This window comes from Furipterus horrens, unplaced genomic scaffold (genome assembly GCF_987537825.1).
Source record: "Furipterus horrens unplaced genomic scaffold, mFurHor1.1.pri manual_scaffold_4, whole genome shotgun sequence".
Classification (NCBI taxonomy): domain Eukaryota; kingdom Metazoa; phylum Chordata; class Mammalia; order Chiroptera; family Furipteridae; genus Furipterus; species Furipterus horrens.
The window spans coordinates 195,051,387-195,294,124 of record NW_028327174.1 but is presented as its reverse complement, the minus strand read 5'-3'; the positions used below and the strand labels follow the sequence as shown (position 1 = coordinate 195,294,124).

The following is a 242,738-nucleotide window of genomic DNA, read 5'->3' as shown; positions in this document are numbered from 1 at the left end:
GCCAAATATTCTAATAAGGATTTGCTTTGTTTAGTGTGTCCCATAAATGCATTTTATACGTGTCAGATGTTCAATGCTAAGGCTGTATTTTATATAGAGAGATTAAAATGAATTTTATGTTTTATATTTGTCTCTAAGTAGCAGTTTTCTTTTTATTACTAACTTGAAAGTTGCTGGAACAACTTTTTCCCGTACAGAATCTGTATGTACGTTGAATGTGGCTTTTGCATCTATAAAGGTTGTGTGAGGTCTAGCTGACTAGCACCAAGTCCGTTCCAGTGCTGGTCAAACAGCCCGGTGCCCACTGTGTGCCGGGCCCCTCTCTGGGTAGTGGCCAAACAGAGGCCTGCCCAGCGCGAGCACTTTTAGTCTGAGAGTCTCCTTGTCGATGGAATTGGGCAGATAATGTGTTAGCAGTGTCATAATATTATTAACTTATTTAATAATTTATTTTTAAATTAATAACATGGGCCCTCTGACATCACTGAAATGGGCATCATCTGGAAATTCACTCATTTTAAATATTTTCCTGCCAGTTTTGAGAGCCCAAAACCAACTCTGGTTTATGTTCATGGACCTCTATCCAAGTATAAGTGAACTGAATGAAATGAATAACAAATATCCCAGTCCTTTTGAAGCAGTTTTTATGATTCAGAAAAGAAGAAACTGGTTAATTCAAATACCACATTTTTTAAATGACAAATGAGGGGGGTTTACCCTTCTAATAATTTATTCATTATCACTCCCCTGTTCCTTAGGTCTCATTAATAATTGCAGTGGAGGTGCGTTTTCAGGAGTGAGAGGAGTGAACTGAGGAGTGAACTGAGGAGATCCCCACGCAGCATCCCCAGCAGTTGGGGTTCTAGCAATCTGGGGGCCTAAAGGCCAGGACGGCTCAGAGCAGTCAGCGCTGAGAACAGCCTGCTCTCTGAGCGGCCTTCCAATGACTGCCATCGAGCGCAAGCCTGGCCTCCGTGCTGGGCAGGGGTGGGGTTCTCTGTGGTCATCAGAACAAGAAAGGGTCTGTTTCAATCAGACTTGTACTGATGCCACGCCACCCAGGGGCCACAGCTTTCTCAGTGTCCCCGGGAGGCCTGGGAGGGAGACGGGTGGTGAGTGAGCAAGAAAACGCAGGGCCAGGGAACAAACGGTCTCCTGCGCATCTCTAGCAGGTGTGTACGCGGCACAGAGCTAGTACTTCTCATGGAAGAATGAGGCCCTTCCTTTCCAATAGCATCTTCTAGAAAGACAGTTTTAAGTCAAGAAGTTGAGTTGAGTTAGCTGTAAGAATAGATATTCTTTCTCACATTGTCATTTTAGGTAGGAGCTAACAGCTTCCATTGATGCTTGAAGCAGTGAACTTTGGAGATTTTTTAAATAGCACCATAATGCAAATTAGGTTATGTAAGCTTTACAGCACAGCTAGAAATATGGAAAAGAAACCATGTGGGAATCTGGACCAAAGAATTTCTCCCCCTCCAGCAAATTCCCTTGGGGCTTGGGAATTAGCTGAGTTAATATACTAATGTGCTTCGAATAGTACCTGGCACATGGTAAGTACTCAGGAACCCTCGACTGTCCTTCCCGTGGTTGGCTGAGGTGACAAAGTAGGAGGGAGGCGACGCTGTGCTGGCAGGGAGCTTCGTAGCTTAGAAGCAGGTGTGCGGCCTGCCAGGGGCAGCGGTGCTGGTTCTTTAGCGCTGACAGGTTTGGGGTGCGCCCGGGCTTTGGCAGAGGCCTGTGTTACATCCAGGGGCTAGACAAGAAACAGAGCAGACGTTCAGTGAGAGCTGGTGTGGGGTGGTCACTGCAGCCGTGCTGACCGGAAACGCGCCCTGTCCTGCTGCAGGCCTGCTCTGGGGCTGACGCGTGCTTAAGACAGCTGAGCTTAAGATGTCAACCTGTTGGTTCCAGGTTTCCTACCAGTGCACTCAAAAGAAGAAAGTGTGTTTGGTTACAGCCAGCCCCGGAATCCAACTTCCGGAGCTCCCCGAGGTCTGGCGGGTAGGAAGCAGGTTACTGTAAACCGCGCACGAGGAGCGGGAGGGCGAGCAGCGCTCCAGGAAGGCGTCCGACTTGGCGCTTCTCTGAAAGTCTGCCTGCAGCTCCTCTCCTCCAGTTTGCTTCGGCCCTCAGCACTACGGGGGGGGGGGGCTTCCCTCTGCCTGTGAATTGTATTTTTAAAATTTTTTCATTCATTTATTTGAGAGAGAGAAAGGGATGGAGGGACATCAGTTTGTTGTTCTACTTATTGATACATCATCGGTGATGCTTGTGTGTGCCTGACTGGGATCAAACCCACGGCCTTTGGTGCACAGGACAATGCTCTACCAACCGAGCTACCAGGCCAGGGTCTGTCCGTTAATTTTAGGAAAAACCTACCTGCCTGCCTGCCTATCTATCCATCCATCTAGCCGTTTATCTTGGTAAGTTGCTTTTCGGCGTAAGGTGATAAAAGGATATTCACATCTTTCTGCCCGTTTCTGGCGAGCGTGTGTCTGTGGACCTCAGGAGCTTTTGAGGAAAGGTGAGAAGACGCATCCCTGTCCGTTGGTGGATGGGCTCAGTGGGGGGTACAGAGTGAGTTCTGTGATGCGCTCGGGTTATAAAAACTGTGTAGGCAAGGACTGAGTGTTACCTTTAAAGGAAAATAAGATAGATTTGAATTCTGTTCAAGATTTTCTTAAACCTGAGATATATGTGTGACTGATGAACTGGTGGAAGTGACTCCTTCCTCAGCTGTGTCTGTCTGGTAGCTTCATCGCCTTGTGGAGCCAAGGCTGAGGGCGGGCCTCTTTTTTTACCTTGACCAATCAGTTCATCTTTTAACTACTTGGGCCTTCTAAGGAGGGTTCTGGTCTTTCTTGGCAGAACTTTGCCGTATCTGCAAACCCACTGTGCTGGCTCTGCTGTGGGTAGCGTGGAGGTTGCCATCACCTGCCTGGGCAGTTTAAGCAAGCCTGGCCAGCGAGTCCCAGCTGGAGGCCGATGGCCCCGAGTCATGTGCTCTGGGACCCAGGGGCTGCAGGAGGGGGCGGGATTAGGTTGGCTGCTCCGAAGACCTCCTCTTAGCACCGCCCAGGAGCTCAGTCTCTGCTTTGTTTCAGCTTCCCCCCTCTTGAGTCTTTCATACAATTTGGATGACTGGTCTTTGCATTCAGATGTCAACTAATTGTCCCAGGTAATTAACTCCAGCCTTCAGTTTAGGTCATTTTGGGCTATGGGCAGCAGTAGATTGAAGAAGCAGGAATGGAAGAAAGGAAAGAGAGTGAAGAAAGATGCTAAAGTTGGTATACTGTATGTGCCAGGCACTTGGACAGTCTTTTTCTCAAACAACCTTCTGGAGGCAGTATTATCCCTGTTTTACAGGTGGACAGAACGGGGCTCAAAGTTCAGTGCATACCAGAGTCAGGAATGAAACCCAGCTCTGTTCAGGGCCAAAGCCTCTTCTCACTGCACCACGCTATGGATTCAAAGTTTGGGAGTGGAAGTGGGGGGCAGGTCGGGAGACAGGATGGAGGTCTCTGGGCCGTGTGGCGCAGGGCCCAGTGCCGCTGGGAGGGCCTAAACAACCACTTGGGGGCCTTACAGGGTCTTCTGAGCTCACAGGCTTGGAAGCCACCCTAGACTCCTGGGCTGGAATCTCAGCTCTCTGCCGAGCCCGTTTTACACGAGATATCCTTGTCTAAAACAGGGTTATTTTCCTTCAGACCAGTTGAGAAAGATTATTTAGTAAACTAGCAAGATAGACTGGAAGACTAAGGTGTGACTGTATAAATTGAGGAAGCTTTTATATTTGAGGCTTGTTTTTGTTTGAATATCGAAGAAAAATTGAAACAAGTTTTTCTTTAACTAGTTTCTGAGTACACTCTCTCTGCCTGCCTTGAGGTTGGTGATGGGCCTGTCTTACAAAATCTGAGCCAGACTCTGAAGGAAGGCTGGAGAGGCTCTGTCTCACTGGGTAAAAGATTGGCATGAAGGGGCGGCCCAGGTGTGGGTGGCCGTGCAGGGAGGTCCCTGAGCAACACTGAGGGCAGACTGCAGTGGCCAGCTCGGATGGCAAGAGTTCCCACAGACTGGTCTTCAGGGCGGCTGCCAGCCTGGGGGTCAGGAGGCTTCCCTGGGGTGGGCGGTGCTTGCAGCGCCCCCACAGGTCTGAGTGCCCTAGTTGCTCTGGAAGCCGGTCTGCTCCCCTGCTGCTGCAGACCACTCCACTCGCTCCTCTGCCACTGAGTGCCAGCTGGGTCTCTGCTGGGGGCTCGGTGGGTGTGGGGATGCATGCAGAACCCTCTCTAGGGAAGGATATTCCTCCCTCACCCCCGGTCGTGGTCCTTGGCAGCTCGCCTTTTTTCTGAGCCACCTGCCATAAGCCTGCAGGGGAACAAAAGAAAGGCACTTTTTTTCTTTTCATTGTTGTCACTATAGCAGATGTCCCCATTCCCAACCCCCCTTTGCCCTGTCCTCCCAGCCCCCACTGCCCCTTCCCTCAGGCCATCACCACACTTGTCTGTGTCCTTGGGTTATACATATATTTTCTCTAATTCCTTCACCTTCTTATATCCAGCCCCCTCGTCCCCCTCTTTTAAACCCAGGTTGTATGAGACCTAGAGCAGTGACCTGTGTTGGGGGTGGAGACTGAGTCCCTGGCATTGTAGAGGACATTTTGGCAAAGCCCTCCCCTGGTCACCTCTGCATGTCCTGCTCTTCCTGGGCAAGCTGGAGGAGGAGAGACACGTAGGTTGTTCCCACTGCGCAGACAAGGAAGCGGAAGCCCGGAGATTGTGGCGCATTTCGTGGCTCCTGATTAGTAAGTTTTTAACCACACAGAACATCTCTTCTACTGTTTTTAGGGTTAATAGAAGCCCTTTCTTAGGGATGAGATTGGAACTCCACCAGTCGTGGGACCTAGAAATTTTCCTTTTACAGATGAGGCAACGTAGGCTTAGACAAAGTAACTTGCCCCAGGTTATCCAGTTCGTGTAAGTGGCCATTGTGATGGTTCTGTGTTTGGTGCTGGTGGTGTGTGTTGCTGGTCTAGACTGCAGGCTGTCCTGGTTTCCAAAACCCTTCGGCAAGCTTCCTCTCCCATGAGGTATTCTACTTGCCTTCCTTGGTTTGAAACAAAACAAGCAAAACCAACCCTCCTCTTTGCCTTCACCAACTCCCATGGGAAATAAAAGAATCCATGTCAGGGCTCAGCTGTCCGCTTGCTCCGGGACCAGTCAGCCTTGGGCCAAACAGGCTGTGTGGGCTTCTCGTCGTTTTGGTGCCAGCCCCAGAGCTGGGTTTGCTTCCGCAACCGTCCTTGCTCTGTAACGGAACCCGCGGCCGGGCGCAAACCAGGAGATGCCGCTGGAGAGTGCCCAGGGCCAGGACCCAGTGCGGGTGCACTTTGTAGGTTCGGCTGCTCCCGCCTTTTAGCTGGTGGCTGTCAGTTGTTCATTGTGTGCACTAACCAAAAGGTCACCTTCACAGGGTCACATTCCATGTGCTCTGATGCTGGTGATCTCACCAGACCGTCCATCACGCAGTCTCAGAGACTGCCCGTCTCTCCCACATCTTCATGCTGTGGAGGCCACAGTAACGTGGGGGGATCAGCCGGGAGGTGAAAAACTTCTGGGCGGCGGCACCTGAGGAACTCAGGGAAGCTGAGGGCACTTCCAAATGAGATGGATTGAGGCTGTTTTTAAGGGTTTATAGTTTCTTGTTTTATGTGGTTCCAGAGGGTAAAGACAGTCATAGAAAGCCAGCCGGGCAGTTTGAGCCAGAAGCCAGTCATTTGGCTGGTACAGAGGAGTTTCTCCCATGGGGTGACTAGTGATGTTGCCAAGACCACACCTCCCCAATTGGGCACGTGGATTTATCGGGAAATGTTCACTGCCACCTACTGGCATTTACCAGGCTCTGTGTTGGGGAAAAAATGGTTGAGAAAATGTCACGATTTTCAGCTTAAATAACCAAATATGTGACAGCATTAACCAAGACAGAGTGCGCGGGGCCAGGGGTGGGTATTCAGGGCTTGGGAGAAGCTCTGCACAGGCCCCCCCACCTCAGTCCAGGAAGGGGCCAGGCCTGTGGAGACTGGTGCGTGGGACGAGGGGAGCTCCGGTAAGAGGCCTCTGAGCTGGGCGGGAGTCTGCCCTGTGAGTGGTGAGATTTCGGGGGGGGGGGCGTGGCCTTCTGGGGGTGACATGAAGGTCCTTGTCCATGGAAACTGCCTGGTTAGGAGGGTTACGTAGCAGGTGAGATGTAGAGGGTATGGCCGCTTCCTTCACAAAAGGCCCTGGGTGCTGTGTCCTTCAGTGATGGCTACCTTCCCAAATGGGGCGAGCATTCGGGGGGGGGGGGTCCATTTGGAAGGATTAGAGGGAGGAGGCAGGGGCTGCTCAGATGCCCAGATAAGGGAGAGCGGAAGGAGGCTGACCGAAGGCCACACAGGGCAGGAGAGGCAGGAATGGTGTATCTCTATAGGCCTGGAGAGGGCTGCATCATTCCAAGGGCCATCTCCATTGGGCCAGGAACGGGGGTGTGCCGGGCCCCGCTTCCTCGGGTGGGGGCTCGTGCTCTCTGGGAAGCGTGTCTTTGGCAACGGGCAGGCAGGTTTGCAGGCTGGTCAGTGAGCAAGCCCCTCACCCTTTCCCTGAGTTTCCACTCTGCTGAGCTCAAACTGCACGTCCATTCGTACGAGAGCCTTGTGCTTTTCAAAAAGTGACGTTTTGGTTGCTTGAACTGGACAAGGGCTGGAGCTCATGTGATTCAACATCTGTAGGACATGGTCTTCAGCCAGTGGGAAGGGTGTATTTGCTGTAGAGCACTTTGAGGGGAAGAAATGTGAAACTGTAGTCACCAGTAGAGCGTTTGTTTTGGGCCTTAGGTCTGTGTCTGTCTTGGTCCTGCCACTGTGGGCTCATCGTGGACCAGGTGGGCAGGGAGGCGTGAGGAGGAGTCAGGGCGGGTGCCTGCCCTTGTTTCTGTAGCTCCGTTGTGGACTAGGACCAAGGAGGCAGCTGTGGTTTCGGGTCTTTAGGTTGGAGCTGTGAAAGGTCACAGGTGCACTGAAACACTAATCCCATCAGCCTTTCGGGGCAGCCAGAACCCCCAGGCCAGGTGTCTCTAACTATAGGAGGCCTGGTTGTTTACCCCCGTGGGCCACACGATACCATCTCTGTGTGTGTCACCATGTGGAAACGTGTGGGGACACTGCTGTAGACATGTTAATGGAAAAATGTTTCTTCGAAGGGCCAGATAGTAAAGCTTCCTCTGTCTGCGGCCAGGCCTGGGCCAGCACACAGGACGGTAGTCTGTAACTCCGAGAAACCTACAGACCACCGAGGCAAGGTGCGTGTGGCTCCTGGGGAAGCGGGTGCTGCTCAGGTGCATCGCAGAGGCACCGGGCCAGGCCTCAGGGTGGGCACAGGGGACACTGAGGCCCACCAGACACGGTGCTTGCCCCTAGGTGCTCGATGTAGTTGGGGCAGCGGAAACAACCCTAAATGTAGATGGTGCTCTCTAAGCCCAGAGTACCGTACTTTGCTCAGAGAGGCTTCCAGGCAAGTGAATGGAGCTGCCCGCCCTGTCCTGTGATGTGAGCAGGAGCCAGGAGGCGTGTGTGCTTCACGTGTGGTGACAGGAGCTGCCGTGAACAGACTTGCTGTGTTATTGCACGCTCGATAGTGGAAGTGTGTGAGGGCCACACGCAGCTGAGGGGCCGCCGAGCTGGGGCGGTGGCTGTACCAGCGCCACGCAGGGCTCTCCCAGCTCCTGCTGTCGGCCGGCTTCCATGTGGCCTGGGGGCTGAGTCGGGAGCACACAGGTGTGAGAAGGGTGTAGGCAGGTGCCCCCTGCTCAGGCGGGCAGCCTTCCAGTCCCTGGGGGAGGGTTGGGAGGGAGTTGGGGTACCTGGGTAGGAAACTGAAAACTTGGGGGACTAGATGCCACCTGCTACAAGAAGTCTTGGCTTTGCTGAAAGCTGTGCCTGAGGTGCCCTGGCTGCTCGTGTTGAGCCTGTCTGGCCCCCCCCTCACTGGGAATGTGCCTCCTGGGTTTTGCTGCCTGACCTTGTCTCCTTTGGGGTGTGGAGGGGGCTCTCAGGGTCTGACAGTAGGTGGCTATCTTCTCAGTTCTAAGGAGCACTCCTTGTTTTCTAGAGGCGTTTCTGGGCTCAGGGAGAGGGAAAACAAAAGTGAGCCTGGCGCAGTGGGGGGCTGGGCCTGGTGTGGTGGCAGGGGGGCCTCGCTCCGGGCCCCTCAGGCCTGTGCTGTGACTCGGCTCTCATGGGGAGGCCGCGGGGTGGGAGGCCCTTGCCATCCTGTGTCTCCTTTTCCTGCTTAGGAAGACAGGTGATGGTCAAAGTTATTTTTCTGACTCCAGCCTAAATATTTCTGCTGTTCTGGGAAGCCAGGTTCTTTTCCTTTCTGTTCCTGGAAGTGAAGCGAGGACAGGGCGGGAGGCGGGCGTAGCAGAGACTGTGATCGTTAGGACACCCCTTCCCCACAGGGAGTTCAGAAGGCTGCTCTGTACGCTCCAGCCGCCACCTCCCTCTCTTCCAGGCTGAGCACGCTCCCGTCCTCCTGGGGAGCTGGGTTCCTGCTGCCACACACACCCCTCGGGCTGGAGGAGTCTTGGTTTGGTGGGTCCGTGGCAAGCGTGGCAGCCCCCCAGCCTTGAGGACACTGTCTCCGCTGCCCACACAGCGAGGGTTTGGAATTTAGGGTCCCAGACTCTCCTGTCTCACCTGATGTGCTACCATTAGACACATGTCTGTCTCCCTGACCGTGAAGGCGCCTCCCACTGCAGGCCTGAGGTCAGACAGGGTTCACAGTGCACCCCTACTTTGTAGAGGTGACGCTGAGCATCACTTCTTCCCTCGCCAGCTCAGTGAGCTTGTCTGTCAGCCGTGGGCCCTGCCAGGGCATTACTAAGTTCCCTGGGCAGGAAGACACTTTTCAGCAACAGCTAGGAAGCCGGATTGCAGGTATCCGGCCCCTATAGGGGGCCTTAGCTGCATCTGCCAGGAAGCAAGGGTGGCCCCGCTGTCTCCAGCCTCCAGACACTTGCTTTCCAGCAACTGGAGGAGGCAAAGTGAATGCTTGGTTGAGATGGGCGCCTTCTGCCTTTGTCCCTTGTTGTCTTCTGAGGAGTCAGGAGCTTCCTCCCCTGGCAGACTTCACATACTTCAGTCCTTAACGGGGTTCACCCTGTTTTCTCCCCAAGTATCTTTGAACTCAGGCCTTTCACCAGGGACCCCGCCTTGCCAGCCTGGTACGCCTTCTCTGTAAGCAGCTAGTTGGGGTCCCGCTACGTCTTTAGGAGACAAGTCTCCTGAGGTCGTCCCCATGAGGGTGAGGGCACTCTGAGGAACAGGGTGGGCTCGGAGAGGCCCTGGCCGGGGGCTTGGTCCCACGTGTTAGCCCCACAGCCCACGGTCCTGGTCTCCCCGCCGCAGCTATTCCTGGAGCGATGCCGGTGGTACCTGCTCCTCACCCCCTGCAGGCAGGCAGTCTAGCCCCGGGCCCTTCAGGAAGGGGCTCGCTCACAAAGAGGGAGGGTGGGAGGCATGGAGGAGACTTAGCGGTTCCCTGATGCACAGACCGCACACAACACTGGACTCGGCCGTAGTTGACTCACTCTGGTCTGGTGGTCGCCCAGGTAGTTTTTAGAAACGTATTTAAAATACTGTATGTATCTATTACTGTTTTTCCCCAAATATGCAGTGTAAATAGTGTAATTTGCAGTGCAGAGTCCATGGCAATAACTTGGTTGTGTATTATGTTAAAACACTGGAAACCGCGAGCACCATGGATTATCCTTCCCCCCTCGGGGCAGTAACGTGGACTCTGACCTCGATGCCGTCGCGTGGCTGAAGCAGCAGCCTGCTATGAGGACTGTCACCAGTGCCTCGCCCAGAGATGCCTGGCCTTCATCCAAAGGGACTCTGCCACCGGCTCCCACAGGCAGCGCCTTCGCACTGATTCGGTTGGACTCTGCCGTAGACTGAACCCTTTGTTTGGCTGCTGTGGTCTGTCTGTGATGACCTGACATGTTGCATTTTCCCCATTTGGATGAATAAAAATAAAAGCTTCTGTCTTAAGCAGGACCTTCCCTTCAGTCAAAGGGGTGAGGGATCAAGGCCTCCTTCCTGGTCATGGTCATCCTCTTGCTGCCGTTAATGGTGCAGCAAGTTCACACAACCTCAAACCATGGTGCAGCAAGTTCACACAACCTCAAACCAGAACCCGGCACAGCAAGCAGTGAGCTCTGGGTACTGAACCGTGACCCTCAGAACTGACCGGGTGCTTTTCACACACCCCCTCTTAATTCCGTGGGGCTGGCATTTCCCAGGTGTTAGCGCTCAGCACACTAAGGCTCAGAGGGAAAGGGCCACGCTCAAGCGGAGCGATTCTAATGGCAACAGCAACTTGAAAGCAAAGCTGAAGCTCCTCCCCCCGCTCTTCCACAGTCACGCTGGGCCAGCTTGGAGCCCAAGGTCACAGTGCTGAGCCCTGCAGCTAGGCTGAGCGCTGCGTGGACAAACGCACTGGGTTTCCGCTTCACTTTGTAACTCGGGGCTGCCTTCTCCCCCAAACACCATCAGTTTGGAGTTATAACCACGCTAGAGCTGACAGGCCACACCCCCTCCCCACCCTCACGCCCGCCTCTGTGGTGGAGCCAGACTTCCTGCACTCGGACCCTGACAAAGATGGAGGTGGTGGTACCTGATAGAAAAGGCTGAAATCACAGGCAAGCTTTTCACCTTTAGTTTCAAACCTACGAATAACATCACAACTCCCAGGGGTGGTCTGACGACTGGAGGGAGGAAACCTGAGAAGAGCAGAGCTTGACAGGAGCTCAGCAACCTGCAGACGGGCAGAGGCTCAGTGAGGTGGGCATCCAAGGCGGGCTGCGAAGCCCAGGGTTTGGGCCCCGAGAGGGCAGGGGTGCTACCTGCAGGGAAGTGCGGAGAGCTTATACCCACCTGCTGCCCATGTGTCATCTTACGCAGCGGCCCTGCTGGTCACGGGGAGTTAAGAGACGTGGGTTAACCCCCTAGCCTTGTTGCCCAGGCCAGGACCCCCTCTATGGGCAGTTTCTTCACCTATAAAATGGGGAAGGGTAGAGAGCTTAGTGCTCTGTCGTCCTGTTCGGGGAGCAAGCGTCTCAGCCATTGTGTGCTTCTGATCCCAATCTTACTGCTCCTCTTCTCCGACCACCCCCTCCCCAACCCATGACTTAGCTAGGGATCCCAGTGCCAGGTCAGCCATCACACACTTCAGGTGACGAAGGAGGCTCCTTGAGAGCAAGCGGCTCCCCTCGGGGCAGGCTGGCTTCCACAGCTGCGGCGAAGTTCAGAGCTGGCTGGGGGGGTGCCTCTCGTGGCTCCTCCTGCCACTGGGTCTCAGGATTCAGAGCGCAGCAGAGCACTCCTGGCAGAGTCGACCCTGGGAGCCGCTGCCTCCTTCCCCCCGAGGGTTACTAACAAGGCCCAAGAGGTCCGCTCAGGCTGAGCAGGGCCTGCTCGGCGTCCACCCAGCCCGTCACGTACTCTCACTTAGCCTGTGAGCAGCCCGGGAGCACAGTCGGGAAGAAAGATGGCCACGGCCAGAACCGGGATCTGCGTTTCCTTTCCCAGCACGGCGCCTCATGCCGTTCCCACCGCAGTGCCCTCACCCCTCCACCCCCCACATCCCGTCACAGCCTGGCTTCTTAAATCTGCACTTGTTCCCCGCTCCCCGCCGCCCCCCAGCACGGCGACTGCCCAGTCACCTGATCCAATGAGCCTTTCCGGTCCTGCCCTCACCCCAAGGGAGAGCTTGCTGGTTTCTCCTCTGGGTGTCCTCAGCCTCCTCCCCTGCTCACGTCTCTCTTCCCTCCAAACGGCAGTTCCTGACCCTAGTCCCTCCCCTGCTTAACCTGGACACCCCTGGACAGTGTTCCCACCCTCCTAGCTCCAGCTTACATGCCAGAGTAAGGGTTCTCAACCGGGGAATTCCTGCCCCCCAACAGGTGGTGGGGGGTTGCTGCTGACATCCGGTGGGCAGAGGCCAGGGATGCTGCTAAACATCCTACGATGCCCACGACAACCCCGCTGCAACCAAGAACGAGCCGCAGCCTTGGCTGCTGTGCGGGAGCCTGCGCAGTGCCCGCGTGTGTAGGTTCTGGACGTCTCCAGCGTGCACTTCCCAGGCGGGCTCAAACCCACAGCTGGAAAGCTCAACTTACCTCCTGGTGTTTCCTCCCCTTTCAGCAAGTCTCAGCTCTCCAGGAATTTTTCTCGAATCTCGCTTCCTTAATTTCTCACCTCTCTTCGAACTAAATTTCTTCTGAATATTTCCTCCTAAACGACTGACAGGAAACTTAACGAAGATCTTTTAAAGGAAGTTGGCTTACAATTCTCCAGCGGTTCCCCTTCAGAAGCCTGGGTCTGGATGGCCTTGACCTACCTGCCGCCGCAGCCTCCAGTGCGAACTGCTGTTCCTCCCCCTTCGGCACTGTCTTCTTGCTTCAGGATCCAGCGAATCCCCTGGTTGTCAGTGCAGGAAACGGTCTCCTTGCCAATACACGGACCCTCCCTGTTCCTGCAGGACCTCACACGCCTACTATGGCTCTGAGTGTTCAGGTGCAATGATTATTAACCTCGGTCTCAACATAACTACGGGCCCTCCCCATCTGGGTCACGTGAGGCCCGTGTTCCAGGTGGACTGGGGCATGGACTCCCGTGTCTGGGCCAGGCACTGCTGCAGTGGCGAGGATTTCTGCTGCGTCCCTAATTCCTGACCAGTGAGATCTAGGGCCTGAAAAAGCCTAGAAAAGGCTGTCCTTCTGGACTCCTGCCCTGGTTGGCCAGGAATGTGGGTCCCAGAAATAGCCCTGTGGGTGACAAAAAGATCCTCACTGTGCTCTGGAGCCCCTGGCACAGCCCAGCCCCTTGCTTGGCACTTGCCCAGTTTCAGGGGCTCACTCACCACTTTCCCTTCTGCATCTCAACCCACTTCCATGCAAAGGCCGGGCGTAGCTGGGGTCCTGGATGGCAGGCAGCTCAGGCAGAGAGGGGACCCGTGGGGTTGGGAGCACTGCTCTTCTTCCTGCTGCAGAGAAGGGGCGAAGTGGTGAGGACGGCAGAGGACCTGGGAGCCTCGTCCCACTGGTGAACAAAAAGGAACTTTCTCAACGATGGCTCTGTCCACACCACCACTTCTGAAGGTGTTAGCAGAGCATGCCTGAACCCAGGTACTCGGGCTGCCTTTCTGTTCTTTAGCTATTTCCCCGGCACATTCACATTTTGGGAGGGAATTCCCTCTCCCGTCTCAAGTCTGGTGAGATGCTTCTGTCTCTTGAGGCTTAACTACACCCTTACGATTTCCCTAAAACCACAAACAGTGCTCTACTCATGACTGACTGTGACCACAGAGCTCCCAGTGAAGGCGCAGGCACCAGCCTGCCAGAGGACAGAGCCTGGCTTCTCACCCCATGGGCCTGGCCCACCTTCGCTGCTTACAAAGGGTCTGAATGGAGGTGCTGCCTGAGGCTGACACACCCTACGTGACAGCACAGGGGGGTCTTCTCCGACTGCTGAGGGGCAGGGCAGGAGTACAATGATACGACTTGTTTTTACAAAGCAGTGCTGTTTGTACCAAAATATTTAATGAATATGCTGTTAAAATAAAACCAACAGAAGAAATAGTAATACAATTTTACTGGTTTATATTGCAATTCATAAAGTTAACACACTGTAACTACCCTAACACAATGTCCACACACCTAGTTTTAGATGAGCTTACAACTGTTTTGGTAACTGAGCAAGACACACAAGTGGTGGGGGGATGGTGTGCGAAGTAGGGGCTGCCCCTGGTTACCTCCTCGTCATCCCCGATGACCTCAGCAAGTGTCAGTACCGCCAACAGGAAAAGATACAAAACAGCCCATGTGTCTACATACAAACCAGCACCTCTGGCCACCAGCTACCTCCACGCCACACGAGGACGAGGAACCGTCTGCAGGACAGCCTGTCAGTCAGCACATCACCATATAAATTAAAGTCTTTAAAAAAAAAGGTGCTAAAACCTGCATTCCATGTTTTGAAGTGAGAGTTTGCAGCCCCCGTGAACCCCACCCAGGGGGCCCAGCAGGCAGCGACGCGCACACAGCTCAGGGCCCGTCTCGCGCACACAGCTCAGGGCCCTTCTCACGCACACGAGCTGCTGGGCAAAGCCCCTGGGCTCCCGAAGTGAGGGAGCTGCGCACGGCGCTCCCAGCGGCAGGAGGAGGCAGAGCCCGGCAAACCCAGAGCAAAATCAAGTGCCCAAATAACCACATCATTAAGTTGTGCAGATAGATCAGTCCTAGTCTGGGATTTAAACACTGTCATTCGGGGCATTGGGAAAAGGTATTATATACATATATACACACATACACACATGACGCATGGAGCAAAACAGGGTCTGTCCATGTTATGATTAGTCCAGTCTCCCAGTCACCCATCCCAGCCCTGTGAAGTCATTTTGGCAGCTAACACTAAAAAACAACAGGAACCATGAGAGTTGCATAGAATTGATCCGAAACGTGAATGATGCCAAACCCCAAACCTGTGCGCCGTCTAGTTTGACAAGACTAGGTGGCTCCCACTGCAACCACGAAACCCTCTGAAGTTTAAACAAAGTGCTTCTCTACTACCTGGAGGGCTGGCTCTGACGCAGGTGAGATTACTTGAGTTACTGATCCTCTGCCCCAACCTACCCTGCCACAATATATATATATATATATGACGTCTATTAAAAAAATTAAAGGTTTAGAAAAAAACCAACAGCCTGAAAGGATCCCCCACCCCCACTCTGATAGCGTCAGCTCAGCCCCCGGCCAGGCGAGGCCTGGAGGGCACCCAAGGCACCGGGGCCTCGAGTGTCAGGGGCAGCCGTGGGCTCGCAGGCCGGTTAGTGTCAGCAGTTAGGAGAGCCTCCCCCGAGGCTGCCCGCTCCGTGAGCTCTGGTCCAATGACCTGCCAATGTTTCTATGAATCTGACTTAGGTGCATTCTGGTCCTGGGACATGTAACAGAATCACACATCTGGCCAAAGAAGGCAACCAAGGGTGTCGTGTTTTCTGACGGTGTCTGCAGGCCACAGCTGCTCTCAGCACGTCTCCTTCCCTTGAACCCCAGTTGCTGTCTTTATGGAGCTCAGCGTTCGGTTAAACCACGTCTTCTTGGCTGCCTGGACCTCATTCAGGGCAAGGCCCAGATGGTGCTCCAGGTCCTGCAAGAGGAAGGAAGACGACATGAGGGGCCAGCACCAATGACGCCGCCCCCCAGAGCCGTGCCAAGACAGGAATTCAGTCTTTTTACTCTTGAGAGTCCTCTGGAAATTGCCCCAGGTCCAGACTGGCATAGAAAGATCTGGAATGCCTAAAGCTTGGGACTGTTTCTAGTTAAGCCCTCATTTCCTGCTAGTCTACTAAATGAGCATCTCTCTCCTGTCCCCCACCACATACCAGGCAGGCAGAGTGCCACCCTAGCTAAGACTGCATCGCAGATTGCAGGAAGAGCTGTTCAAGTCCCCACTCCCAAGCAGGCATCTGAGACGTCAGTCCCGGCCTGCAGACCCTCCCAGCTCTGCGCCCACCCACAGCCCCTTCCCCACCCTGTGCTGCTCCCTCCCCCAGGAGCGCCCGCTCTCCTTTCTCTTCAGAGCTGCCAGCCCTGTCCACTGACCACAGCTCAGACACTGCTGTCCGGGGGAGGCCTCCCCTGACTGTCCTGGACAGTCCATGAGCCCAGTCTTAGCTCTGCAGCTCCAGCATCTAGAACAGGGCCTGGCAAAGAACGGACGCCCAGTGGATGTGCGTGACGTGGGAGGCCAGGCCCCAGCTTTCGGCCTGAACTGGGTTCCTTGTGCTCAGCACTGGTGCTGATGGAACTAGCCATGCAGTATACGGATGACCAAGATAAGCCCCAATTCCTTCACCAGGAATGGAGGCTCACGGGTAAATTAGGTAGTATGTCCAAAGTCACAAAGCTAGTTAAGTGATGGGAGCTGGGGCCTAAAATCTGGCGTTTATGAAGCCTTCAGACGCTGTGCTAAATAAACCCTTTCTGCGCCTTATCTTCGTCAGTCCTCAGTGCAAGTGATCAGCTAGGGACCCTCATCATCTCCACTTACAGATGAGGAGCCTGAAGTGGAAAGAGGTTTCCGACTAACCCAGGGTCGAAGACTCTGATAGTAAATCTGTTTCAGAGCATGTATCTCTCTTTGCTCCACCAAAAGGCTTCCAAGCTTGACAGACAATTCTCATTATGAGAAAATTCAATCCTTCCAACAGGCCAAATAGTATATAAACATCCACCGTAAATAACAAGTAACGGGCTTCTTCCCATGAGGATCACAGTCAAAGTTTAAGAGAGAAGAGAACCCCAACCCATAAAGGTCATTCCTGGTGCTGCCAGCCCACACCAGGGGGCCCCTCTCACACGGTCGGAGCCCCCCTACGCCAAGCAGAGGCAGCCCTTCGGTCGCAGGCCGGGGCGCGTACCTGGATCTTGCACTCGGCCTCCACCAGCTGCAGCTTGGTCTGCGCCAGCTCCAGCTCCATCTCTCTCAGCTGGTTCTTGAGCGTCTCCTTCTCCTCATCTGTGTCCTCATCTGAAACGTCCTTAGCTGAGCTGCTGCCCTTCACGCGCCCTTCTTTGTTGAAAAACTCTCGGCAGCGTTCACAGTCGTCCACTTTTTGCTGAAATTGAATGTCAGAGGTGAAAACTGGCCCTTTACAAGATGTGAGTATCCTCTTTCCGGGAGCCAAGAGGCGGCTTCTCAGTGGGCCCCTCCAGCTTCTGAGAACCTGAGCTTGTTACAGAAACAGGGGAGTCCAAAAATCCCTGGAGTTTGCGGCTGGGGGATGGGGAGAAGGAAGCAGCTTTCAGAATGCCTCCACACGCCTGAGGCTGGTGGCTGGTGTCTTTCATTATGCAAAATTGCTTGGATGCTTCCAAGGCCTCAGGTTGATGGGAGGGGTCTTGAACCAGGGGACGGTATGGAGAGAGCACACAGAGCCTACGTGGGGTGCTGTGAATGGTCAGAACTGTTGGCAACACCCCCTGCGTCAGAGGACGCAGTCAAGGATATATAGGCAGCTGCGAACACTTTGGGGAGGGCACGCTCTGGGGCAGTCTCCCTCGCTGGCGGGTGTTCGCAGGGGTGCTCTGGAGAAGGAGAGGAGATCCACGCAGTTTACAGAAAGAAGACAGTTTGCAAGGAGGCTGAGAATCCCGGCGGTTTTGTATTGAGAGCTGGAGGGCACCACAGCACAAAAAGGACCTCCCCAATCAGATTGAGTGATTGGCAGCCGCTGGTAAAGCTGAACTGTGTTTGGGAAGTAGGGAAACGGTGTTCCTAAGACTGGCCAGGTTTGGTAGGGGGGAGGCAAGGATATGTGTAACTGTTAAATAAACAATTTTCTTTTCACTCAACTGAAGTATTAAGAGTTGTAATTCTGGCGGCGGGCAATCGGACCCCTAACTAAAGAGCCCATGGGTTTCTTTTCAATTGGAGCAGCCCAGGGGTTCTGTAACAAGCTCTCTGTAAACTGGCAGACAGCGTCTGGAAAAGCCACCTGGCGTTATATGCTGAAAGCAATAAAGGCATTCTGACGTCTTGATCCAGAAATCTCACATCTAGTTGTCTTGGACACAAAAGCGAAGAAGCAGTGACTAGGTAAGATTTACATACAAGGAGTTTCACTGCAGAATGAGAGGCAGGAGAGGGGGATGCGCTACCCAACATCTGGGAGAAGTTTAACAGACTGTGCTGTACTTTTACAGGAAGTACGCAGCCTCTAAAGAAGTTTCTGAGGAATTTTTCATAACATGGTAAAAACGGTAAACGTTGGGTGAACTAGGACACAAAAACGCAGCACAGTACAGTTAAAGTATATACCACGGTTCCTCAGAGTAAGAGGCCACTGACTGTCAGGAACATCGTTTTCTTTCCTCTAAGAAAATATTCTGCCAATGAAACCACAAAAAGCCATTCATGCCCCAATTTCAGAGATCAGAATGTGAAAAAGTGCATCTTCTTAGAATGAATGAAATTTTCTGTTAAACAGCTGCAAAGACTGAAAGACCGCACACCGAAGTGTTGGCACACTGTTGACTGGTCACGAAAAACCTGTGTTCCAAGCCCAAACACTGACTGAAAACGAGTTAACTCATGTTTGCACCTGCATTAGCTTATGCAATTCTTAAATAAAGTATACTGAAGTTTGTTTCATTTTCATATTCACTTAAGAAAAAATAGCCTGTGATATGGGATAGCTTTTGTATAAAATTGATGGTCAACAATGTGTTAACAATGGTGATGTTATCTGTGGGTAATAAAAGCGTGGAAATGTTTGTTTCTTATTTACTCTTTTTTTTAAACCTCACCTGAGGATATTTTATTATTGATTTTAGAGAAACAAGGGGTGAGGGAAATCGAGGAGGGGGTACGGGGGGGCGGGGGCAGACAGACAGACAGAGACATCGATCAGTTGCCTCCCACATTGCAACCAGGGATGCAACCCACAACCTTCTGGTGTATGGGGACGATGCTCCAACCAGCTGAGCCACCTGGCCAGGGCTTATTTACTCCTATTTTCCAAACGTTCTGTCGTATTATTAGTTTTAGAATTAGAAAGTCAAGTACGTTTAACCAACAATGACTGCTGGTTATGAAACACTCCTTGTGATGGAGGCCGGGGTCATCCTGCTCCAGGTAAAATGTTCTTCTGTGCAAACACAGCCATGAGCACAGAACTCTCCCACTTCCCTGTCCACTGAGCTGTAAACGTGTTAGAAAAGCATCTTTCAGTAAACGACTCATCTTAGTAAAATTCGGTAAGTACCGTAACACAAGCACAGCTTAGAGGAAGAAAGCGCCTAATTACTGAAGACCCCAAACTGGCAACCACAGTGCCCTGGGCATTTAAGTCCTCACGGACTTGGCTCCTTATGGCAGCAGAAGGGACTGGCCTCGGAGGGGGCATGTCCCCACTCCGCACACAGTGGTGGGAGCGACCTGTCACACCACAGGCCCTGACCTCTGTGCCCGCCTCAGGCGAAGTCCACTCTCCGGACTCCTGTGCTTCGGCAGCACTCACTTCCCGGGTGAAAGCACCTGGGACCCCGGTGGCGCTTGTTTTGTTGTTTACAGACTATCTAGAGGAGGGTGCCCTACACATTTATAAGGACAGGGCCCTTGTATTTTGAGATCTTGGGGCTCATCTGTAGTCCCCTCCAAAGGAAAGAGGCGCAATACCAGCTGTCAGTTCCTGAGCCAGGCCGTGGCAGGCACCTGTTCAGGTATTGGGCGGGTTTTCTCACTTCTGAAATTAGTACCTCCCTGCCCCTCCCCCACTTCTGCCACCAAAATGTGTCATGCTTATTACAGCCATAAATTGAGCTCGGTGCCGTAACATTTCTTTGGTAAAGAAAGACTTACCCGAATTTTCTCGACTTCCATTTTATTAGCAGTCTGCTGCTTCTCCAATCTTTCACTCAACTGAGAACAAATCTAAAGGAACAAACAGTACCGAATGAGCAGTGCCGCTGCCTGCACCCTGGGGACGGGGACGAGCTCTGCGGTGGCAGCGGGGCCACACTACGCAGGGTGAAGACAGCCTCCCGCAGCCACCGTTGCTCTGGAAGGCTGAGGGCGAGCAGAGGCCCCGCAGGCCGCGCCACCTCTGTGTCCCTTGGCCTAGGCCTTGCAGGGACCTGTCAGCACCCCACTCAGGGGCCACTGGCTTCCAGACACTTGCAGGCTCAGAGGCCAGCGCAGGATCCCAGTGCAGGAAGGGACAAGACCAGTTCAGTCCTTAAAATGCTAACAGCCAGGAGAACTGGGTCTGCACCACGTGACCACACATGACCGTAAGGCCGTAACTCAAATCTGAAAGGCTCCCCGGAACACAGTGTGGCTTCCCTTGTAAGTGCCTAGGTGCACGCTGGGCTCTCCCCACGCCTGGCGCGCCACCAACACCACCCACGGCGGCGATTCCCCTTATTCTACAGTTGAGAGCTGACTTGTCCGTGCCGGCGGCAGAGTCGGGAGCTCTTGGGTGAGGAGGAGACACATTTCAGGTGGACAAGCAGGGCTGCTGGGGAGCGTGGCCCAATTCCAGGGTGCATGGACCCACCTGCTTGTAGTCACCGATGATAGAACTGTTTTTTTTAATCTCCGATTCTGCCTTGTCAAGTTCCCGCCGACACATTTCTTTTAACTGCAAATGATAAAACAGCGGAAGGGAATGTTTTAAGGGAAATATAAAGGACTTTCCAAAAAGTGCCTGACCTAACTCTGGAAGGGCTCTAACTCACCCTGCTTCCTCCCTCTTGGCAGCACTAACCCCGGTTCTTGATGCCAGGAGAGGGAGAGAGAGTCAAAACTTCCAGAAACGCGCAGCCCCCTCACTGGACTGGGCTTCTGCGGCAGGTCTGCACTGGGGACGCGGCACAACCCTCAGACGGCCGAGCGCACCGAGGACGGGGCTCCTCCGGGAACTGGCCTCCGGTTGGCGTAGGAAGTGCCCTGTGGCCCCGCACCTCAGGTAGCCCTGACTGGGACCAGAGGGAGTAACCCTATGGACAAGTGGGGGAGAGGGAGGGGACTGCCCCAGGCACCAGCCCCCAAAGCTCTTCCTAGGGCTGTCGTCTGAGCCCACTGACTGCAGAGCTGGCTCAGGAGGGCCTTCCAGGGTTTGCCCTGCAGTGGAAATGCCAGGGACAGTCAGGGAAGAGCCGAGCCGGACATTCCCATCCGCTTCCCGCCAGCAGAAGTGCTAACCCTACTCTGTGTCCCGCTCAGATGCTGACACACAGGCATTTCTCCTGCCCCGACCAAAGATGGGCTTTGTCCCACTGTGGCCTCCTGTGCTTTAATTATTAAAAACCATTATGCTTTACAGTCAATAAGAGAGGCCTCTGGAGAGAAACTGGAACCAGCTATCTCCGGGTTCTCCAGCGCCAACCATCGAGCTTTCGCAAGACACAGAAGGACCTGGGGGTGGGGGCCGGGTGCAGCCTCCCTTACCTGAGCAGACTCTTCCTCCAGCCGTCTTTTCTCTTCTTCTGCATCAATCAACTTCTGTTTGGTCATAAGCAGCTCCTTATTCAGTGCGTCTGCCTTTTCCTCAGCCTGAAACATTTAAGAGGTGCTGTTACTGAACAAGAATTGAGAACGGGAAGGAGTGTGAATCACCCAGCACAACCCCATTTCAGGATGAAGGGGAAGCTGTGATCCGGAAGGGGAGAAATGATATGCCCAAGATCGCACTGAGACTAGCCTCATGCCCAAGTGCCAGCCCAGTCTCTGGCCCAGAGGCAGTGCAGGCCAGTGGTTAGGAGCACGGTGTTTGGCACCAGACAGCCTGGGCTCAATCCCCATCGCTCCCTGACCATGTGCCACTGGCCAAGGCCCTGAGAGCCTGTCTGAGCTTCAGGCCCTTCATCTGAGGGCTAAAGTGTGGCTAGGACTCAGCACAGTGCCTACCTAGCACAGAGTAAACACCCAACAAAAGGTCAGCTGTCACCACCGCTAATAGTAATAATACATTCTGGTTTTGTTCCTCTGAACTCAGTACTTCCTCTGCTTTGTCAAACAAGTTCTGCATTTCGTCCTCTTTGTCACTTGAAAATGGAGGCCACCTCTTTCCTGGCACTCTGTTTTCATTATCTGAAATGGCCACCCTCCACCCCAGCTTTTTTCTAAAGCATGCAAAGGTCTGGAGAGCAGACCTGTGGGTCCAAGTGAGAATGATATGCGTCCCTGACATGGGACATTCCAAGGGTGACAGAAGAGCGAACCACGGCAGCGTGGCAGAGGGCGGTCCAGGGGACAGGGCGGCAGCTCCCAGTCACCGAGCACTAGATGCAGAGGGTCTCAGCCGGCTTCTTACACACAACTGCCTTTGACACTGGGGGGAGGTTTCCCTGAAATGACAGCTGGCTAATAACACAGTGGGACTGAGCGCTGAGCTCTCTGCTGGACCACAGGTCCTCTGACAAATCTTCTCTGGGGGGGACAGGTTCCCGAGGGCTGGGGCCTTACATGGAGAACCGAGAATGGCATGACATGAAAACTCCACAGGCCATTAATTACTGGCAAACTGTCATGCATGCAATTAAATGGGGTCCTACAGGTAAGGCCTGTCCTTTCTGGGGAATGGCTTACCGTCTCCTCAATGCCCAGGGGAAATCAAAAGGGAAATGAGAAGCAACTGGAGGTAACTAGTGAGGAGAATGAAGTCCTGTTAAAGATTCTATTTTACTTTAACCAAGAGAACAACCCATTACCTCTCCCTTCCGTCCCTTGGACTCCGTTCCCATCTCCCGGGGCACACACCTCTGTTCTCTCACTGACTAGTCATCACCACTGCAGCAGGTGAGGATTCACACTGAGGCTGATTCTAAGAAGTAGGGGACAGCCAGGTCACAGGCTCTTCTAACTCGAGCCTTTGCTGCCCACCCTGACTCCCCAGTCTCTCATGATGCCAAGCACAGCTGGAATCTATGACCAGGTCACCTGACACCAAGCCCAGCACCTGCGCCGTCACTCCAAGCGCTGCCCTCCCCCCTGGGAAGGTGCACAGGACCCTGGAGCAGCCCGGCAAGGGCCGGCTCATGGCGGGACCCATGCACTGCACAGTCCACTCCAGGTACATGCGCCTGAGGATGGAATGCCTGGAGCTAATAAGCATAAATCCAGGCTTCCACTTCCGGTCAGAAAGGACTAACAGGGACCAGATTTACCCTCCCACTATAAACAAAAAGCTGGGCAGAATATATGAAACTCTTGTTTTCAGACACTGGAACAAAAAATGTGGAACCGCGTTTCCTGGGAGAAAGAAAACAAACAAGGTGAGCCCGGCCGCCACCCTGGCTTTCTGCCCAGAGGCACACTGGGGACCAAGGGCACGGTGAGGCGCTCCACAGAGAACAGCCTTGGAGGGGGAGGAGGCAGTCGCGGAGGAGGCTGGAAGCTGGGCGACAGAGCTCCGGAAGCGCTAATGAGGCACGGGAATGGTAAAATGAAATCACGGAGGAAGAAAGGAGAAAAAAGAAAGGCAAATACAACAAATAGAGAACAAATAGCCAGGTGGTGGATTTAAATCCACTCTACAAAGAATTGCATTAAATGTAACTGGTCTAAACATTTCAATTAAAGGGAGATTATCAGACTGAATTTAAAAAGACCCTCCAGGGCCCTGGCTGGTGTCGCTCAGTGGATTGAGGGCCTGCGAACCAAAGGGTCGCCAGTTCAGCTCCCAGTCGGAGCTCACGCCTGGGTTGTGGGCCAGGTCCCCAGTTGGGGGTGAGCAAGGGGCAGCAACACATTGAAGTTTTTCTCCCTCTCTTTCTTCCTCCCTTCTCCTCTTTCTAAAAATAAAATAAAAATCTTAGAAAAAAAAAAAAAAAAAGGCCCTCTAGGGCTGGGTGGCTCAGTTGGTAGGAGCGCCTTCCCGCACACCAAAAGGCTGAAGATTTGATCCCTGGCTGGGGTGCATACGGGAGGCAACAGATAGGTATTTCTTTCTTACACTGATGTTTCTCTCTTTCCTTTCCTGTCTCTCTAAAAAGCAATAAAACATATATCCTCAGGTGAGAATTAAAAAAAAAAAAAGGTAAGACCCAACTACATGATGGCTACAAAAATCTATTTTAACCCTTTGAGTGCCAACATCACTGTGAGCAACAATGACAAATTTTCCCAAAACTGCCAGTGTCACTCCCAGTGACTCTTTTTTCGATGGCTATAAATGTAAATAACAATAGAAAAATTCGTATTTTATGTTTTGTTCTCTTTTTTTGTACCTCAGGTTATATATTGATATAATTTTTTCTCATGTTGATCCAAATTTTGAATTACGCATGGCACTCAAAGGGTTAAATATAAAGACACAGATGTGTTAAAAGTAAAAGGATCCATCATGCAATATCATGGAAGTGGGAGTGGTTCTATTAATGTCAGACAAAGCAGGTTTCAGAACAGAGTATTACCAGGGACAAAGGACATTTCATAAAACAGAAAAGCAACTCCATCAGAAGGTGTAACTATCAGAAATGTGTGCATACGTTCAAATTACAGGAAATGAAACCGACACAGCTGGGAGCTGGAGAGATGCACAGCAAGTCCCGGCTGCCACAGGAAGGAAAAGCACAAGTGGGGAAGCCCGTGGGTCCCTGCGAGACCTGACCCCTCAACCCACTGCACTGGACCCACGTTCACAGAACACTCCACCCCCAACACCACACACACACACACACACACTCTCTTTCTCTCTCTCACACTTTCTAGGTACATGTGCGACAGTTCACCCAAAGAGACCCTATGGTAGGCCTTAAAATAAGCATAGTCTAAAATGATTAAAATCAGAAAGGAAATGTACTCTGATCACAACTGAATTAAATAAGAAATCAACTAGAAAAATCCCTAATAGCTGAAAACTGAACAACACACTACTAAGTAACTCACAGGCCAAAGAAGAAATCACAAGCACTAAGTGAAAATAAAAACGCTGCCTATCGGAATGTGCGGGACGCAGCTGAAACAGTGCTTCAGAGAGACTTATAACTTAGTATTTATTTTAGAAAAGAAGAATGGTCCAAAATCAATGTTAAAGCTTCCTCTTTAAGAGACTAGGAAAAGCAAATTAAGCTGAAGTAAAAGTAAAAAAAAAACAAAGAAATAAAAAACCAGAAATGAGTAACACAAGAAAAATATTAACGAAACCAAAAGCTGGGTTTTGAAGCGATCAAAACAACTGGTAAACCCCTAGTTAGACTGATTAAGGAAAAAAGGAAAAAGACACAAATGATCAGGAATGAAAGAGAAGACATCTCCACAGTTCTTTTAAACGTTAAAGAATAAGGATGCCCTGGAGGGTGTGGCTCAGTGGACTGAGTGTGAGCCTGCGAACCAAAGGGTTGCCGGTTCAGTTCCCAGTCAGGGCACACGCCTGGGTCGCGGGCCAGGTCCCCAGCTGGGGCTTGCAAGAGGCAACCACACATTGATGTTTCTCTCCCTCTTCTTCTCCCTCCTTTCCCCTCTCTTTAAAAATAAAAAAATAAATTCTTTAAAAAAAAAAGAATTAGGAAATATCAACGATGCTATGTCTATACATCTGACAACTAAAATGAAATGAATAAATTACTGGAAAGACACAAATTATTAAGAGATCATTAGAATTAGAAAAAATTAGAATTGGAAAATTTGAATAGCATCATATCTGAAAATAAACTGAATACATTTTCTTGGCAGAAAATTATTCATAATTAAATAATTTCCTAAGAAAATTCCAGGCCAATGTGGCTTCATTTGAGAATTAAATCAAAGATTTAATCGAGAAACAATTCTACATAAAGTACTTAAGAAAATAGCAGGGAACACTTTCCAGTTCATTATCCTGATCTCAAAACTAGACAAAACCATTAAAGAAACTCTAGACAAATTCTCTCCCATAAACATAAAAATCTTTAATACAAATAGCAGTTTTTAATAAAAAATAGAAACTCCACACTTCTTAGGAGTGCAGCGCTGGTTTGCACTGAAAAATCAGTTTCCTTTACCGTATTAACAGAATGAGGAGAAAGAGCAAATAAGCACCTCCAGATACAGGAGGAGCATTTAAAGACTCTCAGCCAGGAGGGCAAAAGGAGAGCTTCCTTGGCCTGAGCCATGAGAAAGCTACGGCTGACCTGTGCACAAGGCGGGGAGGCCCGCTCACCCAATGTGCTTCTGAAGGTGCTAGTCAGGGCAGGAAGGCCAGGGAGGAAGGAATAAAAGCTGGAAAGGAAGTAAAACTGCCTTTTTATTGAGAGATGATATGGTTGTGTATGTGGAAAATCCTAAACATAAACCAAAAGCTACTAGAATCATAAGTGAATTTAGCAAAGTCATAGGATACAAGGTCATGAATTCAATTATATTCCTAGAAATTAGCAATAAACAACTAGAAAATGCAAAAAAAAAAAAAAATACCCTTTACAACAGATTAAAGTTATGTGCAAATTTTGTAAACTGAAAAAAAAAAATTGCTAAAATTGAAAATGACCTAAATAAATAAAAATTATAACATATTCATGGATTGGAAGGTTCAATTACCATTTAGATGTTAATTCCCCCAAGTTGATTTACAGATGCAATCCCACTCAAAATTCCTGGAGGCTTTTTTTCTAGAAGTTGACAAACTATTACTAGTATTTATAGAGAAATGCAAATGACTTTAAATAGGCAAACTACTTTTTGAAAAGAGCAAAGCTGGGAGGCCCCCACGACCTGACTTTTAAGACTGCGAAGCAAAGTCTGAGTCCAGTCAAAAATGAGGTTTTCTAAGAGTAACAAATAAATAAGAACATAAAAAAAAAAAAAAAAAAAAAAAAAGACTGCGAAGCTACAGTAGTTAAGACCGTGGTGCCGGCATAAGGACACCCGTGGATCGTGGAGCAGACACAGAAGCGAGGAGACCCTTATGTATAGGGTCAATTAATTTCTGATAGAGGCCAAAGTAATTCAATGGGGGAAATTTAGCAACCTGCTCAAGGTCAGAACTCGTCAGCAGAGGAGCGCACGTTCGAGCATGGCAGGCGGATGCACACAAGGCACCATCCGTGTTCACGCAGACAGAAGCTGGGCCAGGGCTAACACGCTCAGACACGCTCCTGCCAGCCCTGGGCCCGGGGCCGTCCGCAGGTTCTCGCAGCGGGAATTTCTCAACAGCTGCTGAGCCGAAGAAGAAAAGTGACAGCTGAGGAATAACAAAGGTGATGTAAAATCAATGGGAAATACAAAGAGGGTCCTGGAAACCCTAGGAGCCAAATACCAGGGCTTTTCTCTGGGTTGTAGGAAGGAAAGAGTTGAAAGGAATGAAGTTCTTTCAAAAACACTGAGTCCCTGAAGTCAAAAAAAGGTGAGACCACCACGCCCTTCACTTCATAGCCTGATTTTCAGTGACTGGAAAAAAACGAGACAAGAACTAACTTGGAAAGGGGCCCCAAGGTTAGTGAGGGGAAGGGCCATCTTCTCAGCGCTGCAGACAGCAGGCCGGAGGAGGGGACCCCAGGGGGGCATGCCCGAGCCCAGACGGCACCCGGCGGCTCCTCCTGAGCCACGTGAGGAGGGTGAGCTCTGCCATCAGGCTCTCTGGGCTTCCATCCAAAGGCTCTGCCACTCCTGTCCTGCCTCAGTCTCATCACCAATACAAAGGGAAGTCATAACGTACCCCTTACAATATGGCTTGTTCTGACGATTTGATAAGATGGTAAATACAAAGCACTTAGAGCAACGCCTAGCTGTCGGTGCTCAAAAAAGATCAGCTGCTAGGTGGCAGTATCACTGGTCCTCCTGGACTCATGTTTCTGGCGTAGTTATGACATGGGTCCCACCTTCTTGTTCCACATTTCTTTTGGAGACGTGCGGCACTGGAGGAAGAGCCTGGGCTGGGTGAGACTCCTGCCTCTGCTTCTTCCTGGGCGCCTTCATCTCCCTGAGCCTCACGTTTGCTGATTGTTACAGAAGCCCTGTCTACCAGTGGGGCTCATGCACCGCCCTTCCAGGCTGAGGTACGGAGAAGGGCACTGGAGCCGAGCAAGGGCTTACGAGCACGGTGACCGTCCCCAGATCCTCAGCGAAGGGGAATCCATGGCATTTTCACTAGTTCTCGCTTCTGACCTTAGGAACCTCGTTCTTTAACTATGATACTCAGATGAGACACCGTGTCCGGGTCAGGCTACAGGAACAGAGGACGTCTAGGAACAGTGATGCCAACCGAAAATCCACCTGGACTCTAAACATAATTTCACAGTAGAGCATGCAGCTGCAGGGCTCCTTTCCTCTCTCTCCCCCTGTGCGTGGCCTACAGCCGCCGCCAGCCGCCGTTGGTGGTCGCTGCGGCCCTGCCCCAGTGGGCCCTGCTCAGTGCGCCCCGGCCTCCTCCACTGGGGAGAAATGCCTGATGGTGAGGGAGTGATTCCCACAGTGTTTCCACAAAGAACACAGGGCATGCTGGGAGTCTGCTCCATGGGGCGGAACCTTGACCCTGATGAGCAGGCTGTGGGGAACCAAGGAGCAGTGAGAGCGCCAGGTTCTGGTTACTGAGGGTTCATGACCTTGAATCATCCTCCCTGGAGAAACTGGAAAAAGGAGCCTTCCCAGTTACACACGGCTGTTTGTAGCTGACAACGAGACAGGCAGAAGGAACTGCCCGTGCCTGATTTTATTTTATTTTACTTTTTTGGTGGTAGGGGGGAGGGTGTGCTTTTCATATCCAACAAATTGTGTAATTCTCACTATACCCTGGAGAATTTATTCTGCACCCTCCCCCCAACATCTTTCTCTACTTGACAGTAGAGTAGTTGGCATTAGAATCCAAGCTTAATATTTTTTTACTCCACTAATCTATTTCTAAAGAGAAGTAACCAGAACAGCAGAACACACACTTTCCCAGACATCTGGTGGATGTTAAGGACCTCGTGATGGTCACAGACCCTATGGGGCTCACTGTATCACCTAAGTCTCCTATAAACTCTCAACAGCCTAAACCTATTTCTTGAACCCTGGGAAACCAACGAGCAGAAAAGTAACTGCAGGGGCCTGACAGGGAAACGCCAGGCAGGTGCTGGCAAACCACGGCCCACGTGCCAAGTGCCCCGGTTCTCACAGATGAGGTCTGACCAGAGCACAGCCACGCCCGCTCACGTCCTGGCTATGGCCAGTTCTGCGCCAACGGCAGCTCAACAGTCGTAAGAGAGACCACGTGGCCCACAAAACCGAAGGTATTTACGAGCTGTCCCTTTACAGAAGAAGTCTGCCAACCCCTGACCTAAACCATGAATGAGAGGCTGCCCTTCTGCAAGGGAAGCTTGTAGTGTAGAAAATGGACAAAGCCCTGCATCATCAGAAACTGGTTAAGGTCAGGGGAAGCAAAGGACACGACACATCTGCCAACAGAAGTTACGGACGAAATCAAGCTCCTCCAGCACCAAGCTTTGCTACAGTCGGCAGCGCTTTAGTCAACAGGCACAGAATATGCAAGATAACAAAATCTCTTCTTCTTTTAGGGGGAGGTTAGGAAAATCGTAGTGATTGACTGCTACTGCCAACTGACAGCACAAGAATTAGCCAGAAGGTCTCTCAGTCAAGCCATGCTTAGAAAGAAGTTTAAGGACTGCGTGTCTAAGGAGTGAGGAGGGTGGTAAGGAGGGCTCCTGAGATGATCGCTAATCCCGAAGGAAAGAAGGAATGCTGACAGGAGCCGTCTACGGGAGGGAACTAACCAGAACAACAAGCACTAAAATTCAAGGATCTACCCTGGCTGGTGTGGCTCACTGGATTTAGTGCCGGCCTGCAAACCAAAGGGTTGCTGGTTCGATTCCCGGTCAGGGCACAGGACTGGGTTGCAGGCCAGGTCCCCAGCTGGGGGCACATGAGAGGCAACCACACATTGAAGTTTCTCTCCCTCTCTTCCCCTTTAAGTAAATAAATGAAATCTTTAAAAAAAAAAAAAAATTCCAGGATCTCACGTGATCCAGCGGTAGGCAGGTGCAGAACACTCTGTATTCCTTCAGACGAGTCACACTTACGTTATCCAGGTCCTTTCGCAGTGCGATCTTGCTGGTCACCAGCTCATGGGCTAAGTCATCATTTTCTTGTTCCAACCTCATGTTCGCTTCCTGCAGACGCCTGTTCTCCCGCTAAAGGGGTTAAAAGGAACCAGTTACCAACACATGAAAATCAGATGAAAATGACAAGTTCTCAGGGCTAACCCTCAACACTGCTTCCTGAGTCCTATGGAAACTGTGGGAGACATGGCTGGTCCTAGCGTGCTACCAGTCAATAATTTCCTATTTTCTATCTCCATCAAGCAATGTGTAACTGATTCAAGTGACCCTGCCAAGCAGCTATGTCTTATTAACTGTGCCAAAAGGCCACTGAACTGGAACAGACCAGGCATCTGGTTTGAAGCAAAACAAACTTGTTTTTTCATTTACAAACTCAACTTGAAACTTGAACCAAAAACAGTGGAACTGAAGTTTAAAAATAACCCAACAAAGCTGTTACAGGCACAGTTATATGAGAGGTTGAAAGCTCTGCACATCACATCGGCCATAAGCAAACAAACCTCAAACCGCTCGATGGGGTCTTCCTGCTGGGCCTGCTGTTCCCTCATGGTGTGATATTCTTTTTCATATTTTTTCAACTTCTTCTGACTAATCTGTAGGATAAATCACAGCACATGTTAGAAAGTACCAGGAAGTGGCGGGTGCTTCAGGGACTTCACTCAGGACCGGGGCATCCCAGTCACTACGGAAGGGGTGTTGCCTATTTTGGAGGGAAATCATCAGAATGGGGCACAGTCCAGGATCCAGAATTCTTATTCGATGACTACTGTGTCCAGGGTTCTGTTGGGGATAATTGATTCCCAATGATATTACTAACAATGTTAGAAGGAACACCTACGGATAGCTCCTCCTACCTGAGTTCTGGGTCCTACTGTCCCTAGTCACCGTCTGTCATCATCATCATCATCATCAACACCATTTTAGTTAGCATATCCCAGCACTGCTGCAAGGTGCTGTAAGTCTCTGACCTAACGTCACTTCTACAGTATAGTATTATCATCCTCATTTTATATGCAAGTTAACTGAGGTGTAAGGAGGTTACGTTAACCTGACCAAGGTCACTCAGCGCCTGGCAGGTCTGGGATTTGAAACCAGGGAGCTAGACTCCATCCGAAGTCCCAGGGGCAGGCTGCTCGCCATCCTACCACCCACCACCTCTCCTCTCCGCCAGCTCCTCCTGTGCTGCTTTAAAATAGGCGCAATCCCCTCCGCCCTTCAAAACACAGCTCTGCTGCCCACTGGCTGGCCGCTCCCCCACGCTGTCCCTCTGCTGTCCTCTCTCTCAAGCTTTTTCTCACCAACAGCCACTGCCAGCCGCAGGCCTACCCCTTTCACTTCCATTGCTTCGCACCTCTCTCTTCAATCTCTCTAAATCAAGCTTTTGTTCTGACTTCTCTACAGCAAGTACCCTCGTGAAGGTTACCAAGTGGTTTCTTTTTCACTCCATCCAGTGGGTTCTTTCTCCCCGCAACTAAACGTCAAAATTCCTTGACTTCCAAGCTTTAATGTGATCAGGCCACGCCCCTTCTCTCTGGGCCTCCTTCTACCTCACAGGTTGCTCCCCTTCTTTTACTGCTTAGCTCTCCCCTTTCCTCTCTCTGCACCATTACCAAGGGCATCCTTTCAAGATGCAACTCTTCTGTTTGATTCCTTCCTCTAAACCACTAACCCATCCTCTTCCAAGTGTTTTAGATTACATTTTTAATAATTACGAAATATAAGAAATACAAAAGTGGTAAAACAGGTGCATGCAACTCAAGGAATGATTACAAAGCTAACGCTCATCCCCTCCCAAAGCTTCAATAATCAGTATTATGCCGACTCACAAACTTTAGCTGCCATTTGCAGGTAATTAAGAAACTCTGAGCTGGTCTAGTCCAGCTTCGTTTTGCAGATGAAGAAACAGACATAGAGGGTTCGAGTCTGCAGCGCCTCCCATGCTCTGCCCCACGGTTCCCTTCCCTCCATACTCGTGCTGCCTGCTGTTCCTCTCCCACTGGCTCTGGGGACACCTCTCCCAGTCGGGGTGCTTAAAGGTCTGCTTCAACCAGCGCCAGTTCCCGGAGTCTGGCAGCCGCCCAAGGGGAGGCGGCCAGGAACACGGCACTGCGCCCTGGCTGCGGTCTACAGAAGTGTCCATTAAACGCTGGGGGTGAGGCTACAAGCGTAAGGGTGACATCTTCAGACTCAGACCTCCTGCGGTTTAAGGCCAGTGTGGGGGCAAACGTTGACTGTATATGTGATGCACAAAGAAAGCAACTGAATAAAACAGCTGCGTGACCAGTAAATTTATAAACAATCCTCACAAATCAATTGTAGATGAAGAGAAACTAAATGAGGCTTGTGGGAAGCGAACACAGTCTAGGTAAGTGACAAGAGAGGGGAATGGCTACAAGGCTCCCTTCAGGCTTCATCAAAAAAAAAAAGTGTTGACACCAAATTCTACAAAATATTCTCACAAATCTTCAGGATTCTCCAACTTTTCCTTCTCATGCTGGGTTAAGAAAGAATTAACATTATTCTCCCTATCAGCATCCATTTAAAAAGGCTGATGACAAAATAATTTCTTCCACATTTCATCATCCCTCCCTCAGCACGGTAACCGCTGTCCCTGTACTAGGAGCATGTGATAAATGCTGCGGCTGTCACATCTGGTTAGCTCATCTGGGTCTTAGATTTTCGTGACAGACTATGGGCATTTCTTTACGTGCTTCTCCTGTTTCCCAAGTGTTCTGCACCGAGCATACTTGTTTTTATAATTAAGTAAACACAACCAGCGCTGCTAAAGTGAGTTCTCACCATTATTCGGGGATTCTCTGAGACAGAGCTCTGCTCCTCTCTCTCTGATGGTCTCCGCTGTGGCTCTAAGTCATTCCCCAGAGTCGCCCCTCAGGACTGAACCCAGACAGAGCTCGCTGGTCCAGAGTCCTGCCATCTTCACCAGCATGGACTCCCTCCCACTTCCCACTGGTTCTCGTCCCTTACCCCCTCCCTCCCTTAAACTCCTCACCCCCCAACCCCATCACAAACAAAAAAATACATAAAAACAACCCTGTTTACAACGGGCTGGCAGCTGAGGCTGACTTCCGGAGCTTGGGTGGCTGCGTACTAGAGCCGCCAGTTCAGGCTGCGCGAGGCCCAGACCCCATGAAAGAGACGGATGCCCGATACCTGAATGGGGAACTGAGAGGCACCAGCAGAAAAGCACCAGTTCAGGCCTCCACATGAGGGTGCACCCAGGGCAGACCAGCACCGACCTCTCAGCCTGCCTGTCCCGTTATCAATGCCTCCCGGTCAGACAGTGTCTCCTTCATTCCTGTCCCCTGCCCATGCACACACAGTGCCCAGGAATGCTAAGTCACACTGACCACTCTTGAGATCGACCTTTCTAAGCAAACGCACACTGCAAGCCTGGTCCCTCTGCCTGGACAAGCCCACACCCTATTCACCTATCAGGTCAGAGCTCCAACGTCACTTAAGCAGGAACCCTTCTCTGACACCTTCCTCCTTCTATCAGGCCAGGCCTTTCGCTGTATGTTCTCACAGCATCAAGGCAATGCCTCCACGGCACCTGTCCAAGTCCACAGGTATTCATTTGTGTGCTTACCTGACGGCCTGTCTCGCTACTAGGAAGCAGGTCTCATCTCCAGTGCCTGCCTCAACGCCTGGAACACAATCGGGACTCAATAATCGGCCGCTGAACAAATCAAAGCCAGCCACCCTCCTTTTAAACTAATCAGGATGCAGCAGGGACATTTACTTACCCAACAGTTGGGCGCAGCTGTAGGTAGCATTCTTTGCTAGGCGTTAGTAATACAAAGATGTATAGAGATCACAATATGCTAAATCCACAGGGCAGGAACCCTTATCTGCTGTGAAATTCCCAATGCCGGGCCCACAGTGAGCATGAAAATACTTACTGACTGGAGACACGGTCCCCACTCTTAAAAGTGCAAGGATCACTCTGTCTGTCTCTTACTCACTCCAGTAACATTGTAACTGCATCTAGGAAGCAGGGCAGCTGTGGAGTGAGCCCCGAGCCCTGAATCACACCCACCGCTGGCTGACTTCTGTCAGAGGCTGTGGGAATCACCGCTACACATGGACTGGCACTTCTGCCCTCACAGGTTATATTTGAAATTTTTTGTTTAAATGTACTTTTTGGGGAAAATATTCTAACAGTTTCCTGGAATAAGACTGAGTTCATAATTTAGGTAAAACCAATTTTAGACCCCACTGCAATTAGTACAGAGGGCCGGGTCTTCACACTGTTAGGAACAGAACCACTTTGAAAGTCTGCTGTGAGTCATGGTTCCCAGAGAAAGCCGTGTCGCCACAGAAGAGCACAGACGCCAACTCTGCCCCCATCCCACCCATAGAAACAGAGCGACCCGCACACCATGTAGGAGGGCTCACAGGCTGCCCGAGGCCCAGTCACAGTCTCCTCGGGTACGAAACCTTGATTTACAGAAACTGGAGCCTGGAATGTGCCAGTCTGATACTTTGGTAGAAATGCGAACTTAGTCCCAAATCCCTCCCCTTGGCCCCTCACTCGTCCTCAGTGTGTCACAGGAACCAGATAATGCTCTCTCTTAAAATATGTGCTATTTGCCATGGGAAAGGTGGTCCCTGATCAGCCTCGGGACCAGGCAGGGACGCCAGGCCCACACAGATGGAGAAACAAGAGTGGTCGCTGACTTGCGTGGGAGTGAGGGGGCCCAGTCTGCAGGCAGGCAGACCAAGCCTCCGGGCCTGGCTCTGCTGATGGCTCACTGTATGACAGAGGTCAAGCTGCCTTACCTTGGCCTCATATTCCTCAGATTCCTCATCCGTGAAAATCACAACAGTCCTTATAAGGACTATTGTTATGAGGATCACACAACGTAAAACATTTAAAGAGCTCAGAAGAGTGCCCAGCACACAGTGAGGTTAACAGTAGCTACTACTTGTTATTAATATCAACATCTGCATTCTTGTCCTGAATCAGAGGCAGACTACCTTAACATGTGTGACAAACAATAAGACATTTAAAGAAAGCCCATTTAACACAAAAGAGCAGGAAACAGGCTGCTGATAGGGAACAGGAGCTGACTTCCAATGTGGCTTAAGAAACTATTGCCAAGGCCAGAACCCGCTGACTCCTGGGCTCGTCCCAGGGAGTGAGTGAAGGTGGAAGGGTGAATGTTAGTGGCTCTGCTTGGCACGGCTGAAGAGGGTTGTGTGCATGAGTGGATGGGTGGGCAGAGGTCTTGAACCTTAAGGAGATTCTGACCCCAAAGTCCTCATTTTGCTAAATAAAGAAATCTGACCCAAGCCCATCTCACTTTCGTAGATGCTTGGGGCAAGAACCTCGCTTTTCAGTTACTCATGACAAGGACCTGAGATTTACATAGGACTGTCAGGATAGCAAGACACCTCTACACCTGCAAGTTTACTTAATCCTCCAAATGACTCTCTGAGATGGGCACAGCAGGGATTACCCCCTTCATTTTACCAATGGGGCATTAAGACCTAAATAACAGGCAAAGTGACTTGTCTCAAGTCAAAGACCCAGTCTGTTAAGTGGCAACACCAGCACAAGAACACAAATCTGGGGTGATTATTGTTTCTTACCCATCTCTCCAGCAGATTCGGTACTGACTACAGTTCTTGGCACATAAGAAATCTATAAAAGTTTGTTGACTTGAAGTGACTTAAGGAAAGTAGATGCCTGGGCAGAGGTCAAAACAGGGCAGGCCACGCGATCCCTGGTGTCTGAGGGATGATGATAATGACCAGCAGAAGAGCAGCAGCGACGCTAACGGCATCATCTTACTGCTCTCTCCTGCACCCCGCTGTGTTAACCTACTTTGGGTCACACGGCAGAGGCAGAGGCAGGATGAGAGCCAAGGTCTACAAGACTCCAAAGCCTGCAGTTGTAACCACTTGAAACAAATCAACATTCTATTTAATTACTGAGCCTTTTTATTTAATTTGTTCATACAGTTCAGACTCAAACTTTCTCAAAGATCACTAAATAGAATTAGGCATTCTGGTCCTACCACCAAAGTTTTTGCCTAAAATGCAGAAGTAAATTAGTAGCAGAGAACCCAAACACAGATAAAGACCAAGGAAGACCAACTTACTAAATAAGAAGGTAATGACCACTGCTATCCGTGCAACACTGAACATTTTAGGGTACAGTACAGAGAAAGAGAGCAGCCACTCACAAATTTCCTCCTGAAGTCCAATTCTAAAAGGCAAGAACAAGCAAAGAAGTAGAACTGATAGCTTGGTCTAGTTAGAGAGAAGACTGAACTCGGGTATAGTGCAGACAGAGTTTCAGTGCTGACACAGAGACTAAGCTATTCAACAACACGAGTGGCTCCCGTCCTGTTTGTTCAAGCCCTCACTTACAGTAAAGCACAGTGACAATGGCATTGACTTCAGAGTCTGGAATTCCCAGGAGCTAAACCCGCTCGATCACTCACGAGCTTTATACCTGTTGGGAGTTTTAATTTTCTAAGCTTCAAATACACATTTGAAAACTGACCACATGTAGTCACTGCAAGGATTAATTTGCTCTGTGCAGACGCTATGGAAGATCCTGGGAACACATAGAGATTGATTAAGTCACTGCAGTCATAGAGCCTTAAAATCCTAGCACACGTTAACTCCACAAATGATCTGTGGCTTTTAGCTCATGAATAAAAATATCCACCAAGGGCAAATATTCCCAAATGACAAAGAGTTTCCTCTTTCTCCAAATAGTAAATGATTAGGGTTACATTAATTTGGAGATACTGCTACTTGGTTTTTGTAATAACTTTTCTTGTACATAGTTTGAAATCTAGCACAATCACCCTATGTTTGAAATAACAAATTCCAATAAAAAATGGTTCAGAAATTACAATTCACTTTACACAGGATTCTACAACAAGTCTTCAAGCTTCATCTGAGAAACCCATGGAGCCCTCTCTTTTAGCATGGTTCCTGCTTCTTCCAAACTAGTTTCACACATCTGACCTGTTCTCTAAAATCCCTGCATAGACATAAAGAAATAATTGCTCTCACATATTTCTTTTCAAAGATTTTATTTATTTATTTTTAGAGACAATGGAAGGGAGGGAGAAAGAGAGGGAGAGAAACATCAGTGTGTGGTTGCTTCTCACACTCCCCCAACTGGGGACCTGGCCCGTAACTCAGGCACGTGCCCTGACTGGGAACTGAACCGGCGACCCTTTAGTTCGCAGGCCAGCACTCAGTCCACTGAGCCACACGAGCCAGGGCACTCTCACATATTTCTTAATCAAAGATTTAAAAGACCTAAATGTGCTCCCCCCACCCCCACAAACAATGAATAGCGCATTTATGAGTATGAAAGGGCTGTGGAGCTACTAGGGCCATTCAGGGCCATTGTTCCTGAAACAAGCTTTAAAAACAAAATGCCCTTCAGACCTTATTATCAGAAGCAGAAACAATTTTACTATTTCAGGACACTGACCCATAAGACAGTGCAAGTCAATGGACAACTAAATGAGTTCTGACATATGCTGTTACATTTTAGATTAAGAGCAGATGAAAAACTCCTCGAAAAATAAACATTTCACTCCCATAATAAACTAAGGAAAATGAGGGAGAAGGAGAGAAGTAAAAGGACAAAAAAGAGAGAAGTAAAGAGAGGCAGGTAAAGACGGACACAAAGGTTTACAGCAAAGGAAGACACACAGGCAGAGGGAGGAATACAGGCCTTTTTGGGCAACACCCCCACCTTGTGGCCATTTCAGGCATTGTCACACCAAAGTTCTGCAATGAGAAGCCAGTGCAACGGAATGGAGAGCACTGGGAACGCGAACAGTCTAGGGCCTAGGGCTTGTCACTGCCCAGCCAGTACAAGTTGGGTAAGTTACTTGACTTCTATAAGCCTCAGTTTCCACACAGGATTTGCCCTACTTACCTCATAGGGTACTGTGAGGAAGAAATGAGCTACTTCTAGAAACTATAAATTCCAGAAATTACAACACTGTAATTGTTTAAAGCACAAGACAAAGAGACAAACAGGTATCTGTTTCCTGGACTAGGCAAAGTATTCCCAATTCTCACCTTAATCAGCAAGTACAACTTTGAAAATCAAGTGACAATTTTTTAAAAGTCAAAATAACGGAATGGAATTTCAATGAGTTAAGAGTCAATGCTTCCTTTCTAAATTCTACACCAAAGGCTTCAAAATCTAGTTTCCAAACCATTTCTCAGGAGGACCCTCCCCCACATCGAGAGGAGGCTCCGCGCCCCGTGCTGATGGAGGCCCTCCAAACCGCCTGCAGCCTGCGTGCAGGCTTGCCAAGGGTTTTCTTATTTTTCAGCTGGCAAATTATACCGTGACTGAGGTTCTTTGCCAATAACTGGCTGAACTGTTGCCTCTATGTCCCCTAATATTTACCGGTAGTAAGCGTGGCTGCCAGAGCACAACTCCCTCTCACTAAACTGTACACACCATGTCCCACCTTGCAGCAGAATAATCGTATTCTCTCATGTCCTGGTGACTCTGCAGGCTTTCCATGCTGGGAATCAATTTTCTAAAAAATTACTACCTTTCTCACCCTGAAACCATGTGAAGGTAGGGGCATCATCCAAATGGTGCCCCAGACATGCAGAGTCCTCCAGGGCAGAAGGAGTCACACACCTAAGCACCACATGTCGGTGCTACGCAGCCTGGCCCACGTAACTTCTTGAGAGCACAGGTAAGAAAAAGAAGACATTAGACACCTCCCATCTGGACCACGGAAATGAAGGATCCATATATTATTAAAGTGTTTCAAGCTAATGAAAACCCCAAAGGTAAAACCTTCAGCTGGGACCTACTTTTAAGCCTTGCCCAAATCCATGTTAACTCCCTTTGTAAACCACTTAGTAGAAATTCAACAGCATATTCATTTATTCACTCATTCTGTCAATATTTATATGCCAGATACTGTTCTTCTGCTGGGGATTCAGAAGTAAACAAGAGATAAGGTCCCCTCTGTCACAGGCTTAATTCTGTGTGTGTGGGAGGGGTCAAATAAACATAAAATGATGTCAAGCAGTGATAAGCGGGAAATAAGTGAGGGTGAGCAGAAAAGGGTTGGGGGTGCTGCTCCTTCAGACACTGTAATTAGAGAAGGCTGCTCTGATGGCCTGATATTTGAGCCCAAGACTGAATGAGGCAACAGTGAAGCCACACAGACGCCGAGAAGAACATGACGGGCGGGGCCAGCCAGTGCAGAGGCCTGGGGAGTGAACATATCGGCCTGTTGGAGAACAGCAAGGAGGCCAGGGTGTCTGAAGTAGAAAAAGTAAGAGAGGAAAGTAGTAGGAGATGGAATCAGAAAGACGACTGAGATCAGATGGGGTCAGGCCTTGCAGGCGAAGGCTAAAACTCATGTTTTATTCTAAGAAGCCATGAGAGTTTTAGGCACGGGAGAGATGGGACCAAGAAAAGCCTGGGAGAAAACCACTGTGAAAACAGAAAGACCAAGGAGTCTGCTGGCACATTCCAGGGGAGCAGTGACGATGATGGTCAGACGGGTGTTAGTGATGAAGGGAGCAGGCAGTGATGAGATTCAGGATACACTCTGCTGACAGGCCTTGGACGTGGAGTATGAAGATGGGGAGTGTGAGAGAAGTCCAGGAGGACGTCACGACTTTTTTGGCCCAAGCAACCAGCCAGGTACCAGGCACTGAGAGGGGTCACCGAGAAAGGAGCAGTCTGGATGGGAAGCAATCACCAGGGAGAGGCAGAGCCTCCTGTGTGCTGCACCAGGCGGAACTGAAAGAGACTCAAACCCTCAGAGCTCACCTGGTTCTCTGTTCTGTGCACAGACCCAGCATCCTGAAAATGTCACTGAAGTGCTTCATAGCTGCTTCAAGACCAGAGAGGGAGTGACCATAGCAGCAGCTATCATTTCTCGAACCTTCCTGGTTACCAGGCACTGTGGTCAGTAAGCGCTCTGCATACACTGTAGTTAATCCGCATACAGCAAAGCATGGAACCACAGTACCCGGCACGTGGTAAAGTGTCAGTAACTGTTATCCATAATACTTGAGAAATATGTCACATTTTAATTTGAATGATAACTTTCATCAGTATCTTGATTATGAGAAGTCCAAGTTCCTTTTTAAAAAAAAAAAAAAAAAAAAAAAACCCATTCATTTTATTTTATGATTTCTGTTGTTTCTGGGGCTAATAGGTAGTTTTATATCCCCCCTTTCAAAAACACAGCAGCAACTCCAAGGCCGTAACTTCAGGCAGAGGTTTGTTTCAGCTGCCTGCTGAAGGCGCAAAGGCACCTCCCACGAGGGTGTGACCATTACCTACCCTTGGGACTACTCATGCTGTCACTTCACACACACTAGTTTAGAGCTCCTTTGCTTCAGCTACCTGGGCATTTCTCTTCTTTCTTTCAAATTCATCCAGGTAGTTAAACATTTCTTGGGCTATATTTTAGCATCTCCCAGTGTTTAAAGAAGGGTAGCCTGAGTTAGCTTGGTCTTATATAGAATTAGAACCAGAGCGCAATGCTACCTTGCGGATGAGGAGACTGCACATCTTATAACTGAGTAACCCTGAATTCAGATCTCCCTGTGGCCAAGTCCACCCTCTGTTGAGCAGATAGTAAAGTTTCTTGCCCACATCTGCCCTGAAACACTAATTCCTATTTTACCCTCTGGAGTCACATATGGTAAACATGATAGTCTTTTATATGTCCTATAAAAATTTGAATACAACTATTTATTTTGTCTCCCATTTGCCTCCAGCTGAAAACCCCAAACTAAACTCCTTCAATTACTGTTTCTTCAAGAACAAAAATTTTATTATAACGTGAACACAGGAAATCCTTTTTTTTTTAATCTTAAAAAGGTGTACAAATAAAGACACACTGCATCTCCCCCCACAACTAAGAAGGAATACAACTACCCCAAAACTAGAGACAACCATAAGTTCCAGAAAATTAAGCTGCATGGAAGTCCAGCAAACAAAGATACGGTATAAAGAAAAAACACTCATCCAAACAGGTAGGAGGAGCGGAGCCGGGGCAGAGAGGACGCAGTGTGGTGGCAAAAGAGGCGGCAGCAGCGGGCCGGCGGAAAGTGCAGCCACACGTTTTAAAAAGTCAGGAGGTGAGAGGGGGGGTATAGTTAATTTTTATGAACCAGGGGTATGGACTTGGGGGGGATTGCTGGGGGAGGGGGGTGCTGGGTGGAGGGGAACAAGGGGGAGAAAACTGGAACTGTTGTAACAATATAATCAATAAAAAACATTAAAAAAAAAAAAAAGTATTTCAACAGAGGAAAAAAAAAAAAGTCAGGAGGGACACCAGGGGAGCACTCCCAGCACCAGACTAGACAGCGCAGCTACGGTTCCAGCACCAGGGAAAATAAAGCTCATTGCTTCTGACTGCAAACCAGTGGGCGTTGGAGTGGAAAAAGAAAATGCCGGTCACTCAGTAGAGTCCACTTGTTTAAAGGACCCCCATGGTCCTAGAACATCTGCAGACCCACCCACTCTGGGAACAATAGCCAGGGCAGCAGCTAGAGGCACGAGTCCCGCATGGAAGTGGGAGAAGTGCCTGGAAAAGGGGCAAATGGTGAACAAGTGGCATTGTCCCTTCTCAGGCCCCTCCCCCACATACAGCACCACAACGTGATGAAACAGGTCGCCCTGTACTGATGAATATATAAGGCTCCGCCCCTTACAATGTTAACAGGAGTGACAGCTCTAAGACACAGGCAAACAAATACAGGAGCCTGTCAGAATGAGGAGACAGAGAAGTATGGCCCAAAAGGGGGAAACGGATCAAGGTTCCAGTGCGAGAACTAAGCGATGAGGAGATAGCCAACCTAACAGATGCAGAGTTCAAAACACTGGTGATAAAGATGCTCACAAGCTTGACAGATATGCTTAAGTATGACAAACGCATAAGGGAAGAAGTGAAGGCTATGCTAAGTGAAATGAAGGAAAACCCACACAAAACCAATGGTGAAGGAAAGAAAACCAGGGTTCAAATCAATGATTTGGAACATAAGGAAGAAAAATATAGTCAACCAGTACAGAATGAGCAAACAAGAACTAAAAAAAATGAGGAGGTTTAGGAACCTCTGGGACAACTTAAAATGTGCCAACAATCTGAACCATAGGGGCACCAGAAGGAGAAGAGGAAGAGCAAGAAATTAAAATCCTATGTGAGAAAATAATGAAGTAAAAGTCTTCAAATTTGGCAAAGAAAATAGACATACAAGTCCAGGAAGCACAGAGGGTCCCAAACAAGCTAGACCCAAAAAGGACCACAGCAAAACACATCATGATTAAAATGCCAAAGGTTAAACATAAAGAGAATCTTACTTAAAAGCAGTAGGAGAAAAGCAGAGAGTTACCTACAAAAAGATACCTATAGAACTATTAGCTGATTTATCAAAAGAAACTTTGCAGGCAAGAAAGGACTGGTAAGCAGTATTCAAGTTGATGAAAAGCAAGGACCTACAACCAAGATTACTCTATCGAGCAAAGCTATCATTTAGAATGGAAGGGCAGATGAAGTGCTTCCCAGACAAGGTAAAGCTAAAGGAGTTCATCATCACCAAGCCATTATTATATGAAATGTCAAAGGGACTTACTTAAGAAAAAGAAGATCAAAACTAAGAACACTAAAATGACAACAAACCCACAACTATCAACAACTGAATCTAAAAAATAAGAACAAAATCACCTAAGCAAACCAGAATAGGAACAGAATCATAGGTATGGGGATCATTTGGAGGGTTATCAGCTGGGAGTGGGGAGGGGGAGAGATGGGGAAATGGTGCAGGGACTAAGAAGCATAATCAGTTGGTACAAAATAGACAGGGGAAAGTTAATAATAATATAGGAAAGGGTGAAGCTGAAGAAGTTATATGCACGACCCATGGACATGAACTAAGGAGACTGGGATTACTGGAGGGAAGGGAAGTACTGGGCAGAGGGGAGCAAAGGGAAAAAAATTGGGACTACTGTAACAACATAATAAAATATACTTTAAAAAAAGGGGGGGCCATTTATAATGGAATTTAAGACAATCTGTTAGGGTACAAACCCACTGTCTTCTCAGATTACCGACCATCTGAATAAAGTGCCCATAAAAATTAAAAAAAAAAAAACCTGACAAAGTGTACAAATCACAAATGCCACTGCAAGTGAAAAACACTGAGTGGGTTTCCTTCATGTCTTATGGGTTTCATATTAGGGGATTTCTGACCATAACAACAAATACTGAAAGTTAAAGGACAATACAGTAGAAATTATGAAACCTGTGCTCTGCCACTAACTAGCTGTAGAACCCCAGAGGGTCACAACTTCCTTGTTGTTTGGTTTGTTTTCAAAATGGGAATAATAATACCTTTCCTATAGTTCAAAGGCTGGGGAAAGCAGTAAGATTTAATGCATAGGATCCAATACACACAAAAGCATGTGGAAGGCTGAGGGGTAAGGAAGATGGAGAGATGCTGGCCAGGGGTACAAACTTCCAGTTTTGAGATGAGTGAGTCCCAGGAACCCAAGGCCCAGCGTGGAGGTTGTAGTTAACAAGACCGCACTGTGCACTTGAGAGTTGCGACAGGAGTACTTATGACTTCAGTGTTCTCACCATCACAACAAACTAAAAATTTTGTGGAATGAAGGCCGCGTTAACTAGTCTTATTGTGGCAAACATTTTGAAATATATACAGATATCAGATCATCACTCTGTATACCTTAAATTTATATAACATTATATGTTAATTCCATCTCAATAAAGCTGGGAAAAACAGAAGTCCCTTATCTGGGCTCCTACGAGAGCCACCACTTTAGGCCTAGACTGTGAAGGAAAGGCAGTGTCATAAAATACCCATGACAACCTATGAGCTGCTATATAGTGTACACCTGGCACCTCTGATGTGTTTGTGGTTTCATTTTTGGATGTGGAGAAAGCTGTTATCCTTAATTATGTTAACTAAAAGAATTTTATTTTCTATATTATCTAAGTAAAGAAATTACCCCGAATGAGGAGAAAATATGTTTAAAAAGTTTTTAGAAAAAAATACAATACGAAAGAAAACATTATCATTTTAATGTATTATAAATGTTGATAGTTTGATGAGGAATAGTGATATGTTAGCTGAACAAAAAAATTAAAAGCAAAATTTATTTTACCTTCATGTTGCAAGCTAATTCCATTAGCTTCTTTGCATTTTCTTCTGAGCGATATCTCTTAGGAAGCTGAACCCTGAAGAATTTCAAGGCACCTTCAAAGTCTGTCAATAGCAAGTCATCCTTAGAGGTCTTGAAAGAAAGAAAATACAATCGTGTGTAGGAAAGGTTCTTTGCTTTGAAGATGCACAAGAAGCATTTTATAATCCCAGCAGCTTTATAACCCCCAGAAGATACTTCTTAGCTTTGCCAGAGGTGCATGCATGTCTCCACTCTCAGGGACAACATCAGAGCATAGTGTCTGCTAAGAACAAGATTAAAACCAAGCTATCGCAATGGAGAATGCCAGATAACTCAGCTTATGAATAAATGTGTACCTTTAATAATCCAAGGGCGACGTTAAAAATAACACTCAATCCCTAAAAAAGAAAACACAAAACAACGTTTTCAATTAATTATATCTGGATGTAATAACACTGTCTTCAGAATACCCCACAATTTTAGAGAAAGTATAAAACCTTAATTAAGTAGAGAAATGGAGTATCTTGAAAACACCTTGGAAAATAATCATTACAGAGCCGCTGCTGAAACGCCACTTAGACCAGACCCCACCTCTCGTTCTTGTGAGAGAGCTTTTCTAGCCCTATTTTCACATTCAACAAGAACATTTTTCCAAAGTACTCTATGCTTCCAAACCAAAACATCAGATTCATAAAACTGAGCAGGAAGTGACTGCCGGTGGAACTTCATTTAGTGTGGCCCCACTGGAGGCACAGCAATCCCTGGGAGCCCCACGTCCCTGGACTGAAGCCGCTCCGGGCTCCCTCCGATCAGCCTTCCTACAGGTCACCATTCTGGGAGTGGAGGGGGCAGAGGACAAATAAGGTGAGGCACTAACATCTGCCGATCAAGTTTAAGTAAGCTTCGGGACCTCAGTTTCCGTTTTCTGAGCTAGTTATAGTTTGAAAAGTTTATTTAAATTACTTAGCATGCCACTGGGCCCCTCACTACTTAACAACTGGTTGTTTATAATAGTGAAATCTGGATAACCGAAAGGTTTGAGATAAGAAATTGGTTACATAAGTTATGGTATATCCAAGAAATGGGATACTTGGCACCAAGTAAGAATAATAGTATATTTGGTAAAGTTATTTCTTATAATGTTTCAAGCTGGGTAGAAGGTACAAAGTCTTTAATGAATTTTCATGTTTTGCATATGTTAAGATTAAACAAAAAGAAAAATGGTGTAGATGCTTATGTGTCTATAGATGTTCAAGTATATGAAATGAAAAAAAAGGTTACCAAATAGTATATATAGTATAATCATATTTTAAAATATATACAGACCTGTAGTATACATTATTACATGATAGTCCATATATGCACATATAAACACACACACACAAAGGCTGAAAGTAAACACACACACACACACGTGTTCAAAGCAGTTACCCTCTAGACAGTGAGATTAGAAGTATCCTTAAATCTCTTTGCTTATATTTTCTACAGTTTCTACAATAAAAATATATTTTTGAAATAAGTTAATTTTGTATTAAACATACCCTCCCCGCCAAACCCAAAACTATATTGTGGCAAAGGCTATTATTTACTCTAATATCTACTTTCAGCAATAGACTCCCCAATTCCTACCAAGCTTAAAAAAAGAAATCTCTCTTGCCCTGACCAGTGTAGCTTAGTTGGTTGGGTGTCATCCTGTAAAGTGAAAGGTCACCGGTTTGATTTCCAGTCAGGGCATGCATGGGTCCATGGCTGGGGCACATGCAAGGGGCAACCAATCGACGTTTCACATACATGGATGTTTCTCTCCCTCTCTCTAAAAATATACATAAATAAAATTTTGGGGATAAAAACATCTCTCTTGTACATCTAAGTTCATTTCTACTTACCAATAAGAGGTAAGTGGAAGTGCAGGTGGAACTTCTAAAAAATCTCTTCTATAAAAAGAAAACATGCACCCTCTCCCATATCTTAACCCTTCTATCTTAAAATGTAGATTTTGTGGCTAGAGCTCTAATCAGCCATAATGAGTCACACTCTAGGGACGGAGGGTTACTGCCAACTTGACTTCTATTACATGGGAAATAAACCTCTGCTTTATTAATCACTGTTGTTTTGGATTTCCTCAAAAAATCAGACAAACCTAATACTAACTAATACAAATGTCTAATATATATACGTTTTTGTTTTTATTTTAGCAGAGAGTGCCTTTAACAAAACATGATCATTAGCTTCAGCCCAAGGAAGAGTCCCTAAACGTGGATTTCCCAGCACTGACACAAAACCGAGCCGAGCAAATTCTGCTTTGATTGCTGTCACAGGAAGGACACCGTAACGATCCCAAAGTGTTGTGGCCTCCGATACATACCTCACATAAAAGCAGGTCGATGATATGGAAGACCATGTAGAGAGGGAATTTTGCTGTAAAAAGTGTAAGAAACCACTGGGAGGCATACATGTGAGCTTCAAGGCTTATATCCAGGAAGTGGTTGTACAGGTCGGGAATGTACTCCTGAAATAGCAAACTCATTAGTTTTAGGCACATATGCATCTATTCAGCTCCCACTCAGGAGGCTCATAAATCTAACAGGAATAAGCCAAAAAAGTCACAAAATTGTGTTTTTCTAAAAACCTCTGAAGTGCTCAGAAGAACACCTATCATCTGTTATTAAATTGGCACTCAGCTCTCTTTTCTTGTCCACAAACTAGCTCTAAAGAGGAATCCCCAAAATAGTGACAAATATTTGGAAAGAGAGTTTTTCTTTCCAAGTTATGACATGTTTGGGAGCGTCTGTTTCCTTTTACCAGGCGCTCCCTAACCAGGCAGCTTCAGAGCCCTGGTGAACACTGGTGACGGAGTGTGCTGTGTAAACAGCCCCTACGGAGCCCTCTGGTATTTTGGGTATTTAATGAGACTGAAAACCCGACTCACACCCATCAGGCATCATTCTCAACGTAAACAAACTGACCAACCCATCCCTGACCCTGGAGGCTAAGGCAATCCCGCTGCTCCTTGACACCAGTTCCTCAATCCACTTGTCCGCAGACCATACTCTAATTGGCAAATGCAAACCGGTTTCTCTTCTTACCTGCATGAGGCGCTCCAACTGGTAAAATTTGCAATGCAAATCTTCAAAGTTTTGCTTGAAAAGTTCCCTGAGACCATAGTCAAACATGATCTTGACCAGAACACTGAATGCCTGTTCTTCGGGCATCTGTAATAGAAAGGGAATGGGAAGTCGGGGAAAGGTCACAAAACAGATACAGAAGTTTTTTCAGTATATTAAATTCCTCCTTCTATCCTCTTATCTGGGTACCAGGAAGTTCAGTGATACGCAGTAACTCAGGCCCGTGGCTGTGCTTCATAATCATAATGTTCATTCACTCAGCTGAGCAATGCTTACTGATGTCTGCGCTGTGTCAGACACCGTTCCCGTCCTCGCGGCGCTGCCCACACAACCCGGGCACAGTAACTGAAGCAAGAATTAGGCAGGAAGACGGTGAGAACACAAGAACAGGAGCGCCCGAGTCTGCCTGGGGGAGACAGAGGCTCTGCAGGGACGACAGGGCTGGAAATGAGCAGGACAGGCCAACACACAGGTGCAGGTTTCATCTTGCGCAAATCGGGAGACCTCGTAAATCATTTCAACCCCTTAGCTGCCGTTTCATCCTAGCAAGAACGTTTTTCTTCCTCAGTGTTGTTTAGAAAGATGGCTAGAGAAACCTTATGTGTTCTAAGGCTTGCAGTAATGCTTAAAGTACTCTAGTTAACACTCACAGTAATACTTAAAATACTACAAAAACCCTCCTTCTATTTACAGACGTTACGCGTTTATAATACCTACATCTTCCATTGTTTTATAGAAGACTATTTCCCCGAGAACCTGGCAAAATGTCTTGTTTTCAAAATAGAAAGAAAGCAGTGGAAATGTTATTTAAGGTTTGGTGAGACTGTAGCAAGCCTTCACAATGTCAAGAGGATGGGCGGGCTTCTGTGGAGCAAGACGATGGAGGTGGGCTGAGCACAGAAATCACCGGGATAAAGCAAAGCTGCAGAGCAAATCATGTAAAGTAATAAATGAGAAAATACAGAATGTTCCTATTAGAAGGTTAAGGACTTCAGGCAAAGGACCAGACCCTTATACAAGCTGAGGGAGATTTGGTCTGACCCAGGGCGGTCTTTCTGTTAGGCAGCCCACCTGCCCCATGCTGACATTTATCTAACACCATGGCAAACCGCGCAGAATCCAAACTCAGACCCTGTGGACTTGATCAGGAAATCCATTTTAAAGGGGCTGTGATACTTAAATGGAGGTAAATGTCCTTGGGCTGAAATTGAGAACAAAGACAGACCACACAGGCTTATGAAACTGTGAAATATAAATTTTGCCAAGAACAACAAAACAAAATTTAAAACCTTTACCTGTTTGATGGATGGTAATTAGCTTGAATGCATGAGCATTTCACAATGTGTTTGTGTATCAAATCATCACATTATATATACACATACACAAACACACTTGTTTTTATTAATCTCACAACTTTATCATATTTTTACCTGTCAACCAATAAACTAAGTTCAGTTAATGGTAACAAGGTAGCAGTTTTTGTTTAATGTGTATTACAACCTTGTATTTTACTTGTATTACAACACAAAAAGGCTTAAAACTCTTCCAAAGCTTCCCCCTGCTCAGAAAAACAGAACCCAGACTCCGTGGCCCAGCCTCCCAGTCCTCCTCCTCTCCCCCATTACTCATGGAGCTCCAGTCCTAGGCCCTGTCAGTTCCTTCCATCTGCAAAGTTTTTCGAACTTCAGTGCTTCTATATATTGTACTATTTCCTTTTCTGGGAAACGCTCTATTCTCTACTCGCTTGCTTTTTAAATACTTTTAATTATTTTCATAAGAATGTTAAAGGAAGCTAAATGAGAACCCTTCTCAATTTCAGGGTTCACTTTAAAGGTTACCTCCCCAGAGAAGCCTGGAATCTAAATGTGGTTTCTCTGTTATAGTCTTGCATCAGACATTTCACTATGTCTTCATAGAGCCATTGAAATGAATAATGATAGACTTGTGGGACTTTCTGCTCAAAGGTGGCCAGCTTCACTAGCTCTGTATCCACAAGGATTGAGACCATGTCTACATTATCCTCTCCTGATCTCTAGCACAGTACCGACCACAACAGGTGCTCAAAAAACTCTCAGGTAACATCACCTGTGTATTTTTGCCAAGCATTTTAACTTGAATCAAAAATTAAGAATGTGGGATGTTTTACAAGATAATTTGCTCAAATTTTTCAGTGATATGAAATACATAAAAAAGGCAAGGGGGTAGTTTAGATTAAAAGAACAGAGAGAGATGACAACCAAATATAGTGCCTAAATCAGTCAAATACAATCCACTGATCTGGGTTAGAAAAAAAAGCTATAAAGGACTTTACTAAGTAAACCAGTGTGGAAAATTGAATGTAAATTGTGTGTAAGCCAATACTGAATCAGTGTGGAATTTCCTGGATGTGATTGTGGTATTATGATTATGTCCTTAGGAGATACATGCTAAAGTATTTAGGAGTGAAGTATATTGATATTTACTACAGATTTCCCCCAAAAATATTTCTGATAAAAAAATAAAGTGTGTATGTGTGTAAAAAAAGAGGAAAAGAGAAAATGCAGAGAGGCTCAGAGAAATCAGTGTGGAAAAATATTAATTGGTAAATTAGGTGGAGTATACTGAGGTTCACCTTAAGAATTTTTCAATTTTGCTGTGGATCTGAAAAATATATCAATAAGCTGGAAGGTAAAGGTCTTTACTGAACAAATGAATGAAAAAAATATGGCACTAAAGAAAGCCAACTCCTCAGCCTCCCTCCCACCCCAAAACACAAATCCCAAAACAAATTCTAATGACAGTGACTACTTTAGAGAAGATAAAATGTCCCCAAGGGTCCAACTAAGACTGAAGGCTATCCAGTCATCCTAGCAGTAAAAATGAAGTCTACCCTTGTACCAGTTTTCAACACTGTCACTTACACTCACCATGCTCCTCTTCTATGATGACATTAAGAAAAAACAAACGTATCCAGAATAGGGAGTTAAAACGCATGTCCTAGAACAACCGCGCTCCAGTCTAGGGCTAACATAAGCTGAGGCAGGCCCCGTCTAAGTCGTAACAGACTCATTTACTCACATGGAGCAGCAGAACAGCAGCGAGAAAAGATTGGCCCTGGCAATAGCCAATTTCTTCGTCATACACAGAATACGCCTGAAAAAAAGCATCACAGGAGGTGTAAATGAGTGCAGTCACTCGTGGGCCATAGCTGCCCTACGGGACCTTGAACACAGGAACCTAGAAGATGCTACCCACACTCCACTGTGGCATTCTGATGGTCAAGGAATAATGCAAACATTTCTCTCCAATCCCATTTTTATTTTACAATAAATAAATCTGTCACCACACTACCTTCTGTTGCCAAGAAGCAGGGAAGGTTAAGCAAACACCATTCTGGCACTAAAAAAAGGTTGTCACATCTTCTTGTCTTTGCTCATGTTTTTCCTTATGCCTGAAAAATACGCTCTTCTTTCACGCTCCAAACATATTCCACGCCCCCAGAATTCCCTCTTTTCTGTGCTCCTATGGTACCTGCTACATGTGTGTGGCTGTTACAGCACTTACCTCACTGCATTTTCAATGTCCATCCTCTCACTGGGTTAGGAGCTAGCTTCTCAGGGGCAGGGGTGATGTCCTAGTCAGCCTACCAGCACCTCACACAGAGCAGGAACTCACTAAACACTGTTACTGTTACTCGTCTCCTTTCTGGGAAAAAGTCTTTTGGCAAAGACAACAAAATACAATTCTTTCTACAATGCCAGTAATAACTTTTCTGATACGAGGGACTACTCTGAAGCTGTTTGTGGGTTCCTCTGGAATTCGTATTTTGTATTTTTCTTGGCAGTGGTAGATCACTACCCATCTCTCTGAACATTATCTTTAACAGAATATTGACATCTAACATTCCTTGTGGTTTACTCTCTGGTTGTTTAGTTGTTTTTCAGAGTCTTGTTTTTATGATAAATATTTCTAGTTCTTATGTAAGCTGTGGTGGAAAGGGGAATTCCTATAGATTCAAGATGCTATTTCCTGTTTGACAAATTTATTTCTAATAAAATTCTTTATATTGTCCACTTATTTTTTGTGCCAAGGTTCCTCTGTGTCCCAGGAAGGCAATTTAGAATTGGGTATGTTTAGAATTCAGATCACTTAGTAAAATGTTATGCCAATGCTTATTAAATGAAAATTAAGTCAACATATAAAAACACAGATTTTAACATTAGATTTTGGTGAAGCTCTAGCTTTTAAATATACATAATATAATCATGCATTCATAAATTCAGGTAAATTCAATGTAATCCCATTACATACCCCACTTCATCAAAGCTTATCTGATGAGCGGACCACAGAACAAGAACCATGTGCTTTTTTAAAGGCAAGATGTGCACACAGCTTAGAAATGGCTGTTTATAATACAATGATATATATAATATATCATGTTTTATCATGTTTAATATAATACACATGTTTAACAAATTCTAAAGTTAATATATATGTATGTTCCTTCTGAGCAATTCGGTATGCTTTGATTTCCATTAGTTCCTTCCCTTTTTATTCATTAGTAATTCAGCACATTGGGTTTACACCCCTGCTAGCTGCCAGCTCTTTTCTGGGATGTCTCCAGGTGCAGCAGCCTGTTGGTTAGGGCTTTGTGTCCACTCCACCTCACAGTGTTTCACAGCTGACTGGTGAGGCTGGTGGCCAGGGCAGACATGGAGAAAGTGCACCTGCCTCGGGCTTCCAAGAGAAGCTGAAAAGGTCCCCTGAGGAGGTGGGCCATGTCCAGGAAGGAGCCAGGTGGCTCCCGTACTGACTTTGAGCAGGACCTGGCCCCTGGGACAACAGTGGGGCAGGCGCCAAAGCTCCCACAGAGCCAGTGGCCAGACACGGTGATGTCAGGCAGGTGGGGCCTCAGTGGTATGGGACAAAGGCCTCATGGAGGGCAAGGCAGGTGCCAAACACTTGCTACACAGAGATGCAGGTCCCAGGTGCTAGAAGGTCATGATGGGATTGGCCATTCAGGGAGGCCCCGCCCCTTCCTCTGTGACCTCTCAAGGTCCATTGATGTTTCCATGGAGACATCAGAAGGTCCTGGCTGAAGTCAGTTCAGTGTGTGCTAGAACCCCAGAGGAGGAGGAAGCAAAGGAGAGACTCTCCCTGTTTCCACTCTTATTTGAGTTCGTTTGGCGCACAACTGCCCCTACATGGGCAATTTCATTTCTCGGATTCGCTTGTTCTTCTGCCGCCTCCGCCGCGGCCACCATCCCTTGCCTGGTGGCCATCACCATGTCACCCGTGATTATGGCCCACCTGGCTGGGACCACCCTGCTGTCAGACATTTCCACCCACTATTTCATTTCTGTCATGCTCCCGGTCCATCGGCCTTCGGCCTTGTCCCGAGAGGGCGGTGTCCTCTCGCACAGACTGTGCGCTTCCCTCTGGAAGTCCAGCAGTTGGTGAAATGGAAGGACCCCCCGCAGAAGCCTGTGCTTCCTGCTTGTACATCCGGGAGGTCTGGAAGCTTGAGACCGGGCCCTATTCGTCATTCAGGTCGCAGATCTTCTGGCCTGCGCTCACCACCTGAGCAGGCAGTCAAGGCTGAGGAGCCGGGACCCTCTATAATCGTCCCACTTCCTTTCCCAAAGGAGGTGGTGGGGAAGGTCCCGGAAGAGTCCCCAAAAGACACGGCACACAAGACCAGCCAGGTAGAGGAAAAAGGGCAGGATCATGGGGACAGCCCCCACAGCAGTGGGCATCTGCCCAGCACTCCAGATTCAGTATGTGTAGGGAAGGAGAAGCAATCCAGCAGCAATTCTCCCCCGGCCTCTGCCAGCAGGAGGCCCCGCAAAAGAAAGCAGTCTGGGCCGCTCTTGCTTCCACTGCCACCACTGCGGTGGGATCGAGGTGAGCTGCCCCCGCCTGCTAAACTTCCTTGCCTTGCCATGGACCCAAAGCTGCACACCATGGAAAGATCTGAGGGTCCAAGGAAAAAGACTGCGGGGGACAAGACCCAGGTCACTCAGCCTGCTGCTTCTCTGCCTCCATCTGCCTCGGTGCCTGCAGGAACCCTTCCCCTGGCCACTCAAATGGGGCAGGCCCCTGTTACGATCACTGCCAGAGCATCTACACGTTTGACCTCTCGGCCCGCTTTACAGGATGATGACACCGAAATGGACACGACTCCTCCGTACTATGCCACCACAGTCGTATCATCTCCAGGTGGCAGTGTAAGATCCATGGCAGTTCACCAAATCCCTGCCATGGACCCCGAGGAGCCCATGGACACCACTCCTGCTCCATAGGAAAACCACTGCCCCCTGTCCTTGCCCTTCCTAATTCTGACCACATACCACCCAGTGGCAACATTCCCTTGGCTAAAGTCACCACCTCTTTTCTTAACTGGGGATCCATCTGGCCACAGCATGGCTGCTGCAGGAGGAGGAACATCCACAACCTCATTGCAGAGTATAACACCTTCCCCATGATCACAGGCACTAGTGTTCACGCTTGCCACCAGTGCACCTGCAGTCCACCTGGCGTACAAGATCTCCGACACTTGCAACAGCCACCACCATGGAGAATACAGGTATGTCATGAGACATGTCTCTTTCCACCTTCTGTCAGACCACTGGGGGCATTTCTGGCTGCGTCACAGCCATTATTGTTGCAAGTCTTAGCATCATCCCTGTGTTTAGACACACTTGTAGCTGCACTGTATTTCAAACCTGGAACCTACCTGTGCTGAATCTAGGTGATGCTATGGCAGGTTACAATTTCCCTCCCGTGATGGGAGGGCGTGTTCTTCCCACTTTGCATTAGTACAACGGGGGCCCACCTGGCCATGGTGGCTGATTTTTTTTAATGACAAAGTCAATAGAGTAATAATTTGTGGTATAATCAGTAGCTTCTAATTCTTTTGATTTGTCCAAAGTTTGTTTATAGGAAGGTCGTGATGCTTTGGTCATGAGTTCAATCTCTGGGTCCTGCTTTCGGTTTAGAAATTATTGATGAGATAGTTTGATCTTTTATTTATTCAATTACTGAGAAGTTCTGTCACACAGAATCATCTTTGAATACCTATTTGTCTGTTTATTTTTTAGACAAAAGCATTTCAAGTTGCTACCAACAACATTTTTAAAACCCATAAAATTGTACAATGGAATGTGTTGCTTCTTTGGATGATATCTTTCTTGGAATATATAGTTTTATGGTTTGGCTCAGTGGATTGAGCGTCGGCCTGCGAGCTAAGTGTCGCTGGTTCGATCTTCCAGTCAGGGCACATCAGAGAAGGAAAACTCTGACTCCAAAAAACCTCCGCTGCCTTGCGGCATACCTCTTCAGGGGAAAGGCTAAGGGAGTAAACCCCGACAGAAAATCCGGAGCCGGAGTCCCTAAGGCGGTTTGACGTTGTAGTCAACACCGGCAACTCCTGTGGCGCACCTGAAGCCAAGCTGTATTGACTCCGTCTTTCCCTTGGACCCTTCAGCTGCGAAGAGAGGGGGGGTCTGCTGCATGGGCAACAGCAGACCCTCCATATCACCCTGCCCAGGCTCTGTAGTTTCAGCTCCACTGGAGAGGACACTCCAGCGTCATCGCAAGATGTCGATTCAACATGGGAGGAGACAGATACCGTGTCACTCCCGAGTCGGACTGCACAGCCATTCTCGGCGGTGCAGATAGACTCTTAAGAAGCTACACCATCGTCTCTCGAGACGGACGGCTGCCGACGAATACAATGAAGCACCACTCAAATTTATAAAAATTAACAAGTGTTAATAGAAATGTTGTTAAGACTGTGTTACAAACTAATAGTAATGTATGCAAACACAGCTCAATGTTTGTGAAGGTGTCAATCAACAGTTGATTTGTCAAAAAACAACATAGGCTTCAGAGTTAAGAGTTGGGCCAAAATCCCACAACAGCTAATGTCTACGTTGAGATGTTAAACCCCTCACTTATATTCTTTATTTGTAAGATGAGAATAAGCATAGTATTTATAACACAGAGTTGATGCGTTACTCTCAGTCCTCTCCTGTCAAGTGCTCAGCACATCGCTAAATCGATTCACAGAAAAGCCTCAAGGAATGCCTACACACATGAAAGTACACTACACATCTGGGAAACGTGTGGAATATAAGGTCCATGGAGGCTACAGAAAACATGGAGAAGAAAAGGCATTTCATTAATCCAACATTTAGTGCCGACCACTGTGCCAAGTGCTACACATGCTAACATACACAAGAAACGGTTCCTGCCCTTGAGAACTTCACAGTTCAGTTGGGAAGTTTGACAAGTAAAGCAACCTGAGTACATGTGAGAAGTTCAATGTGGTTGAAACGCAAAATCTTTAGGGAATAAGCCGGGATATATTATAAAGTGCCTTTAACTTAGCTAAGCTAAGGGATCTAGGACCAGGAAATAAACTAAGAAATTTTAAAATTTCATTCTGTGGGTTACGGGGAAGCTTTAAAGGCTTCAGTGGGGGCCACTGAAGTGGTTCAATTTTGGGGTCAATGAAGAGAAAACAATAAATAGGCTAGAATCCAAAGGCAAAGACTAATGCAAGGTGGCATCTGTAAAAGTGCCAGCACCAGATGACAGAGACTGGGGCCAGGGCAGCGGACAGAGAGGGAAGGGAGGCTACAAGGCGCATCAGTCATATCAAACTCCACACGGCCAAAGGAAAGAACTGAAAACTAACAGAGATATAACTGTATCTTCAGCAAAACCCGGCACGGGGGGAAAAGAAAGACGGTTTAATTAAAAGAGATAGAACAACTAAACATAATATGGATATTGCTGAATCCTGACTCTAACCAAGCTATGGCCATTTAGGGAAACCTGAATGAGTAGCTACTGAATGATAATGATGGGCGCTATAGCTGGATAATGATCTTGTTTTTTAGAGATGTATAGTGAAGAATTTTGGATCATGATGTCTGAGATTTGCTTTAAACTACTTCAGGAAAAATTTTAAAAGGGACAGATGAAGCAACTGTAGCAATATGCTGATAAATATTAAACCTGGGGGTGGGAGGGAAGACATATGAGTATATAATTATACTATTTAACTTTCATATATGTCTGAAAATTTTCATAAAATTTTCATGATATAGTTGTCCCTCAGTATCCACAGGGGACTGGTTCCAGCACTCACGTGGATATCAGATTTGCAGGTGTCCAAGGCCCTTATATAAAATGATGTAGTACTTACATATAACCTGCATTTGCATACAGGCTATAGCAGGATATGTCTAATACCACTTCATTTACCTGGAGTCAGTTTAATGCTAGGGGCATGACAAATTCAGGTTTTGGTGTTTGGAACTTTCTGGGATTTTTTTCTTAAATATTTTACATTTGCCATTGGTTTAATCAGCAGATGTGACACCCAAAGATATGGAGGACTCAGTGCAAAATGTGTTTACAAATAAACTCTGTTTTTAAGTCTGTTTTGTTTGATTTACTTGACAGACCTTTACATGGAGACCAACTAGCAGCTGGAAATTTCGGCCTTGAGCAAGTGCAAATGTGGCAACATCTGTGCAGGGGTGACAGCTGAAGCTCTGAGGGCGGGGAAAAGGGCGCACGAGGAAGACAGTGCCGAGCACGGGAAGGAGTGAACGAGTGCCTCTGTCTCAGGAGGAAGACCCGTTTGAGGAGCAGGCAGACAGAGGTGAAGGAACGAGGGAGTGAGCAAAGCTGTGGGGGAAGTGAGAACGCAACCAGGTGGGCGAGAGGATCAGAGCGCGCTGCGAAAAGACCCTCGTGAGGCGGAACCCGGAGTGCAGTGGGGTCCGAGGCAGTGGGCACAGGGCTGCCCTTCTGTGAGGCTGGGCGGACTGCTGAGCAAGGGCTAAAAAGGGACTATCCAAGAGAATTACAGCCAAATCACAGCTTTGTGCATCCTACGGGAAAATTAAAATTAAATCCAAGAAACATTTCTCTAAATTCTAACTGTCTTTACACTTTAAAGCACCTCATTTATCACTGGCGAATCATCCTTTATTTCTAGCCTGTTCTAAAAGTAGTTGTTAGTTTAGCCTTTCCAATCATAATATGTTAAGTTCCTTAAGGACATGTCTCATGCCTTGACTGTACTTCTTATGTCAATGTTAAATAGGTACTTGATTAGTTTTTTGGGGGGGCGGGGGGAGACAGATGAACAGAGTAAGGCTGAGGAACTCTGGTCCCAACTCCTCCTTTTGGCTCTAAAGTTACTAAAATCTACTGGAAAATGAGTTACTGAAGTTGAACAGTGTATCATTTTCTTTGTGGTTTCTAGATACAGACCTTTTTGACAGATATTAGTATTTCCCAGCATTTATTATGCTGCGGTGTTAAAAGTCCACCTGGATGGGCACTAGCACTTGCTACTATTAGACGTCTCACAGGTGCCAAGTTTATCACTTACACTGTGCATACTGAAAAGGGGCCTGCAGTGTTATAGAGCTCAACTAGTTTCACAAAACCAATTTCTGAAAGTCTAAACGCGGAGCCAGGGAACTGTCACCTGGAAGTCCTGTTTAAAAGCGTAAAAGGAGCCCTACCATTTTATTTCCAGTTAATTCCTGTTCATTATAGTCTAAAATTGTATTCTTCCTTTGATTTTACAAAGTCTTTTCTCTCTCTCTTTTTTTTTCATTCTTGAACATCAAATACATAATCTCAAAGAAACAGACTGACCATTCAAAATGAAGGTGTTTTGCTTTTGTTTTTGACATGAAATACCTTGCATATTTTATATAAAGAATCTTGGCCATCTCCTCCTGTATCCTTGAAGTAGTCATGGGCTGGGAATGTCCGGTTAATATCCCGGGTGATAGCACTGTCCTGGGGAGACTCCTGTGGAAACATAAGCAAAGGAAAGGCTTAGTGGTCAGTCATGTACCTATTTGTTTGGGTTTATACAAGGTCTTCTCATTTACATGCTTTAAAATGCTGCAGGGGCATATATGGGGTTTATCCAGAAGGTATCCAGCCATGCAATATGAAAAAGAGAGACCTTTACTGAAGAAGATACAAGATAGAAGAAACATTGTACACAGCACAATGATGCCTCAGTTCCCTTCAAAGGAGGCACCTGGGAACCTCACACAGTTTTCCCAATCGACGTCAGCTACCCCATCATACTTTCCTGAATCTCACCAATGGTCTGAAATCTCTTCCCTTTCAAAGGGAATTTTTAGTTCTGGGAAAAGCCAGAAGTCACAGGGCACCAAATCTGGGCTGTGGTAGGGGTTGAGTCACCCGAGCGATTTGATGTTTCACCAAAACACTCTGCATGAGACATGATGCATGAGCGGGAGTGTTGTTGCGATGAAGCTTCCAATCGCCAGCTGCCCATAGCTGCGGCCTTCTGAGTCATCCGAATAGTTTCCATGGAAGAATGTTCAAGCTTAACGCAAAATCTGACACAGATTTGTTGCTCTACCCGCTCAGTCATTTTGAATACAACAGCCACACAGTACACATGCTCACTCAACAGTGTCTACTGCCCCCACTGACCAGTATAGTAAAGCTGTCATTGTTCACGCATGCGCATTCTAGCCCACTGTCCTTTGCTGCTAGGCTACATCGATATCACGCAAACAGTTCTTATTATATGAATAATGGCTGGACTCTTTCTGGACAGACCTCATATACACATATGCATGCCCAGAGTTACTATGTCTTCAGGGATCAACTACTCAAAATCAAATGTTAAGGGAAAAAAATGATAGAAGAAAAGCAACCTGTTTTACTGCATACCCCTCAGGTACACTCCATCCCTTTTGCAAGAAAAGTGTAGCTGGTGACCTCTTTATTGTAACAAGGTAAAACGTGCTATTCCAAACAGACTTCTCATAGGAAAACACCAAATCTAATCTCAAAAGGTGGTAAATTGCTCCTGTTAAAAAAAAAAAACTGGGTACAGCCTTGGCATGGTGGCTCAGCCAGTTGGAGAACTGTCCTGTACACCAAAAAGGGTGCAGGTTCAATCCCTTGTTAGGGCACATACCTAGGCTGACAGTTTGATCCCTGGTAGGGGTGTCTGCAAAAGGCATCCAATAGATGTTTCTCTCTCTCCCTCTCTCTCTGCCTCTCTATGAATTCAACAACAACAACAAAAAATCCTCTGGTGAGGAGTAAAAAGAAAGAAAACTGGGTACAAAAATTGTTGCTTTAACTGATCCTTTGGCATGAAGCCCATGACCAGGTTCTCAAATAGAAAAGAGAAGATTTATCCTAGGGGCAAATGGCATAAAAAACGTACACAGCAGTCGACTCAATATGAAGCTAAAGCTAGTCCACCAAATGCCAAGGGACGCAAACAGACTATGGGAAAATATCCCTTGCTTTTGTCAATGGAGAAAAACTGTTTCCTCTTTTGTCATGACTTAACCAAAACTGAATAAATGTCAACAATGTCAGCAATCCTTCATAAAATGTACCAACTGTCCAGCTATTTCTAATATTTCCCCCTTGTTAAATATTATTTGCTCACATGCTAAAGAACTGGAGCACAGAAACAGGACCTTCGATTTGAACCGTGCATTGTCTTCACAGCCAAGACAATGGCCTTGATTCTTCTTGAAGGGACTATATCATATTCATGACATCACCCAAGAACTTGACACTCTGGTAATTTCTCTAGCCTTTCGGCTAACTATGTTACCAGGGTCATAAATACTTTACAGTTGTGGGATTTGAACTGATTAACTTTAAAGTCTATGCTCTTTCTTAACCAGTAACCTATTAAAACCTTCAGAGACACTGCCAAACTGCTTCCCAAGGAGCTTTACTGGCATACATGACTATGTACTAGTTTTTAATGTTATTAACAACAATTAAGGCAACTCAGACCTGTGGCGATTCCTGACAAAAGAACAGAATTCAAGGTGAGACCTAAGACTACGGCAGCTACTGGCTGGTGGCAGCTTCCACGCTGCAGCCCATAGAGAGGGCACAGAAACAGATCTAGGGGTGGGGAGTGTCTCACAAAGTTGAGAAAAAAAGAGAGCAGAATTTGGGGAAGAAAAAGTAGCTAGAATTTGTAGGTAACAATACCAGAGAGAAAAAGCTGCATAGCTCTCTAGACGGGCCCTATGAGTCATGAATCATAAAACAAAAAATGATAAACTTCATTCAAATTTTAGAATTTTACTATTCAAATCAAAAGCCACTATTAAAAACATGAAAATGTAAACAAACCATGGTCAGGACAAAATAACTTTAAAATCTATCTGATAATAAAGTTTTATCCAGAATATAACTCAAATAAGGAGACAAGTGATTTATAGAAAGAGGGGAATGGTGGTATAAAAGATTGAATCGATACCCCACAGAAGACATACAGATGGCAAATAAGCTCAAGAACATAATTTAACATCATTAGTCATCAGGGAAATATAAATTAAAAACACAATGAGATTCCACTAAACACCCACTGAACACTAAGATTAAAAAGATCCAGGATACTAAGTGCTGGCAAAGGGTGTAAAACAACTGGAACTCCTGTACATTGCTGGTGAAAACGCAAAATGGTGCAAATACTTTGAAAACAATTTGAAGGTTTTTAAATAAAGTTAAACATACATTTACCATACAATTTAATTACTCCAATCCTCGATATTTATCTAAGAAAAATGAAAATATGAATATGTGCAAAGACTTGAACTCAAATGTTCATAGCAGCTTTACTCATAATATAACCAAAACTGGAAACAATACAAATATGCGCCAATGGGTAAGTTGATTTAAAAAAAATAAATAAATAAGGGCGGCGCATCCATATAGTGAAATACTACTCAAAACCTATTGATACACACAGCATGGATGGATCGCACAAACATTCTATGAAAAAAAGTCAGACACAAAAGACTACTATCTATAATGCCATGTATATGAAATTTACAAAAGGAAAACTCATAAGTTATAGAAAGCAGAGAACTTTTTGAAGTGATGGAAATATTATTTATCACCTTCGTGGTTAAACTGTATTGAACCATTAACTTAAAATTGGTGAATTTTACTGTATATAACTTACATATGGAACTCATTTCCAATTACAATGGAAAAACATATAAAAAAAGGATACTTATACAAATAAAAAAGAAACTCAGGATAACTTAAATGCTTTAGATTAAAAGTTACCACTAATACTTTTAAGTATATATACATATATATATATATACCTAAATGATGAAAATGATGTAAGTCCACACTTACCTCAAGGCCTTAAAAACCAGGGGCATAGCTGAGAGTCCGATAAATCTGAGTTTGAAAGTTGGCTCAGTTTCTTACTAGTTAAACAACTTTAGGTAAGTTTCTTATTTTCTCTGGCTAACATCACCCACCTTATAAAGCTATAGTAAGGGTTACATTAAATGTACATATAAATTATAAAGAGAGAAAGCTTCTCGCAGTGCCTGGCAGGAATATAGGTATCACATGATAGACGTGAAAGGAGGCAAGTCTCCAGCGATGCCGAGAGCTGGGCTGTCCTCTGAACACACACACACAACTGATACACATGAAGTTATTCACGTGGGGGCAGAAACGGTGATTCAGATGTGTAACTTCCACAGAGCCTCGCATACTGCATGGCACCCAGTCATGCTTGGTGAACACACCCCGGAACAGTCCCAACGCTTCTTTGAGATTCAGCAAAGGGCGATGCTCATAGGGTCGACAGCCCTACCCAAGCAGGAGCTCTAATGCTAATGTGTAATTCAAGACCCATGTGCATGAGACACCAAACAAAATCAGGAAAGAACCTTATTAAATGAATAATTTAAAAGACATTCCAACTAAATATCTAAGAGAAAAAAGGAAAAAAAGGTGAAATGACCGATTCATTAATAACTTCGAAATAGGGTTAAATATAGGAAAGCGAAAATAACTGTCATGAGAAACAGATCAAAGACTTTGAGTCTTTTAGCTCAAAACATAAAATAAATCAAATCATCCTGCAATTGTCAAGAGAAATAACAAGGAAAGGGGTCAATATCAGAAATATATGCTATATTATTGTGGGTTTAGAATTTTTTTAACCCAGCCCTAAGGATACGTGGATTCTCCTGAACTCAGGTTTAATTTTAACAAACACATAGAATGTGAAATAGCAATATACAGAGATAATAAAAGGCACATATTATTTTCCAGGGAATTAAAAAATCTTTATTGTTAATAAATATGTTTCATGAATAGCTCAACCAACTACATGGACCACAAAGTCCCAGCTTCAATTTTGAAACTTATCTCACCCAGTATCAAGAAAAAATGATAAACTGACTTCCTGAAATTATAATTTTCTGCTTATAAAACATGCTCTTAAGAAAAGACATAGGCAAGAAGTACATATATCTGAAAAGGAACTGTGTTTCCAGAATATATACATAACTCAAAGAAAAGAACAATCTAATAAAATGGGTAAACATCTGAGAAGACACTTCAATAAAAGGAATTACACAAGTGGCAAACAAGCAAATAAAAGAGCAATAAAATAATTGACCAAGGCATGGTCAATTAAAACCACAATGGGACAGCCAGCCAAAATGTCTGCCAAGGACAGTGATTTCTCGTGCAATGATAAAGAGGGCTGTTACCTGGACTAGTCTGAACACAGTACTTCAAACATACGGGACTTGAAAAATCAGAATTATTAATTTTAAAGTACTGAAGGAAGGTGACCCAAAGCAGCATGAAGCAGTTTCTGAAAGGTTTTGGAACTTGAAAAAGAGAGTGGGGATTTAAAGCACTAAAACAATGATTAAGATAAATTTCACATTGACAAAAACTTTCCAGAAATGATGAACAGACATGTTATTAACCTGTATTTGGAATGTAGTTACAAGAAATTCTGAAAAACCGGTTACCTCTATTCTTGAAATGTATCTCCACTTGAACTGTATCTCCATTTCTCAAGAGAATTGTGGTTTTTTAAAATGCCAGATGAATTTACTCTAGGAATTCTATGAAATAACAATGAAAGTTCTAAAACATGCTAAGAATGATACACAATGGCTTAAGACAAGCAGGAAGGTTAGAAAATTTCATTAAGAATTGAGAGAATATGGAAAGCTTCAGAATGTTTTATGCCAGGTAATCAGTCATATTAGAATGATTATGAAAATAACTTGAAAAGGATGCACAATCATTAGAGATACATAATTTGAAAATTCAAATGCACACAGGATGGAAAAATAACAACAACAACAAAGACCCAGTGATATTCCACAAGTGGTCGGTTTTCATCAATCTTTCGCTTATCCATTGATCGACCATGGGAGTCACCAAAGAATTAAGGGGTAAAATGCCCTTGAAAACAGGAGAATTTGAAACTTCACATGCTGAATCTTTGATGCCTTCAAGAATAATTAAGTCTAGGAGTTCCATGTGAGCCAGCTGCCTAAAATATTTGGGCTTAGAAAACATGCGGAAGAACTTAGGAACAAATCATTTGACTTACCAGAAGCCAAACTGCACAAACATGGTCCAGAAATTCTAATGACAAATTTAGTAAATTCCTATCAGAATAATGACATCATTAAATTTGAAAGATTCTGAAAACATAGTAACACTATGGATGATTCCTTCCCAGGAGAACACAGCAAAGAGTTCTGAAAAACATTCACACCCAAGTGCTTTTAAAATTAGGGTCCACACAATCCACATGCTTTTTATTTCTAAGGCGTTAACACAGCTGATACAGGGAGCTTGCCGTGCGGTGCACAGTGGATGACACTTCCCAGCCAGATCGATGAAGTCAGCCACATCCAGCCTCTCAACCAGACTATAGTTGGTGAAATAGCTTAACGAACAAGTTTTTACAAATGTACTGAAGGCAACTGTGCAGAGATGTAAACTTAAAAGAAGAGGGAATGGCAAAACTACCGTCAGTTGATAGGCCTTAAAAATTATTGTAGTTATGGCAGTAGTTTTTGGGGGGCGGGATCAGCTGGGTCTGTGTTTTGGCTGCTTCATTTAATCTCCAGAAGAAAAAGAAAATGCCATATGATTATGCACTATTAACATCTTGCAAACTTTTTCTGTTAAAAGATAGCAAATATTTCCAGCTTTGTGGGACACTCAGTGTCCCAACTACTCAGCTCTCCCTTTGTAGAGCAAAAGCAGCTACAGACAATATGTAAATAAGCAAACACTTTGGTATTCTAATAAAACTTTATTTATAAGAACAGGTAGTATGCTGAGCCCCTAGGCCATGCTGTGCCGAGCCCTGCCTTAAATATACAACACAGTAATTTGTCAAGGGCTATATAACTGGGGAAATTTTTGTAATGATTTTAAAATACACTGATATATGCTACTTCTGATTAATTCCATACACACTTTACCTACAGATATTCTGTAACAAACTGTCATAACTTAAAACGTATATTCCCTTGGACACACATGTTTTTATCTTTTTTCATGCAATAACAAATGTTAAAAATGTTTGCTACCTTTTACGGAATTCAGTTCTCAAAGTCTGCATGCAATATTTCCGTTATCTCTTATGTAGTAAAGGTTTAAATAAAACCCCCTAACTATAGTGGCACATTGTCCCTTACATTCCCAGCAGCAATATAAACAGCATAAACAGTTCAGAAATTATAATCACACACACTGAAACATATTAAGATTGGCTAAAATAAAAAGACAATACCAAATGTTGGTGAGGATATGAAACTGGAACTCTCAATTTTCGCTAACAAAGGTGTAAAATGATACAAACAATTTGGTGAATTATAAGGCAATAAATTTAAAATCACACCTGCCCAGACTGAGCAAATCCACTCCTAGTATTACCAGGAGAAATAAAACATGTACAAAAATGTTCAGCATAAACTTATTTGCACTAGCCAAAAACTAGACACCCCAAATGTCCATCACAGAAAAAAGATAAATAAATTATAGTATATTCATATGATGGAATAATACATACATTGCTGGAAATAATTTCATTAAGAACTGTACTCTAAAATATCAGCACTTTTAAAATTTATTCACTAAAAAAATACTGAGAATTATACTTCACCATAACTCCAAATCTTCTTTTCCGCCTTCCCATCGATATTCTTGCCAACTGGGACTACTCACTGTTCCCCAAATATAACCCTAAATTAATGACATTACCGTATTGCATTTTTAAAAGGAAAAAATCTAACTTTTTGTTTTCTTAGTATAATAACAAAACTTTTTGTTTTCCTGTTTTAAAAAAATATTTTGCTTCCTTGGAATTATACTACTAGGGGAAATAAGGAAAATAACTGCAGAACTCGGAAATTAGGTGGACACATGTCTAACTTTTTGCATAATTATTTTTATAAGTGTATACTGCTTTGAAAATTAACTTAGTACTAACTGCAAAATGTCATGAATATTGTTTCATGTTATCTAACAGTTATCCTGCTCCAGCATTTTTTTTTTTAAATCCTCACTGGAGAACATCCTTGTTGATTTTAGAGAGAGGGGAAGGGAAGGGGGAGAGGGAGGGAGCAAGGTGGGGGAGAGAGACGGAGAGAGAGACATCAATCAGCTGCCTCTTAAATGTGCCCCAACCCAGGGGGACTGAACCTGCAACCTTAGGTATATGCCCTAACCGGGAATTGGGAACTGAAACCACAACCTTTCGGTTTAGAGGACAACACTCCAAACAACTGAGTCACATGGGCTGCGGCCCGGCCCTAGTATTTTTAATGCACAGTAACTTGTCACATGGCTATACCATAATTTCCTATGCCAAAATTTTGATTTTGGAATATTCAGTCTCTTCTACTTCTTTTGCTATTATAACCAAGGCTGAAAAGTCAAGTCATGATTCTTAAAGGGAGGCGATGGTTTCCACAACCACTCTATTCCCCTGAAGATCCAGCATAAGCCTTGTGTTTTGGATTTTGAGGTATTCTGCCAGTCTGTCCTCCAGAAAAGTTGCATCAATTTTGAAACCACATTGATAGAACCGTTATAGCAATTATCCTGCTGGTTTGGAATGCTCACTTAATGTACTTGTCTTGTCCTCCTTCTAGTCTATATATAACTAAGAACTGTATCTAAAGTTGCAAAGAACTGCATATAAAGTTTATTGACCCCATCCCATTCTAACTCCAGTGCATTGTTTGCTGAACCCACATGCTGACTGATTTTAGAAAAGGTACGGTACACATATTTTCTTGCTCTGTCAGCTGAGACGGTTTAAAAGTACTAGCACCCAGGAGCAATACGCACACCTAGTGTCCGGATCTTGGTTTCTAATTTACCAATAAAAGGAACCAGGGTTCATTACAGAAATGGTTGATAATAGGACTGGGGTATGTTATATACATACTGAACATAGAGAAGTGCCAGAGAGTAAGGAAACGCTCCCCAATTTCCCACCACAAAAAATACAAACCCACAATCACAGGAGTATGTCAGAGGGACACATGAGCCACGTGGAAGAGTTTTCCAATGGCCAAGGCTGTGACGACTTGAGCAATAAAATAAATGAAGTAGTACTGGATTATAATCTAAAACACAAAATAAATATCCACGAGTCCATACTTAAATGACTGAATAAATAAATGAATGGGGAAATGAGACAAATATCCCATGCAGAACAATTCCAAACAACTCATGTAGACACCCTGCATTCAGGGAGGGTGCCTATTCCTGTGTGGGCTGTGCGCAGTGAATTCCTTCAGGGAAGTACAGTGTGGACGGGGGAAAAAAAGCAACTTAACAGTGGGGAACTCTGACAAGACCTCGGCCAGATGATCAAGGTCAACATCAACAGTGACAAGTCATGTTGATAGTGTGTACCCTGGATGTGAGATAATGAAAACAGTACTTACGCATTCTTCCTAAAAACTTAGAAACCTTAAGAGAAAAACATCAGACAGATTCCAGTTGAAGGGCACTCTAAAATACCTGCCCAGCATTCCTTAAAACTGTCAAAGTCATCAAAAATAAGGGAAGGCTAAGAAACTGACACAGTCAAAAGGAGACGTGAGGACTAAATGTAATGCAGTATCCTGGAGGGGGTCTGAAACACAGAACGGACATTAGATAACAACTAAGGAAATCTAAATAAAATATGGACTTCAGTTAATATTAATGTCCCAATATTGGTTTATAATTACAAGCATGTAACAAATGTACCATACCAATGTAAGATGTTAATAACAGGGGAAGGTGTGCAAAGTATATGGGAATACACTGTACTATTTTCACAACATTTCTGTAAACCTAAAAATGTTCTTAAAATATAGTTTATTACAAGAGAAAAAGGCACTACCTCCTTGTTATTCAATATGGAAATTTAGGTTTAGTGAGGTTAAGCCACTCAAGTTCACATATCAGTAATGATTTGCACTTATTAGGCAACCAATAAAATGCTGGACTGAATTTGTGGACTAAAACTGGTGAAATGAACACTGGGTATAAGCTCAACAGAAATCAGAAGTAGGCTGTGTTCATGTGACCGATTTCTACATGCTTTCTTTCTTGGCCCCAATTCTTATGCTCTTTTAGTGTATATGATAAAGCAATGGTGAGGCTTTGTTCCTTTTTAAAATTTTAAGGTTCTTCTAAAATAATTTGCTCAGGGAAAAATCTAAGCAAAAGCTAATGTTTGTGCTGTTTTCTTCTCCCTGTGTTGGTTTTGAAAGTTGGCCATTAGTTCAAAACACAGTGGTACCACATTCTGTAATTTTTCTGGATGACTATTTTTATATCTTACTGTGAGAAATGGCCCACTGGGTAACTTCTCAGGATTAACAAGGTACTGGGAACTGGCGGAAACCCTTTGAATACACACCCTTTGTAAACTCAAGTTGAAAAATAGAAAGCTAAGAATGGCAGGAAGAAAAAGAAAGTACCCAAACAAAGAAAATGCAATGGAAGGCTGCCATGAGAAATAACCAGCACAGGGAAGGTTATTATTTCCACGGTAGCTTAATGCCTAGAAAAGAAGTTAAATCTTAAGACTAGACCAGAATGTTGTACATGCTTTGTTAAAAGCCATCATGCAGTACTTTAAAAATATATAAAATAAAATAAACACCAGAACCTCATTCTAATCCATTATACCATATCCTATGTTTACAATATGCCTCACAGAAATAAAATAATCTTTTGGTTACATTCTGCTCTTAAAAAGTCAACTACAGCTTGTCAGAAATAATTTTGACATTCACTCACTAGACTCAGAAATAATTAAGCAACAATAACAAGAACTAACACAGATCTGTAGCCACTGTTCTAAGAGCCTTACATACAACCCTCTGAGGGGGATTCTATTATTTCTCCTACTTAACAAACACAGAATTTTGAATCACTTGGCAAGAAAGTGGGGAGCTGGTACTGGAATCCAACTCTTTCTTTCTAGCCTACATTCTTTACCCAAATAAATATACTATGAAAGTAAAAAAAATTCTCTTATCAGTAGTGGCATTTATAATTCCCAATATATTTAAAAAATGCTTTTGTTTTCTAGACTCTTGTAGCTAAAATCAACATGACACAGACTTCATCAATATGCTTTTTCTTTTTACTCATGTAAAAGTGTTTCCTTGGGTGAAGACTGTTGACTGTTTATGGAAAAGCAGAAATCACTAAGGCCCTAATGACACGTAAACAGAGAAATATATGATGCTCTTAAACATAAAAACAAAACGAAAAAAATACTAACATGTGGTCCTCCGTTAATCAAAATAGGGCATTTTCTGTAAATGCTAGGTGGTCTTCCACATGTATCTTAATTATTACAGATGAAAACAATAATCAGTAATTTTTAATTATCCTGGGTTTTATTCTTTGATTAGGGCTGACCAATATAGATAGATATATTTTTAGACCACAATATCTTGTCCTCTCAAAGAACCATCTTTATAAAATTGTGCTATTGGTATGTTTTGAGACCCTATTTAAAAATAAAAACACAACTGCCAGTGAAACCTTGTACTGCATGGGGGTGTACGTGAGGACACCTACCACATTACTCAGTGTCCCGATCAGAAATTCTGTCTCTCCTACACAAATATGGATATTTTCTCTCTGTGGACAATGACTCAATGTCCATTTTTGTTTTGGTCTCTAGGAAGCTCAGAACCAAATCCACAGCCCAACTTTAAACAACACAGGATCTCATGACCTGTGTATCTATCTATTATCTTCCTGTTCTACCTCTATTTTCCAAATTTCTTTCTTCTTTACATTTTGCTATTTTGTTGAATTATAAGTATTCTAATAAAGTACCACCATACCTTAGTAATGAGGTACAGTGTATTTGTATAAAAAACCTCTTGTCCTTTTCACAGTTTAATCAACAAGAATTCTATAATAACCTAACACTGACAATGCAAAAACATCTTTCTCTTACACTAAGATTTGAAGAACACAGAACATGTGTACGTATGCGCACATACTTTTACTCTGTCCCTGTGTGACTAGCACACTGCTCTACAAACCAGCGTCCTTTTAGCCTACATACTGTGCTTCCCCCAAAGCAACAGCAGGGATTTTAATGGAAACTTGATTGTGGGGAGATGTTGCTTTGTATATTTATCTTGGAGATTTGCTCTTACAGGAAAACCTAATAATTCCAGTAAAATGGTCACTGAGTAACGCTTAATAAAAGACTTCAAAAGTTGAAACAAAGGGACAAGAAATTGATCTTTAACACATTTAAGTAAATGATATATCGTGTAGTTATTCAATAATTAATGCTTTAAAACTTCCATTCCAAACACATGCTCCGACACATCACAAAGAGAGCAAACTGGAACTATATTTCCACAAACATGGAAGTAACTGAAGGCATTTCAGAACCTGGCCACAACTATGTGAAGCCTGAAGCTGGACTTTTGACAAAGAATGAAAACATCAGAATTTAGGTGCTCTACAGAGATCACACAACAGGCAGTTCTGTCTCTGCATACAGCCTCTCCCACTTAAATTCTATGACCTTGGACAAGTCTCTTAATTAGTCTGAGCCTTAATATTCCTCTGTGTAAAATCTATGCAATGGTCTCTTCCTCACAGAGTTATTAGAAGCAGATGAGATACTGCATTGGCAGCAGGTAGCATGAGGTCCTGTACATCAGCAGCAGCTCTTCCCCATCGTACTTGAGATGTGTGCTGTTGGCATATTTTCAACCTTGGGAAGGAAGCCAAAGGACAAAATGTGTTTGGCAGATTTTCCCATGTTTGGGACTTATCGCCCTGTTGGGAATCTGCAATTCTAGATAGTATGCAATTCAGAAATCCATTGTATTTTACCAACATCATAATGTATTTTATCCAAATGAAATTATAAAAAAGAAATATAAGGCAACAAAAAAACTAACACAAAATATCATCAGTGCAATAAGTGGTTTTTTTCTTAACCTAAAGCCATAACCGAAACATTGCAGAGCTCGGTATGAAATACTTTTGTTGATTATCTTTTAAAAAAATCATTTCTCAGAGGCAAAAATCCGTTTGGGTTTCTCTATTATCACTGCCTCATTTAGCAAAGAGCTCTTCCATTTCAAGACAATCAAATAACTATACCAACCCCCACTGGTACCAATCCTTATTTATTCTTTTTGCCTTCCAATAGAGAAAACGACTTACCCGCCCAAAGCTTGACAGCTATGTATGATAATCAATGAACTGTCAAAGAATCTTTACTACAGAAAGCAAAGACTCAGAAGCAGGCTCCAGAACTGTTTGCCAAACTAGTGCCTCTAAGTTTAATATATACTTTAGCACTGTATCAGCTGAACAGTTATATACTTCTTAAGTTAAATCTATAGCATACAAATGTAAATAAAAAATTAGGTGACTTCAGAAAAAAAAGCTCTTTAATAAAATAATGTACTGCTATCACATTGTTTCAATCCAAATATGGCATGATAGTGCCATTCTAAAAATAAATCTAAGTCCCATGTGATATGCAGCCTTTTAGCTATGTTCATTTCCTTTTAGGGCTCCAGTTTCCCACAGGAAAATTATTCAATGTTTGGCAAAACTGTACCAAATCATGTATAGATAAAGCATAAATGCTAACTGCGTTATCAATGTTTTCCTGTTTTGCTACTGCTCATTTGCCTTCACAGCAATCCATTATTGAGAGGCGAAGAAGTAAGAAATACTTAAGAACTGTTACCTGACAAAAGTGAACACAAAAAGTGTCATTTTAAGTTAAAAGGTAGGAGAGGAGGTAATTTATGTGTTAGCTAAATTAGAAGCCACAAAATTATTACAAACAAAGTCATATTCCAAACAAATGTTTCTGATAACTGATGTTTTGAATACTTATTTCAATTGTATTTTTATATTATTGAGCAAAATTGCATATCAAATGCCCTATCGGTACAGATTAATACAGACTGTATTGTCTGATGTATTATTTACTTAAAGATTTTACATAGCATTATGGGCTAAAAATAAAATCTTCTCAAAATCACTCTCATAATACACCACAATGATCAAGACCCAAATGAAATTATGACTTTTAAGAAAATGTTTGTTTCATAATGCTTAAAGACACTCAGTTTTACTTTAAAAAAGTTAGTTTCTTCTGAAAATAAGTCGTAAGCCAGATTTAACTGTACTTATTAAGTAGCAAATATACATAGCCGCTGTAAAACGGCTAGATATATTCAATACGACTTTAGAACTCTGGAGTTCCCTGCTCACAGAACAGTTAACAAACATTAAAATGAGAATACTACTGGTCACAAACATCTTCAGCAGTATATTGTTGAACTGCATTTAGAATTCTGTAAGAGGTCTGTGTTCATATACATATTCACAAGCTACACATATATGTTCTGGGTTTCAACATTTGTTTACATATTTTTATATAGCTTTCAGGCAAAAATTATGTTTCTTGAGTCCCAACACAAAAAATCATGTTTGAGATTTTAATTTTCCTACCAAAAAACTCTTAACAATTTTCAAGAAATGAGTATCTGAAAGTTATCTTATTTCATCATTAATGTATCAAGCTGTACTTACTTAGATTTTTCTACTAACTTAGAAACTCAAAAATGATCAGCATCTAAGTATAATATCAACCAAATCCTCTTACTATCTATGCAGTGATTCCTTACTATATAGGTAGCAAAAGTTCCTGTGGTATTCAATCATTTTGTGTTTCTATTTAAAATTCTTGAGAAACAGCAACTTTAAAAGGTACTGAATGGCAGTTACCTTCAATTGTATTTAAAGCAAAAGCTTCACCCTCCAATCTCACCAGCGTGCAAATACTACAAACACCAACGAAGGTGTTCTAGAACCACCCATTCATATTTACGCCCCCTAGCAAGTATTTCTGAGGGGGCTGCCAGTGATCAAGAGAATTTTTTAACTAAGATTTTGCAAAACAACTTATTTCATTCAAAGTACCAGTGGAAGACTATTTCAACTTACTTAATATATACCAAAATCTAAACTTTTTTCTTTTCTCCAATCCTGCTGGACACTCCCATTTTCTAAGCACTTGACAAATGCTGAACAATCCTTTGGACTTATTTTGGTGGCATGACTGAGTCTGAGAGGTCTAAGACCTGGATTCTAGTCCCAGTTCTGTGACTAATGAACTTCGTCACTACTCTGGGTTTCTCTTTTCCCATCCACGAAAAGGGAAGTCGCGATTATGACCTTGAAGTGATCTTCTAGATCTGTCACTTCAGGATTCTATATTTATGTCATTCACCTACTCAAAAATTTTAAGTTCATCTCCAATTCCTAATCAGAATCAAACCCCTTAGCATTTATTCCAGACCAGGCAGGTCCAATTTATCTTTTGACCTGACTCTCTCCATTATACCTGAACTTGAAACCTCTGGTTTATCCATGCTGCCCTATTCACTAGAAAGACAGCAGTACCAGCTAACATGTACTGAATGTTCACTGAGTGCCAAGCACTGTGCTAAGAGCGCCACACGCATTACCTCATGTAATCTTTATAATACTTGTATAAAATAGTGCTATTAAGACAACAGAGTCTGAAAGGGATTATGTATATTGCCATAGGTCCCATAGCTAGAAAGTGACAGAGTTAGAATTCAAACCCAGGTCCATCTGCCTCTTAAGAACATACTTTTAATCACAATATATTACATGGTCTCTTTATTCCTTAAGTATATAAATGGCCCCTCTCTTAATCCAGCTTTTGAAGTTTAAAATACCTCTTGCTACACTTTACTTTTTCCCTAATACAACTTTAAAAATTTTTTAAATTTAATCTTTATTGTACTTTTCATTACCATTTAGTCCCCTTATATCCCCCCAATACCAACTCTTTTTAAAAGTCCAACTACTTTAGTCCCAAATTTGCTTTCCACCTATAACCTGTTACAGCTCTTACTGTAAGCCCCAATGACTTGCTCCTTGAAAAGTACATCTAAATATATGTATCTTAATGTCCGAGGAATTGTACAGGACTAATCCTCCTGCAGAACATCTATAAAAGCAGGACAAAATACACAGACATCAGCATCTTCACAGAGCAAACCATCACAACAGAACTTGAGGGGTCTGTGATCCCTCCGAGAAGGAAACCCACCAAGCTTCTCCACATTCACCCAGGGCCTTTCCTCAGAGGATAAATGTTGATCTGCAGCAGGCCCTGGAAGTCACTGGGGGATTCTGACCTTTGTGTGACAAAGAAATAATAGCAGCAATCTTTTACTGAGTTTCTATGATGCCACCATGCACACTTTTACATACTTAAGATATGACAGTATCTGATTTTCATAATTCTAATGAGGGGGTAGAATCCATTTTACAGAGTAGAAAACCAAGGGCAAGAGATTCATGTTCTTTTTGCTTTCTTCTTATCTGTGGGGGGTAGGGGTGTCCACAGCATATCATAAGCACAGTAACAACGCAAAGAGCTTTACTATCAATGCAACATGCATCTGATCTTGAACTGACTTCTATGTTGGCATCATCTTCCTTAAAGATGAGTACCCCTCTGAAGTTCAGACAGACTGAGATTACCTAATAAACTGCCACCAGAAGTAGAATCTAATGTTTTATTTCCAGTACTCTGTAGGGCATAATGCACACCATCAGTATGATGATGTTAACATAGATGATGTTAGCATGGTCTAAGTAGAAATGGCTTCAATGCTTACATCTATCACGTCAGGAAGAAAGAGGACTTTTAAAAATGAACAAGTCTTTGGAGTCAGATTCTGTTTCCCAAGGGTCAATGAAGACAGAGACCCACAAATGCCTTTTTTTTTTTTTTAGATTTAGCTATAAATAAATGGCTTTGGCAGTGGGGGTTTCCCCAGTCTTTCTGGAAGCAATTTCAGAAATAAATCATGCTGTTCAATGCTGTAACTTTTGCTTTCTCCCCAAAATAATCTCTTACTAATTCAACAAGTATTTGTTCAATGCTAATAAACACAGAACTTAAGGTTTACTTTGAAGAGTTTTTACTTCTGTATTTTGTTCAAACCAATACAATCTTTTGGTAACAAACTAATAAATCCTTCGTTAAGAGACTACGGTCATGTTAATTTGACATGAAGATGCACTTTTTACTTTGCAAAGTGCCTTCTCGTGTCATATATTGTTTGATATTTACTGGTTGCCCTACTAGGGTCTTTTGTCTATTGAGCCTTTGGGCTTCTTTCACCCTGTGCAGCTGGACCCTCGATGCCAGTCTCATTCAAGCGCTAGGGGGAGATAAGACTACAGAACCCTAGCTACCCAGGGCTTAGCCCATCTCACATGCTGCGTTCCAGGGAAACCGATCTAACGCACAGCTCTTACCTATGAATAGCACACAGTACTTCGTGTCCCTCTTGTGATTTCATAATGCCCGGTCCTGTATAGCAGACACTTGCATACCAGTACACACATACTCATTACATACACACATGCATGTGCACACACTGCGCACACTTGTTTGCTTTCATGTGTTCCTTCCTGTGATGTCAAAAAAGATACTTTCCTATACCTGCCTTCTCTTGGTAAAAAAATAAAGTTTAAAAATCTAAAAAGATCCAAAAACGAGGTACAGTGACATCGTGGATTAGGACTCAGAAAGATCTTACAGCCCCAATGCTCAGTTCCCACAATTTTAAGAGAGAGATAAAAGATCCTCTTTTCCTGTCTTCCCAGGAGGATAAAATAAAACGACCAACAGGCAACCGCTCTGTAGAGGGCCATTCAAGAACATGCTCTCAACCTATGTTTCCTGGTTTTCCTCTCCTTCTGCTAAAATTTGTCTTTTCCTAAATGTGGTCTATGCTTTTCATAAAAAATAGTACATCTACATAGTTGTAAAGGTCTGGAGGTACAAAACTTAATGAAAAACAGCAGACCTTATTCCTCCTATCCTGCTCCCCAGAGATGACCATTTTCATCTTTTTTTTAGTTGTTTATTTTTTCTTTATATTTTTGAACAAAATAATTAAATTGCTTTTTTTCCCATACTTTCTAGTACGGGGGATGATACTGCAGCTCTGTTACAGCACCCAAGCTCATCCCTCCCCTTCATCATGACTCTCAACATATTTTTGATACCATTTTAATTAAACCAAAATTATTCATAACTGAATCATGGAGTATACCATAATTAATTTTTTTTCTTTAACTTCCTATTTTTCTGAAGTTACTAACTGCCTACATTCCTTTTCTTTCCTTCAGTGTTCTACGTAATTATCACCAATTCTTCCCTGACAAACTTGAAAGAATTGTAAATTCCTCCCAAATATTTTTTCTTAAAGATAGGACTCCTACTGCCCTCCTTCCATCTGCTCCCATTAGGGATACTTGCTTTCTATGTCTGCTGTACATCTAACTTGCTAGAACTTTCCTTCCCTATCACCATGGGAACTCTCTTCACCTCTCCTATGTTGGAATCCTTGTTTCCTGGGTTCTGTAGCTTACTCTTTCTTGATTTCAGCTCTCATTCTAGGGGAGCATATCCTTCAGTCACTTTCTGAGAAAAGTATATAAGGCAGGTAAATATTTGAGACCCTGCATATTTCAAAATGAATTTATTTAACCCTCACACTTGAATGAAAGGTTAGGGCATAAAATTCTAAGTTAAAAATCACTTTGCAAAATACTGAAGTTATTCCTTATTATCTTCTTGCTTTATTGTGGTGGAAAGTCCACTGCTATTGAGATCCCTTAATTTATAGTATGTTTCCACTCTCCCATCCCTACTCCAGACCAAGAAGCTTTTAGGATTTTCCTTTGTTCCCAGTGTTCTAAAATTTTTATGATTTGCCATCAAAGTCTTTTTATTACATTAAGCTGGTCCTTTTTATTTTGAAAACTCATATCCTTCAGTTTTGGAAAATTTTCTTGTGATATTTGAGAATTTCCTTCTTTTTCTCTATTTTGTTTCTAAAAATCATGCCAGGTGGGTACTGGGCCTCCCTGGCTGAGCCTCTAACCTGTCGTGCTTTTGCCTACTTGATTGTCTGTTGTTTCACTACCTGGCCTACTTCAGTTTTATCTTTCAACTTTACTGATTTTTAAAAAGTCTGATTATACTTTAAATCTCAAGAGCTCTTTCTTATTATCTTTTTTTTTATGGCATTCTATTTTATTTTAATGGATACAAAACCTCTGAAAATGTTACAGAAGATTTTTTTTTTTTTGAAGTTTTCTTCATGACTTTCATTGTTTCTGTTTCCTCTGATTTCTTTTGTTCTCGGCTTTTCATTTCATGTGAGGTGAATTTCTCAGCAGACCAATGATCTCTGGCTGACTGTTAACATTAAAAGCGGAGGAGTAAAAAACTAATTAGTATTAGATACCAGTAACCTAGATTTTCTGATTGTCATTTCAAAGTTCATTTTAAGCATATTATGATGCCTTTTGTCTCCCAAATTTTTTGGGGAAAAAAAAAGCCAAATGATTTATTTACAGTCATAAAAAATGTTGAGAATATTCCCAGGATTGACAAGCATATTAATAATATGTACATTTAATATATAATATTTAGTTTTTCTTCAACCTGAAATAGACAAATTATGCAAAATTCAACATATAAACTGATTAATAAAGACAACAAATCTCGTAATGCACAACTCTCCCATCCTTAAAATTCCCAAAATCTGCTCAAACAATACATTTTGGTTTGCCAATAATTTATTTAACAAATCTTTTATGATACAAAACCACATAGTAAAATTAAAACATTTCCTATAAAACCACTGTGCAGATTCTTTAAAAATCCTCATCCAAGGATAAATTCATTACTTTTAGAGAGCGTAATGGAGAGAGAGAGAAACGACGATCAGTTTGTCTCCCACACGTAGCCGGACTGGGGACTGAACCAGAAACCTAGGTTATGTGCCCTGACCAGGGATCAAACCTGTAACCTTTCAGGTGCTCAGGACAACACTTCAACCAACGTAGCCACCTGTCCAGGGCCACTGCAGATTTTAAAATCAATCCTGAAAAGCTTAGAATGCTCTCTGAAACCACTCTATTATCTGAGAACCTGCAACCTTGTTGCTTTATTTTCAAGTTCAAGAGGTGGACAGTGCATTCATAGCACAAAAATTCAAGTTTTCCCAACCCTTAAAACACTGAGACCATTATTCAAGTAAAAAGGAAAAGTCATTATAAAAAGGAATTTATCCAGCAATAAAGCCTAAAGAAAACCCTTTCCAAATGGAATTTAGGGAGATTCAACAGGTCCATGAAAAATTCAAATATCCATTCTGGTTTAATGTAGTTCTTAATTAAAGTGGAGCACTTGTCTTTTTGTAATTGCTTTTCTGCTATAAGAGGAAAAAAACACACCTTCGCTAAAGTAAATCATTGTATAAAATCACACAACTAATTTACAAATATAACAATTAGTATGGTCTTACTTTAAAGTTACTATGAAATTTCAACATAATCAACAAAAGCTTATGTTTCCTCTGATATCAGTCATATACCATATAAAGTTAAATGTGCTGTCTTGCCAAAGCCCAAGGTAATTGAGTCTAAAAATACACTTTTTTCTCATCCTGAACTAGTCAGATTGGTATTTAACCCAAACGTCATCAAATGTTGCATTAAATATGCCAGGACGAAAAGATTACTTAAATACAAACTCTCCAAATGTGTATCACACAGAAACTGCCCCTAACCACAGAAGACTGCATCCAAGCATGTCCCCTTCCCCCCAATATACACAAACATACACAGAAAAATAAAAATTTTAAAGTAATATAGACAAAGAATGTGAGAACAGAACAGATACGTGGAAGAAACCTTAGAGTTTATACAATCCAATGAAGACAAGATAAACTGGAAAAACATCTATTAAGCAAGTATTAGTTGGTGAGGAGGTTGGGAACTTCATTTTTCTTTAAATAATTCTATCTACTTAGTTTCTCCTTTAGTTTTAGACTGAAACATTGATAGAGTCTCTAATGTGAAAAAAAATACCTCTAATAACATCTAAATTTGGTATTAGGACAAAAATGTAAAAATCTAATAATAAAACCTCTTATTAAAAGAGTTGCCTTTCCAGTCACTAAAAGACCAGCTTGATTAGCCCTTTCCAGAATATTAAACAGAAATGTTCTCTTTTCCATTCTCACAAGATGGAACCCTACTGGAGGAAAAGATTAAAAGGGCTCTCAGAACCCCAAAAGTAAAATCTACTAAGCTTTTAAAATTACTGTATTTGCTTAACTAAAAATTATCAAACTGTGCAAATCTTAACAGGTTACATTCTCCAACATACATGAAAAAAATTTTTTGTTGTTTTAGAACTGTGCTACTTAAATAAAGAGGAAACATGTACAGCTATTTCTCAGACCCCCACAGAAAAGATTTTTCACTTGAAATGGCAATTTAAAGACACTGCTAGCTTAATTTGCAATTTCAATATGAATTCTAAATTTTGAAACAACTTAGAATCAAATTTTCTAATCCTAAATATAAAGAGCAAGCAAGTCTTGGGGAAGAACTCAGAACCTTAAGTTTAAATTTTATATACTACTTAACCACTTAAAATAAAATAGTTTAAATAGAACACAGTTGAGTTTAAAATCAAATTAAGGTCTAAAATCTAAAATCATAAAGCTGCCCTTTATTTTAAAAGGGGTAGAAACTTTCCTCATATCATGATGGAAAACCAAAGCCTATCTGCCTGTTTTATAAATATCCATGTCCTTTCTTGGATTCAAAAATCTACTTTTACCCACGTCCCTTGGGTTTCTTCCATCTTTCATCTCCTTGAACATCACTGCTGCATTCAGATTACAACTTCCAGCCAAAGGCAGAGATAATGTAAGTCCCCTGAAGACTTCAACATTAAAAGGAGTAGAAAGGCAGGAAAATACTCTCATGCCTGGAGCTGCTGGGAAATCCTCCTTTCCTTCTAGAAAAATAAACCTCTTGCTCACTTTAAGAACAAAACATCCCTACTACATACAAATACACAGCATTCTCAATTAATAACTCCAGAGAATAAAAAAAATCTTACAGATTTTGCTAGTACTTTGGCTTAAAAAGAAAAAAAAGACTATTAAGGAAAGAACTGTATTCCAAAAGAGAATGGCAATAAGAGATATAAATCAGAATATCCCATCTTATCAAGATGTGGATTCCTTAACATTAACTAAAAGAATGTTTTGAAAAAGAATTAGTTGCTACTTCTTTATTAGTTGATTCCATTTGATCACAAAGAGAATATCTCAATTAATCCCCTTCTGTTTTAAAAATGAACTAAACGTACACTTTACTGTAAAAAAGAAATCTAACTCAATTCAAATATTCTCAATACACACATACACAAAAGTATGGGCAAAAATACCGCAACAGAATCACTTCCTATGCACACATTTCTTTAGACCTCTGTAAAGTACAGCACAAAAAAATAGCTCAGTTTTTCATAGTCTAGTATTTGACTATACTTTTGCATCATAACTCATTGTAAAAATCTAAAATTAATATTTAAGTGTCCACATTATTCACTGTACTGAGAATTCTCTCAAGAGAATAAGACATAAAACATTTGAATTTCTAAATGACAGTGTTGAAACTTGCAGTGTTATACTTTGGCGTATATAAACAAAATTTTAAAACCCTGTTAACTCATCATTGTATTTTAAATTTCCTGTTAAAAGAAATCAATTGCATATGAAGCCCAAACAGCTGAAAAGAACCCAGAAAAGCAACAAGAAAACGATGACTTTTTAAAATGCTGACACTTTGCACACCCAGGTTCAGTTATGCCAACTGGAAAGGTGATAGATATGACTTTACTCATTTTAATTCTGAGAAGGGTAGTCACTTCCATGACATTACAAAAATTGGAACCAAGAGCAACTTATTTTCATGGTCCTGATTCTTCTGATATAAAAGCACTTTTTAAGGACATCATTTCTGCAAACTTAGACGGTATTTTGGATTGATCATTTGTATCCTATTGCTTAGAGTCAAATTATCTTGTCCCAGATTTTCTAGTGAGCAAGAAATACAAAGAGATAAAGGAAACACAGACACGCACACGCACACGGTGACCCAATACCTGAACTACTTCAGACACGGCACCCATTAAGAGTGCCTTTGCTCCTAACCGTGTAAGGGTCCTTAGCTATGACCTGACTTGCACAAGAAACACACATGGCCCCTGAGAGGCGCTTTAGTCCCCTTTGGAAGACACTGTTGGAGAGACTATAGATGACACAGTTGCAGAAACTGTTACTAATAGCAAGCCAGGTGGTCAAGAAGGACGCGAAGCGGTTGCTGTGGCCAGTGGAGCTCTCCAACAAGAAGTAGATGATGTACGGCAACCAGAGGATGTAAAACACACTAGTGATCCGGAACAGGACCATGGCATAGCGCTTGTCGGGACAGGCCTGCACCTCCCCAGTCTCCCCACTCTGGCTGCTGAACCGAGCTTGCCTTTCGCTGATTTCCTTTGTGTGCTGTTGGCAGATGCGAAAGATGTTGAAATAGGTGAAGCACACAACGAGGGCTGCTGGGGCGTACAACATCATCACGATGAACAGGGTGAAGTAGGGGTCGGTGTGCCAGGACTCCGCACACCACTGAAACACATCTCCGTGATATCCAGGTTTGCCCCAGTGGAAAAAGGAAGGCAGAAAGACCAGTGCGGAATATAGCCAAATCAGGAAAATACACAGGCGTAGTCTCCAGGGTGTAACCAGGGTGTTATAGGTTAAAGGTTTAGTAATGGCAATATATCTATCAATACTGATACAGGCCAGAGAGGTCATGGAGACACTCTTCAGTACTGACACTATAAAACCAAACATCTGGCAAGTCAAGGACTCCTCTACTGGAAGCGGGTAGTGGAGGAGCGATAAAGAAGGAACCAGGCAGCTGACCCCAACCAAGAGGTCAGCATACGCCATAGTCTGGATAAAATAACTCGTAGTGTGATGATTCAACAAAGGTGCACAGTGAAATACAAAAATCACAATGATGTTGCCAGAAATGATCAATACAGTTAGAAACACAATGATCAACACTTCCAAAAGGCAAAAATTGACAGTTTCCAAATAGCCAAATGCCAAGAGGCAAAAAGGGTGGCTGCTCTGATTACCATCCAAGGTGGAGTTCATCTTGAGCTCAGGAGTGATCTCTCACTTCATGCTGCTGCCTGGCCTCTGCCAACAGTTCGAAGGAGCAGCCGCTGTCATTGCGCTCTGTGTGTCTGTAATAATGCCCGAGGAGCCTCAGTCCCCAGGCTCGGGTGCTGCTGCTCTGATGCATTGCCTGCAGGGCAATTTCCCTTTAAGTCCTTGGAACAGGGAGAGCCAGCAGCAATGGTCTGGCCAGTCCCAGACACGGCCAAGGTACCAGGTTTACCATATACATAGTGCCAAGGGAGTAAGGCAAATTCTGGGTACAATGTCTTCAGGCCAATGAGGGTAGGGGGTGGGGGCAGAAGAGAAGGGAAGAAAATTAGGAGCTTCAGCAGGAGTTGTAATGAGTCTCCTCTGAAGAGCTGATAGAAGAAAAGGAGAGAGAATTTTATATTTTGTATACCAATACAAAAATCAAAGAATCTGGCTAGCTCGGGCTGGTATCACCCCATCCACTCCACCCACCCCACCCAGAACTACCCTCAGTAGCACCCCACCTAACTAATTGGTCCTTACTCTCCAAAGGAGGCACAGCAACAGCAAGCTTTCATGATCAACAGAAAACAAAATCAATCATAGTCAGATCAATCTACCCCCATTCTCCTTCCACTGGAGCCTTTTGGGGAGAAAAGGATTCTGCTTATTGCATTTCTAAAAACATTTTACCATAATTACCATGAACAAAATCAGCTAAAATAACTTATTTTCTTGATTCCCGTATAATATTTTGCCTCTTTGAAAACATTTCAACAGAATTTATCTCTCTAGCTCAATTTCAGAGTGTTACCTGTAATTCTGCATGCTGCAATCCAAACAAAAGCCACAAAACATCCTTAACAGAAAGCCTTGCAAAGCAGGAATGTTCCCGAGCTGGGTTCACTGCAGAACTGAGACACAGAGGGAGGGGATAAAGGAGGAGGAGGGGAAACAGGGAGAGAGGGGGCTTGGGAAAGAGAAGCAGTGGGGGAGGGGAAAGAAAATGCCGATGCAGGCACACGGGCATCTTCAGCAGCTCATTAGGATTCATCGCCAGATTTCCAGGCTGCATAGTGGGGGACTAGCTGAACACGCCTGCAGTGCGGGGTTTCAGAGCTGTTTCCTCGTCTGTCTGGAATCCCCCTTTCGGCAGATGAACAGAACTCAAACTGCTAGTAAGGAGAAGGGGTAGTAACCGGGACAGAGCGCCAGTCAGGAATTAGACTGAAACACACTGCCAGAGGGGTAATGTTGAGAGGAAATTCCTATTTCCTTGTAGCATTTTCCCAAGGAACAAAGAGAACGTTAAAGGCATGACTGCGTGTTAACAGGGCACGGCAATTGAGGAACTGTAATTCAGCGGCACGTGAAGTTCTAGCAAGAAGGCTAAATATTCAGCATTAATCTCCTCTCATGATTCACTGGATATTAGCCAATATTAAGACAGATGACCAAAATAAAAAGCCAACTTAAAAATCAGTTTTTCAAGAGAAAAACAAAGAAAACCTCACCCATTCTGAATACTGCAGGAATAGTACACACACAGAAATTCCATTTCTCCTGCATTTAACAGTCTCCTATAGTAGTGAGATGATGGCCATGTCTTGCTCTAGCTCCCTGAGACACAGTACACAAATAAGTAATAAAAGAAGTTAAAATAAAGGTACTGCTTCTACCAGGCTTGAAAATTACAGGAAGTTTCATGGTACAAACTAGCCTTTGTATCTCAGAAAACACAATCTTGTTTGTGCCTACTTAAAACAATGCAAAGTGGAATTTTATTGTGGCTCTTCTGGTAATGTCATAAATGATGACAATTTTCAGCTCATTAGAAAGTGCGTGTTTTTATTATCTTTTCCTCTAGGTGTCTTTGGGTTCTCGATTCATCCTTCTAAATAAAGCTCCACAGACCCAATATTGCAAAAGAAAATAAACAGATGTTGGTTATTTGTAAGCATTCCAGAAAGTCTGCACACCTGGGTGGGAAAATATGTTATGTGACCCAACCTGCATTTTTTATTTATTCCACACACATGCTTTCTCATTGCAGGCAAATGACCATCCATAATCAGCACTCAATTACATTTTAAGATCTGAAGCACTACACCTATTACAAAAAGGCAAGAAACTCAAAAACCTACTGATAGCCATTTTTGACAGGTCTTACTAGAGAACATGGCAACATGCTACACAGTAAAAAGATCCATGTCACTGAACACTCGTCTGGTTCAATCCTAGCTCTAGTATTACTTGAGCCCCTCTCAGACTCCGTTTCATCATCCCTTGAAAGAGTATCATACTCCCTATTTCATGGGGTTGTTGAGAAACAAAGGAGACTTACCAATACTTTCACATAGGGAGTAGCCAACTTTACTAACTTTCTTCTCATACAATTAAAATAGCCTGTTTTCCTACTAATAATGCTGCATTGCTGGAGGCTGGGCTCCTGAATCCTAAAGTGCCCTCTCTTACTATGACTGCCCAGTTCTAAGGCATACAACAGTTGTTGGGATACTCTGCTGAGGCTAGCCCAACAAGGGTACCTGAAAGACGACATGGCATCAATTATTCCCGCTACACAAATAATTTCTCTGCCTGTGTCTCCAGCCATTAATTCACTCCTGAGCTCCACTTTCCATTGACAATTTCACTATCACACATCTACCACCTGGATGTCCTACAGAGACTTCAACCACAGCACCCAAAATTAAATACAGTTTTCCACCAAATAAGACTCTCTTGGTTTTCCCCCCAACATTTCCCCAAGCACTTAAGAATGAAACTTAGGAATCATCTTGACCACTCTTTCCCTCCATGTACTGTTTTTAGGAACCATGTCTGGGAAATCTATTTGTACAACAGCTCTCAAATTCACTTCCACTTCAGTATTTAATATCTTAGGCCATCATTAAATATACTCTAGACTTCTAGTGTTATTAATTTTTCTAATATTTTTATAATATATTTATATCTAGTACCACATACTTTGTTTCAGTACTCTGCTGTTCAAGAGGAGTCAATGGCTCCCTACTGCCTTTGCAATCTGATACCACTATACCACATTCTCTAAATGCTTTGCCCTTCAGCCAAACCACTAGCCATAGACTTCATGTTTTAAACTCCCATTTTTTAGTGCTTAATAAATATTAAATGAAAATAAGGAATGATTTCTGAGAGTTACAGTTCAATAAATAGAGAAAGCATTTGCCAAAGTAAGGAACCCAGGCTTTTCCAACTCCTTGTGAATGTGAGCATGTAATATTCTCTCTACATCCCAGGTTACTCATATTTGAAACTAGATAGCTCTGCTGATAAAAATATATTACATTGGCTGATAACTTGAAAGCATTAAAGATGTAATAAAAATGCAATAAAACTACGAGCTCTTATATTACCATCATTAGCACAATAACAAGTCACCCAACTTTTTTTTGAGGAAAACCACTCTTAGAGCTATAATCAAAATATTCATATAGAAAAGTTTTTTAAAAGCCTGACAGCCACACTTCATAAAATCAGTCAAGAGTTAAAGGTTTTGTTTTGAAGAAAAACATTTTCTTCAGAAGAGACAACTTATTAATGACAGGAGGGCAATAAATCTACAAAAAAATCTATACTCTCATTTCCTTTTTAAAATAATGCAGTCTCATAATATATTTGATTTTTATAAAAGAGAGAACTATTTCTGCATATATATGACTGAAAGGAAATATATTAAAATTCAACTCTAGCCCTGGCCAGTGTGGCTCAGTTGGTTGGAGCATTGTCCCTTAAACCGAAAGGTTGTAGGTTCAATTCCCATTTAGTGCACATGCCTAGGTGCGGCTTCAGTCCTCCTGGTTGGGGTACATATATCTATGTTTCTCTCTCACATCAATATTTCTCTCCCTCACTCTCTCCCTCCCTTCCCCTCTCTCTAAAAGCAATAAACATGTTCTCAGGTGAGGATAAAAAAAAATAAAATTCAACTCTTATTTTTCACTGGATTGTTGGATTACAAGTGAATTTTTACTTTCTTCTTTAGGGTTTTATTTTATGAATTTCCCTATTTCTACGTGTATTGCTCAATCAGGTTTTTTTTTAAAAACCAGCCAAAATAATATATAACACGCCCCTTTGGGTCAAGCTAATAAGAACACCTGGCTGCAAGTTGTCCTCTCCCAGCCTCCCTGAATGGGTGATGGCAGATGAAGTCACCCACTTTATGGGGCTCAGTTCCACTTGTCCTTATGCCATCACAGCAATATTCCTTCAGAGAATCACTGGTACACAATTCAACTCAAAATGAACCCTCAGAGCCCCAGTTAAAAATTCTTACAGAATGAGAATATAACTGGATGAAAGATATGAAACTGCCAATATTTAACCATTTCATTTCTGGTTAAATATTTTCCTGATCTACAAAAATGGCAACTTTTGCATATATGATTTGACCTAATACTAAAATTAAAATAACAAGATGACAGAACTAAAAAGGAAATAAGGCAGAAAGAGAAAGGAACATGAAACAAAAAAAGGAATACTTTTCACATATATATCCTTCTCCCAACTTATTCAGTGGCTTAACTATTTATTATATATAAGAAAGGATCTGTCTCAGTTCTTTGAATTCATCAGATTCACTTATTATTTGGTAATAGTGAGCTTTAAGTGTTTATTTAATCAATATGTTATTTTAATGCAGCAGACAGGGGTGTACTTATAGAAACATTATTACAAAACCAATCTGAGGTACTTTGATTCCCCATTTATTCCTCCCCCTTCATCTCCCACATTCATTCAATCATCAAGAACCAAGGATTCTACCTCTGAAATTTCTCTCAGAGTATCTCTTTCTGTCCCTCTGCCAGTACCCCAATCTAAGTCACAATCGTGTCTTGCCTAAATTCCTAACAGGTTTTGCTGCAATTAATCTTAATTCATTCTAACTCCAGTAGCCAGAATGACCTTTCTAAAACTAAAAATGGTAATACAAATAATAATAACTAAGCAGTAATTCATTCTTACAATGGTCATTATCCATGTTAATTCTAACTCTATAAATAAGGTACTATTAACCCATTTTACAGAGAAGAAAACAAGTCTAATGTTAAATTACCCAATGTCAGTTGCTTGAATGCAGAACTAGAATTTGAACCAAGACAATCTGCTTTTAGATAGACACTCTAAACCAGTTTGCATATTGCCTTCCAAACCTGAACATATCATCTGCCTGCTTAAAATGCCTCAGTGACTTTCTATTGCCTGCAATCGTAAGTATGCCTCGTTTAGGCTTTCTAAGGTCTGGCCCCACATACCTTCTCTGGCCTCATCTCCTGCCACACACTATGAAATTGCCAGGCTCTCTCTCACCCTTGAGCACAAGCTTTCCCCTCTGACTTTTACGACCACACATGCCAGGCAAGTACCCCATCTACCCCAACAATTCCTCCTCTTCGGATAATTTCTGAACAAGACACCTTTTAGAACTCTTAGATGAGAAGTCTTTCTTGTCATTTGCCACACAGCAGTACACACAGCTCTCATAAAACTTTACTGTAATTGGTCAGTTAACTGCCTACTTCCTCATTACACTCTAGACTCCCCAAAACCAGGGAACAAGGCATATTTTATTCATGAGCATATCTATGAGACCTTGCACAACACTGGCAAAAGCTGACTTTCAAAGGCACTTTTTTCCATTTCTTTTTTGCAATTTTAAAAGGTATTTTTTGATTGACTAACAAATCCCTAATAAAGCAACAAGCAATACTGCTTTTAGGTGGGAAGATCTCTCAAGTAAAACCCTAGTTTGAAAATTGTTTAATTTACATATAATTATTAGGTTGATGATCACCAAATTACCCTATTGTGGATCAAAAATTGTCAAATGCAGTATTCCCTCACTTATCGCGGGTCTTATGTTCTAGACCCCCCACAACAGGTGAAAATCTGCGAAGTAGGAACCTTACATTTATTTTAGTATTTATATATATTTTAAGGCCCTATAAACCCTTCCCACACTTATAAAACGTGCCCAGTCCCTTATTAACCTTTCCCACTCCCTTGTTAACCTTTTCCACACTTTTATAAACACTACTTATGTCCTTAAACATATTCTACACTCTTCAACCTACGTAACTTTAACAACATACACATACAGTACCGCAAAATAGCAAAAAATCCGCGATAAATAATTAAATATGTTTTTAAACATCCCACATAACAGTGAGGCCGCGATAAGTGAACAACGATAAAGAGAAAGACTACTGTATCAGCAATTTTAATAGGATCAAATTTATGTTTCTAGTCCTGTAATTCATGAAACCTTTTGAACTCCCTGGTCAGATATGACTTACAGAAATTCACTAGTGGGGACACAACTTTACAAAGATAGGATATGGTGACTTAAAATTATTTTCACAAGTGACAATTTGAAGAAACCTTATCTTAATCTATCTGGGGTGTTATAACAAAAATACCATAGACTGAATGATTTATAAACAATAGAAATTTATTTCCCACAATTCTGAAGCCCGGGAAGTCCAAGCAAGGTATTGGCAGATTGTGTGTCTGGTGAGGACCCACAGCTGTCTTTCACTCTGTGCTCACATGGTGGAGGGAGCAAGGGAGGTCTCTGGGGTCCTTTTTTATGAGGATACCAATCTCATTAACGAGGGGTCTGCACTCTTTGCTTAACACCTCAAAACCTCCATCTCCAAATACCAACATATTGGGGGCTAGGATTTCAACATACGCATTTGGGGCTGGACGCACAGTCAGCCTATCAGAGACCACCTACAGCAACTGCTGTGTGGAAGCAAACAATATACAGTGGCGCCTCGGTACTCATCAGCTTCAGAGCTCATCAAACCTGGTACTCATCATATTTTGATGAGAAAAAATGTTTTAGCACCTGGCACTTGCTTGCTACCCATCACACTTGCTAGAACTTGTATGAGTCATGACACCACCCTGCAAGAGAAAATGCTTCATCAACCATTGTCTGCTCATCACTCATCGGAACGAATTAACGACGAGTATCAAGGTACCACTGTAGTTCTAAAAGTCCACTCACAAGCTATCTTCTTGTAGACTCAGACAGCAAGAGCACTCAGTTGTGAAACAGTAGAATCGTGGGCTATTTTGGGGGACAGGACGCAAACACACTATCTAATTTTCCAGAATGTTAAAGCTTAAAGGAAGACCAGTCATTCACTTCAGCAACTTCCCTTCAGAGCAGAGGAAACGAATGGCCACAGGTGAAGAATCTCATCTGAGGTCACGTACGCTAATGGCAGAGCTGACACTAGCACTCGGGCTTCCTAACTCCATGGCCAGCGTTTTTTTTGCTACACTGACCCCTTTTCTATTTGGTATCCACAGGCAAGTTCTCATGACTAAGTACTTTGAATCCTTGACTATTACCCAACCTACCAGAGATATATTTTTAATTAAATACAAAACAATCTGCATAAAAAAAAATCATGATGAGATATATTTAAATTATTTTTCTAGATTGGCAAAATGTGGCCTAGCCTCCAGGGCTTCCTCTGGACAAACAATTAGGAATGTAAATATTGGCTATATGGTCTAGTTTAGGTTCTACATAAAAGCTTAAAATACATGGCTAAAGAGCCCTACCACTAAAGTTTATTGCTAAAACCACTAAAGAAAACAATGCAAATAGGTTTCCGAAACACAAGGCTGAATGAATGGAAGAAAAAGAGAAACATCAGAATATGAGATATGTCCAGAAGATATCCAGCCATGTAATATGAAAAAGAGACATTTATTAAAGAAGATAGAAGACACAAGAAACATTGTACACAGGACAATGATGCCTCAGTCCCCTTCAAATCGGCACCTTGGGACCTCACAGTTCTCCCGATCACCATCAGCTGCCCCATCGTATTTTCCTGAATCTCATCGATGGTGTGAAATCTCTTCCCTTTCAAAGGGGATTTTAGTTTTGGGAAAAGCCAGAAGTCACAGGGTGCCAAATCTGGGCTGTAGGAGGGCTGAGTCACCTGGCTGGTTTGATGTTTCGCCAAAAAACTCTGCATGAGACGTGATGCATGAGCAGGTACGTTCTTGTTATGTACCCACCAATCACCAGCTGCCCAGATCTGTGTCCTTCTGAATCATCCGAATAGTTTCCACGGAGGAAAGTTCAAGCTTAATGCAAAGTTTGATACAGATTTGCTGTTTTACTCACTCAGTCATTTTGAATGCGACAGCCACGCAGTAACATGCTCACTCACAGCGCCTACTGCCCACCCCCCCTGACTAGTACAGTGAAGCTGTCATTGTTCACACATGTGCATTCCAGTCCACTCTCCTTGGCTCTTGGTTATATCAATGTCACACAAACACTTCTTGTTATATTAACAATGGCTGGACTTTTTCTGGACCTCGTATGTTGCTTTTTAATTATTCTATTATTTCATTCATTCATTCTTAAATCCTCACCCAAGGACATTTTTTCTTTGGTTTTAGAGAGGGAGGGAGGGAAAGGGAGAGGAGGAGAGGAAGACAGAGAAAAACATTGACTGGTTGCCTTTTCACAAGCATTCGTACCAGGGATCAAACCTGCAACCTTTCAGTCTATGGGGTGAAGCTCCAACCAACTGAACCACACCCACCAGGGCTATTTTATTTCACTTTTATCCTCACCAGAGGACATGCTTATTGATTACAGAGAGAGGGGGATGGAGGGAGAGGAACATCTATGTGAGAAAGAAAAACCCATTGGCTACCTCTCGCACACACCCCGACCAGGCACTGAACCCACAACGTAGGCATGTACCCCAACCAGAATCAAACCTGCAACCTTTGTTTATGGGAGGACGCTCCTAAGAACTGAGCCACACTGGCCAGGGCATAATGATTCTATTATCAAAAGAATTCCTTAAGGAAGCAATTTTGATGTAAATGTTTGCTATTAAGCAAAATAAATAAAAGGAACAGAAGACTCACTGACATAAACATGAAAAATAACCAAAAGAAAGAAGGCTAGAGAATGAATCTGAAGATTAGGAGACCAAAAGGTGCCCTCCGTTCTCAACTCCAATTTATCTGCTTCACCAGATAAGAACAAATATAGATCTTAGAACTGGGGGTAAGAGAAGCCATGGAGTGCCTGTGGATTACTTATTAGGATTTCTTCCCCCTGAATCTGTCCAACATGTTCTATCTAAGAGATCAAGGTTGAGGAGCCCTTGGTCAAAGAGCAGAAAGAACAAAAACCAAAGATGCTAGGAGTGTTTGGTCTGCAGAAACTTAGGCCATAAAGCCAAGGGTAGTTCAATATCAAGAAGTCTTATATCATATGTTGACAGATTATGTTATCTACTCTATCAACAAATTAAAGAAAATCATGTTATTAGGTGCTGAATAAGCTCTGATTGAAATTAAGTATTCTTAGTAAAAACTTAAAGACAGAGATAGAAGAAAATCACTTAAATAACTCACCAAAAATGAAACAAACAGCACGCTTTCCAAAATATTAAAATAAAAACCATTTTAATTAAAATCAGGAAATCCAGAGATGCTAGTTATGTCCATCATTGTTTAACATTGTCTTAACGCTTCTATGAAATACAAAAACAAAGCCAAAAAAATTAGTAGTTTGCATAAACAGTGAGAAAAGAAGTGAAACTGTTTTTGCTGCTCATATTAATGTATGCCTGAAAATCAGAAGATGCTAGTATAAAATTAGGAGGACTAATCAAAATATCAAGAGGTAGATGGATAGAGAATTTTTTAAAATAAATGTTTATTTTCTATAGTATCAATTAGCACCTAGAAATGAGAACTGGAAAAATATTTCATTTGCTATAGCAAGAATACTCCACGATCATTCTTAGAAATAAACTTAACAGAAGAGGCACAAGACATAAATGAAGGCAACTCTGAAGTCTTTAACAGACATAAAATAATATCTGAACAAGTGAAAAAACATACCATGTTCTTTGAGGTAAAAATATTATAACAATATAACTTACATCCTAAACTAATACATAAATTAAATGTGATTCAAATTAAAATCCTTATATAACGTTATGGTTGTGATGGTAAAATTGGAGAAAATAACTTCAAGGATTACATGGAAATTTAAATATAAAGGATAAGAAAAATATAAAATAAGTGAAAAAAAGACTTGCTTTACCAAATATTAGAACATAACTGAACTCCACTTTAACCAAAATAGTACTAGCATAGAAAAACACAAACAGATCAATAAACAGAACAATCTAGAAATCAATCCGAGTATATATGAGAATTTAAGATACAACAAAGACAGCAATTCTAGGAAAACAGAAGTAGCACACCTGGTTATCCATCTGGGAGAAAGTAAAATTGGACCACCATCATATGCCATGTACAAAAATAAATTCCAGGTGGATTAAATATGTAAAAATATAAGATATATAGTAAAAATCTTGCAAGAAAATCTTGGAAACTACATTTACAAAATTTGAAGGTATGAGATGCCTTAATCAAGACACAATTTTCTACATAAAAATTAGAAAATGTTTTGTATGATATAACCATAAATAAAATCAATTAAAAATTAAAGTTTTAGGAAGATATTAATAATGCAGATACAAAGAATTAATGTACATAACATAGAGTGTGTGCCTACAAAGTGACATTTAAAAACAACTTAATAGAAAAATGTACCAGGACTATGAAGAGGTAATACATGGAAGAGCAAATCACTCAAATTCACCGGTAGTCAGGCAGCTGCAAACTAAAGACAGGTGGTCATTAGTTATACCCACTGATGGCAAAAAATTAAATACAGTGATAGCTGGAATACCAGTCAACATGTACTATCCTACACTACCGGTAGAACTGTGAACTATTACAGCCTTTCAGAGAAGCAAAAAGGATATGAGTACATTAAACACAAAAATTGAATAACCAGTTTAAAAAACATGTTACCTTTTGATCCAGCAATCATACTTCTGAGACTATTCCATAAAAGTAGAAACTTAGAACACGTGTAAGGATGTTTACAGTAACACACTATTTAGAGGCTAAAAAGTAGAAACAATGTAAACACTTACCAATAGAAAAATAGTTGAATAAAAGACTATACTTAAAAACAGATAAATATATATCACATTTGTTTAAATGAAATTCTGTGTGAGTAGATATCTGTATAAAGAAATTATTTATGTTCAAGGACAGATAGGGAGGATAACAGAAAAGAACCGGCTTTGATGTCAGTCCTCGGTTCAAATCCTGCCTCTATCATTTATTTCCTCTATGATCTATTTATTTACTAGTTGAGTGACTGTAAGCACATTACTAGGCATCACTGAAATAGCTTCTTCATTTTTTAAACATAGTAATTACACCTCACAAGAATTTTCTTAGAATGAGATAATGGATATTAAGTACTTAATACAGCATCTGACATACATTATGTGCTCTAAACTGGGCAGTTATAGCTACATTTTTCCCTAAGATGAAAAAATCTAAAAAGTTTTCACTTAAAAAAAAAAAAGCAGGCGAAAAGTGCCTCTAAACTCCATTGCTTATAACAAACAAAAAATACCTTTAAACATATATACTTATGTATATTACTGAAAACTCCTTTGTCCCTGGATTACAAATGCCACATGGCTGGATTCCTATGAAGGCCCTCTTCTGGGCTGCAGACTGCCAACTTCTTGCTGTGTACTCACATGGTGAAGGTGGCAAAGGATCTGTCTGGAGTCTTTTTTTATAAAGCACACTAATCCCCATCACCCCCAAAGGCCCCACCTCCTAATAACATCACCTTAGAGGTTAGGTTTTAACATGCATTTTGAGGGACACAAACATTCAGACCATAGCACCTCCTATATATAAGAATGTTCATAAGCAACTTTCTTCATAATAGCTAAAAATGGAGGGAACCCCCACAAACATCTATAATAGCAGAATGCATTTTTTTAAGTGCGGTTTACTGATGCAATGGAATACTCTTAGCATTAAAATAATGAAAACAAAACAAAAAAAGAGCAACTGATACACTGTCAAAAACGGATGAGCAAAAAAAGAAGTCAGACGCAGACAAGTACATGCTGCATGACCGTATGACTGCATTTAAAGCAACACCAACTTCCATTAAATAACACTGTAGTGTAAAACAATAAAAAAAATTTCACCAATATTATGAAGGTTAAATAATTTGTATTTCCTGATCATTTACCAGCAACTGAAACTAACATACACATCATCAGAGATCTTGTTAGGTGCCAGCCATCCGCATGATATTAAGTTTAATGTGAAATATAAAGCACATGACATCAGCACATATAAAACAATCAAATATATCAGATTTTATGAATAGCTGATCTTTTAAATGTCATGTAATTATCAAGTTCCTATTAAAAAAAGACATCACCATTTTCATGGAACCAGAAAAGTAGACTATTTCAGGTCTTTAAAATTATCTGTATGAACAGCCACACTAACAACATTTAAGAAATAATTTTTGGCCAAACATTTCAAAGGACTTCAAAAAATGAACTAGAAAGATACAGTTACAACTGAGAGTTATAAATTCGAAATATGATTTTCCAATAAAGGGTACACCAATTAACTAGGTGTAGCTTCCCTAGCTCTACATGTTACATACCCTCATCTTCCATTCATACTCTGAGCACAATGCTCTTCCATCCTTCCATGCCTGGGAGCTCTCTTCTGGAACCCTTCTTAAATGTTACATTTCTGATAAAGACTTTCCTGGTTCTCCCAAGCTGAATTTATTAATACTTTTGATAGTTCCGACTGTGTTTTTTCAGACTATCATATGACATGTCTGTCATGTGACAGTTAATTGCTCCAGCACTATGGTTGTAACAGATACTCAATAAATGCTGGTTAAACAATTATATCAACATAATAGAAGGAATCAGAATATTAGTTCTTGAAAGGAAAAACAGCTGTCTAGAAATAAGATGAGAAGAAATACTAATATTCTGAGCTAATCAGTGTCATTTTCTATAAGATCCAATATCATGTTCAAATGCTGTTCTTGCCTTCAAAAGATTTTTAAATAATAATTTTATAAAGGTATTACTCATCTCTTATAAGGTGTTCATAATTTTTAAAAGAAGTACCACCTTTTTTCACATTGAAAGTCTCATATATTATTGAGGGTTCTGAGAAATTTATTCATAAGCCAGGTTTTGGATTTGCATACCATTGGAAAAACTGCTTCCTAAATAAAAACATTTCAAGAATTTGATTAAACAGAAACAAAAATTAAAACCAGTAACATGGTTTCAAAGGCACAAAGCATTGCCTAGCCTTGCAGAAAATTATTTCAAATTCTGTATGCTTGTACCAGAAAAAGTTTTTGTTACTTCGCTTACAAAACCTTGAGGATTTCATGGACTTGAAAAGCGGATACTATAAAAAATGAGAATTCTTCACTTTAGAGAAATAAACTAAAAGGAAATATGTTTTAAGATACAAAACTATGTTTTTCCAATTGTAGAAACTAGAATTAGGCCTTACCTACCTACAAAGAGTCAATTTCTGTGGCACATGAAAGGAACTAAAATAAACAAAAGAAGTTTTTACACATTGCAAAGCACAACTGATCCAACTAAAAAAGCTGTGGAATGCAATTACAGTCAGAAAGGGTTTAGGTATAGTACAGTGGGTAGAGGACATCTTTTGCCTGAAGGTGAAGTCATTCAAGAAAGAAAACCTAGTCTTCTTTGTGCCAATACGAGAAATAACTTTGAGCTAAAGTATAAAACTTCTATTCTTATATTAGATAAATGAATTATAAAAATTCTAGGAAACCAAATAGCCACAATGATCTTTTCATTACAAATATCTATGAGTATTAATGTTGAAGCTGAATTGTCATCCTCTTACCTTTGTGATGAGAATACGGTATTTTTCTACCAGCTGGTCATTGTTGTGACAACCTGCTAGCAGCTGCCAGACTTCTCCCCGAAGAGCTTCAGGAACACCGCTCCTTACTAATGATGACAACTGCTTTGGTCTCACACTCAAATTGAGATGCCTAAAAATAAACCCATAACCCAGAAGTACATAAGAGAAGGGTTCTCTAAAGAGTATTATTTTTACTAAAACTAAATTAATGATTTACAAAGACTTAATAAAGGTCACATACCGATAAAGAAAAAAACAAAAAGCTGTTCAATTAGAGGGGGACAAGATAACTATAAAAGACTGGGCGGAGGAAAGAATTCTGTAATCAGACCTGCTTTGTGATTTGAAGACCACCATTAGTAAGTCAATGAAGCATTCTTCTGACGTAAGAACTCTTGTGACTATCGTATTTAAGCAAAAGTTACTGATACAAAATGACCACTATTAAAATTATAAAAAGGTCTTAGACTTTTCTCAAATGTTCCCAAAATTCTAGCAGAGCAATGCACAATGCATTTAAAAACAGTTAATTCTGTGATGTTAGTATCCTAATGCAAGAGCTATAGATAATTCAGTAGTGTTGTCTTTGCTTAGAAGAAGGAAATTATATATATATATACACAGATATGTATATATATGTTGAGAGCAGAAAGAACAACAGCAGTTCTGCTACTTAATTCAAGGATTGGTAGACGATGGCTTATGGGCCAAATCCAGCCCACCACTGGTTTCTATAAATCAACTTTCATGGAAGCAGCCATTTTTATTTGTTTACATATTGTCTGTGACTGCTTTCCCACTACAACAGCAGAGTTGAGGAGTTGTGACAGAAACTATTTGGCCACAAAGCCTGATGTATGTACATTTGACCCTTGAAAAAAATATATAAACCTAACTTTAGGTTTATTTGCTAACTCTAGTTTAATTTATATTGGTAAAAATTTCAGAATAATTTTATATCACTGATACCATTAACTTTATCTAACTTAGCATATTATTTTACAGTGACATTAGTTCTCTTACCCACTAAGAGTCACATTAAAATGAATTTGGAAAATTAGAGCTCAAAGGTATTATTACGAACATTGCCACTGAAATAGAATGTAGTTAAATAAACCAGCTTTGGGGATGTATTTTAGACTGTTAAAAATTCTGGGCTTGCCATTTACTAAGTGGAATTGCTAACTTAATCTCTGAGCCAGTTTCCTTGTCTGTCAAAATGGGTACTCATTCATAAGGTAGTGAGAGCCAAGACAGAGTGCTTAACAGCACAGTGCCTGGCACATGGCATATTCTTTAGTAATTACTACTATCACGACATCAATGTTTAATCTAAAATAATTCTGAATGGCAGTTTAATAGACTTGGAGGTTGTGAATAAAGAAACAGATTCAGAAGAGTTAGGTGACTTGTCCAAGACCATACTGCCTGGAAGTAGGAAAGGGGGTCTTTGAAGCCTTGTCTACCAGGCTCTCAAATTCCATAATATTGTGATACTTCCTATCCACAGAACACATATAATCATGATGAAAAATACAATTAACTGAACTGAGAAGAAACTGTATTATTATTTCTGAAGACATAACTGAAACCAACAAAAAGTTTTAAACACCCTGAAGACAGTTTAGACAGATGGAAACTCAATTAATATACCCGAGGGAGTGGAAGAAGGACATAACTTAATTAAATGAATTAACAAAACTAATAAATAATGCTTGATAACAAAAAGTCCAAGCAATTATATAAAATGCTGATGAGTTCATCTAATAAAATCTAGAGTCTAACTGCTATATCTAAATGATTTTAAATACACTATTATGTAACCATTCAAGACTCAATTACATTTCTATTTTAGAGCCAGAAACCTTTTTATACAGATAAAATTTCTGCCAGCAGCAGTCCAAACACTCCAAAGTCACTGAACTGAAAATATAATTGTAACGAGAACATCAGCAGGTTTGTCTCCTGATTACTAAAGGAGTATCAAAAATAAATGAGAACTATTTCCCTGAGGGGTTCTTGCAGAGTTCATTTATTAAAACCACTTATGGAAAGACAAACTGTGCTTTGGCCTGCACTTATTCCAGTACACATTTGACATTTCCCCATGTGAAGAATATTTTACCAAAAGTGTAAGGCATTGTGAGAGCACTAGGAGCAGATGATGCCCACTTGTAGTCCTATCCCTTAAGGGCAAGAAGCTTTTTTTAAATGCTGCCACAGTTTTACTAAGAATACAGTGAAAGGCTTCAACAGCTAAGACTTTTGAGAAAAATCAAAGTCCAAAGTAGAAAGCCTACGGGGTACTTGTATGACAACTTTAATAATCAGAAAGTCTGAAATAGAGAAGTGAAGTGATCGCTTTCAAGCTCAGCTGTTTTTCAGCATATCCTGGTATCCTACACAGAGGAGAAAGGAAACATATAAATGTCTCACCAAACTGCCTTACCAGAGTTATCTCTGGTTTCATTAATAAATACCTAAAGGTAGTATATTCTTTTTAGACAGTCTGTAGTAGAGAATTTCAACCTTGGCACACATAAACTAATTACTAAAATTCTGTAACAAACAAACAAAAAAAATTTTTTTTTGCCGACCTGACAAAAAAAATACGTATAATTTTGATGCATTCATACCAAACAGCTATTGTTGTATTGGCTGTTGTCGTTTTTTTTAATTTGATAATCTGAGGGAAAAGAGGTCAGTGGCCAACTAAGCAGTCAGGTATTGCATGTTTTAAAAATTCTTGTGGCACACCAGCTGAAAATTGCTGGTCATAGGATAACGCTAGTTAACACTGTTGTCAAGCCATCTCTCTTTTTTAGAGACTTTATTTATTCATTTTTAGAGAGAGGGGAAGAAACAACAATATGAGAGAGAAACTCAGCTGCCTCTCGCATGTGCCCAACTGGGGACAGAACCTGCCACTCAGGCATGTGCCCTGGCCAGGAATCCAATAGGTGACCTTATGCTTAGCAGGACAACACCAAACCAACCGGTCAGGGCACGTTGTCAAGCTATCTCTTGACCTGATGAGAAGTTCCTGAATTTTACAAGTGTTAGTAGGGAAAGTAATTAGTAGAGCAGTTAATATGTACCATGTTTATAACATTCTGCTCTGTCACCTTAGGTGAGTAACACAGGTAAGGAAAAATCCCACCTGGGGTCTCACTTGTGGCTCTATGTGTTGTGTGAACGTCCTATATTATACCTCACTGAGTATTGTATATTGTCTAACTATTGTGTACACCTTAACGAGTCCGGGGCTCCTAACCTCTTCGATATAAAGGACCTCTGTCCTTAATTATTCTCACTACGGACTCCATCTTTGAATAAATATTATCTGCAGCAATGAGAATTGACTAGGTTTCCAACTTTCTAAATGTTGATGTCAGGTCTTCACTAACACCCTCAGAAACCTCTAAAACAGAATGTAACACGTGAAACTCATACTTAGGTTTCTATCATTGGTTCCAAAATGGAACACAATAGCATTGCAGATGAAAAGGAGAACTATTCTATCGTAACTTACCATTTTGACAGCAGTTCTCCCCATGTTTCAAGAATTTTTTCTGCACATTCTTTGGATACATCACCAGAGCCACTCAAGAGGGGTTCGTCATTATCTTTAATAAACAAAACAGACACAAAAAGGTAACAGAAGTGGCTATGCTAGCCAGAAGAATGATGTGGACACGGAACAGTCAAACTGGAAAGATTTTACTGGAAGCATAAAGGCATACTTTCTCTCTTTTAGTATGCAGGTACAAATACAAAGAAAAGAAAAGTGGTTCTGTGTGGAATGTTGTTGTAATCTCTTTCATTCTCTTTTGCTTTCCATGTAGGTCCATGTTATGTCAACTGCAGAAAAGAGCCATTTAATTATAAAATGACAGGACTTAAAAAATGGTACATTCTCTCTCCTTTTCCAAAGCAAACAGCGTTAAGCATTAAAATATATAGCAGTCTCACTTACAGCGGCTGAAAAAATTACACACCACCTAAGCGCCCAAGAGCAGGAGAGCAGAGATTTGCTGAATAAATTATACGTGTTTACAATGTAAATGCATCCTGACATTTGTTTACATAATGATATGGTAAAATACCACATAATATAAAAACATCAAGAGCTAAATCTTCATTATGATCTAATCCATATTAAAAAATAGAAAATAGTTTGGAATGAACTATGCCAAGATATTGGTAAGTACTGCCTCTGAGTGATGGAGGTATATTTTTTCTCTCATGATATATTTCTTCTCTCCTTTCTGTTTTGATGATTTTCTAGATTTTCAACAATGGCATACATTAAAGTAGGAAACAGAAAAAAATTAAAAGGACCAAAATGAATCATTTCAAATTTAATTCAAATAATTAGGAAAAGTATATTCAGATATGAATTTTAAAGATTTTAAGATATGAAGACGTTGAAAGAAATGACACCAGTAAAGGCACGTGAGAGGCACTGGAAAGTGTAATGAAAGAGGGGGGAAAACAACGACTCAGTATCTACTTAATCAATCCTCTTTTGTTGGGACACTTGGGGAGTTTTCAACTTTTTGCTACAAATAGAATCAGGATGAACAAATCTTGTTGCTTTCATTGGGTATATGCCCAGAAGTGAACTTCCTGGGTAAAAAAAAAATCAACAAAAAACCCAGCATACTTTTAAGGGTTATGAAACTTAACTGCCTTCCAAAATGGTTTTACCAACTTATGTCTCCTCTGGTTGAGTACAACAGTACTTGTTTTCACGTCCTTGCCAATGCTCTTCCTAGATTTTCTGGTTAACTTGCTACACAAAGTTTAGAGGTTTACACACCTGATGATTACATTATAAACTGACTTTTTTTAAAAAAAGACTCAGAAATCCATGATACTTATTATTAAACTTTCTTGTATTTGCCTTGGGCATTATAGTCAATTTTGATGGTGAGACAGGGAAGAAGCCACACTGAATGTGAGACGTCTTCTACAGATGGACAAGCAGGAAAAGAGAGAAAGGCTTGAGGGCGCTACGATAAACTTGCACTTTACTATTTTGCCAAAATTGGCCCTACTTTCTAACGACTCAACTAATTCTCTACACATTAAAATGTCAATATAACTCAACTCTTCAGAGAAGGCAGCTTCAAAATGTACTAAAATTTACAAGAGATGGCAATTCCTTCAAAGAGATTAGACCTATCTTAGAAAATTCTCTTACTGTTTGGATGCTTTCAACAAATCTGAAGAGTAGTAGTCTGAAATATGTGTTTAGAACTCCACGGACCTAGGGGTGGGGAGTGAGCACTCAGTCAGGACGTTGTTTCTGAGATGCTCCCCCGCCATCCCCTCTACAACTGCTGGCCTTCTGCCCTGTAAGCACAAATACCCCGTGAATACGGAGCCACTCTAGAGGACTGTAGCCATTTCTTTCCAGGGAGCAAACAGATCACAGCAGGACTGTTTCCTGGGTCTGTATACTGAATTCGAGAGAATTAAAAGATGGCATGGCTCCCCAGTCCTTCCGAGTCCCACTTAACACAGTATTCCATTCCAGCAATTGTATTTTACACGAGGGGAAAAATGTGGGGTAAAAAAGACACTCTTCCTCCACAGAGTGTGTTCTAGTGTCCCCTGATTCTCCCACGATGCTTGTAGTCCTTATGGCTCCCTAATTAATTGTCAGGAAAGGTCTTCTGAATCCCCTCAATTATATTTAAAAATCTATGCCTGTCTGCTATTCAGTATATAACTAGATGTCAGTCCTAATGCTATCATTTGGCTGAGCCCACATTTCTCTGTAACTGGTACATGCTCTTTAAAACGTCTATTATGGAGACTTGAACAGTCTCTGTTTTCATAGCAAATAGTGTGTCTTTGTCAATTTTTTGGTGGTTTAGGTTTTTATTGCTGAATCTAAGTGGAGAAGAGTTCTGTAAACTTTTACTTGCTTTGCCATCTTAAACAGTGCTGACCTAGAGGGGAAACTGCTAGTCTCAAGACCACCAGGTACACAGTAGACAACTCAAACAGCAGTAACAAGTTCACTTCTCCCAGTTTTAACACATGACTTGAACTGGCTTCGCAGGGAGACTAAATTATATGTGTGACTTCTCCAAAAACAATATATGTGTTTTCTTTGCACTTCAAAATGTTTTATGTGAACTAAATGCACAAAAATGATAACAGAATACAGCTCAGAACTTTAATTCATAGACCTGAATTAAATCCTCCCTGCTACTTCTAGCTGTGTGACCTTGAGCAAATACTTTTCTGAGATTCTATTTCCCTGTATGCAAAATAAGAATAATAATGAATTCCATTTTTCAGGGTTTTTGTGAGGATTATATAAACGAGAGTATCATTTTATTTTATAAACAAAGTACCTGCCTGACACATATTAAGAATCTAGTAATTGGTGGCCATTATTACTAATAAATTATCCTAAGTTGATTAGTCACCAGAAAAATGGAAGTTACAGAGAACAATGGGAGTGGAAAGTCAGAGCTTGCTCTAAATTTGAAAAAAATACATATAATCATGAATATTATTTCTTTTAACCTAATCAATCATTCTGGCCACCTGTGCCATTGGTAATGCACTTTCTTAGCCAGGAGTGCACAAACCAGCCCACGTAGCCCTGCTAAACTCTCCCTGAACTTTGCAAGTCCCAGCTCAAAAACCACCCTTCATCCGCCCCACACCACAATGCCCACAATGAAAAATGGATCTCCTCTATGCTTCCAGAACACGTCTATGAACCTCCCGCAGACACATGCTCCATATGACCTTCTAGCATAATCAGCTTTCTCCCCCCTTAAAAAGCCCTGGTACAAAGTTATGAACTAGAAAATGCCTCCCAAACCTTCACTTTTCCTGTGCTCCTTCCCTTCTTTTCTGCTTCTTTGTACTATCTCTTAAGAGGTATCAACAGGCTGACAGATTAGTTCATAGATATAACCATTAAAAAAGAGGGAAAAGGCCAACTGGTTGATTCCTAATGTTTATCAGTGTAAAAAAACAATACTGTTTAAATATCAATTTGTATATTGAAACGTATCATATATTTTGTGATAGGGTAAAGTGAAAGCCACTTTTGGCAAGTGAACTTGTCCCAGTAAAACGAAACCAATGAGATGAAACATTCAAGCGAACCTGTGTAAAATCTACTCTAAAAATGTGCTAATACAGTAAGCTAGTGCTAAACTGATTTTCTTTTTTTAAATATATTTTTAATTTTTGACAATTTTATTTATTTATTTATTTATTTTTAGAGAGAGGGGAAAGGAGAAAGAGAGGGAGAGAAATATCATCGTGTGGTTGCCTCTCACGCATCCCCAAATGGGTACCTGACGTACAACCTAGTCATGTGCCCTGACTGGGAATCGAACCAGCGACACTTGGTTTGCAGGCCAACGCTCAATCCACTGAGCCACAGCAGCCAGGGCTTAAAATGATTCTTTAAGGAAGAACTAACTGTAAGTCTCGTTCTGTCCAACTTGATTACAATTATGTTAAAGTAGGCCTGAGTTCATCTTTTTCAGATCTCCCACATTCCTTTGCATATAGTAGACTCTCATGAGTATTTACAGAGAGAATTTCAAATATTATGTCACATTATCAATTCCCTGGTAAAATTATGTCCTCCACCCCAAAAAGAACTGAAGCTCTCCCTTCAATTTACCTTCCTCTTCATCATCTTCCGGAGGAGATGGTATCATTGAGCTCTGAGATCCAGACTGCGGCAGGCGAATGGAGGGGCTGGCTGTAGTTTTCCTCCTCTCTCTTTCTGATTCACTTTCCAAGCACACAACTTCATATAACGTGTCAGTATTGTTCTTCCTCTCTTTTTGCTTTATCTTAAAATGAAAAAATATTATTTTATGAAGCAGAAAAAAATCTTTAATAGAGCACTACTTTTAAAAAAATGATCTTATTGACTATGCTGTTACAGTTGTCCCAGTTTTTCCTCCTTTGCCCTGCTCTACCCAGCCTCACCCCACTCACGCAGGCAATCCTCACACTGCTGTCCGTGTCCGTGGGTCACGCATGAATGTTCTTTGGCTGCACTATTCCCTGTGCTGTACTTTGCCATCCCCATGACTATCCTGTAACTACCAACTGGTACTCCTTAACACCTTCACCATTTTTGCCTATCCCCTCCGCCCCACTCCCATCTAGTACCCATCAAAACGTTCTCTGTATCTATGATAGATACAACTAGAATCAATTGTTAATAGATATGTATTTAGAGTCATCTTATTGTTCATATTTTTTATCTTCTTTTTCTTAAAGACAACCCTTTAACATTTCATATAATACTGGTTTGGTGGTGATGATCTCCTTTAGCTTTTTCTTATCTGGGAGGCTCTTTATCTGTCCTTGCTTTTCATCACTTTGAATATTTCTTGCCAATCCCTTCTAGTCTGCAAAGTTTCCTTTGAGAAATCAGCCAACAGCCTTATGGATGCTTTTAAGATTCTTTGTATTTAACCTTTGGCATTTTAATTATGATGTATCTTGGAGTGGGCCTCTTTGGGTTTATCCTGTTTGGAACACTATGCTTCTGGGACTTGCATGTCTATTTCCTTCACCAAGGTAGGGAAGTTTTCCATCATTATTGTTTTCAAATAGATTTCCTATTTCTTGCCTGTTCTCTTCTCCTTCTGGCACCCACATAATGCAAATGTTGGTACACTTGAAACTGTCCTAAAGAATTCTTACATTATCCTCATTGTTTTGGATTCTTTTTTTTCTTGCTGTTCTGATTGGTTGTTTCTTGCTTCCTTATATTCTAAATCACTGATTTTATTCTTAGCTTCATCCCCTCTACTTTTGGTTTCCTTTAAATTATTCTTTATTTCAATTAGTGTATCCTTTGTTTCTGAATAGATATTTTTTAAAAGATTTTATTTATTTATTTGTAGAGAGGGGTGAAGGAAGGGAGACAGAGAAGGAGAGATACAGCAATGCCTCTTGCACATTCCCCACTGGGGACCTGGCCTGTAACTCAGGCATGTGCCCTAACTGGGAACTGAATAGAAGACGATTTGGTTCACAGGCCAGCACTCAATCCACTGAGCTACACCAGCCAGGGCTGAAAGGGCTTTTTATACTGTTGAGGGTCTTCACTAAGTTCCTTGAGCATTCTTACTACCAGTGTTTTGAACTATGCATCTAGTAAATGGCTTGTCTACATTTTGTTTAGTTGTCTTTCTGGAGTTTTGATCTGTTCTTTCATTTGGGCCAAGTTTCTTTGTCTCCTCATTTTGGCAGCCTCCCTGTGTTTGTTTTTATGTATTAGGCAGAGCTGCAATGACTCCCAGGCTTAGTAGTGTGGCTTAATGTAGCAGGTGTCCTGCAGAGGCCAGTGGCACAGCCTCCCCTATTACCCAAGCTGGGCACTCAAGATGTGCCCACTGTGTTGGCTGTGTACACCCCCTGTTGTAGTTGAGCCTTGATTGCTGTTGGCACATCCAAGGTCAGCCACCAACTGTGTTCTGTCCAGTGTCACACAGCATAAGCTACAAAGTGATCTGCAGATGGCTGCGACTTGTGCTGGTCTTGGAGGTGCCCATGAGAGGCCAAGCTGTGAATCGAGGCTGGCTGCTGCTAGTGTTGGGCCTGGGGCAGCTTAGCGAGAGTGACGGGGCTCACTGAAGCCAGATGCTGCTTGTTTGAGAGAATTTAGGAAAATCTGAAGCATGGGCGAAGACAAGTCAATCGTATGGAAAAGCCACTGGAAACAGCTTGGGTGGGCCCGAAAGCTGGGTGGGGTAGGGTCCCAGGGAATTCCCAGGGTGGGCCAACAGTGTGAGCCAAGGTTGATGAAGTTTCATATAAGGGTGCCCACCTGCCAGCTCTGTGGCTCTGAGTGGGGAAGGTTCAGAAAGAAACTGGTCTTTGCCAGCAATTCTGTCTGGGAGAAAGCTGCCCTCAGCTCTCACCCTGATGCCAGACAATTCAGTTCCTCCTTGTATGTCCCCGATGTCTTTCAATCTGCCTCCCCCATGCTGGAGCTCAGAAGGAGTCCAAGTAAGTCTGTGTGTGAACTCTTTAAAAGGAACTGCCTGGGACTCCAGCAGTTTCTGTCTTCCACAGCTTCAATACCCCCTGGTTGTTACAGCCAAAAATTATGGGGACTTATCTTCCTGGCACCGGAACCCTGGTCTGGGGAGCCTAGTGCGGGGCTGAAACGCCTCACTCCTGACTTTCATCTGTCACACATGGGTGTGGGACAAGCCTGCTCTGAGTTTCTGCCTCTCCTATCAGTCTCAATGTGATTTCGTTTTTAATTCGGTAGCTTCTTTTTTAATTTCGTAGTTGTAGAACTTCCATTCAGCTCGATTTCTGATGGTTCTGAATATGGTCATTCTATAATTTAGTTGTAATTTTGATGTGGTTGTGTGAGGAGGTGAGCTATGTTCACCTAGGCCACCATCTTGCCTAGAAGTCCTAATTGAATACTACTTCTGATGTCATATAGGTTGTGAGAATAAAAAGTATTACTTTAAATATCTATATGAAATGTAACTTTTTCTAAATAGAAAAGTATGTGCTTATATTTTAAAATCCTTAGGAAAACTGGGTGTTTGTTGAGCGGTACTCCTATCTAGTTCTGCAATTCTATTTATTGTCTTAAAACTGGATCATCAAACATCCAACCGATACTTAGAGAGTAAACTAAAAAGCTAACCATTCTGTATCTTCTAAGTTGTTTTAACGTGTCCTTCAAGGTTTCCCTTATTAAACTCTGCATGAAAAAATGTTTTAAAATACTCTAAAACATAAAGTTTAGGACTAAGAAAGTACTCATACAGTAGTCCCTCTCCATATCACGGTTCACTTATTGTGGCCTCACTGTATTGTGAAATTTTTAAAAATATTATATTTAATTATTTATTGTGGATTTTTCGCTATATCGTGGGACTTTACAGTACTGTATACGTATGTTATTAAAGTTACGTAGGTTTAAGAGTGTAAAATAAATGTAAGGTTCCTACTTCGCTGGGGAGGGGGGTGGTGTCTAGAACGTAATACCCGCGTAAGTGAGGGAATACTGTATTTCCCCCCGCTTACTTTAGCTTAAAACTGTACAGGAAACTTCTTCAACTGAAATCTACAATTGGGGGTAGGAGGAGAGGTGAGTGGCAGAAAAAAGAATAGAATCCACAAAAGTTTTGATAACTAAAATTTGTTTGTATTTCGGTTTTGTTTTGAGGTAAACATATAACAGTTTAAATTAACCTAAGTTAAAAATTAAGAACAGGGAGTATAAAACTTTACCAGCACAATATTTATGTATATTAACATTCCATATTACAGCCAGTTTAAGGAGCTAGACAGAAAAGACGAGTGAAATACAGAGCAGTAGGAAAAGACATAGAGACAACTAGAAAGGTGGCTACACCACAGAGAAGGACATAAACACATAAAGTTAAGATACGGAAAGAGAGAGAGGGGGAAAATAAGAAGTTTGTTTAGGTGCAGAAACACCAGACAGAGTAGATTTTATCATCTCAATGTGCATTTGGGTTCTTAAGAAAAATTATCCCTGTCCTGGAGGCCAAGACAATGATGGCAACATATCCTTTCAATATGATCCTGAAGCAATGTTTAATACAGGAAGTGTTAAGCTTTTCTATAAAGGGCCAAATAGTGACTATTTTAGGCTATGTGGGCCAGTAATCTCTGCCACACATACTCAACTCTGCTACAATGGTGCAAAAGCAGCAACAGACAGTGAATGAATGTGGCTGTGTTCCGGGGAAAAAAAATTATAAAAATAAGCACCAAGCCAGACTTGACCCACAGACTGCAGTTTGCCGACTTTAACATGTCCACCTGAGGATTATTTAATTTTATTGATAAATAACCAACTCTGATCTAGCTACTTACTATTATTTAAGGACCCAGATTCTGTGAAGTTACATATTAACCTGCAGATTTGTGTCCAGTAGATATGCAAATGATTTCTGTCCAACAGAAAAGATAACCCAAAGGTTACCTACAGGATATTAACCAGTTTCTTTCTAACCTACCAATCGTTTTCTAATATTCTTTTTTAAAGGAAGAACCATATAAACTCAAGTTCCTCAAAACTTAGAACCAGTTTTATCATCTTACTGGTTCCCTCATTAATGAACTGAAATAAAATCTTTGACATGATCATTCTAAAATTGGAATGACTTTTAACTTTTATATATTATACTTCTACAGAAAATGGATTTACTTTGGTTGTTATAAATTACTCTGAAACATTAGCTAATTACAACCCAAAATAGCTGAAAGATCATTAATAGCTCTTTATCTTTAAAAAAAATTTCTTGGATTTTGTGCCATAATTAGAAATGCTTTTATCTAGAAACTTGTCGTAGTGACTAGAACAACATTGTCTTTTGAAGTCAGATAAACAGAGTCAAGAACTAAACCCCAGTTGTAAGTCAAGTACTCCAGCTATTAAAAATATTGCTCATTGTTAAAGCTGGGTAATAGTACATAAGGGTTCATTATACTATTCTTTTTATTTTTTTTAAATTTTTCTGTTTTTACTTTCTGAAATAAAATTTTAAAAGCACTTGTAAAAGACAAAACAAGGTAGACTTAAGAAAGAAAAGGTGCCACATGTTCTTGGATAAAATGACTGACATCATAAAGATGTCAATTCTCCCCAATAAAAATACCAATAATTTTTTCCAGAGTTACAAGGCAGAAACTAAAATTTATATAAAAATAAACTATTAAGAATATCCAGCAAAACCCACAAAAAGAACCAACTGGGAGGGATGATAGTCCTACCAAATATTAAAACATATTATGAAATGTACATAACCAAAGAGCGTAGTACTGGTACCTGAAAAATGAAAAATACAAAATCCAAAAAGAGGTCTAAATACACATGAAAATGTGATATATGATAAAGGTAGCAACTCAAATCAATGGAGGAAATTATACTTTGTAATGAATGGTATTGAGACAGGTGCATGGCCATTTGAAAAAAGACTGAATAAGAAATATACTTTACACAATATATGAGAATACATAGTAATGAATCAGATCTAAAGGTAGTAAAATGAAATACAGTAATTTTGAAAATGTATAAATTCCTTTATTACTTGGGAGTAGAGACAGCACTTCTGATTATGACCCAAAATCCAGAAACTTTAAAGGAAAAACTTGATAAATTCAAGTACAATACGTACAAAAATTGTGTCACGAAAGTCCAAAAGACCATCATTATTTAAGTCAAAAGACAAGTAACAAACCGGGAGAAATACTTGCAAATTATATCTCAAAGGGCTAATCTCTCAAATATATAAAGGGCTTCTAAAAATTAAGGATAAAAAGCTCAAAACCAAACAGCAAATATGAAGACACAATTTACAAAAAAGAAAAATCACCCTTAAACATGAAAAAAATGCTTGTTTTTATTTATCAAAGGATAAGTTAAAACTACAATAACATGCCTAAATTTAATAACAGTCTTGAAAAGCCTGTGGAGAAACAGATACTCTCATACCTAGGAATTTGGCAAATAAAACAGAATTACATAAGCAAAATTACCTCAAGTGCCAACAGAAATCTATTCTAATAGGAATCCACTCTCCAACGCACTTTCATAAAATCAAAACAACACACGCACAACGTTCTTATCCTGCAACAGTATTTGAAAAGCAAGTGATTGAGAAAAAAATCCAAGTATTCATCAATAGAGAATAATTGAAAAGATCCTGATTCATTCAAACTACACAGTATTATGCAGCCATTAAACAAGAATGAAGAGCTCTATGAACTGATGGAGAATGATCTCCAGGATATATGAAGTTAAAAAAGGTGCAAGACAGTATATATAATACGCTAGCTTTTGTTTTAAAAGGGTGTTAAAACACGAGGAGGGGGGGAATAGATTTACAATCGTTTGTATGGAAAATAATAAAACAATAACACAAGAATAAACTCTGTTTTGCGTCATCACAACTATAAACCTACTTCTGTATTTTATTATTTTCACAAAAAGAAACATTGGAAAGCTAACGCAGAAACCAATAATCATTGTTACCTATGGGGATGGGAGGAGGGAGACATAACTATTTGTCAAAAGATAATACAACTATAATGAAAAAATAATCCAAGTAACTTCTGAATGCAGTACTAATTTTATAATCTTACTGGAACATGTTCAAAGGACAAAAAGAAGTTTCATGAAATATTAAACTTCACTCAATTAATTGTAATACTGATTATTTTTTAAATAAACTTAAACGAATGGAAAATTAAAACTATACAGACCCAAATAATTTCATATTATATGACTCCATATATGCAAAGTGAAAAACACGCAAAAATATATAGGTTTTCTGGTTATATTAATAGATATTTCTCCCAAAATCTGTTTACGCATCTATAGAAAAGGTCAGAATACACTATTTTGGAAACCTCTTCATTTAATGTTTACATACTGATATTAAAGTATGGATTTTGTTTCCAACTAAAAAAAACTGTAGCCGTGGCCGGGTGGCTCAGTTAATTAGAGCGTCATCCCCATACACCAAGGTTGCGGGTTTGATCCCCAGTCAGGGCACATACAAGAAACAACCAATGAGTGAATAAGTAGTGGAGCAACAAATCAATGTGAAAGAAAGAAAGGAAGAAATGGGGGGAGGGCTGGAGAGAAATCTAAGTTGTACATAAGCTGCAGCGTGGCACTGTATATATTTTAGAAGCGGTCCAAGTTTATTCACTGATGCTTAATTTCTCCCATCAGTAATTGTATCAAAATGTAAGCCAGTCCTCACTGGAATTTTAAATAATTGAAATCTATATTTCATAAATCCATATAATACCTTTTCAACACACATTTCACATGTTTATAAAGATTTTGTTATAAATTTGTGGGGAACAGTAAAATAAAGACCACATATTAAGGGTGTTGCCTGCAATACAGATATTTCAAAATTCTTTGATGAAGAATAAATTAAATATATTACTTTTATTATAACTGAGACAGCCAATATTTAAAAATATATAAATGTAAAAGAAAATCATGTGATGTTAAATTACTAATGAAAATACGTGAATGGATCAACTGATTTAGGCAGGGATCACCAATGGACGCGGAAACGACGAGTTAGAAAGCTGCTGCGGAACAGGACATGCGGAAGCCGCCCAGGTACCGCCCCGCAGACTGTCTGGTAAATGCCCAGAGAAAACGCTCCTTTCACAAAGGGGAAGTCAGCGGCCATCACCTTCATCAGGTGATCACACTTTCCAGGAACAGTGGAACAACTGATACCACACGCGCCCTGATTCAGCAGTTGCAGAGCTCTAGTATACCAAGCATTTTCTTATTTTTTATCCAGAGAGGCACAGTGGTTCAGTGTACACGTGTGCGCGTGGCTGTACACACACCCACACAGCAAATACAGAGAAGAGGCTCAGGGTTCCAGTATAATTATACTAATTACTTGTCTGTAAGACACTGGCCACATCCTTTAGTCTTTTAGATAACAGTTTAACCATTCGTAAGATAATAATTTTATAAAAGATTTTAATGTCTCTTTGTCAATAAAAGTTCCATAATTCTATAGTTTTAAGAATGCACCCTGGTGTGGCTCAGTGGATTGAGCCATGGCCTGTGAACAGAAGGGCTGCAGGTTCAATTCCCTGGGCTGCACATGCCTGGGTTGTGGGCCAGGTCCCCGGTTGGGGGCATGTGACTCTCACACAATGATGTTTCTCTCCCTGTCTTCCTCCCTTCCCCGCTCTCTGAAATTGAATAAAATCTTTTAAAAAAAAAAGGAAAAAAAAGAATGCTTAGTTGGTCTCTCATTCACCTTCTGTTACTGTTGGAAAATCTAGTCTTTAGGACCATTTTCTTCCTCTTTTAGTAAATGATATCTGAAAATTTAAATCTAAGAAAGCAGTCTTTCTCTCCTTACTAATTTTTAGGTTTCTTCTCTAATATCATGCCATCTTAATATAACAATTCCCACAATTGGGAAGGCTTCCAGGCTAAAAAAGTTACTGAGTCACCAAATATAGTAAAAGAAAAAAAATTCAATTTGCAAACATATTTTTTAAAAACCATTTCTGTGACTGTTTTTCCATACTTACAGAAATAACAGAAACTACATATATATTTTTACAATTTGGTCTGTTGTTCCATTTCTAATGAGAACTGCAAAGTGGTTAAAAATTAAATTACGCTTAATTTAATACTAAAAATACTCTTACAGAAAGACAAAAGGAACATGTTTCCATGGAAAGAACCCTGACTGAGACATTTTTGAAAGCTTGGCTATGTATCTTTTTCACACTACATCCCATAAAATCTATTTTACATCTTTGGATCTATAAAATGAAAAGCCTATCTTCACTGTATCACTAAGAAAATTACATAAATCAGAAAAAAATAAAAGCAGCTAGTGGAGTGATGGCCACAATAGGGCCTCCATTAATGGTAGCTGCTATTACTTTTTCTTCATTTTTAAAAAAACTTTTTAATTTTATTTTTCAATTGTAGTTTATATTCAGCATTATTTGATATAGTGTCATATATACAGCACAGTGGTTAGATGATCATATACTTTACGAAGTGTTTCCCTGATAGTTCCAGTGCCCACCTGGCACCATACAGTTCTCACGGTATTACTGACTATATTCTCTATGTCATACTTTACATCCTCATGACTATTTCGGTAACTACCCATGTGTACTTCTTAATTCCTTCACCTCTCTGACCCAGCCCCTCAAACACCCTCCCCTCTGGCAACTACTCTGTTTTGTGTCTATGGGTCTGTTTCTATTTTGTTTATTTTGTTCTTTAGGTTCCACATATAAGTGAAATCATATGATATTTTTCTCTGACCGGCTTATTTTACTTAGTATAATAATTTCCAGGTCCATCCATTCTGTGGCCTTGTAGTAAATGGACCACAGCTTTTTTAGCCACTCTTCTATTGAGGGGCACTTGTGCTGCTTCTGTATCTTGGCGATTGTAAATACCGCTGCAATAAACACAGGGGTGCTTATATTCTTCTGAATTAGTGTTCTGGGTTTTGTCAGATATACACCCAGAAGTGGAAGTGCTAGGCTATAAGGCAGTTCCATTTTTAATTTTTTGAGGATCCTCTATACTATTGCTGCTATTACTTCTTAAAGCCATGAATGTAAAAGAGGAAATAAATAAATTTAGCTTACTGTTACAAAGGATGAGATTAACAGTGCTCTACTTGCTCAAAGACAGCAAAAAGTTGTTCTCTCTCTCTCCCCTTTCCCACTTCTTTACTCCTTAACACAAGCGCCCTCCCAATCCCAATAGAACTTACCTAAATAAGGAAAAAAACGAAAGATTATTCTCAGGAATTCCCAGCCCTCCTCCCAGTTCCATATATAAATTTCAGGGGTTTTTGCAAAGAAAATACTTACAACTCTGCCTGTGTTTAGATTGTAACCTTCACCAAGAGTCTAGAGAGTAGTCTACAGGCTTTGTCTCATGTATACATACCTTTTGTGCTAGTTCACCTTGCCAAGTCATTTGTTAGACTAATTAAATATATTATTGCAGATTGAACCACAGAAGTAATATTCCTATAAACCCATGTAGTCTTTTAAATCCACGGCTGTGTAACATAAGACCTCAAGGGAAAAGCAAGATCAGGGGAATCTTATTTATGTTCATTAAGGTAAGATTAAAGAGACAGAACTCTCTATATTCTTTTTAATTAGAGATACCTCTTTTATACAAATTCATGTTAAAGATTACACAATTAATTTCTCTTTATCATCTCTTACTCTAGAAACTGTTAAGAATTATTCTCATTCACACCCTAACTTTATGCTTTAGTCCTCACCTGAGGGTATGTTTATTGATTTGAGAGAGAGGGAAGAAGAGCGAGAGGGAGAGACAGAGACATTGATGTGAGAGAAACATGAATCAGTTGCCTCCCCTACAGGCCCCAACCAGGGACTGAATGCCTGATCTTTTAGTGTATGGGATAATGCTCCAACCAACTAAGCCATCCAGTCAGGACTATGCCCTAAACCTTTAAATGATGCTTATAAATTGGTTTTTACTTCTGAAGCACTCTTCCCCTGGGGCAGATACTCTAAATAATCAGCTATTCTGATTCTATAACTTGTGTTTTATATTCTTCCTTTATCCCACTGAGATTCCACAGTCCCCCTCAATAATAATAGCTAAAATGTATGAAGAACATACTATGTGCCAGGAACTAACAATTCCCAGTGTGTTGTATAGTTTCTCACTTAATGTCACATGAAAGCGATAAGGAAGATTCTATCACTGCCATTTTATAGCTGAGTAAACCGAGGCTCAGAGAGTTGAGGAACTTGCTCAACATCATAAAGCTAGTCAATGGTAAGATCCAGACTCTGTCTCCAAAGCCAGGTTCTAGATGATAACCCTATGCTAACCCTCTGGTCCTCCCACAGTAAAGCGGTGGGAGAACAGTAATGGAATCCAGGAGACCTTCTGTCTCTTAACACAACACCAAAAAGAAATTTCTATTCCTGTTGTACCTGCTACCCTTTCCAATCTGTAACCAAAAGGATTAACAGGAATACACTGGAACCAAAATATTTGTGATAGAAAGTATATTCAACTACATCCACATACAACACTGTAATTCTTTAAATTTTATGTAAATAAAATCAATTCAACAAATATTTATTGAGAACTATGTTCTATCTTCTTGGGATAATCAGTGAACCAGACACACTAGGAATACTGCCTTAGCCAAGTTTTCTATTATGGAACACACACAGATTAACAACATAAAAATAAGTGTATTATGTAGTATACTGAGAGGTAAAAGCCTTGTAAAATACTTTTCAATGCTTTATTTAAAGGAGGAAATTGGCAGTGCCAGAGAAAGGGCAGGCAAATTACACTGTTAAATGGGGGCAGTTATGAATTGCTAATAAGTAAATCGGAGCAAAGACTTAAAGAAGATTAGGGTTTGAAGGGGATGAATAACAGCAAGAGGGATCCAGGGGAAGAATATTCTCGGCAGAAGAAATAGTTAATTGTGAGGGCCCTAAGAGCATGGTTAGAGCAGAGGAAGGAAACAAGAAGGAAGAGTAGTAGGACAGTAATCCATTTATGATAAAATAGGCAGCAGATCAGGTAGGGGTTTATAACCCACTGTAAAGACTTCTGGCGATTAAGAAGTAAAACACGGTTACAACGTTTTAAGCAGAAAAATTATGTAATCTGACCTTAGGCTACTACTGTGTTTCCTGGAAAATAAGACAGCGTCTTATACTAATTTTTGCTCCTAAAGACGCGCTAGGTCTTATTTTCTGGGGATGTCTTAGTTTTTCAAGAACAAGAATTCACATTTATTATTATATTAAAGAATATATTATTATTATTAAAGAATCAACATTTAGTAATATACTGTAGTCATGCCATCACAAACATCAGCATAACCGGCCAAACTCTGAATTCCACCAAGAATTTGGGGGGAGCTGTAGCAATGACTGCAGCTAGGTCTTGTTTTCAGGGGAGGCCTTATATTTCTAAGCTTGAAAAAAATTGCACTCGGTCTTATTTTCGGGGAAACAGGGTATACTTAAAACATCAAAATAGGACAAAAATAAAAGCAGAGAGATGGAGTGAAAAGGCTACTGCAATAATCAAGGGAAAAACACTGATTCAGATGAAGTTAACGTAATCAAGGTGGTAAAAAGTGATCAGATTCTACAGATGTTTCGAAAGTAAACAACTTCCTGACAATGGGTATGGGGTGTGAAAAAGAAAAGAGCAAAGTTCTTAGCCTAAGCAACTGCTAGGAGACTATGCCCATGAACTGAGATGGTAAAGACACATATAGACAGAGCATTTTAAAGGCGGGAGATGAGATAATAAAATCTTTTAGGATATGATAAATTTGAGATGTCCTGAAAGCTAAGTGAAAGAAATGTATTTAAGGAGGGAGCGATCACTGATATCAAATGCTGCTGACAGGTCAAATAAGACAAAGACCCAGACTGACCCTGGATTTAGCAATTCAGGTCACTGTCAACTTGATTTCTTTCAAGGCATTTTGATACGAAGGAAAGCAAAAAGACAGAACAAAACTCAGGCACCTTGGGACAAGAAAAGCTAAACGAAGAAAACAGAGATTTCATCTGTTGCCCACCACAAGAAAAAAAGTATAAAGCTTGACTTTGACTAAATTAACAGGCATTAAAAAAAAAAAAAAAAATCGATACTCGGAAGACCATAACAGAACCTGTATAATCTATCATTAAATATGCCTAATGTAGAATCTCAAATTATCATACAAAGAAATGGGAAAATGTGACTCACCAGAATTTAGAACCAGAAGTTAAAAATTTTTAAAAATTACATATAATTATACTCAAGGAAATAAAATAAAATCTGTTGAAAATAAAAGAACAAAGAGGTAATTTCATAACAAAATAAAACCTATAAAAAACCAAATGGAAATTTCAGAAATAAAAAATATAAAATCTGAAATAAAAAACATTCACTGAATGGGTTTAACAGCAGATTGATGATGACTAAAGAAAGTCAAGTGAACATTCAGACAGGTATCTACCTTAAGAAGAAAATACATGCTATGAAAAAATATAGCCTTAGATATCTGTAGGATAATACCAAAATGTCTAAAATACGTGTAACTGAAAACCCATAAGGAAAGAAAAGAGAGCTGGTGTAGGAAACGGGCTGAAAGCAATAATGGGCTAATTTTCTCTAAAACTGTTATAAATAAATAAACAAACAAAAGACCAAAAACATAAATTTAAAAATTCGAGAAGCCCAGCAAATCCGAGGCAAGACAAACAGGAAGAAAACCACACCTAAGTCATATCATAGTTAAATGTCTAAAAGCCAAAGATAAAACATAATCTTAAAAGCAACCATACACAGGAACAACAATATAAATGTACACTGACTTCTCATCAAAAACAACGGGAACAGGAAGGCTGTGGGATGGTGCTGGGGAAAAAACTCTCAACCCAGCATTCTTTATCCAGTGAAAATATCCTACTGGAATGAAAGTGAATTAAAGACATTTTCAGATACATATGTCTAAGAGTTATGTCTTTAGTAGACCTGCACTAAAAAAAAAGCCAGAAGAATTTTTACAGGTAGAAGGAAAGATCAGACGGAAACTTGGCTCCCGAGGAATAAAAGCAACAAAATTGATAAATAGGTAAATATAATAAGACAAATTTTCCTCTTAATACATTTAAAATACACATGACCTAATTGATAGCTTAGATTAATGATGTTATCAGACTCAGAAGTGGTTTCTCCTTTATCACCTCCCCTGCTCCAATATTTACAAAAAGGTACGGTACCTGTTTTAGTTTCAAAAAGAAATTTTCAGTAGTACTACGTTTGCTGAAGGGCCAATATAACCTTTCATTAGGTGAGCAAACTCGGACTTTTGTCTCTAGGAGAAATCGAACAGGCTCCTGCACTTCTGTTATTACCAAATCAACAGCTGTGGTCATAAACTGCACTTTATCTAGAGAGAGGGGAGAAGCAAATAAAAAATGGAAATATATTTGTTCATATGATTAATGTAAAAGTAATTACTATCATTATAAACTTTTAAGATATCTTAAGGTAATTCATTAACTAACTAAGAATCTAAATTAATCAGATAAAATGCTATTTTGAACATTTATTTTCCGTATTGAGAATTCCTTTCTTGGGTAGATTCTTTGAAGTGGAATTAGTGAGGGCAGTATACACTCATAGCTTATGAAGTGCACTGTCAAACTGTTTTACAATAGTGAGATATGTCTTCTTTATGCCACTCTCACCAATACTGGAAGTTCACAACTTTTAAAATCTTGGTTAACAATGTAACTGTTTATATCCTTTATCCATTTATCTATAATGTTATGAATAACAAGAAAAAATGAAGGAGAAAAAACAATAAATGCTCAATAAGAGGCACTAGCTAAGCAAATAATGTTACATTTTCAGGATAAGGTATTATACAGCCATTAAGTGACATTTGGGGAGATTATGAAATATTGTGAGAAAGGTTATTTCTGCACAAAATATCTAAAAAGCATCACAAGAAACTGGCCACAGTAGGGGTCCTCTGTGGAGTTGGGTCCTGGGGACTATGGTAGATTTTTTACTTTCCTCTGTGTATCTTCTGAATTTTTAACCATGTGCATATATTATCCCTCCACAAAGAATAAATAAAATTTAGAAGTCTGTACATAAATGAGTACATAAGCAGAAAAGAGAGCAAGGGAGGGACAAGTAAGTGTGGACAAATGACACTTCATTTACAGGTCAAATTTAATAATAAACTCAAATTCTTTGATTTCACTACAATTAGGTAAGCATTGGATACTTGTCAAATAAGTGGTCCTAAGGTCTGGGTATCTTCTTGGGATGAAGATTTCTGTTATAATGTCAGCAATCTGCATTACCTTTAGGAGTTTCTTCATTTACAACTTGAAAATGTGGAGATTTTGGATTCCAGCTCCCCGTGATAACATAAGACTTTCCGTCTGAACTTTTGCCCATAGATTCCTAAAGAAAAGAGTAAAACAAACATTAATGCCAAAGTAAGAGAATAACAGCTAAACCCTATTTTGCTGTCTTTAAAATTAGAAGTTGCAAAAACATAAAAATATGAAAGAGAACCAGATTTTTAAAGGTAGGAGTATATTTGAATAATTTCAGTTAGAGTTAAAGATGTGACAATTATTTATGCAATTATCCCTGAAATTTATAAAGTAAATGCTTGTAAATCACATCAACCAGTATAAACATTAGAGAAATTTACTACCTAAACCCATGCTAAATTCTTATGTCAAGTAAATAATTACTACATAAATTTTAGTTATCACAATATTCCCATATAGGCCCTGGCTAATGTGGCTCAATGAATTGAGTGCCGGCTTGAGAACTAAAAGGTTGCTGGTTCAATTCCCAGTCAGGGCACATGCCTGGGTTGTGGGCCAGGTTCCCAGTGGGGGGCGTGCGAGAGGCAATCAATCAATATATCTCTTGCACATTGCTATTTCTCTCCCTCTCTTTCTCCCTCCCTTCCCCTCTCTCTTAAAGTAAATAAAAATAAATTTTAAAAATATTTCCAAATAATAGAAATAACAATAATACTGTCTATTTTTATTAAGCTTGTGATAGTTCGCAAACAATTCTCTCACAACTTTTCTCCTTTGTTCCCCTCATCAGCCCTACATGATAAACAGAACTATTCACTATTACACAGTCAAGAAGGTAGTAAATATCAAATCAGAAATAAATACTCTTATTTTTACTTATTGCTTTAGAGCTTACAAAAACACCTTCATAAATGTGCTTTAATTTGTAGATGAGATAAAGTGAAACAACCTTTATTGAGGACTTAGTGTAGCTTAAAAAAAGAGAAGAGAAATTCCTACCAAATCTAACAAGTGCATGTCACTGTTTCGTACACCTCTTCCAGGGCTAAGAAGAAGACCAAAACACCTGCAAAAAAAGAACTGACATAAATTTGGAAAAAAGAACACAAAAAAGATGTTTAAATTAGGTCACTTAAAAAAAATTACATTGAAGGAGAAAAGGACAATTAAAATTATCAATAAATTAGTATTGCCAAAACAATCCTTACTTCTTTAACTGAGATAAGCAAATTCTATATTTGCCTTTTATTATCACATAAAGTCAGCATATTTATGGAAGGTTCATAGGAGTTAATTCAAAGTGAATGACAGTCACTTGAATAACCAAAAGAATTCCCAAGGGAACAAAATGTTTGCAAATACATTTTTGAATATAGTATATGACACCATTAGAATGATAAAAACTAAATTTACATTTAAGCTAAACTTGCAAAAAATGTTTACCTTTCAATGGCAAGTTCTTTATTAGTTGTTTGTTGCACATAGATGACAATCTTCTTATCAATTCCTTGGCGCAGCTTAAAGCATTGTCTGTCCTTATCTTTAGGAACTGCACTGTAGGACAACAAGTTTCATTAATTTTGCAAAGTATTGTCTTCTGACATATATTAGAACAATTTTTTTCATGTTATGAAAACCAGACACAGAAAAGAATCAAATCAGTGATTCTTTTCTGTGTCTGGTTTTCAAATTGTAACAGTAATTTTTTAAAAAAAATTTAACAATTATCATCTGCCTCTTGTTGTGAAAGTATCATCGTTACTGTATGTAATCCACTAAACTATTTGTAAAAGCTAGATAAACCACTCCCCTGTCCCCTAAAATATGGCTTTAGTTTTTTCTTTTTTGTTGCTGTAAAAATTAGATGTTTGTAAAGCACCTAGCATCTACTCAAAAACAAGAGTTCCTTTCCTTCCTTTTTAGCCACTGGTTTCGACAAATAATAATTGTCTTATTTGTTTAAACATATAAGAAACTATACTTAATCCTTGAAATTCATTAACAAGTTACCTTAAAGAAATCAGAGATGAAGAAGATATGGCCAAAAGGAAGCTGTTGACTATCTTCCTTAAGCAGAGACAACCCAATTGTAAACCTGAGTAATACAGGTACACCTTATTTTATTGCACTTTGCTTTATTGTGCTTCACAGATAATGCATTTTTTACAAAGTGAAGGTCCGTAGCAATCCTGCATCAAGCAATTCTATTGGCACCATTTTTCCAACAGCGTTTGTTTAGTGTTTCTGTGTCACGTTTTGTTAATTCTTTCAATATTTCAATTTTTCATTATAACTATATTTGTTATGGTGATCTGCGATCAGCAGTCTTTGATGTTACTATTACAATTGTTTGGGACACCACAAACTGCACCCACATAAAGATGGTAAACTCAATCAATAAATGTTACATGTGCTCTGACTGCTCCTCCAACAGGCCGTTTCTGACTCTCCCTCTCCTTAGGTCTCTCTTTCCTGATACACAACAATACTGAAATTAGCCCAATTAACAACCCTATAATGGCCTCTAAGTGTTTAAGTAAAAGGAAGTCTCTCACTTTAAATCAAAAGCTATAAACGATTAACCTTAGTGAGGAAAGCATGTTGAAAGCCGAGGCAGGCTGAAAGCCAGGCCCCTTGCACCCAACAGTAAGCCAAGTTGTGAGTGTAAAGGAAAAGTTCCTGAAGGAAATTAAAACTGCTACTTTAATAAACACATGAGTGATAAGAAAGCAGGAACAACCTTATTTCTGATATGGAGAAAGTCTAGGCATCTGGATAAAAGATCAACCAGCCACAACACTCCATAAACCAGTCTAATCCTAAGCAAGGCCTCAACCCTGTTCAAACCTATGAAGGATAATGGAAGTGAGAAAGCTGAAGAAAAGTTTGAAGCTAGCGGAGGATGGTTCCTGAGGTTTAAGGAAAGAAGCCATCTCCATAACAAGAGTGCAAGATGAGGCACCATGTCCTGATGTGGAAGGTTCAGCAAATTATCCAGGAGATCTAGCTGAGGTAATTAATGAAGGCAGCTCCACTGAACGACAGATTTTTCAATATAGATGACCACCTTACATTGGAAGAAGGTGTCACCTAGGGCTTTCAAAGCTAAAGAGGAGAAATCAATGCCTAGCTTCAAAGCTTCAAAGGACAGGTTCACTCTTTGTTAGGGGCTAATACAGCTAGTGACTTCAAGTTGAAGCCAATGGTTATTTCCATTCCAGAACCCTTAAGGCGCTTAAGAATTATGCTTGGATTCTGACTAACGGCCGAGATGGAGGCGTAGGTAGACATTTTTTGCCTCCCCCCACAACCACAAGAAGGAATACAACTACCTCAAAACTAAAACCCACCAGAACTACCAGAAAACCAATCTGCATGGAAGTCCAACAAAGATATAAAGAAGTAATATTCATCCAAACAGGTAGTAGGAGTGGTGCCAGGGCAGAGAGGACGTGGTGTGGTGGCTGTGGTGGCGGTGGCAGCGGCGGCAGCAGTGGCAGTGGCAACAAGGCCGGAGCAAAAAGCAGTCACAAATTATAAAAGTGTGGAGGGACACCTGGGGAGCAATCCCAGCCCCAAACCAGACTGCACAGCTCATGGTTCCAGTTCTGGGAAAATAAAGTCTCATTGCTTCTGACTCTGAAAACCAGTGGGGGTTAAGGCAGTGGAAGAAACTGCTGGTCTCTCATCAGACTCTGTTTAGATGGCCCCCACAGTCCTAGAACTTCCGCAAATTCACCCACTCTGGGAACCACAACCAGGGCAACAGCTAGAGGGGTGCCAGTCCCATATGGGAAGTGGCAGAGTGCCTGGAAAAGGGGCAAATGCTGAGCAAATGGCATTATTCCCTCTCAGAGCCCTCCCCCACATACAGCACCACAACATGGTGAAACGGGTAGCCCAGCACTAACGAATACCTAAGGCTCCACCCCTTACAACGTAACAGGTGAGACAGCTCTACCTAAGACACAGAGGCAAACATAGGGGCCTGTCAAGTTGAGGAGGCAGAGAAGTATGGCCCCAAAAAGGGAGCAGATCAAGGCTCCAGTGGGAGAACTAAGCAACCAGGAGATAGCCAACCTCACAGATGAAGAGTTCAAAACACTAGTGATAAAGCTGCTGACAGATTTGACAGATATTCTTGAGTATGGCAAACACAGAAGGGAAGAAAGAAGTGAAGGCTAGGCTAAGTGAAATGAAGGAAAATCCATATGAAACCAATGGTGAAGGGAAGGAAAACAGGGTTCAAATCAATGATTTGGAACATAAGGAAGAAATAAACAGTCAACCAGTACAGAAGGAAGACACAAGAATTGAAAAAAATGAGGAGAGGCTTACAAACCTCTGGGACAACTTTAAATGTGCCACCATGCAAATCATAGGGGTGCCAGAAGGAGAAGAGGAAGAGCAAGAAATTGAAAGCTCATGTGAAAAAATAATGAAGGAAAACTTCCCAAATTTGAAAAAGGAAATAAGACATACAAGTCCAGGAAGCACAGAGAGTCCCAAAGAGGACCACACCAAGACACATCACAGTTAAAATGCCAAAGGTTCAAGATAAAGAGAGAATCTTAAAAGCAGCAAAAGAAGAGTTACTTACAAAGGGGTGCCTATAAGACTATCAGCTGATTTCTCAAAAGAAACTTTGCAGGCAAGAAAGGACTGGCAAGAAGATTTCAAAGTGATAAAAAGCAAGGACCAACAACCAAGATTACCCGATCCAGCAACTATATCATTTAGAATGGAAGGGCAGATAAAGTGCTTCCCAGACAAGGTAAAGTTAAAGGAGTTCATCATCACCAAGCTCTTATTATATGAAATGTTAAAGGGATTTACTTAAGAAAAAGAGGAACAAAACTATGAACCTTAAAATGACAACAAACTCACAACTATCAAAAAAAGAATCTAAAAAATAAAAACAAAAAGAAACTAAACAAACAACCAGAATAGGAGCAGAATCATAGGTATGGGGAGCATGTGGAGGATTATCAGCTGGTGGGGGTAAGAGGGAGAAATGGGGAAATGGTGCAGGGACTAAGAAGCATAATTGGTTGGTACAAAACAGACAGGAGGATGTTAAGAATAGTCAAGGAAAGAGTGAAGCCAAAGAACTTAATATGCACGACCCACGGACATGAACTAAGGGGGGGTGGGATTGTTGGAGGCAAAGGGGGTATTGGACTGAGAGGAGCAACGGGAAAAAAATTTAAGACAACTCTAGCAGCATAATTAATAAAATATACTAAAAAAAAGAATTATGCTTAATCTACTCTGTCTGCACTCTACAGATAGAACAATAACGCCTAAACAATAGCACAACTTTTTACACCATAGTTTACTGAATATTTTAAGCCCACTGTTGAGACCTCCTGCTGGGAAAAGAGTCCTTTCAAAATATTACCGCTCATTGACAATCCACCTGGTCACCCAAGAGCTGTGAAGGAGATGTACAAGATTAATGTTGTTTTCATGCCTACCAACACAGTATCCATTCTGCAGCCCATGGATCAAGGAGTAATTTCAACATTTAAGTCTGATGATTTAGGAAACACAGTTTGTAGTACTATAGCTGCCATGGATAGTGATTAATCTGATGGATCTGGGTAAAGAAAACTGAAAACCTTCTGCAAAGAATTAACCACTTCAGATCCATTAAGGACATTCAAGACTCAGGGGAAGAGGTCAATGCACCAATTTCAGCAGGCATTTGGGAGATTTATTCCAACCTTCCCGGGTGCCTTTGAGGGGCTCAAGACTTCAGTGGAGGAGGTAACTGCAGATATGGTGGGAACAGCAAAAGAATTCGAATTAGAAGTGGAGCCTGGAGACGTGACTGAATTGCTGCAATCTCATGATTAAACTTTAATCAATAAGGAATTACTTCTTACAGATTTGCAAAGAAAGTGGTTTCTTGAAATGGAATCTACTTCTGGTGAAAACGCTGTGAAGACTGTTGAAATGACAATAAAGGATTTAGAATATTACATAAACTTACGGTAAAGCAGTGGCCAGGTTTGAGAGCACTAACTCCAATTTTGAAAGAAGTTCTATTGTGGGTAAAGTGCTATCAAAAAGCATCACATGCTACAGAGAAATTATTTGTGAAAAGAAGAGCCAATCGATGCAACAGACTTCACTGTTGTCTCACTTTAGGAAACTGCCGCAGCGAACTCAGCCTTCAGCAGCCACCACCCTCATCAGTCAGCGGCCATCAGTATCAAGACAAGACCCTCCACCAGCAAAAGGATAAGGACACAGCTCAGGTGATGGTTAGCATTTTAAGCAATAAAGTATTTTTAAATTAAGGTATGTGGATTTTTTTAGACGTAATGGTAAGGTATACATTGATTCCAGTATAGTGTAAACATAACTTTTAAAGGCACTATCAGAAAGAATTATGTGGCTTTTATTGCAATATTCCCTTTGCTACAATGGTCTAGAATAGAACCCGCATATCTCCGAGGCATTCCTATAATTCTAAAAATAATACTAATCATACAATTTAAATCAGCTTAAGGAGAAACTGAAAAGATTCTTAAAATGACATTTTACCAAAATAATCACCTAATCTCCCACACACTTTTTCTAGCTCCTCTGTTCTCAAAGGTAAATCGGTCTATGGTAGTCAGCCAATATGCAGTAAATCTAAATTGTGTCTTATTACTGTACAACTTCAAGATAATGGCAACAGAACCATTAGAAGATACTATAAAAGGCTACATGAGAGCTCTGAGTACCTACTCAAACTAAAAAGTAGCTCTGAAGAAATAAAACTAGTTTGAAGCTCCTCTACATTTATATAGTAGCCAATTTAAGAACATTTTATAACACTGATTAAAAATATCAAAGAATCTTGGTAAAGGAGTCTAGAAATGACAACCATGTACAAAAAAAACCCTTTTGCGTACCAAACTGTTAAATATTTGTGGCTGACAGAATTTTCATCTATAATGATATGCATGTCTTAATTTCCCACTGCTAATAGGTACACTAGTTCTCTATGTTCAGTGGATGCGGACATAAATATTCCGTTGACTCTTGACCAACACGGGGGTTAGGTGCACCAAAGAACTGCCCACCAGTGGAAAATCCACATACAACATAAGTTGATCCTCTGCATATGTAGTTTTCACAAATATGGCTTGAAAATACTGTTTTTGATTCACAGTTGTTAAACCCATGGATGCAAAACCTAGTGATAGATCTTGGGCTGTTACCTTTATTGAAAAATAGCTGCACTGTTCAAACCCATGTAGTTCAAGGGTCAACTGTAATCTTATTTCTCATCTGCATTTAAAATATTAACAATGAAAATAAAGTGATCTTTGGTGTCCTGAGTCTGAAGAGCGAGAAAAAAACACATTAACAGGAAGCAGAATGTCGAGTGTAAGCGGTGGAAGTTTACTCACTGATCTCAGGGGATCTGAATTATATTTTGGTCTTGTCATTACAGACTTGAATGGGTTCAACCAGGTAATCCTACATTTAATTCTTACTGTATAAATTAAGAAACTGAGGTCCGGGCTTAACTTCTCTGAGTTTCTTTATATATTAAACAAGAACAATATTAAATAACCCAGCCTATTGCACAGAGTTAGATTAAATAAGTCAAAAGAGAAGTTCTTTGAATGGTATAAATGAAAATGTCCCATCTTTGTAAGGGCTAAAGTGAAAGGCAGGTTTCCAATTCTAATTATGTAAGAATTTTACTCTTTCAGGAATGGAAAAAAGAGCATTAATTCTTGCCCCAGCACTCTGCCTATATTTATGTTATGGTAAAACCACACGGTAGACTCGCTGGATAAATGGACTGCATCTGACAAGTTCAAATTTGACAAAGAAAGGCATACTTTTCAATGATTTCATCACTATTATGTTACACAACACTATTTTCTGCTATAAACTACAAATCTGGTAAAACCATGCAACAAAAAGAGAGCAAAGGCTTAACGAACGTGACAAGGAAATCTGACCACGCAGGGATTTTCTGTATAGCTTCTCTTTGGCATGAAGGTGAGTATAATAGGAGTGCTTGTAACTGTGATCTTTCTACCTTGAATACTCCTGATTGAAGACAAAAGTTATTCTAGTGCAGTTCTTCTGAGATATCTTAGAAATCTTTCCTGTGCTTAAGTGGAAATTACAACAGAATCTACGTAAATACCTTCAATAAAGAAAAACAATGTAGTAGAAGAACTGTTTTGTTTCTTTAAAAGGAAAAAAATTATTACCAAGTTTATAGGGCAGGAATGCGCACTGTAGGAAGCACCAGACCACAGCTGCGCTCTGGGAACAGACATCAGGCTGAAGAGAAAGCACGGAGCACCACGCCTCCTACACTTCCGCGCACAAACGCAAGCTGACGCTGCATTATACACTGAACTGGCCACAAGATGGCATGGCAAGTCCAAAATCTTTGAAGGGAGACTAGTAAGTTATTTTCAAATGAATTAGTGCCATTGTGCCTTTTGATTTAAAGCAAAATATTAGAAATATTTTGATGTAATACACATTATTCACTTAATGAAGTAGCTGTACAGAAAAGAGACTTCTATATGCAACTATGGATCATAATCCCAAGAAGTGCCCATTTTGTGGCATGGTCTATGGAGGAAAAAAGCCAATCATCATAGTATTTCAAAGTTAGAAAGGATCTCAGTCCACCCACCTCATCTGATAAGGAAACTACCACCAGGAAATGTAAAGAAACTTGGAAAAGGTTACACTCTTGGTAGTAGTAATTAAACTAAACCTAAGTTTTTATTTCTATTCCAGGGTTCTTTTTTCCCTACTCAAAAAAAGTATCATTTTTCTTTAAAAACACAAACCATTTATTTCTGACCTTATATAAAAGGTTAGACTTCAGACACAGATCAAATTTCTCTCCTTTTAACACATTCAGATAAACTTTAGTGGTAGACTTGATTTCAGTAGCCTTAAGATCTTTAGATTATTAAAAAATACATCAACCAACAAACAAAAAACCCTGGTAAAACAAATAGCTACACAACCAGGTGACTTAGCTTCCGTCATTATTTCATTATCAGCTGCCAGCTAATTACTTTGAATCTGACTAAAAGAATATAATAACATGACATGTTCTCACATAAATTTTTAATTCTTAAAATGTTGCCTCTGTAAATATGCCTATTTCTTTTCCTCTATCACTTAACATTAAAAAAAAAGAACCGCCTATTAAAGCAATTATTTTATAGTATGAAAGATATATAATCTGACCTGGAGTTACCACAGATGATATAGCATGGTAATACAACCTCAAAAAATAAAAAAAATAAGATGCCTACCTAAAATAACCTTTACCATCATCTTCTTTTATTTCTAAAGACACAGAGAAGGTGAAGATGTCACTGTCAGGAGTCTGGGGTGCAGCAGTGGCTGAAAGTGGGGTCTGCTTGGCAGAACGGCGAAAGGCAGTGGCAAAACTGTAAAGGATCCGGCTTACCTGCAACCAGAGAGTTTAGGAAATGGGCTGTTATGGCAGGAATAAAATATTTTTTTATTAAAGCTGAAGGTTATCTACTTTCTTAGAGGGAGTAATTCCTTTTTTTCCTATTGATCTCCTTTTTTATTCTTTTACTTTAGCTTGGAAATACAATTGACGTAAAATTATAACATTTAAAGTGTACACTGTGGTAATTTGATATATGTATACCTTATAAAAGGAGTCCCCCATCAATGAGTTACCATATTCATCACCTCACATTATCTTTTTTTTCCCTTGGCGAGAACATTTAAGTTCTACTCTCTTCACAAATTTTAACTGTACAATACAGTGTTATCAACTATAGCCATCTTATAGATGAAAGTTTGTACTCATTTACCAACCTCTCCCTATTTTCCCCAGTCCTGACTCTTCTACTATTTCTATGAGTTTGACTTTTTTGTTATTTACATTTCCTACTGATTTCTTTTGATTATCTAATTTTTTATGCCTAAAAGCAAGCAATACTAAATGGCCAATGAAGGGGTTTTAAAAAAGAAAATGGCTGTAAACACTAAAAATCCAACTGAAAAATGATTCCCTAAGTTGTTAAAAACTACATGAATACATTTATTACAATAAAAAAAATTCTAAAAGCTTAGCTCTAAAAGACTACTTTGCAAATGTGTCATTGCTGGAACCAAGATGCCTATCTAACCCAGTCAAGAGGCAGCCAACGGGTCTCGTCTGACACTCTTAGCAACAAGGTTTTGGTTAACCAAACTTTTACTTCATTCATATTTCAGTCTCTCAGGCTGGAATAAATAAAACACTTGTAGAGAATTTCATTTTGCTTTAAGTGACCACAATAAATACTGCAATAATTTCACCACAGTGAGGGTACAGGTAAAATTTCATTTGTAGACAGTATTCTCTTAAGGACTTACAGCTTCTTGTATTTCGCACCGGAAGACATGTATCCTGAAGAGCTCTGCATTGAAATGACTTTCAGTGAAAGCAAAACAGTCACTCTCAGGAGTTCCGTCATGCCCCCTGACACAGAAGAGGATTTTGTAGATAGGGTAGTTTGCTATTTCACTGTTTGTCTGAGGCTCTAAGAGTCTGTCCAGAAAGAAAAAAAGATATAAAGAGATTAGAGGGATTATGTACTATTTTCACTATATGATTCGAGACTCATCTTTCTAGCAAGAAGTTCATATAAACCTTTTGTGGAATGCTAACCATATTAGTCTTAAGTCTTGATAGTGAAATCATATGTGGATTCCTAAAGTTACTGGTTAAATAATTCCATGGGACTAAATGCATAATAATATCAATAAGTACGTATGTTTCTTATATAGTAACTAAATGAAGACTAGAACAATGGCTAAATGAGACTACCAAAATAAATCATTAAAGCTATGCTTATCATTATCTCCTAAAAGAATGACCAAATCTTTATTGCTTAAAAAAAAAAAAAAAAAAATTGACATGTTTGTCAGTATAAAACATACTCTTTTGATTCATGGCAAATAAAGGGAGAGAAATTGTACAGAATGTTAACACTTAAGAAAAAAAGATGAATAATAAAATTTTTAAATGCCATTCACTGAATCAAAGGAATGTCATTCATTCAAAAATTCATTCATTCAACAAATTTTTATGTTGAATACATAAAACATAACATTCCAGGCTCTGTTCTGAGTACTGAGGACACAAATATAAATGAACTAAAAAGAAACTATGCAATTTCAACACTACAGACATGGCCACTGAGGGGAAAGCCCAGGAGTCCCTGTGCATAATGGAAATACCTAGAAGGGGATCTAATCCAGGTTCAAAGATACTCTGATAAAAACTCTCTGAAACATGGAGCAAGAGAAACTGGTTTTCTCTTATCTTTACAAAATTAAAATACATTAGAAGAAAGAATAACTTCAGTTGGGGGAATGACTACTAAGAAGCATATAGAAATGAGTGCTAAACAAATTTTATTAAAAGATTCATATTAACAAATATAATTAACATTATCATTTGTGAGTCTTTGTGACATACTTCCTTAAATACTCAGAGAAGAATTACATATGTAGATGAATGGAATACTAAAAAATTAACTTACTACTATCCATATACAACTACAACTCTACCGCCATGAAAAGCAAAAATGCTTCTGAGAGCAGAGAAACATAAGTGTTCTCACACACCATTGATAAAGGTATAAACTGGATCGATATTTCTAGGTGGATGTTTGACAATATATCACAAGCAATAAAAATGGGTAAACCTTTGACTCAATAAGTGCACTTCTAAAAATTTATAAGCCTACATCTAAGGAAATTGAAAAAATATATAGCTCAAAAAGATCTATTTATAAGAAAAATATACAGAAAATATGCAGAAAAAGTACTTAATGTGCCCATATAATAAAAGCTTAATATTTAGCTGTTATTAGTAGTTTTCTCATTTAAAAAACCTAGTGTTTAACATAAGAAATTGATTATTTCTGAATAATCCATCATGTGCCACCATAATTTTAATATTTATTGATATGAAGAGATTCACAATATAAAACTAACTGAAGAAAGTGTATTACAAGATGGTACATATATTTCCACTATTGTTAAAAATCCTGATTCTAATAGTTATATAATTATACGTGCATATATACAGGTATATACACACATACGCAAACAGATACCCATATATGCAAACATATATCCATACAAATTATAATATAAAGAGGGTCTTAATAAACCAGGATGTGAACTGTGTTTATCAGTGACAGAGTAGAATTAAGTATTTTCCTGAATTTTGCTTGTTTATGTTCTCTGATTTTACTTTATTAAGCATTACTTTTTGTAATAAGGAGCAATGTTGTTTTGTATCTGATATTTAGAATACTGTATTTAGCTAGTTAATATAGACAATTAATTGTCATTGATTCTAGTTAGTATTAACAATAGCTATTTTTAGGGACTTTTCTGGGCCTCAGTTTCCTCATCTTAAAAATTAAGGGACTGTACTAGAATAGTTAATATTTACCAACAGGTTTTTGTAATTTCAAAAAACAGTATTAAACTCCATATTGAACTAATGTGTCAAACTAGTATTTGTATTGGGGAAACAGAGAAAGTATAAATTTATAAATTGTTAGGCAGACTCTCATATCAACATATTTCAATTATCCTGCAACACTTACATTTCTAACATGCTACACACGGCTGGAGTAAAGAGGAGCACGAAAAACTGTTTCCACACATGACTAGTTTCCCTAAGGGTCACAATATGTGGAGGACATGAGAACAGAAGTGCCAGAAGAATTAAACATTACATTAAAAAAAAAAAAAATTAAGTCTTTTGTTCACTATTGCTTATTTCTAAAACTATAGGTCAGAATTCTGATCAAGTGTTACAAATATTTTAAGAAACTGGTCTTACCGCACAGTTCCTTCGGACACATTCGGCACTGAGAGGGTTACATCCAGTGAAATCTGACACTGGCTTCTTAAGATGGACATCATCCTCAAGGCCTCCACCTCACTCCGGGGGGCATTCACGGAGGCACAGCCTAAGTAGGTCAGCTTGCTGAAGACTACACTGTCCTCCTCGGCCACTGGTGTGAAAGGACTCGATCCTTCAGAATCTGAAAGAAATGATAATGAGACAGTTATTTTAATTTTATTTGACATTTTGTAGACATGAAAACCAAGCAAAAATATACAAGTTATATTTAGGTTGTAAAAGTAAATACTAATGAGATAGTACAGAAGTGCTCATTAAAGCCAGAAATCTAACACCAGAACTGTCACTAACACCAAAATTTTCAGGTATTGCTATAGTGTCAATCCGAACTAAAATGTGACCTGAGATTCAGATCCATTTACCTTTCTGCTTCTTCCAATTTGTTTTGACTTTGTAATTTAAACTTAGGGGGGGGGAAAAACAAAAAACACCTTTAGTTATTTGGCCCCTCTGAAAAATCCTCTATCTTCTTTCTGATCTGCACTATCATAATTATTTCCTCACTCATCATCTTGACCACTTTGTTAAGTTCTTTCAATCCCTTGTTTTCTCTTTCCCAATACAAATTTACAGTGAGTCTTTCTAATTGCCCCTTTCCTCCTTCAGTTCTCTTCCAACTTGGCAACTATTCCCAGAGTGCTGTAACACAGGCCTGGAGCAAACATCACTTCACCAAGCATTACTCCTCCATTTGTCCAGCCCTATACATAAACTCTTTTTTCCTAGAAGAACCTTTAAGCATTCTGAAGTCTCTCAATGTCATTTAACTATTTCTTTCTTTGGTAGAAATGACATGCACTTAAAGGGAAATCAGAATGATAAATCTATTTACCTCTCTCACGTCTCCCTGAATCTAGAATCTGAAGATTCCAGAGAACATATAATGGTTTTTGCTCACTCTGAATCAAACCTAGAACAGGGCAGACACTCAAATATTAAAAACAATAACCTTCAGTTACGCAAGCAATGCAGCAATCCTAACCTCCTTGTCCAGGCTTCACTGGCAGGCTCATCTCTGGTTTGTGGAGCCCTACTAACGGCACAGGGTTAATGGTGGATGAAGCTGAGAGCGGATTACAAAGAGGCCCATCTCCTTCGCCATCCAGTTGCGACCTTTCCACAAGCTCCTTGTCCCCTGGCTGGTCGTCCATTGGAGGATCCATCAGCACATCTGCTAGCTCTTTTTGCAGCTGCTGCTCACTTCCATTCCCTATAATCTAAGGGTCACAAATACATGCAATCAGCAAAGTGACAGAGCTAGGCCAAGGCTGACTCAAATGGGTCCGCATTCTACAGAAAAATCAGCATTTCTTTTGATACAAAGATTCTTCTGAACATTCTTAACAAAGAAATCAAGAGCTGTAATAAATAAGAGCTGTAATAAATAAGAGCTGCAGCTGCTCTCTTAATTCAGTCTTTTTCATGAAAAAGTGTATAGTAAATTTGAGACTATACCCAGAAATATATGTAATAGTTTGTCAATGTCGTTTAAAGTTATCCACAGTGTCCTAAATTAACAACAATTAAAATATTTTTAATTTTACTGTCTGGTAAAAAATAATGCTGTTAAGAGGAATATTTTTAGCAGCATATCTCATCATTAAGAAAAAGAAAAAATGTGTTTGCTTCCAGAAGTTATCCATAGAATCATATACTTATTAGGTAATAATTTTCACATATATTTTACCACTCCTGTTATTAGTAAGTCTCTTGTATTTCTGAGGAAGACTTCCCTGATAGCAGCAGGTGCTTAAAGTTCTCAGACACTTGAATGAAGCTGGGGAGATGCATGTATAAAATGTTCCTGAGGAACAGAAGCAATCCATTTCAATTGTGTCAAGTATTTTTCTAGAGTCATGATGGTTTATTATTAGTTGCTCAACAAGGAAATAAACAAGAGCAAACACAAGTACAGACTGCCCAATACTAAGGAAAACCACAAGTGACAAAACCCAGTGTGGTCATTAAGTGCTTATTCAAGAAATGCTAGAATTTAAAAGACTTATTTTAGGAAAAGGAAAGTCAAAATTTTAAAAAGAGGGATGATTTGGAGGCTTTGTGAAGCCTAAAAACCTGACAAAAACTAAAAAGGGGCGAGGCTATGAAATGGTTAAAGAGAGTGAGGTCTTCCCAACAGAGTCAGAAAAGAAGACGGGAAGCAAAAGTCCAGGAACAGAGGCACCTCGGGACTACCAAGGAACCCAGTTCAAACATCTTCTATAACTTATAAACTTCAAATCCCTTTGGCAGTAAATTGTGATTGAGAAACAGTCTTAGGTCTTTTTTGCTGACATTTTTCCAGGAAATTCTAACATGTCAGCCACTTTTGCCTTGGAAGTAAGAGCCAGACAGATGTTCAGTCTCTCGGCTTCAAAGAGATGTCTGTTTCTATGAACTTCACTTTACGTTTACAGTTACTGCTAATGAACTACAAGCGATTCAGTCATGTGATTTTAACTCTTTCTCACGTCTGATCCTACACTTCCACAAGCGACATCAAATTTATTGTTTCAGAAGTAGTGTTTTCAAAAGTACCTAAGAAAACAAACTAGAGTTTAGTTTCTATTAACTTCTTATTCTTTCAGAGCTGGAGATGAAATACTGTATCACCTGGAGTAAACAAAAGATAGCCTAACTGAACCCACAGTTTTCTAAGGTGATGGAGAACTAACATTAAGGAGAGTTAAGGCTACCCTGAACACAGACAGGAAAAAGCTATTAGACTCCATGTCTAAGCAATTGGTACTTATAACTGAGAAGGCTCCCATTAAAAGAGCAACTAAAGAGAAGACATTTTCCATGCTATGAAGTATTTTGTTTTTGTTTTATCAATATAGTATATACTATAAGTAAACTCAAGTTTTCTGTTTGATTGGCTGCCTACACTGTAATATATCCACCAATCATGAAAATACACCTAACACTGAAAGAAAACATTTACACATTTGTCTTTTGTGTTTATACATGTTTATCTTGCATTCTTCCCTCGTTTACAAGGTCTATAAACATAAGAACTGCCTTCTGTTTCCTTAACTCTTCCTCAAAGGCAGAGAAAACGTAATGTACACACACAAAAATGTTGAGTTTTAAAAGCTGCTTAAAAATAGCAACCTAGACAAATAGCCACAATCACTTCCAGGCAAGATGGCAGTGTAGGTAAACACAGCTCACATTCTCCCACAACCACATCAAAATTACAAGTAAACTACAGAACAACTAGCATCCAGCACCATCAGAAACTGGGCTGAATGGAAGTGCTACAACTACAGAACTAAAGAAACTGCATCAAGATTGGTAAGAGGGGTGAAGATGTGGAATGGGCTGGTCCCACACACGTGTGATGGATAAAAATTGGGAGAAACCCCAACCCCACACCAGGCATACCAGCCCAGGGTTCCAGTGCCAGGGCGTAAGTCCCCATAACTTCTGACTGTAACAACCAGGTGGGACTGAGGCGTGGACAACAGAAACTGCCGGAGTCTGAGGCAGTTCCTTTTAAAGGGCCCATGCAAAGACTTACTTGGACTCCCTCTGAGCTCCAGCACAGGGGAGGCAGACTGAAAGGCATCAGAGACATATGAGGACGAACTGAATTTTCCAGCATCAGGGTGAGAGCTGAGGGCGAGTTCCTCCCAGACAGAAATGCTGGCGGAGGTCACTTTTTTCTGAACCCACCCCACACAGAGCCACAGATCTGCTGGGCGGGCACTGTTATCTGAAACCTCATCAACCTCACACTGTTTGCCCCACCCAGCTTTCGGGCCCACCCAAACTGTTTCCAGTGGCTTTCCTATAGGAATGGCTTGTCTTGGCCCATGCTTCAGATCTTCCTAAATTCTCTCAAACAAGCAGTATCTGGCTTCAGTCCCTCTTGCTAAGCTGCCCCAGGCCCAGCACTAGCAGCAGCCAGCCTCGGTTCACAGCTTGGCCTCTCATGGGCACCTCCAAGACCAGTACAAGTTGCAGCCATCTGCAGATTGCTTTGTAGCTTATGCTGTGTGACCCTGGGTGTACACAGCCAACATAGTGGCCGCACCTTGAGTAACAGGGGAGGCTGTGCCACTGGACTCTACAGGACACCTACTACATTAGGCCACTAACCAAGCCTGAGAGACATAGCAACTCTGTCTAATACTTAGAAACAAACACAGGGAGGCTGCCAAAATGAGGAGATAAAGAAACATGGCCCAAATGAAAGAACAGATCAAAACTCCAGAAAGAAACTAAACAAAATGTAGACAAGCCATTTACTAGATGCAAACTTCAAAACACTGGTTATAAGAATACTCAAGAAACTTAGTGAGAACCTCAACAGCATAAAAAATCCATTCATAAATGAAGGATACACTAATTGAAATAAAGAACAATTTACAGGAACAAGAATAGAGAGGATGAAGCAGAGAATCAAATCAGCGATTTAAAATATAAGGAAGCAGGAAAGAACCAATCAGAATAGCAAGAAGAAAAAAGAATCCAAAACAATGAGGACAGTGTTACAATCCTCTAAGACAGCTTCAAGCATACCAACATTCACATCATGGAGGTGCCAGAAGGAGAAAAGAGCAAGAAATAGAAAACCTATTTCAAAAAATAATGACAGAAAACTTCCCTACCTTGGTGAAGGAAATAGACATACAATTCTAGGAAGCATAGTGTTCCAAAGAACACTATGAAACCAAAGAAGCCCACTCCAAGACACATCATAATTAAAATGCCAAAGGTTAAATACAAAGAAAGACTCTTAAAAGCAGCAAGAGAAAAGCAGTTAGTTACTTACAAGGGAGCTCCCATAAGCCTATCATATGATTTCTCAAAAAAACCTTTGCAGGTTAGAAGGGAATGGCAAGAAATAATCAAAGTGATAAAGAGCGAGAACCTACAATCAAGATTACTCTACCCAGCAAAACTATCATTTAGAATCAAAGGACAGATAAAGAGCTTCCCAGACAAGAAAAAGCTAAAGGAGTTCATCATCACCAAACCAGTATTATATGAAATATTAAAGTGTCTTCTTTAGATCAAAAATATGAATAAAATGGCAATAAATACATATCTATTAACAGTTGATTCTAAAAACAAAATAAACAAGCAGAACAGAAACAGAATCATATAGAGAGAGAACGTTTTGATGGCTGCCAGATGGGAGGGCATAGGAGGCATTTTCTTCTATCCTAGGCCTTCCGTGTTTCACTGTTCCAGCTTTAATAAATCTACTCTCAAAATCAAAATTAAAAAAAAAGAATATACTGATAGTGCGGGAGATGCATATGTCAGGGTAGGAATCATATGGGAAATCTTTGTACCTTCCTCTCTATTTTGCCACGAATCTAAAACTGTGATACAAAATTTAAAAAATGTGGATTCTACAAAAGATGTAATTCAAGACTACAACTGTTCTTTTGTTCTATTTGCCACTCAAAAAGTGTTCATCCAGGTTTCTGTTTTTGGCAATAACCTCATTTTATAGACTGTCCTATACCATCTCACCTTCTCCCCATGATACACAAATACAGTATTCCCTCACTCACCGCGGGTATGATGTTCTAGAAACCCCCGCAAAGTAGAAACCTTACATTTATTCTACACTCTTAAACCTACGTAACTTTAACAACATACGTATACAGTACCACAAAATCCCACAATACAGCGAAAAATCTGTGATAAATATTTTGTGTAATAACAAATCTATTCCTACAACCCCTTCCTCAACTGTCTAATGAAGAGACACCTAGAGCTAGATACTCCAAACTTACTGTATTAAAACTCAACTCACTGTCTGACTGTCCTCCTGTATCATTTCAAGAAAAAAATCAGTCAATTGCACCACTATCTCCTCAGTGGCCAAATGAAGATTATCATCCTTGACTCCTGCCACTCCCACACTACTGACCCATCCTATTGATCCTTGTTCAATTGTATCCTTTTCCCTCCTATCTCTGACAGCTTCTTTCATTTTACACAAGCCTACTGCAAAGATAGTACTTTTCATCCCTTCTTTCTCTCTGTTGTGACCTATCTTTCACAGTGCCATTCAAGTTATAATTGCAAATTCTAGCTTCAGTTCAGCACTGCCTTATTTTTAAAACCCTTCCATGTTTTGCCCTGACTGGCATGGCTCAGTGGGTTGGGGGTCGTCCTACAAACTGAAAGGTCACCGGTTTGGTTCCTGGTCAGGGCACATTCAGGGGATGCGGGCCAGGTCCCCAGCTGGGGGCATACAATAGGTAGCCAATTGCTGTTTCTCACCCTTTTCCCCTCCTTTCCCCTATAAAATAAATAAATCTTTAAAACAAATAAAAATAAACCCTTCCATGTTTCCTCAATGCCCAGAAGACAAAGCCAAAATTCATAACTATATTCCATGAGTTTTTCCACATTCTGTCCAACCTACCTTTCCATCTCTTATCAGTCATATCGAAACACTCAACTTTCCCAGGACACAGCATAACTTTTCAGGCATCTAGCCTTTGCATGGACTCTTCACTTTCCTGAAAAGACTTTCTCTTCTCCTTTGTTTTCTTTAAGACCAAAATTAAATTCTGTTACATTCTCTGGGCTTAACTGCTCTCTCCTTAGGGAGTGCTACCATATTAGTATACATATTTATTCTAGCATTGCTACTTGTTTTAGAGAATATTTTTTTAATGAGTCCCTTGAACCAGACTGGACATTATTAGATAGCAGAGTCTGTTTCTTAAATTATCTTTATATTCTCAAAGATAAGTGTCTGATGCATAGTACATCTATAATACATATTTACTGAACTGAATTTTATAAATAAATGCAAAAATACAGAAGCCAAAGTACTATGATTTTAATCAATTTGGATACAGATTTTGGTTTAGTTACAGAAAATGAAATCTAATGTGAATAATTTATTTTAGCTTTGTTAAAAAACAAAAGTAAACACCATCATTTCCTATTATTCTGACAGTGTCATTAAGGTTTAACATTTACAATAAAAAATACAGTACCAAATAGCATGCTGCAATTAACAAACAATAAATTTTATGTTGAAGTTCAACAAAGGTTTCTACCTTAATTTACCACAAAGATCAAAAATAAAACAGCAAAGCATATATGTATGAATAATACAACTGAGGGTCACATTTAGACCTGTGTCCCTCTTCATGTTATCTACATGAAAAGGATGGGAGAGTTCATTAGGAAACAGTCATGAATTGAGAGACAAAAACAAGTATAAAAGTAGCCAATTTAGCAGCTACTGGAAACACAGACATAAATGTTTACAGGGACAGAGACTGCATGGTGAATGACTTATTCATAATTGTTTACAAAGCAGGTGGTAGGAAAAATACTGAGGACAAGAGCTGGCTGGTGGAACAACTCCAGGGGGCACCGTTCGCATGATGGACTCTGTGCACAGCACCCTCCGGGTTGTACACAGTACAGCCTATGCACATGTCCTTACTAGCCCTACTTGGGCTCCACAATAAGACAGAAAGGAGTTTGATATTATTTTTATTGGTTGGGAACAAATTAACTTCTGGGATCCACACTGTCTCATCTCTAAAGTAACTTTCATATGTATCTCACAGGACTGTCATGAGGGCTCAATGAGATAACGATTATTGTACAGTTCTTTATTTCAGTCATTGTGATTTTTTACAAGGATTACCACATTTCTTCATAATACCTGCCAATTAGTAAACATCTAGTAGGCATTTAATTAGTATCTTCCCTACCCCACTTTCAGCTATCTCTGAACAAACTCTGATCTATCTTCTGGAGTTGAGGTTCAGAAAAGCAAATAACATTTTTAAAAAAGTAGTTGTTCCACTTTCCATGGTCCAGAAAAAACTAAGAACACACCTACTATTCATGTACAAAAGAAGCATTACTAGAATAACATCTGTCCTTTCTAAATATATCAAATAAAGGTAATGACTTATATGATAAAATTGGCTACGGGTCCATTTCCTTGAGAGCAAAAGAGCATTTATGGAACCAAAGAACAAAGTGTTCCCCAGGCAATATCCAGCAGCGTCATTTCCTCGTCTTAATTTTCTACTCCTGACTTTATAGCCCCTATTTCCCTTCACCGCAACAATACCAACCAGGCCCCACATGATCCTTCAATTACACAAACTACTTTAGTTTACGCAGTTTGGGACCCTTTGCCAGTGGAGATTTTATGTCTTCAAAGCATACTTAGAAAATGACAATGTGTGCTCAGGAAATCCACAGATGATCAAAATATTAAAGGCACATTCCTGATGACCTATACTTCCTACTACTTGTGTCATATTGCAAGAAAATATAAACAAAATGGTTCAAACCAAGTATTTTGCTCAACTTCAGTGTAAAAGCTGAGCCATTAGAAACAAGTATATATATTACAGTTTCATCAAAAAGCGAGGTACCAAAGAACCATGTACACTAATATTATGGTAGCACTCCCTAAGGAAGGAGCAGTGAAACCCAGAGAAGGTAACAGAATTTAAGCTTGGATGCTGGAAGGTAGTTACTAATCTCATTCACTCACATACTCCTTCTGGAATCTTTAATAAAACCTTAAATCTCTTTGTGCCTCATTTATAAACTGCAGCTGTTCTGATCATCTATCTCTTTACCTTAACTGTACGAAGGAAGGACCAGAGAAAACACATAAAATTACCATTAGAAGTTATTAACATTAATTTAAAATACAAAAGGAAAGGGGGAAGGAAAGAACACCTTGTGAATTCATCCCTAAAAAGTCAACTAAAGAAATATCCCAAATATTTGTGATTGTTTTGCTGAATAATGGAGTGACAGGGTTTTACTTTTCCAATTCTCTGGATTTTTGGTATTAAGCACACGTTCTTTTTATATGACAGGAAACAAGTGACAAAAAGCCATTTGCATCTTGGGAGAAAAAGAAAAGCAAGCACATACAATTCTACTGTATGCAGTGGTCCTGACTCCAGGCCCTTTCAAGACTGATCTTTCCACATGTCACAACTCACTTCTTTGGGAAATTATTAATCATTCTTTAAGGCTTTGCCAAATTGCTGCCTATTCTATGAAACCCTTCTTTTCTCCTTTTATGTCCTCATATAATTCTTACCATATCTATATTCAGCATCGATGAATTTTATTGTGATGATATATTTACTCATGTGTCTCCCTCACCACCTCGATCCCCTTAAACTGTGCATTTATGACTCAGTTAACTTTTGCTTGCTGAATAAAAGCTCAGCATTACAGAGGACAAGATCACTTGATTCTAAAACAAGTAACATCAGAAACTGACTCAGAAGATTCCGTCGTCGGCAGCCATCCGTCTCGAGAGACGATGGTGTAGCTTCTTAAGAGTCTATCTGCACCGCCGAGAATGGCTGTGCAGTCCGACTCCGGAGTGACACGGTATCTGTCTCCTCCCGTGTTGAATTGACATCTTGCGATGACGCTGGAGTGTCCTCTCCAGTGGAGCTGAAGCTACAGAGCCTGGGCAGGGTGATATGGAGGGTCTGCTGTTGCCCATGCAGCAGACCCCCCCTCTCTTCGCAGCTGAAGGGTCCAAGGGAAAGACGGAGTCAATACAGCTTGGTTTCAGGTGCGCCGCAGGAGTTGCCGGTGTTGACTACAACGTCAAACCGCCTTAGGGACTCCGGCTCTGGATTTTCTGTCGGGGTTTACTCCCCTAGCCTTTCCCCTGAAGAGGTATGCCGCAAGGCAGCGGAGGTTTTTTGGAGTCAGAGTTTTCCTTCTCTGATGTGCCCTGACTGGAAGATCGAACCAGCGACACTTAGCTCGCAGGCCGACGCTCAATCCACTGAGCCAAACCAGCCAGGGTGACACTGAAATTACATGGAAGTAAAATACATAAAGGAAACTTTTTTTGTTTAAAGATTTTATTTACTTATTTTTAGAGAGAGAAGGGAGGGAGAAAGAGAGGGAGAAACATCCATGTGTGGTTGCCTCTTGCATGCCCCCAACTGGGGACCTGGCTCACAACCCAGGAATCAAACAGGCGACCCTCTGGTTCACAGGACAGCACTCAATCCACTGAGCCACACCAGCCAAGGAACGGAAACATTTTAATCTGTAGAACATGTAGCTCAATTTCCTGGTCTACAGAAGTATCTCTTTCTGGTAAACAAGATGGATGAGAGTGTAAGAAAAAGTTCTCTGGGGGAGCTCAGAGGGTCTTTCCCATTTAGCATATATGGTTCATCACATTAGAAATAAGAATAAGTCAAACAGTACTTCAAAAATTCATAAGAAAAATTTCAAATGGAAGAAATTTGAAAGGAGGTTTATGCTGTTTTCCTTCCTATTCCAGAAACTGTTCCTGGGCTAACCCCACCGCCCCCCTTATGCACAGGAGACCCTCTCCCTAATCTTATCAAGGAGTCTGATACCAAGGTACCAGCAATGTACCTCTTTTTAATAAATAATTATTGGTTTATCAGTAAAATCTCTCACCGAAATCCATTATCAGCCTATAGCTACCACTCCATTTCCTGCTTTTTTTTAAGCAAAAATCCTTGAAACAGTGGTTTATACTATTGCCACTTTCCTTACCTCCTATTTACTACCCAACCCATACTAATCCTGCTAATGCTTTCATCTCTCTTTAAAAAGAAAAAAGGGAAAAAAAAAAAAAAAGGAAAACCAATCTTCTTAATGATTACCAAGGCTTCTTATCATTCTTCAGTCATCATCTAAAGCAACCTCTCAGCAGAATTAAACATAACTCCTGCTTTCTTGAAACACTTTCTTCAATTCTCTTCCAAGGCATTCCAATCTCCTAGTTTTCCTTATATCTCACTAGTTATTTCTTCTCAGTTTTTTCTGCTGGTTTCTCTTCCTCTCAATATCTAAATACTGAAGTACCCCAAGGATCAACTCTCATCATTTATCTCTTCAGTATCTACACTTAATAATGGTAATCTCATCTCATCCTATGGCTTTGAATACCACCCATCACATACATATACTGTAGATGCCAGGCACAATCTCTACTGAACACAATCTTGTACATCTAACCACATGACTCCTAGAAGCAGACATATGGGTCATCTCAAATGTAATGTCCTAAACTGGAACTGTGATTCCCCTTCCCAATCCTGGTCTTCCTATCTCTTTCCCATCTCAGTTAATGGCACTACCATGTACCTCTCAGGCCCAAAGCTAGGATCAGTTGCTCTCTTTGCCTCAAATCCCGTATCTAATTCGCCCACCCTAATACCACTCAGCTCTGCCTTGAAAATATATCCTGAATGAGAGTACATTCATCCTCTGGTCCAAAGCCCACATTATCCCAAACTTCTGTGACTAAAGCAGCCTCCTATCTTCCCTTCTTGCTCCCAGCCTTGTCCCTTACTGCTGATTCTCTACAGTCGCCAGATATGATTCATACCCAGTTCATTCATTTTAAGCGTACATTCTATGGTTTTGAGTATATTCACAGAAATGTAAAACCATCACCAGAGTGAATTCTAAAATATTTTAATCACCTCAAAAAGAAACACTGTACCCCCTTAGGGATTAACTCCCTCTACTCCCAACACCTCCAGCACTGAGCAACCACTAATCTCTCTTCTGTCTCTAAAGACTAGATTATTCCATACATTTCATATTTATAGAGCCACATACAGTTGACCCCTGAACAACGGAGAGGCTATGGTTGACCTGTGTGCAACTGAAATCCATGTATAGTTCTGAATTCCCCAAAAACTTAACTATAGGCATCCCTCAGTATCTGTGGGGGTTGCTTCCAGGACCCCTCCACAGACACCCAAATCTGTTAAGGCTCAAGTCCTTACATAAAATGGCCCAGAATAATGCATACAGCCGGCCCTCTGCACCCATGCTCTCCCATCTGTGGGCCAAAATATTGTTTGAACTGTGGTTGGTTGAAACCTGAGGATACAGAGGGCCAATAATGTATTTACTGAAAAAAATCCACATGTTAAGTGGGCCCATGCAGTTGAAACCCATGTTTTTCAAGAGTCAACCATCACCTTCTATGACTTACTAGTAACTTAATGTCTTCAAGTTTCATCTGTGCTACAGTATGTATCAGCACTTCATTTTTTTTTACCACATTTTATCGATCCATTTAGTAGCTTATAAAGCAGTTAGGTTGTTTAGCTCTTCCTGTAACATTGGGGAATTGTACCTCACCCCACCATCCTTTTGCCTGTTTCTGTAAACGCTGCCTCTACATGTAGCTTGTAGATAAACAGCATGTTTGTATAAGAATCATAGGAACTAATTTCAAAAAGATACAGACTCCGACCATCAGTCATCCCAGCTACGGGAGGTTTGCTTATCTTCAACCAAAACAGCAGGATGACATAAAACCAGAATGATGAAAACCAGGAGGACGCACACCAGATCATCGCTTGACCAGTTCTGAGATCCGTACTGAAATGGACTGTGCTGGTGTGCGTATAGAGCACTTTTCAATCCCTCCCCTCGGTCTCTTTGTTCTGCTTTCCCTCTCCTTTTGGTTCGGCTGCCTGCACTGAAATGTTAAGATGGACTTTGAGACAAGAGTCCTTCATCTTCTCAAGATGCCAGCACTCAAATAAATCCCTTTCTTTCTCACCAGCACATCTCACAAGTTCAGCTTTTGCTGTGGCAGGCAGCCGGACCTGTGTTAGATTACATTACTGTATCCTAAATAGTTACCTTATGTTGTTCAAATATCTCCTCTCATTCTGTGCTGTTCTTTCACTTTGAGAGTATCCTTTATAGAAGAAAAGATCTTAATATCCATGCAATCCAATTTCATCTATTTTTTCCTTTGTTGCTTGTGCTTTGGTGTGATACCTAAGAATCCACTGCCAAATCTAAACTCATGAATAATTATCCTTATGTTTTCTTTTAAGGGTTTTACAATTTTAGCTTTTACACTGAAGTCTTTCAAAGATCTTGAGCTAACTTTTAAATATGGTGTGAAGCAAGGATACAACTTCATTCTTTTAAACGAGGCTATCCAAGCTGTCCTGGCACAATTTGTTGAAAAAAATAAATTCCCAGCCCTGGGACTTTATCAGTGGATTGTTCTTTTGATCATCTTCAATAGTTCCAATCTCAGATGTCTTTTGCTCCAATACTGTGCGTGTGGCTGTCTGCTGGACCCCTCTCTTTCACAAAGGTACTCTCATCCATGAGTGATTGTCTAAATCGGTGTCTTTTAGGGCAGACTGGTAGAAAGCTTCTGTGCTGCTATTTTGATGACATCATCTCCAGCTAACTCTTTCTCTCTGAATTGAAATTCAGAGCCTCTCTACAGTGAACTTTTCATTTCAGAATTGCTGTTTGGTTTGGTTTGGTTTCTTGTAATTTCTATCTCCTTAATGATATTCTCTATTTAATTTGATACTGTCACTGTTCTCTCCTTTATTTCTTTAAGTATAACTTCAGTTCATTGATATTAATGACTACTTTCAAAAGTTTGCATATTAAATCCAACATATCCTCACAGCAGTATATGTTTTTTTTTTAATGATGTATGGATTATAGTTTTTGTTTCTTTGTATTTCTCACAATTTTTTTGTTGGAAACAAGATATTTTAGGTAATATATTGCACCAATTCCCAGTACTGGTCTCCCCACTCTGGGACTTAGTCTTTTTCATGCTTGTCTGTTTAGTGACTGGCTGACTTATTTTAGTATATTCTATTCCCCTAATTCCTACAGTGTTAAGCTCTTATGTTGCTCCTCTGGGACTTCCGATTTGGATTTGCCTACAGTCATCCTTGGAATGAGAGTAGTTTCGGCAAGGTGCTCTGTCTCTTTCTCTGACCACGCCTCAACAATAAACTCCAGCTATTGTGGCTGACTGCACTAGTTTTCAATGATGCACTTGGATATAAACTGCTCTACAGAACACACCAATCAAATGGAGGTTACTTTGAAGGGACAGTTCCACATACCAGTGTTTAGGCTTTGATCTGATCCTAGGCAGTCTCCTCCCAGCAACCCTATAGTTAAGCCTATATGTCCAATCAATGTACCAATCTCCGCCCAGTTACCTTTCATCATGATCTTCACTGTTTTTGAGAGTACCCTTGGCTTTGACTTCTCCCTTCTCCATACACTGCTGTAAAGAAAGTCAGGTCCTTTGAGAAGAGATCAGGAGCTGTTTGATGGCCCGCTTCTCACTACAGGCAAAACCTCTGAGCCATAGCTGTAAGGCTGAAATTATGGACAATGGCACACTTCTCTCTGCGTGATACCCGTCTTCAGAAGCCGCGCGCTTGGTGGGTATGGGAGATGGTATAGTAGTTCCAAGTCTACTTGGCTTGCCTCTGCAGGTGTGGAGCCACTACCTGACGTGCAGGAGTCAAGGCAAGGGCAATGGGGCCACCAGTATACGCAGCAGCACTAGGCCGCAACAGAGCCTCCATGCTGAGAGTAGGGCTGGGGGAAAAGGGAGCGCTCACCGCTCAGTCAAATGTAGCCAGCAAAAAGTAGCTGGCTGCAGGGTGAGAAATGCTGTAGTCCTGCTCCTGCCTGTAAGATAAGACCTCTGACTGCGAGCGAGGAGGGGAGAGGGAACCCTGTCTTCCTGACTGCACCAACCCGGAGTGGAGTTTCCATCTTTAGCTCAGAGGAGGGGAAAAAATGGGTCTTGGTTCAAAACCACAGATTCTTAATCATATTTTAGTAAATTTCTTTGAATAAATATTTCTTCATTTGCTTTATGTCCTTTAGAATATTTCCATACACTTTCAATGGTTGTTTTTTATCATCAGTTCTGCTGGGGATCAGGTCCACAGAGCTCCTCATGCTGTCACATGCTGGAAGTATCTCAGCCAGTGAGTTTTAAAATGTAAACCAGATCATGTCCCCATTCAAAACTCGCCAAAAATTCCCTTCACGTTGTAACAAAATCAAAATTCCTACTAAGCTCTGAAAACTTCTATATAATTCAGCCCCTACCTGTTATTGGATCTCATCCTTTGCCATTTCTTATCTACTTTATTCACAATGTTCTATCTCTGTCCTAAGAAGCATGACCCTCCTTCTTCAGGGTCTTTCTGTTTTCTGTTCCCTGCAGAATGCTCTTTTCCCAGATTTCTCCATGGCCTTCTTCCTCATTTCATTCAGGTCTCTACTCACATGTCATTTCAAGACATTCTCTAAATAGTACCTGCCCCTTCACTCTTTGTCTATGTATCCACTTTGATTTTCTTCACAGCACCTAAATCTGCCTTATAGTCGTGTTCTTATTTGCTTAGAATCTGTTTCTCCCAACAGTATAAAAGCTCTAGGAGGACACGAGACTTCACTGTAACCCCAGTATTTAGAATAGTACTTGCACACTGCTGATACTCAATCAAGACTTGTTGAATGAAAAGATGTAAACAGGTATCGGAATGTTTTTAAAGATACTTACATTATAAATGACATTAACAATTAAATTCTTTTTTTTATATCCATAAAGAGCAGAACAATAACAGAGTGTGGGGAAAGAAGTAATAGTTGTTTGGCTGAGGAAATAGAAACAAACTGAAGGCCCTGGCCTGGTAACTCAGTTGGTTAAGAGCATTGTTCCAATATGCCAAGGTTTGCAGATTTGATCCCCAAGTCAGGGCACATACAAAAACCAACCAATGAATATAAAAGTAAATGGAACAACAAATCAATGTTTCTTTCTCTCTCTCCTTTTGTTGCTCTCTCTTAAATCAGTAAGTAAAACTTTTTTTAAAGTGGCCAAAAGCCAGAAACTTGAAGTTCCATTTCAATAATCCTGAGTCTTTTATAAATAGCACTACTGACCTGCCACTGCCCTTATGCTACATACACAAAAACAATCCCCTCTAATTCAATGGGAAAGTGAAAACAATACTAAAATGACAAATGTTTATACTATGGCCACTAGTTTTGACAGTTAGGGGTTACACAAGTTTAGAAGCAATCAAATTAAAAATCCTTTATCAAATATAAATGTATCACTATCACTTATTGTAAATAAAACTCTTCAGCATTCAAAAGAAAGGATATATTTCCATGTTCTCATTTATACTCCATATATCCTCCCAGTGAAGCCGAGTTCTCACTGGGAAGCAATGGGCTTATTAGCAAGGCTGGGCAAAAGAAAGTGAGGTTACAAAATTTTACCTTGAGTCCTGTTTTCTCGTCATCACTTCCATTATTTGTAGACGGTGTCTCATCTCCTTGCCTGGAAACCAAGACAAAATCTTCACTATTAAGAGTGGATACTGAGTCTGAGGAGACACTGATTTTTCCAACAGAAGCCTTGTCATCCATGACTCAAGAATGAAGTTCAACTCATGAATAATTAAATATTTTTTAAATGCCTGAAAAACAAAAACCATAAAGATACTCATATAGAATGTCTGCCAAATATTCAGTTATGCTCTAACTCTTACAAAATACATATGGAAAAGCTTTTAAAGAAAAACACTTCTGAAATATTTTCCCAAGACTTTCATCACTTACAGTTTAGGTTTTCTATTCCAGCTAATAAGGGAATTTGATGCTATTCAGAGCTGAGATATTTCAGATTTCAAATAAATATGATAAAACAAGAATCAAGAATAACTGTTTACCTACAATAATTTATGATATATGTTGCAACTATTTTTGGCCTTTAAAATTATAAGGGTACTAAACTTCTGTTTTCTATTCTTTAATCTATAAAGCTGTACACATTAATGATATTCAAGGCACTTAGGTCAATAACTAGTTTCCTTAACATTATTGATAGTTAAATTTAAATATTATACTAACATGTTTTTAAGGAAGAAAACTTCACATTAACACCCAAGAGAAATGAATTCAAGGCAGACCAATTATAAATTCAATAGGTGAGAAATACCTTATATGGCAAGAAATCAGAAGTCTATTAAAAACTCAATCTTCCCATCTTACAGTTTCTCAGAACTCAACACAATATGAACATTACCAGTAAGAGTTTCAAGCCAAAAATTTCCAGCAAGAAGTATAAAAATGTGTCACTAATGAAAAGCCATTCAGTTTGACTCCTGGAATAAAACTCAAACTCATCTACCATTTAAAAACCTGGTTCTGCATACTTTGTGGCAATGTTCCCATTTGGTTGCCAAAACAGCAACAGAACAATACAATGTTATACTCAAGAGAGTTTTAACCAATTAGCAAGAGTAGCTCTAGTTCTATGCTCATCTTGCACCTCCAGTTAGTAAAGGTTCTGAGTCTGTTTAATCTCAATTAAGAAATCCTGATTTATGCTTTGGATTCTTAATTGAACTTATACTCACTGAACATACATTATATGCCATGCACTATTTTCCCTTGAAAGGCTCACACCAGGATAACCACCTGGCAGCAAGAATCACACAATCCCTGAATATTACAATTAGAAAAAAACTTAGAAATCACCAATAATATTAAACAAATAAGGAAATGGCAACCAAAGAAAAGGTCATTTAACTAGGTATAACTGAGGCTCTAATCCTGAACTTTTTGCTGCTTTCTATTTAAACTAATTTCCTCACTTAAAGGCTATCACAGCTCTATATTCATAGGACCAAATCTAAATGCACAGTGTGGTATTTAGGATGCTCCAAAATGTACTTTTGAAAACTTTTTAAAATGTAGTTTTGCTTCATCCATTCAATGAATACTTACTGAGTTTCTAGTGTAAAAAGAACACAATGTGGTAAAGGAGAGATTCTTGCCCCTGAAGAGTTTATAGTTTAGTTGGGAACAGAGGTAAATTGCACAAGTTAATAAGTACTGATTTAGGGTAAGAAAAACTAAGGGAACAAGTTGGAAGAAGGGCTTGGCATAGAGTTAAGTATATTAGAGGTGGTAATGTCTTTGCTAAGGATATATACACAGTCCCTGAGTTAACAATGGTTGACCTAACAATTGTTCAACCTTATTATGATGGTGCAAAAGCAACACGCATAATAAATTACATGAGATACTTAACACTATAGGTTCTGTATTAGATAATTTTGCCCCACTGTAGGCTAATGTAAGTGTCCTGAGCACCTTTAAGGGAGGCTGGGCTAAGGTACGATGATCAATAGATTAGTTATCTTAAATGCATTTTTGACTTAGGATATTTTAAATTACAATGGATTTAATAGGACACAAGCCCATTATAAGTCCGAGAAGCATCTGTACTTTAACACCTCCACTTACTATATTTGCACACAGTTATCCTCTTAGAGAGGTTTCCTTTGTTTCTGCGCTCCATCAACTGCAACTCATCATTCACGATCTAATCCTCACTTTCCTAGCAGCCTGCCCATTTTCATCCCAGAGCCAAATGAATTACTTGCCTTATTTCTGTTCCATAGCATTTAACATTTTTTTACAATGCCTATTATGTCATATTATATAAAACTTGCTGGTGTCTCTTAATTTAATCATCACACCATATTGAGGCTTAAAGAAATGGTGTACCTTATTCAAAGTAATGGTAGTAATGTAACTGGTTAGAGGCAAAGCCAAAATCTAAACCCTAGTTATCTATGATTTCAGAGATTCTGATCTTTCCATTAAATTATGATGCCTTTCTAAAGCCACAAATTTGGGCCCTGTCCCAGAACACACAGTATGGATAAAGGTATTTATCATTTTTAGAACTTGTACCTTAGGTAAGGTTCCCATGCTTAATCTTTTATCCATTTTTAAAAATGTGACTAACAGTATGATACCAGAGGGCCTGGGAAACTGCCTAAAGCTATGATCTTGGAAACACTGACAATTTTCTATAATAATCTAAACTCAAAAATAATAAATACTTTGGTATTTACACTGTGGAACTGAGAAGATTTGGAAAGCTCAAAGTTCAACGTACTTTCTTTGAGAAGGTGACCTGAAAATACTCCACAAGATACTTTACTGTTTGTTTTGGCACCTTCTAAGTAACTGAAGTAGAAATGAGTTTTATTAAAACACTAAGCAATACAGGGTAAGTTATACAATAAGATGCCTCTTTTCTGGCCTCCACAGGCCGAAGTGAAGAGGGGGTCCGGGAGCTACAAGGGCTCTAGATAAGACAACTCCTTGCCTGGTCTCTCCAAAAAAAAAAAAAAGTGCCCCAGACCTTGGTGTAATCCTGTCAAAATTCTAGAGTATGTCTCAAGACCATAAAGACTAATTTTGTTGTTACTAATCTCTACTTATATCAGTGACCACAAGAAGCCTCCTAGTCTTAATTTTTCATTCTCCTAATTTCTCATGGACAAGAAGTACAAACTCCTCCCCAAACAATGCCATCCCTCTTCCTACCTTTCTCCATACTACCTACCACCTTCTAACACACTGTTACATTTTAACCACCTGTTTTTAAGTATCATATAAAATAAAATCTATGTTTCAGGAGGGCAGGAATTTTTGTGTTTCATTAACAGCTGTGCCCCTAACACCTGGAACAATAGTATGTGCTCAAATATTTGCTAAGGAAATAGGATGAATTGCAATACAGATTTAAAAAAACAAACAAAAAAGCAAGAGCCATCCAATGATAAAGACAGACCATCTTTTATAAACTGACAATAAAGTCATATTGAGCACTGGCCTGCGAATCAAGGCGTCACCAGTTCGATTCCCAGTCAGGGCACATGCCTGAGTTGCGGGCCAGGTCCCCAGATATGGGTATGCAAGAGGCAACCATACATTGACGTTTCTCTCCCACTCTTTCTCCCTCCCTTCCCCTCTCTCTAAAAATAAATAAAACCTTTTTAAAAAAAGTCATATTCATGATGGTAAAAGCATGCAACTAAGAGTTAGAAAAAACTCAAGTTAGAATATTGGTTCTACTACTTACTAATAGTGAGTTTGGTCACACTGATCTTCAGTTTCCATAGATGAAAATGGTATATTATCTATCTCATAAAGCCATTATGAAAATTACTAAGAAATATATACATATATAATTCACCGATACACATAAATATTTTAAACACAATTAAGAGTTTTTCAAAAACTAACTTCTAATTTTTAAAGGACTAACAACTCTCAATTGATTTAGATAATCCAAGTTAGAAACAAATATTAAGCTAGAAACACATAGCTTTCCTAATCCCACAATCTAATTTGTTTATATCTAAGTAAATGCAAAGAAATATTTTAAATGAATAAAAATGTCATATATTTGTATACTTCACAAATTTCTAAACTGTACATATTTTACCTCAATTTGTAAGGTAGACATAGTAATTAACTTTCTACCATTTTAAATAATATACACAAGAACTTCCTGGTACTTGGTAGGCATTCACACTTCATCTCCTTTCTATTATTTTTTTTAAGGTATTATGTATTTATTTTTTTTGGAGTGGGGAAGGGAGAAAGAGAGGGGGAGAAACATCAATGTGCAAGAGATACATTGATTGGTTGCCTCTCCTACGAACCCAATTGGGGACATGGCCAGCAACCCAGGCATGTGCTCTGATGGGGAATCGAACCAGCAACGTTTCGGTTCACAGGCTAGTGCTCAATCCACTAAGCCACACCAGCCTTCTTTTATACAAGTGTTGAGTCTAGACCCTTATAACATATCCATTTACCAACAGGGATATGTTAGCGAGTGCAGATTCAGAGATGTTTCCTTCTCTTTATCTTCTTTAATAAGTGAAATCACTTAAAATGATAGGTAATTTTAATTATGCAGCCTTCTATATCAAACCTAAAAATTCAATTATGTTATACTGTTCATTACTTTATCCTTTTGTTAGTTTTGTCCTTATTAACCCATTAAAGACTAGAGGAATTTTATGATTGACAATGAGTCTCATGATATCAACTCTAAACTTTTGCCCAAATTCACTGCTCTACGCCGTAAGTGACAATGTTAAACCCAACCATGCACTTGTGCAAAAATCAGAGCAAATACTTTACCTCCATCTTACCAAATGAAGATTCATTTTCATTTTCAGTCTCCTCTAAAATACTACAGTACCAGCTGACAAAGGCTCTTTTTACACTCCTGGATAATCAATGTTTACTTTTTAAAAACTTGAACTTTTTTTATTTTTGGACGAAGTACCACTGAATATTAGCATTGTTTCTAGTTACCATCCTCCTTTAGAGCAGTAACAAGTGAACTTGCAGCGCCATGGGTTTGCTAATGTGCAATCAGTAGAGGCAAAAATCACCTCCCACTAAGTGACCTAACTTGATAAAAGAGGTATGAGTGGTACTTATAACTGAACTTGACATGGTTAAGACAAATAAACTGTGCTAGTCCAGCCGCTAATATAGAGCTATGGTTCATCTTTGTTCCCTTGTTTTCCTGAAACTTCTTCGAAGTAGTACTAACTGCCTCCAATTCAATGAGATTCCCCACTTACACCGAGCAGTCCCTCTCAAAAATGTGGCCCAACTACCTCTCACCCTCATGAACCTCTTCTTCTAAAAATCAACAACATAATTTCAAAATCTAAAGAATTCTCTGCAGTTCTCATCTTATTTCTAGCTGTTGAAATAAGTTAAAGTGCTGACCATTTTCTTATTCTCAAACTCTTCTCTTTTCGCTTCCATTTTCTACTGACTACCTTTGCTCAGCTGTCATTTTGGTTCCTTTTCTTCTGCCCATTCTTTAAATCCCACCTCGTTCCTCTTCTTTGTTTTAATTTTCTCCTGGCAATCTCAATAGCTCACCTGTTCATAGCTTCTCCTTACCTTTGACAGGCTTACAGTGGTAGAGAAAAAAGACAAGAGCTGCTTACAATATGGTACAGTTTAGTGTTCGGTGTAACAGGTAAGCAAAGGGTGTTATGAAAACACACAGCACTCTGCTACATGTGTCCCGTGACCATCTCAGATCCTCATTCATCACACAAGCATATGCATAGGTTTCCTATCCTGGTTAACAACTACTGATCCAAGATAGAACTGTCAAAAAATCCTTGAGTTCTTTTCTCCTTCTCCTTTGAAACTTCAATGGATTTTAGTTTGCAAATACAAACCCCAAATCTATTCCTTCCCGTCAGTGACTTGTGAGTACTTCATTCTCTTTGAACTTCGCTACAGTTTAAGTCTCCTTTTTGTAGACTCTCTAGTCATTGGTTATCAAGGCCCCATAGCTACCTAATTTCTAAAATTCAGATGTGATCATATAACCTACCGCTTCCTCAAAACCTTTGATTGCTCCTGACTGAAAACAGAAAAAATCCAAATTCCTCATATCGTTAGCTCTTCAAAATCTGGAGCCAATCCATCATCCTAGTCTAATCTCCGTATCAAACCATACCAAACAATTTACTAAATGTCATGCATTTTTATGTGTTCAAGCCATTGCTCTTGTTGTTTATTTGCTAAGCTAGGAATGTGTCTTCCCTTCCCCAGTTAGTCCTTCTCCCCCACCAGCAGTCCGGTGATACAATCAAGCATTCAATCTCCGCATTTCCCTCTGCAATATTTATTTCTCTCTAAGGTTCCCAAGGACTTTTCCTTGCTTTTTAATTCTACCACAGAATTATAGCATTTATCACACTGTAAAATGTTGTCTTTTCTACTCCACTGTATTGATCATTCCAGAAACAACTATGTACAAACCATATGGTAAATATTGGAACACAATGAGCATACACAATCCCTTTGAACTACTTGTGGGCAGGTATCTTAAGATTTTATTTATTTTAACTTCATGTCCTTTCCTTGCCTACTGTCAGTACTCAATAAACCTGATTGGTTGAATAATACTCCTTCATCAGTATTTAACTGGTAGGGTCTAAGTAATGTGAGGACAAATGATAAATATGTGACATGCATGTGACTGGGGATGTGGATATGAATGATGACTGGAATTAAAGGAACAAAAAGAACCACCCTTGCCCTGGCTGGGTGGCTTAGTTGTTTGGAACATCATTCTGTACACCAAAAAAGGTTGGGGATCGATTCCTGGTCAAGACACACATCTAAGTTGCAGATTTGATCCCTGGTTGGGGTGCATGCAGGAGGCTACTGATTGATGTTTCTCTCTCTCAAAAATCAATAAACATATCCTGTGTGAGGATTAAAATAAAAAAAAAAAAGGAACTACCTTTGAGTTCGCCTGACTCCAGTGAGCTGCCAACTGTCATGGCCAAAAACAACACTGAGCCACAAAACATACCCTGATTCCCTTTGGACCTAAATACCCTCTTATCACTTCTCCCTTCATTTTTGTTGCTCAGCCAGCAAGCAAAGGAGTACACCCTTAGGGAACTGTAAGGATACTTAATCACCCTGCTAAAGCTAAAGAGTTGTGATTTTACACCCAACCTGGTACTAAGAAACATTACATGCATTAATAATAGTCTTGACACTAACCTTACGAGACAGTTATTAACTCCACATGACAAGAGGAGACTAGACTAGTTCAATAACTTGCTTAAGTTCACTGAGAAAGTTTATTTGGTACTTGATCCAAAACCAGGTACCTAGGTGCCACTGTCCTCTTCTGAAGTGCATCTTTTCTCCTTTGTGTTCCTATCTCCATCATCTCCCCATTCCAATCCATCCTCTTACACTGCTCCCAGTTGTATCCTTCTAAAACACAGATCTGATGAGATTACTCTGCTCAGAAAAAGAACAAGACAGGAAACAGCAAAGTAAGAAAATTTCGAAGATGCTGTAATAGACCAATTCCTGTGGGTTTGTAGTCCTTTAAAATTAATCTTGGAGAATGCAAAAAAGGTACAGTAGTTTTAAAAATTGTACTAGCCCTGGCTGGTGTGGCTCAGTGGATTGAGCGCTGGCCTGCGAACCAAAGGGTCGCCAGTTCAATTCCAGTCAGGGCACAGGCCTGGGTTGCGAGCCAGGTCCCCAGTTGGGGGCGCATGAGTGGCAACCACACACTGATGTTTCTCTCCCCCTTTCTCCCTCTTATCCCGTCTCTAAAAATAAATAAAATATTTTTTTAAATAAATAAAAATTGTACTATGTTAATCTCAGCTTTTTTCTTTTCCCCTCCTGGATCTAAAGTTAGTTTCCCTGCCTTGGTTTTCAAATTAATTTCACAGCCTAGCCGTGGAAAGGGTGGGACAAAGCTAATGAAACTCAGTAGAAAACAATCCCTCCTTTATAAAAATAAATTACTTTCCACCACTATACTAATTGCTAAACAATAGATGTGTCTTCCTTTAAGTCTGACTTTGAATTTGGAAGCTGTTTCTTTGAATTACTTTAGTTAACTAAGAGAATCATATTAAGATAAGCTTTCTGAATAATTTGTTTAGTTTTTAAAAAAAGGCAAAAACAAAACATTCATACTGGGCCTACTGCACTTAAAGGCAAGATAAACCAATTTATCTAAAAGTCAGTCTTAGGCAAATTTTAACCTATAATGCCTGTGACAATTTACTTCCTTTAACTATGAAGTAACTCTTTTAGTTCAATTCCAAATGAACTAAAAAAAGATACTTCTGAAATACTGGGATTTGTAAGAAAATTTTTTAAGTTTTTTAATTTTTAAAAGATTTTTAGTTTTTAATTTTCTAGAATTGTGGTTAATACACATAACATATACTTTACCATTTTAGTTTGGTGGCATCAAGTACATTCACATTATGTGTATTGTGCAACCATCTCCATTATCCATCACATAACTTTTTCGTCTTCAGCTGAAACTCCACCCACTAAACAGTAACTCCCATTCCCACAGGCAAACAACATTCTACTTTCTGTCTTTATAAATTTGATTACTCCAGGGAACTCATATAGGTAATGAAATCATACCAATACTTGTCTTTTTGTCGTTGGCTTACATATTTTGCAAAGTTCATTTATTTATGTTGTAGCATGTGACAATTTCCTTTCTTTTTAAAGCTATGTAACATTCCAATGTATGCACTGGGTTGACTAAAAAGTCTCTACAGTTTTTTCCATAAAATAAGACACATTTTTCATTTTCACTAATAGCTTTATTGATCTGGATATTTTCAGTATGTCGACTATCTCCGCATGGTATAACATTGATTGTTCTCAATTAATGTCTTGTTTTGATCACTATCAACTTCAACTGGTCTACATGACTACTGAGCTTCGCCCAGCGAGAAATCTCCAGCATGACACTTCGCAAACTACTTTTGACACGTTTCATCAGTCACAGCACCTTCTCCATATACTGCACAAATCTTTTTGAGGGGTTTCGGTTGCATTTTTACTTTTTTTGGAATAATAAAGCATAATATCCCAAAAATGTTCCTTATTTTCTATCATCTTTAATATTAAAATGGATACACAAAAAGTCACCAATTTTAATTTTTTTTAAATCCACACTGATATGACAGCTGTCACTATATAATCTAACAAAATTGTTTTGTATTAATTTGAAGACAACTAAGTGCTATTAGATCCATCTCACTGGAAAAAAATCAAACGAATCAATATATATTGGCCAATCTATGTCACATTTTATTTATCCATTCACTGGTCAATAAAAGTTTTAAAAGACTGGTTGTAATTTAATAGACTCCTTAGGGTAAAACTCACAAAATCAATACAGTAAAGTATCTCAATACGACAGCCAAGTTTTTCAGTTATTTCTCATTTTCTCATAATCAAGCTTCATTAAGACTATCAAAAATTAGCCTGGCATAATATTTTTTAAAAAACCCATTGGGAGTTTAATTTCTCAGTCCTTTTGATATGAGTTGGATGATGTTACAGCTTCAGTTTTCTCATACATAAAATGAGGGTACTGAACCCATTTTATTCTTTTGTGAATGAGAGTATCCAGGAAAGGGGCTGGGCTGGGGGACGCCAGGTACTTTCCAGTCCTAATCCACAATGTAAATCTAATTAGTTCCAAGTGAAGAAACTGAGTCTCACAGTCACTAAGCAGGTTACCTTCAGTTATATACTCATAAGTGCCAGACTTGGAATATCTGTATATTTATACTCTCCCCTCTATATCTTGATACCTTTAATGAAAGATATAAGATGTAAGAAGAGGGGATGAAATGCACATAAAATTTACTTTATACTATGTTAAGTTCAATACTGTTGACACCTGAAAAAAACAACCCACATTAAGTGTTTCCCCATGTTCTTATGGATATTTCAGGAAACAGCCCTTTAATTTTTTCCAGAACTCTAGGTATGCTTCACTTCAACACAGTATCTCTGAAACTAAATGTTTAAATTATTTGGATGCCATTTCCACAATAGAAACCTATCTCTGGAACACAGGAAAAGGAATGTACTACTCATTCACAAGGTCAGATTATATTTCTGACCTTGCTAGTATAGATTTTTTTTTTTTTAAGTAAGCTTGTCTTTACCTTTTCTCAAATGGATTTCTAAAGCATAATTCACATTAGTGTTTTATAAATATAAAAATATGAATATTTCTAAGCACTGCAGGATCATCCAAAAATTTTTTCTTTTAGAAAATTAGTCATGTTTCTCCTCATCCACAGTGAAGAAAATGAATCTATTCCGTTTAGAATATCTACCTGTCTACACTCAGATCTGAAACATTGTATTATTCATTTCTCCTTAAACAATGGGAATTTATAGTGTCACGCAAGCAAATTATTTGACAGATGACCGAAGCCTAAGATAAATGCAATAAATATGGATTCCCTTTCTATGACCTCTGATTTTCAGGGGAATGTATATAAGCAAACCAGAAATGGCTGGCAGAAGACACACATCTTCGGCAATTTCTGATATAAGAATGCCCTGATCACCCTGCCTGGTGTGGCTCAGTGAATTAAGAACAAGCCTGTGAACCAAAAGCTCACAGGTTCAATTCCTGGACAGAGCACATGCCTGGGTTGCAGGCCAGGTCCCAGGCTGGGTGCAAGAGGCAACAGATCAACGTTCTCTCTCACACATCAAAATCTGTCTCCCTCTTTTCTTCCCTCCCTTCCCCTCTCTCTAAAAATAAATAATCTTTTTTTTAAGTCACAAATATTTAATTACGTTCCACAGGTGTTTTTAGTCCTATATGAAAAGATCTTTTCTCACAACCAAAGAAAAAACTTTCTGGTGGCCAACTGCAATGAAAATATAACCATTTCTCTTCTGCAGATATGAGGTCTATTCATAGACAATCGTGTATCCCAGCAAAAGGATTTATGTGACATGTTTAAACTCTTACATTGCCAGAATCCATTTATCAGCATACTTCAAGGGCATATGGGAGTTTATTACCACTATAGTAAGAATATTAAAAATAATTATCTCAAGGTTCTTCCCAACAATAGTATTATACAACTGCTTGACATTTAATCCAATTTAGCCTCGTATGCTGTCTCTTAATACCCCTGATATTTACAATATGTCCCCAAAGAAAGATTCTGCATATCAATTCCTTTCCCTGTTACAAAGGTCATCCTTACAAAATGGAAAACAAGATTATAACCACAGACTGATGGTTGCAATTATCAAAATGTATAAATACTGGAAAATGAGCCCTGGCTGGCGTGCCTCAGTGGATTGAGTGCAGGGCTGTGAACTGAAAGGTCGCCAGTTCCGGCACATGCCTGGGTTGTGGGCTAGGTCCCCAGATGGGGGTGTGCAAGAGCAACAGATTGAAGTTTCTCTCCCTCTCTTTCTCCCTTCCTTTCCCGCTCTCTAAAAATAAATAAGTAAAATCTTTAAACACTGGCAAGTGGGAAAAAGAAGTTTTTAAAAAGTCGAGTTATTGTTAAGCTTTAAGAAATAATATTTTATTAAAGTTACCACAGGATCTAACATATGAATGTACCTTAAGAAATGCCAGATTTTAGTATGGAGAAAAATTTATTACCACAAAGATTAACAGATCCTAGAGAGTAGTGATTTATAACCTAAAAGCTGATGCAACCTTAACTGGAGATATACATTCATTTATCAACTCTTAGAGAGGAGTAAACCCCCAAAGTCAGCACATAACCATATAATTAACATATACTTTTCATGTTTTAGAGCCAAGGTAACATACACTATTTAATGTCATCCATGAACTTAAAAACAAGTTTTATTTTTAACTATTTAATGATCCATAGAAAGAGGAATTTGGGGGGAAAGTCAGGCCTTATAGAACTCTACTATGAGAGAACAATCTTCAAAAAATTCTCACTGTTGACTCAGAGTATTACGGTTGCTTTGCTAAGAGAAAATCTTCGCAGGCTAAATTCTATAAAGTATTCATGACTTGCAAACTGCCATATTTGGTCAGACAGTCTTTGAACACAGAGAGACACGACTGTTAGGGTCAACAAGAGTGGTTACAATATAAGTTTAAATGTCTGTCTAGTATTATTATTTTTTTTTTGACTCATAAGTTTCCTAAAGAATGATAATCTCAGGATCATCAGAAAACTGGGGTTGAGAGGGTGGCAGAAATAGAACAAGGTAACCAAATTATTGCAAAAAGAAACAGCTGTTAAACTAATACACTGTTTTTTGTTTTTCATATAAACCAATAAACACAAGTCCTTAGCCTTGGATTTTCTTTCTTTGGGATCTAATTATGGAAAACCAATAAAACAAGGCAGTTACATACAGAGCACCCAAATGTCTTGCCGAACTCTGCTTTACATTGGTTAAATAAGCACTTCTTTAATATTTGAGTTCTAGCTCCAAAAAAGATAAGTTTTACATTCATTTATTCCACATGCTTGAGAAGGTTAATAATATCCGATTATACTGAAAACTACAATAACAGTATGGGCACCCTATGTCAGAACCTCAGTACACTCAACAGTTGCACCAATTTCAAACGAATTGTTTTCTGAAGCCTGCAGTCAAAGTTCACTTGTTAAAACAATTACTGTGAAATGATGAGACCTTCAAAGTAGGCTTTATTTCAGCTGGAAACATACTCACTAAAAGACAATGGCCTTTTTAAAAGAATCCGGGCTGCAAAGTCTAGCTAGAAATATACTCAATAAAACACAACAACTTCTTTCAAAGAATCCAGGCTGTAAAGCTGAGGTATATTTGTGGAAAATCATGTCCCTCGTGTAGCTAATGTGCACAATACACTTCTTTCAATATGCAGTGAAAAAAAAAAAGATAGGAAGCAGGTGTTTTCACTTTTATAGTCTCATTAAAGCACCTGTAACTGCAAATAGAACACTATGCCAAATGCATATATAGTAGATAGGTTAACTATCCAGACAAATATAAATGCCAACAAGTTAATTGTAAACTGAATTATACAACTAAAACAAAAAGTGTACTAAAAATAGCTACAAGTTCAATATCAATTACGAATGTGCTGATAAATTCTACAAAAGCTACTTGTGAATTTTAAATGTTACCAATAAATACAAATCAATCATGGATTCGAATTTTACTAATGCAAACTGAGCTCTAGAAAGATCATAAACAATTCTCTCCCCTACTCATTTGTAGTTTTAGTAAACCCAATTTAAAAGCTTTCAACACATATAACACAGCACTCTCCACACACCTGGATTAAGGCCAACAGGTCCTTTGTTTTTTGGGTTTTTTTTAAAGTTGAATGTGCACTTCCTTAGCACTTAGGCTTTTCTCAACTTTTCAAACATCAGTTTAATGCGACACAGTTCAATTCACCCACCATTGTCCTTTACTTCCTAAGTAAACAAAGCAGCTGGAAACATACACACAAGCTCCGGACTTACTACTACAGTTACACATATGTGAATACAGGTGTTTATTGTAATGAAAATTATCAAATTAATTGTGAAACCGGTCCCTGACAGTTTTTCCCATTGATAAAAATGACAAAAACTAAAATTTCTCACATTCAAATTGCAACAGGGTTTTGAACTAGCGGAGAACATTTTTGCTTCCACGATAAAGGAATCTCCGAGTAACCCTAGCACGGAGACGCCTGTAAAAGCAGGTACAGATGGTAACAGTCTGACTGTTATGGACCAAAGAACTATCGGGCAATGGACAGCAAACTCCAGGGAGTTTAGTTATCCCTCTAACTCAACATCTAGAACCCCGCAGGCTGCTGAGACTCAAGATACAGCGAGGAGGTAATTGGGAGCAGATACTGAAAAACGGGGTGAGTCGGATGCCGGGGCCAATTTAACAGAGAGCGGGGAAAACGAAATGGCAAGGCCAAAGAGATGGCAGATCCACACTAGACGAAAACATGCCTTTCAGATCAGGCGCAGCCCAGTAACGCAGGCCGAGCCCGAGGCCAGCAGAAATCAGAAACAGGCCCAGGGGGCACTGGAGAGAAACTGAGGCGGAGGGAACAGCCAGACTCCCACATAGGACCTGGCGCAAAACAGTAGACACAAAACTAACGAGCTTTGCTGAGGACCCAGAAGGACGGCCGCCAAGTGCAAGACTCGGAAGACAGGCAGGCACCCACCCACCCAAGACAGGGGGAACCGGTTTGGGCAGGGGCTCCCAGAGCGTTCCCACCTGCGCATGCGCCCTCTTCCCTCCGCCGCGGCCCTCCCTCCCCCTCCCCCCAATCACAGCTCCCCTCACAACCCGGCTCATCAAAGGAGCTGAACGGAGTCTTGCCGGCCCAGCCCCGCGGGATGAGAACGCAGCTTAGGTCCTCGAAGAGGCCGTCAGAGGACCCCCCCGGAGCTTGGTGGAGGGGAAGCCGGAGGAGAAGAGGGGAAAACTCGTCCCTACCCGACCCGCCGTCTCCTACGCCGCCCGCCTTCCCGGAGGCTCCGTCGCCTGGGCCTCCCCAGCCGCCCAGCCGCCCAGCCCCCGTCCACCCCGCCCCCTACTCACATGAAAGCGGCTTCTTCCGCCCTCCGCCCGCCTCCTGCCCCACTTTATAGGTCCACGGCTGAGCTGCGCCGCTCCATTGGCCGAACAGCAGGCGGCGAGGGCGTACTTCCTCTCCTGGAAGCCCAATCTAGGCTTCTAGTCCCCCCCTCAGGAATCTGCGCCTGCGCGGGGTCTGTGCTGGGAGACAGACATGACGCTGAGCCCAGTCAGTGGCTACGTGAAGGCATCAGGGACTGAAACCAGGATTAAGGTGCGGGCGGAGAGCAGGCGGGTAGCACTTGTTGAGTTTGAGGGATCCCTTGCACAATTCCCACATTCAGTGCTTTTAAAAAAACAGCACTTAACAGTGTTCAGCTTGCCTGGCCTTTAAACGAGGCCGCACAAATGTGCCAAGGATTGTGCTGGGTGCCGGGTATGTGATTCGGTTTTAACTACAAACGTGAGAATATTTTTTCTAGTATTACTAAGGAGTCCAGCTGAAGTTAATGAACTCAGTCTAGAAATAACTTCCCACTCTCCAAGTCAAGAGTCACTGGCTAAGTTACAGAGTGGGGATCCAAAAATCCCAGAGCTTGCGGGTTGGTGAATGGGGAAAAGGGAACACCATGGTGGGTAGCTAGTTTCTCACTTCCCTGAATGGCTTTGGTTCTTCCAAGGAGATGGGAGGGGTTTTGACCATGGAATGGTGTGGAAAGGGCATGCAGAGCCTGCACAAGGTTCTGTGAATGGTCAGAACTGGTTACCATGCCCACTGCGTCACAGGGCGCAGTCAGGGATTTAAAAATAAGGTGGCAACCATTTTAGAGAGAGGAGGAGAGGAGATCCATGCGGTTTGCAAGGAGGGCAGAGGAGAACTCCATGCGGCTTGGAAAGGAAAGGGAGAAATCCATGTGGTTTACAAGGAGGCTGGAAACTCCACGCGGTTCTGCATTAAGAGCCGGAGAGCACTGCAACACAGGCAAAACCTCCCCAATCAGGATCGAATGATTGGGAGCTGCTGGTAAAATGGAACTGTGCGAAGCAGTAAGACTGCATCTCTGACTTTTCTAAAACTAGCCTGGTTTGGTAGGGGGAGGCAGAACTCTGTGTTTGTGGGTGTTTTAAAGAAAATAAGACTTAACGGCAGAAATCCGCAAATAATCTCAATCTATGTAACCATTAAATAAACAATTATTTTTTCTTTTCACCAAACTCAGGTATGGAGAGTAATGCTTCTGGTGGCGGGCAATTGGGCCCCTAATAACTGAACCGCCTGTGGGTTCTGTTACACTCTGGCAGCTAAAAGTTCCCTAGATTTGTAGATATCCTGCAGTTTTCTGAAGCTTAGACCTTGCAAATATCCTGTCATGTACCAATGACTTGACTGTCTAGACATACGCCATTTTGCAAAGTACATTACCTGAGGAGCATAGCTAACCCAACATTTTGCCCACTTCAAAGATGGTGGCAGCATCATATGCAGCATCTTCAAAGATGGTGGCACTCGTATGTGCCATCCACAAGATTGTGGGAAACCCACGTGACTCATACATCATGGTGGAGCACTCACGTGGCTTACCCAAAATGGCAGTAAGCCCATGCAGCTCAGTGTCCAACCGCAACCTGCATGCAGGTTCGGTTCAAAGAGCCTAAGGGTTCCCTCCTTTCCTGAACCTGTTTTCTTCCACCATTGTGGCATTCCTGGCAACTGGCGCCTTGAGCTGGGCTGCAGGGTGGTTCCCTGCTACTGGGAAATCCCCATAGCCATGCTCCAGGAGTCAGTCTGCCCCACATATCTGGGACCTGACTACAGGTTCTATTAGTCCCATCTTGGTCACCAAAACTGGTACAGAGGGAAAGGAGTTTTTTTTCACATGGCGCCTTGGTGTAAAATCCAAAAACTAATGTCGAGGAAAACAGGTCTTTATTTACAATATTCCAACCTGGGGAGCACTTCAGCCCAGAGTCCTGTTCTCCCATGGGACCCAGCACTTCCCTTGCTCCCCAAAAGGATATAAGCCAAAAACATACCCGGAAGTTCCCCAGCCCTTATTTGTCAGCTCTCTCCTTCGGATCTGGGGTACGATGTCATCAGCGTCTGTATAACAGTCCAGGAAAACGTGCTATGTTCCACTGGATCATGCATGGTTCTCTTGTGCCTGTGGATCAACATCAGTGTTCTTCCTATAAGCTTGATAGATCCCCTCCAAAACTCACAAGGATCCTCAGTTGTCTTTTGCTGAATAGTCTGTACCAAATCCAGGCTTTCTGGCATGGGTACCCCCTTTCTAAATCCTTCCAATATACACCTCCTATAATGTTTCAAAGGGACTAGGCCCCCACCATTTGGGTCCCAGTTAGGCTCTGTCCAAGGAATTGGCAGTTGGGTCAGGGGTCCCATTGGGATCCTCTGTGAAGACGCTGAGCCTCTTCATTAGCCTTACTTGTAACCAGCCGCTTCTCATCCCCAGCTAGCAGAATATTTAGGAGAGCCTGTACATCTGCCCAGTTTGGGTTATGGGTGGCCAAAATGGAGGCAACAAGCTCTGCCATTTTCTGAGGATCATTCCTATATGAGGGGTTAGAATTTTTCCAATTTAGCAAGTCTGAAGCGGAAAACAGTATGGGCCCAACAGTAGCCAGAGGGCTGGCCTTGCTGATTTACTCCACCTATTGGGTACTGCCGTGGGGGAAATTGGCTTGCTCCGAATTGGGAGGCCCCCTAACTATACTGGGTTCCTTGGTGGGTTCTGGTGGGGAAGACCCATTTCTCCTGCAGGGGTGGAGTCATTGGCTTTGTGGTGACTTCAGAGGCTGTAACCAAAAGGGGTGGTGGGAGGAAAGTCCCTTAAGTCTACAGAGGGGTGGGCTCTGCGGAAGCCACTCCCACCTGTAGAGGAAGCGGTGCGGTGGAAACCACCTCCACCTGCGGAGAGGATGGTCCCACAAAAACTGCCTCCACCTGGGCGCAGTTTGGTGCCAAAACAGCTCCTTTTGTCAGAGTCTTTGTCCCCCAATTCAGAGTGTTAATGAGGGCTATTTCCTCATTCTCCCTTTCTTCTGGTGTTTTGCTCTCAGGAAAAAGCTTTGGGACCACTTTTTTCCTCTGCACCATTACTCGGTCCTCCATCTCTGTTAAGGTCTTATTATACAACTCGACAAATGCATTTACATAATAGATCTCTTCCCAATTTCCTGATTGCTGGCAGTAACTCTTCAATTGCTTAATGACATGGTAATTCAGGGAACCATTCACAGGCCGCCTTTCCTTACTATCCGAAACATACTCAGGCAAAACAGTGTTACAATAATAAATCAGTATGTTCTTAGTCACAGGGTAACAACAGTACATATCCCAATTTTCCAAAATTCTCTCCAGCGGACTGCCCTCAGGGACTTGCCCAGAACTGCTTTTATTGACCCAGACATACATGCCAATGGCTATAACCAGAAAAATCCCAAAGACCAGAAAACATATATACCACTTAGGCATTCATAATTCTACTATTCCCAGGAGTACTCTTGATCAGTAAAACAAATCTAGCATCCACAATCCCATTATTTCAGAAATAATTCAGAAATGCTAATAAATTTTTAGCCAAATAGTCTTACTTCTCTAATCCCATCCCAGTTCTGTTTTCTTTTCATCCTCCAGGCATATTTATGCAGCCGGCGCCCTCAGGAGGTGTCTCCCTAGGGGGTCAACTTGCCACAGGCAATTATTAAAGCCCCACGTTGGGAGCCAGAGTGTAACAGAACCCACAGGCTGTTCAGTTATTAGGGGCCCAATTGCCCGCCACCAGAAGCATTACTCTCCATACCTGAGTTTGGTGAAAAGAAAAATAATTGTTTATTTAATGGTTACATAGATTGAGATTATTTGCACATTTCTGCCGTTAAGTCTTATTTTCTTTAAAACACCCACAAACACAGAGTTCTGCCTCCCCCTACCAAACCAGGCTAGTTTTAGAAAAGTCAGAGATGCAGTCTTACCGCTTCGCAGACACAGTTCCGTTTTACCAGCAGCTCCCAATCATTCGATCCTGATTGGGGAGGTTTTGCCTGTGTTGCAGTGCTCTCCGGCTCTTAATGCAGAACCGCGTGGAGTTTCCAGCCTCCTTGTAAACCACACGGAGTTCTCCCTTTCCTTTCCAAGCCGCATGGAGTTCTCCTCTGCCCTCCTTGCAAACCGCATGGATCTCCTCTCCTCCTCTCTCTAAAATGGTTGCCACCTTATTTTTAAAACCCTGACTGCGTCCTGTGACTCAGTGGGCGTGGTAACCAGTTCTGACCATTCACAGAACCTTGCGCAGTCTCTGTATGCCCTTTCCACACCATTCCATGGTCAAAACCCCTCCCATCTCCTTGGGGCCTTGGAAGAACCAAAGCCATTTGCATAACTAAGAAACTAGCCACCAGCCATAGTCATGCAAAGGCTTCTTAAAAGCTGTTCCCTTTTCCCCATCCCCCAACCCGCAAGCTCTGGGGATTTTTGGAGACCCCCACTCTGTAACAGCTACAACACAACTGCCTTGAGATTATTTGAGACACCCAGAACAGGACAGAAATGAACAAGGTTGTTTCAGTGTTACTTGAAAATTCAGCTGGGATTTTACATTAAAAAAAGAAAATTCAAAAGTGGTATACAGAGCAATGACAATATAATGCATTTTAAAGTCCCTATACTGAGTAAATTTACAATGTAATTGGAAATAAAAACGATCATTAAAAATGCTATTTGTCTTTTTTTAAAGTATATTTTATTATGTTAGAGCTGTCCCAATTTATTTTCCCTTTGCTCCCCTCTGCCCAGAACCCCAGTTCCCTCCAGCAATCCCCCACCTTAGTACATGTACATAGGTCGTGGATATAAGTTCTTTGGCTTCACCCATTCCTACATTATTCTTAACTTCTCTATTTTGTACTAACCAATTCTGCTTCTTAATCCCTGTACCATTTCCCCATTTCTCCTCCTTCCCACTCCCAAATGCTCCCCATACCTACAATTCTGTTCCTATTCTGGTTTGTTTAGTTGGATTTTTTTTTTTTGATAGTGTGAGTTTGTTGTCATTTTAATGTTCATAGTTTTGATCTTCTTTTTCTAAAATAAGTCCCTTTAACATTTCGTATAATAAGGGTTTGGTGATGATGAACTCCTTTAGCTTTACCTTGTCTGGGAAACACTTTATCTGCCCTTCCATTCTAAATGATAGCTTTGCTGGAGAGAGTAATTTTGATTATAGGACCTAGCTTTTCCTCACATTAAATACTTCTTGCCAATCCCTTCTTACCTGCAAAGTTTTTTGTGAGAAATTGGCTGACAGTCTTATAGGCACCCCTTTGTAGGTAACTCTCTTCTCTTGCTGCTTTTAAGATTCTCTCTTTATCTTTAACCTTTGGCATTTTAACTATGATGTGTCTTGGTGTGGTCCTCTTTGGATCTAGCTTGTTTGGGACTTTCTGTGCTTCCTGCACTTGTATGTCTATTTCCTTTGCCAAATTAGGGAAGTTTGCCTTCATTTTTTCACATAAATTTTCAATTTCTTACTCTTCTCCTTCTGGCATCCCTATGATTCAGATGTTGGCACATTTAAAGTTGTCCCAGAGGTTCCTAAGCCTCTCCTCATTTTTTTCAATTCTTGTTTCCTCATTCTGTACTGGTTGACTGTTTTTTCTTCCTTATGTTCCAGATCATTGATTCGAACCCGTTTCCTTCCCTTCACCATTAGTTTTGTGTGGATTTTCCTTCGCTTCATTTAGCATGGCCTTCACTTCTTCCTTTCTGCATTTGCCGTACTTAAGCATATCTGTCAAGTCTGTGAGCATCTTTAACACCAATGTCTTGAACTCTTTTAGGTTGGCTATCTCCTCACTGTTTACTTCTATCACTGGAACCTTGATCTGTTCCCCCTTTTGGCCCATACTTCTCTGTCTCCTCATCTTGACAGGCTCCTGTGTTTGTTTGCCTCTGTGTCTTAGGTAGAGCTGTCGCTCCTGTTACGTTGTAAGGGGCGGAGCCTTAGGTATTCCTCAGTACAGAATGATCCATTTCACCACATTGTGGTGCTGTATGTGGGGGAGGGGGTCCAAGAGGGAACAATGCCACTTGCTCACCACTTGCTTCTTTTCCAGGCACTTCTCCAGCTTCCCATATGGCACTGGCACCCCTCTAGCTGCTGCCCTGGCCATCATTCCCAGAGTAGGTGTGTCTGCAGACATTCTAGGACCGTTCGTGCCTTTTAAGCAAATGGACTCTGCTCAGAGACTGGCAGTTTATTCCTCTGCCCCAGCCCTAGCCAGTTTTCACAGTCAGAAGCAATGAGGCTTTGTTTTCCCAGCAGTGGAACCTGAGCTGCGTGGTCCGGGCTGGTGCTGAAAGCGCTCCCCAGGTGTCCCTTCCTACTTTTTAAAACATGTGACTGTGCTTTCCGCTGACCTGCCGCTGCCGCCGCTGTTGCTGCCACCACCACATCGCATCCTTTCCGCCCTGGCTCCAGCCCTCCTACCTGTCTGGATGAGTATATTTTCTTTATATATTTGTTCGTTAGATTTCCATGCAGCTCGATTTTCTGGAACTTCTGGTTGTCTCTAGTTTTCAGATAGCTGTTTTCCTTCTTGTGGAGGGAGACGCAGTGTGCCTATCTAGGCTACTTAAGTCTTGAAAATTTGTAAAATAATTCTACAACCTCTTCCTTAATCTTTTCCTTTTAAAATTCATATAGCATATAGCACATTTGCTGGTGAATGACTCATTCCTGTGGATACTGCATCCAAACCACCAGAGAAAAAAGTGCGCTGTTACCATCCTCTTTGTGACTGGTCTATTACAATAGAATTGCTGAACTCCCTCAGGAAAAGTTTTGTTCCTTTTCTCCTTATATACTTATAATTATACAAACTCATTTAAAAGTATACAAATAATAGATATAGTATAAAGTATAAAGAAAGTAAAATGCCCTGAATTCCTGACTCCATGACGTGACCAAGCCTCTTTTAATATTTTGGTGACCATACATTCATGTATTTCTTGATTCGTATGTACACCCCAATATATATGCAAATCTTAACATAAATTTTTAAAACAAAATTTTATTACAGAATCAGTGTAGTGTGTCTTAGAGAAAAATACAGAAAAGCTAAAATAAAAAATAAAAACATCACATTCCCACCACCAATGTTAATACTTTTAATACATTTCCTTCTTTGTGTGTTGACATAGCTTTCCCAAATCGGTAATATTTCAGTAAATTTTCCTCTCATTTAATACCTAATTATAATTAAATTTTATGTTGGCCTATACATTTTTTAACAGCTACTTTTCCCAAGTTAGCATCAAATCCAGCACCAAACACTGCACTTGGTCACAGGTTACAGATTCAATTCCTGGTCAGGGCAAGTACAAGAAACAACCAATGAGTGCATAAATAGGTGAAGCACAAATCAATGTTTCTCTCTACCTTCCCCCTTTCCTCTCTCTGTCTCTCTTCCTCTTCTTCTCTCTCTCCAAAATCAATAAATAAATTTAAAAAAATTTTTAAATTAAAAAATATTGGCTTATTGAAGAGATTAGTCCACTTCAAGCACAGATTTTCCACTTTCTGGTACCAAATCATTGCTTCCTCTAGAAGACACCAAGTTTGTTCCTCCAGACCTTGAATTGACTTGAGATATGATTTCTAGATATATCTCAAGGGTCAGTGGATTCAAGTCAAATATTTTGGGCTAGTACACAAAATAGATGATGATACACTTCACGTTCTATTACATTAGCTAGAATACCAATAGTGATGTAATGGGTTAGTGATGACATACATATAGTTTTTAACTGAGGTTCCACTTTTTAAATACACTTTAAATCGTCTATTTCAATGCCCACCAATGCCATATATCTTAATATTTTAGCCAACCACAGAAAACTAATTTTGATTTACAAATATGCTCTACTTTTAAAAAGCCTTACCCAGGGACACATTAATTGATTTTAGAGAAAGGAAAGGTGAGGGAGGGAAAGAAAGAGAAATATCGTTGTGACTGCCTCCCTTATGACCTAATTGGCGACCGAACTCACTAGGAATGTGCCCCAACCTGGGAAACTAACCCACAACCTTTTGGTGCATGGCATGACACTCCAAACAACTGAGCCACACCAGGCAGGGCCAAATATGCTCAACTTTTAACAGCATGAAGCTTTGTACCTTAGAACATATGGTTAGGGTGTGTGAGTGGAATATGAGAATGGTCTGAGAGAAAGTGCTTTGGCAAGCTGGAGTCAGAACGGGAAGGACACTGGATGCTAAAAGAAGGAAAATAAAGTTCAATCTATAGACACATGGGTGTTCTTGGAGGTTTGTAACGACAGTGCCAATAACAGATTCAGGTTTTTCAAAAGATCATTCTAGTAGAAGTACAGAAAGCAAAATGGGGATGGGGGCTGAGGTATATATAAAAGTTTGGAGCCTGTGTAAGGTCAGAAAGGCTTCACAGAGAGGAAGAAAATAGGGGAAAAGGAACAGGTTTTGAAGACTATTTAAAAGAGAAATAGCCTCAAGTTCATTGCTTCTTTCTTTTCCCTTCTCAAGTCTGATTTTTATCCTCTCTACTGTTTTTTCTATTTGTTATACTTTTCAACTACGCATTTCACTTTTGTTCCTTTTTATAATTTCTATCTCTTCAATGATAGTTTTAAAGTCTTTGTCTAGTAAATCTGACACCTAGTCTTTTTCAAAAATGGTTCATATTGATTTGTTTTGTTCCTTTAAATAGGTCATACTTTCCTCCTTCTTTGTATGTCCTTGCAATTTTTATTGAAAAATGAACATTTGAAATGTAGCTCTAGAAATCAGATTCTCCCCATTCTCCAGGGTATGCTATTTACCCCCTTCTTCTTCATTTTTAAAAATTTTTAAAGGTGTTTCTGTGTCAAAGATCAGGATCAGCCTCAGGTGAAAGCCAAGTTCTTCTTGGGTTTTTCTGAGCCTGCATCTTTTCCTGGCTCCAAATTTCCCTGATTAAGTGATTGCTTTAGAATGTCCTAATCCTTAAATGCCTGGCTCCCAAATGAAATGAAAGAAAAAAATCCAAACAAGCAAAACAGGTTATATTCCTTTACATTCCCTGGAAGCTAGTACACCTAATTTGAAACAATAACAGCCAGCCTCTGTGCCTGCCCCTCAGAAATGAAAAGCAGAAATCAGCAATCATAACACAGAACCCCAGTATTTAGAGAACAAAGGTGTTATTTCCCATCCTGTCTCCAGCAAGCCACCTGAATGTAAACATGGCTGTCTGCCATGGGTTGGAGAGGTAGGAGATGGTTAGGTGCTATCATACTGAAGGCTGACACTGACTGAAATTAACCTAATTTACCAGCCGAGGTTTCCCCTGGAATATGGAAGTTTTCAAATAGATTCCAGAGTTCCAAAATAGTTACTTCAGTTTCTGTCAGGACAGTTGTTGTCTAGGTTGAGAGGTGAGTTCCTTGTGCTTCCTACTCCATCTGAGGAATAGAAAAAGAAAGAAAGAAAGAAAGAAACATGAACAGAGGCATAGGGACACTATCAAGAGAATCAACATAATACTGTGGGTGTCCCAGGAGAAGAAGAAATGGGAGAAAGAATAATTATCAAACTGTAGAAAGCTAAAGAAAAGAATCTTGAAAGCAACAAGAGAGAACTGACTAATCACATACAAGGGATCCTCCATAAAGTAGTCAGCCAATTTCTCAACCTAAACCTTGGAAACAAGAAAGCAGTAGGTTGATAATATTCCAAGTGCTGAAAGAAGTGTTGACAAAGAATTCTATATCCAGCAAAACTGTCCTTCAAAAATGAGGGAGAAATTAACAAATTTCCTATTTTTAAAAAAAGCCAGGGGAAACTATTACTGTTAGTTACCACTGAACCTGCCCTTCAAGAATGCTAAGGGGAATCCTTAGGTTGATGAAAAGACACTCGACAGTGACTAGAAGCCATACGAAGAAATAAAGCTCTTCTTTCAAGATTAATACATGGACAATCATAAAAGCAAATATTACTATAATTATGATTTGCAAGTCCACTTTTTATTTTCTCCACGACTTAAAAGACAAATGCATAAAAATATTAATCTATATTAATGGACATACAATGTTTGAAAACGTATTCTCTAACATTAATAACAGGAAGAGGGGACTAAGCTATATAGGAGTTTTTGTATCGTATTAAAGTTGGTACCAATTCCATTATAACTTTTGGCTGTTAAATGTAACTCTCATGGCAACCACAAAAGAAAATAGCCATAAAAAATCACAGAAGGGAATAACAGGCGAATCAAAACATTTCATTACAACATATCAAATAAACACAGAAAAAGGCAGTAATAAAGAAAATGAAGGCACAAAAGCTGTAAGGCCCATAGAAAACAAAGAGCAAAATGGCAGAAATAAGTCCTTCCTTTTCAGTAATTATTTAAAATGTAAATTGCTAAAACTCTCCAATCGAAGACAGGGATGTGCTGAACAGATGAAAAAACAAAAAAACAAAAACAAAATAACCATGATCCAACTATATGCAGTTTAGAGGAGGCTCACTTTAGATCCAAAGACATTAATAGGTGAAAAGTGTAAGGATAAAAAAAAGAACATATTCCATACAAATAGTAACCAAAAAGAGCTGGCATAGTTTTACTAAGTTTATGCAAAACAGATTTTAAATTGTTTATAAAAGTTTACAACAGATAAAGGAGGACATTACATATTAACAAAAGGTTCAATTAAGCAAGATGATATAAAAATTATAAACATTTACACACCTAGTAAGAGACCGTCAAAATACATAAAGAAAAAATGGACAGAATTAAAGGGAGAAATAAAGAGTTCTACAATAGCTGAAACTTCAATGCCCCACTTTCAATAATGAATAGAACTACCTACAGATAAATAAGGAAATAGAGGACATGGACATCCCAATAAACCAAATACACCTAACCAACATATAAAGAACGATCTACCCAACAACAAACACATTTTTCCATAATACAATCTCCCCATAACCAACAGCATACTAAAAAGATTATTTAGCCCTGGCTGGTGTGGCTCAATGGACTGAGTGCTGGCCTGTGAACCAAAAGGTGACTGGTTCCCTTTCCACTCAGGGCACATACCTGGGTTGGGGATCAGGGGGGCATGTGACAAACAACTGATTGATGTGTCTCTCACATGTTGATGTTTCTCTCCCATTTTTTCTCCCTTTCTTCCCATGTGTCTAAATATAAACAAAATCTTTTAAAAAAATTATTCATACAACCAAAATTTATTCCAGGGATGCAATCGAAGTTCAACATAAAAATCAATCAATGTAATATATCATATTTTTTTTAAATGAGAGGAAAAACACATGATCATCTCAACTGACACAGAAAAGGCATTTGACAGATTACAATCCTTTGTCATGGTAAGATCTCTCAGCAAACAGAGGGAAAATTCTGCAGCATGATATAAGTATTTGTGAGAAACCCACAGCTAACAATACTCAATAGTTTAGCTTCCCCTCTAAGATCATGAACAAGTCAAGGATGCCTACTTTCTCTGCTGCTATTAAACATTATACTGGAAATTCTAACCAGAGCTATAGGTAGGAAAGGGAGGGAGGGGGGAGAAAAATAAAAGGATTCCAAATTGGAAAGGAAGAGGTGAAATTACCTCCATTCACAGGCAACATAATCCTAAATAGAGAAAATCCCAAAGAATCCACAAGAAAGTTATTAGAGCTAACAAATTCAGCAAAGTTGCAAGGTGTTAAGATCAACACACAAAAACCAGTTGTTTCTATACACCAGCAATCAACACTATGAAAAGAACTAAGAAAGCAATTCCACTGACAATGGTATCAAAAAGAATTAAATACCCTGAAAACTAGAAAACACTGCTGAAAGAAATTAATGAAGAGCTAAATATAGGAAAAGTAATTCTGTATTCATGAACAGGAAGACTTAAAATTAAGTTGTCTATACTACCAAAAGTGACCTACAGATTCAACACAATCTCTATCAAAATTACAACAGCCTCGTTTTGTTTTTTTTTTCTCAAGTGTAAAAGCTGATCCTCAAATGCATATGGAATTTCAAGGGGCCCGGAATAGCCAAAACAATCTCTAAAAAGAATAAAATTGGAGTACTCCTATTTCAAAACTTACTACAAAGCTATAGCAATTAAAACATTACGTTAAGAACATAAAGACAGAAATATAGTTCAATGTAATATAATAGAGAGCCCAGAAATAAACCCTCACATATATAGTCAGTTGATTTTCAACAAAGGTGCCAAGACTATTCAATGGTTAAAGGACAGTCTTTTCAACCAATAGTGATGGGGAAGCGCTACCCACATGTAAAAGAATGAAGTTAGTTAGACAGCAGAGATAATGATTACTCAATATTCTGAATGTACTTAATGCCACGGAAATTGACACTTACAAATTATTAAAAATGATAAATACTTTGTGTGTTCTATCACAATAGGTCCCCCCACCCCACAAGTAGGGAGAACCCAGTGAGCAGTTGGATTGACAAGGAAAATGAGAAGGTCTCTAGAATAATATTAAGTTTTCGGGTCAGCAGGACTGGGTCGTGGATGATGTCGTTCACCTATTCAAGAACTACAGGAGATAAGAAGCAGCAGGTCCACAAATGAACACGAGAGGATTAAAAGGTACATAAACATTAGGACAATCAATTGAAAATTTCTAGGCAGTTGGCTCTGGAGCTCAGGAGAGCCATCTGGGCTGGCGACAGAAATTTGTTAAGGGTCAACACGCAGTAAGTAACGGAAGCCACTACAATGCAAGATCCCCAGGAAATACCAACATCCAAAAGCAAGGAGAGTAAACTTGCTTTCAGGACCCCAACGAGGTGAGTCCACATCCCTAGGATGGACTTACCAAAACTTCAGTGCGCAGGCGCCCTTCAGGCCCATGCACGCAGCAGACGGTCGAGGCCCAGCTCGAAAGGAGCCGTTGAGAAGCCTAAACCCCAAACGCTAAGAAATCTCTGCACCTGGAGTCCAGGGCACTGCGGCCACACTACCCGCCCCGAGAACGACAAGTCTCTCCCGCGGCCCCACCACCCTTCAAGCGTCCCGATTGGCGGAGAGGACTATGGGACCAGGAAGTTATACCTGTCCGGCGAGGGTTGCCCTTCCGGTTCCGTTGGGTCCCCCTTTGGCTCGGATTCCCTGCCCCTCCCCCTTTCCGGAGCCCCGAGGGGCCGGAGCTCCTGGCGGTGTTGAATCCTGACGGCGGCCTTCCCCTGGGTCTGTAAGTGCGGAGGCGGCCGGAGAACCCGGCAGGGGTACGGGGTCTCTCAGGATAGAGCCCCCTTGGGGCCCCGGATTGGCCAGGACCTGCACTGGGACTGGGGCCGAGGGGCTGGCCTAGGCCCGGGGGGGACTTAAGGAGCCCTTGGCCCAGCCCACGCTGCGCCCCGCCCCTTTTCCGTCCCTCTTTTGGAGTGGGGAGCTTCTGGATGCTTCAGGGACCTCCTCCTGGCACCCCAGCCGAGGGTCCAGCAGTTGGTTCGGATGCCCGATTCTGACATCTCGTAAGAAGTGCCAGAGCTGAGGCCCTAGCAAGGCCCTAGACCCCGCCCGCGGGACTCACTATGAGGTTACCCTTTTGCTGGGATTTCCTGCAAATCGGCTACTGGCCATAGCACCTTTTATATTACTGGCGCTGTGCCAGGCACAGGAGCGTATATCGTTCCAATTTTTAGTCAAGTTTGGGAGCCAGGTGTAAACAAATAAGTGCTACTGCGATCTGTTATTTATGAGTCATATATGTATGAACTGCTCAAGGGACAGTTGCTGGGAAGGCTGAAGAAAGTGACTTCTGAATTATACTTCTTGAAGAAGACAAGGTGGAGAAGAGCTTTTCAGGCAGAAGAAACAGTTGCAATGCTGTGAATGAATGAGCGTAGCTTATGTGGGAAGAAGAGGAAATGGGGCAGGGGTGGCTTGTGCTTAGATGAGGTATGAGACTGGGAAAGTAGACCAAGGTACAAATAGTAAGAGATTCAATCTTAAAGGATATGGATAGCCTTTGGAGTTTTAAGGAGAAGAGTGATATGGTCAGATATGCTCTGTAGAAAGCCATGCTACTCTTGATGTTAGCCTATATAGAATAGGAATTTCTATTAAATGATTCTGGACTCTTTTAACTGATGTCTAGATATTGTTATTGGAGTTTTATATATACTCACCTGAGGATGGCTTTATTGATTTTAGAAAGGAAGATAGAGAAACAGAAACATCAATCACCTGCCTGCCATGCACACGCCAACCAGGAGTGGAACCCAAAACCTAGGCATATGCCCTGACCAGGGATGGAACCCATTGGTGTACCGGATGATGCTCCAACCAACAGAACCACCCGGCCAGGGCTTAGTGGAGATTTTTTTGAAGGAGTAATGGGGTCAGCCTAGTGAGTGGTAATGAAGTCCTGGAATCAAGTTATTAAAGTATTACTGGAAAGAAGGCAAGTGTACTGTAGTGAATGATGTGAACACTTCATAATAAATTAGGTGTTGAGGGTGAAAGAGGTCCCAAAGCTGATCCCTAGGTTTTAGGCTGTTTGTGTTAGAAGAACATCAATGCCATTGCCAACAATAAAGCCATAAACATAGTCTAGATAACAGATGTATTTTTTGGCTATGATGAAGTAAAGGTCTAATGGAACTGTCCAGCATAAAGTTGGAAGTGCAAATCTATAGCTGAGCCTAAATGTTGTGGCTAGAGGTGGAAGCCATGGGAATAGTTGGCATCAGGAAGATATTACTGAGATAGAATGTAATGATTTGGGGTGATGGTTGCATTTATGAAACAAAGGAATTGAAGCTAGTAGTAGTTGGTGTAGTATCGGAAACAAACGTAGGGAAGAAAGTATTAGAATGCAGAATTCCTACCACCAAAAAGACCCAGAAATCAAGAGAAGAGAATTTTGAGAAGGAGCCACTGGGACAATTAATTCATGCAGAGTTTTGGGGAAATGAGAGAGAAAAAAAGAGTGCTTTTTTTTTTTTCTTAATTAAGAGATCATTAGTGAACTTTTAAAAAGCAATTTTACCATAGGGATGAGGTGATGATATATGAAGTAATGGAGACTTCAGCTGGTTTGGTGTTAAATGAGAATGATAAAAGGCAAAAGGGGTGGGGGAGAAAAGGCCACATATAAAGGATTTCACAGAGGAAATTGACAGGCTTTAATTATTTACCTAAGAAATGCTTACAGAGCATATTCCAGGTACTGTTCTAAGCTCTTTTTTAAATGAACTTAATTTTAAATTTATTTTAAAATTTAATTTTTCATAACAACCCTATGAAGTAATATTACTGTTTGACAGATGGGAAAACTAAAGCACAGAAGTATTTAAGTAACTTGCCCAAAGTCACACAGCTAGTAAGCGGCTGAGTAGGGGTTTTGATCCTAGGAAGTATGGTTCCAGAATCCATGGTTTTATACTACTACAGTAGGCAGCGACTAAATATGGGAGTCAAAGGAATGGGAAAATTTTAAGCAAAGATAGGCTTATTGATTAAAAAAAAAAAAAAAAAAAAAGAAAAGGCTTTGAAGGAGATCCAGATTAAGAAGAAGGTAAGGAATGGATTTATGTTTGTTAGTATTTGTTTTTTCTTTCTTTCTGTCTTAGAAACAAAGAGAAAGTAAGTGATCATAAGTGAGAATTACACTGATATTTGAGAAATCAATCATTCAAAACTTGCTAACAGAACTGGGCAGAATTCAGATTTAATCACAGTAATCTAGGCAATGAGGACCAATTGGGACAATTGTAATTGAACAACGGTAAAATTGAAAAAATGGAAAAAAATGATAAGGATCAAAACTGTGGCAATGATAATAAGTTGGGGGAGGGAGAGAGAGAGAGAGAATTTGGAAATCATTCTGAGAAAAGAATAATAGGATGTGGTGACCAAGTCGCTGTTCTACCTGATCAGATCTTTATTTCATTTACTAGAAGCTCTGCTGTAATCTAGAATTATATGAGTGCTTTTTATGAAAATTATAAATAATTACTACTAAGATGATAACTATAGTTGGGGATTCTGTAAATCAAATATATCTGTAAGTTTTATTCTCTTTTATTTGCAAATGGCATTGTTTCACTCTAAAAAGGAAAATACACAAAAGATGGAAAAATAACAGTTAAAATAGGTGAGAAACCAAGGTGAAACAAGAATAAGGGAATAAAATGCAGTCAGGAATATGACTGATATATAAATGGCTTACTATTAAAGTCCTCTAGACTTGACACAGATTTAACTTAAGTTGTACTTTTTGGTTTTAAACATAAACCTTTTGGTGAACTAAATAAAGAAAAGCGTATAAATCATAAGTGTATTGCTGAATGGATACGAGAAGAATCTGAACAGTTCCACAGTTAACATTATCCCTAGGATAGAACTTCAGCTACCCTAGTTGTTCGGCACATGATTTTGGCATCATGAGGGTTGGGCACAAGTTTCAGCTTAACACTAACACTTTCTCCCTCTCTTAAGTTAAGAAAATTACTTATGTTCTCCAAGCTTGAGTTTCCTCATATGCAAAGTGGGGGTGATAATAATACCTACATTACAGGGATTTTGAGGATTTAGTGGGTCTATTTAGGTAAAGTATTTAGCACTACACCTGGACATAGCAAGGCTTCAGTAAAGATTAGCTATCATGCCTCTAATTTTAAAATAAAATTAAGCCAATTCATAGGAAATACAATTATTTTCTTCTATTTTGTCATTTTTAAAAAGTAAAAATAAAAAAGGTTGTTTAAAATTGGGTTTATATTGTCAAAACTAACCCTGGAAAGAAATTTTCCTCAGAGCACTTGCAAGACAAATATCCTGATAATGAAAAGCATTTCTACCACGGCCCACTAATAATTTCATAGGAAACTTAAGAGTTTACTATTCTGCTGGGTTTTATTGAATGATCTGTGCAGAAAGCATTGGTCCTTGCCCTCGGATAATTAACAGTTTATTGGGAAGAGAAAGTAGTGACAGGAAACAATTAAGGGATAAACTCTGTGGCCTGGAAATAAGAGTTTATCAAAGGGAAACAGTAGAGCAGCTGACACATACTAGGGAAGACTTCTTCAACAGAATAAATTGCCCTCACATTCTTGGACGGAGCAGACCAATCAATGCAAGCACTTTCCTGGAGTACCAGTTGGGCAGCGGCTGTTAGTAAGTTGCTTGGGGCTAATGGGTAGGAGGAAATAAAGGAAACTTCCAGCTCCTCATCTTAGGAGCTTCTAGGAAGAATTATCCCTGAGGATAGTTGTCTAAATAAAGCATTGTGGCCCTGGCTGGTATGGCTCAGTTGGAGCGTCATCCTGTGAGCAAAGGGTTGCGGGTTCAATTCCAGGTCAGGGCACATGCCTATGTTGCGGGTTCCATCCTGGTCCGGGCACATATGAGAGGCAAGTAATTGATGTTTCCGTCTTGCATCGATGCTTCCTGTCTCTCTAAAAGCAATGAAAAAATGTCCTTGGGTGAGGATAAAAAATAAAACATTGTGAGTAGTGTCACACTATAGATGGAAGCCATTAAAGCTCATTTTGAGTGTGAGTGGGAAAATCCTAACTTGAGGGTGCATTAAGAACAAACTAAGCTCTAAAAAAAGAATGCCCCTTATGTCTGACTACTTGAAACAATAGCCATTTTTATAATTGTGGTTTTAAATTGGGACTTTCACTCTTTTCGGAATGAATATATTAAGCTATTGTAATTGCTAAAACTGACCAGTGATAATATAGTTTTGCTGCTTTCTTTACTGATATATTCCCTGTTGTATCCCGTAGATTTTTTAAATCTGATATTCACCATCTTTTCTTTGATGCAAGATTTGCTTCTGTACATCCCTCCTCTCATCTTTTAGTGATTTTTCATTATCTACATTCAAAATGCCATACAAGGGAAAAGCTTTGAATTTGTGGTGTATATTTTTGCTAACATACCTGTGCCATACCAGTTCTCCGTACTAAATTTCACCTTTCTTTCAATGACAGTTTTATTCAGTTGAATTCCTACGTTTAGAACCTTTACACATTTCTTTTTCTCATTCTCAGTATCTGGTAAGTTACCAAGTGCTGTGAAATATCTTTTGTTACTTTTCCTTGCTCCATGTTCCCATTTTCATTCCTTCCTAGGTTCTCATGGTGTCAGAGCTTTAATGCTTCTGTAGACGCTGAGCTGGTCTTCCTAACAGCAATTTCTCCTTCTTACCACTGCCAAACAAATCCCGTAGGTTCAACAAACACAGACTGAGCACTGCAGTATTGTTTAGTGCAGTATTAGGTGGCAGGAGTGCACAGTAGTTTCATCAGAAGAGGGTTTGGCCAGTGATGTGGCTGCAGTAAGAATTTGAAGCCAAAGCAAAAGGTGTTTTGCTTTAGAAGATTCAGTTTCCTAACATTAGCCCTTTGAATAGGATGGAGATGTTTCCCTCTAATGCCATGAAGCTTCCAGTTTGGACAGGAAGGAAGTATTTAATAAAGGATATTGAGTGTTACGATGGAAGTCCTATGCTATGGGTCCAGTGGAGACAACTGTTAGTGTGATGGGTCAGGGAAGGGCCTCTCAGAGGAAATAAAGGAGTCAGTATTGACTAGGAGGAGTGTTCTAGACTAAAGAAATAATCGTGCTAATGCTTGGCGTCAACACAGTGCTATTATGCACCAAGCACTGAGAGATGTAAGACCTGGGCTCTGCCTTCAGGAGCTTGTGTTCTGTGCACCTTTGTGTCAGTGTTATAAGATTATAAAGATTGGGCTTTGGAGTTCAGATGTGGCCAGGAGCAGCTAGTTGTCTCATATGATTCTCAACTACAGAGTTGATGAATGCTCAAAATTCAAGGTGAATTTATTGATGCACTGATATTGTAGAACTGTTTCTCAAGGGTAGCCCTGATATACCTACTGATCTTACAGAAGACTGACATATAGACATGTACCAGTTTATTTTTACAATGGCTGGTGGACTGGAATTATGATGGCATAGCCAATTCATCCTTTTCTTTAGAAACACACACGGGAAGCACAGTTATCAGAAAATTATTTGGAGAGTATGGAATCAGAATATGGGGATCTTCTCCAAAGGAATTGCTCTATAAAGGGGCAAATATGCAGAGAGTTTTGGCAAAAACACCTTCTTCGAAGTTGAATGGTTATGTCAATGTTTATCTTAATGATACTCAAGAATTTAGTCTTCATCCAGGAAACAATGGAAAGTCCCAGAAGGATATGAGGCAGGGGTTGGGTATAATCAGATCTGTATTTTTGAAAGATGTCATATGGTGATGTAGGAGTTGGATTAGAGGGGACAGAACCTGGAAGCCAGGGAACATTTATGAATCAGTTCTAGTTGTCCAGTTGATGAGTAATGATAGATATATAGGGGCAAAGAAGAAAGAACAGAATCTATTACAGATTAATTAGATCTTTACTCCTACTCAGATTCCCACCAAATGGCTCATGTTTCTTCTATATCAAATATTTTATTTACTTTCTATATCAAGAAATGTTTTTAAAGAGAGAATTAGATTTGTCCAAAATACACAAAATAACCGTCCCTTTAGGTCTGTAACTTTCATTTTATCACAGAAATACTTGGAGGAATAAATACACATCAGTTTAATCAAGAGGGTTTATCCAGGAATGGGGCAAGCACTGTCACTGCAGTTCTTTAAGATACAAAGCAAAGGAACAGTGTTTTGTCTTCAAAGAAGCAGGTTCAAAGTGTCATGCAAAAGAAAATAGTGACTTTGTTATTACTTGTTGGGATGTTTTAGTTTGTTTTTTAAACCTGATAGTATTCTCATTTGAAAAGGGGGAAAAAAAGCTCTTGGAGTAACTCAAGCACTGTTCTTGTATTAAGTAGAATAAGTGCCAAGCTATTTATACTAATACCAGTCCACTCCTGAGGTGCAATTGATACTTGACATTGGCAAGGAGTAAATTTTAACAGCCTTTGAAAGCTGTTATACTATTTCCTCTTTCAAGGCAAATTTCATTTGGATACATACAAACAGATATGACAACACAAATTTGGTTTTGGAAAAAAAAAATCCAGGTTTCATCATTGTTTGAATTTTCTTAAATTCATCCTTTTTACATTTCTGTTCTTTAGGTCTGCCAAAATGTCTGAAAGATCAGATCTCCTTCACTTCAAGTTTGAAAATTATGGAGATTCAATGTTACAAAAAATGAACAAATTAAGAGAAGAGAATAAATTTTGTGATGTTACAGTTCTCATAGATGATATTGAGGTGCAGGGGCATAAAATTGTGTTTGCTGCAGGTTCCCCTTTCTTAAGAGACCAGTTTTTACTGAATGATTCCAGAGAGGTGAAAATCTCCATATTACAGAGTTCCGAAGTGGGGAGACAATTGCTCTTATCCTGTTATAGTGGTGTGCTGGAATTCCCTGAGATGGAGCTGGTAAATTACTTGACTGCTGCGAGTTTTCTTCAGATGAGCCACATTGTAGAACGGTGCACACAGGCCTTGTGGAAGTTTATAAAGCCAAAACAACCAATGGATAGTAAAGAGGGATGTGAACCGCAGAGTGCTTCTCCCCAGTCAAAAGAACAGCAGGGAGATGCCAGAGGCTCCCCAAAGCAGGACTCACCTTGTATTCATCCATCTGAAGACAGTATGGATATGGAGGACAGTGATATTCAGATTGTTAAGGTAGAATCTATTGGGGATGTATCAGAGGTTAGAAGTAAAAAAGATCAGAACCAGTTTATTTCTTCTGAACCCACTGCTTTACATTCATCAGAGCCCCAGCACTCCCTGATAAATTCAACTGTGGAAAACAGAGTGAGTGAAATAGAACAAAACCATCTCCACAATTATGCCCTCTCTTACACAGGCAGTGATAACATCGTCATGGCCTCAAAAGATGTCTTTGGGCCTAATATTCGAGGTGTAGACAAAGGCCTACAGTGGCATCATCAATGCCCAAAGTGTACCAGGGTGTTCCGTCACCTGGAGAACTACGCCAACCATTTAAAAATGCACAAACTCTTTATGTGTCTACTCTGCGGCAAGACTTTTACTCAGAAAGGCAACCTTCATCGACACATGCGTGTGCATGCCGGCATTAAACCTTTCCAGTGTAAGATCTGTGGGAAAACCTTTTCTCAGAAGTGTTCCTTACAGGATCATCTTAACCTTCACAGTGGAGATAAGCCCCATAAGTGTAACTATTGCGACATGGTTTTTGCACATAAGCCAGTTTTGAGGAAACACCTTAAACAACTGCATGGCAAAAACAGCTTTGATAATGCCAATGAAAGAAATGTGCAGGACCTCACAGTGGATTTTGATTCTTTTGCATGTACAACAGTCACAGACTCCAAAGGGTGTCAGCCACAGCCTGATGGAACTCAGGTCCTGGATGCAGGTAAACTGGCCCAAGCTGTCCTGAACTTAAGGAATGATAGTACTTGTGTGAATTGAATAAATTAGGGGCTTTATGCTCAAAACTAGAACTGACTGAAAACATGGCAATAGTCTTGAGTCTTCTTAGGAGTGATTTTGCTAGTTTGACTTCTCCAAAGCCTCTGTGCAGGTTGTAGGAGGGAATTGAAGTACTAACAGACCAGACAACTTACTACTTGGAGTGGTCTTGCCTTCCTTTTGCCCTCTCCTATTTTCTGTTTTGAATTATCTAGTGACTTCTGTTTTCCTTTCCAAAGGAGTATTCCATTTGTCTACCTAATATTGACTTACGTTTAGACTGACACTATTTTAGGCTTTTCACTGGGCACATTCTGAAGGAACCAACAAGTTAATATCATCACCTGCACTCCAGTAATTGATGCTGTTCAGAGAAGTGAATAATATTTTTCTTTGGCAGAAAATAGACTGAGATGTAAAGTGATAATGCTATTGGCCTGAATATGTGATAGAACTCTGGTTGCCTATTGATAATTTATCTGTGTCTGATGAATGAATGAATCTACTTCCTACCATTTGTACTTTTCTTGGAGCTAGCTATAAAGAAATATTTTTTATTGTTCTGCACTCTTTTCAATAGTATTATGGCCCAATTTCACGTCACTGAATTGTTCACATAGACCAGAGTGCTGTCTTTTCAGTAGTACGTGCAGACATAGTTAGGTATCACCATGCAGAACATAATCAACAAAGGATAGAAGTACAATAGTACAACAGTTTTACATGGAAAGTCTTCCTCAAAAGAAGCCAAATGCTTATAATTAATATGTAACTTATTTGTTGATGCATTTTAAGTCAGGATGGCTCCAAGCATACTAAAATGTGCTAAAGTATAATGGTCTCTCTAAAAAGAAACTTTTGGGGAGTCAGATTTTGGACTCTCTTTTGGAGGTTAGTCATCAGAAAGGCATTTAGCCATCAGAAAGTTGTCTGGCCTTCAGAGTTTTGCCCAGTGTACTCTAATAGTCTCTGAATTCTCATTTTCTAATGTACCTTAATTTCTGAAACAGGTGAAAAGAGTGGGTCACAGAATGAGCAATCAGGCTTTTGCATTCAGACATTCATACACAGCCCCACCTTGCCGTGTTAGATAGATTGCTAATATGAAGTTGATCTTCCAGTGTGGTAAAACAGAACAGCTGTTTGTCCTAAAGCACATGTTATAGTTCAGAAATAAAATTTTGAGTCTTATTAGTTTCTGACCCATGAGTCAGATATAGGTAATAGGAGTGTTAGTCTTTAGAGAGTCTTACGAGATCATATACTCCACCTTTTTTTTTTTTTAAAGTTGGGGTATCCAAAACCCAAAGACATGGCCTGGCCAAGGTTGGCCAAAGTAGTAAGTGACTAAATATGAGCTAATGTCTTATTTTTTTTCTTACTACACCTTAACTTAAAAAGATTTAGTACATGATGAATACATTAGGAAGAAGCTCAGTTTTGTGAATCCCTATTGGCTTTTTGAGACAACCTGGATTTTGCAACAAAATATCACAGAAGGATTTATTTTTGTTAGTTATTTTTTAGTTAGAATGAATATTACATTCTTCCCAAGCAAGTGACTAATTTGCTGGATATTGGTTAGGGAGGGAAAGGACAAGTAAGAATAAATATGAGAAGGATCTGAATGTGAAACTGATTTTGTCTGGAAAGTGTTTATTTAGTTTCCATCAGGATTTCCCTTTTTTTTTTGAGCTATAAGAGTGCATGTACAAATAAACCAAAACTTAGGTTTTACTCGAGTAGTCAGAGGGAATTCTTACAGTTGTTATACTTTGATACATTTACATTTGAATCTGATTTAAGGTATAATTTCTACCTTTTGTTAAAAGATTTAAAATGAGAATAAAGTTGAGTGATAAGACTAATAGGTATCTTATGCCTAAGGTCACCCATTATCTGTTCTAATGATGTTGCGTAGCATTCTGATTTTTATATGACCCAGCCAAAGAGTACCAATTCTATGCAACAATGAGACACTAGCATGTTAACCAACATTTCGCTATTGCCTTTGAACATAAGTTTATTGTGGAAATTTCATGTTAAAGTGCTTCCTTTGCTTACATTCATGTCCTGTTTTTGTTACTGGTTTGAAGATTGAAAGGCATGGGTTCAAATTAGATTGGTCTCTTTGGTTGGAGACTTATTTCTGGGCTCATCTAGTCATTCAAGAACATTGATTGAGCACCTACTGTTGCCAGGCACTATGCTACATGCTGAGGATATGAAGGTAAGATTGCAATGTGCCCTGATCTCACAGAACTTAGTCTCATGTGGTCTTAGAGAGCTAATATATCCATTTCATTTTATACTAGGAGTAAAAAAAGGAAACAGCCTTGCTTTCTTTGATCACTTAAAATCAGCATCTTGGTGGTTATAGTAAAAGCTATAGTTCTCATCTTTTGTAACTGCAAACCACTGAAGTGATTTACAGTCTCCATTTCTTAGCTGGAGAGGTGTTCTGTTTCTGTGAGACGTTTTCTTAATTTTGGTGGGATTTGACTTCTGTCCTTTGTTTGTACATGTTTCTTAGATTGTATTGCAAAATGGTCAAGTTATTGATATCAAATAAGTTTTATAGAGGAAGATTTTAAAAACCTTATTCAGCAGTTGTATTTTATGAATCCCCAAGATAATTTAAAAGGGGAGAACACTCTTTTTACCATAGTTTTTTTTTTTTAAGTTACTGTATCAAATTTATTTATTTATTATTTAATTTTAAAGACAAACTCCAAACTGAATCGGCTCTGAGGTAAATCAGATTTGGTTTTAATTTGTTTTAGTTTCTTTTTTAGAAAATTCTGTAAGTGCAGGGTGACCAATGTCACTACTTTTAAATATTGTCCTAAACAAACAACCTAGAACATTTTATTTCAGCTGGTGAATAGCTGCTCTAAACCTGTTGTATGTTAGACATACTATGAACTACCTCTTCACTTATTATGGGGAAGTTTCCTTAATAAAAGTGTGACAGTTAAAGCTCTGGTGTGAGTGATTTATTTTCTCTCCCCTCCTTTCCTTTTCAGTTGCTTGAACTTGAATACAGGAATGCTTTCTTCATTCCTACTCTTTAAAACATATTAATCAAATTGCTGGGCTTGGCTTTAGAAGCAAATAAGGGTTAACCAGAAATTGTAACTAAGGTCAGTTACTTCAGTGAGAACCCGTTGACTCCAGGGTTAGAGCAGCTGCTTTAAAGAATTGGTTCAGCCCTGACCCGTTTGCTCAGTTGATCGGAGCGTGGGCCAGTACACCAGGGGGTTGCGTGTTTGGTCCCTGGTCAGGGCACACGCCTGGGCTGCACGTTAGATTCCCACGCGGAAGCAACGGGTCGGGTGTTCTCTCTTCCTGCCTCTAAAATCAGTAAGAAAAAAAGAAAGAAATTGGTTCGGACATTTTTTCTTTTTTTGGCAAATATTTGGATGCCTACTAAGTACTAGACTTGGGGAATGCAAAGATTAGTAAGGCACTAGTACTTCTGCCTGGATGGGATGGGATACAGATTTCAATGATGGGATGATAACTGCAATAATAAAGGCAGCCAAAGGGTTGACAGGCTTCCAACTGCAAGCCTGTTAATTCAGGGTAGTTAACGCTGGCTTTAAGGATGATGGGATTCTGAAGGATAAATGGGAGGGAGGTTCAGGCTTATGGAAACAGAGGGGCAGCAGTTGAGGTGCAAGGCCTGGGTTTCCCGGGGATGGGGGGGGCAGTTGAGAGGGAAGCGGGAGATCGAAGGAAGAGAGAGATCCCGAAGTTGGGGCCAGATCCTGACGGGGCAGGGACGAGTTAGGCAATTTGGAATACTGATCCCTACGGCAGCCTCCGCTTTTTCTCCGCCACCTTTTACATTGTAGATGGCCCAGTAAACGAGAGGGCTCGGCCCATAATAGTCCGTGAGGTCCTCCCGAGGATCCTGGCGCAGGGTATTCTGATAGACGCGCTGTACTCCCAACTTCGCACCCCGTCTGCGATTCGGAGGTTGGGGAGAGCTCGGGAAGCAGAATGGTTCGCGTACCAATACGGGGACAGGAGAGATGGGATTTGCCGGAATCCCAGCGCCTTCCCGTCATTTCGGGCGGGGGCGGGAGGGTGAGGGGAGCGCAGGATGTCCTTCCGGGACGCCCAGCCCGCTCCAGGAGGAATAGAGCTAGTTGACACCGGATGTGTTTCCTCCCAGACTAAGCCCACCTACCGATCCGGGCCGCCACTGCCGCGGAAGCCTCGGCTCTGGTTTTCGGAGTGGGTGAGTGCGCGCGAGGGAGACTGGGACAGGTGGGGAAGCCCGAGGCGGAGGGTGGCTGGGCGCTGCCCGGGAGTGGCTAGACTGGTGCTGCAACCGCCTGGGCGACAGGGCCTTGCTCCTGGCAGGCTCGTCTCGGGGAGATCTGTGGCGGCGGATCTTCCAGGCCACGGGGCATCGGATTCAGTTCATCAGATAGATGTTCTCTGAGCAGCTCCTGCTCTGTGCCGGTCCCCAGTGCTCGCTGCAGGGACTCAGATGAACCAGGCACTATTTCGGGATGCTCTGAAAGCAGCCGACTCTTATGGGGGAGACAGGAGGAGAAGTCACAGAAGTCTTACTTGATTGAGGCTTTAAAGGAGCTAAATCACTCGCTAGAAAAAGCAACTGGAAGCTCGAGTGTAACTTGTAAAGGTGCATTTGGGTCTTCTTGTCTGGATAGTGATGAAAATTTGAATATAGGAGCTTCGATGAAAGAGTAGAGGAAAGAGTTGTAAAGGTGCTTAGGGCTAAATCATGAAGGATCTTATATTTGCCAAGAAGGTTAGACTGTCCTGGAGGTAAAGGGAAGCAGGGGAGAGAGGAAAAAAAGAAAACTTTTAAAAGATGTCCATTCTGGTAGAACCTCAGGAAGGTAGTTTGGAATATAGGAGAGTGGTGTCAAGGGGAACTGCTGGAAGACATGGCAATGATCCAGGTGAACAGAATAAAGATCTGCAGTAGTGATGGGGAGTTGGAAGTTTGGAGATTACATTAAGGTTTTTAATTTGGGAAGCAAATTCATTTAATGGTGGGCATTAACACCGCAAGGCATATACATTTAGCCAAGGAGAAAAACATAGACTGTTAAGTACAATTCAGCATAATAAATGCTGTAACAAAAATATGGAAAAAGTGCCATGAGTTCGTAGAGAAATGCATTTATTTCTGGCTTTTGAGATGGTGGCGTATGGGTTCGTTCACTCTTAGCATCCAGGTTAGAATTTGAGTATTCTTTCACCCAATTCAGGGGGGGTTTGTTTCTTTGTTTTTGCTTTTACAGTGTAGTAAAGCATTCCCTGTTTTCACATCAATGTTTGTGTTTTATTTTGCTTAGATTGTGACCATGGCTGCTGAGTCTGATGTTCTGCACTTCCAGTTTGAACAGCAAGGAGATGTAGTCTTGCAGAAAATGAATCTCCTGAGACAGCAGAATTTGTTTTGTGATGTGTCAATTTATATTAATGACACTGAGTTTCAGGGACACAAGGTGATTTTAGCAGCTTGCTCCACTTTCATGAGAGATCAGTTTTTACTCACACAGTCAAAACATGTCAGAATCACCATCTTGCAGAGTGCAGAAGTTGGCAGAAAATTGTTGCTCTCTTGCTATACTGGAGCACTTGAGGTTAAAAGGAAAGAGCTTTTGAAATATTTGACTGCTGCTAGTTACCTTCAAATGGTTCACATTGTGGAAAAGTGTACAGAAGCTTTGTCGGGATATCTGGAAATTGATCTTTCTATGAAAAACAACAATCAACATACCGACCTTTGTCAGTCCTCTAACCCAGATGTTAAGAATGAAGAAGAAAATACAGATAAAGACTGTGAGATCATTGAAATTTCAGAAGATAGTCCTGTAAACATAGATTTACAAGTTAAAGAAGAGGAAAGCAGTGCTTTGCAGTCTACAGTAGAGAGCTTGACATCAGAGAGACAGGAAATGAAGTCACCAGAGCTATCTTCAGTTGATATAGGTTTTAAAGACAATGAAATTTGTATCCTCCATGTGGAGTCTATCAGTACTGCTGGTGTAGAAAATGGGCAGTTTTCACCACCTTGTACCTCTTCAAAAGCAAGCATGTATTTCTCTGAAACGCAGCATTCACTGATCAATTCTACGGTTGAGAGCAGAGTGGCAGAAGTTCCTGGGAATCAAGATCAGGGCTCGTTTTGTGGGAATACTGAAGGAAGTCATGGTACAGCGAATGAGATTCAGAATCTGGAGGATGTTTATCCACTGAGGCACCAGTGCCCCCGGTGTCCACGAGGATTTCTTCATGTCGAAAACTATCTACGCCACCTTAAGATGCATAAACTGTTCTTATGCTTACAGTGTGGGAAAACATTTACACAGAAGAAAAATCTCAACCGGCACATACGAGGACACATGGGCATACGGCCCTTCCAGTGTACTGTGTGCTTGAAGACATTTACTGCTAAAAGCACTCTGCAGGACCACTTGAATATACATAGTGGGGATCGGCCATACAAATGCCATTGTTGTGATATGGATTTCAAGCACAAATCTGCGCTCAAGAAACACATAACCTCTGTCCATGGCCGGAGCAGTGGTGAAAAACTACCTATTCATGATCTCAAAAAGCAAAATTTATTATAATTAGAATCACGGAAGCCAGAAATTATTCTGTTAGGCAAGTCTTTCTATCGAATGCAGCATTTGTAACATTGCATTTCTTCCTCATCTTTGAGTCTTATTTTTGGTCTGCTTACACATTATTCTTTCTGAATTTACACTACAAGTTCTGAAGTGGGGGACATGATAAAGCTGGTGGAATGCCATCTCATCTCATACATTATATATGTCTGGGTGGTATACCTAGAGTAATACTCTTCTCTTAAATATTCATCCTAGGAGTATACTCCTTCTCTCATATATTCTTGATTCTAATGACAGGGTCCAGCAGTATTTTCATATTTGGGTTGTGAGTCTCTAGATAATTGATAGAGAAGTGTAAAATAATCCAACCATGTAATAACTTTCATGAATTAGGATAATGGCAAGACAAAATAAAATTTAAAACATACTATTTTCCATTATTAGTCACTTTAAGAATGGGATAGGAATAGTTGGAATAGGGATAAGAATTTTTTTTAACCAACTGCTTTTCGATTACAAACTAATCAAGATACCTATTGTTTTAAAATGTAAAGGAACACAATTCATATTCATTTGGGATTAGCAGAATTTCCTTATACACTTCTTAAAATACTATTTCCATGGTTTGTTAATATACATATATTATAAATGATTAATTAGGCCCAAATGTTTTGATTTTATTTAATGCAGTGGCATCTAATTATTTTGTGACCAGTAAAAGTATACCGTTGGCTTAAAGCTCTAAAAAAATTACTCTTTTAGAAATCACAACTTTACCAAAGATATTTGTTCTACCCTTTTAAAAATTTATCTTATTTTATTTTTTGGTTAATGTATAGTAAAATTGACCTTTGTCAATGTTGTATCTATGTAAAAGAAACAATGTGCTCAAAACATTTGCAGACATCTCTGAGGTCATCAGATAAAGGAACACTTACCATATCTAGCTGCTTCTCACTGCTCATTTCCTTTCTTGAACAGTGATGCCGTCTGCTAAATGATTTGTTCTTGGCATATAGTTTCATAATTTTAACGCATGTATAGACCTGTGCAACCACCGCTGCAATCAGGATACAGAACATTCCATCACCCCCCAGAACTCCCTTATGCTGCCCTTTTGTAGTCATTTCCTCCTAACTGCCAACAGTTCTCCATCAGTGTATTTTTCTTTTTCTATAACGTCATATATGGGACCTTACAGTATGCTCCCTTTTGAGATGCTCTCTTCACCTAGCATTATGGCTTAGATTCATCCATGTTGTGTGTATCAATAGTTCATTCCCTTTTAAATTTTGAATTGTCAATACATATTAATTTTCTTCCTGTCACTAGATAAACATGGGTAGTTATTAGTGTTTCCTTAATTTTGAATAATAGCTTTTCATTAACGTTAGTGTAATTTTTATTTACTATGTGTTGACAAAATCTTAACCATCTTCAGAGTTTTATGGTATATTTCCAGAAATGTGCCAAAAGCAAAATCATGACTGTATAGTAATTTTACTGAGCGTAATATTGCAGATTGTGTTATGAGCCATTGCTCTCTAATATCCTTGTCTACGTATAACACAAAACGTTTTGTTGTCATAACAGATTAAAATATATTGCAGGGCAAATCATGTCGTCTAAAAGACAGGAACTACTTTTAATAAAGAAACTTGACTGGATGTTCTATTCCTCTTACACTCACCTCAGCTTTATGTAGAATTTCTGCTATATTGAGTGTTGAAGCCCTTCCATATTTTAATATGTAGTATACTTTGTACCATTTATAAGAATTTTGTGATGAATCATGTTGGTTGTTAGAAATGTTAATTATCTTTTTTGTGATACTTGTGAAAAATATATTTTCTATAGAATTTTAACTGGAAGAGACTTTCAAGAACCCAGTTTTCATATAAGGTAAGAAAGTCAACTTCATGACCCCCCCAGGTCACCAGTTAGTGTCATTGGACAGGTCACCTCTTCTTGAGCTTCCCTTAAATTTATATGCAAAAATAATAACTTAGATAGTGTTAATTTGTAAGGTCATTTCCAGGTCCGAAATTATGTGGTTTTATATTTAAATCTTCCAGAGTTCCTAACAACAGAAGAGGGGAAAGCAAAAAAGGAGAGTTTGGTGTCTATGAATGTTGCTATTTGCATATTCAATTGGAGACATAATTTTTCTAAAGCAAATAGTGTTTTTCTTCCACTGGAGAACATGATAGTGCAGTGCTTAATTTTCTTTCCCATTTGACCTATAATTGGCCATTTGTAAGCATGAAAACATTTTCCTATCAGAAATAGTTTGTGATTGAAATAATTTCTTTTATTTTTGCTTCCTAGGGTGAAATTTTGTTGGGGAGGGATGCAGATAGGGGTCCATGAACAAATAATAGTAAACTATTTTTTGTTTTGTTTTTAGGAATTACCTATCTTTGATGTTTAAAAAGAATTATGATTGAACTATGTTTAAGTTTTATGTGTGCCTTGTAAGTAAGATTCTTGTGAAACTTTTTGTAAGCACTTTGAGATTTTTGTGGGGGGAGGGGTATTTTGTGAAAGTGATGGTTATTATTTATTATTATTTATTCCTGTTCAGTTAGCACAGAGTGATCTCAAAACATTTCTAGGAGAATGTCTGTTTGCATGATGTGCTTAAACAATTTCAGGAAAATCTCTTAAAATGCAGGTATAACAAAGTGTTGAATTCATTTAAAACATTCACTTTTAGTTGTGTTTTGATATGATGGAAAAAATGCAATATGTTTATCTTCAGCCTCTTCATTTACTGCATTTTTGTATAAAAGGTCTCGGAAAGGTAGTTGTTACTTTGGTGTAAGAGAAAATCCTTTCCCTTTTTCCTTGGATGTAACTATCCTATATGTTTACATGAGAAATAATAAACTGGAGATGGGGATGGAGAGCTTTGTGTTTTGTCTACATCTGTGAATTTTAAAGAAGGAAACTATTTCTCCTGGTTATTCAGTTAGCCATTTATTCAACAAATATTTATGGAGTCCTTACAGACAGTATCTAGAGGTTAGGAGTACCAACAAAAATTCCTGCTCTCATGAAACCTAAATTCTAGTAAAGGGAGTCAAATTGTAAACAAATAAGTAAAATTAATGTATGTCAGATTTTGGAAATGGAGTTGGAGAAAATAAATCAGGGAATGTCAGGGAAGGAGAATTCTGATTGTAATTTTAAATATAGTGAATGGTGAAGCCACCTTTGAAATATCATGTCATCATGCCCAACTGTCCAGTTAAATGAAAAAAAAAATTATATATATATATATATATATATATATATATATATATATATATATATATATATCCAGCACTATCTAGTTGAATGCAAAATGAACCACTGTTGGAAACCCTTCTATAGGATCGGCATATACTGCATAAAGAGGAGAGTATGAAAAGCATAAAAATGTACGGGAGAAAAGTCTTTGATGTGGCTATTGAATTAAGAAGCAACCATATTTATTTTTAAGGTCATTGTACTTTTTAAACTACTTTTCATATGCCTTCTAATTCGTGATGGGTTTACTTCCATAGATGCTTTTGTTGGACATCTGGGTTCATATTGGAAAGTGCCTTTTTCTCAATCTGTTTTTCAGTTTCTCATCAGGAACAAAGAGTGCATAGCATCTATCTTTTAGGATTATTTTGACAAGGAAATGAAATTAAGAAAATAAAAATAGTAAAAATGGAATTTTTATTACTTAATACAGGTCCTAGCACATAGTAAGTAGTCCATAAATGTTAATTCCCTTATCTCTATTCCCCGTCTATTTCTTCCGATATAAAAACAGTGAGAATGAGAATAATTTCTACCTTGCAGTTTACTGTGAAAAATCCTTTAACGAATGTTTATGGAGCTATTAATGCCAGAATTTGTGCTTGAATTTTGATGCCTGCCAGCTTCTGAGGAGCTCGGTTTTCTCTAATAAAGGGATAGGTGTGTGTTATTGCCTGCCAAACAAATGTTTTTTAACGGAGATTACTTGGCACCTACAGAGACTGAGGCGTTGGGTCAGCATCTGATTATGGGAGAGTGATAAGAATGTAATACAGATATACCAGATTATGCTAAATGGATACCATGCTTTTCTTGAGGGGAGTCAGACACTGGCTCAAACCAAGGTCCCAAAAGGCTGGCTCTAGGCGCAGATGAATGTGCAGGGAGTTTCCCATAAACCCCTTCGACTTGCCTAGGCATCCTAACAGCACCTCCCACAGTATTCCGGGTCTCCCCCGTCACGTGATGGGGATGGTTGCGCTCTACTCGAGGGAAACTGATGCGCAATCCAGGTGGCAGGGGATACTACGCTCCCTTCCACCGCCCCTGCTGCCGGTCTTGCGTGATCTCGCGTGATGTGGGGAGTATCATCTCGCGAGAGTTAGGTCGGATCCCTCCAGGTCCGCCTCCGTGGTGAGGAGGAGGAGGCGGAGGGAGGAGGAGGAGGCCCCGTCGCGGCCTCCGCCGCCGCCAACGGGGCTGTCCCTGTAGCTCCCGATGGAGTTTGAGGTCGTGAAACCGCCGCCGAGCTCTGCCCCGGCAAGACGAGGCGCCTCTGTCGCCGAGCCGCGCCGTCGCGGGGCTCCCGGGAGCGGCCCTTAGCGACCCCGCCCGGGCCCCCTCAGGTAGGGCGGGGGCGGGCACGATGCGGCTCGGGCTCCAGTCCGGGTCCCTTGCTCCCCGGCGGTCGGGCGGGAGACCGGTCTCAGCCCGGGGCCTGTGCGCTGTCCTTGCTGGTGCCTGGAGGGTTGAGAACCAAGGGCCGCACCTGACACCCGGACCGGGAGTCCGGGGACCAAGGAGGCCCCTAGCCTTGGTTGGGATTTTTCAATACCGAGGCCTGGCACAAATGGCCACCTCCCTTCGACTCCGGCCGAGGGGACGCCTCTGACCCCTGAGCAATCTACCCAGCAAAGGCCAGACTTCCCTTCCCTTTTACACCAGTTAGTAAGAGGGGGGATGGCGGAGGATCTGGAAATCAAGTACTTTCTGCCCGGAGGCTTCCCGAGCTCCTACTGCAGGCACGGAGGAGGCGATCGGAGTGGTCAATAGGGGACCCTGGCCAAACAATGCCCGGGGGGGGGGGGGCTTAACCCCCTGGGAGGGAGACGGCTGGCCGGAGTGGGGGTACGGCGGCGGTGACGGAGCACTGGCAGGACACGGAGCCAGGGAGTCTGCTGTGGCTTTCTTCTCTGCTCCTTTCATTTTTCCTTCTTGGGGAAGCCTCTTACAAGAGGAGACTCTTCCACCATCTTAGAAGAAGGGTAGAAAGCATCTTTGTTAGCTGCGGCTCTACTTTTCTCTGTTCTTAGCTTGCGGCAAAGTAGCAGATGAGGGTAGCTGTCATTTACATCTTTCGAATCACAGAAGAGTTTTAAGATGCAGGCAGGTAGAACCTTGACACCAAAACAGTCTCAGGTAATCACTGACATAAAGTAGATCTAATCTCCTGATTCCCAACTTGTTTTATTTTTTATAACCACCTACGTTCCCTTTTAATTCCTACTCTCCGCTTACCCAGCTCCCTTTTTTAAAATCCCTGTTCTCTCCCACCCGCTGTGATTAGAATGACTTTGTATCCCAAAGAAAGTGCTTAAGTAATCTTTCCCATTTTTGTATTAGTCAAACTTTTAAATTCCAATAGAAACTTTTGATTAACCTGAGAAAGCTAGATGCTACACTAAATTGCTGTAATTTCCCACAAACAAACAAACGTCTTTGGTCAACCTGTGGAGCCTTTTTATAGTTAAATATACAAATTTAGTTAAGGCTTCTTGAGACATGGATTCCCCTATTATTACCTTCTTTTATCTGTCTGAAGAGCTACACCACTGTTGTAACATAGCATCCCTGTCTGTTATTTACTTCCATATCCATTTCTTGAAAAATATAGAGACCATTACATCCTGTCAAAGGTCATTTGTTAATATTGCCATTTTTTTTGGAGATTCATGTTTTAAAAGTTGTAGAGTTTGGAAAATTGCTAGAAGAACACAATGTTAATACCGCAAAAGCAGATGCTGTAGTTCAAACTGGCTCCTGTTCTTTGAGGATTTAATTGCTGTCGTGTTTGTTAGTGGATCCTTTGAGTTACTGCTGATCTATTATTACTGTTGTGCTAACCTGGCATGCAAGAAGACTGTCCTTTTTCCATATGTCTCCATTAATTCACTTTATGCTTTTGTAATTTACTGTGTCTTTTAGTTTGAAAAAGTTAAAAATTCTTTTGGGAGGGAAAGCATTTTTCTTAATACAATTTTATATTCAAAAAGAGAACCTCTGCATTGTATGTAATATCTAAGAATGGGAATAAACTTACAAGGCCTTATAATACCAAGTACTTGCTTATTGAGTTGGACTGGGTTGAAGTTTCACTTTCTACTGATGAAAAAAGGAAGCATGTGGTAAAATAAAACTAGCTGAAAATTAAAAACAACTCAGTTTTGCACCCAGTACCATAACTGTTGTAAGTTACATCTTTATGATCCTCAGGGCTTTCTAGTTTTATGAAAACCTTCTTAAGGGTAGATGTGACTTTCACCTCAAATTCTCAATAAAAGTTAATTTTAAGTATCACTTTCTAATTTTAAGGAGAGTTGCATTGTCCAGTATTAGCTAGCAGCCACACATGGTACTGAACACTTGAAGTGTGAATGGAGGTGTGTTGACTGTAAAATGCACACCAGATTTTGAAAACTTAGTACAAAAATTTTTTAATATCTTAATAGTAGTTTACATTGATTACATGTTGAAGTGATACTTTGGATAAAATGTTAAAGAAAAGATTATTATTAAAAATTAATTTCACCTGTTTTCCCCTTTTTTAATAAGACCGCTAAAAAATTATATATTATGGCTTGCATTATATTTCTATTGGACAGTGCTGTTCTAAAGGATCTTTTCTAAGAAATAAATTATCTGAATTAAAAGAAGACACATGAAAACCAAAAATTTCTTGACAGAGCTTCTGCTTAAAATCAGAATACTCAAAAATTATCCACGGGCCATTATTTAGTAGGCAGAATAAAGTTCCTTCTCAAAAATAAGTATTTTTCAAGTTAGTCACCACTAAAGAAGCAAAACTTTATTGGTTATATTAATTAAAATAGAAAATTATTTAATTACAGTTCTCATACTTAAGCCCTGGCTGGGTGGCTCGGTTGAAGGGTCTTCTGTGCACCAAAAGGTTGTGGGGTGGATTCCCCCTCAGGGCACTTACCTAGGTTGCAGGGCCTGTATTGGAGGCAACTGATTGCTGTTCCTCTTTCATCACTGTTTCTCTCTCTCACTCTCTCCTTTTCTCTCTTAAACCTCAAACATATCCTTGGGTGAGGATTTAAAAAAATAACAAAACTTCATACTTAGTAAAAAACTGAGTTCAGTTCCATAGTGGGTTAAAGTAAAACTTGAGTCAAAAACCTTTTCTAACTTACACTAAAGTTACATAGTCTTTGAAATTGTAATTCATTTCCTTTTGCTACAGTCCTTCTGATATGTTTGAATGCTTGGTTTAGAGCATATAGATTATTTTAATTGGTTTTATTTGTTTTTATAGGTTAAGATCTAAATTGTACTTAGGATAGTTTAAATATAATTTTTAAGTCCAAAGTGAATTAAAGCCCATTTCAGTACGTTAAGTTCTTTACATGGGTGAGCTAGAATGAAAACAAGAAGTGTTAATTAACTGACCTGAGTCCTAATGTTTACATCTTTATAAAGAGAATTGTAAAATACTGTGTATGTTTAAATTATACAAAAGTGAAAGAGGCATAAACTTTATTCTGGCATTTTAAAATTAGGTGTCATAGTCATAAACTGGCTGCATAATATCATGGCGGTCTGTTATCAGAAAGTGAAAGTACTTAGCTGGTGTGCAGTTTGCTCTTAAAGCAGTTTGTAATTTGCATCATATGAGAGATATCTATTACTCTTCCTATTTATGAATTAGTGTTCATAGCAGGGAATTTATAGTCTGAAAAATTGGATTGAGTAAAAATATGTTTAAGGTCTCACCTTTAATTTAGTGTTTCTCACTCCTTTATCTTCTTATTCTTGAAATTTTAGTAGCTAGAAACTGAAATTACTTAATATAAATAATATAATTAGAATGTTTTTCTTAAGTAGTCCCTTTACATATCTATAGAGTTGTGAGCTTTTTAAATCCATGTTATCTCAGTTTGAAATGTTTTGGTAGCATCTTTAGGGTGAATACTTCAATATTAACTATAAATGTTATTAGCAATTTAGGCTTCCATAGATTCAAACAAGTTGCTATAGAATGTATTCATATAAACCTAGAAGGTTTACAAATTAATATATAATATTAGCTTGCCATTAGTCATTTAGATGCTTTTAAAAATAAATTATAAAGACAATAGGCTATTTATAATTTTTGATAATTATAAAAATGTTTTCTAGGTAAATGTTTACAAAGTGCTTTTTTAAAGAAATGAAAGTCCTATTTTGTCATTACTAATTAAACATTTTAGTGGACTACATAAACTTCTCTGTTTTAGGTAGATTTTTATTTTGTCTTCATCGCTTAAGTTGGAAGCCATCTAACTGGTTTTAAGATTGATGGCATTAATAGATGTGGCAATGTGTATTAGATGCATTCCATTAGAGCTGTTGGAGAAAAAGTTTATGTAAGTTGCTTTATACATAGCAAGTCCTATAATTTACTTTTATAAGGTATTTTTAAAACCTTAGTTTTTATGAACATAAAAGCACAATAAAGGGTAATAAAATTCTTCATTTGGATGCGGGGATATTGGAGAATCAGTTATATACCTTTCTGTCTTGACTCTGACTTCATATTTAAACACCTAATTTCTGTGGAACTAATATTTTTGGGTTGGTAAACATTCTTATGAAATAAACCATTGGCTGTTTAATTGCCCTAAATACCTAGATTCCTGTTCACCAGAGAGCCTTTGTGAGACTTATATAAGTTTAGTATTGGAAGATACAGAAAATTTGCGAAATGCAAAATGTTCAAGTTAGTTATCTAAAGATTTTAATTTGAGGACAGTATAGTTTTGATAACTAAATATTTTATTTTACTAAAAATTATGGAACAGTTTGATCTTAGGAATAAGAAAAGAAAATTCAGTGTTGTTTTTCTATATGCCTTTTAAGCATATGCAAATATAATTTTTCCTCACACTATAATCATAGCAAAAATAGAAATATATATCTGCATTTTTCAGTTTAGAATTATTAGATGTTAATATTGTTTTATTTTTCTATATCTTGTTCATTGGACCTGACAGTTTTTGGTAATATATATTTATCAGTCACTAAATGATATGTTTTGTCAAAAATATTGTAGGGAACCACATTCAAGATTTGTAAGACAACATTTTCTTTCTTTTACTTTGGTACTGTATTTTGAGGTCAGCATCTTTCTTTCATTTATGGATAAAAGCTCTGTCATCACAATCTTCTTTTATACCTTTATTTTCAGTACATCGGTTAGCCTCCTAATCAAGTCCTGACCAGAGATTTCCTCTTTTGGTCATCCAGGTGTCAAAGCTGTTTCTTCACACTTGACTCATTATTATATTGTTTGGATCAATAATTTGCAAAGTTCACTAACTCTTAGGGCATACTTTAATATGTTTTGGGGTAGTGGTACCCAAGGGAAACACTTTTAAAAGATCAGCAATCCAAATTAATTTGTGTTCCAGAAAGTGAAATGTGGAACATAATCTGCTTATTTGATGTAGTCATTAAGAAAAATACATGAAAGCTTTGATGACTGTTAATACTAGCAACCAATATAAATATATTTAGTTGAAAGGAACACTATTATAATATTGTTTCTGGACAGAATTTCAGAAATTTACTTAATTCCGCAAATAGACTTAAAGAAAAAGACGCCTAAAACATATAAAGTTATTCAGAAGTGTTTTAGGTTATGAGGCTGTGTTGGTTGACTTCACAGTTAGCTCTTGGAAGGTTAATGAATAATATGTGGTTAATTCTTACTTTTGTCCATTTCTAGCTTACAAAACACTACACAGCAAAATAATGATCTGCTAGACTGCTAACCCGAGCATCCAGCTTCCACAATGCCTGTGCAGGCAGCTCAGTGGACAGAATTTCTGTCCTGTCCAATCTGCTATAATGAATTCGATGAGAATGTGCACAAACCCATCAGTTTAGGTTGTTCACACACTGTTTGCAAGACTTGCTTGAATAAACTTCACCGAAAAGCTTGTCCTTTTGACCAGACTGCCATCAACACAGACATTGATGTGCTTCCTGTCAACTTCGCACTCCTCCAGTTAGTTGGAGCCCAGGTGAGCTTTCAAGCTTTTAGCAATTTGATACATGTAATAATTATAGAACTTTGTTCATTAAGGGGTACAACGTGTGTTTAATGGTATTTGAGAAATAAAAAATATTCAGCGTACTTGAGTTTCATGATTGTATTTGGTTTTCTTTAAATAATGTCATAAATTCTTATGCAAAACCGTGATTTTATTATGGTTATATATTTCTTTGTGTAAAATGCGTGGTTAAAATTTATGTTTATAAGTGAGTTTAGTGGATAAGAAAGATTTTTATATAAGCATACATAAATATTTATTCATTAGGTAATGGTGGTATGAAAAGAAATGTAATCAAAGTTTTGACCAGAAAGCAACCAACTAGAACCCTCAAATGAAGGTTTTTGGTTTTCTTTTTAATTTCACTTGACATTTAGGATGATTTTATAAATGAGAAAATAAGTTCTCGTTAGGGGTATATTGAAAACCATTTTCCAGAGTGTCAGTATCAAATTCACAGTTTCTTATGCTCAGGTGCTATAAAATGACTATTTCTTGTTTATTATAATTCTATTGGGTCAGAGCAAGATCCTAGGTTTATAGTAATTTTCATTTAATGAGGGCCTGCTTTATGTAGGTATAATGGTAAACATTCAACATCTATTATTATTAATTCTTGCCGCAGCTCTTCAGGTAGTTACTAATTTTGCAGGTGAAGAAGATTCTGTATATCATGCACTACAAATTAAAGCAAGAAAGTAAGATTTCCCTGATTAATCACTTCTTAGAACATTCAATGAATTAAAATACCCCATTCCATAGTATCTTTATATTTGATATTTTACTTTTAAAGCACAGCCTTTCTTTTCAATGCTCATAATCTAGTTAGACATTCTGAAATCAAGATGCATCTGTAATCAATAGTGTGTCGTAATTTAATTGGCCGCATTTTTTTAATGGCATCTTAAATCCAATAAAATAATGTAGACTTCTTGTAATAATACTAGCTACCACTTATTTAGCATTTGCTATAGGTCAGGTATTGTGTTTTGTCTTTTAAATAAATGTTCTCTGGATTGGTCCTTAAAATAGCCTGCAGGCTTGTACAATGCGATTTATCTTTTCAGGCTCATCTACTAGGACTGTCCTCACTCTTTCTGTTTAAGCTACACTGGCCTCCTAGTCAATTCTTAAATATACCAGAAGTATTCCCACATGAGGGCTTTTGTAGTGATTGTTATCTTTGCCTAGAATGCTCATTCCTTCTCTTTTAAGTCTTTCTTCAAATGCCCTGATTTCCAAAGAAGCCTGTCCTGACCATCCCTCTTAAAATTGCAGCCTCTCTCCAGGACTCCCATTTCCCCTTATTCTTGTTATATAATTTTTACTGGTCACCTTCCGTCATACTATATATTTTTATTTACTGGCTGCCTTCTCTTTTCTTCATTAGAATGTAAGCTCCACAACGACACGGAATTTTGTCTATTTACCTCACTAATAGATATCTAGTGCCTAAAACAGTGCTTTGCACATGGTAAGCACTCCATAAGTACAAGTAGTTGTTGAATTAAGTTCAATTTTTATAATAATACAATGAAATAGGGATTTTCATCTTCATTTTGTAATTAGGGAAAACATAATTTCCTCAAGATGGCTTGTAGAAGTGGCAGAACTGCAGCTTTGACCTTTCATTGAGAACACTTGTCTTGCAGTGCTTATATTCTAGCAAGGGGGGACAGTAAATGTAGTAAGTACATTATATAGTAAGAAGGTACTAAGTACTAAGGGGAGAAAATCCTTGTCTTTTTTTCCTACTTTTTGTTTTGAGATACTTTTAGAAAAAGTTGCAAAAAATATATGGAGAACCTATATAACTTTCTGGAGCTTCCCCTAATATTAACATCTTTCAAAGTTATGGTAGAAGCTAGCATTGCTAAAATACTATTAATTGCCTGCTTCTTTTTTTCATTCATTAATGCACCTAGCCCCTGCTATTAAGTATGATATTCTTGATTCTTCGGAAGCAGATTAACTAGGTCTTTGGCTTTAATTTTATTTAAACTACCTCGATATATGTTTCTGTGTTATAATTTTATACTCACTAAGATTATTATCAAATACATAAATAATAGTTTGTAAGCTGGGTAAATGTATTTCTTTAGTCTTTTTTGTTTCTTTTTAGGTACCAGACCATCAGTCAATCAAGTTAAGTAACCTAGGTGAGAACAAACACTATGAAGTTGCAAAGAAATGTGTTGAAGATTTGGCACTCTACTTAAAACCACTAAGTGGAGGTAAAGGTAAGTTCCTAAGAAGTGTTTTTACTAGTGAGGAGGACTTGGTAGCAAATAATTTACTTTGACAGGTTTGATGTTGATACCCTATTAATCCATTTTGAGTTTTGGAAAATGAGTTTGCTTGGAGAGATCTTGGAAAACTTCTTGAATGAAAACATTTATTATATTATTTTCTGAAAATAACTAATATTGTTGTTAATTTAAGACATAGAACATACTGAGCTTTATGTAATATTTGTATTTATTGATTAAACTAATAGTGCTATAGCAGAATATTAGTTTTGATAAGTCCTATTAAGACAGTCTTATGTGTTCATGTATTCATTCAGTCATTCATTAAGTTTTATTGAGCACTTACAGTGGTTACAGTCCCTGTCTTCATGGAGCCCTCAGTCTATTGGGGGAGATAGGCATGTAAGTGCAATAAATTATTTTAAGTGCCGTGACAGAAGTGAGATTCTGTTTTGTTTGTCACTGTATACCCAGTGCTTAACACATCATAGATGTAATAAAATGTTGTTGAATGAATAAATCAACCAAGTATTTATTTTTTTATTTGCTCTGTGCTTAGCACTATTTGACATTTTGGACATAAGGATTTTTTTTTTTTTTGAGAGACTTACCCTGTCCACCTCATTCATTCATTGAACAGATAACTAAGAGAGCATGTAGTAAGTACCAGGCACTATTTTGGTCCTTGAGGTACATGAGTAAATATACATGTCCTTGTAGCACTTAATGTTCAGAACAGGGAGAAAGTATCATAAACAATAAGTATATTTTTTAAATTATGTAGTATGTTATAAGTTATAATTGCTCTGGAAGGAAAATAATACATTTAAAGGGATCAGAAATGTCAGAGTGAGGGAAGAAGGGCAGATTGCAATTTGAAATAAGGTGATTAGTATAGACCTCAGTAAGAAGGTATCCTTTGAACCTGAGATGAAAAGAATGAAGTAGTTAGCTACAAAGGTTTCTGGGAAAAGACTGTTCTAGGCAGAGGAAATAGCAAAGTCCTCAAGGCATGCATATATCTTCAAAGAACAACAGCAGGAAAGTGAGGGGAGAATAGTATGAGATCAATGTAAAGAAACAGTGAGGCCAGATGCTTAGACTTACAGGCCATTTTAAAGACTTGAGGTTTTACCCTGAGTGAAACTGGCAAGTTCTCCAGGGTTTTGAACAGCGGAGTGACATGATTTGACTAATGTTAAAAGGATCATTCTAGCTGCTCTGTTGAGAATTCAGTGTAAAAGGGCAATAATGAGTGAAGGTAGTGAGACTTGGATAGTCTGAATATATTTTGAAGGTAGAGCCAAGAGGATCTCCTAAATTATTGGATGTGGGGAATGAGAGAAAGAGTGGAGTCAAGTATGACTCTTCGGTTTGGGGCCTGAGCTCAAGAAAAGGGAGGTTGTCATCAATTTTGATAAGGGACAGTATAGGTAGATCAGGTTTATGTAGGAAGAGTTGGAGTTCAGTTGTGGTCATGTTATGTTTGAGGTATCAATTCTTCACTTGAATGCTATTGAGTAACAGATATATATTAGGGAATGAGGTATAGAAGCTGTAACTTTGGAAGTCATTGATATATGGATGGTATTTAATGCAGTAAGACTGGGTGAGATCACCTAAGTAGTGAGTGTAGATAGAGGAGAAACAAAAACTGGGTCCTGAAGCCCTTTAACACTAAGAAGACAAGAAGTTACCCTGGCTGGGTGTCTCAGTTGGGTGGAGCATTGTCCTGCATACCAAAAGGTTGTAGGTTCGATTTCTGGTCAGGATGTTGGTTCAGTCCCTGGTTGGGGCTCATATGGAAGGTGACCAATCCATGTTTTTCTCTCTGCTCACTCGCTCACTCGCTCTCCCCCCATCTCTCCGTCCCCACTTCCAAAGTCAATGAACATATCCTCAGTAAGGGTTTAAAAAAACAAGAAAGACAGGAAGAAAATATAAAATCAGAAAATGAGATTAGAAAAGAAAAACTGACTGGTGTGGCTCAGTGGATTGAGCATTGGCCTGCAATCCAGTGGTTGCCGGTTTGATTCCCAGGCAGGACACATGGCTGGGTTGCAGGCCAGGTCCCCAGTTGGGGGCACTCAAGAGGCAACCACACATTGATGTTTCTCTCACTCTCTTTCTCCCTCCCTTACCCTCTTTCTAAAAATAAATACTATAAAATTTAAAGGCTGGGGGGAAAACGGAGAAAGTAAGAAAACTAAGAGAATGTGGTGTTCTGAAAGCCACGTAAAGAAAAGTGTTCAAAGAAGTTAGGAATATTTGTGTTGAGTGCTGCTGAAAGGTCAAGTAAGGTAAGGATTGAGACTTGACCATTGATTTAGCAAAGTAGAAGAAATTGTCATGACAAGCAGTTTTGGTCAAGTGATAGTGGCAAAAACTTAATTGGAATAGGTTTTAAAGTTTGTGGAGAAAAGAATAGGCAATAGTGAATATAGACAATTCTAGAGGACTTTCTACAAAAAGGAAGAAAGAAATGGTGCAGAACTGGTAGGAGAAGAGGGATAAAAAGATTTCCTTTTAAAATGAATGAAATACAGCTTGCTTGTTCTTATTAATGCTAATGGAAACGATCAAGTGGGAAGGGAAAAACTGATGATACGGAAGAGAGAGAAGAATCGCTGAAACAGTATCCTTGAGTCAGGAAAAGGGACTAGGATATAAGATCTTGCCGTTAAGCAGTGTTCTTAATGACTTGTATATAATTTAAAAATTAAAGCTGTTAATAATTATTACTTTTAGATTAAACTTTTCACTCATTCAACTTTATATTTACCTTCAATAATTTTAGTAGAGACTAAATAAACAGACCAAACAAACCAAAGGCCCTCTCTTTTGAGGGTTACATATAACCCAGAGAACAGGATACCTAAATATAATTTGAAGTAACTAAGAATTAGGCTCCTGTTACCACAGAATAGTAATAAACAGAGACAGATTGATTTTTTTTAAGGACAAAAAGGAAATTACCTTATAGGGGACTCGTTAGGAGTCATGGCTTAGTAGTTAAATACAAATAGTAAAAATTGGCTTGTCTTTTTTAATTGGGAAAACTTTAGTTTTGTTTCTTTTTTTCCTAAAGGTGTAGCTAGCTTGAACCAGAGTGCACTAAGCCGTCCAATGCAAAGGAAGCTGGTGACACTTGTAAATTGTCAACTGGTAGAGGAAGAAGGTCGTGTAAGAGCCATGCGTGCAGCCCGTTCACTTGGAGAAAGAACTGTAACGGAACTAATATTACAGCACCAGAACCCTCAGCAGTTGTCTGCCAACTTATGGGCTGCTGTCAGGGCTCGGGGATGCCAGTTTCTAGGGCCAGGTAAGATAGATCACTGCCTTCCCTTTCTCATTGGTTATCAAGGCTAGAGGATGCCAATTTCTAGAGGTAAGTGAGAATCCCCAGATTCAACCCATCATCTTTATTTATACATACAAAGCTTGACATAATTAAAGATAAACAAACCAGTTTCTGTTGATATAATCTATATGATAGACAGTGCTATAGTATTTTCGAATACATTTTTTTTCATTTAATCCTCAATGACTTTCAAGAGAGGTGACACAGATCCAATTTCACAAATTAGAAAACTGAGTTAGAGAGAGACCTGAGAGTATATAGATGGTAAGTAAAGGAAAAGTAAACTTTTTTTAAATGAAAGAAATATCAAAAATTCTTGATTGTTTTTAAAAGTTGGAAAACATAGAAAAAAACCTTATTAAAGAATCATCAGAGGATGATTTCTTTATGGTTACTACCATTTACGTTTTGTTGAAAAAATCTTTACATATACCAAGGTTGTGTACTTTCCTGTGTTATCTTCTGAAAGTTTTATTTTTTTGAAGGAAGATTTCTAATAAGTGGAATTTGTACTAATGAATGGACATGTGGAAAAGATAAAATTGGGTGAATTCCTTGTACTCTCCATAGGTCCATAAATTCCAAATGGGCCAGAAGTACTTATGATTAAAAAATAAAGTATACCAGTAATAAAAACAAACACAAGACTGAATTCCTTTATAACCTGGGAGTAGAAAACACTTTTCAACTCCAAATTCAGAAGCAACAGGGAAAAATATTGATATTTCAATATATAATTTTAAAAAATTACATCACAAAACAAATAAGCAAAATTTTTAAAACGACAAACTTGGGGAAATATTTGTATTTACATATAAAGCACTAATATAACTCATATAGAAGGTACTTTGAAGAAATTAAAAAATACCAGTTATCCAATTGCAAAATTGATAAAAGATGTGTATATAGTAAATTCATAGGAAAAGGTAAAGTAAATGGCCCTCACACATATAAGAAGATACTGAGTCTCATATTAAGAGAAATGTACATTAATATTATACCTCTCAGATTGGCAGAATCCCAAAGTTTGGCAACATACAAGCTCTGTCCAGAAGGTATCCAGTCATGTAGTGTGAAAAATAGAGACGTTTATTGAAGAAGACACAAGATACAGAAAACATTGTACATAGAACAATGACAACTCACTCCCCTTCAAACTAGGCACCTTGGGACCTCAGCTTCCCTGTCTTACTTTCCTGAATCTCATCGATGGTCTAAAATCTCTTTCCTTTCAAAGGTAATTTTAGTTTTGGGAAAAGCCAGAAGTCACAGGGCACCAAACCTGGGCTGTAGGAGGAATGAGTCACCTGGGTGATTTGATGTTTTGCCAAAAAACTTCATGAGTGAGCACATTGTTGTGATGAAGCTGCCAGTCATCAGTTGCCTGTAGCTGCGGCCTTCTGAATAATCTGAACAGTTTCCACAGAGGAATGTTCAAGCTTAACACAAAATTGGATGCACATTTTGTTGCTTTACTCGCGCTGTCGTTTTAAATGCAATGGCCACTCAATACACACACTCAATCAGTGGTGTCTACTGCCCCCACTGACTAGTACAGTGAAGTCGTCATTGTACCCGCATGCACATTCCAGTCCACTCCTTGGCTGCCAGGTTACATCAGTGTCATGCAAACAGTTCTCATTACATTAACAATGACTGGACTTGTTCTGGACAGATCTTGTATTCTCCTGTCAGGGCTGTGGGAAAACAGGTACTTTTATCCAATAGTGGGAATGCAAAGTGGTACAAACTTCAGAGGAATTTGGCAATATCTAGCAATGTCACCTATACATTTACCTTTTGGCCTCAATAGATTTCTAGGAATCTATCCCAGAGATACAGCAAAAACTACAGGATGCATAAAGTTAGAAAGCACTGTTTATAACAGCAAACATCTGAAGATACCTGAATGTCTATGAATAGGAGACTGGTTTGGTAATCTGGTACATCTTTCTAATGGAGTTCTGTGCCACCATTGAAAGGAATGAATAAGGTGTATATGTTCTGCTAGGGTTTGATCTCTAGACACATTAAGTTAAAAAAAAAAGAACAAGGTGCAGAATAGTGTGCTTATTGCAGTACCTTTTACCTAAGAAAGGGAGAGAGATACAACTATTGTTTATATTTCTCAAAAGAAACAATGGCAGAAAAAAATTAAAAACAGTAAACTCATGTAGAGGTGGAAGAAACCAGGAAAAAGCAGGCAGCGATGGAAGCTAGACCTCACTGGATGTATCTTGTTTTGTACTTTGGACCTATATAAATGTTTTATGTAATTATAAAACAAATTTTAGTTATTAGTAGACATGTATTTTAAAAATTTAAATTCGTAAAACAAATCAGTACCTAAAAAAATTTAAAAGATAAAATATCGAGTTGGTAGTATATTCATCAGGAAGGGATTCTGTCAGGTACCTTTAGAGCACAGCATTTTGATTTTTATATCCGTAGTGCTATATATAATAAATTCTAAATTGTATTCACTCATCATACTCTTGATAATTCTATTGACATTATTTTGAAACTATTATACAGGTACACAGTAGGATAAAGTAAATAATTTTGTTAATGTCATCAGGAATCAAGATTTTCAGTATTTTTAAAAAGGTACAAGTATGAAATCTAAGAATTTATGTAAAAATTCTGTAGTCTTTACATTTCAATTTGCGTTAAGTACAGACTCATTTATTTTTCTTTTTCTAAAAAGAACCTATTCCTTAGGTCTGTCCACTGAGAAGGCTTAGAAGCAATGAATAGCCATAGTACCCAGATTGTTGCCTTTAATAAAAACCATTTACCACTAAAAAGAAGCAGGGCTCTTTGGAAAAGGTAGAAAGAACAAGAAGAGATTTGAAAGTTTGTGCTAGAAAGCAAAAAGCTATCAAAAACCACTGGAATCTTGTCAAAGGGACATAGAAATGAATTTGATGGGGCTCCCGCTGGACATAAATGGGACAGTTTGAACATCAGAATGAATAATGACTAAATGGATTGAAATATAGAATACGAGAGGACCAAAAAGAAACCGGGATTATCTTCTGGAGGGTGGGCCCCTAGTAGTACAGGCTTCCCTCTCTAGGCGAGTGCCCTAGGAACCCATCTGTATCAGTGCACCAGCTGGTGGTGTTGTGAGAGGCTGCGTTCGGCTTCAGTGAATTTTTTTTTAAACTCTTTCAACACATTTGCCCATTTCATGATGGGTGATTTACAGGCACACACCATGCTGAGTGTTCAGCGGTTTTTGACCAAAAACGGCATGACTCCCGTGCCATATGTTCCCTGTTCACCCGATCTTAGAGCCCCAAGTGACTTTTGTTTCCCCAAATGAGACAAGTCCTCAAAGGGAAATGTTTTGCCAATATGGAAGAGATGAAGCAAAAAAGGGTAGAAGCACTTAAAGGCATCAAAATTGACGAGTTCAAAAACTTTTGAATGGTAGGAAAAAAAGTCTCAAAATGCCTCAATAGATGGGAATTGCATCAAATGGAGACTACTTTGAAGGTGACTGAAGTTTAAATAGTGAGAATAAATACACAATTTTTTATAGTTAAATTCCAGGGTTTTTTTGGGTCATCCCTCCTACATAAAAATCCTTGATTTTGCAATGATAGTGCAGAAAAAAATTAATTGGTTATCTTTGGCAGTTCCTTGGGTACCAACACGTTATTCTAAAAATTGGAAAAGGCATAGAAAAACTCAAGCATTTTTTTTCTCTCTTTACAAACTTTTCAAGGACATTTTCTCAGGATGTGGAGGGGTTCCTCTTTTAGCTAATACATTTAGAAATTGTTAAAATTACAAAAATCACAAATTTGCAACATCAAATGAGTTAATGGGTGTAGGCAAGAATTATTAGTGCTTGTTAAAACCGTTAGGTGTAAGGTTGCTGGGAAAATATATAATAGATGGATAAGTCCTGAACCCACTGATCAATGTTATTAAAAGTAAGACAATCTGGCTTTATGTATTTCTTAATGCAATACATGGAATAAGAAGTATGCTTGGAAAAACAACCACATTCTGAATCTAATCAAGCCTTTGGTTTACATAAAACAGATAAAGGAACATATTTTAAAACACTACAAAGCCATATCAAGAAGTTAGGAAATTATTGAGGAAAATGATCATTTCTTCAACAAATAAACTGGATATTCTTTTAAATGGAAGGGAGGAGAGTGGGGGAGCAGGTACTGGTATAGATCCTTTTTTTTTTTTTTTTTTTAAAGTTTAAGACATATGGACTTTATTTGGATATTTAAAGAAAACAACAAGAAATTTTTGAGACAGTGGAGAAAAATTCAATATAGCCTGGATATTAGACGATATTAAGGAAATACATTATTATTATTTTAGATGTAATGGTGTTATATGAAACTTGAAAAATATCCTTATGTTTTAGAAATACATAATTATTTAAGGATAAAATGCTATGTCATTTGGGATTTACTTTAAAAACACTTCAGCCAAAACAAACTAGAAAAGTAGGTAAGGAGTAAAATGAAACCTTACTGGTAATAGCTGTATTATGGGTGCATGTGAGCTCTACTTTTGTGTAGGTTTAAATTTTTCCATAATACAAAGTTAAATTTTTATATAATTTTTAAAATCCACATTTAAATGTAATTTAAGAATGTTACCTTTGGATATCTCCTCATGTTTATTACCTTAGCTAATAAGCTCTAGACTAGGTATCAAATACCCTCTGTTCTACAACTCAAGAATAGAAAGACAAACAACCCAATTAAAAAATGGGCCAAGGGCTTGAATAGGACATTTTCCCAAAGAAGATACACAGATGGCCAAAAAACAAATGAAAAGGTGCTCAATGTCATTAGTTGTTAAGGCAATGCAAGTCAAAATTACAGTGAGATACCAGTTCACACTCACTACATTCTCCATAATTTTAAAATGGAAAATAAAAGTGCTGGTGAGGTTGCGGAGAACTTGGGGATATAAAATGTTGCCGCCTCTATGGAAAACAAGTTGGTGGTTCCTCAAAAAGTTAAAACAGAATTGCCTACCCTATGACCCAGAAGCTACATACTCAGATGACTTGAAAACAGGTATTTTAAAACTAATACCTGTACACAAGTATTTGTAGCAGCATTATTCACAGTAGTCAAAAGGTGGAAACAATCCAAGTGTTTATCAGCTTTGGATAAACAAAAGTGGTATGTCCGTAAGTGGGATATTATTCAGCCATAGAAAGGAATGAAAATTGATCCTTGCTACACTGTGGATGAACATCAAAAATACTACCTTAAGTGAGAGAAGCCAGGCAAAAAGTTACATATTCTATGATTCCATTCATGTGAAGCATCCACAAAGGTAAATCCATAAGAACCACATGTCCCACACATCAGGCTAGTGGGTTGCTAGAGGCTGAAGGCAGAAAGCATGGGAAGTGATGGCTTAATGGCTATAGTATTCCTTTGAGGTGTGAAAATGTGTTAGAACTAGATAGTTAGTTGACGGTTGTACAACATTGTAAATTGTGTACTCTAAAACGGTTTCCTTTATGTTACATGAATTTTACCTTGCAGATTTGGTCCCAGGTCAGGGTGGGAGGCAACCAGTCGATGTTCCTCTCTCACATCATTGTTTATCCTTCTCTTTCTCCCTCCTTTCCCATCTAAAAATAGATAAATAAAGTCTTTTTTAAAATGTCCTTGGTTCTAGTTACAATTTTGCTACTAACTAGATTTTAACTTTGGCCTAGTCACTTAACTTCTCTGGGCCTGCATTCCTTTCTTGGAGAAAAAAAGGAAGTTGAGTTTTAATCTGGATTCTAGATCTCTCAGCTCTAAAGTTCCATTATTTTAATTGAGAACCAGTGTATTTTTAACTTTCAATTTTGAAATAATTTCAAATTTACCAAGAAGTTGCAAGAATAATGCAGAAGCTCTGGCGGGCTAGCTCTATTGGTTAGAGTGTTCTCCCAATACACCAACGTTGCAGGTTCGATCCCCAGTCAAAACATGAATGTATAAGTAAGTGGAACAACAAAGAGATGTTTCTTTCTCTCTCTCTCTCTCTCTCTCTCTCTCTCTCTCTCTCTCTCTCTCTCTCTCTCTCTCTCTCTCTCTTTCTCTTTCTCTCTCTCACCCTCTCCTTCCCCCTCTCTTTCTAAAAAAAAGAAAAAAATTTTAAAGGTAATGCAGGGAATTCTTACGTACTTTTAATCCACATTGACTAGTTTTGTTACGTTTATTCGCTCTTTCCCTCGTGTTTGAACCATTTGAAAGTATGTTGCATATTTTAGGCCCCTTTACCCATAATTCTTAAGTATATTTCCTAGAAAAAAGGTTGCTGTTTTATATAACAACAGTGCATTCATCAATTTCAGAAAACTTAACATTGATACAGCACTCACTACAATCTATAGTTTATATTCCAGTTTCGTCAGTTATTCCAAAGATGTCTTTCGTGGCATTTATTTTCTAAATGTTTCTCTGGCTAGAAAACAACATAAGGTAATACTCTCTTTAAATAATGCCTCCACAGGCTAATATCACTTTAAAACTATACAAAATAGTTCTGACAGGCAAAGTAACAGTCTCGTGCATTTTAAAAAATTATCATTTATCATAAGATAGTGTTACATGTTACTTGTCAGAGTTTATCTCTGTGTTTTATAAATGAGGACTTTTTACTTTATCATTGTCCAACACATCCACACTGTATATTCTATCCGCCTATTAGTCACTTAATGGCCGCCTTGGTTATTAAACTGTTGGGTGTCTCACTGCTTGTGTTCACTTAACCCTTATGGCAGACTGACATTAAGTCACATGCCGGTGTCGTTCATCTCACTTCATCTCATCATGTAGGCACTGTATCATCTCTGACCTTCATAAGGAGGAGGAGTATAGTACAGTAAGATATTTTGAGAGAGACCACATTCACAAAACTTATTACAGTATATTATAATTGTTCTCTTTTTTGATTATTGTTGTTAGTCTCTTACTATGCCTAATTTATAAATTAAACTGTCATAAATGGAACTATTGTAACAATATAATCAATAAAATATACTTAAAAAATAATTAATTAAACTGTCATAGATTATGTGTATGTACAGCAGATTCTTAAATAATTTTGTTCAACGTTGTATCATTATAATGATGAGATGTTGTAGGAACTTAGCTCTTGCTTTATCAATTAGCTTATGGTAAAATTGGTTTCATCATAGGTGGTTTTGCTTAAAGTTGCAAAATTTATTGACAGTGTTAAGGGAGGACTTACTGTGTAGGAAAAAACATACGGTGTTGGCAAAAGTAGATTTACAGTTGTGTTATATAATAATACAAAAATTAATAAATAATACAAGAATAACCTCTGTGTTTTGTGCACTCACAACTGTAAACCTACTTTTGCCCACCCCTCTGTATAAGGTTTAGTACTATCCACTGGGGATCTTAGAATGTATCCTCTGCAGATAAGGGGGGACTACATATTTTTTTAAGTAAACTGCATTTATGTATGTGATGTCCTTTTTTTGTGTTAATTAAATACACACTGTGGAAAATGAACCACTATGATATAATACCAAAGAAATCTGTGACAGATAGGATCTACAGGGTTTCTCATTTATCATGAACTCATGTTTCTTCTAGCTATGCAAGAAGAGGCCTTGAAACTGGTGTTGCTGGCATTAGAAGATGGTTCTGCTCTTTCAAGGAAAGTTTTGGTACTTTTTGTTGTGCAGAGACTAGAACCAAGATTTCCTCAGGCATCAAAAACAAGTATTGGTCATGTTGTGCAATTACTGTATCGAGCTTCTTGTTTTAAGGTAAGTAATGTGCAACCATCTAAATATTACATGCCTGTATGTGAGACAGAGACTTCCTAGCACAGGTACTAACCTGATTAGAGGCCCCCACAGATCCAGAACGCTTACAAGAGTCAAAGGAAACTGTTTCTTTTCCTTCTGCATTGATTACATCTGAGATACGACCTGTCGGAATGAGAAAACAAATGTGGAGGTGTCAGTAACACAAAACACAACATACGGAAATAGTTTGGTAACCTTGACTCTTGGGATAGTGAAAGTGGACTAAAGAAGCCCAATTCCTTTATATTTATTATCTTAAAAAGGGAGTCAGGAACTATACTGAAAACTTCGTAAGAGTAGGTAAAAGTTCCCCATTATTATTTTTATGTCAGTCTCTGTCTGCTTAAAGCTTTTAATCTGAAGGTGGCCTATATATTGTCTTAGGGACAACAACAGAGTAAAAAGTTGAGGCAGTTTCCCACTGTGCACTTAGGTGGTATTTTGCTTTATTTTGTTTTGTTGGAGGAGAGGGCAGGGAAGGACCCCAAGATATTTAAAAATGTAGTTTCATCACCTAAAATGGGCTTGTAGGGAGTGACAGGTAGTGAGAGAAGTGGACACTGTACTGAACCTTGAAGTTTCTGTCTGTTACAAGAGAACATAGGTTGCTGGCTGGATCTTGAGAAAGGCCCAGGGACTTGGCAGTAGGGAGACCCTTCGACTTCTATGAAACTGAAACATCTAAATTTGAAAGCAAAGCTTATTTAGGTTATTTTGCTGGTTTTATAGCCCCAAGAGTGAAAACAGCAGACAGAAAAGGTTGTCTTTTTTCTTTTTTTCTTTTTCTTTTTTTTGGCTGAGTATCTAGTTTAAGATCATAATTAATTGATTATGGAAGTATGTTCAAGTAAGTTAACTTATCTCCACTAATGAGGCTTGGCTGCTATCTGCTTGATATTACAGTGCTTGGTTTTGTGTCCTCAGGACAACAAAATGAATCTGATTCCTCAAGCATGTTTTTAGCTAAGCAGCCAAGTTACAGAGATCATTTGTCATCCTGAAGTGACTGACTGGGTTCTCATGTTATGTGTTACTGATTTAAAGGGTTTTGTTTCCCTCATAGGTATCATACTGATTTGTGGTTTAGATTGTACATACGCATCTGTAGGTACTAATAATATCTGACATTTGAATAACACTAGTTTAGAAATTTATTTCAATTTTATGTTCTCATTTTATCTTCATTGCCCTGCAGTTTAAAATGTTAAAGCAGTGTTTAGATAAGTAAAAGTACATCATACTGACTTCATTGGCAGAAGTCCTCTCTGTCAGTTGGCATTTACTCTAGTAAACTAACCATTATCAAAGGTTTTTTTCTTGATTTTATAGATTTAGAGACCTAAATTTTGTTGGTGCATACAGTGGATTTCTTTCTTCGGGAACAGCACCACCCTGAGGTCACATACATATTATCTCTTTTCTTAATTTGTAATGAAAAGTGCAACTCTTTTGTTGTGGTTGTGGTTTGGTTGTTTTATGTATTTTTTTGAGCAGTGCAACTCTTACTTGACTTGAATTCTTATGTTGTAGATATTTTTCTGTAAAAGAGTATCAAACCTTTGCTTTCTTTTAGCATGAAATCAAGACAAGGGGAGTTAATGATTCTTTAATATAGTGCTTCTCAACTGAAAGAACACATGAGAACCCCCTATGGAGATTTTAAAAGTATGCATTCCTGGGTCCCCTCCCCAGATATTCTGATTTGTTGTATCTTACGTAGGACTTAAGCATTTATATATACTTTAAATTAATGTGTTTTCAGGCCAAGGGTTCTGATTCAGTAGACCTGGAATTATAGTTTTCAAAACTTCATGGGTGATTTTGATGCATCTTAACAGAACTTTAATAGGTCTAAGTTCTCTTAGATACCTGTGTCCATCTTTATTATTCAGGTAGCTAGATGCTTATGCTGCCCAGGAGGCACCCTGTAATTACGTGGTGGTTAGAGGAGTACTAACATCCTCTGGTTCTTTGGGTTTCGTTTTTTCTACTTTCTAGGTTGATAATCCTCCCTTTTGTTCTCACAGTGTTTCTTTAAGTAGGTTATGGCAGAATATAGATTTTTGTGACTTCTCAGTTATACTCTTAATTTCTTAAATTATACCTAAGATCATATTAATTAGAACTTTGGGTTCCCCAAACTTTTCTGTACTGTACAATATTTATATATTCCCAAAGAGAATTGTGAACTGATACTATTAACTCTCAGATGATAACTTGATTTCCCCATTTTCATGTTTTTGGGGGCATATTAGTGTTGTCTCATGTGCCAACAACAGTGATAGAAACAACCAGTGAAGGGTCTGGGATATTTTCATTGTACCGATGAGAATAGCATCGTTTTAAGTATAAATGATTTGTCCAGTCTAGGTTTCAGACCCTGGACTAGTCCTGGGTATTCTGAATCCTAAATTTCAAATTTCACTGTGGCCATTAGCAATTTTTAGTGATTTAGGAATAAGTGTGGTCTCTTACGGAAACTATTTGGCCATGTAACTACTTCGCTGGATAATGAGACAGTTTCACGAGCCCATGTGAAACTCTGTAATTTTTGAATTTCTTTTATCACTTAAGCGAAGTACAGATTAATGCTGTATAGTGGTACCTTAATGGTGTATATTTTTAAAATTATTTGTTTGTTTATTTTGTTTTTAGAGAGAGGGGAAAGGAGAAAGAGAGGGAGAGAAACATCACTGTGTGGTTACCTCTCACTCGCGCCCCCAACTGGGGACCTGACCTGCAACCTAGTCAAGTGCCCTGACTGGGAATCGAACCAGCGACACTTGGCTCGCAGGCCGACACTCAATCCACTGAGCCACAGCAGCCAGGGCTACCTTAATGATAATTTTTGTGGTGGCAGGAAATTTCTGGATCATCATGTGGTGGTGCTAATTGGCTAGACTGATCATGATACTCCTTTGCTTAAATGTTCTCAGTGGCTTTCCATTTTCCTCAGGATGATGTCCAAACTTCTCACTATAGTACACAAGGTCCTCTATGATTCTTTTCCAGCCTACATGTTAGCCTTTAACTCTGTGTGCTCGGTTCCTTCAGCTTTCTGTTTTACCACTTGCTACCCCTTTTAGAATTCTATTTCTTACCTTTTTTTTGCCTGGGAAACTCCTATTCATTCTTTGAGACTCAGTTTATGTAGCTTTTAGCTGGGGAAAGCCTTCTCTGAAACCCCTTCTCTCCCTCACCAATCAGATTTAATTTCCTTTTCTTTATACTGCCATAGAGCAGTGATTTTCAACCTTTTTCATTTCATGGCACACACAGACTAATTACTAAAATTTGCAGCACACCAAAAAATATATTTTTTGTCCATCTGTCAAAAAAAGGTATAATTCTGATTCAGTTCTGATAGGTTGTGTTTTTATTGTTTAGGTTACCAAAAGGGATGAAGACTCTTCTCTGATGCAGTTAAAGGAGGAATTTCGGAGTTATGAGGCATTACGCAGAGAACATGATGCCCAAATTGTCCATATTGCTATGGAAGCAGGGCTCCGTATTTCACCTGAGCAGTGGTCCTCACTTCTATATGGTGACTTGGCACATAAATCACACATGCAATCTATTATTGACAAGGTTTGTGAAATTAGAGATGCTGTTCTGTACCATTGTGGCTATATGGGAGAATACTGGAATCTTCTGAAGGGACTAAAGAGACAAACAGTTGGAGATTCCTATGTTTTTAAATATCAGAATTCTATAAGTTCTTTTTTTAACTTTCAAAATAACTAAGGGGAGTAATAGGGGAGCAAATACAGGGCATTAGCATAAAAGCAGCCTGGCTTACAAAGTCTGTCATTTATCTGCCTTTTGACTTGAGAGAGCTAATACACCTTATTAGTAAATTTTCTGAGTGTCTAATGATGAATTTCATAGGGCAGATTCTGAGGTGAAAATCTGATTCACCATTGATACTCCTACTATGGAATCTGAAGACACTTCAAAACCTATTTAGTATGTTGACTGAATGAAAGCATTTGAATATAGATATGTCATATTGGAACCAGAGTATAAACCATTCTGTCTTCTGTTTGTTAGCTGCAGTCTCCAGAATCATTTGCAAAGAGTGTCCAGGAATTGACGATTGTTTTGCAACGAACAGGAGACCCAGCGAACTTAAATAGACTGAGGCCTCATTTAGAGCTTCTTGCAAACATAGACCCCAATCCAGGTATGTGGGAAAATACTCAGTCGCTTATTAATACTTTTTATAATAACAAGAGAATTTTTGCTAACAAATTCCTCCATCTCCTTGGTGGCTTATTTTAGATGCTGTTTCACCAACTTGGGAGCAGCTAGAAAATGCAATGGTAGCTGTTAAAACAGTGGTTCATGGCCTTGTGGACTTCATACAGAATTATAGTAGGAAGGGCCATGAGACCCCTCAGGTAAGCACATTTATTGTACTTGTGCTGTTATCTATAACAAAAGTTCATGCTGAACACTTAACAATCTCTGGTTAATGAACTCTTATGTGACTCTACTCTCTCATAAGTTTTTTGTTATCTGTTCTTTTGGGAGAAACTCAAATTGTCATGTACCTGATATATGATTCATAGTGTAGCAGCCGTTTGGAGAGCACCTAGAATATGAGTACACTGCAGTTAGTTGTCTGACCAGGTATAGATTGTTGCTTCCTTCCAAACATTTTGTCTAATTATTTTCTAATGTGGAGAAATTGTTACTTTTTTCTTCATTGCTGTCATACAATGAGTTTCTATTTGTAAGTGTGTGGAATCTGAATTTTTAAAATATTTTCAATGTACTTTAGAAGGAGTTATTTAAGATATAAATCCTTTATTCTAATGACAGCATCTGTTCTTTAAGTTACTGCGAGCCAGTCCCTATGTTCAATATTTTACTTATATTATTTCTGATTCTCGCTGTCACCTGCAAGGTAAGTAGTTTTTGCAAGTTGAAGTTTAAAGAGGTTAAATAACGTATCTAAAGTCATGGTGGCTGTAAGTGACAGAGTGGGGATCAAATCTTCAAAGTGATCGTGCCAATCTTTCTTTTTGCCACTAGAAGACATTGTAATATTCAAATATTAACTGAAAGATAAGTGTTTCAGCTTCATTAAAGTCACAAAAAAAAAAAACAATAACATTTTACATTTTGATGCAAATTATAGCAGGTGTCATGAGGTTTATATGTTTTGCCTCATTGTTTGTGTGAACTTAACTCCAAGCCTAAAAGAGTTATACCCTCAAGTTAACAAATAGGTATTTCTTAATTTTTCACTTTCAGGGGAAATCATATTCTATATATCCTGAGAAAGCTTAAGTGAACAGCTAATAGCTTTTAAAGGCTTTTTTAAATTGTTGGTTTGATTTTGGTATCATAATTTTAACACAGCAGAGAGTTGATGAGAAAATCTTTTATTTTCATGTGCATCGTGATGCCTGACAAATAGACATAACATTTGAACCATTTTCAGAAAATCCTCAGAAAGAATGTCTAAAATGCCAGCTCAATGTTATGCTACAGAACACTTAACAGGAAATGATGGAATGGTAATTGGTTCAGCATGAGAATTATCTAATGTGAAAAAGAATTAAAGATGTAACCATGAAGTTTTGAAATCCCAAGAGTTAATAACACCTGAAATCTTCATTTTTCCACACACTGATTTTCCTTTTGTAGCCCCAACCCAACAGCAAATATAAAACTAGTATGTGCCGGGATCTGAGACAGCAAGGAGGGTGTCCACGAGGGACAAATTGTACTTTTGCCCATTCTCAGGAAGAGCTTGAAAAGTAAGTTATGAGAATTCTCTTTGACATGAGTTTAATTTTTGGTCATTATGAAAGTGTTAGATAATAATCTTAAAGTTTGTGATGAGTTTCCAAGATGCAGTTAAGTACCTTGTTGCTTTTGGGGGCGAGATTAACTTAATAAATGACTTAATCATTTTATTCAGGGTTCATATTTTAGACCATTGTATAGCTGACATACATGTTTCTGCTAAGCACCTTTGTGGAAAGAAAATATTCCTATGTGCAGTCTTGTTTGCTCAGGTTCAATTGAGGATTAACAGCAAAGGCCCAGGTAAACTGGCAAAGCAATTACATTTTATTTTTATGACTTCTGGTCTTCAAAAAAATTTTTTAAACAACGTATGAGGGCAATTATAGATGATTTCAACATTGTTTTTTGTAATCCTTACCAGAGGACATGCTTATTGATTTTAGAGAAAGGGAGAGAGAAATAATCTGTTGGTTGCCTCTCTCACACACGCACCCACTGGGATCGAACCTGCCACCCAGGCTGTGCCCTGACAGAACCTAACCTGTGACCTTTCAGTTCACAGTATGAGGCTCCAGCCAACTTAGCCACACCAACCAGGGCTGACTTTTGGTCTTTTTTAACATTCTTTTTTATGTATCTTCTTTTCTTTTTCTTTTCTCCTGTGGGTAGTTCCTTTTTGTATGTCCATTTATCCCAAACATTCAAGTAAATGGATATTAAGCTGTATGTATTGTCTAAGTTTTTGTTGTTTTGTTTTTTAACCAAAACATTCAGCATTGAGATTTCACGAAAGAATTGATCCCAACCTTTCTACTGAAAAACTGGTTTATCAGCTCTTAATGGACATCTCCCTTTTGTCTTTAGACACTTTATACTCAATTTGAGCTCATTTTCTATTCCCATACATCCTCCTCTTCTACCTTCTGTTCTGCTCTCCACAGTGTACCTGGTCCAACCAATTAATACATATTGTATTATAGGAATTAATTTTGTCAGCTTGCTTTCACCTGCTTGTTTTAGTCACTAAGTTCTATCAGTTCAGCCTCCTGTATTTCTCAACTCTTCCTTCATCTTTCCATTCTAACAGTCCAAGCTGTCATCCCCTCTTCTTGATCCACACTTGCCACCTAACTGGTCTTACAGCTGCTGTTGCCCACTCCCAATCCCATTATTTCCCACTGAATAGGGAAAACTTTGCTGTGAGGCTCATTGTAGATAATGAGAAACTTGGATGTTTTGTCATTACCCTGTGGATAAAGATAAAATCTAGATTGTGGCTTTAAGACCCTGCATCATCTAGTCGGTACCTACTTTTCTGATATCATCTCATAAACTAATGTATTGATACAAAAATGAGTTTTAGTTTTTTTTATTTCTTTAAAATTATATAACACTTGAACAATTTGGTAACAGAATTTTTTCAACTCTTGCATACCTTTCTCTTCAGGCTACATTTCCAACTAAATTTTGTATGGCTTCTTTCATCTTTACAGAGTGTACTTTATATTCCAGTTAGACAAAATTTTCAAAAGGATCTCTCCCCAGTATCCCTCAAAAGGTTTCTTTGAATACATATGTACTTTACTTTGCTTGCTATATTGTGTGCCTACATATATGTCTGTCCACATGCATGTGTGTATGTGCGCACACATAGGTGAATGACATTTTCACGTGTCATCTGTTACAGTAGAGTTTGACGTAGACTGTATATGATATTTAGCTGAAGAAACGTTTTCAAAGCTGTTTTCTCCTTTTTAAATCTTTTCCCTTAGCCTTTTTTTTTTTCTTTTTTGCAGGTAAACTGTAGTGAAATATTCACCAAAATATTGATTGTTTTTAAAACAGGTATCGATTAAGGAACAAAAAGATGAATGCAACTGTAAGAACATTTCCTCTTCTAAATAAAGTTGGTGTAAACAACACTGTCACAACCACAGCCGGAAATGTCATTTCTGTCATAGGAAGTACTGAAACAACGGGGAAAATTGTTCCAAGTACAAATGGAATTTCCAATGCAGAGAACAGTGTTGCCCAGCTAATCCCACGTAATGCTGACAGTGCTTTAAGAGCTCTGGAGACTGTGAAGAAAGTGGGGAAGGTTGGCAGTAACGGTCAGAATGCTACTGGGCCTTCTTCAGAGTCTGTAACTGAAAAGTAAGTATTAGGTAAAAATGCTCAATATGAGTTATTAGACTTTTTAGAAATGTGCATGTGTTTTTATTTTTCCTGAGGAAAAGCAGTTAATAGAACTTATATACAAAATGTTTTCCTGTAGAAAAAGCACTAGATATAAAAGAAGTTGAGTTCTAGTCCTGACTCTGAAATTGAATAACTTTGTGACCTTTGAAAGTTACTTAAGCTTGGTTTTATTTCCATCAGCTGTAAACCAGAGGGGTTAGAACAGGACTGGGCTTTTTCACACCTTCTTTCCTTGAACTTTAGGACTGAGTCCACAGAGATGCCAAAAAGGAAGGAAGCAGAAATCTTTAAGTAGGTGACATGCTTGAGCCTCCAGCCCCTGTTTTTTGTTTGTTTATTTGTTTGTTTTCAGAGAGAGGGGAAGGGAGAGGGAAAGAGAGGGAGAGAGACATTGATGTGAGAGAGCTACATTGGTCAGTTGGCTCTGGCCCACAACCAGGCGTGTGCCCTGACTAGGAACAAACTGGCAAACTTTTGGTTTGCAGGCCAGCGCTCCATCACTGAACAACAGCCAGCCAGGGCACCAACCCCTGTGTTAATCAGAACAGTTTTACTGGGTTGGCCAAAAAGTTTGTTTTTTTCTGTAAGGTGGCTCTAGTGGTGCTTAGCTGAAGTTGGTAGCAATCAAATCAAGACATTAATTGAGAACAATCAACATTATAACATGCAGGAGATATCCAGATCAATAAAGTTACTGGAGAAAAAGAAAAATGTGTCTTTTGTTTTATGGAAAAAACTAAACGGACTTTTTGGCCAACCCAATACTTTATACTATTTAATGATGTGTAGAAGAGGGAAATCTTTGGAGCCCAACTCTGGGTTCAAATTCTGGCTCACTGTTCCCTAGCTGTTTGATCTTAGGCCAGTTACTTAATCTGTTTTGGTCAGCTAACTCATCCATTATAATTAGTATAGTGATAGTACCTGCTATTATTGTGAGAATTAAGTGACTCAGTACTGCAATGTGCTTTGAACAGCACCTTCCACATAGCACTCAATAAATAGCAGCTATTATTACTACCTCCATTATTGTTGGATTTCAGCATAAGATTTAATTTGGCAAAGGGGTTTTGGTGCTTTACAAAAGATTTTAAAACTTTGAGATGATCTGAAAAGTTACTTCCACCTCTAAAATCTCATCCTTTGGTATTCTTTTATCTTAAAATTTGAGTTAAAGCTTGTGCAGATTTTGTCACCCATATTGGGTATATTCACAAGGTTGTGCAACCATCACCATTATACACTATGTGGCCTTTCGTATCTAGCTCCAACATTTCTTCATGTATGTAAATGCTGTCTCCAAAAGTATATCATTGTAAGTTTCCACAAGACAGAGATATCTTCTACATCTCACGTATCTTTAAGAGTACCAAGAACAGGGTTCAGAATGAGTGCACAAGTAACATTTGCTAAATAGACAATATTCTCTGATATAGCATTTCTAAAATTTCCCCCAGGGAAAACTGTAAGAATCCTTTAATAAACAAATTCCCCTATCAGATGCTAACACAGAAATAAAAAATATAAATGCTTACCTATCCATCATTTATGACATGAAATCACCACTTTACTATGTGTCTTTTTTCCTAGAAGTCATATAATAGATACTGACATACAACTTATGTGAATGTCCAGAATAGGCCAATCCACATGGACAGAGAGTAGATCAGTGGTTTCTAGGGACTGGGGCTCAGGGGAGAGGGGGATGGAGAGTGAATGCTAATGAGCACAGGTTTTTCTTGGGGGTGATGAACATGTTTCAAAAGTAGGTGGTGGTCATGGTTGCACAACCTTGTGAATATACCAGAAATCTCTTAAGTGTATACTTTAAAAGAATAAATTACATCTCATTTTAAAAATGACGGATCAGGGGGAAAACTTTAAAATAAATGTATATAAATAAATAAGTCATTTATTTAATTAAGAATTATGTGTCTTCTACTAAGAACCAAGCATCAGGCCAACTGGTGTAGTAATGAAAATGAACCGGATATACTCCCTGTCTCTAAAGGTCTCCTAGTGTAGTTTGGGAGACAGGTATAAACAGTTACCCTATAATCTATTGTGAAAGGTATTGCAATTGAGTTGTGTTCCAGGTGTTATTGGAACATTAAAAAAAGAATACTACAAGGAGTTACTGTGAAAGGATATCAGAGGTTAAGGGGATGAACTAGTTCCAAAAATATGGACAGTTAGGAAGGAGGGACCTCATCAGTAGAGGAAGGGGCATGGGCAGAAGCATGTAGGGGTGAGAGGGGCTGTTCCAAAGGAGAGCCCCCCTAAAGCTGTGGTGATCTAGCTGTCTGACTGAAAGTTGACTTTTTCCTTCAGGCTGACCTTTTGGGATAGGTTGCATGATTTCATGAGACTGAACCTTGTAGTGGATTTTGATGCCTTTTTCCTGATACCTGTAAGGATTTGTCATCTCAAAATATGCATCCATATTTACAGTGTATAACATTTTTACATGGAAGGACCACATAATCTATGTAAAACACTTAGCATAGTGCCTAAAATGTGCTCAGTAAGTGTTATTGTTATAAGGAAATCCTAATGATTTCCTTCGTTGCCTTTATTTAACTTCAAAGACTAAGTACAGCTCTAACATACAGTGATACCTTGGTACTCGTCGTTAATTCATTCCGGAACTTGTGACAAGTGCTAAAACCGACAAGTACCAAACGGTGAAGCATTTTCTCTTGTGGGGCAGTATCATGACTCATACAGGTTCTAGCAAGTGCCACAAGTCCTGGGCAAATGCTGAGTGCTGAAACAATTTCTTCTCGTCAAAATGCGACAAAAATAAACATAAAAAAAGAAAAGGAAAAGAAAAAAAAATGCGACAAGTACAGGGTTTGATGAGTTCTGAAGCCAATGAGTACCGAGGTGTGACTGTATCTTTAAACTCTAAACCAATGCATTTCTACCTAATATTATTACCCCACAGTTCTTTATTTTATACATTTTAATACACAGTTGCACATAGAAGTAAACATCTGCTAGACCAATCTGCTGTACTAGACTTACGGGCAGCGCATTCTCCTTGTTGTTTATCCTTCCAGCTTTAAAGGGGCTTCTCTAGTTTGAAAAAATTCTAATCTAGTTGAGATACAATGTATTGAATTCCTGTGTCATTAACAAGATAATTTCCTTGAATCACATGCCTAAGCTCTGCTAAAGTTTGGCTTCTTTTTTTCATAATTAAAAAAATTTTTTTCAAATGACATATTATATATTAGTTTCAGATGTACAACATAGCGACTAGACATTTATATAACTTACAAAGTGATCACTGGATAAATTTATCCATCTGACACCATTCAATACGACTATATTATTGGCTATATTCCCTGTGCTGTACTTTACATGCCAGTGACTATTTCATAATTACCAATTTGTACTTCTTAATCCCTTCCCCCTTTACACCCAACTCCCCCTCTAATCTGGCAACCATTAAATTGTTCTCTGTATCTGTGAGTTTGTTCATTTACTTACCCTTTTTTTTTTTTTTAGATGTAAAATCATATGGTATTTGTCTTTCTTATTTCATTTAGCATAATACCGTCTGGGTCCATTCGTGTTGTTGCCCATGGCGAGATTTTTTTTTTTTAATGACTGAGTAATATTCTATTGTATATATGTACCACTTCTTTATCCACTTATCTATTGATGTGCACTTAGATTGCTTCCATATTTTGGCTGTTATAAACAATGCTGCAACAAACATGGGTGCATATCTTTTCCAATTAGTGTTTTTCAGTTTCTTTGGATAAATACCCAGAGTGGAATTGCTGGGTCCTTCTTTATCTCTTGTTACAGACTTTTTTTTTTAAGTCTATATTTTGTCTGATATAAGAATTGTGACCCTAGCTTTTGTTTGTTTGCTTTCATTTTTATGAAATATCTTTCTCCATCCCTTTACTTTGTTTGTGTGTGTCTTTCCATCTGAAGTGAGTCTCCTGTAGGCAGCATGTATAAGGGTCTTGTTCTCTTACCCATTCACCCACCCTATGTCTTTTTTTAATCCACTTACATTTAAAGTAATTATTGACAGATATGTAGTTATTGCCACTTTATTATTCATATTTTTTATCTTATTTTTTCTTCTTAAGTCTTTTAACATTTCCTGTAGTACTGGTTTGTTGGTAATGAACTCTTTTTAACTTTGTCTTGTCTGGGAAGGTTTGACCTTTTTTTTACATTTTTATTTATTGATTTGAGAGAGGAAGGAGGGGAGGGAGAGAGAAAAAGAAACATTGGTTTCTTGTTCCATTTGTTTATGCATTCATTGGTCGATTCTTGTATATGTGATCAAACCTGCAACCTTGGTGAATCAGGACTGTGCTCTAACCAATTGAGCTACCTGGCCAGGGCCAAAAGTTTGACTTCTTAAAAGTCATGATGAGATTCTGTGGAGCTGATTGTTTGGTGACTCAACAAAGCAAATCCTTAACGGTTAAAAAATATTAAAAGTTTGTGTATTTTTCATTAATTTAATGAGTAACCATTTCATTGGCATTTTGTTCATCCAACAGATAACTTACTATGTGGCAGGAGCTATTTCATTTGTCCAACAAATATTTTCTCTGTGCCAGGAACTGTTTTAGGTTCTGGGGATATAGCAGTTAACAAAATGGGCAAAATGGCCATTTCTTATGTTTATATTTCAGCTAACCTAACTCTTACTAGAACAACCCTTCCTTTATGTGTCTGTCTTCTTTGTCCCAAAGAATAACACTGGTCGACTATGTTGTTTATACTGAGAACTTATAGATAAACAATTATTTTTAATTTCCAATAGGAGAAATTTTTGTTCAAAGAACAAGTAAAAAGGGACTGATGGGTCACGTTAGTGCATGGGATTTGTTTGGATTTCATTTTGCTCTGGTCAGAGATCTGTTACTATGATGCTGTGAATTAGCAATGTAAGGCAGCAATGAAATTCATTGCCTTACTTGTCACTATGGAAATACCTAAAATATCTTTCTGTTGTTTCACTATGTAATTTTATGAAAAAAATTCTACCGAGGGAGACTTAAGAGTCATAGACAGTCATTTATCATTTCTTTTTTGTTTAATTTTCTTTCCAGTAAAATTGGTTCACCACCCAAGACTCCTGTAAGTAATGTAGCGGCTACCTCAGCTGGGCCCTCTAATGTTGGAACAGAACTGAATTCTGTGCCTCCAAAATCCAGCCCATTTATAACTAGAGTACCAGTATATCCTCAGCATTCTGAAAACATTCCGTATTTTCAAGATCCTAGGACTCAGATATCCTTTGAAGTCCCACAGTACCCACAGACAGGTAAGTAGTTTTAGATAATTCTAAGAAAAAATGAAACTAACACACAGAAACTGCCCTAAGAATGTTTAATTCTACAAATAGTTTTAAAGTTCTCAATCTTATGAATCAAATATAGGGTCCATTGATAAGTTTCAGGGAGTTCTGTAAATCCCTTGAAATGATATCTAAAATGTTTGGTTTATATTCTTGGGTGTCATTTTGGAAGACAATGCACAGCTTAGATAAATTTTGAAAGAGGCTTTAACCTCGGCTTCCAACAAGGTTAAGAATCAGTGCTATAACTATAATTACTTAATTCAAAACCTTTGGCAATAGGTGACCTAGAAGGAACTTCACCAACCGTTTGTTAATAGCTCTGTCACTTGTCTTTAGGAGAGCAATTTAACAAAGTAAGGAACATTAATGATTTTCATATAGTGGTGTCTTAAAAGGATGTAGTTTCTTTCAAAAGCAGGGGTAACTAAAGTAAAGTCAAAGCTTATTTTCCCACATCAAAGACTATTTTAGACTTAAACCATTGTAAAATGTTACTAAGATTTTACTAAGATTACATTAAATATTCCTCTTTCCAATTTTCAAGGATACTACCCACCACCTCCAACGGTACCAGCTGGTGTGGCTCCCTGTGTTCCTCGCTTTGTGAGGCCCAATAATGTTCCAGAGTCCTCCCTCCCACCTGCTTCCATGCCATATGCCGATCATTACAGTACATTTTCCCCTCGAGATCGAATGAATTCTCCTTACCAGCCTCCTCCTCCGCAGCCATATGGGCCAGTTCCTCCAGTACCTTCTGGAATGTATGCTCCTGTGTACGATAGCAGGCGCATCTGGCGTCCACCTATGTACCAACGAGATGACATTATTAGAAGCAATTCTTTACCTCCAATGGATGTGATGCACTCGTCTGTCTATCAGACGTCTCTACGAGAAAGATATAATTCCTTAGATGGGTATTATTCAGTGGCTTGTCAGCAACCAAGTGAACCAAGGACAACTGTGCCTTTACCAAGGGTAAGTGATGATGGAAATAGGAATGCTATAGTGTAATGGTTCAGAACCTAGTGTCTAATGTCAGACTACCCAGGTATGCAAGGTCTGTCCTGAAGGTATCCAGCCATGTAATACGAAAAATAGAGACATTGATTGGAGAAGATATAAGAAACATCATACATAGGAGAAGGGCATCTCAGACCCCTTCAAAGTAGGCACCTTGGGACCTCACACAGTTCTCCCAATTGCCATCAGCTGCCCCATCGTATTTTCCTGAATCTCATCGACAGTCTGAAATCTCTTCCCTTTCAAAGGTGATTTTAGTTTTAGGAAAAACCAGAAGTCACAGGGCGCCAAATCTGGGCTGTAGAGGGGACTGAGTCACCTGGGTGATTTGATTTTTCACCAAAAAACTGCCCAAGTTGTGATGCATGAGTACGTTTATTGTCGCAATGAAGCTTCCAATCACCAGCTGCCCATAGGTGCGGCCTTCTGAGTCACCCGAATAGTTTCCGCGGAGTGATGTTCAGGCATAACACAAAATCTGATGCAGATTCATTGCTCTACTCGTTCAGTCATTTTGAATGTGACGGCCACACAGTATACACACACACTCAACAGCATCTACTGCCCCACTGACTAGTACAGTGAAGTTGTCGTCGTTCACACATGCGCAGTCCAGTTCACTCTCCTTGGCTGCCTGGTTACATCAGTGTTGCGGAAACAGTTCTTGTTATATTAACAATGGCTGGACTTTTTCTAGACAGACCTGATATATCCTGGCTCCTCCACTTACTAACTTGGATTTATGGAAGTTACTTGACTTCTCTTTGTCAGTTTTTTCATCTGTTTGACAGAAATAATAGTAGTACTTACCTCATAAGGCTGTTGTGAGGATTAAATCAGAAAAAAACTAAAGCTCTTAGAACTGGACCTGATACATAATTAATGCTCAATAAATGTTGTTTGGTTAGGAAATGGTTGGGAAGGTAAAAAGGAATCTTCAAAATACAGGAACATGATCTATTTTCAGTATCCTCACATTCACACAAATAACTTTTCAAAACCCCAAAAGTGGGTGCTCAGATTTTACTTTGAATATAACTTGATCCTTTCATTAAGTGTGTGGAGAATAGGCTAGGGTGACTTCCCTATTGTAAATTTTGTTTTTTTAGTCCCCAAAATATAATAAATTGTTTACATAATTCCCACAGAACCACTCCCTACATTATTAAGATTGTTTCTTTTATCACCCCTTAGGAACCTTATGGTCACTTGAAGACCAGTTGCGAGGAGCAGATAAGAAGAAAGCCAGAACAGTGGGCACAGTACCACACTCAGAAAGCACCTCTTGTCTCTTCAACTCTTCCTGTGGCAACACAGTCTTCAACACCACCTTCTCCTCTGTTCAGTGTAGACTTTCGCACTGACGTAAGAAAGGTTTTAGTCACTTGATGTTTCAGGGATAGGCCAGACAACTGACTTCAGAGCCCTCAGTCAAACCAGGGTTAGCTGTGTTGGGTATTTTGCAGTCGTTTGGTGTGCAGCTGAATTTAGTTCAATAAAAGTTGAGTATGTAAGGACTATGGCTAGATGTTGTGAAACTCTGAAGACCATTAAATCACAGTCCTTTTTTTTTACCAAGAATTCAAAATCTTTTCAGCAATATAGTTCTCATTATTTTTATGGTTTTTATTAATGATAAGATTTACATCTCCCATTTATTGAGCACCTACTTGTGCCAGGCACTGTACTAAGCATTTACAAAATTATTTAATTCTCACAAAAACTTTAGGGGGTAGGTGTTATCCACATTTTGTAGGTTAGGAATCCTACTCAGAGAAGTTAAGTAATTTGCCCAAGTAATAAAGTCAGCCAACAAGTAGCTGAGATTTGAATCTTGGTCTGAGGTATCTCTTCCCTACTTCACAAAAGGAGCAGAAATGCCTACTACTGATGTTTTAAATCACTGTAAATTATTGTTCTCGTCATCACAAAACAAGTTTTTGTACCAGGATCATTTCAGTATACCCTGGTGTTTTCAGTACTGTTATATTTAGAGCACACCATTAATTTTGTTCTTAATTCCTCTGGTTTATTCTCCATCCCTAGAGATTCTAATATAAAAAAAAATTTTTTAAATCTCTTCATTATGAAAACTTTTAAACAAAAATAAAGGGGATAGTATAATAAACCCCCATGTTCCCTCTCCTGGTTTCCACAATTCAGTCAACATTATTTCATTTGTACCCCTTCTTGCTACTGGATTATTTTGAAGTAATTCTAGACATCAAATATTTTCATGCATGAATATTTCAGTAAGCCATTGAATTTTTAAACTAGATCCAAATCTGTCTCATCAGACTTAGACTTCTTCAGACCAGGTAAATATCTTGACAGCAGAGTGATAGATTTGCCACTTGCTTAATAGAAAACTGTATTTACATGTTTTATGTTGTGCTTTAGGAAATAAGTATTTTACTGAGACTCAGATCTGCTATTAGTTAGTAATATGACTTGGGATAAGTAATTTAAGCTTTTTGGCCTTGAGTGTTCTTATCTATGTAATTAAACTAGATTTAATGATTCTTACAACTTTATTATTATTGTTTTATAGTCAGCCTTGCAGTCTCTTTAAAATTTATCCAGTTTTCCTTCTAGTTCTAGAGCCTTCTTTGAATTCTTTTGTTCTTTATTTACTACTGTATGGTTTATCAGTTATCTGTCCTTATTTACACTTGTTATTCTTTTCTCAAAATTATAAACTACTTTAGGACATGGACTGTAATCTATGTCTCTTTTCCATTTTCTGAAGCACTACGTACCAATTTACAGGCCTACTATAAATTATTTGTTGATTGGTTTTAATAGTATTAGTCAGTGGTTCCTTATGAGCACTTTAAAATCAAAGTAAAAAAGAGAAGGCATTCTATTTTCTATTAATAAATAATATAAATACAAATAGTAAAAATATTATTTGTTTTTTATGACAGTTTTTTATATTTGTCACTGAAGGTTTAATTGTTCACTATGCAGTCCTCTGTATTCTATAATAGTTACTTAATATTCATTATAAGTTTGTAAATTTAAGTTTCTTACTAATTGGCTATGCCTTTTTCTATTTTTTAATCAGCTTTCTGAGAATGTGAGTGGGACAAAATTTGAAGAAGATCATCTTTCCCATTATTCTCCCTGGTCTTGTGGCACCATTGGCTCCTGTATAAATGTTATTGATTCAGAGCCCAGAGACGTGATTGCTAATTCGAATGCTGTGTTAATGGTATGATTCAAGGGATGGGAGGATATTTTGCATGTTGATTCAGGTTTTAGAATGAATGAGCACTTTCATCTTCATTGTTGATATATAACTCATCTGTAAGCAGCAGAGTTATATTTAGGTAAGTCTGAACTAAATTGAATTCAATGTTTAAATTATTTCAGCCCAGTTCGGTGGTTTAAAATAGATGTTGGTTTAATAGTAAGATCTACAGCTAATGTTAAATTTACCAGAAAACTTAATTACATATCTTTTGAAAGCACATGCTTGTAGTACTAGCTGAAGTAATTGCCAACAGTCATTTTACTGATTTTATTTTATTTATGCAGGACCTAGACAGTGGGGATGTTAAGAGAAGAGTACATTTATTTGAAACTCAGAGAAGGACAAAAGAAGAAGACCCAATAATTCCTTTTAGTGATGGACCTATCATCTCAAAATGGGGTGCAATTTCCAGATCTTCCCGTACAGGTTACCATACCACAGATCCTGTCCAAGCCACTGCTTCCCAAGGAAGTGCGACTAAGCCCATCAGTGTATCAGGTAATCCGTTAGCTAATACCTCCCGTGATGCGTTCTAGCACTGTGGTTTTAAGTCCTCATCTTGGAAGTTACAGAACACTTCCCTCCATTTAACAGTCACAGAACACTCAGAATTAAATGGTTTAGCCAGGAGAACATGACTAATTGGAAAAAATATGGATCTTTTTTGAGAAGTATCCATTTACATCTGTATACTGACTTTTCACTCCTCTGATCTTTGTTTCTTTCTACATTTTTATAGATTATGTCCCTTATGTCAGTGCTGTTGATTCAAGGTGGAGTTCTTATGGTAATGAGTCCACATCATCAGCACACTATATTGAACGGTAAGGTTACTCTTCATTCTTTAGGATTGTCTATTCTCAGACTTGTGTGTACCTGCAGGGTACAGATTCTATCCCCAATTATTCATAACGTGTGCTTTGCTAGTTTTAGCTATACAACAAATTTCTGAAAAAAGTTTTACATCTGGAATGATGACTGAAACTTTCAGGGTGCATCTGTTACATAAAGCATATATAGTATATAGTCATTACTGCTTTAGTTGCTTCACTTATTTCACTTTTATTACAATAAACATGTTTCTCTTTAAAGGGACAGATTCATTGTTACTGATTTATCTTGTCATAGAAAGCATTCCAGTACTGGAGACCTTTTAAGCATTGAACTTCAGCAGGTAGGTGCTGGGTCACTAAGCTTTGACTTAAAAAAAAAAAAAAATAGAATGGTGGTTGGAAGCCAGCTCTACTTTCTTCCCCTGTAGGCCAAGAGTAACTCGTTGCTGCTTCAGCGGGAGGCCAATGCTCTGGCCATGCAACAGAAGTGGAGTTCCCTGGATGAAGGCCGCCACCTTACCTTAAACCTTCTAAGCAAGGAGATTGAATTGAGAAATGGAGAGGTAAGGAAACAAAGGAAACAGAACCTATCAGATTCATGCTGAATATATTTGTTGTTTGCTGTTACTGCATGTAGATTTATGCCAGTAGTGCATTTTAGTGTGCCTTTTTCTGATAGATGCTTGCTTTTAAAACTTACAATAGGAATACAATTGTGCTCCCAGATTTCTTAAATAATTCTTTTTAGGTCAGTCATTGGGATTCCCACTTAAAGGGAAACCCCAGTTTCCACAGGTGTAAAATCAGTAGTTTTTTTAAATTACAGAGTGATTATACAGAAGATGCAGCCGATACCAAGCCTGATAGGGATATTGAGTTAGAGCTTTCGGCACTTGATACCGATGAACCAGATGGACAGAGTGAACAAATTGAAGTAAGTACCACAGTTATTTAGGAGGTTTTAGTCCATTGACAACTGTAGTAAAATACTTTTCACACTAAAGGGTTAACATTTTATTTTCTTAGGAGATCCTGGACATACAGCTTGGTATCAGTTCTCAAAATGATCAGTTGCTGAACGGAACAGCAGTGGAAAATGGGCATCCGGTGCAACAGCACCAGAAGGGGCCACTGGAGCAGAAGAGACAGAGTTTAGGTGAAGACCATGTGATTCTGTGAGTGTTAAGACAGAAAATTCATGACCATGACTATTCAGGGCGACATAGATACAGTGTTAAATTCATTTTTGACTCTCTTTATCCTGCGAGGGGAAGACTTTACGTAATGGCGATGATTTGGTCAGTCTGGGTTTTTAGGAGAGTAGAGCTAAATTTGAGCTAAGAAAGTGGTCCATTTTATTAACCTGAAACTTGCTTTTCCTTGAGATAGAAATTAGTCTTTGTGGTCCAACATCAGATTATTCTCCTCAGTCTGGTAACCAGACTTACAGACTACAAAACAGAGAATTAAAACCTACATGAAGGGTTTCCCTTTTTAAAAATCTTGTTAAAGATTTTCTTGGCTCTAATATTGCCATTTTGAAGGATAACTGCCACAATATGGGCTAATCTTGACCTTGAGTTTATTAATCTGAAATATACCAGTATCTAAATTTTTAATTTAAATTTTGGAAAATAGAATTTTTGAATGATCTCTGATACTTTTTAGTGTTAAAAAGACATGTCTTTGCTGCAGGCTCTTAAAGTCTGGTACACTTTTTACCTATGTTTTACGTTTTCACCTAAAGCTAATTTGTTTTTAATGTCATTTTTTCTCAGGGAGGAGCAAAAAACAATTTTGCCGGTAACTTCTTGCTTTAGCCAGCCACTCCCAGTGTCTGTTAGCAATGCAAGTTGCCTCCCCATCACCACATCTGTCAGCGTTGGCCACCTCATCCTGAAAACTCATGTTATGTCTGAAGATAAAAATGACTTTTTAAAACCTGTTGTTGCAAATGGGAAGATGGTTAACAGCTGAAAGGAGATTCATCTTTCAAATTTGTGACCATACCATGGAAGCATTTACACTAGCTTTTTATATATATAATATATATTATATAATGTATATTTTTTTTAAAAAAAAGATATTACTGGGGGCATCCAGTTCCTGTGGACTCTTTGATACTTCAGGCCCTCTTGCATTAGCATTATGAAAAAAAAAAAAAAGAAAGAAAATTTACTAGGGTTAACACGTTCACTTTCCAGAAGTGATTGGAATTTGGACATTTAACTTAAGCTTCAAGCAGCTTTTTATGAGTTTGTAGCAATCCGGTGCAGTAACTGAGCCATTTCCTATTTTAAATGGCTTCTATAGAAAATTAACAACTCAGTTATTTAACTAGCAGGATCCTACAATGATACATCTAGTGAAAGTAGACTTAATTAACTTATTTATTTCTATTTTATGTTTCACTAAGAGAAATTTCCATCTCATTCCAGCTGCTTTATTTATCTTTCATGGGACTTTGCATGAATTTTTTTTCTTTTGTTTTGTTTTACTTTGAAGAGTGGAGTTAGATGTTCTTACATAGAATTTTGCAGGGTTATATACTAGCATTCTTTACTGCATTATGTGTAAGAGTGTGGTGCAGTGCTTTTATCTGTAGCATTTAAATTTTTTTTAATTTTTCCATTTTTCAAGAATAGTTTATGCTTTGTTAATATTTACACACAGGCTACTTGTTGAAGTAATTAAATATATAACCAAGTGCCTAAGTCTTTCAGCTGATGTACTAGATATTAAATTATCCTAAGTTATGCAGAATCGTTTTTACAATTTTGATAAATTATGCACTAATGTAATGGCAGTTTTTTAAAATGCAGATTTAAGCCTGTACATTATTGAATCTGATGACTTGGCAAAAGAATCAGGTGCTTTCAGCTTTCTTGAGAAAACCCTGTATGTAGTGTTTGCACTGACTAACAAGATGGTATTGCTGGGTTTTTAATTTAAACTAATTATTTTGGTTATACATTGCATTATCTTGGTTAAATATTGTTTATTGTTACTTCATGTTGGGGTTTAATTTTCCCTTTTTTCTGACTGTTAGGTTGATAAGACTATGAACCATGTAATAATAGAACATTGGCTAACCTTTATTCATACTTAAAAACCTGAATAATTTCTGCCCTGCTAAAATGTGACTGAAAAGTGTTTTGACCTGGCATTTGAAAGTATGCAGTATGTTCAACCAGGCATGCCCTAGATCTGTTGGAGGTAGTTTATTGAAACCTAAATATCAGTCAACATTTGAAAACAAAAGCTGGGCATTCCTTCCTGGTGATCTAACCTATAGTTTGTTTTTTTCCTTTTTCTTTAAGATTAGTTTGACTTTTATTATTATTTTTTTAATTAACTTCTGTGAAGTTGTTTACTCCGAAAATTGTACTGGAACATTTTAAGCCAAGCTGATCTTTCACCAGGTGTACTGTATGTAAGGGCTTTTCCTGCTAGCAAAATGCTTAAACAGGATCATGTTATTGGTCGTCTGAGCTATTTAGTTGTTTTACAAAACCACAACATTGTGTCAGATAAGATTTTGATAAAAAGTTTTGTGCACATTTCCAGGGGTTGGGAGGGTTGACATTTCCCTAAAATTTCTTGATTAGAATGAGTAAATACTGGTGTTTGATACCTGTCTTAATGAACATGCTCATAAGGTCATGTTAAGTTGTAAATATACCTGAAAAACAAAGGGGTAGTTTTGATATTCTGGTGTCAGTATGGAAGATCTTACAAATTTATTTAATACTCAAGTGTATGAAGATGTTTGTAACATAACAGCACAGTAGCCTTGACTTAGTTCCCTTCAGTTAGTACTGTACCTTTTTGCCATGGCCAGTGCTCCCTCTCCCTACAAAAGACATTTTATTTATTTCACTCTGTAACCTGAAATGAATAGGAACAAGAGTTTTAAACCATGTTACGTTAACTTATTTCTGACATTATAAATTAGCCTAGGATATTACAGGAACATGATTGTTATATAATTTATATCAGAACCTTTCTATAAATATGTGCTTATTACATTTGAAATGCTTCCAATGTACTTTATTTGCTGTTTGTGTTTCCAAAAAGGATATGCAAACCATAATGTCTATTTCATGGATATTTAAATAGTGAGATCTTCCATGTTGAAGGTAATGTATTTTTTTTTAAGATTTAAAAATTGCTATTTTGTTACAAAATAGAGACCTATTAACAGTTGGAGAGCTCCTTATGCGCCCTCAGGGAAGGAACCCTCTGTGCAACAGAACTCCGCGAAACATCCTCAGCTCGTTCTGAGGGTGAATTTACTACGTAAATTGATCTTGTGTATTTGACCACACCTTTTAATTTTAAAACCGAGATTTTGAAACGTGGTTGTGCTCTGCTGGAGGGGGTTGGGATAAACTGCTTAGGTGTTTGCCTACTTGTCCAGTGAAATCACATTTGCATCAGTGTATGTATATACCTGCCAACCTTATTGGTATGTCTTAGAACATTTATACTAAAGTAATGCTTGTCTTGCAGCAGGTGATCCCATAAAACAATAACTCCCTGTTCTTAGAAACTTACTCTCATTCTCACTAATAACATAGGAATTCTTTCTGTGTTGGGGTTTTTCTGACTGCTTTCTTTTTGTAGTAGCCATCTTCTGTTTTCTCGTGGTGGGTTTGATGTGAAGTAAGGACGTAGGTTCTCTGCCACTTTGGAAGGTATAGTTCATTGTATCCGATACTTCTTCAGAGTGGTAACTGCTGATGTCATAGAGGAAAAACTACAACTCAGACCTAACATGTGACTTTAAAATTGGGGTCAATCCCTGTCCTTTGACCCTCTTAGCAACATATGAGATATATATATATATAGAAATCAAAGGGTATAAAGCAGTAGGGGAGAAAATTTTAAATGTTGGTAACTAAATTGCATATGTTGCCTATGTGTTCTAATTAGAAAAATGACTGAGGTCTGGAAGGTGGGAAATGGTGAGGTTTTTTTGTTTGTTGATGGGTTTTTTTTCACTTTTTATGTTTCTGTTCTTCAGTTTGTAAGTCTCATTGTGAAGTCCACATGCCTCATTCAGATACTGTAAATGTAGCGTCAGTAGTTCTCTTTTGTGGTCTCATTTCATTTTGGAAATTCTGAGAAAGGTACATACGTAGTCCATCTAGTTGGTACCCAAACAATGACTTAAACTTTCAATACCATCTAACAAACCAGTGTCAGGCATGGAAGTTGTGCATCATGATTTTCAAGAGAAGGTATTTCATTGGGCCAGTGGCACTGATTTTTTCCTAGTATCTTATTTACTCTCACAAAGGAATAGTAAAAAAACCTCCTATGCTAGGACTGAAAATTTGCATTTGTGTGGAGCTAGTCACTTTCACTCAAATTTCAAGTTGATGCTAAGTACAGGGCAGGGCAAAAGTAGGCTCACTGTTGATCATAGGAATCTGTGAACAAGTGTAAATTCTACTTTTGCCCCACCCTGTGATATAAGGCACATTCCAATTTTATATGCTGCCTTGAAACTACAGGATGCACAGCAGTTGGTAGGAATTTAAAATGGGATCATTTAAACATTGGAAAACAGTGTTTTATAAACCATCTAGCTTGCTTTTGCATTTTGAATGTTAAAGCCATAGTCATCTTGTTAACAGGTGGAATTTGTGATTATCAAATTCAGCATGTGATTTCAACTTTGAATATTTCTTCACTAGTTTCTTGAATCATTTTCTGAGCAGTAGTGGTAACTAAACTTTAAAGGGAAAAGTTAAATTGCAACTATGTATTAGTTAACTGGAAGAACTTTTCTTGTGTTTTAGTGAATGAAGAGTGTTGATGGGATCACTTACTGTAATAACTTCCACATAATAAGAACCCCTTCTGCAAGTGGAAAAATGAATATGCTTAAGGAATATCCCATTTTCTGGATAAATTGAATAAATTTGCTAGTTATTCCTTTATACTAGCAGTTTCTTTGTATCCCTTTGCTGGCAAGGGAATACAATGGGTCAAGGCCACTGATCAGAACACTCCACATTTGAGTGGAGTCTTATTTTTAACTCCAAGAGCAGTTATTCCCCCAAGTCTGAAATTGGCAGTTTTGTTTTGTTTTTAAATAAAAATTTTAAAATATCCTCAAACCAGTGGACCACAGAACACTGGCTGCACTTAGTACCGCCAAAAGCCAAGGTCATTTGCATATATTCCATCGATCTGTCAAGAATTAGGCCTCACTTTATAACCCAAGGCATGGAAGTGCATGCATTCTCTTAGCTGGGCAAACAATTATACTGTAGTTGTGATACAACACATGTGGCTTTTATTTGTACTGCACATATCCACTGTACAGCCACTTGGGAGTATCGTGGTTAGCTTGCAGCAACTGCTGTCTGCATTTATACTGTTTATTGCATATTCTTTTCCCTGGAAGTGAAAGAGAAATGTTTTTCTTGTTGCATTGATTACATTTTATAAATTTGCTTAGCTGGAAAGTTTGGGAAAAGAGGCCTGTTTGTCAATTGTACAACCGATTGTGAAGCTCTAGTGTGAATATTTTTACGTCTGTATTAGACATTTTCTTTGCAAATCTATTGTTCGATTGAAATGTAAATGAAATTAAAGATGGTGTACACCCATCATGTAAAAAGCAGGCACCATCTCTAAGATGGATTTAATGCTCATTTTTAAGGCATATACTCAGCTTCTATTTAAAACTATAATTTAAAATAATTCTGTACAATGAAATGGGGAATATATATGGGAATAAATTCTATTCCATTTATTTCAATTTGAATTTCCAAATTGTAATGTTTCCCTTTGTGCTATAGGAATAGGATTAAATGGGGGAAGGCTAGGACTTATAAGGCCTGTATATGGGGGGAGGGCAGAGATGGAACAATGAGGGTTGTGATGATAGTGAATAGCGAAGAGTGAATTCTGTGTGTTTTTGCTGTAGGACTGAAGTGAAGAGATATTAGCTTTGGCTGTTCACAGAATAGAGCATCATGATTTTCAGTGTTTGAGAGAAAATTGATGGAAAAAGTTTGCAGTACTTGACATGTATTTGCATGCACAAAATAAAATTATTTGTCCACCTTAAAAGTTGTTTGTTTAGTGTCAATATTAAGTTTATGGTGCATTTTAGTTACCTTGATTTCCTTAGTCCATTTTTTTGGCTTAACTAAGCTACCAGATACTTAAATTGAGATTTATACATATATACATCATTGGGAAGGATCTGAAAGAAATTTATAGACCAGAGAGGTTGAAATATTCCTTAATTCGATCAGTAACTTCATTCAGTGGAAGAGGAGGACAAAGATAATATACTAGCAGTTCAAAGTATTGAACTCACAGTATTTCTCCTAGTGGAGAAAATAGGACAGACACAAATAACTAAGACAAAGTAATGTTATACAAGTGTGAAGTCAGTTCTGTGGAATCTCAGAATATGAACTGAAAATGGCCTGAGTGAATCTAGACACCATTTTCACTGGGCCTCGAGTAAAGTTTTACTCATTCCCTTGGCTGTTGTATTTTAATCCCCTGTCTGTGCTGGTCATTAGGTTAAAGGGCAATGAAACATGAGCCCTTTCTCTAGAAGCGCATGGTATGAAAATGGTAAGACCAATCCGAATAACCAGCTCAGTGAACTATGTTCCAATGTAGGGTGTGTGGCAGCTCCATGAGGGAAATGATGACGTGGGTAGTAGTGGTGGTGAGCCAGAGGAAGCGCTTTGAAAACATGACCTTGTGTGAGACTTTGGAGGCTGAGTAATATTTCACCAAGCAGAGATAACGGAGGGAGAAAACAGCCCTTCACTGTAGCTATTACGATCCTTATTTTACATTTGAAATGTTAACTTGCCCAAGACCTCAAAACAAGACAAGTAGTGGAATTGCTCTGCCTTCCAAAGGGGGTTGAGGGTGGGTGGGTGGGACCTATTTTAGCCATAAATGTTACTGTGGAAGGAATGTGGAAGGAGTAGCTTACGTAACCTCTTAGAGCGCTTAATGTGTTCCAGACACAGTTCTAAGGGCTGTAGGTGTATTAGAATCTCGGGCCATTATTGCCACTATATTGTATAGATGAGGAAACGGACGCATAGCCCTGAAGAACATTGAATATCATACGGGAGACACTGTTAGGGAGCCTTGGAAGTTAGATGATCCGAACAACTTAGGGTTTTAGAAAGATCACTTTGGCAGTCGTGTGAGTTGAAGCTGGAGACAGATCGGCAGGAAGGCCAGGTCAATGTAGGTAAGAAGTGTAGAGCATGGCCCAAGTGAGGATGGAGGAAAAGGGATAGATTTGAAAAGTAGGAGAGAGCAATTGATGGGATTTTTTACAGAGTGCGTAGTAGACACCTACGCATTATAATGGGTAAATTTGCCTTAGAATCCCAGACCTCGTGGCTGAGAACAGACTGATATTTCTGAAACATGTAATATTGTGTATTTGGGAAAAATATATAACCCTGGACTGACTGCCGAGATCAGGAAGAAGAGGAAGAACCATGGAGAGTTGGTCCAGGCAAAGGAGAGGCAACTTAATGACAACAATGAAATTCCAGGAAGGTTTATTACCTTTATAGTTACTATTAGAGTAATTATCATGTAGACCGTGATTTTTTTTTTTTAATAATTAAAAACTCCATAGTGCAGTGGTCCAATCTGCACATTGCAATCACTTTGGAATCTTTTTAAAAAATCCTTACCCAAGGATACGCTTTTTCACTAAAAAAAATATTTTTATCCTCGCCTGAGGACATTTTTTTTTCATTGCTTTTAGAGAGGAAGGGAGAGAGAGAAAACCGTCAGTTGCCTCCCATACTGCCCAGACCAGGGTTGTATGGGGCGTGTATGCACCTGGACTAGGGATCAGGGAGGAGGATCGAACCCACAACCTAGGTATGTGCCCTGACTGGGAATTGAACCCTCAACCTTTTGGTTACAGGCCGATGCTCCAACCAACTGAGCCACACTGCCCAGGGCTGTTTATTGGTTTGAGAGAGAGAGGAAACATTGAAGTGAGAGAGAAACATCGATTGGTTACCTCCCATACATGCCCCTACTGGGGATCGAACTCGCCACCTAGGTATGAGCCTTGACTAAGGATTGAACCACAGCCTTGTGGTGCATTGAAAGACATTCACCAGGCCAGGGCTGCCAAAGGATCTTTTAAAAATCCCAAAGCCCAGATCACACCCTGTACTAATGAAATTACAATCTCTAAGGGAGGCCATCAGCACTTTTGAAGCTCCCTAGGTGTTTCCAATGTGCAGAGGATTTTGGGGACTACCTCTGTAATGAATGTTAAAGGGTTTGGGGCCTGTCTGCCCATGGACATTAAAAACATCCACCGTCAAATGTGCAGGTCCATGTAAGTTTTCTGAGACAAATATTTTTAAAGAATCCAGTATGTACTGGACAATAGTATTACAGGAGTGAACTAGTCCCTAACTTCGTGAAACTTGGAGAGACACAAGAAATCACTAAAAGGTATATTTAGATGAGGAGTAATACAACCAGAATGAATATAATGCAATCAGATGAGATTTTGTAAGGTGGGAGGAGTTCTCAGCACTGTGGACAGTTTTCGATAGGGCAGTCTATGGAACATCTCATTGGGATCTCTATTAAACATCTCTAACTTAACATGTCCAAATCTGAGTTTCTGGTATTCCTCCACTCCCCAAACTACACCTCTGTCTCCCCTATTTCAGTTACTCCCCACTTGCCTCCTCTCACTCACACCCATTCCAGGAGCAGCTCCTTCCAAATATACTCAGAATTTGACCAGGTCTCCCCACCTAGGTTCAAGTCACGGTTCTCTCACCTGACTTGTGGTGGCCTCCTGTTCTCCCCACCTTTGCCCTTCAGCTTAGTCTCCCCACAACAGCTGCAGCGATTCCATTAAAATGTCCCATGATCATTTCAGTCCCGTGCTCAACCCCTCCAAATGCTTCTCACATCACTCCGAGCGAAAGCCAGTCTCTGCCTTGATGCTTTGCTCACTGTGCTCCAGCCACCCTGGCGCCTGGGTGTTCACCATCACAGGGCCTTCACACATTCTTCATGACTAGGTCTCTCACTCTCTTCAGGTCTTTATTCAAAAGTCAACCTCATAACTGGATGGAGAGGAATGGGAGAGGAGGTGACCAACTGAAGTATTTTTTAACTTTATATTCTGCAGGACTGACTCGTTCACAGGAAATCGCAACAACACAGTGAGGACTCACGTACCCTACACACTGCTTCCCTAATGGCAGCATTGTACGCAGCTGTAACATAGTACCAAAACCAAGAAGTTGACATTAGTAACAATCTATAGACCTTAGTCAGATTTCACTGGCTTCACATGTACTCATTTGCATGTGCATGCACATGTGTCTGAGTTCTATGCAATTTTATCACAAGTATGTGGAACCACCACTACTATCAAGATGACAACTGGAAAAAAAGAAAACAGTTGTTCCATCCCTTCAATGATCCCTGTGCTACCCCTTGTATTTACATCCACCCCCCAACCCTATCCTCCCATCCCTAATCCCTGGAAACCACTCATCTGTTCTCCATAGCTGTAATTTTGCCATTTTGAGAATGTTATATAAATGAAATTATACAGAATGTAACCTTTTGAAATTGGCTTTTTTTCACTCAGCATAATTCCCTTGAGAGCAATCCAAATTGTTGCGTATATTAATAGTTTGTACTGCTTTATTACTTGAGCAGTATACTATGGTATGGATGTGTTAGGTAGCAGCTAGGAATGAGTGGCTGGAGGGGAAATAAAGCAGGGCCCCTGCCATTACAATCTAACAAAGAACTTAATACAGGAGGCGAGAAGCAAAAGAGAGACATGTCTCACCCATTAACTCAGCAGTCCTGAGCCTGGTTTGATAAGACTGCCAGGTGTCCTGAGCATCACGAGCAGGGATAGCACAGGAGGAAGGGAGTCCTTGCGACTGTGCTGGGAAAAGGAGCCTTTTTAACAACTTCACTAACTAGACAGAAGGCCTTCACTCAGAAAGGAAGCCTTTGGAGCTGTACATTATTCCCAAGGGTTGGAACGGAGACAAGGAGGGGGAACCTAGAAGCTGACTAAGGTGG

At 39.8% G+C, this 242,738-nt stretch overlaps 5 protein-coding genes, 2 long non-coding RNA genes and 1 other non-coding gene across 11 annotated transcripts; 4 read left to right on the top strand and 4 right to left on the bottom strand.

Moving 5' to 3' along the window:
• Window positions 1–10,734: 10,734 nt before the first annotated feature.
• LOC150013696 (uncharacterized) lies at window positions 10,735–12,862 on the bottom strand. The gene is made up of 4 exons (XR_016510579.1): window positions 12,441–12,862; window positions 12,220–12,334; window positions 10,976–11,472; window positions 10,735–10,856 (listed from the first exon to the last, which is right to left on the bottom strand). It is a non-coding gene; the product is annotated as an uncharacterized LOC150013696 (long non-coding RNA).
• Window positions 12,863–14,156: 1,294 nt separating this feature from the next.
• RABGAP1 (RAB GTPase activating protein 1) lies at window positions 14,157–161,306 on the bottom strand. Its single transcript, XM_090274692.1, has 26 exons — window positions 161,230–161,306; window positions 146,821–147,020; window positions 131,717–131,951; window positions 130,651–130,855; window positions 128,160–128,334; window positions 127,076–127,233; window positions 119,214–119,324; window positions 118,770–118,836; window positions 117,792–117,894; window positions 116,694–116,863; window positions 103,024–103,198; window positions 98,887–98,980; window positions 95,334–95,484; window positions 57,670–57,783; window positions 50,017–50,091; window positions 46,921–47,046; window positions 46,200–46,343; window positions 44,191–44,232; window positions 43,817–43,945; window positions 30,138–30,230; window positions 29,599–29,709; window positions 21,053–21,157; window positions 20,160–20,243; window positions 19,463–19,534; window positions 16,521–16,718; window positions 14,157–15,247 (listed from the first exon to the last, which is right to left on the bottom strand). The coding sequence occupies exons 2-26, from the start codon at window positions 146,968–146,970 to the stop codon at window positions 15,125–15,127; spliced, it is 3,210 nt and encodes a 1,069-aa protein (XP_090130818.1). The 5' UTR covers window positions 146,971–147,020; window positions 161,230–161,306; the 3' UTR covers window positions 14,157–15,124.
• On the bottom strand, window positions 80,070–81,830 carry GPR21 (G protein-coupled receptor 21). The gene has a single exon (XM_090276006.1). The coding sequence runs from the start codon at window positions 81,462–81,464 to the stop codon at window positions 80,415–80,417; it is 1,050 nt and encodes a 349-aa protein (XP_090132132.1). The 5' UTR covers window positions 81,465–81,830; the 3' UTR covers window positions 80,070–80,414.
• Window positions 161,307–168,382: 7,076 nt separating the features above from the next.
• Window positions 168,383–174,422, bottom strand: LOC150013693 (uncharacterized). Its single transcript, XR_016510580.1, has 2 exons — window positions 174,228–174,422; window positions 168,383–170,809 (listed from the first exon to the last, which is right to left on the bottom strand). It is a non-coding gene; the product is annotated as an uncharacterized LOC150013693 (long non-coding RNA).
• Window positions 174,423–174,544: 122 nt separating this feature from the next.
• On the top strand, window positions 174,545–183,510 carry ZBTB26 (zinc finger and BTB domain containing 26). Of its 2 annotated transcripts, none has more exons than XM_090274690.1 (2): window positions 174,545–174,598; window positions 181,481–183,510. In XM_090274690.1, exon 2 carries the CDS (start codon window positions 181,491–181,493, stop codon window positions 182,814–182,816), a length of 1,326 nt encoding a protein of 441 aa, XP_090130816.1. In that variant the 5' UTR covers window positions 174,545–174,598; window positions 181,481–181,490; the 3' UTR covers window positions 182,817–183,510. The 2 variants fall into 2 exon arrangements, with proteins under 2 accessions (XP_090130816.1, XP_090130815.1); XM_090274689.1 differs by having other exon boundaries at window positions 174,548–174,602.
• A 3,496-nt stretch (window positions 183,511–187,006) lies between these two features.
• Window positions 187,007–189,986, top strand: ZBTB6 (zinc finger and BTB domain containing 6). The gene is made up of 2 exons (XM_090276005.1): window positions 187,007–187,062; window positions 188,156–189,986. Exon 2 carries the CDS (start codon window positions 188,165–188,167, stop codon window positions 189,437–189,439), a length of 1,275 nt encoding a protein of 424 aa, XP_090132131.1. The 5' UTR covers window positions 187,007–187,062; window positions 188,156–188,164; the 3' UTR covers window positions 189,440–189,986.
• A 3,900-nt stretch (window positions 189,987–193,886) lies between these two features.
• Window positions 193,887–236,615, top strand: RC3H2 (ring finger and CCCH-type domains 2). Of its 3 annotated transcripts, none has more exons than XM_090274687.1 (21): window positions 193,887–194,076; window positions 199,458–199,755; window positions 201,908–202,025; window positions 205,123–205,356; window positions 213,012–213,187; window positions 216,617–216,817; window positions 217,280–217,412; window positions 217,511–217,629; window positions 218,885–218,997; window positions 220,835–221,143; window positions 226,279–226,493; window positions 227,074–227,504; window positions 228,744–228,914; window positions 230,617–230,763; window positions 231,090–231,303; window positions 231,545–231,629; window positions 231,934–231,979; window positions 232,067–232,201; window positions 232,465–232,572; window positions 232,665–232,813; window positions 233,417–236,615. In XM_090274687.1, exons 2-21 carry the CDS (start codon window positions 199,525–199,527, stop codon window positions 233,613–233,615), a joined length of 3,534 nt encoding a protein of 1,177 aa, XP_090130813.1. In that variant the 5' UTR covers window positions 193,887–194,076; window positions 199,458–199,524; the 3' UTR covers window positions 233,616–236,615. The 3 variants fall into 3 exon arrangements, with proteins under 3 accessions (XP_090130813.1, XP_090130812.1, XP_090130814.1); XM_090274686.1 differs by having other exon boundaries at window positions 231,898–231,979; XM_090274688.1 differs by having other exon boundaries at window positions 231,898–231,979; window positions 232,665–232,794; window positions 233,417–233,522.
• LOC150013690 (small nucleolar RNA SNORD90) lies at window positions 217,080–217,190 on the top strand. The gene has a single exon (XR_016511029.1). It is a non-coding gene; the product is annotated as a small nucleolar RNA SNORD90 (small nucleolar RNA).
• Window positions 236,616–242,738: the final 6,123 nt, after the last annotated feature.

What these genes read in the sequence shown, in the direction of transcription:
- RC3H2 (XM_090274686.1), top strand. Translation starts at nt 199,525, where the DNA reads ATGCCTGTGCAGGCAGCTCAGTGGACAGAATTTCTGTCCTGTCCAATC. An exon ending in ACCACTAAGTGGAGGTAAAG is followed by an intron (nt 202,026 to 205,122) that starts GTAAGTTCCTAA and finishes TTTTTCCTAAAG; the next exon opens with GTGTAGCTAGCTTGAACCAG. An exon ending in ATCGAGCTTCTTGTTTTAAG is followed by an intron (nt 213,188 to 216,616) that starts GTAAGTAATGTG and finishes TTTATTGTTTAG; the next exon opens with GTTACCAAAAGGGATGAAGA.
- ZBTB26 (XM_090274690.1), top strand. Translation starts at nt 181,491, where the DNA reads ATGTCTGAAAGATCAGATCTCCTTCACTTCAAGTTTGAAAATTATGGA.
- ZBTB6 (XM_090276005.1), top strand. Translation starts at nt 188,165, where the DNA reads ATGGCTGCTGAGTCTGATGTTCTGCACTTCCAGTTTGAACAGCAAGGA.
- RABGAP1 (XM_090274692.1), bottom strand. Translation starts at nt 146,970, where the DNA reads ATGGATGACAAGGCTTCTGTTGGAAAAATCAGTGTCTCCTCAGACTCA. An exon ending in CTTTATATAAAATATGCAAG is followed by an intron (nt 50,092 to 57,669) that starts GTATTTCATGTC and finishes GCTTTTTTTCAG; the next exon opens with GCGTATTCTGTGTATGACGA. An exon ending in CTGCTGTTCTGCTGCTCCAT is followed by an intron (nt 47,047 to 50,016) that starts GTGAGTAAATGA and finishes TTTCTATTACAG; the next exon opens with ATGCCCGAAGAACAGGCATT.
- GPR21 (XM_090276006.1), bottom strand. Translation starts at nt 81,464, where the DNA reads ATGAACTCCACCTTGGATGGTAATCAGAGCAGCCACCCTTTTTGCCTC.